The sequence below is a fragment of the Pipistrellus kuhlii genome, unplaced genomic scaffold (genome assembly GCF_014108245.1).
Source record: "Pipistrellus kuhlii isolate mPipKuh1 unplaced genomic scaffold, mPipKuh1.p scaffold_m20_p_23, whole genome shotgun sequence".
Taxonomy (NCBI): Eukaryota; Metazoa; Chordata; class Mammalia; order Chiroptera; family Vespertilionidae; genus Pipistrellus; species Pipistrellus kuhlii.
The window spans coordinates 186,697-471,154 of NW_023425522.1; the positions used below are offsets into that span (position 1 = coordinate 186,697).

General features: G+C 49.6%; 4 protein-coding genes, 2 long non-coding RNA genes and 1 other non-coding gene across 33 annotated transcripts; 2 read left to right on the forward strand and 5 right to left on the reverse strand.

Moving 5' to 3' along the window:
* Window positions 1-15,178: 15,178 nt before the first annotated feature.
* LOC118727023 (myosin phosphatase Rho interacting protein) lies at window positions 15,179-172,982 on the forward strand. 15 transcript variants are annotated; one of them, XM_036452460.2, is made up of 25 exons: window positions 15,181-15,720; window positions 52,849-52,926; window positions 54,666-54,731; window positions 107,106-107,257; window positions 112,704-112,788; window positions 118,067-118,277; window positions 119,283-119,796; window positions 123,614-123,755; window positions 124,509-124,622; window positions 126,173-126,229; window positions 127,403-127,471; window positions 131,517-131,606; window positions 135,470-135,579; window positions 138,380-138,932; window positions 139,886-140,002; window positions 142,406-146,272; window positions 149,999-150,146; window positions 155,835-155,952; window positions 157,154-157,313; window positions 158,200-158,319; window positions 159,042-159,128; window positions 159,798-159,960; window positions 162,230-162,315; window positions 162,981-163,042; window positions 167,497-172,982. In XM_036452460.2, exons 1-24 carry the CDS (start codon window positions 15,598-15,600, stop codon window positions 163,011-163,013), a joined length of 7,263 nt encoding a protein of 2,420 aa, XP_036308353.1. In that variant the 5' UTR covers window positions 15,181-15,597; the 3' UTR covers window positions 163,014-163,042; window positions 167,497-172,982. The 15 variants fall into 15 exon arrangements, with proteins under 15 accessions (XP_045442392.1, XP_036308353.1, XP_036308352.1 ...); XM_045586430.1 differs by lacking the exon at window positions 162,981-163,042 and having other exon boundaries at window positions 15,182-15,720; window positions 119,283-119,442; window positions 119,530-119,796; XM_045586431.1 differs by lacking the exon at window positions 162,981-163,042 and having other exon boundaries at window positions 15,182-15,720; window positions 119,283-119,442; window positions 119,533-119,796.
* Window positions 46,798-46,896, forward strand: LOC118727070. Its single transcript, XR_004990483.1, has one exon. It is a non-coding gene; the product is annotated as a small nucleolar RNA SNORA17 (small nucleolar RNA).
* Window positions 160,356-171,164, reverse strand: LOC123652930. The gene is made up of 3 exons (XR_006742512.1): window positions 171,054-171,164; window positions 166,665-166,668; window positions 160,356-160,385 (listed from the first exon to the last, which is right to left on the reverse strand). It is a non-coding gene; the product is annotated as an uncharacterized LOC123652930 (long non-coding RNA).
* A 7,906-nt stretch (window positions 172,983-180,888) lies between the features above and the next one.
* Window positions 180,889-181,152, reverse strand: LOC123652931. The gene is made up of 2 exons (XR_006742513.1): window positions 181,118-181,152; window positions 180,889-180,977 (listed from the first exon to the last, which is right to left on the reverse strand). It is a non-coding gene; the product is annotated as an uncharacterized LOC123652931 (long non-coding RNA).
* A 13,630-nt stretch (window positions 181,153-194,782) lies between these two features.
* On the reverse strand, window positions 194,783-197,652 carry PLD6 (phospholipase D family member 6). The gene is made up of 2 exons (XM_036452158.2): window positions 197,148-197,652; window positions 194,783-195,114 (listed from the first exon to the last, which is right to left on the reverse strand). Exons 1-2 carry the CDS (start codon window positions 197,575-197,577, stop codon window positions 194,867-194,869), a joined length of 678 nt encoding a protein of 225 aa, XP_036308051.1. The 5' UTR covers window positions 197,578-197,652; the 3' UTR covers window positions 194,783-194,866.
* An 8,639-nt stretch (window positions 197,653-206,291) lies between these two features.
* FLCN (folliculin) lies at window positions 206,292-221,069 on the reverse strand. 7 transcript variants are annotated; one of them, XM_045586438.1, is made up of 12 exons: window positions 220,968-221,069; window positions 218,544-218,806; window positions 217,333-217,479; window positions 216,209-216,430; window positions 215,387-215,547; window positions 213,159-213,250; window positions 211,454-211,638; window positions 210,563-210,676; window positions 209,462-209,585; window positions 208,343-208,474; window positions 208,131-208,236; window positions 206,292-207,489 (listed from the first exon to the last, which is right to left on the reverse strand). In XM_045586438.1, exons 2-12 carry the CDS (start codon window positions 218,784-218,786, stop codon window positions 207,288-207,290), a joined length of 1,728 nt encoding a protein of 575 aa, XP_045442394.1. In that variant the 5' UTR covers window positions 218,787-218,806; window positions 220,968-221,069; the 3' UTR covers window positions 206,292-207,287. The 7 variants fall into 7 exon arrangements, 6 of the variants coding, with proteins under 6 accessions (XP_045442394.1, XP_045442393.1, XP_045442395.1 ...); XM_045586437.1 differs by having other exon boundaries at window positions 220,897-221,008; XM_045586439.1 differs by lacking the exon at window positions 220,968-221,069 and adding an exon at window positions 220,786-220,937.
* Window positions 221,070-238,592: 17,523 nt separating this feature from the next.
* On the reverse strand, window positions 238,593-271,446 carry COPS3 (COP9 signalosome subunit 3). Of its 7 annotated transcripts, XM_036451892.2 has the most exons (12): window positions 271,287-271,446; window positions 268,187-268,316; window positions 265,251-265,363; window positions 265,112-265,161; window positions 261,554-261,646; window positions 257,750-257,929; window positions 253,542-253,682; window positions 251,646-251,819; window positions 245,075-245,161; window positions 240,382-240,495; window positions 239,174-239,254; window positions 238,593-238,856 (listed from the first exon to the last, which is right to left on the reverse strand). In XM_036451892.2, the coding sequence occupies exons 1-12, from the start codon at window positions 271,339-271,341 to the stop codon at window positions 238,803-238,805; spliced, it is 1,272 nt and encodes a 423-aa protein (XP_036307785.1). In that variant the 5' UTR covers window positions 271,342-271,446; the 3' UTR covers window positions 238,593-238,802. The 7 variants fall into 7 exon arrangements, with proteins under 7 accessions (XP_036307785.1, XP_036307787.1, XP_045442396.1 ...); XM_036451894.2 differs by lacking the exon at window positions 253,542-253,682; XM_045586440.1 differs by lacking the exon at window positions 245,075-245,161.
* Window positions 271,447-284,458: the final 13,012 nt, after the last annotated feature.

The following is a 284,458-nucleotide window of genomic DNA, read 5'->3' on the forward strand; positions in this document are numbered from 1 at the left end:
TGGGGTGGGAACTTGGTGGAGGAGAGCAATGGTGGGGAGAGGGGAAAGGAGCATTTGTAATAATATGAACAATAAAAATTTATTAAAAAATAAAAAAAATGAATTTTGAAAAATGAAAAAGAAAAAAAAAAGACCACAGTAGGAGGAACACACAGCAGATAAGTGGAAGCCAAGGATTGCATCAGAATTAGAAAACAGGGTAGAAAAAAAATCACTCAATCAGAGAACTCAAAAAAAAATATTAAAAACAGGAGGACAACTAAGGGTGCTGTGGGACAAAACTCAATATGCACATAATAGGTGTGACAGGAGGAGAAGAAAGTGAACAAGGGATAGAAATGCATTTGAAGAAATAATGGCAGAAAACTTCCCTAATCTAGCGAAGGAAAAGTCACACAAGTTCAGAAGGCACAGAGAGTCCCAACAAGAAGAACCCAAGTATGCCTGTGCCCAGGCAATCATAATTAAAATTCCAAAATTAAAGGCAAATGGAAGATCTTTTAAAAAATATTTTTTATTGATTTTTAGAGAAAGAGGAAGGGAAAGGGAAAGATAGAAACATCAATGATAGAAAATCATTGATTGGCTGCCTTCTCATGGCCTCCACTGGGGATCAAGCCCATAACTAGGCATGTGTCCTGACGGGGAAGTGAACCAGTGACCTCTCGGTTCCTGGATTGATGCTCAACTGCTGAGCCACATCAGCTGGGCAAAATGGAGAACCTTAAAGGAAGCAAGAGAAAAGCAATTTGTTACCTACAAAGGAGCTTCCATAAGATTGTCAGCTGATTTCTCATCAGAAACTCTACAGGCCAGAAGGGAATGGCATGAAGTATTCAAGGTAATGAAAAGTGACAATGTGAAACCAAGATTACTATATCTAGCAAGGTTAACATTACACAACAGACAGTGAAATAAAGAGCTATCTAGGAAAAAAAAAAGGCTAAAGGACTTTATCACTACCAAACCACCACTGAAAAAAAATGCTAAAGGAAATGCTGTAATGAGAAGAAGAAATAGAGAGAGAGAGAAAGCTATAGGCATACAGAATTAAAGCGATATATATATATATGACGTGCAAATTCCACTTGGGAGTTCAATCAGGAGATCAGGAGTTCTATTGATCACTAGATCACTATGATTTGTGCTGACCACCAGGGGGTGGTACAGAATGAGGGAAAACCCGAACCGGCAGCCAGAGGGCCCTGATTACTTGCCAGGTCGAGGGACACTACACATGTATGAATTTTGTGCACCAAGCTTCTAGTCAATAATAACCTGTGGGGGTCGCAGGACACTACGTTGTGAGATGCCCCGTGGTGGGGGTAATGGGGGCCCCCGAGGCTCATGGAGGCCAATGGCTGTCCCAAAGGGGGTCTGGTCTCCCCATGCATATGGACCTGGGCCCTGGATGGGAGGCAACCTGTGAGCAGAAGGCCTTCTGCAGTTGGGGCTTTTAGGTACCAAACAACACTTCCAGAGGTGGGGTGGTAGGCACCCATGTGTGAGGAGCAGGGCAGCCTGGCCAGGGCTGCATGCTCATTGGTCCATTGAACGAGGGGGCCAGGTTTCTGGAACAAGGGGGCCAGGCCGAGAACTGTAGGCGGTCAAGTCAACGAGGGGGGGGGGCGGGGCCAGGTGAACAGCTGAAGGCAGTCATGTCAACAAGGGGGCGGGGCCAGGTGAGGAACCTGCAATTGTGACCTAAGCAGGAAAAGGCTGGTCGCCAGGGACACAGGGGAAAGGCCTGCTGGCAGTCAGGCCAGCTGCCAGGCAGCAGCGACCTAAACAAGGGGGCTGGGGTTTTGGGGGGCTGGCTCGATGATCAGCCAGAAGTGGCCAAACCAAGAATGGGTTGGGGCCAGGGGCAACACCTGGAAGTGGTCCAGTGGATGAGGCAATGGGGCCCCGGGAATGAGGGCGGGGTCTCCAGTGGCCACAAAAGCCCCACCTTCCCGTGGCCCAGACTGGATGCCAGCAAGAAGGTCCCTTGTCCGCAAGGAAGGGCTTTTCCCGTGAATGGGGCAGAAAGCCGGCCCTCAGGGCCCAACGACCAGTAAGTACCCTGTTTTCCTTCTGAGTGAAATATAAGGCATCTCCCCGAAAATAAGGCCCCCCTGGGCTAAACATGAGAGCTTTGGTCCACTGATTCTGAAAGAAATGGAGTCACAAGAAATTCACCAGGAAATTCAGGAATTGGATTGTTATGATGATGTTCCAGAAGATGTCGACATGATTGTCATTGAATGAAGGAGTAAATTCTTGATACTGTAGCATTCTCAGTTTGCTTGGTTTGTGTTGATAACTACCGTAGTACCATATGCAGGTAATAAAATTTCCTTTATTTTCATTGAACAATAAATGTGTACCATATTCTTTTTCATGGAAAAATAAGACAACCCCTGAAAATAAGACCTAGCGCATCTTTGGGAGCAAAAATTAATATAAGACAATGTCTTATTTTCAGGGAAACAGGGTACCTCAGGAGGGGCAGGTCAGTGCTGCCAGAGTGGAAAGTGATTTTCGGGGACTTGACACAGCTCTCTCCTCGATGTTAAAGCCCATAGACATGGGCTTTGACATCGGGGAGATGTAAATGGGTTAAATGTTCCAATCAAAAGGCATAGGGTATTTGAATGGATACAAAAACATGACCCAATTATATGCTGTCTACAATAGACTCACCTTAGAACAAAAGACTCACACAAGATGAGAGTGAACAGATGGGAAAAATTTTTTCATGCAAATGGAAACGAAAAATGTACTGGAGCAGCAATACTTATATCTTACAAAATAAACTTTGCAATGAAGGCTATCGCAAGAGACAACAAAGCTCACTACATAACATTAAAGGGGTCAATCCAACAAGAGGATATAACCCTGCTAAACATATATGCACCTAATATAGGCTACAAATGAGTTCAAGAAAGAAATAAAAAACTTCTTGGAAACAAATGAAAATTAACATACAAGCCAAAAACTCTGGGACACAGCAAAAGCAATTCTGAGAGGGAAGTTCATAGCATTACACAACTCCCTCAAAAAACAAGAAAAATTAATAATAACCCAATTATTTTAACTACAATTTAACGAATTACAAAGAAAACAACTAGGAAAACCCAGAATAAGTAGAAAAAAGGAAATAATTAAAATTAGAGCTGAAGTAAATGACATAGAAACAACAACAAAAAAACCCCAATACAAATGATCAATGAAACCAAGAGCTGGTTCTTTGAAAAGATAAACATGATTGATGAAACATTAGCCAGAGTCATCAAAAAATAGACAGTACTCAAATAAATAAAAACAGGAGCAAAAGCAGTGAAGTAAATACTGACACCACAAAAATACAAAGGATTGTAAGAAAACCCTATGAACAACTATATGCCAACAAGCTGGATACCCTGGATGAAATGGACAAAACCTAGAAAAATGTAATGTTCCAAAACTCAATCAGGAAGAATTAGAAAACCTGAAAAAGGACAATAACAACTGATGAAATAGAAGCAACAATAAAAAACAAACAAACAAAAAACCCAAAAACTCCCAGCATACAACAGTCTGGGTCCAGATGGCTTCACAATGGAGTTTTGTGGAATAGTTAGAGGAGGATAGGTGTTAGTTCTCCTTACCTATCCTCCTCTAACTATTCCACAAAATCCAAGAGGAAGGAACACTTTCAAGCTCTTTTTATGAGACCATCATTATCCTAATTCCAAAATTAGATAAAGATACTATGAAGAAAGAGAATTATAGGCTGATATCTCTAATATACATAGATGCTAAAATCCTCAACAAAATATTAGCAAATCGTATCCAGCAATATTTAAAAAAGAAAAAACACCTCGGTCAAGTGGGATTTACTCCATGGATGCAAGGCTGGTACAATTTTCGCAAATCAACAAACACGATGCATCACATAAACAAATTCAAAGACAAAAATCACATGATCATATCAATAAACACAGAAAAAGCATTTGACAAAATCCAACACCGTTTTTGATAATAAATCTCTGCAAAGTGGGAATAAAAAAATCATACCTCAACATAATAAAGGCCATATATGACAAAGTCAACATCATACGCAGTGGACAAAAAATAAAACCATTTCCCCTAAGAACAGGAACAAGACAGGGATGTCCTCTTTCACTACTGTGTGTGTGTGTGTGTGTGTGTCCTCACTGAGGATATTTTTCCATTGACTTTAGAGATGGTGAAGGAAAGGGGAGAGACAGAGAGAGATAAACATAGATGTGAGAGACACATGTTGATTGGTTGCCTTCTGCATGTGCCTGGACCAAGGCCTGGGATCAAACCTGCAATGGAGGTACATGTCCTTGACTAGAATAGAACCTGGAACTCTTCAGTCTGCGGGCCAAGGCTCTCTCTACTGAGCCAAACCGACTAGGGCCACTTTCACCACTCTTACTCAATATAGTACTGGAAGTCCTAGCCACAGTGCTCAGACAAGAAAAATAAATAAAAGGCATCCAAATTTAAAAGGAGGAAGTAAAACTCTCATTATTTGCAGATGACATTCTATTGTACATGGAAAACCCCCAAAACTTCACCAAAATCCTACTAGCGTAATAAATGAATTTGACAATGTAGCAGGATACAAAATCAATACCCAGAAATGGATGGCATTTTTACACACCAATAATTAACTATCAAAAAGAGAAACTAAGCAAACAATGCCACTTACCATTGCAACAAAAAAATTAAGATACTTAAGAATAAACCTAATCATGGAGGTAAAAGGCTTGTACTCAGAAATTACAGTACATTGAAAAAAGAGATAGAGGAAGATATAAACAAGTGGAAGAATATACTATGTTCATGGATTGGTAGAATTAACATCATTAAAATGTCCATACTATCAAAAGCAATCTACAGATTCATTGCAATCCTTATTAAAATACCGATGGCATATTTCACAGATCTAGAACAAATACTTAAAAATTTATGTGGAACCAAAAAAGACTCCGAATAGCTGTAGCAACCCTGAGAAAGAAGAACAAAGTTGGAGGTATCATAATACCAGGTATCAAATTATACTTCAAAGCCACCATAATCAGAAAAGCCTGGCACTGGTATAAGAACAGGCATATAGATAAAAGGAACAGAATAGAGACCCCTGAAATTGCCTTAAGCCATTACACTCAATTAATATTTGACAAGGAGGCACGAGCATACAATGGAGTTAAAACAGTTTCCTTAATAAAAGGTGTTGGGCAAATTGGACAGGTAACATGCAAAAAAAATGAAACTAGACCACCAACTTACACCATACACAAGAATAAACTCAAAATGGATAAAAGACTTAAATGTAAGCAGGGAACCCATTAAAAATTAGAGGAAACCATAGGCAGCAAAATCTCAGACACCTCTCATAGCAATATGTTTATGGAAACACCTCCTAGGGCAAAGGAAACTAAGGAGAAAACAAACAAGTGGGACTACATCAAAATAAAGCTTCTGCACAGCAGAAGAAACCATCAACAAAATGAAAGGGAGCCCACTGTATGGGAGAACATATTTGCCAATGATACATCTGATAAAGGGTTAATATCTAAAATATATAAGGAACTCATGCAACTTAACAAAACAAAGACAAACAATCCAATTAATAAATGGACAAAGAATCTAAATAGATACTTCTTCAAAGTGGGCATATAGATGATCAACAGACAAATGGAAAAATGCTCAAAGTCACTGATCATCAGAGAGATGCAAATTAAAATGACAATGAGGTATCACCTCACACCTGTCGGAATGGCTACCATCAACAAATCAACAAATGACAAGAGCTGGTGAGAATGTGGAGAAAAGGGAACCCTAATGCACTGCTGGTTGTGAAGGCCTTGGGTGGGGAACAGGAGTGGGCTAGAAGGGCTCAATGAGAGGGAAAAGGGGGAGTTTATGTAATATTTTAATAATAAATAAATCTTTATTTTCAAATAAAGATTTAAATTTAAAACAATAATAGAACCTGGGTTGGAGCTTTGATCCTGTGCCTGGTCTGGGTGCATGTGGAAGGCAACTAATGAATGAGTCTTTTTCAAATTGATGTTTCTCTCTCCACCTCCCTCTTTAATATAATACATCTTTATCATTCAGATTATTACAGGTGTTCCTCTCTCTCCCCATCCCATAGCTCCCCTCCACCTTATTCCCCACCCCACCCCATGCCCTTACCCCCACCTCTGTCTTCATCCATAGGTGTAAGATTTTTGTCCAGTCTCTTCCCGCACCCCTCAGATCTCCCTCCCCCTGAGAATTGTCAGTCCACTCCCTTTCTATGCCTCTGATTCCATTATATTCACCAGTCCACTCTGTTCTTCAGACTTTTTATTCACTTGATTTTTAGATTCACTTGTTGATAGGTATGTATTTGATGTCTTTTTGTTGTTCATAATTTGTACCTTTACCTTTTTCTTCTTCTTCCTCTTCTTATAGAATAGCTTTTAGCATTTCATGCAATCCTGGTTTGGTGGCGATGAACTCCTTTAGCTTTTTCTTGTCTGAGAAGCTCTTCATTTGAACTTCAATTCTGAAATATAGCTTTGCTGGGTAGAATAATCTTGGTTGTAGGTTCTTGCTGTTCATCACTTTGAATATTTCTTGCCACTCCCTTCTTGCCTGCATGGTTTCTGTTGAGAAATCAGCTGACAGTCATATAGGTCCTCCCTTGTAGGTAACTGTTTTTCTCTTGCTGCTTTGTCTTTTGCCCTTGGCATTTTAATTATGATGTGTCTTGGTGTGGTCCTCTTTGGATTCCTCTTGTTTGGGATTCTGTGCACTTCCTGACTTATAAATCTATTTATTTCACTAGGTAGGGAAAGTTTTCTGTCATTATTTCTTTTAATAGGCCCTCAATATCCTGCTCTCTCTCTTCTACTGGCACCTCAAAAATCCGGATATTTTGCATACGAGTGGCTTTTTCTATTGCAGCTTAACCTAGCAAACTTGCAACCCGAGGCAGACAGCTCCAAAGCCTCCAGGCTCCAAGCAGGGAGGAGAGGACTGTGGTTCTCGCTATAGCCACGTACAGGGTGGCCTAAGACAGTAGCTGAACTGCACCCCATTGGAGATCCAGAGGCCAGTGTACCTAGTGGTCAGTGTGAGACACCAGATTTCAACTCCTCACATCCATAAGTGACACATCCCAGAGCCATCCCAGAGGCTCCTTACACTATCCTCACACTTTTGGATTCTTCTTTCTTTCTGCCTTTCTGGTTGGGTGTTTTTGCTTCCTCATATTCCAGAACTTTGGTTTGACTCTTGGGTTACGTTGATCTACAGTTGAGTTTCTTCCTTTCTTTCTTTCTTTCTTTCTTTCTTTCTTTCTTTCTTTCTTTTTTTTTTTTAAATATATTTTATTGATTTTGTACAGAGAGGAAGGGAGAGAAATAGAGAGTTAGAATCATCGATGAGAGAGAGTCATCGATCAGCTGCCTCTTGCACACCCCCCACTGGAGATATGCCCGCAACCAAGGTACATGCCCTTGACCGGAATCGAACCCGGGACCTTCCAGTCCCCAAGCCGACGCTCTATCCATTGAGCCAAACCAGTTTAAGCTACAGTTGAGTTTCTGTATATTCTTTACTTCAGACAGTCTATGCTTAATATCTAACTGGTCCTTTTCCTTTTTTTTTTTTTTTTTTTTTTTTTTTTTTTTTGGCATTCTCATTAAGGTTCTTGAAGGTCTCATCAAGTTTCTCAAAGGTTTTTAGAAGATTCTTGAGTAATCTTACAAATGTGATTCTGAATTCTGTGTCATCCAGTAGTTTACTTTCCTCCATCTCTCCCATTCGTGACATGCTTCTGAGTCTCTGCATTTTGGCTGACTCCCTGTGTTGATGGAGTGGCTTTGTGTGGTAGGTGACCTATAGGGTCCAGAAGCTCAGCTTCTCCAATCACCCAAGGTGGTCGCTCTTGGTACACTCCTTTGTGGGTTTAGTGCAGTCTTGGTGTAGTTCAGCTCCCCCCTCCCCCCACCGAGTAAATCTCTACAACATAGTCAATTTTCTGGGATTCTTCCCTTGAAAATGTGATGTGTGATTTTGAAACGCATAGTACTGTGTGCATGGTTCCCAACTGTACTAAATAGGTGAGAGGCTAAAATACTAAAAGGTTCAACTTCCAACTTTCCTCAGTCTGTGGTCTGTCTTTGGATCAGCAATAATTGCCTGAAAAGCTATTATGGCTTCATTAATTTTTGTCTGTAGCTCTCTGAGATCTTCTATATGCAGCAATCGAAAAATATGAGCAGCTTCATTAAGAACTGCATCTCCTGTGTCAAAACCAAAAATATGCTTGTCTAAAGCAACAGGCAACCACTCTTTTGCTTGATTTGCATTACCAGGTAATCATCATGACGTTGAATCTGAAGAAGGTTAGCCAAAGCCATTACACCAGCCTTAAAATCAGGATTATTAATATCCAAATTGATCAATGGCTCTGCCTTTAAATTTCTAAATTCTGTTTCATCTTTCCAGTCGAAGCCGGCAGGGTTGCGGTAGTCGAGGGCCGTCAGCTTGTGGAGGAACATGGTCCTGGCTTCTCGCTCTGCCCCCTGGGCTGTGGCCGGGAGAGGAGGAGACTGTAGTTCAGTTTTAATTACTATTGGTACACTGGGAGGAATTGACCTCCAGGCCAATTGGCTGTGGGGACCTGCAGTGTCTTTAATGGAAGAACTGCTGTGCTGAAGACACGCTTATGGTGCAGGCCTTGTTTCAGTGGGGCTTTAGAGCTCACTGAGTCCGCCTCCCGAATGTGTCACTTATGGATGTGAGGAGTTGAAATCTGGTGTCTCACACTGACTGGCTTCTGGATCTCCAATGGGGTGCAGTTCAGCTACTGTCTGAGGCCACCCTGCAGGAGCTACAGCAAGAACCACAGTCCTCTCCTCCCTGCTAGGAGCCTGGAGGTTTTGGAGCTGTCTGCACCAGGTTGCAAGTTTGCTAGGTTAAGCTACAATAGAGAAAGCCATTCATATGCAAAAGCCACTGCTTGGAGCTTAGGTGAGTTTGTAGACTGTGCGGGACAGAGTCTCAGGGTGGAGTCTCAGGGCGTCACTAGGCTAGGGCAGTGTTTTTCAACCTTTTTTGGGCAAAGGCACACTTGTTTCATGAAAAAAATCACGAGGCACACCACCATTAGAAAATGTTAAAAAATTTAACTCTGTGCCTATATTGACTATATATAAAGTAATTCTCTTGAATAGGAATCAAATAAACACAAAGAAAGTATTTTATAATTACTTTATTATGAAATAACGATATTAAGTAAACAAAATAGTGAAAAATTATAAAATTCTTGTCTTGTCTGCACCTACGGCACACCAGGCAACATCTCATGGAACAGCGGTTGAAAAACGCTGGGCTAGGGCATGGCAAACAGGGATGGCTGCCAGTCAGCTGTCTCTGCCTCTCCAAATGCGACCCCGTGTCTCGTACCTTAGCACAGCAAACAATTATTCTTGCGTACAGCTCTGCGAGCAAGCCACCCTCACTTTCCGACCCGATGGCAGACAGTACAGCTTCTCCCCAGAAACTGGATTTCAGAGAGATCGGGAGCTTGTTTCTCTCTGGGTTGAAGAAAGCAACGCCCGCCGCCAGCCGGGATCCACCACCAGCCCGTGTCGCACATGTGCCTCTGTACCTCAGTTTTTCAGCAGTTGTGCCCTGAATGCTCTTTTCTCTTTCCGTCTAGTTGTAGAACTTCCACTCAGCCAGCTTTTCCGTGGTTCTGGGTGACAGACATTTTGTCTTTTAGTTGTAGTTTTGAAATTGTTGTGCAGAGCAGCAGTTTAGATGTTTACCTACACCGCCATCTTGGATCTCCTCTTGTTTCTCCCCCTCTCACACTCTCTCTCTTCCCACCCTTCCACTCTCTCTAAAAATCAATGGAGATAATATCCTCAGGTGAGGATTTTAAAAAATGTGTCTATTTGGGATGTCTTTGAGGAGACTGATAGAAAGTGAGCAGAGGGTCAGAGGATCCTCTCAGGCCCACTTGGCAGTGCCAGAAGTGATTTCACATGGTGGTCGTTGTGTTGAGTGAGATTGTAGGTGTCAAATACGCAGCATCTGCTACAGAGTCAAGCACACCGTCAGTGCTCCAGGGCCACAGATTCCCTCAGAGCTGCCACCATGGCTGTTAAGGGCTGGGTCACAAACAAGGAGATGGCCTTCCTGAGAGACTGGCCGGAAAAGGAAGGCTAAGCAACAGGAAAAGAGGGAACCCAAGAGGAATGGCCAAACCTGGACCACTACTTGTTATTATACATGAGATCCATTGGAACACAGCCGCACTCACTCACGTATGTATTGTCTATGACAACGGCAGAGTTGAGTAGTTGCAACCAAGACTATATAATCTGCAAGGGCTAAGGTATTTACCAAATGGCTCTTTACCAAAAAAATTTGCCAAGCCCAACATTGGGATTATAGGGACAGTAATACATAGTCTCTGAGCAATTGCTATGTTTCAGATACCTCCATAAAAATGCCATGGAGATAAACTTATTTGGTCCTCATAATAACTCAGTGAAATGGACGTGACTTGTGGGAGCTGGTGGCAAAGATGGCCCCTGTGCACCCCTCTCCTAGGGTTCACACCCTGGGCGATCCCCCCCCACCTTCCACTGGACACAACCTCTGATTGCACTTGCATGAAAGAACAGCGGAGCCCAATCAACTCACAGAACGGCAATAAAGCTGCTATTTTAGGGAGGAGTGGGGTGTTTTATGCAGCAACAGGCACCGGGGAAGGGGCCTCTCCTGGGACTGTCCCCGATCTGTCTGACCTCAACATCTTTTCTGCTCCACTCTCCCTTAAACACTGGACATTAGAATCTCCCGAGGATTTGAGATCTCCCAGGATTTGAGAACCTTGGCTCCATTCCCTGTTTCTAAAACTTCCATAAAGAGAAGAAATGCTGCCTGACACACATTCAAGAAACAGATTCCTGAGCTCCAAACTGATCAGAATGTCCATGGAAGGCCCCGTGCATATATTATTCTAAGTCCCCCCAGGTGAGTCTTATTATTAATTATTAGAGGCCTGGTACATGGATTTGTGCACATTGAAAGAAAATTAGAGTGTGGAGGGCGGGGTGGGACAGGACGAGATGGGTCAGACACACCCTGGAGCCAACCTCCTGCGTCCTCCGTGGCTGGCCATACCTGGTGGTGCTGCAGCTCGAAGGGCGTCTGTGGAGTGAGAGGGATCCCTTTGGCAGGAGGGGTCCCTTGGCCTGTCCTACGGGGAATCGGGCCAAAACCAGCAGTCCATCTTCCCCAAGGGGTCCCAGAGTGCAAGAGGGCACTCTGCAAAGCTGCTGTAGTTCAGCAACTCCTGCGCTGAGCGTCTGCCCCCTGGTGGTCAGTGCACATCACACCTATTGGCCAGAAAGCCCTCCAGAGGGGTCTTTTAGTAAACATACAGATTAGAAGAGAGGGGGGAGGAGAGCAGCTCTCAGGTTGGGAGAACTGTTTGGCAGTTTCCTATTAAGTGAAACAAACACTATGTTGACCCCAAGAATCAATGTACCGGTTAAGAAGGGCTCGTGGTGGCTGACTGGGTTCAAATTTAAAAACAGCCGGAACCGGTTTGGCTCAGTGGACAGAGCATTGGCCTGCGGACTGGAAAGGTCCCGGCTTTGATTCCTGTCAAGGGCATGTGCCTTGGTTTCAGGCAAATTCTCGGTGGGGGTGTGTGCGGGAGGCAGCCGATCGATGATTCTCTCTCATTTATGTTTCTAGCTCTCTATCCCTCTCCCTTCCTCTCTGTGAAAAATCAATAAAATATATGTATATTTTTAAATTTAAAAAACAGAGCATAGCAGCTCCTCATGCAAGCCATCCTTCCGGAGAAAGCCTGCGGGTCTGCACCGTGTCGTGTGTGAGGTCTGAGCCAGCTTTGAAAGGAGCTCCTGGGATAGTATTTCAACCAACGGGGCTGAAATCCCCCTGTCCGATTGGAGCTGCACTACTATAATGGCCTCATAGCATCCTCACCAACCAATCAGAGTGGCTCCATTCTGACCAACCAGGACAGTGCTTTTTGGACCAAACTGCAAGGATTTGAAGTTCTCATTTGGGACCCTGGTGGTGATAGAGATCAAATAGTGGCTACCTTTTGTGGGTGTGTGCCTGTGTATGTGTGTGTGGGAGTTTTACAGCTTCATGTGAGAGTGGGTACCTGTGTGTGCACGTTGTGTGTGTGTGCGAGTGTTGTGTGTGTGTGTGTGTGTGTGTGTGTGTATATGAAAGCTCTGCTCCCTCATTGGATGATGCAAAGACACGTCCCAGGGCAGTTGTCAGGTACACAGAGCAGAATTTATCTGGATTTGGGGCCCCCTTGAGAGGCCTTTGCATTGCGTGCTTTTTATTATTTCCTTGAGATATACATTATACATTAAGATATACAATAAAGTGAGCACATCGTAAGTGTCCAATCCACTGGATGCTGATCTGTTCACAATATTTGCCCTGTGCATAGTGTTGTTCTATGTCCCTGGAACCCTGTTTGCCTGGGTTTTATAATCTGGGGTGGAAGATATGACGATAAAAGAGCAGTAAGTGGTCATTAATTCTCTTTGAGCACCTACCCTGTGCCAGGCACTGAACTAGGCACTAGGCTTGCAGCAGAAACCCGGATTCGTCCTGCCATCATGGTGCTCACAGTCTAGTCAGGTTTTGGAACGTAGCACAGTCTGAGATTAAATATATGTATTCTGTCTCCTAAATATTTCCCACATTTATCGTCTTCTTCTCCCATTGGCCCTATTTTAGTTCAGGTCCCTGCCTTCTCTACTTCCTGGGCTAATGTAGTAGTTTTCTGATGGATAATGTTTCCAGTCCTCTGCCTCTGATTCATTCTCCAGACCAACAGCCCTTATTTTTTATCTAAAAATGTGAGCTAATGGCTCTCCATTGCCCAGGCAACTCTGGTGTCAGCCTCCTGGGCCTGCCTCCTGGCGTAGAGGGTCTGTATTCTGACCATAGACAAGCTCTTTAAATACCTTGGCCTCATATTTGTTTTCTGTAAAATGGAGATAAAAATAATTATACAACAACAACAACACCGATCTCCCTGAGGAGGTTGAACTCTAATCTGTCATAATAGGTATTCACACGCATATGCTAAACCTCCAAATGCACATCTACTTAATCCTCCCAATAATCCTCATTGCTGCTACTCTCATCTCTCCGAACTACCCAGTCACATCATGAACACACCCATTGCTTTCAAGACCCTGACAGAGCTCCTCCCCTGAGCTGCTCTGCCTCCCCCTTCTCCTGGCTGCGTCTCAGTCAGCTCAAGACTCAGCCCAGGCCCCACCTCCTGCCAGGAGCTGTCCCTGAAGCTGCAGACCAGCTGGGTGCCTTGTAGGCATCTCAGCTCCCTGGATGGAATCTGTCTGTCTGCCTCCTGTCTCTCCACTTGCTTAAGTGTGAGCTCCTTCCAGGCAGGCTCGACTCAAATGCTTCTGTGTGCCCAGCTGTGGCCCCTCCTGTCCGGGCAGGTGCTGCAAGTGTCCACGGGTCTGAGCAGAACGTGCCAAGCCTTTTCTTAAGGGAAGTGGCCATTGAGTTGGCCTTGAGGCATGGTAGGACTTTCAGAAATTCTTTTCAAACAAGTTGTACATTCACACAATATCAAATCCAAAGAGAACAAAAGGGCTTACAGTGAAAATTAAAAGTAGGTCGTTGCTCAACCACCCAGCTCTCCTCCCAAGAGGCAACCATTGGTATCAATTTCTGCGCATTCTATATAAACAAGAATTGTGTGTGTGTCTCTCTCTCCCTCCTCACCCCCCCCCCCCTTACTTTGCAAAATTTTAAACCAAAAGAAAAGTTGCAATAATGGCACATTACATCCCCATTGTCTAGATCCACAAATTAACATTTTGCCACATTATGCTCAATATTTTACAGCATTATATCATGTAATGTTCACAACAACCACACAATCATGCCAATTGTGTAGATGAGGTGACTGAGGCAGGCGGCAGCGAAGGGACTTGCTGGGGGCCGCAGAGCTCGTGAGGGATAGAGCTTCGTGTTCTCCTCAGGCTGCAGAGGACTCTGACCCGCCTTCCTTCAGTTCCCTTTGGAGGAAAGTATTTTCTTACTATATTGAAATCTACCTCCCTAGGATCGGATCACCACCAGATGATCAGTGGAAAAGTACACAGCTCTGGAAGCATTTGCTACTTCTCTCTCCCAGAACCTTCCCGTTCCCTAAGCAACAGCAGCTGTCCCTGCCACTAATCCGTGTTTCAATGTCACTCCGCTGTGAGCGGTGAGTTAGCTCACTCCCGTTTAAAGACTCAGATAGTTTAGTCCTGGGGGCTAGCACCATGACATTTATATGCCTGAGCTTGGATCCAAGTCCTGGGGACCTGGCATCAGGTCTGTCCTGCTCCTTCCTCCGCATCTCTCACAATCTGCTTACACTTCCCTGCCTCCTCGAAGCGCCCCTACTTCCCCAAAGAGTGCATTTCCCGCTCTGGGCTCCCTGCGTCTCCTGCCCGTGCCTCTCTCCATTCTCTCCAGGTGGTCTATGGGCCGGGAGGCTGCACAGATTGATTCGGGCTTCAGCCTTACTTCAACCAATCATGGGGATAGGAGTTCCTAACTTAGTGTGTGGCATACAGTTCGCTTTACTCACCGCCCATAACAGGACTGACAGCTCTGGGAGGCTGACATCTCTGAGTCATCCTTGAAGCCTACCTAGTGTTTCATAACTTCTCGGAATGCTGCCTGGGATTTCTACGATGGAGGGAGGCAGGGCTGGCACACAGTAGGTCCAGGCCCGGCTCCGGTTGGAGACAGGCTCGGGAAGGCGCCGCTGGAATGGAGGGTTTGCAGGGAGCCCGCCCGGAGGTCGGGTCCGCCCCTTCCCCCCGCGGCTCCCGCCCCTGCAGCTGTCAGCCCGCCGGCCGCGGCGCCGGTCCACCAAACCTGACTGACGTCCCCGCGCGCGCCCCCTCCCCGCTTACACGCTACCTTACGCCACTGCTTTGTCCCGCCCCCGGCTCCCATTGGCCGAGAGGTTTCTTTGTTAGCTGAAGCTCACCGCTGCCATTGGCCGGCAGGGCCGCCGATCGCGTCGGGGCGAGGCTCCGCTCCGCACAGCCCCGCGTGCTTCCCCGCCCCCGCGCCCGCCCCGCCCGCCCGCCCGGAGTGCGCGAGGCGCTCCGCTCCCATTGCTGCGGCCGCTGGGCGCGGGGCAGAGGCGGCCGGACCGAGCGCAGGGGCCCGCGGCGACCCGGGGCCTGAGGGGCGGGCCGAGCGCGGAGGCAGGGCCCGGGAGGTGCGTCCATGGGCCCGCGGCGGCCGGCCGGGGGCTGTGCGGGCGGGCGGCGGGCGCCGCGCGCTCTGTGAGGGCCCGGCCCACGTCCGGCCCGCGGAGCCGCCCTGCCCGCCGGGGGCGCGCTCGGCCTGCGTCGGCGGCCCGCGGCGCGAGGCGGGGACATGCCGCGGCGCCCGCGCTGACCGCCCGCCGCCGTGCATGCTGCCGCCGCCCCTGCTGCCGCCGTCTGCCGGGCCGGCCTGGGCCTCGCCGCCGCCGCGCCGGCCATGTCGGCGGCCAAGGAGAACCCGTGCCGGAAGTTCCAGGCCAACATCTTCAACAAGAGCAAGTGCCAGAACTGCTTCAAGCCCCGCGAGTCGCATCTGCTCAACGACGAGGACCTGACGCAGGTGAGCGGGCCCGGCGAGGCGGCCGGCCTGCGAGGCCGAGGCCGCGCCGGAGCAGCCCCTCCCCGCCCGGCGCCCGGGGCCGCAGCCCCGCGGGGAAAGGAGGCGGCGCTGCCTGTCCCGGGGCGGGCGCGGCTGGGTGCCTCTGAAAACTCCGGGGAAATGAAAAAAAGCCGGAAAAATGCCTTGAGCCCCGGGTGTGAGAGTGTGAGTGTGTGTGTGTGTGAGAGAGAGAGAGAGAGGGAGGGAGAAAAAGGAAGGGAGAGAGGGGGCTGGGGGGGGGGGAGTGTATTGATGGCCTGGGACAAAGGGAAAATCCTCAAGTATGCCGAAAAATAACATCCTTTCCCGTTCCCATCGCCCTGCCGTGTGATTCATGCTTTTTGGGTGACTCAAAAATGCCTGGTTTTTCTTAGTATGAACAAAGCGCCGAGGACTTCTTGCTGCTTCCCAGGACCCCCCCACCCCCCCATCTGTCGTGGGACCCGACTTGGACTTGTCCCCCACAGAGAGGTGGCCGGAGCGGGGCTGGTGGGTGGACTGCGGGTCCCGCTTGTCAGACCCATCCTGCCCGTTCTCTCTTACTGTCGCGTCAAGGGGTGGGAGTCTGGGGAGGGGGGTCTTGCCCTTGAACTTAAGCTGGGGGGCCTTCTGTTGGTGGTAGGGCTGGGGCTCCTCTCTCGCCCAGCCCGCCCATCACTTGTCAAGAGGTGAGGAGACCTTGGGTCCTGGGGGAAGTCGGTTCCCTTCTCCTTTATCAGTCAGATGAGGGCTCTAGGACGGTTCTGTAGCTCCCACACCTGCCTCTTTGCAAATACTGGTCCTGGGCCCAGCCCTGGAGTGACCCAGCAGAGGAGGGCATTTGTATTGGTAACAGCTCCCCAAGAAGTCCGGCTGTGGCCCACTGTCTTGGGGAACCTGGCACTGGCTGCCCTCCGAGCTCCTGGGGAACACAGAGATCTTGGGGGCTTTCAGATTTGTTGGATTTCCTGACCCAACCTTGTCTCATTCCCTTGGGGGTGTCTGTGCCCCCCTGCCCCCCCCCTCCAGACCCTGTCCTCTCCAGAGCTCCTGCCATGCCCCTGAGAGACCTTCCGTCCTGGGGAGACCTGGCTTACCCTGCTTTCTCAGAAGAGCCCGGGAGCAAGACGCTGTCCTGCCGCCAAGCTCACAGGTCCCTCCTCGCTGAGTTGGGTGTTAGGGCAGGAGCTGTGACCGGGACATATGCCTTCCTCTAGGCCAGGTTCCCAGCAGCCAGGAAGACTCCTTCCATGGACGACCAAAGCCTAGCACCCAGGCTGCGGGTCGTAAGATCGTTAGGCCAGAGGGCCAGGCGCTCGGGGAGCGCGGGTTTGGCTGGGTGGCTGGCTGTGGGCCGGTTCATGACCGATGCCTTTTTCTGGGAAGCAGTTTACGTGCTAACGGGGTCCTGGACCTGGAGCCAGGAGACCTTGCTTCTGGTCTTGGCTGTCACTTTCAGTTGTATGACCTTGAACAAGTAAGTCCCTTTGCCTCTGAACAGCTCATTTCCTTTAAAATATTTTTATTGATTTCAGAGAAGAAGGGAGAGAGAGATAGAAACATCAGTGATGAGAGAGAATCATTGATTGGCTGCCTTCTGCATGGGGATGGGGCATGTGCCCTGGCTGGGAATTGAACCCTGACCTCCTGGTTCATGGTCGATGTTCAACCTTGGAGCCACACTGGCTGGGCTCGTTCATTTCCTTTTCTATAAACCGGAGTAGAGATTCCTGACTTAACCTCACTCACCAGGCTATTGTGAAAAGCAAGGACTGATGTTTTACTAGATTTTTTTTCTTACCATTTAAAAAGACAAACAACAAATACTTCTGGAATAGTTAACGTGGGGTAGGAGGCCACTGAGATTGGCGGAGTTGTTCTGAGAGTTTCCTGGTTATTCCAGGCAGTGGTCAGAGGGTTTGTTTCCAATTCTTAGGTTTAGATTGACTAGAATGAAATATGTATGCTTGAGTTGAATCTATTAAAAAATTTAAAAATCTGTTGATAATTAATTTGATTCAAAGGAGTAGGGTTATACATTCAAAGTACTTTTCCTCTTTTCACTGTGTTCACAGTTGAATTGTTGATTTTAAAGCAGGCCTGAAAGGCAGTTTCTGGAATAATGAGTGCGGCTATTTATGCTGCAGGAGATTAGGTCAGCCTTCCACCTCCTGGGATCTTTCAGGAAGAAACTGCTCTGGAAGAGAGGAGGGGGACCAGGGCTGTTGCCAAGAGCCCTCACCGCGTTCTGCATCCGGCCCTCCCTCACCACCCCAGCGTCTTACTTTCAGCCTCCGGCTTCTTTAGAAAACCTCAGCCAATTGGTTCCCATCAGTCTCCCCAAGTCCTTGCTTCCTGCTCCCTTTTCTGCCCTGAGCTTATTTTAGACCATCGAGGCTGGAAGATAGATCAGCGGTAATTGAGGCCGCCCCCTTTAAGAGGCGAGGACACTGAAGTCAGTGAAACTGGCTTTTGCCCTGGGATGTCATGGTCCCAGGGGCAGGCATTTCTCCCAGGCGTCTGATTTGAGCTTATTCCCACAGCTGTGGCTTTTGCTTTTGTTTGTTTTCCCCCAGAAAGGTACAGAAACTTCTTAGGGACTGCATCGTAGCCTCAGACCTGGAAGAGCCTTCAGATCAGCTAACCTACTTTTAACCATGAGAAGACCAAATCCCAGAGAAGGGAGCAGCTTGCCCACTTCGGGGACATAGTCAGGATTCTTCATCTGTTCTCCCCCTACAAAGGTCTGCAGTGGTCATTGCACAGACATGTGGGGAGGAGAATGGTGTCAAGGGTGATTATGTTCCAGAAGGTTCCTTGGAGAGCAGGCTTTGGGTATTCCACTAGGGCCCTTGAGGTTGCCAGCTCAGTTCCGTAGTCTTTCCTCAGGACTGGAATTCAGAGTGACCCAGGCAAAGTAGTAAGCAGCAATCCTTTCCCTGTCCGGGCATCCTCCAGCCCCGGCCCCTGTCTACAGGATAGCATCTGTCCTTCAGTTCTCCTGTGCACTTCCTGCTAGATATGGACTCAAATTCATAGTTAAAACCTTTCTTAACCTAAACTGTGTGTACGTATTTGCAACATATTTTTTTCTGGTTAGTAACACATCTTACAACTCTCCTCATGGTATTAAATACAAATGTACAAAACTCATTGTGCACAGTGTACCACCAGGTATGTATGATAGTTATGTATTGATGGGCAGCAAGGTTACTTCTGGGTTTTACTGTTATGAACAGGGAATGCTTCCACGAATGGCTTTCTGAATGCTTTTGGGTACATGTGTGTCCGCATGAATGCAAGTATTTCTCTGGGCATATACTTAAAAAAGGTGACTGGATTAACATCAGACTTATTACATTTTTTACAGGTATTACTAAATTGCCTTCCTAAAATGGCTGTGTTGTACCTTTGCCAGGATTGGATGTTATCAAATGATTTAATTCTTTAATATTTTCCCTAATTACCAGTGATGTTAAGCCTGTCTTTATCATATTTATTAAATATATTTTATTTCTTTTGTGCATTGCCAGTTTCTATTGTTTGCCGTGAGTTGTTTTTAAAAAAATATATAATATATATATATTTTTATTGATTTTCCACAGAAAGGAAGAGAGAGATAGAGAGCTAGAAACGTCGATGAGAGAGAAACATCGACCAGCTGCCTCCTGCACACCCCCCATCGGGGATGTGCCCACAACCAATTTACCTGCCCTTGACCAGAATCGAACCTAGGATCCCTCAGTTCGCAGACCGATGCTCTATCCACTGAGCCAAACCGGTTTCGGCTTATTGATTTTTTTACAGAGAGGAAGGGAGAGGGATAGAGAGCTAGAAACATCGATGAGAGAGAAACATCGATCAGCTACCTCCTGCACACCCCCTCCTGGGGATGTGCCCACAACCAAGGTACATGCCCTTGACTGGAATCGAACCTGGGTCCCTTGAAGTCCACAGGCAGACGCTCTATCCACTGAGCCACACCGGTTTCAGCTGTTTGTTTTATTTTTAATTGGGTTAGTTCCCCACACCCATTGGTTTGTAGGAGTTTTCTGTATATATTCTACGTCAGGATCCACAAACTTTTTCTTTTTTTTTTTTTTTTTTTTTTAATATATTTTTTATTGATTTTTTACAGAGAGGAGGAGAGAGGGATAGAGAGCTAGAAACGTCGATGAGAGAGAAACATCGACCAGCTGCCTCTTGCACACCCCCTACCGGGGATGTGCCCGCAACCAAGGTACATGCCCTTGACCGGAATCGAACCTGGGACCTTTCAGTCCGCAGACCGACGCTCTACCACTGAGCCAAACCGGTTTCGGCCACAAACTTTTTCTATATAATGCCAGATATTAAATATTTTGGCCTTAAAGGCCATACAGTTTTTGTAGCAACTATGAAACTCTGCTATTATAGTGTAAAGCTGCTGTAGGCAATACATAAACCAATGGGAAATGACTGTTTCCAATAAAACTTTATTTACAAAGCCAGATAGTTTTCAGGAGTTGGTGACTTCTGTTCTAGGTATTAATCTGACACCTGTCATATAGTGCAGGTATTTTCTCTCTCAGGGTGTCATTTTTTTTTTATTAATATATTTTATTGATTTTTTACAGAGAGGAAGATAGATAGAGAGCTAGAAACATCGATGAGAGAGAAACATCGACCAGCTGCTCCTTGCATACCCCCTACCGGGGATGTGCCCGCAGCCAATGTACATGCCCCTGACCGGAATCAAACCTGGGACCCTTCAGTCCGCAGACTGACGCTCTACCACCGAGCCAAACCGGTTTCGGCAGGGTGTCACTTTTAATTTTTATGTATGTTCATTTCTCTTTATTATCTGGTAGGTTTAAATATGAATGCAGTTAAATTTCCATATTTTCCTTTATAGTTTGCAGTCCTTTTAATAAATAGTGACTATTTATTTTGTTAACCCTCACCCAAGGATATTTTTCCATTGATATTTTTAGAGAGAGTGAAAGAAGGGAAACACACATACATCATTGTGAGAGAAACACATTGATTGGTTGCCTCCTGCACACATCCTGACTGTGGTGGGGGATGGGACCTGTTACCCATATACATATCCTTGACCAGGAATCGAACCCAAGACCCTTTGATGTGTGGGCTGATGCTTTAACCATAGGAGCAACACTGTTCAGGGTTATTGTTTGTAGTTTTAATCTTATGCATACAAACGTCTTTACAAGTTATAAAAGCATTCCCAAATGCTTTTATACATATGCTCATAATAGCACTATTCACAGTAGCCAAAACATAGCAACAACCCAAGTGTCCATGTTTGGATAAATGGATAAGCAAATCATGGTTTATTCATACATTGGAATATTATTCAGTTATAAAAAGGAATAAAGTACTGAGACATGTTACAGCATGATTGAACCTCAAAAACATGATGTAAGTGAAAGAAACAGATGCAGGGTCACAGACTATGATTTGTATACCGGAAATATCCAGAATAGGCAAATCCATAGAAACAAAGCATATTAGTGGTTGTCACGGTTCTGGGGAGGGTGGAATGAGGAGTGCCTGCTGACGGGATCAGGTTTCTATTGGGGCGGTGAACTGTTCTAAGACCAGATAGAGATGCTATTGCATAGTGTGAGTGTACTAAATGCCACTGCATTGATCACTTTAAAACGGTCAATTTTTTGTGAGTTTTACTTCAATAAAAATACATACAAAATCACAAGTGGGCGTGCACACACAGGTACATGCATCCAAGCCTGCCCTCTGCTTTTTGTGTCATTTGGAGTGATTATCTGATTATTTCTAGAATCTAGATCAGGGATTTACCTTAAAAAAAAAAAAAGTCAGATAGTAAATACTATTCCAGACTTTGTAGACTAACTGGCTACATCGAGGAGTTTCGGTGGGTACTTATAGAACCATTTAGAAAGGTAAAATCCATTCTTGGTTTCGGGCCTTAAACAAGCCAGTAGGTTAGATTTGCCAGGCTTAGCTTGCCAAACCTCTTGGTTAGACCCACCATATCTGTCATTTAAAATTTTTTAGTTGTCACATTCAAGAAGTAAAAAGAAATAGGTAAAGTTAATTTTAATTAACCTAACATATCCAAATTACTCTCCTTTCAACATGTAAAGTAATGTGCACTTCTACCTTTATGGCACCTTTCAATTCAGACCAGCCATTTGCCAGGGGCACCATAGCCGTGAGGGGCTGGTGCTGTTCTGCAGCAGCCCTGCCCACTGCTGGGCTCTGGGCAGGGGGACCGGGGCGGGGGGGGGGGGGGGGGGAACAGAGGGGGAAATCTGTGTTGGTAGGTCTCTGTCCTCCCTGAGGGCACTTTGCAGATGCAGTTTCTCTCGGGGCTCCTGTTTGTGCCCCTCGCCTCCTTAGTGTCTCTTTGGCCAACTTTTAGGGGTTCTCAGTGAGAGCCAGTGGTTGATTGGCTGGCTTCTTTGATGTGTCTTTTTAGTGTGGTTGAGAGCGTTGGGCCTCTGATCCTCATTCCCTCCTATCCAGGGGCAAAGGGAGGAGAGTGCTGGCGAAGGCCAAGCTGGCTTGTCCCTGGAGAGGGAGCCTGCGAGCGGGGGTGGGGGGGAGCTGGTGTGCCCCCCTCCAGGCTCCGTGCTGTGTGTGTGTGTGGGGGGGTGGCTGTGATCTGACACAGTGCTTTGTCTCTGCGGAGTGTTTTGCAGCTGTGTCCTGCTGCCTTTCCCTGCGCTCGCCTGCTGCCTGACCTTTGTCTCGGATTCTTTTCCCTTGCTCCAGAGGAGGACTACAATGGGAGACCTATGTTCTATTCTTGGCACACACTATGCAGGGTGGCCCGGGAAGGTCACTCCGTTCTTTGCGCCTTGGTTTCCCACTCACAATGTGGGAGCCCATATTCGCTGTGCAGGGAGTGGGTGCTAATGGGATCAAGGGAGGATGCTGGCCAGGCCTGTGGAGGTGGCCGAATCCCTTGCTGGTAAGTAATATTCCAGGAAGCTTCCTGAGGACCCCTGCTGTGGGGAACAGCCGTTGTTTAGGCTGTCTCCTGATTACTAGACCCTGATATTGTTTAGCTGAAAAAAAGAATTTTCACTTGGAATGTTTACTAGTAAATTGTTCTCAAGCTGCCATTTAGCCTTAAGAGAGGGGAGAACATTGAAAACGGAAAAGAGACACACAGAAGTAACTTCCACTGGGTCGTCCTAATACTGTGGAAGGGAGGTGGGCGGGCAGGGAGAGGTATAAGAGCACTGAGTGCTAATTTGGAAGCATTCAACCCGAGAAAGTAGGCTTTTCATTCATCCTTGAAAACTCACTTTCCAAGCCTCACTTTCCCCTTTGAAATGACACAGTTGCGCCAGATCAGTGGTTTTGAAACTTTCATTGCATCTTGAGTCTTTTATTCAAAGGACTCATATGTGGAAATGCCATATGTGAGGCTTAGAGTTCTGGGCTACATTAGGTAGAAGCCTGGAGCTTGGCTGCTTGTCTACCTCGGCTCTTCATCACAGGAGTCTCCTGTCACTACCCTAGATGGTGTGGGCGGTTGAAGGTCCTATGAACTCATCCAGGATGGTTTCACAGCTGCCCTGGGACGGAACCTGGATGCCCATGCCCACTGCTTCCATCATGTTACCACTTCCTTTGGAGGTGAGAGCCAGTGGCTGACTCCCTGGCATTTGGGCTCTGTGGACTGGGGCTGGAGCCTCCAGATCACTCACTGTTGTTGTTTTCCAGTCAGGCTCCTTCTAGTTCACATGTAACCACAGCTTTAGTTTGGCGTTTGCATGTTGTGCTGGACACGGGGCACCTTGCAGTGAGAGTGAGCAGATGGGCCCAGCGAGTCCTCCTGAGTCCACTCGCTGAATCAAGTGTTACAGACCATGACCTCATCCTGCCCTTGGCAGCTGGGAGGAGAGCAGGGCTGGTGGCAGCATGACCACATGGGAGGTTAGGTGTCCCGATCAAGGTCACCAAGCTGCCTAGCCGTGGGCTGTGATATTTAACTCGGTTCCATGAGGCTTCCACACCAGTGTTTCTGAGGCCAAGAGTCTGTCTCCCCGCTCACTTTGACTTGTAAACATGTTCTGTTTCTGTAGCAGGCTGGGGTATTGCAAATAACTCAAAGCTAATGGACTTCTAATTCCTAGCTGTGGGAGAGCAAGGACCTGCAGGGCTGGATGATCTCCCTCCATTAAGCAAAAGGGAGGTATTGCCCCAGTTAGCAGATGGAGCCACCAATGCGCAGAGAGATTCAGCGGCCTCCCTAGGTCATAGGAAGGGCAGGGCGGGTTTTTCTAAAGCCCTGTTTGGCCTTCCCATCTGATAATCTTTTCTATAAAAACAGGTCTTACCCTGACTTGGATTTCTTAGTTGCTGGGGGGTGTGGGGTATGTGTGGGGAGTCGGCTGTTCCAGACATTTTGCAGGTCCTCGTTCTGAAATCTCCTTAGCCCGGGGTATCCCCTGTTCCCCAGGCAGGCTGCTGGCCTGTGGCAGTGACCACACCTTTGGCTTAGCCCCGCACAGGAAGTGCTGTTTCCCCCGAAGCAGGAATTTGGAATCAGGAAATAGTTGTGTCCTTGATCTCTGTAGGTCCTAAAGCACGGGCGGAGCCGCAAGGCTCCCCCCACAGCTTCAGACCTGGTCTCTCACCTCCTAAGAGTCCTGGCCCTTAGCTAAAGGGGCTGGTGGGCTGTGGCTGCTGGGAGTCTCATTTGAATCAGAGAAAGAGCCAGCATTTCCAGGCTTCTGGGTGCCACACCTAGAGCCTTTCCACTCAGGTTGGTGAGTGACCTGGATGTAGGGAGCCGTGGACTAAGTAGAGTTAGGGTGTTTATTTGTCTTCTGTCTAGGGACCCACTCTGACCTAGAAATGTGACCCAGTTCCACTTTTCATTTAAATGTGCTCAAGGGAATGGAATGATGTGTGCGTGGGGTGGGGTGGGGGTGGGGGTGGGGAGGGGGCATTCAGCTCAGATTTGGATGAACATCCTGGCTCCATTTTAATGCTGACTGAGCATGTTACTCAGAGTTTGTCTGTGTCCCTTCTCTGAAAACTTGGGGCCATAATAACACCATGTCTTTGGGTGCCATGAAGGTGGTGGAAGCGGAAAGAAATGTCAAGTGCCGAATTTATCAATGCTTGGGTATGTGGTGGGAGCTCAAGTAAATGGGGTTCATTTTGCAAGCACTGCCCCAGACAGGGGCCCTCCCTCTGTGATTTTGTGGCCTGGCTGACCCCACTCTGTTTCTGTGTACTCCCACACCCACATAACAAAGCCCAGGCTGCCTCCTCTCCCACTGAGCTGCTTGGCATCACCCTAGCAACTTCCTCAGTTAGCCCCAGGGACTAGAAGGGCCATCATTTTGCTGGTTTGGTTTGATTTTCAGCAGTAAGTACACAGTAAAGATCAAATTGGTTTTAAGAATTTGTAGTGGGCAGCAAATGAAGAGAACGGGTGCCATCGGCTCACCAGCTCACATTAGAGTAGGGGTGTCGAACTCAATCAGAGAAGGGGCCAAAATCTAAAATCCAGCCTAAATCGCGGGCCGAATGGTTTACTGAACAGTCATAAACTGTCATTGTGATGGAAACGCAGCGGAGTGCAGTGATGACAGCGCGGTGCGGGCCACATTGCAAGGCCTGGCGGGACGGATTTGGCCCGCGGGCCTTGTGTTTGACACATGTGCATTAGAGCGTGCTGATCCAGGGCCAGTGGCCAGTGGTGAGCACAGCAGCTCCCTGAGCCCTGCCACGCCCAGAGGAGTGCACAGAGCAGGTCCCAGGAATGGGACCCATGAAAGTGACTGAGCCCAGTTTCAGAAGTCGCTTTGGTGGTAATGTCTGAGTCGCTATCAGCAAAGAGGGTGTTAAGAGAAGCCACTAATTGGCTGGTGTCCCTGGGAGCAGTTGCGTGTGAATCAGTCTTCATACCCTGGGGCCTGGCTGACTTAGCCAGAGGAGTGTAGAGAGCAGACAGGTCAGTCCCACATCGCTGGCCAGGTGGGCAGGAAATCCACCCGCTGCCCTCCCACCTTCTGAAAAGGAGTGAGCCTTTTGCCAAGGGACCCATCTCTCGGGGCTTGGCAGGTGGAACCGGCTCCTTGTGAAAGCCTGTGCACAAGCTCTTCTCACAGTGGACACCTCGGCACAGTCCCGCGTCTCCACCCCACCCGAAACCCTGTGAGCTTAGGAGTCCTCTTCTTTGGAGTGCAGAGGCTTTCCTGAACTGAAATCACAGGAGCAGTGACATGCTCTGGGAATATGTATTGAGGCCCTGGTGGCATTCATAGTAAACCGGCCACTGTTAACTCACTTATAATCGCAGCAGCCAGACGAAGCATTAAAGAGCTGAGAAAGCGGAGATGGAAAGAGGTGACTGTAACTTGCCCAAGGTAGTGCAGTAAGGTGGTAGAGCTGGGGTGCAGGCCCGCAGTCTTAACGCTGGGCCTCCTCCTTCCACTGTTTTCCATGTGGCGTAAGTGGGACCTTCTGTGTGTGTATGGCCCTCGGCTCCTCGTGTCAGGGGCGAAGGGCTGTCCTGTCAGAAGGGCGTGTGTGTGTGTGTGTGTGTGTGTGTGCGCGCTGGGAAGGGTGTGGTTGGAGGGTGAGGCTTGGGCTGAACTACTTAGATGTCTTGTTTCTTTTTTTCCTGCCTGTTTTTTGATGGAAGCACTGCTTTTTGAGGGTTGGGGTGTGACTCCTTCATGCAAAGCTCTTACCCCAGAAATTTGTCCCTACACTTTCCCTCTTTGCTACAAATGGTGTCATGTTCCCCAAACCCCCACGGCCATGGCTCCTTGTCAAGACCAAACAGGGAAGAGGTGGCAAATTTTTATATATATATATATATATATATATATATATATATATATATATATAATTGATTTTTTACAGAGAGGAAGAGAGAGGGATAGAGAGTTAGAAACATCGATGAGAGAGAATCATCGATCAGCTGCCTCTTGCACACCCCCTACTGGGGATGTGCCCACAACTAAGGTACTGCCCTTGACCGGAATCAAACCTGGGATCTTTCAGTCTGCAGGCTGACGCTCTATCCACTGAGCCAAACCGGTTTCGGTGAGGTGGCAAATTTTTTATCCTCGCCCTAGGATATTTTTCCCATTGATTTTTAGAGAGTGGAAAGGAAGGAGGGAAGGAGGGGAAGACAGAGTGGAGGGGAGGGAGAGAGAAAGAAGTGAGAGAGAGACACATCAATTTGTTGCCTCCTGCACGTGCCTCTTCTGGGCCAGAGGTTAAACCTGCAACCCAGGTGTGTGTCCTTGACTGGGAATCGAACCTGTGACCCTTTGGTGTGTGGGCAGATGCTCTAACCACTGACCACACTAGCCAGATTGGGAAGAGGCTTTTTTAAATGTAACTCTCCCCTCTTTCTTTAATTGCTGAAGTCCAGAGAGCCTGGACTGGGCTTGCAGGGTATGTATGTGGGTAGAGGGGTGAGCGGGCATCTGTGGGGAGTGAGAGGGAGACTGAAGAGCAGGCCAAAAACTGTGTATCTGTCCCTCTGTGCCTGGGATCTAGTAAGCACTGTGCATGCTCATGCCTGCATGTGTTTGTGGGGGTGGGGAGTTTAGGTGAAATTCACATGACAAAATTAACAGTTTTTTGAAAAGTACAATTCAGTTGTATTTAGCTCATCCCCAGTCCTGTGCAAATTCCACCACTCTAATTTAAACCATTTCATCATGCCGAAGGACACCAGCAACTATTGCATGGTGGTTTTCTACACTCTACTCCCAGTCCTCAGCAACCATTAATCTGCTTTCTGTCTCTGTGGGTTTACTTATTCAGGAAATTTCATCAGAATGCAATATGTCTTCTTTTGTCTGGCTTCTTGCACAGCATGTTTTCAGAGTTCATGCATGTGGTAGTATGAATCAGTACTTCATTGCTTTTTTATGACTGAACTAGTGGCCTGGTGCACAAATTTGTGCACGTTGGAAGGAAATTCACTAGAAGACATATTTTAATATTGCAATTTGCCATTTCTCTTTAATAAAAGTGTCAACCAAATTCATGATCGACAATGACAGATTGAAACGCATGCAATTGGCACCAACGAGAGCTTTATATGTGTCATACATGTGCAAGTCAACTTAGTCTTCTATAAATATAGAATAAATTAGACTTGCTTAATTAGACTTGCTTTCTGATGTAGCTAAACTTTTTCCAGCCCAGTGAAGCACCCCAACTTCTCTTTCAGATATTTGTGAGCAACACAGCAATAAATAACAGCATGAAGCAGATTATTATTGTAGATCATGCAGGGAGAATAAAGGGTAAAATATTTAACTGCAGCAGGCCTGCAGGGGAGGGCAGTTGTTGGAGGGGAGGGAGGAGGGAGACCAGGCCTGCAGGAGAGGGCAGTTGGGAGGGATCAGGCCTGCAGGGAAAGGCAGTTAGGAGCAATTGGTCTAGCAAGGGAACAGTTAGGGGGTGATCAGGCTGGCATACAGAAGCGGGGCAATCAGGCAGTCAGGCAGGCTGGCAGGCAAGCAATTGGGAGCCAGCAGTCCTGGATTGTGAGAGGGAGGTCTGACTGCCCGTTTAGGCCCAACGGTGGTAATGGGCCTAAACAGGCAGTCAGACATCCCTCGGGGGTCCCAGATTGGAGAAGGTGCTTTCTTTCTGCCCCACCCCCAGCACAAATTTTGTGCACTAGGCCTCTAGTATAGATAAAGATAATATTCTACTGTAAGGGTATTTATTTATCTCTTCACCTGTTGATAGACATTTAGGGTGTTTCCATCTTTTGGCTGGTGTCAGTAGTAGTGCTATGAACACGTTTTTGCTTAACCACCTATTCTCAGTTGTTCTGGGTGGAGAACTGATTGCTGGGAGCAGTGGTAATTCTGTTAGTGCTGTGTTTTGAATTAGTGCATCAAGCCAGATGCAGCACTATAGACTGTTGGGTGGAGATGGTGGAGAAGTTGCGGGAAGGAGTGGTGGGATGTGGACGATGATGCCAAAGCTTAGTGTTCCTTATATGGCAGAGTCCAGGTGGGGATCGGGTCCAGGACAACCCTCATGGTTGCAGGCTCTGGCTCTGGCTTTGAGGCGATGGCAGCTGTGGCTGTGTGCAGGGGTGGCCAAGCCTCTTGGAGCTTTGTTCCCTCCTCTGTTTGTCTGACTTGAAGATTAGCTGAGCTGCCAAGAAGGAGCTAAGTTGGGGCTTTAATATTGTTTGGAGGGGGGCCAAGGGTCTTGGGACTTGAAGAACAGACAGCATAGAGGGTTTTTGGGGGGCACTGCAAGGTGGTGAGGGGCATGGGCAGCTTTGGAGGGTGGCCACAGTGTCTTCTATTGGGCCTCTGAAGGATCTTGGAGTTGGAGAGAGGAAAAGGCCTTATCTGGCCTGTTGGCCGCTCTGTTACTGGTTTTCACACTTTGTTTCTTAAGCTGTGGAATGTGGAGCCTCTGGAAGCAATGGAGCTCACACATATGAAGGCCAGGCGGAGGAGAGGCACACCTGGGCCAGCTCACCCAGCCCCGCCGATCCCACGCTCTGTAGTGGCCTTAGAGGCACAGCCTCTGGGTCTTCACTGTTTGAAAAACAGTGATTTGCTCTAACCCTTGCTTTAATATTTTTAATAAAATGAAATATTTGGTGCATACAAAAGAGCATTAGCATGTCTGTTCAATATATGTACAGTATTCCTGTGGAACACCTAAGGTATTTGGTGTTTCAGCCTTAGTATCTGGGATCCAGGGGAGGGGACCCACAAGCAGGTGTCACCTGCATGGTGTTCGGCCTCCTCTCCATGGTAGTGGTTTGCCCTTGACAAGAAGACGTCCCTGCTTGGCTGTGTGGAGGAATCTGCTCATTTCTAGACGGACTAACGAAAGTGCAGGGGCAAGTCTGGTGGGAGATGTGGCCTTTTAAGGTAGTGCCGTTGAGAAAGGACTGAGAAGAGACTGGAGACACAGTGAAGGCTCATTGTGTTTGGTGTGCCAGAGAGCCAGAGACATGTAATCAGATGGGGCAACACCGCTAGTAAAACAGCGAAAGCAGGGGTGTTGTGGGGCAGGACATGCCATCATGATCTGAGGAGTGTTGCTGTGGGAGTGGGCAGTGTGCTAGGTCAGTGGATCTCAAACTTTTTGTTCTCAGGATTCCATTATGCTTTTGATTATTGAGGCCCTCAAAAGCCTTTGTTTACGTGGGTTACCTTCAAGGTACTTACTGTATTAGAAATTTAAAAAATATTTCTTAATTCCTTTAAAAATAAACCTGCTAGCCCTGGATGCTGTTGCTCAGTGGTTACAGCATCAGCCCATGCCGCACTGGAGGATCACAGTTTGATTCACCTGGGTCATGGGTACGCATGTACCTGGTTGCAGATTGGACCCCTGGCCCATGTCGGGATGGGGATGTGGGTGTGGAAGGCACCCAGTCGATGTATCTCTCTCACAATGATGTTTCTCTCACTCCTCTGTCTTTCTCTCCCTGCCCATCTTCTATCTACTCTCTCTGAAAAAAAGCAATGGGAAAATATCCTCTGGTGAGGATTAACAAAACATAATTAAATCTGTTTCATGTTCACATACATAACAGTTGTATTCTGAAAAGAAACTTTTCTAATACAAATTTTTGGAAATGCTGCTGAGAAGAGTCATATTATTTTACCTTTTTTTTTGCAAATCTTTGTGATATCTGTCATAATGAAAGACAGCTGGATTCTCAGATCATCTGCATTTAGTCTGTTGCATTACCAAGTCCTGGAAACTCTACTATATATAAATGAAAGAATGAGAGTGAAAAAGGCAAATGATAACTTAATGTTTTTGTAGAAATAGATTCGGCTCACAGACTCCCAAAAGGGTCTCCGGACTTGGGCCATTTGCATGAAGGCCCCAAATACCTTGATAGGAGCAGCAGTGAGCACGCCTTTCCTTCGGGAGAAGATGCAGGTGCAGATCTGGCGGACGCGAGGTGGCTCTCGCAGTACAATGTCAGGGTAGCAAGGGCCACCATAGGCGAAGGCCTGCTTTTTCTGCAGCCTGTGCTGCAGTGGCTAGCTCACCTCACCTCTTGCACCAAGGGCTGTCTGAGGAGTAATGAAGTGCTCCATGTGAAAACAGTGAGATAGCTCTTATTCTTCTGACCCTTAGAGGTGTCAGACTTGGGAAAGGAAGTTGCTTTGCTTGTATGCCTCACTCCGTAGTTTTCCGAAGGAAGAAGTCAGATGACTGGGATGTTTTAGGATGGAGACTGGAGCAGCTGCATGGCCTGCTGGGTTGCCCATGTGGGGCACAGGAGGCGGTTGAGGGTTAACAGGCTAGGTCAGGCCATTCTTCTCCTAGTGCTGCCACTGATTGACTTTGTGGCCAAATGGAACAGACTTTGTGGCCTGGTGTTTTCGTCTGTTCACTGAGTGGTGCTTGATAATTTCCAAGTTCCGGCCCATCCCAATTCCTGACTGGGAGCTTCATGTTTGGGTGAGAGGCATGGAGGTGGAGTACTCCTCAACCTGGAGATACAGGGTTGGGACAAGGGTCGGAGGTCAGGGTGGAGAGGGAGATTGGGATTCCTCAGTCTGGGAGTGATGGCTGAGTCCTGCTCCCTCTAACATTAGATGGGGCAGGGATTCAGGGGGATCTTGGAGAGGTCTCAAGTGACACATTGGGATTTTTCATTTTTTTGAGGGGAGAGGAGGAGAAGCTGGGATCAATCCTCAGAATCTGCTTTAGGAAAATTGCCTCTTCTTTTTGGAATTAAAATGCTTCTGAAGTCCTGGCTCTTGGATTTGATGACTGATAGGAACTTTTGTGTCTCTAATGTCAATTTTTATTAAAGAAAACATGTGTCCTATCCCTGCTTCTCTCCCTGCTCCAGCCCTTCCATGTCTTTGCTGGTGGGGAAGTCTTTGTGGAAAGGCCTGAGTAGGTTTCCTCTGGCAGGTTTTCAGCGTGAGCCTGGACTGTGTAGCCCCCGGCTGCTTGTAAGGAGTCTCTCAGGAACCCTCTCCTGTCCCACACACCCCTTCAGCCCTTTTCTTCATTTGGCTTTTGAGGAGCTAATTGTCCAAACTTCAGATTGATAGTGGAGTTTACTTCTTTGGCATCTTACAGGAGGTTACAAACAGTCACCAAACATGTACATACAAGGATATTATAGCTGCCAAAAGGTATAAACAGCCCCCATATACAGCAAGTGGAGAATAGATAAACAAAAGGTAGCACAGATATGCAATGGGATATTATCCTATCTAATAAAAGAGTAATATGCAAATTAACTGTGACTCCAACACACAATATGGCTGCCCCATGTGGTTAAAGATGGCTGCCCCCATGTGAACACAGATGGTTGCAATAAGATGGCTTGCAGGGGAGGGCAGTTGTGGGCAATCAGGCCAGTAGGGGAGGGAAGTTGGGGGGAACCAGGCCTGCAGGGGAGGGCATTTGGGAGGAACCAGGCCTGCAGGGGAGGGCAGTTGGAGGAAAGGGGGGACCGGGCCTGCAGGAGAGGCCAGTTGGGGAGGACTGGGCCTGTAGGGAAGACAGTAGGGGGCAACCAGGCCTGCAGGGGAGGACAGTTAGGGGTGAGCCAGGCCTGCAGGGGAAGGCAGTTAGGGGCCACCAGGCCTGCAGGGGAGGGCAGTTGGAGGAAAGGGGGGACCGGGCCTGCAGGAGAGGCCAGTTGGGGAGGACTGGGCCTGTAGGGAAGACAGTAGGGGGCAACCAGGCCTGCAGGGGAGGACAGTTAGGGGTGAGCCAGGCCTGCAGGGGAAGGCAGTTAGGGGCCACCAGGCCTTCAGGGGAGGGCAGTTAGTGGCAACCAGACTGGCAAGGGAGAGCAGTTAGGCGTTGATCAGGCTAGCAGGGGAGGGCAGTTAGTGGCAATTGGACTGGCAGGAGATCAGTTAGGCATCGATCAGGCTGGCAGGGGAGTGGATAGGGGTTAATCAGGCTGGTGGGCAGAAGTGGCTAGGGGCAATTAGGCAGGCAAGCAGGCAGACGAGTGGTTGGGAGCCAGCAGTCCTGAATTGTGAGAAGGATGTCCGACTGACTGTTTAGGCCCAATCTTACTGGGATCGGCAGTTGGACATCCCTTGAGGGGTCCCAGATTGAAGAGGATGCAGGCTAGGCTGAGGGACACACATGCATACCCCTCCCCCATGCACTAATTTTGTGCACTTGGCCTCTAGTTTGGCCATAAAAAGGAATGAAATATTGACACATCTATAATATGGGTGAACCTTGGAAATATTATACTGAGTGAAATAAGCCAGTTGCAGAAGATCATGTAGTATCTGATCCCATTTATAGGAACTGTCCATAAGAGTCAACTCTAGAGACAGAAAATAGAGTAGTAGTTGCCAGGGGCTGGGCTGGGGATGGGGACAGGGTTTGGGAAGTGACAAAATGTTCTAAAATTGATTGTTGTGGTGAATGCACCACAAACTATTGAATTGTACACTTCAAATAGGTGTGTTGTATGTGAATTATAACTCCAAAAATTATATCCCCAAACAGTTGTTACCCCCTATAAACTTTGATTTATGCTTATAAATTTTGCCAAACTGTTACAGCCATTCCTCATCTTATTGCACTTTGCTTTGTTGTGCTTCCCAAATACTGCATGTTTGTTTGTTTTTCATTTACAAATTAAAGGTTTGTGGCAAGTGTGCATCAAGCAAGTCTATCAGTGCCATTTTTCAGTAGCATTTGCTAATTTCATGTCTGTGTCATGCAATATTTTAAACCATTATTATATTGATCTGTGATCAGTGATGTTACTATTGTAATTGCTTTGGGGCACTATGAGCCATGGCTATATAAGATAGTAAATTTAATCAATTAATATTGTGTGTGTTCTGACTGCTCTACCAACCCACTGTTCACCCATTCTCTTCCTCTCCGAGGCCCCCCTCGGCCTAGGAGTGATAGTTCAGCCCTGCTTCCTCTGAACTTGTGAATAGAAAGGAGGTTCAAGGGAATATTAGAGAGGTCTCAAGTGACACATTGGAATTTTTAATTTTATTTTTGGTAAGCAACACACAATGATATTGAGATTAGGTCAATTAATACCCTACAATGAACTCTAAGTGTCCAAATGAAAGGAAGAGTTGCCCGACTCTCACTTTAAAGCAGGGGCTGGAAATGATGAAGCTTAGTGAGGAAGGCGTGGAAAGCCACGGTGGACTGAAAGCTAGGCCTCTGGCACCGAACATTTAGCCACGCCGTGAATGAAAGGAAAAGTCTTGCAGGGAATTAAAGGAGCTGCTCCAGTGAACATATGAATGATAAGAGAGTGAAATTGCCTTATTGCTGATAGGGAGAAAGTTTGGATAGAAGATCAAACCAGCCACAACATTCCCTTAGGCCAAAGCCTAAGCCAGAGCAAGGCCCTGCTCTCTTCAAGTCTGTGACGCTGGGAGCGGTGAGGAGGCTGGGAAGGAACGCTGGGAGGAGCAGAGGTTGAGTCTTGAGGTTTAAGGAAAGAAGGCATCTGCATGTCATAGACGTGCACGGGGAGCAACAAGTGCTGATGCAGAAGATGCGGCAAGTCACCCAGAAGACCTAGCTCAGATGATCAATAAACACGCAGTGCATTGCAGACTCAGGAGCCCTTTTGGGACAAGATCCATCTACGACTTCATAACCAGAGAGAAGTCAGTGCCTGGCTTCGGAGGACAGGCCGACTCTCTTGTGAGAGGCTAGTGAGGCTGGTGACTTGCAGTCCAAGCCAGTGCTCCCATTCCATTCTAAAGTCCTGGGCTCTTAAGAATGATGCTGAATCTATTCTGCCCGTAAATGGAACAGCACAGCACATCTGTTTCCACACGGCTTGCTCATCTTTTAGTGCCCTGTTGAGACCCGCTCTCAGAAAAGAAGACTCCTTTCAGAATAGCACTGCTCACTGACAATGCCCCTGCTCCCCCGAGAGCCCTGATGAGCTGTACGTGAGGTTAGTGTTGCTGCCATGACCGCTAACAACACTCAGCCATGGTCAGGAGTGATGTCCACTCCAAGCCTTTTTAGTTAGGAATGACATTGTGTAGCGCCACGGGTGCCACAGACAGCGGTTCCTCCGATGGGTCTGGGCGAGGTGAATTGAAAACCTTTGGAAGGACCCACCACTCCAGGTGCCACAAGAACATTCCATGATGAGTGGGAGGAGGTGACATAGCAACACTAACAGGAGTTAGAAGGTGATTCAGCCACCTTCCCTTTCAGCAACTGTCACCCTGATTAGGCAGCAGCCACCACCTAGAGGCACGCCCTTTACCAGCAAAAAAGATGACTCACCAAAGGCTCTGATAGTGGTTTAGCATTTTTTGCAATAAAGTATTTTTAAATTAAGGTATGTACCATATTTTCTTCTTGCACACTTAATAGACTACAGTATAATGTAACCATAACTTTTCTATGTGCTGGGAAACCAAAATATTGGTGGGACTCACTCTGTTGAGAACCAAATTCACAATATCTCTGAGGTTTGCTTGTGTTTGATATCTTTATGTCCCATCCTGTCCTTTCTGCTGGACCTTTGGTACCCATGTGGAGCTCACAGCACAGGCACTACCACCATTCTACTCTCTGGCATGGTTACCTTCGGTCCCAGTAGCATGCTATGGCATGGTTTGGAGTCACCTCTCACACACACTATGTATGTGCGTACACATGCACACAGCTTGGAATTCAGGTGTGGTCAGATGTGTGGCAGCACTGTGGAACATGTTCTGTGCCAAAACCAACAGGCCATCAGATAACATTACTTAGAGCTCTGGTCATTTTTTCACCAAATATTTATTGAGTGAAATACTGCCTCCACCCGGTGCAGCTTTTGCTTTGGCAGAGGGGGTGGAACTGTCAACAGATTGGTTTGAGACTTGGGGCTTCTGCGGTAGCTCTGGAGGAGTAGGCCCTGAAAACACTAGGCCTCATGGAGTTCTTGGCATGTCTTTGAACCCCAGGCCCCATCACAGGTGGGTGGCACTGTGTGTAAAGCTCTGCCTCTGCCTCTGGAGGGAATTTCGGATTCTTGCACAAACCAGCCAACCTCACACCGGCTCAGCTGTGTTGCTTTTCCCTGACCCATGTCCTGGTCTTTATTTCCGAAGTTGGTCATTGGCTCATTCCTCACGCTGTCTCTCTCAGACCTCGCCTCTCTGTTCCACTGCATGGAGTCTCTTTTCCTTGCTCCACTTTTTTTTTTTTGCCTTTGTCTCATGTGGGCATTCCCAGTGGCTTTGAAATCTTTGCGTGACCAGCCTTTGCCAGCAAAGGTTGGTAAACTGTGTTTCGGCAGAGTCCCGGGGCTGCGTGTCCAGACGTAATCACTAGGGTTCCTTTTTATTCCCCGAAGTTCCCAGTTTGGATGATAAATTACAAGATGACCTCCTGAGGCTCTGCTTTTCCTGGGTGGGGGGAGGCAGGAGCCTGTGCTCACACATCTTGCGCATGTAGAAAAGACTCCTCCTGGAAAAGGTCCCACAGTCTGTCAGCTCCTTAACAACTGTGTGCCCAAGCCATCGGAGTTGGAGCTCTGTGGTAGGGGGTGCGGGGTGGGTTCATTGTGTAGTGATACATTCAAACAGGCCCCACGCAGGCCATGGGTGTCCGATGCGAGGATGTCTGGGGGAGTCTGAGTGATGTGCTAGGCAGGACTAGACTACCCAGGAGAATACCCCACTTGGGAATGTACTTCCTGTTGGGATGACACATGGAGAGGCTGTGTCAATGTTAAGGGCTAGATATGGGGCCGGTGGCCTTGGTTCCTACCCTAGCTCTGTGGCCTTAGGTCACTTGACCTTTCTGTGAATCTTCATTTCCTCGTATGCACAGTGGATGTAGTAATGGTACTTACCTCATAGGTTTGTTTTGAGAGTTGAAGAGTAAGTGATGTGATATACCTAGAGCCTCCTAAGCCGTGGGAGCAGGAGGACGCATGTCCTAAGAGAGGAAACCAATGGGCGTTTTAAACAGACTCCCAGTGTACTGACTTAGGTCCTCAAGGCCACATGCCTGATCCTCTGCCAGCTGGTGAGCAGCAGCCTTTCTCACTCCGGAGCCTGGGCTGCTCGCCCTGGGCACGTGGCCCTGGTCCTGATCATGTTGAGTCACTTGCAGAGGCTGCAGCTCAATGTGAGTATGTTCGCTTTGGCCAGTTCTTCTGCCTTTTGGAGGCAGATGACCAGCCCTGGAAGCTGGTGCTATCAGACGGAGCTGCACTGAGGAATGTAGTTTGGGTTCAGAGCAGAATGGCCAGCAGAGCTGGAGCACCCCTGAGGAGTCTTAGAGAGGACTTGGTTCACATGGCTTGTGGGGACAGATTTGTATGTGGCCTCTCAGAGGATCCAGTGCTGGTTAGCATTGTCTTTGTCAATGCTTATTGGCCCTGGCAGGTTTGTTCTAAAAGAGAAGTCCCATTTTGATAGGGCTCGTGGCCCTACTGGGCATGGGTAGGTGTGTGCTGACCCTTGGTGTGGGCCAGGCAGGTGGGCACAAAGCTGTGTTGGAAAACCTCCCTCCTCAGTGTTCTTGGGTTTAAGCTGTCTGGTTCTCTTGCCATCCACCTGGGTGGCCACAGGACACAGTGAGGCTTGGCAGGGGTACGACCTGAGACTGAACTTTGGCATGTGCTCACATCTCATCGTACTGACTTAACAGTTAAATGTCTCAGAAATGACAGGTGACCTTGAACTCTCCTGTGATTTACAAACATAAAGATGGCGCATGGCTGCTATCTCAGCATTGTTTCTCTTTTTGGAATTGAATATAGGAAATATTAAACAGCCTGCTTACTATGAGTGTGGAAGTGTTTCCACAGATACTATTGGAAAAAAGAAAAGGGCAAGGAACTAATCTCAAAGCCTTAGAAGGCATGTTAACTGCGATTTACACACACTCTGCCCTTGGCCTTTTTTAAAAAAAATATATATATATATATATTTTATTGATTTTTTACAGAGAGGAAAGGAGTGGGATAGAGAACTAGAAACATCGATGAGAGAGAATCATCGATCAGCTGCCTCCTGCACATCTCCTACTGGGGATGTGCCTGCAACCAAGGTACATGCCCTTGACCGGAATCGAACCCAGGACCTTTCAGTCTACAGGCTGACGCTCTATCCACTGAGCCAAACTAGTTTCAGCTGCCCTCGGCCTTTCACTGACCCTCTACCAAAGGGCTGTTTGCTCCTCTGCTTTTCCTTAATGCTTGAGTGCAGCTCCCCAGCCCCCACCTTTGGCTCTGAGAAATATTTGCCCCCAGAATTTCCCTAGAGCTGGGATACTGTTGCCTACAGGTATGGATCCTTCTTCAGGACTGTGTGGGATTTTTCCTAAGAAATTTCATGAGGATAGTCACTCTGCTTGGAATTCAGGCATTCAGCCTAGTACGGAGTTTGTATGCTTTGCCCCTATCCTCCGAGTCGGGAGCCCTGGGCTTCCTCTGGATTGGTTTCTGTAGTCCTGCCCATCACACTGTTCTGGGACGACCCGTACTCATCAACTTTTCGGTGAGGCTCACTTCCCTGAACACTGCCCTGACCTCAGTTTGGTGTGAGCACGAGCTGTGGGTATACATGGCCCCATGTAGGCCCTGGGATGTATGTCTCTGCTTCTGAAGCATAATTACTCAGTGTGTGTGTGCTTCTGATGTAATTTAAAAACATGGAAAGAATATTTGTATTTTTCTGTGTTGTAGATGGTGAAATAGATTAACAGGGATAATATCTTGCACTGGGCCATGCAACAACTAAGTCATAGACCAGAACTTGCACTCAGGCCTCCTGGTTTCCAGGCCAGGTCTTTAACTGCTCAGAGCTGTGAGGTCATGTCATTGGTGGAGAATGGAGTAGAGAGTGCTATATAGTAGCATTACTTTAGAAAAATCAGTAAAATAAACAAAACCCTAAGACTTGTTTATGATCCTAACAGTTAACACAAAAGCTATTGTCTTGTTGATCCCAGTCTTTCTCCATTTGTATGCATTTATAAACAGAGCCCATATTTCTACATTCTCCTCTGGTGCTTGTTACCATGTCTAGTCTTCCCTGGAGCTTGTTACCATGTCTAGTCTTCCCTGGACCAGAGCCTCTCAGGGTGAGACTGTGTGTGCTTCCTGTGTTTGTCTCTGAGACCCTGGGTGATCCCAGCATCAGAGTAGCTCCTGGGAAATTCTGCGGAACACCTCCAGAAGGTGCCGCGCCCAGGGGAGAGAAGTCACCGGCTCTGCCGGAAGCACTGGCCTGATGGGATCCTGAGGGTCATACTCTGGAGAGTTTCTTGAATTCCTTATTTATTTATAATTAATGGCTGTGTAATATTTGGGTGAGTTGATAAATTAGCATTCATTTAGGCACTTCCTTGTGGGACATTAGATGGAACTTTTTCCTTCTCTCTGTTATTTCTTTAGTCTGTTTTGGGCTGTGAGGTGATGGGCAGGAACATGGAAACATCATTGTTCTTGCCATATCGCCGCTCTCTGGGAATGCCAGCTTTCCACGGTGCTGATTCTTTGTCTTTGCCAGTGTGGTGCACATGGTGGTGTGGCTGGGGATTGGATTCAGAGGAGGGAGAAGTGGAATTGGAGTCCAGCTTGTCTGCATGCTGAACCAGCATGCTGTCCCTCAGTGCTGACTGGTGTCTCCTAGGGGCTGGGAGCTCCATCTGTGGAAATCGGGATGTGGTCCAAGCTCACCCAGATCTTGGCTGGGAAGGCCTTGCCAGCATTCCGGTTCTCAGTTGTGTGGTAGTGACTAATAAATGTGGCTATTGAGTCATTCCTGTGTTTTTTCCTTTAGTCCCTGGAGCCCTGCTTGATACTGGGCACTTCACTAGCTGGAAGTGAGATTCCTGTCCCCAGCGAGCTGAGGTGGTACAAGACAGAGGGACATGGGTGGCCTGGGGTTGGAGGAGAGGCGAGGGAGGGTGAGGAGGGAGCTGCCAGCAGGATGGGATGGAGAGCCCCCCCCCCCCCACAGAACATGGCTTCAGATCTCAGAGTCCTGAGACATTTTCGTTCCCGTGGGAGATATAATCATGACAGAGCAGTTCCGGGGGGTGGGGCAGTGGGAGGGGATTAGAGCATCCTGAACATCATTAATGGCGGCAGCCATAGTAAGTCTCAGTAACAGTTGGCTTTGAGTCATTTGTGTTTTTGAAGGGGGTGTGAGATTTTGAGGAGTCTTCTGTAGGGGACAGTGAATCACCCCATTTCATGTAGTAGAAGGTGTTTGTGGAGGTGAGATTTGGATGATGAGGGACTTCAGGATGATGGGATGTTACCAGGGGGAGGGGAAGGGGGGGAACGACCCTTTTTGCACTGATAGTTTTGGGTCTCTCCTCTTCGTACCATATTGTCTGATGTGTCTGACTGTCTATCTCAACACCACATGCTCTCTGGGCCGATGAGCCCACGGAGACAGGAAAGGCAAGGTTAACCACCTGTTAGAAATCCATCGCTCGCTCCCCCTCCCTGCTCCTTAGCCGCAGTCAGGCCACGTGGACCTGAGAGCCAAGCCTGTCACTCTAGATGCCTAGGAGCTGGTTGTGGTTGGGTGGCTGGGTCCAGAGCCTGGATGTTCCTGGGAAGCATGAGTGTGCAGCTTGACAGTGCTGTGAGCAGCTCCCTGCCCGCCTGCCCGTTTGACCTGAGTGGAGACAGTTGGAGCTTTCCTTGATGCAACCCAGGTCTGCCCGAGAAAGGTGGCAAGGAGGCGAGAGCCTAGCTGTGGTCAGGCAGGCAGGCCTGAGAGAGGATGTGTGTGTGCTTGCATGTGGCCTTCGAAAGCGTGGGAAAGGCTAGGGAGCTCATGCAGTGCTGCTGAGGGTCGTGCCAAGAAACCTTGCCTGGAAAGACCTCTGTGAACCTCACTGGGCTAATGAGGCCTTTCTGGCTGGAGGCTCTGGCTCTCAGGTTGTGCCAGGTCTCCCTTCCCGTGTTATCCTGTGTGAAGGTGAAGGGATTATCAGCAAGTATGATTTATTTTTTAAACCTTTTCTTTTGAGATAATTGTAGCTTCCCGGGAAGTTGTCAGAAATCCTACATAGGGATCCCCTGTATCCTTCCCCTGGGTTCCCTGGTCTTGTACAATTACAAGACCATGTCACAGCCAGGACAGCGACTCCATTCGGGGCCCTTCCGCCACCCAGGAACCCTCACAGCCACCCCTCCTGCCCTCTGAGCACTACTGCCTCCTGGACCCTGGTCGCCACGATCCATTCTTGGTTTCTATAAATGCCACATTTCAAAGAAGTTATATGTAAATGGAATCCTACAACATGTAACCTTTGGGGATTGACTTTGTTCACTCATCATAATTCGCCAGTGATGCATCCAGGTTGCATGTATCAATAGTTGGTGCCTTTTTATTGCTCACTAGTATTCCATGGTGTCCTGTACCAGTTTAACCCATTGAAAGACATCTGCATTGCTTCCAATTTTTGGCTATTATGATAAAGTTGCTATCAGTTTTTGTGTGAATGTAAGCTTTCATTCTTTATAGAATAAATATCCAGGAGTGCAGCTGTTGGATTGTATGATAGTTGTGTGTTTACTCTTTTAAAAGTTAAACCAAACTTTCTCAGACTGGTTGTCCCATTTTACATGCCCTCAGCAATGTATGAGTGATATTTAGATGACCCTTGAACAATGTGGAGTTAGGGGCATTGATCTCCCCCCCCCCACACACACACACATTAAAAAAACCCATGTGTAATTTAGATTCTCCCCAAACTTAGTTGTTCTCCAGTATTCTTAGAACACATGTGTCAAACACAAGGCCCGCGGGCCAAATCCGTCCTGCCAGGCCTTGCAATGTGGCCCGCACCGCACTGTCATCTCTGCACTCCGCTGCGTTTCCATCACAATGACAGTTTATGACTGTTCAGTAAACCATTCGGCCCGCGATTTAGGCTGGATTTTAGATTTTGGCCCCTTCTCTGATTGAGTTCGACACCCCTATCTTAGAAGGTTGGTTCTAGGACGACTCCCCCCTCCTTCTACCCCCTCACCCTGCTTACTCTCAGTACCAAAATCCGAGGATGCCTATATAAAATGGCATAGATCAGATCAGTGCATGCAGTTGGCCCTTCACACCCCCGGACTCCCAACTGTGAGTTGAAAACACAGTATAGGTATTTATTAAAACAATCTTAATATAAGTGGACTTGTACAGTTCAAACCCATGCTTGGGGGTCAAATGTATATTCTTCACATCCTTGCTAGCATTTGCTGTTCTTTTTTTTTTTTTTTTTTTAATCTTTATTGTTCAGATTACAAATGTTCCTCTTTCTCTCCCCCCCCCCCCCCCCCGCCCCATTTGCTCCCCTCCCACCAGGTTCCCATCCCATCCTCTGCCCTTTCCCCACCCCCCATTGTCCTCATCCATAGGTGCACAGTTTTTGTTCAGTCTCTTCCAGCACCCCCCACTCCCCTTTTCCCTGAGAATTGTCAGTCCACTCCCCTTCCATACCTCTGATTCTATTATATTCACCAGTTAATATTGTTCATCAGATTTTTTAATTCCCTTGGCTTCTAGTTTCACTTGTTGATAGTTTCGTATTTGTTGTTCATCATTTTTATCTTGACCTTTTTCTTCTTCTTCTTCAGCATTTCATATAATACTGGTTTGGTGGTGAAGTTTTTTCTTGTCTGTGAAGCTCTATCCGACCTTCAATTCTGAATGATAGCTTTGCTGGGTAGAGTAATCTTGGTTGTAGGTTCTTGCTGTTCATCATTTTGTATATCTCTTGCCACTCTCTTCTGGCCTGCATCGTTTCTGTTGAGAAATCAGCTGACAAATGTATGGGTGTTCCCTTGTAGGTAACTAACTGCTTTTTTCTTGCTGCTTTTAACATTCTCTCTTTGTCTTTTGCTCTTGGCATTTTAATTATGTGTCTTGATGTGGTCCTCTTTGGATTCCTTTTGTTTGGGGTTCTCTGCACTTCCTGGATTTGTAAGTCTATTCCTTACTCCAACTAGGGGAAGTTTTCTGTCATGATTTCTTCAAATAGGTTTTCAATATCTTGCTCTCTCTCTTCTGGCATCCCCATAATGGAGATGTTGGTATGCTTGAAGTTGTCCCAGAGGTTCCTTATACTATCTTCATGTTTTTGGATTTTTTTTTCTTTTTTATTTTCTGGTTGGGTATTTTTTGCTTCTTTGTATTTCAAATCTTTGACTTGATTCTTGGGATCCTCTAGTCTGCTGTTGGATCTCTGTATATTATTCTTTATTTTAGTCAGTGTATACTTAATTTCTAGTTGGTCCTTTTTCATATCCTTGAGGGTCTCACTAAATTTCTCGGAGTTTTCTGGAAGATTCTTGAGTAATCTTATAACCGTGGTTTTGAATTCTATATCCAGTAGTTTGCTTTCCTCCATTTCTTTCATTTGTGACCTGTTTATCTCCACATTTTTGCTGCTTCCCTGTGTTGATAGAGTGGCTTTGTGCGCCAGGTGTCTTATAGGGCCCACTGGCTCAGCCTCCCTAGTCACCTGAGGTGGACACTCTTGGTGCACCCCTTTGTGGGCTGGGTGCACAGTCTTGTTGTAGTTAACCCTTGATAGCTGTTGGTATCACTGGGAGAAATTGACTTCCAGGCCAATTGACTGTGATGACCAGCTGTATCTACACTGGAAGATCTCTTATGGGGCAGGACTTGCTTCAGTGGGGCTTTGGTGCTCACTGAGTCTGTCCCCTGAGTGTGTCTCTTTATGGATGTGAAGAGTTGTAATCCGGTGTGGTCTCTCTCTGACCACTGGGTACACTGGCTCTTGGATCTCCAAGGAGGTGCAAGGTCAGCCAATGTCTGGGACCACCCAACAGGAGCTACAGAGACATCTGCAGATTCTTCTTTGTATGGTGTTTGGATGTGCCCAGACGATGCCCAGCTGTGAATCAAAGCCGCTGCTGCTACCAGGCAGTGAGCCTTCTTTTGGAAAATCTGGGGCTCTCTGACCCAGTGGCAGTTTGTTTTAGGTGAAAGGACAGCCATTCATATGCAAAAGCCTCTGCACACAGCTTGGGTGGGGCAACCAAGGTTGGATATGCCCACAACCAAGATACATGCCCTTGACCGGAATCGAACCTGAGACCTTTCAGTCCACAGGCTGATGCTCTATCCACTGAGCCAAACCGATTTCGCTGTTTCTTTTCTAAATCATGAATGTGTGAATTTTCTGCATTAAATAATGTAATCACATTTTTTTTCCTGTAGTCTATTGATATGGTGGATTACATTGATTTAAAAAAAAACAAAACATTAAACCAGCCTTGGGAGCGGCCAGGCCCGGAGCAGCCAGGTCGGGTGCGGCCAGGCCCGGAGTAGCAGCTGCCAGACTGGGGGAGCAGCCGGGCCCAGAGCAGCCGGGTCGGATGCGGCCAGGCCCAGAGCAGCAGCAGCCAAGTCCAGAGCAACTAGGTCGGAAGCGGCAGTGACCAGGCCCGGAGCAGCCAGGCCCAGAACAGCTTGCTCCTCACCTGCCCCTGCCCCACGGCTGCCCCTCAGACATGGCTGGAAACTTTTGTGGGAACTTGAGGGTCTGCTGAATCAAGTGATGAAGGCTTAGATCTGGATGTGTTGAGTTAGTATAGCGCTGGGGTGTTGATCTGTGAGTGCCTTGGGTGGGGCCTGGATGAGGCTGGTTGACCTATTTGGAAATATCTTTTGTGTGAAGTGTATCATTGGGCATGTGGTGGTATTATTGATATGAGAAAATGCTAAGTAACTGATTTACTATCTGAAAAGGGATTTACTATCGGGGAAAGGGAGGGAGGAAGAGACTGAACATAAACTGTGCACCTATGGATGAGGACAATGGGGGATGGGGAGGGGGTGGAGAGTGGGGTGGGAACCTGGTGGAGGGGGGAAGAAATGAGGAACCTTTGTAATAATATGAACAATAAAGATTGATTTAAAAAAATAAAATAAAAAAAATTAAACCAGCCTTACATTCCTGGAATAAAACCCACTTGGTCATAGTATATAATTATTTAAATACTTGAGGCCTGATGCATGAATTTGTGCACAGGTGGGGTCCAGCCAACCTGCCCCAATGGGGGTGATCAGGCCCGGCCACCGGGGAGGAGGGGAAGGGACACAGGAAGTCGGGGGGCGGCAATCGGGGTCCCGATTGGGTCAGTTGGCCACCACAGTGCGCATCATAGCAACTGGTCATTCTAGTTGTTTTGGATCTGGTGCACGAAATTCATGCATGGGGGTGTGTGTCCCTCAGCCCAGCCTCTACCGTCTCCAATCTGGGACATTCCTCTCATAATCCAAGACTGCTGGCTCCCAACCTTTTGCTTGCCTGATTGCCTGTAATTGCTTCTGTCTGCCAGCCTGATCACCCCCTAACCACTCCCCTGTCAGCCTGATCAATGCCTAACTGCTTACCTGCTGGCCTGATGGCCCCTAACTGCCAGCTTGGTCACTCTTAACTGTCATCCCCTGCAGGCCTGGTCCCTCCCTCTCAACTGCCCTCCCCTGCAGGTCTGATTGCCCCCAACTGCCCTCCCTGCTGGCCTGGTCCCTCCCAACTGCCATCCCCTGCAGGCCTGGTCCCCCCAACTGCCCTCCCCGCCAGCCTGGACGCCTTTTACTGCTCTCCCCTGCTGGCCTTGCTGCCCCTAACTGCCCTCCTCTGTAGGCCTGGTTGCCCCCAACTGCCCTCTTTTGCTGGCCTGGTCACCCTTTTCTGTTCTCCCCTGCAGGCCTGGTCCCCCCCAACTGCTCTCTGCTGCAAGCCTGGTCCCCCCCAACTGCCCTCCTCTGCAGGCCTGGTCCCTCCCAACTGCCTCCTTGCTGGCCTGATCGCCCACAACTGCCCTCCCCTGCTGGCCATCTTGTGGCAGCCATCTTGTGTCAACATGGGGGTAGCCATCTTGTGTGTTGAAGTGATAGTCAATTTGCATATTACTTCTTTTTTATATATGATTTTTTTGATTTTTTGCATTGCATCTATATTTATGATGAATATTGATCTATAGTTCCTTTTCTTTCCTCCTTTTTGGTACTGTGTCTGATTTTGATATCAGGTTAATAACTTCATAAAATGAATTGGTAGTATTTTTTCTTCTATTTTCTAGAAAAGACTGTAGAATTGGTGTTAATTTGTCTTTATTTTTTTATTTATTTATTTTTATTTTTTAAATATATTTTATTGATTTTTTACAGAGAGGAAGGGAGAGAGCTAGAGAGCTAGAAACGTTGATGAGAGAGAAACATCGACCAGCTGCCTCTTGCACAACCCCTACCGGGGATGTGCCCGCAACCAAGGTACATGCCCTTGACTGGAATCGAACCCGGGACCTTTCAGTCCGCAGACCGACGCTCTACCACTGAGCCAAACCGGTTTTGGCTAATTTGTCTTTTTTTTTTTTTTTTTTTTTTTTTTTTTAAACTATATTGATATTTTACAGAGAGGAGGAAGGGAGAGTGATAGAGAGCTAGAAACATCGATGAGAGAGAAACATCGACCAGCTGCCTCTTGCATGCCCCCTACCGGGGATGTGCCCGCAACCAATGTACATGCCCTTGACTGGAATCGAACCTGGGACCTTTCAGTCCGCAGACCGATGTTCTATCCACTGAGCCAAACTGGTTTTGGCTTAATTTGTCTTTAAACATTTGGTAGAATTCTCTAATAAAACCATTTGAATCTGGAGATTTATTGTTTGGGAGTTTTAAAATTACATATTCAGCCCTGGCTGGTGTGGCTTAGTTAGTTAGAATGTGTTGTCCTATGCACCAGAAGGTCACAGGTTCGATTCCTGGTCAGGACACATACCTAGGTTGCAAGTTTGATCCCCAGTTGGGATGTGTATGTGAGGCAACTGATTGATGTGTCTCTCTCACATTGATGTCTCTCTCTCTCTCTCTCTCTCTCTCTCTCTCTCTCTCTCCTCCTCCTCCTCCTCCTCCTCCTCCTCCTCCTCCTCCTCCTCCTCCTCCCTCTTCCCTTCCCTCTCCCTCTCCCTCTCTCTCTCCTTCCCTCCTTCTCTCTCTCTCTCCCTCCCTTCCTTCCTTCCTCCTTTCCCCCTTTTTCTGTCTCTCCCCCTCCATCCCACTCGAAAGTCAATTTAAAAATTAAATATTCACTTCCCCTAGTTATGTTGCAGGTTAGGTGGCAGGCAGGGAGAGAGACTCATCTATACTCAGCATCTGGCCCTGGATGTCTGGATGATAGACTGACATTTGGTGAAGCAAACAAAAATTACATATTTAATTTCCTCAATAGTGATAGGATCATTCAAATTATTAGTGTGTGTGTGCGTGTGCGCGTGGAGAGAGAGAGAGAGAGAGAGAGAGAGAGAGAGAGAGAGAGAGAGAGAGAGAGAAATTGTCCTGTTTCATCGAAGTTATTAAATTCGTGTTTGTTGAAATGTTCATAATATTCCCTTGTTATCCTTTTGATGTCTGCAGGATCTATAGTGATAGCTTCTGTTTCATTCCTAAGTTTATTTTATGTCATCTTTCTTTGTCAGTTTTGCTTGAAGTTTATCAGTATTATTGATTTTTCCCCCCAAAGACTCAGCTCTATTCTATTGATTTTACTGTTTTTCTATTTTAATTTAATTGATTTCTGCTCTTTTTCTTCTTCTTCTTGTTTTGGGTATATTTTGTACTCTACTTTTTGGTTCTTGAGTTGGGAGCTTATTGATGGGAAAGCTTGGCTCTTTTCTAAACTAAGCATTTTAGATAGTGCTGTGGCATTTCCGCTCAGGACTGCTTAGCTGTGATCCACGAATTTTGTTATGTTAATTTTTAAAAAATTTCCTTTGTGATTTACTCTTTCACTCATGGATTATTTAAAAGTGTATTATTTAGTTTCCAAATGTTTGGAGATTTTCCTGTTATTTTATTGATACAGAGTTTGGTTTCATTGTGGTCACAGAACATACTCTATGATTTCTATTTTTTGAATCTATTGAGGTCTGTTTTACGGCCCAGAATATAATCTATCATGGTACCGGTATATGTTCTGTGGGGACCTAAAAGAGGGAAGGTATATCCTGGTATTTGATGGGCTGTTCTAACTGCCAACTAGATTCTGTTGGTTGATGGTGGTGTTGATTACTTTTATTTCCTTGTTGATTTGCTGTGTTGTTATTCTATCAATTGTTGAGAGAGGATTGTTGAAGTCTCCAGCTGTAATTGTGGATTTTTTTTCTTTGTTTTGTTTTGTGTTCATTCTGCTTTGGTAAAGACTGAGATACTTCATGGTTTCCTTCGTTAGCATACAAATCCTTCCTAGGCAGCTCAACTAAAAATGTTCCCATTAAAATGTTAATTCCTGAGGCATACACCTAACTGACCCTTGTCACAGTGCTGTAGACATATATATATATATATTTGTGTGTGTGTGTGTGTGTGTGTGTGTGTGTATGTCTTTTCTAAGGAAATATCTTTTTAAAAATATAGTTTTGTTGATTTTAGAGAGAGGAAGTGAGAGGGATAGAGAGACAAACATCAATGATAGAGAATCACTGATCTATGTCCCGCATGTCCCTACTGGGGGTGAAACCTACAACCAGAGCATGTGCTCTGATTAGGGATTGATCTGTGACCTCCTGCGGGTTTCATGGGCCAAGGCTCAACCACTGAGCCACACCGGTCAGGCTTGACACTGTCTTACAGTTCTACGTTGCTTTCCCATAAACAGAGACCTTCCCCCTTTCTGCAGGCGTGCCACATGGTGCATGCACCTGTCCCTATGCAAGGACATATTGTGGATTTCTTTCTCTGTTTAGTTCTGTTTTTTGCTTCATTACCTTGCAGCTTTGTTTCTTGGGGCATTTTCTTTTATTAATAGGTTTGCTTTGTCTTCTTGGTGAATTGACTCTTTTATCGTTATATAATGTTCCTTTCTGTCTCTGGTCATTTTATTTATTTTGAAATCCATATATTTATTTTGAAATTCATATATATCTGGTGCTATTATAGCAACTATGTTCTCCTTTGATCATTATTTGTGTGATGTATTTTTTCTTTTCTTTTCAACCTATCTGTGAGTTTCTAATAGTTTGGTCCTTGTTTAAAATCTGCTTTGTCAGCCTGTCTTTTTTAACTGGTGTACTTAGACCATTTATATATAATATAATCATTGCCATGTTAGGGTATAATTATTGTCTACTGTTTTGTTTGATTTTTATTTCTCTTCCTTCTTGAACTTTTTTTTTATAATTTCATTTTTATGATAACTTTGATGACTTATAGTGATTTTTTTTCAGTATAGATTTTTTTTTAGTGGTTGCTCTAGGCATTACATTATGTATACATAATTTATCACAGTCCATTATTGGTGGTGTCATTTTATTAGTTCAACTAAAAGAAATTCCTCTCATAATATTCCTTTATCCTTTCCTATGTGTCTTAACTATTTTCTTTACATAATTTAGGACATTAGACAGTGTTGATTATAATTTTTGTATCAGTTGGCAAACATAATTTAGAAAACTTAAAAGAAGGGAAACCTGATGATATGTATTTTTGCTTACTATGTTCTTGCTTCCTTTTTGATGATCCAGGTTTTCTTTCTGTTTAGAGAACTTTCTTTAGCCATTTTTTTAGAGTTGGTCTGTTAACAGATTCTCTGAGTTTTCCTTCATCTAAGAATATCTTGATTCCCTTTTATTCCTGAAAGATATTTTCACTGGATATAGGATTCTGGGTTGATTGTTTTCTTTCAGCATCTGCAAAATATTGTATCACTTTCTTTAGATCTCCATAGTCCTTGATAAGAAATCCTCTGTCATTATATTTGTTTTTCTCTTATCTATAGCTGTTGTTTTTTCTCTGGCTGCTTTCAAGATTTTTTTCTTTGGCTTTAGTTTTCAGACTTTAATTTTGATATGCCTTGGTGTGGATTTCCCCCACCCCCACCCCCACCCTGATCCTTTGGAGTCATTCAAGTTCTTGAATTTATGGGTTGTTACTCTGGCCAAATTTGGGGAGTTTTCAGCTATTCTTTCTTCAAGTGCTATTTCTGCCCAATCCTCCTCCCCTCCTTCTGAGACTCTATGTCACAAATGTTAGAGCTTTTGTTGCAGACCCACAGGTCTCTAAGATTCTATTCTTCTCTTATTTTTTCAGTCTGTTTTCTCTCTGTTGTCTGATTGGATAGTTTCTATTATTTTGTCTCATAGTTCACTGATTCTTCCTTTGATTCCCATTATTTTCCATTACCTTTTATCTCCTCTGTGCCCTCTACCACCTCTTTCCATTTCCCTCCACCTCCACAATCACCACACTGTTGTCTATGTCCATGATGTCTCTTTTTTTTTTCAAAAGGAGATTTTTAAACTGAAAAATTCAATAACCCAAATAAGAAGATCAACAGATAGGCTCAAGTGACCCTGCTCAAGATCTCCATAGGGCTTGATAAGAAATCCTCTGTCATTATATTTGTTAATTCAAAGAGATCCGGACAAAAGTTTCAAAAGGCAATACTAAGCCGGTCCATTGGTTTGTAGGGAGGTGGAATGACGCTCCATTGGCCCAGCCTTCCCATCTTTCAGGACACCCTGCACACCAGGAAAGGTACCCTTTGGGGTGCTCTGTAGAAGGAAGTCATAGCTAAGCAATTGGATGCTGGCAGGCTCCCCGGTGTACAGCACATGAGGCTATTCGCATAGTAGGCCTGAGGAGACATTTGTTGAGTGAATAATGACACTGATGGTGGGCCAGGATGAAACAGTGGCTGGGTTCTGAGGGAACTGTGTCAGTCCTTCAGGTCTCCCACTGTCGCTTCCAGGGACAGGTCCAGTAACAATAGCAGATGGTGGGAAGGTGCCTCAGAGCCCTGCACGTGGAGATTAGGAGGGAGGTATACAATTAAATCTAAGCAGAAATGGGGAGGTATGACTGCAGTCCAAGCTCCCAGTGTAATAGATCAGAGAACTGTAGGCTGAGAGTAAAGTGGGGATCCACCAGCCCAGGAGACCCACCTTATTGCTGACCTCTCGTCCTTCGTGCGGGCTGTCCTGGGTCTGCCAACTGCACAGCTGGGTGATATGGGAGAGGCTGAGTGTGCTCTGCTCTCCCAGGCAGATTTATTTCCTCACCCAGGTCATGGCCTCCTGAGTTGTGTCCCTAACCCCTGGTTCCCTGCCAGCACCCACTCCGTGTGTCATCAAAGCCAACCTCTCAACTTACTTTCATCAGCTCACTCCATAGCCCTTTCCCAAAACCCCTGGTACCTGCTCTGTTTCTGTTCAGGGGATAAGCCAGGGCTTCCCTTAGGGGTCTTGAGGACCCTGCAGAAGCTAAGAAAAAAGAGTTCTCGTCTCATCCAGATGCTGTGTGACCTCTGGCAAATGACCTCCCTTCACAGATTCCACAGCTGTTGAGGTGAGGTGGTGTGACATGGCCTCCCAGTTTGGAGAGTATTAACTAAAAGGCGTCTTAGCAGGACCCCGAAGGCTCACCCAGAGATCAGCCCATGTATGGAAGGTAGAGCTGGGTTTTCACTGGTGTTACAGCCCCAAAGGCTAGTAGACAAACAGGCCTACTTACGCCCTTTCCAACCCTTCTCACTTTCTGTGGTGGCTAAAATGGCAGGCAGAGCCACAGTATCTCTCTGGACCTCTTAGTTCATGTTGAACTCCTACTGCCAGGGTCTCAGATGAGGGGGACTCTTTGAATGTGAAAATATAATAACAACTTTTATTAAGCACTTGTAGGCCAAATTCTGTACTCAGTATTTTTCTCTCACTTTTAATTAATTAATTAATTAATTAATTAATTATTTCAGAGAGGAAGGGAGAAGGAGAGAGAGAGAGTACATCAATGATGAGAGAGAATCATTGATCGGCTGCTTCCTGAATGCCTGCTTATTCCAACCGGGGATTGAGCCCACAACCCAGTCATATGCCCTGACCAGGAATAGAACCGTGACATCCTGGTTTATAAGTTGATGCTCAACTACTGAGCCACGCCCAGCTGAGCTCAGATTTTTTTTAAAAAATAGGATTCACACACACCATAAAATTAAAGCGTACCATTCAGTAATTTGTAGTATATTCACAAGTTCATGCAATCATCTCCACTAATTCCAGAACATTTTCATCACCACAAAAAAACAACAACACATACCTGTTAGTGTTCACTCCCATCTCTCCTTTTCATATGTCCTAGCAACACTAACCTCTTTCTGTTTCTGTGGATTTACTTATTTATATGAATGGAATCATAAAATATGTCTGTGGTCTTTTGTGTCTGTCTGCTCACACTTAGCCTAATGTCTTCACATTGTAGTGTGTCAGTACTTAATGCCTTTTTGTTGCTGAATAATATTCCATTGTATAGATACACCAGGTTTGTTAATCCATTCATCTGTTGATGGTTATTAAGGTGATTTTACCTCTTGGTCATTGTTTGCAGTGGTGCTGTTAATATTCATGTCCAAGTTTTTATTTAAGCACCTGCTTTCAGTTTGTTGGATGTGTATACTTAGGAATGGAATTCTGGGTTGCACGGAATTCTATATTTAATCTTTTGAGGAACTGCCAGCCTGTTTTCCACAGTGGCTACACCATTTTATGCACCTTTGCATTATCTCTTCTAACCTCACATAAGTTTCATAGGGTCTAGATATAATTATTATCTCTCTTCCTCCCTTTCAAATGGGATAATTGAGACTCAAAGGGTTTTCAGTCCAAGGTCATACAGCCACTAATTTGATGGCTCTTTGGCCAGTGCTAGCTGTGATCACTAAAGCAGTGTCTCTTCTCCTGAACCCTGGTGTGACCATCAGGGTGAGGGTGTTTGACTCTGTTGTTCATGTGATGTAGCTGGTGCTGGCACACATTGGCACTCACATGACTTTTGAAGAAAATGCCATTTTTTCCTGATCTTGGTGCGTGATTGGGAACTTGAGAGAGGCATCTGTTTCTTAGGAGTTCCTAAACTCTGCACTTTCTCAGCTTCCTGCTGAGTGTTGTGTTCCAGTCTTCATACCAAATGCTACAGACCTCCCATGAGCCTCTGTGTTAAACATCTTTCTTGGAGACTCAGCCTGTGGCTGGGGGATGAGCTGTGTGGAATGTGCTAAGCAGAAGTGACTTCTGTTTCTCCCAAGTACTTGTCATTAATTTGACCGGCTGAAATTTGTTCTCTCTCCACTGATGACCTCCCTTTTCTCCTCTAGGCAAAACCCATTTATGGTGGCTGGCTGCTCTTGGCTCCAGATGGGACTGACTTTGACAATCCAGTACATCGGTCTCGGGTAAGGGAATCATGGACTCCCGGGGCGGGAGGGACCAGAGAGGGCATACTGACAGAATTGAAGAGGGAGATGCAGAATTGACAGCCGGTTAGGGGGTGGTAGGGTCTGAGGGGAACCCCCACTTGGCAGACTTGGAGTGCCCACAGGAAATGTCTCAATTACGCATAGTTAAATCTGGTGCTCCCTTCACAATGAGGAACCCACATGGTGCTGCTTGCGTCATGGCTCAGCTTGACTCTAGAAATAGTTAAATAGAAAAGGAAAAGTCAAAAGGGCAGTTCAGTCAATGTTTGCAGGTATGCTACTTAGTTCCTTCAGTGCCACGGCCCTGCCTCCTGCAGCTCCCTCCTTTCCTTTTTCCCTCTCCTCCCTTCCTCCCTTGCCAGGGGTTCAGCACATAGGTGCTAGGAAAGGGGTGTGGCCCAGCCCATTGGTCCCTGCTGTGCACAGGCTGCAGGAGCAGTGAGAGAGTCAAACCAGCCTTGCCCCTGACCGAGGTGTTTATTCCTCTGCCAGGGATCCCCTTTGGATTTGACTTCAACTAAAACACCTCTTTCCTCTTCCACATGCTTTTTCCAGGTGCAGCTGCCTGAGCACTCTACATTTCTCCAACTCTGCTCCCTCTTGCCCCTGCTCACTCGAGCCGCTGGCCTGTCTCAGTCTCTGCTGCCCCCAGCCTGAATGCTATCCTCTGGGGCGGGGCTTGTGGGCCCACAGACCTTGGATTGTGTCTGGGTCCCTTGGGATTCCTTCCAGAATGGGCTTTGTCTTTAGAGACTACAAATAGAGCCTTGGAAATGTTTGTCGGGAAGAGTTTCTCCCTGGACACCCAGCGGGGACCAGTCCTCTACAGTCCCCTTTGTGAGGCTCTGTGAGTGTCCTGTTTCTGCCCCCAGTCGAAGGGCTGGGCTTCAGTGCCTGCAGGCACCACTTATATAAGGTCATATAGAATTGCTTCTCCGGGAAATCATGCATATCAGTGATGGAATTCTGGCCCAAAGCAGAGACGTGAGATGACCTTATTGCCGGTAAAAGTAGGAATTATGTTGGGCTGTTTGAAATGTTGAAAACGGGTCATGGATCCTCATGAAGAAGGCACATATCCTCATGGGTCCTTTTTATTCCATTGTCAGTGCTATTGGACCGCCTTGTCCCTAGTGCCTGGCCTTTGGTTGGAGAGAGGAGAGGGCACCCTGCCAGTCAGATGCTCCCTGGACATTGGAGTTAGTTGTTCCCACTCGACAGTTTTGATTTTTGTTAGCTCACTTCTTAGTGAGGACTAGAGCTGGCCATCTCTGTCCCTGTCTCCCGTTCCCTGTGGATCACTGGAACAACACTTAGAACAGTTGCCTCTAGTTTCTCAGAGGTGGGGACCAGTGCTTGGTGTTCTCAGGTTATTCCATATCCTGTCAGATAATTCATAAAATAAACATTGACACATGCCAGGTGATAAGCTCTGTGCTTGGTACCTAAAGAATACAGAAAGGTGAACAAGACATTTCTGCTCCTAAAGCTTGCAACTGAAATAAACCCGACATCTTGTTAATTCTCAGTAACTTGTGTGGAAGCATACTGGGTGTTTTGGGCTTCTGGGGTCCCTTCTTTTCCTGCCATCTGCCTCAGAAATGGCAGCTGTGGAATCAGCTTTCTTTAAATACAGGTTTGCCAGATTCCGGGGCTCAGCAAGGGGACGTCAGGGCCAAAACCCTCCTAAACACCCACTTTGTATTCCTTTGCAGAAATGGCAGCGGCGGTTCTTTATCCTCTACGAGCATGGCCTTCTGCGCTACGCCCTGGATGAGATGGTGAGTGTCCTTCTTGGCCCCTCCTGTCTCCAGCCTCGCCAGGCTGCTTCATTGTGGTGCATTTGCATCACCTGTGAGCACAGCATGTGTGTGCTCTACTTGGGCTTCTGTTTTGGAGCCTGGGATTTTTGAAGAACTTGTGGCAATGCTAGAGCCGACCCTTAAAACCTAGACCTTGGTTTGTAGCATCTTCAGTGGTCATGGGCGAGAGTGTGTAATGTGGGAGGAAGTCACTTCTATCCACGGCTTCTAGGAGTTGGACTTGGCCAGAGCACTCCTCGGGGAAGTGGAGCAGGCTGTGGACCTGCAGGGCAGACGGGAGGCTGCTGTGCTGTACAGGCATGTGGAAGTTGGGCACATGTGTTCACCTGCTGTAGTCCAAGATTGCCCTTCTGTTCCGTGGCTGTAATTGGTCTTGCTCGTCCAGCTGATCTGCAGAAGCCTCCTGGTTGTCATTGTTCTTCTAGCCTCTGAGCCAGGGCCTGTAGGTCCTTCTTGCCCTGTCACTGCCTGGTTTGCTTCCTGCTTCCTGGTCTGGATGAGTGTTTATTGCTCTTGGTCCAGAGGCAAACTTGAAAACCAACCAGGTAGAATGTACTGGCTTTTTTTCCCCTACTCATTTTGTGTACTGATATTTTTCTCTAAAGGAGATTGGTCTCCTGACTAAGGTATGAATGAATTCCAAGCTTTTATAAAGGGTTGGAGATGGAGAATTTGAGCATCTTTTCTGGATCCATTTGAGTATGTGAATGTGAGTGCATTCATTTGTACAGCATTTTTAAGTTGGGATTATCCTAGAAAATTTAGTCACACGGTGCAAAATATAGGTTGACCCATCCCTTTGCAGGAAGGTCTAGAGGTGTGAGCAGAAATGACTGTCTGCCCAAGGGCCTCACATTGTGTGGACACGTGGGTTTTAGGGAGGTTATTACAGATAATAGGTGAATATAAGTGGTTCACTTCCACATGTGGGTCCTAATCTTTGTTCTGGAATGCTTTTTCTATTTTGTTTTTGGGATGAATTAATAGGTATGATATCTAGTGTAGAATTAATAGGTATGACACTTAGTTCTTTATTGACTATCATCTCATTGGTTCCTTCTTAAAAAGAACTTTCTTCTTTCTCATTCTTTCTGTGAGCATATTTGTGCAATGTGGATGGGCCACAGAGAGTTTTATCATGGAAACATCTGTGCTCCAGAGTGATTTGAGGTGACTGGGTTGGAGGTGAGAGCTAATGGGGTGGTGGAACCTGCAAGAGGTGGGAGCGGGAGAACTGAAGGCGGCAGGTGTGGAGGCAGAGCCAGTGCTTCCCATGAGTTCTCTCCACTGGCTGTGATGCCTGCCGCGGCGCTGGAGCAGGAGCTGGGCTGCTAAGAGCCTGGGGGTTGGTTCCCTGTGTCCTCCCCGCTGCCTGTGGCCTGTCCACTGCGAAGACAGCAGTTAGAGAAGAGCCTCAGGTTACTGGGTTATGTTCGGACTGGGCAATGGCATCCAGTAAAGAGTTCCCCTAACTTTTCTTGCACGTCGATTAGTATTCTGGTCAGGAGATCTTCTGTAGGTCTGACTGGAGCCCAGCACAGTTCATTATTCCCTGCAGCTCAGTTGCACGGCACAAAGAGTGTGGCTACTGGGGACGCCTTTGTGGGCACAAACGGAGAGTACGTGCTGCATCCCAAGAGCTGCTGAGCCCTGAGGACTGACACCGTGCTGACAGTTTGGTCCCCCAGCAACCTGGGTGCTGGTTGGGCAGAAGGGGAGCTGTGCTAGTGACGTGAGACAAGAAAGAAGCCTCAGGAGAAACCTGGGCTGTGGGAGGGCATTGGGGAACGCCCAGAGTTGAGAGTTTTGGGCCATGGGCCGCTTTTTGACAGATGACCTTGGAACTTCAGGACCCTGTGAGCCAGTTAGTGCTGATCTGCCCAAACTGTGGGCAGTACAGATACACTGCCTCTCAGGGAAGAAAATGGCATTGTTTCTATGAGTGAAAAAAACAACGTGGCAGTTGTTTTGAAAAAGCAGCATTTCATGCATAAGGATTTTCCCTTACGTTTGGGCAGGGTTGCAAGGAAGCGTCTGGGTTTCATGTACGAAGAGGCTGGGTGAAGGGGCAGTCGGCCCGCGGTCAGCATCACCAGCCATTGCCCGGTGGTTACAGGCAGGTCCTGCTCCCAGTGGTTTGTATCAGGCCTCATTCTTCATGGCCACTTGCTGGGTGAGCGTGACCCAGAATCCTGGAGCTCCAGCCCAGAGGTCAGTTTTCCCGAGACCGAGACGCCTTGCCTCGCCCTGGCCAGCGGGAGTCCTGAGGCCTGGAGAGAGCTCTTCAGGCAGTGTGTGTGTGGATGGGATTGCAGCCATGCTGGGGCTTTCTCAGCGGGGACCACAGTGCCTCTAAGGCTCCCCTGTCGGGAGTCCTCTGTAGTTCTCCTGCTGTGTGGAGAGAAGGGGTTGCTACTGGCCTGGTAGGTGGAGGTCAGGGTGCTGCTTGATGTGCTATGATGCACAGAGCAGCACCCCCACAAGAGCGTGTCGGATTGCAGAGTTCATCAGTGCAAAGGCTTAGAAATAGTGAGATCTTGTCAATGACTTAAATTTTTAAAAATGAAAACATGAGTTGTTGTCATCCCTGTTCTTAAAAGGTGCAGAAGGACTCAGCCATCAGATTTTCTGGGAATGGGAGAGGTGATGGGGCAGGGTTAGCCTGCTGGCTGGTGTGGTAAGGGCCAGGCAATGAATAGGGGTGAGCCTGTTTCTTGTATGAAGGAGCTTCTGTGAAGTGTCCCTGTACATCAGGTGACCATAGGGCTAGCAGGATTGCATAGGTGTGTGGCTTTTAGCCAGGGAGCATAGGTACCACTTCCTGTGGCATGCTCAGGCACTCCAGCCTGGACAATGGCCACACTCGGCGTGGTCTCCAAGCCCAGCAGCTCTGAGCAGCCAGTAGCCAAACTTGGCTCCATAGACTCCGGCCCCCTAGACCTCCATAGTTAATCTGCATGTATTAACTCTTGTACCATTTTATAGCTGGGCTGTTTTCTTAAAACTTAGTCACAATCTCTTTCAAATTGTTACTTGGCTTTTATACAGTATTACTATTTGTTTGTTTAAATGTTATCTTACCAAATTGATTGTGGTGTGTGTGTGTGTTTCTTCATTGTTGGGCCCTAATTCTTTTTAATTTTTTATGGATTTCAGAGAGGAAGGGAGAGGGAGAGATAGAAACATCAGTGATGAGAGAGAACCATGGATTGGCTGCCTCCTGCACGCCCCTCACTGGGGATCGAGCCCACAGCTCAGGCACGTGCCCTGACCGGGAATCGACTGTGACCTCCCAGTTGCATTTGGAAAATTGTCTCAACCACTGAGCCACACCAGCTGGGCTTGGGACCTAATTCTTAGTATCTTTCTGCATTGTCTGGCCTGAGGCTTATATGGTAAAGACAAGTAAATATTTGGTCGGTTGAATTAACCCCCTTTGTAAATGCATTGTTGCAGAATTTCTGCTTTCAGTTTAAGAAGGTAGGTGCTGAGGTGCGTTTGGGAGAGTTAGGTGTGTTGTGTGTGCAGCTCTTAATGGTTCCTTAGCAGAAGGAAGAACGCCCTCCAGAGGGCTCCAGAGAACCCACAACGGGGGGGAGGGGGGAAGGGGAGGCTGGAGACAGTGGGGGGCCGGGGAGGGCTTGTCTGGGCCCCTGCGCTGGACCAAGAGGGACACAGCAGGTGATGTGGTTGCCAGGAGTCCCAGGCAGAGGGGGAGGGCTCCGTCCCTGGGTTGTGTCCGCCTCAGTGCTGCTCTGAGAGCCTTTCTGCTTGGGTTTCTGCTGGGTCTGGGCCCTCGGGACTGCCTGATGTCTTTGTCTTCTGGGTGGCTCTGAGTTGGGATTAACTTTTGGGAATCACTTCTTCTTGGGAAGTTTTTCTCTTACTGCACCCACATGCCCTGTGTCGAGGTGAGGCAGTTTTCCCAAATGAGGAAAAGAAATGCAAGCGAGGTGAGGTGGGCTGAGGGCAGCCTTACAGACAAGTGGGGGGCTGGGCCTCTGGTTTTTCAGGAGTAGACATAGTAAAGAATCTAAAAAACCCCAAACTATCGCCTCTCTCCTCTACTTTTGTTTTCCTCCTGTAATCCATCCAGTATTGTACCAAATTCTACCACTTCTTTTTTAAAAATATATTTTTATTGATTTCGGAGAAGGGAGAGGGAGAGAGAAACATCAATGAAAGAGAATCATTGATGGGCTGCCTTCTGCACGCTCCACTGGGAATTGAGCATGTGCCCTGAGCGGGAGTCAAACTGTGACCTCCTGGTTTATAGGTCGACACTCAACCACTGGGCCACTCTGACTGGGCTGCCACTTCTTTTTGCTTTTGGGACCTGGTGTAAGGCTAAGTTGCTGGCATCATCAGAATTCAAAGATCATTTTGAAGGCTTTTCCAAAGAAGCACCAAGTCCAGAAGAATAGCAGGGTTGGGTGTTAGGCAGAGCAGGCTGAGCAGTGAAACTCTGACTTTTATTTTACTTCCAGGTCCTCTTCCTTTCCGCTGGAAGCAGGCAGAAAGATGGTCTAAGCAATGTTTGTTTTAAATTGTGGTAAAATGCTTGTAACATATTTACCATTGTAACCATGTTTAACAGTACAGGTCTGTGGCATTAAGCACATTCACATTGTTGTGCAACCATCACCCCCATCCGTCTGCAGAATTCCTTTCATCTTGCAAAACGGAAACACTATTTCTGATAGTGTTAGTATTTACTAACTCCTCAGTTCCTCTCCCTAGCCCCTAGCAGTCCCATTCTACTTTCTAAATCAGAATATTTACCTTGTTCTTCATATGGTGAAGACACAGGAAATTACTGTTAACTGCCAGTCTGTGGCTACTGATAAAACCAAGATGGGCAAGATGCTAAGAGCCCGCCTGGCCCTCAACAGTGCCACTGTGCCCCTTTGCTCCTGTGCCTGGACAGAGAGGCAGCCATCGCTAGACACAGCAAAGAGCAGGACCGCTGAGAAAACACACCATCCTTCTCCCAGAAGGTGTCTCAAATCAGCAGAGTTTCACTGCTCAGCCTGCTCTGCCTAACACCCAACCCTGCTATTCTTCTGGACTTGGTGCTTCTTTGGAAAAGCCTTCAAAATGATCTTTGAATTCTGATGATGCCAGCAACTTAGCCTTACACCAGGTCCCAACTTAGCCTTACACCATCCTTCTCCCAGAAGGTGTCTCAAATCACAGTTCCGTCACTCATGAGTTGCGCCATACAGTATTTGTCCTTCTGTGTCAGGCTAATTTAACCTTTTGCACTCTGCTGTCCCCTGTCAGGGGACATCGGAATTCTAGCATATCACTTGGATGTCCCCTCTCAGGGGGGACATTGCAGTTTATTAGTGATTACGGGGAATTGAGTTAATTCAACGCACGTGTCTGCTGCAAAGTAGCGTCAAGTAGCTGGTAGCCAATGTCCAGAATGGTTCGGAGTGCAAAGGGTTGACTTAGTGTAATGTCCTCAGGGTTGACCAGGTTGGAGCATCCTATTTAATAAAAGAGTTATATGCAGGTTGACCATTACTCCAACACACAAGATGGTTGCCCCTATGTGGTCCAAGATCCTGCCCCCATGTGGACGCAAGATGGCCACCAAAAGATGGCCAGCAGGGGAGGGCAGTTGGGAGGGACCAGACCTGAAGGGGAGGGCAGTTATGGGTGACCAGGCCACCCAGAGGAGGGAAGTTGGGGATGACCAGGCCTGCAGGGAAGGGCAGTTGGAAGGGACCAGACCTGAAGGGGAGGACAGTTAGGGGTGACCAGGCCCTTAGGGGTGGGTTGTTATGGGCAATCAGGCTGGCAGGGGAGCAGTTAGGCATCAATCAGGCTATCAGGGGAGTGGTTAGGGGTTGATCAGGCTGGCAAGCAGAAGCAGTTAGGGGCAATTAGGAAGGCAGACAGGCAAGCAGCTGGGAGCCAGCAGTTCTGAATTGTGAGAGAGATGTCCAACTGCCTGTTTAGGCCCGATCCAGGTCCTAGCAGGTCCCAGATTGGAGAGGCTGGGCTGACGGACACTCCCCTCCCCCGCTGTGCATGAATTTCATGCACCGGGCCTCTAATATATCATAATTTTCTTCTTTAAAAAAAATGAAAGCGGGAGAGAATCCAAGATGGCTGCATAGGTAAACACCTAGCCGCAGCCGCACACAACAATTTCAATAAAATACAACTAAAATATAAAATGGACACTACCCAGAACTACAGGAAAGTCGACTGACTGGAAATTCTACAACGAGAAGCAAGGAGAAAACCAGAAGGAAGAGTGGAGGAGCTGTAAAAGCCTAAGGTACGGAAACATGCGGCATGCGCGGAGAGGACGGAGCCGGAGAGGAGGGGTGGCTGAGTGCCTGGCTGGCGTTCCCTAGCCGGAAGGAGGTAAAAGCTCCGACTGTGCTGAACCCCAGGCCTGACAGTGTTGAACCCCAGTTCTAGGCCAGACCCTGGGGACCCAGGCTCAAACAGAGGGAGCTGGGGCTGTGAGGCAGAATCCCAGGGAAGCGGCGAAAGGCAGAGCACCCGGAGGCGCGCACATTACACGCAGAGAAGGGACGGTTGGCTGTGCCGTGGGATTGCCCTGGTGGGAAGGAGACAAAAGCTCCGGACTGCTCTGAACGCCACCTCCAACTCCACTTCCAACTGAACTGAACCCCAGTTCCGAGCTCATTGGGGGAGAGCCTAGACTGTTTGGTAGCAGGCGAAAATCGAGGGCTCCTTTCTCTCAGAGGTGCTTGCAGCGAGTACTGAAGGACCCTGGGGAATATTGAGACTCAGGAGCCGCATAGGGCAGGGCTGATGGAAGCCAAGGCTGTAGACTCCACCCTGAAACTCCGCCCCATCAGGGAAGCTGCGAAAATGCCGAGTCAACGAAATAGATCACAAACGAAAGAAATGGAGGACAAAAAGCGACTGGATATAGAGTTCAAATCTATTCTTATAAGGTTTTTCAAGAATTTCCTAGAAAAGGTCAATAAGACCTATGAGGATATGAAAAGTGATCAACTAGAATTAATAAGGAATCAACAAGAAATAATAAGGGATCAACAAGAAATAAAGAATGCATTGTCTGAAATAAAAAATATTATATAGAGTCCTAAAAATACAATGGAAGATCGCAAGAATCAAGTCAAAGATTTGGAACATAAAGAGCCAGAAGTCACTCCTCAGCAGAAGCAAGAAGACAAGAGAATCCAGAAAATTGAAGATAATGTAAGAAACCTCTGGGACAACTTCAAGCGAACCAACATCAGAATTATGGGGGTCCCAGAAGGAGAGAGAGCAAGATATCGAAAACATACTGAAAGAAATACTGACAGAAAACTTCCCCACCTGGTGAAAGAATTAGACTTACAAATCCAGGTAGCGCACAGAACTCCAAACAAAAGGAATCCAAAGAGGACCACACCAAGACAAATCATAATTAAAATTCCAAGAGCAAAAGACAGAATATTAAAAGCAGCAAGAGCAAAGCAGGTAGTTACCTATAAAGGAGCACCTATACGATTGTCAGCTGATTTCTCAACAGAAACCATGCAGGCCAGACGGGAATGGCAAGAAATATTCAAGGTGATGAATAATAAGAACCTACAGCCAAATAATCTACCCAGCAAAGCTATCACTCAGAATCGAAGGCCAGATAAAGAGCTTCACTAATAAAGCTAAAAGAGTTCACCACCACCAAACCAGAATTATATGAATTGCTGAAGGGGGTTCTTTCGGAAGAGAAAGTAAACAAAGATAAAATTATGAACAACAAATACGTAACTATCAACAAGTGAATCTAAAAACCAAGGAAATTAAAAAAACAACAATATTAACTGTTGAATATAATAGAATCAGAGGTATGGAAGGGGAGTGAACTGATGATTCTTGGGGAAAAGGGGAGGGGGATGTGGGAAGAGACTGAACATAAACTGTGCACCTATGGATGAGGACAATGGGGGTGGGGAAAGGGCAGAGGGTGGGGTGGGAACCTGGTGGAGGAGAGCAATGGAGGTGGGGGGGCGGAAAGAGGAACATTTGTAATAATATGAACAATAAAGATTTATTTAAAAAAAAAAATGAAAGCGATGGGTCTAATGCTCCTGAACCCTGTCTGCTGACACAAATGGGCCCTGGTCTCCCCCACATGGAAACTGATAAGATTGTGCCCAGGCCTCTGAGGCAGGTGTGTGGCAGTAAGGGCCACCTTTTGCTGTACAAGACTTCCCTTTCTCCTCTAAAGAGTCCTTCAGAGTTTGGACAGAATGGAGCTGCATGGCTTTGTAGGTGCCATGTTGCCAAGGACTTAAGCTCTGCCCACATCCCTAGACATACAAGGGAGACACTTAGCTCTAGGAGTGTGCTTTTCTTGGGGGCAGCCTTGGGTTTGTCAATTCCATACGATGCGAAGGTCCAGCCAGAGAAGATAGTCTGGGATTCTGTGCTTGTGTGTAAAGCCAGGGCTCGGTCTGCATGCTCTTCACGCAGAGGACACCAAGTGCTGACAGCTTAGGTTTCTGGCTCCTTTCTAGTTTGCTTCCTGTAGGAGAGAGTCTTGGCGGCTGCTTTGTCCTCAGGAACTTTGCCCACTTTACTCTTGACAAATTTAGGCCACTTTTGGTGTGGAGTCAAAGCCCTGAGTGGGACACAGATGGCCAAGGCCTAGGAGAGTGGGGAGGGGCCTCCCAGCTCAGCCCTGCTGCTTTCAGGGCCTGCCTGTGGTCCTCTCACTCCTCTGCAGCTGAGCCCTCCATCCCTCATCCATCATTTTGCAGACATTCTCCTGCATGAGGATCTCCTGATGGCAAGACCCAGGTATCCACAGTTTAAATAACCACTTCCTGAGACATTTAGGAAGTGCTAATATTCGGGAAGCCCGCTTTCAGCTCTGGCATTGTTTCCCACCACAGGGAGCTTTCCTAGACAGACGGAGGGTCCCCATGGTGGCTTTTGTGTCCATAGCAAAGCCCTGCGGGGAAGACTCGTGGCCAAAGAAGCCCTTCTCGTGGTGAAGCTCTCAGGCTGTTGAGACCCACGTGGGCATGTGAGGATGAACTACCAGACAAAACCATGAGACGCATGTCATTCCAGGCCTTGTGTGGCCTGGGAGTCTGATGTGTCTTCTGGGAGGAAAAGTGGGGTCTGGGCCTCCTTCCTGCTTGTCATGGAGCTGGAGGAGGAGCGGCCAGTGCTCTGTTGGCTCTTCAGGAACAGTCTTCAATGTGATTCTCACAACAACATGGGTTGAGGCTGTGTTCATTTCACAGATGGAAAACAGGCCCAGCGAGAGCGGGGTGGCGGGTGGGGTGGGGGTGGGAAGGGGTCGTTGAACTCATGAGTGATGGAACTGTGATTTGAGACACCTTCTGGGAGAAGGATGGTGTGTTTTCTCAGCGGTCCTGCTCTTTGCTGTGTCTAGCGACAGCTGCCTCTCTGTCCAGGCACAGTGGCACTGTTGAGGGCCAGGCGGGCTCTTAGCATCTTGCCCACCTTGGTTTTATCGGTAGCCACAGACCGGCAGTTAACAATAATTTCCCTGTGTCTTCAAGCGCGTTGAGCTGCGCTGACTTCAGACCTGCGGTCTGGGTCTTGAACGTGGATTCAGAGGTGTGTGGGATCAGTACGATGAATTAGCCCTGTGCCTGTGTGGGAGCAGAGAAGCTTCCTCAGACGTGGGCCTCCGAGGATGAGGTGGAGGTGGGGATCAGAGAAGATCTGTTACAGGTTACTCTCATGTTTTTTACTTTAAAATCTGTCATGTGTTGGCCCTTGCTTTGGCCTTAGTGCCTTTTCCACATGGTTTCAGCCTCCAGGGGATGGAGGCAGGCCTGTTGGATTAGGTGTCGGGAGTGTTGGTTTAGGAGTCCAGGAAATGTGGGTGTTTTTTATATTTTTGATTTTTGTTTTTAATTCTCACCCAAGGATATGTTTATTGATTTTAAAGGGAAAGGAAGGGGGAGAGAGAAACATCGATGTGAGAGAGATACATTGATAGGTTACATCTCCTATGTGCCCCAACTCAGGATCAATCTTGCAAAATTTCTCTGCATGGGACAGCACTCCAACTGACTGAGCCACCGGGCCAGGGCAGAAAGGTGGGTTTAATCCAGGCCTCTGCTGTGGCTGAGTGGCCGTGAGCAAGGTCCTCCTCTCTGCCCGGCTTCCCTCCATAGGAGCCTTGCAGCGTTACTGAGCCTGCAGGGAGCTTCCCTTCTCGTTGCTGCTCTCCTCCAGCCCTTTGTTTGCTGTGATATAATGGTAGTTTTAAAAATTAACTTTGAACTTAGAAGTGTTTCCATCCTTTCACTAGCCTGTGGGCAAGTTGGGGGCTGGTGGAGAGAGACAGCCCCCCAGGCCCTGTGAGTGCCCCCACTCCCCCAGGGCTCTGGGTGCTCTCACACACAGGCTGGGGGCTGTCCCGTGGGCTCTGCACAGAACCTTGATATGAATTTTTAAGCGGATACAACCTGGTGCTGCTGGAGCTGAAGCTGTGGAATGTTTGCAGCCTCTGTCCCAGCAGCAGGGAGGGTGTCCTGGCTGAAGGGTGTCCTCCTGCGGCTGAGTCACCCATGCGCCTGCACAGGCGAGGTCCCTCTTGTTGATCATTCTGCTAACTCACTGTTTTTGAACCTTTTTAAGAGCAGTAAATGCTTGCCAGTGTTGGCTGATGTGTGAAAAACAATCCTTGTAGGTAAACTAGGCCAGTGCAGGGGCTGATGTTTGTGAGGAAAAGTGGAGAGCAGCTGGGAGATAGGCCGGGGCCACTGGCAGTTAAGTGGACCAGGGCCCAGCATGCTGGCTGTCAAGGTTGGCAAAACCTGGGTGTGCTCAGTAGCTGTGGACCGGCCGGCCAGGGCGTGTAGAGGTGAGTCCAGCGTGCTGAGGAGTTTACCCCTCCCCACTTTAGTTTTCTGGACCTGGGGCCTTAGATCTGAGGCCCTTGTCCCGTCTTCCTTAATCGTGACAGGTTAAATAGTTCTCACCTCTTTGGGAGGGATGTTGTGATTAATTGCATAGTGTTGTCAAAAGGTCAGGGGTCAGCGGCGAAGCTTACAAGTGCTACATGCCTTTTTACCTTAAATTTTATTCACTACGATGGATGAAACTTCACCCATTAGAATGAACCTTGCTGATGCAGGGGTATTGTCTTTGTGTTTCTCTGGAATTTTTATTTTATTTTATATTTTTATTTCAGAGAGGAAGGGAGAAAGAGATAGAAACACCAATGATGAGAGTCACTGATCTGCTTGTCCCTCACTGGTGATCCAGCCCACAATCTGGGCATGTGTCCGGGAATCGAACATGACCTCCTGGTTCATAGGTCAGCGCTCAACCACTGAGCCATGCCAGCCGGGCATCTCTGGGATTGTCAGTGTAGATGCTGTTCTCTGGAAGCTGAGAGCCGAACTTGAAGTCTCTCCCCTTCTCTCCTTTTAACTGAAGCTGGGGAGGATCTGGGAGACACAGGCCTGTGAAGCCAGTGAAAGTGCACCCTTCTGCCTCTGGTAGGTTTCCCTTGTCATGTACAACTCTGCATGCTGGCCCCGTGACATGCTTCACATGGAATAGCAGGAACATGGAAGCCACCAGGGGCGAATCATGGGACTGTTTGGAGGAAGAACAGAGCAGACTTCTGGAGGTTAGAGCAGAGGGTTTCTAGATATGACCTTGGTCTAGATCTTTGTTTTATTGGTGGGGAGATCCAGATTAGGGGGTCACAGACTGGCATATGGGGCTCAACCGGCAAGTGTGGGGTGATAGCTGGTTGCCTGGTCCCGATCTGGGGAGTGGATGGGAATAGAGGGCTCATGTTTTACAGACGGGGCCTGAGTCTGAGGCGGTGCTCTTTCACATGGATAGCCTAAGCTTGGGGAGGAGGGAATTAGAGAACAGACGGGAATGAGTGTAAAGGGGGTCAGGTGGAAGGGGCAAGTAAACACTGTCAGGTGTGGGAGGAAGGCTCTGCAGAAACCCTCAGTCATTGTCAAGAACCAAAAGAAGGTGTAGGTCAGACATGGTTTCCTTCCTCTGTCCCTGTGGCCAGGATTCTTTTCCATGTGGCCTCACTGCACAGAACTGCGAGCACCTGGAGGCAGGACCTGCTATTGGCCTGCCAAGACAGGACGCTGGTAACACGTCCCGGTGGGGGAGAAGCTCTGTGCACGCAGGCTGGTAGGGTATGTCAGTCGGTCTGCCATCGACCTTGACTCTGGTGATTGAGTCTGTTGTAAACATTTTAAGAAGCTCCCCCCCTTCCCCCGAATCCGCCTTCTTTGACTTATAGACCACACTGAGAGGACTTGGCGACTTTCGTTGCTCGGTGAATGCTTTCTGTCTCACTGGGACTGTGTGCTTGCCTTTCTTCCCAGCTACATAAGTGGTGAGTCAAGGAGAACAAAGGAGTAATCACCTGCTCACTTCTGTTCAGCGCCCTGAGCCACACCGAGATCCCACTCTCTTCTCGCTGACTTCCCCAGGGCGCCTGCATACTGCGCCGGGAGATGTGTGGTCACCCACGGTTAATTCACAGAGAGACTGACAATGGTTTACATGCTGTCCTCCACTTGGGTGCCCTCTGTCTAGCTCTTTGAGTGTGTGCAGCTCTTTTAGGGATGGTCGGAGGTGTTGGGTGGTTGGACAGCAGTTCCATTGGGCTGCTGGAGGGTTTCTGTGGCCTTGCTCTGCACCAGGACAGCAGCAGAGGATGGCACCCTTGTGGAGATCTGCGGAGCTATGAGTGGACTCCTCTGTTTGTGATAATGGACTGGGTGGCTCCCTCCCCACAGAGAGAGAAGTGACTTCGGGTTTTAGGAAAGTGAGCAGCTTAGAATAATTGGTTAGAAATGAATTAAATAGCAGCAGGGAAAGAACTGTTGGAAAGGTCATTTTATGGAAGTTAGCAATAGAAAATATTTGGGCTGAAAAACAAAGGCTAGTAACTAGTACCTGGTATATGCATGTATGTGCATAACGTGCTCACATGCGCTCGCGCGCATGCGCGCGCGCGCGCGCTTGCGCGCTCGCTCTCTCTCTCTCTCTCTCTCTCTCTCTCTCTCTCTCTCTCTCACACACACACACACACACACACACGTACGTCTTGACATCACTAATTGCGAGCAGTCAGTTTAATGTGTTAGTGTTTTAATCTCTCATGCCCTCCCTCCATTCCACAAGCAGTTTTCACAAGAATCCTTTCCCTAGCAGGGTGGGAAGCTCTCCCAGCCCAGGACAGGGTTCCATGGTGGAATCTCAGAAACGGGAAGCAGGAGGGGCTATTCAGGAAGAGAGTGTCTTTCAGGACCTAGCCGGAGTGCTGACCCCGCCCATGTACACATGCACATCGATGATTCATTCATTTACAAACGCCTATTGAGTGCCTCAAGTGTGTCCAAGGTGAACTTGAGGGTGTCTTCATTTGGAGGAGCAAGGTTGCTGATAACACACAGTGTAGGTATCCACGCCCCCTGTGGCTGCCTCAGCAAACTGCCACCCCGGAGGCAGAAGCAGCACAGGATTGTCCTCTGACAGTCTGGAGCGCAGTCGCCAGTCTCTCAGACCTCACGGCCACCAATATTTCGCGGACCCCCGGGTCTCCAGATCCTCACCCAGTCCCACCTGCACCTTCTTTGCCAGCTCAGGTCACATGCTCAGGTTCTGGGCTGGAAGGGGATGTTTGGGGCCATTTTCAGCTGACATAGAGTATGATCAGAGGGAGCTATGCGGAGTGCACTAGGGCGAGCAGACTCCGCTAGAAATTTCCATGGAAGACATGAGCTGGACTAGGTCTGAAGGGCAGGTTGGCATTGCCTTAGACCAGTGGTTCTCAACCTTTCTAATGCTGCGACCCTTGAATACATTCCTCATGTTGTGGTGATCCCAACCATAAAATTATTTTTGTTGCTACTTCATAACTAATTTTGCTACTGTTATGAACTGTAATGTAAATACCTGTGTTTTCCAATGGTCTTAGGCAACCCTGCTAGCAGTCACGACCCACAGGTTGAGAACCACTGCTGTAGAGCCTAAGACCATTGGAAAACATATTTACGTTACGATTCATAACAGTAGCAAAATTATAGTAATGAAGTACCCTGTTTCCCCGAAAATAAGACAGTGTCTTATATTAATTTTTGCTCCCAAAGATACGCTAGGTCTTATTTTCAGGGGATGTCTTATTTCTCCATGAAGAAGAAGATGGTACACATTTATTGTTAAATGAAAATAAAGGAAATTTATTACCTGTATATGGTACGGTAGTACGGTAGTTGTCAACACAAACCAGACAAACTGTGACTCCTACAGTATCAAGAATTTACTCATTTATTCAATGACAATCATGTCACCATCTTCTGGAACATCATCATAACAATCCAATTCCTGAATTTCCTGGTGAATTTCTTGTGACTCCATTTCTTTCAGAATCAGTGGACCAAATCTCTCATGTTTAGCCTAGGGGGGCCTTATTTTTTGGGGGATGCCTTATATTTCACTCAGAAGGAAACCTGTAAGTAGGTCTTATTTTCGGAGGATGTCTTATTTTCGGGGAAACACAGTAGCAACGAAAATAATTTTATGGTTGGGGGTCACCACAACATGAGGAACTGTATTGAGGGGTCGCGGCACTGGGAAGGTAGAGAGCCACTGCCTAAGCTGACAGGAGATCAGTGGGGAGGGCCGGCCACCTTCCTGGAGAAGTGTGACTTGCGGGTAGCCAGGGGGTTAAGCAGTGCTCCCGGGTGCCACTGCCAGGCAGGGGATGTAGGCACCAGACACAGGAAACTCAGTGCACAGGAGAGGGAAAGGAAGAAGCTGGGCCACCAAAGATGTCCCTCCTTCCACAGCTATCTGTCCTCAGATGGACGTCATGGGATGTCAGTGTAGGAACGGGGCTGATCGGGTGATAGAGAAGTAAGCCCGTCATGCACCGTGGAGATGGTATCACGAGCGCTGACGCCACTGCGACTCGAGTCAGACTGTCCTTAGACAAACCCCTCAGAGTGAGAGGAGAGGCAGATCTCGCTGCTGCCTTCACGCTGCAGGCCCAGAGGGAAGGAGGGAGGGAGGGCCATGCTGCCCTGAGGGGTCTGCTGTCCCCCCTGGGGAAGAGTGTGTTGTATTTACTTCTGAGGAGGGTGGTGTTGCTACTGAGACTGGGGGCACAAAGCTGAGGGGAAGGACAGCGCAGGTGGAGGAGCACAGGAACTCTTCAAGTCTCAGGCTTTGAAGGACTCGGTACAGTCCAGGCTGTGACCCCTCCAGCCCCGCACACTCTTGTCTCGGCGGGCGCAGAGGAGAGGCTGGGCTCCAACACTTGCACCTGCGCTCCATCCCTCCTCGGACCTCCCTGTTGGGCTCCCTGGATGGGAGGGCAGTGCAGGCTGCTTGTCAGTCTAATATAAGGGACTTGTGGAAGGGATTGGCCTGCCTCCCTGCCAGCCAGTGAGGATGTCGTGGCCCCACAGTGCTTTGAGGTGCCCGCGTCCCAGCAGGAAAGCAGTGTGTGAGATACTTAGTGGTGACATCAGGCCGTCTGTCCAAGGCATGGTGGCTGCAGCAGGGCCGAAACCCGGAGGTTCCTGTCCTCCAGGGAGCCGTGTGCGTGGCTTGGAACCAGCTTGCCTGTTTGATAAATGTAGAGGTAAAAGAAATGATGCACCAATCACAGTGCTGGCTGTTTTCACCAGGTTCACGTTTAATCTGTAAATGGCCTTGTTGGGGAGCATAACGTGCCCAAGAGGAGGTTTGTCCCCGCAGAGCTGGGTTCTGGCATCGCTTGAAGGCCTGGGTGGGGAGCTGCTGGGACTCAGGCCCCACTCCGCCCTGGGCCCAAGATCCCACTGACTCAGGATCAACGGCCGGCGGCCGGCCGTTGTGTGGTTAACATTTGAAGAGCTCTCCTGGGGGGATGAGCCATAGCCGGAGTCTTTACACCGTGGTGGTGGGATTGGTGCTAAGTCTTTTGGATCGCTGACCTGCTGAGTGCAGAGTGGCCCCCGCATAACCAGCTGGCACAGAGAAGAGACCAGCAGCAGTTAAAGGGCTAGGCCGCCTCTTTTCCTCATTCCTTGAGAGTGGGGTGAGGTTCGACTGACACATGAGTGTGGGGACATGCCCAGCACTGACTTCCAGTGCATTCTCAGGAGACCCAATCAGCACTGCCACCTCCTGGCATTGTGGTCCCAGCGATGTAGGTGGCCGCCCTGGCTGTACCTGAAGGAACCAGGGGAATGGTGGATGGAGTGTGGTGTTGGGAGGGTCCTTGGAGGCAGATGAGGAGAGGAGGGGTCTCCACAGTCAGTAGCTTTCAGAGGCACCTCTCCCTCTCCACGCAGTGGCCCTCTGCCTGGTGCTGGGACTGTGTCCATAAGGCAGTGTCCTTTCTCAGTGAGCCGTGAGTTCCTGAGAACACACTCCCCTGCTTTCCGTACCAGCAGGTCCTCACGTCTGTAGTAGGCACTCAGGAACGGGAGTGGATAGAGCCGTGTTGTTTGGGGTCATGCAGCAGTGGCTGCAGCACGTGCCAGACAGCCTGTCTCGTCAAGGTCTCCCCACCGGTCCCCGTTGCTCACAGACTTCCTCCCGGCTTAGGACGGTGGGAAAGATGAGGGCGTGAGAAAGGGAGAGGCAGAGGCTGTGCTGGTGGATGTGGACAGGGACAGGAAAGGTGGCATGTGTGTTGCAAGAATGCATCGAAGTTCTTATCTTTTGTAGGCCTCCATTCCAAGATAAAGAGCGCACACGCATGCTGTGAGAAAAGGTTAGGGAAGCAGTCAGCCTGACCCACGTCACCTGGCATGCTTGCTGGTTGCTGCGTCAACAGTCACATTTGGGAGAGTGACGTGCAGTCTGAGCGTCATTGTAAGTGGAGTTCACTCTTTTATGGTGACACTATGGCCGCTCACACTGGAAGAGGGCAGGTGCTGGGCTGAGCTTCGCTGAGAGCCCTTAGCAGGAAATAGTCTGCTACCTGGATGAAATAAGTTTAGAAGAAAACAGGGACTCTGTGTTTGCCACACTTCGCATTGTAACAGTGCCTTGCTTGGAGGAGAGAGAGGGAGTGCCTTAGACTAGCAGTGGTTCTCACCCTTCCTAATGCCGCCACCCTTTAATACTGCTCCTCATGTTGTGGGGCCCCAACCATAACATTATTCCCATTGCTACGTCATAACTGTAATTTTGCTACTGTTATGAACCGTAATGTAAATATCTGTGTTTTCCGATGGTTTCAGGCTCTACAGCAGCGGTTCTCAACCTGTGGGATGTCGGGGCCTTTTGCCCCCCAAAGTAATATGTAACCAGAATCTTGTAATATCAGAGTCCACTGCCCTGGTCCTTCTGCCTCCTCCTGACCCTGCTCCCAGAGGAGGCCATTTCCAGCTCCTGGAGCCGGGTTTCAGTCCTCTGTGTTTGTGAGCACGTTCATACTGCTGCTGCTTGAGTTGTTAAAGATACTCTTGTACACCGCAAGATGGGAATTAGTTCTTTCATCCCACAGCTTTGCCATACAACACACATGTACATAGGTGCAGGCACATACATTTTCTTGCATGTTCTCTCACCCTTCCTCTATCCTACCAATGTAGTTAAATGAAATTAAATATGAGGGTTAAATTCGTAGTGTTTAGATCATTATGACAGAGTAGAAAGTATGCACATTCAAGGCATGTAGGAAACTATGATTATAATTATTTTCCTATTTGGTTTCTCTTGCGGTTAATAATCACCTCTCCCCCTTCATTGTGTGTATAGTTAACGCACCGTAACTGAACTAATAACGTTCTGAAGACTAGAACACTGCCCTTCGTGGGGGCAGGGCCTAGTGGATGGCTCCGTTTCTCATGATGGCATCCCTCAGGAAGCCTCTATCCCTGTTCCAATTGGGTTGGCTTTCTCCAGGCCGCTGCACACTTCTGCCTGGGGGTTGCCTTCCCTCGCCCTGGAAATCCCCTTTCTCCTTCTCCTGGGTGTTTTAGATTAGTTTTTGTTTGTTTGTTTACTTTTCCATTTGGTGAAACAGGTGACAAAGGCACATGGGAAGAAAAATTTTCGAAACCTTGCATGCCTGAAACACCTTTCTTCCCCACGCCCTTGACTGGTTATAGAATGTTAGATTGGAAAGGATTTTCCTTGGAATTTAAAGCCATCGTTGGTTTGTTGTTGTTTGTTTTTGTCAATCCTCACCCAAGGATACCCCCCCCCCCATTGACTTTAGAGAGAGAGGGGGAGAGAAATATTGATGTGAGAGAGACACATCGATTGGTTGCCTCCCCCCCACTTCCCCCTCACACACCCTAACTGAGGCCAAGGATTGAGCCTGCAACCTAGGTACGTGCCCTTGACTGGAATCGAACCTGGTCAATCTGCAGGCCAGTGCTCTAACCGCTGAGCCAAACTGGCTAGGGCTAAAGGCATTATTTTTTTGTTTTTAACTTTCACCATTTCTGTTGAGAGAAGTTCATCTGCAAAGGATCTGATTCCTGATCCTTTGTAAACGAATGAATTTTTTTCTCTGAAAACTTATAGGAGCTTCTTAAATTGAGTTCTGAAATTTCATGAAGATATGCCCTGGCCTGGATCTACTTTCTTACATTGAGCTAGAAACCTGTGTATCTTCTTCCAGTGTGGAAAGTTCTGTCCTAGTCAAAAAGTTTTCTTGAACTTTTTCCTCTGGTAATTTCCTTCACTTCATTTTCTTACAACTCCTATTATTTGGCTGTCAGATCTTTTGGATAGAGTCTCTAATTTTTATTTTTATTTTTTGCATTGTTTTTACATGCCTGAGATTTCATTAATCTTATGTTAAATGCTCTCTTTTCTTTTAAAAAAATATTTTATTGATTTTTTACAGAGAGGAATAGAGAGTTAGAAACATCGATGAGAGAGAATCATCAGTCAGCTGCCACTTGCACACCCCCTACTGGGGATGTGCCTGCAACCAAGGTACATGCCCTTGACCGGAATCAAACCTGGGACCTTTCAGTCCGCAGGCAGACTCTCCATCCATTGAGCCAAACTGGTTTTGGCTGCTCTGTTATTTATTCCAGCTACCATATTTTGATATTTTTATTCTGATTCTTATGTCAGTGATCATATTTTTAATTTTTTAGAGCTCATATTTGTTCTCTACGTGTCTCTTTTCATAGCATCCTATTGATGTTTTATGGATGCAATGCTTTACTTTTTTTTTTTTTTTTTTTTAAGAGAAGAAGGGAGAGGGAGAGAGAGAAGCATCAATGAGAGAGAAACATTAATTGGCTGCCTCCTGCATGCCCCCCTACTGGGGATCGAGCCCACAACCTGGGCATGTGAATCTCACTTTTTTGTGCATGGGACACAACCAACTGAGTCATACCAGCCAGGCAGTACTTTCTCTTTTAATTCCAGTGATTTTGAAGTTTAATGTCTCTGGTATGATTTGCTTTCTTCTTAGTTCCCTTTCTGATGAATTGGTCTTGGGTTTTCTGAAATGAGTCATGACCCTTGGCTAAGAGTGCATTTTAGAATGAGATTGAGTGTGCCGGGTGTATGTTGGGGTATTGACTGGTTGGCCTTGCCTTAGAGGGACAGTCAGGCAGGGAACTGGTGACTTTGGGAGACCCTCAGCTGTCCCAGATACAAGTTCTCTCAGCTCTAGGCTATGGAGAATGCTAAGGGGTCTTCTGTTGGCTGGCTGGTTCCCTCGGGTAAGGCTATCTCATCTCCAGTCTAGGGAGATCTACGGGCAGCAAAGGGACTTAACTTGCAGACTTTCATGGAATTTCTACCCTTCCTCTGACAGCAGTGCCTGCTGCCACTAGTCCAGAGCCTCTGCAGAGACCCACTTTTTAATTGCCTTTGGGGAGAGCCTCTGGGGTCTGCTGCTCCTTTGATAGGTGCTGACCGATAGCAGAGATGTGGGGGCCTCCAGACCCTAATTTTCCTGGTGTTCCGGGCAGTGCAGCCTGTTTCCTCCTGGTTTCCCTCTGGTAACTTTATTTGTTCTATCTGGTCACTTTCTGTGCATGCAGCCACTTTGTGTAGTCTAAAATTTAATTAGTAGGTATTTCCATATCTGCTGCTGTTTCCTCTCCAGTTTTTTTTGTCCTTTAGAATTTATACCTTTTAAAAGTTCATTTGTGGTCATTTTTATTAGGGTTTGAGCAGGGACTTGAACATGCTGCTATGTTCATTCAGCCATGCTTACCTGGAGGTCGCACTCGTGCATTTCATGACTCCGTGTATACTCTGAGGGTGCGTGCTAGTTTCCAGTGTGGGCCAGTCTTCTCTCTGCCTCCCGCTCCTGTTTCTGTGCTCTTGTTCTCTGTCCTTGCTTTGTCCGGTGTGGTTCATGTTCCTCTGGGTCTGTATAGCTCTTTGTGTGTACCTGCTGCTGCTGCTGGTGGTGGTGGTGTGTGTGTGTGTGTGTGTGTGAGAGAGAGGGGGGGCGGGGAATGCATGCCACGAGATGTGTGTATTTACAGCTCCTAAATTAAATGTATTGTCTATAACTTGCTTTAACACCTTTTATGAGGAATTATAGACTCTTCTGGTTCGGACCCAAGGGTTATGCTGACTGCTGTTCCGAAAAGGTTAAAGAGAGACAGTTTATCTAATTTCCTCTGGTGAATAAGGCCATTTACTGATGGGGCCCAGTCACCTACTTACACCAACAATAGGCCCTTGTGCCGTGGACCGGGCAGGTTCTGCAACTGATACTCTGGCTGCCTTGAGAAATGCCATCAGGGAGATCTGTGGCTTGCGCCTGTCCTTATCCCAGGCCACACGGACAGGCCCACATAGTGCTATTGTACTTTCCTTTTTCCCACACCAGATGTTTTCCCAATAACTGTCTCCTAGGGACCTTTGGAAACCACGAGAGAGGTTGAATTCATTCATTCACCCACTCATTTGCTTGCTGTGTGCCATGGATGGGCTGAGCTGGGAGTTGGGAAAATAAAGTTGAGAACAGGTCCTTGCCCTCCAGGATCTAATAATTTTGTAGTCAGGAAAATGGAGGAGTCAGCCATCATGGGGTACAGAAGTGTTGAGAGAGAGGGAGGGGGGAGGGAAGGGAGGAAAGGAGGACACACACACACACACACACACACACACACACCAACCGACCAACCAACCAACCACCCTACCCAGCTACCAGAGCCAGGCTGGCAAACTCTGGGGCTCCCCCTGCAGGAGCAAGTTAGGAATAATCTGTAGGTGGAGAGGGAGGTGCTTGGGATGGTCAAAGCACTGAGGCAGTGGGAGAAGATGGGGCTAAGGAAATAGTGATTTCCCACCCCTATGCCAGAAATGAAGTGTGCTCATTTTGGAAACAAAAAGCATGCAGAAAACAAAGTGTCCATATATTCCCCAGAGATAAAAACCTGTTTAATAGCATGGTATATGTCTTCTTAGGGTGTTATATACTTACATGAGACCTAAAATTAAGAATTTAAAAAATAAACCTGTTAGCCCTGGCCGGTGTGGCTCAGTGATTATGGAGTGCTGGCCCACGCACCCAAGGGTCTCGGGTTTGATTCCAGTCAAGGGCACATACCTGGGTTGCAGGGTTCAATCCCTGGCCCTGGTCAGGGAGCATGTGGGAGGCAACCAAATCAATGGGGCTTTCTCACATCAGTGTTTCTTTTCTCGCTCCCCACCCCATCCCAGTCTCTAAAAATCAATGGAAAAATATCATTGGGCAAAGATTAGTAAAAAAAAAAAAATAAACCTGTTATTTTTAATAGAAATGTTCTGTCCAACAGTCCCCATGTCACCCCTTGAAGCATAGTCTTTAATAGCTACATACTCTTCCATCAAATGGCTGTTTAGTCTATTCCATGCTGTTGGTCATTAAAGTTACTTTCAGGTTTTTTCTTTGTTTTTAATGTAATGCTTCAGCAGTCATCCGCAGGAGTAGAATCGCTGGGTCCGGAGGGTGTTCATTTTGGAGGCAGTTGATAGTTACTGCCAGGTTGCATTCCAGACGCCCTGCATCCCTGCATCCGTCAGCAAAGGAAGGTGTCAAGGCCACCACTCTCCACTCTCCCTCCCCAGGCCCTGTGCCCTGGCGGTGTAGCCTTAGGGAGGTGCTTCTTGAGGACGTTGGAGACCATGTTTGTGGCCCTAAAGGACCGAGAGAGCCTGACTCGCTGGTCACCCGCAGTGACAGAAAAGCTGTAGTTTACATTGCATTTGATTATTCCCCTGTCAACCAGAGTCAGCAGCAAAGGGGTCTGAGTAACAGTGCCTTGCCCTTACCCCCGTTACCTCCCATACTTCTGAGAGTTGAGAAGGCTGAGAGCAGGCAGCAGAGGACTGGCCTGCCCTACAAGGGTTGGGGGTGGGGAGCCGCACCCACTGCCTTGCTCTAACTCAGTGCCACCCAAAGCTTCTGTGAAGTAGTGGCATTTGCCCAGCTTTCTTAAAGGCAGAACTTGGCCAGACAGTAGAGGCAGAGAGTACATTGGCCTGCAGGGAGCTTGGCGCCTAGCTTTCTCCCTTCTGGAGGCTTACCCTGCCCTGCCACTCCAGGCACCTGCTCTCTGCACCACCCACTTGGCCTTTCGGAATTGGGATTGGACCAAAGTCATTTCTGGCCCCAGAAGGTCCCTGTTCGCTGAATTCCCATGTCTCTAAAAATATCTGAACCACTTCCTGTCCAGTCTCCTCCCTACAGAGTTGGATTCTCTTCCCGCCCCCTCTGCTTGGGGAAAAATAAGATCTCCCTCTCATTGCTCTTTCCAGACTCAGAATGGAGTAAATCAGAAACGCCGAGTTTCCACAGCTGAGAGTGCAGCTGCTGCTGCTCCGCCCGGAGGGCTTCGCCATGCGGAGCCAGGTCGCACGGCCGGCTCCTGCTCTGAGAAGGGAGTCAGGAGGATGAGAGGGGATGAGAGCCAAGACCCCTCTTCCTTCTGTGTCGGGTGGCGGAGGGAGACTGGGCCCTCCTGCCTCAGGCAGTGGCCTGGAGTGAGTCTTGATGTGGGAATGAGGCTGGGCTCCCAGGCCCCTGGCTGCATGCCTGCGCAGCACAGACCAGAGAGTCTGGGAAGCCTCTGACCTCCGAGTGGCTGCTCCCAGAGCCTTCTCAGCATGCTGCCTTGGGACCGCCTCAGACCCTGCCCTCCGCCCCCAATCCTTGGATGCTTGCCTAATTGAGGCTTTATTTATTCCCACATTTTCCCAGCTCTGTATAAAGACACAGCCTTTCTAGGGTGAGGCCTACAAATACTCCAAGGGTATCGGGGTGGAGTAAAGAAGGTGGCTGGGGGAGAGGAATACTCAGGGGTCTGCTTCTTTCAGGAGAGCCATGGAAGCAGGGAGAGGAAGAGGGAGCTAGGGCAGAGGAGCCAGCTGCCAAATCAGCAGCTGTGGGAAGACTCCCCCACTCAGAACCCAAAATAGCCCTGTCGGTGGCAGGAACCTTGCAAACGGGGTCCAGCTGACAACCATTTGCTTCTCAGTCCCTCCCCCCTCTCTTCCTCCTCCTCCTTCCCTCAAGACCCCTCTTCTTAAGCTCTTGCCCAGTCAGAGAAGGAATGGGCTGGCCAGGACTGGGCCCTCACTGGTTCTGGCAGAAAACTCCCAGTACAACTGAGTCACCTCTGAGTAGCATATCCTCATGTGAAAAGCCATCCCTTTATTTGCTTTTCTTATAACTTTGAATTTTCCTATTCAGATTTCTTAAAGTGATGCAGACCAGCAGCTAAAATGTAGACAATAAAAAATACATAAAGACTGGATTGAATTTTTAAACTAAGGGGAGCACTTGTATGTAAGAGAACAAATGCTATGAGAGCTGCTGTTTTTTCCAATTATAAAATTAACATATTTAGTGTACAAATTTTATAAAATCATGAAAGCATAAAGATAAACATATAAACTGACAATCCAGAGAAATCTCTCCGGTGTGAACATTTGGAGTTTAAATGACAACAGGCCCTTTTTCGGTTTCCTTGTTTAAAGTTATTCCCCAGGGAGCGATCCTTCCAGGCATCGGGCATCCGCCTGCTCCTCTGAGGGTGCTGGGGTGGGGGGCTGACTCTTGGAAACCGTGTTGGTTCATTTGCGCTTTTGTAATCAGGGCCATAGACTGGGTGGCTTATAAACCATAGCCGTTATTTTCAGAGTCCCACTGTCTGGGAGTCGCAGATCAGGTCCAGTTCTGGTGAGGGGCTTCTTCCAGGGCAGCCACTGGGACCCTCACATGGCAGAAAGCAGGGGGGATGCAGGCTCTCTCCCGGCTCCTAGAAGGCACAAATCCTCCCTGCTCACTTAACCCCCATCACCTCCCAAAGATACCTGGGTACGGTTTCAGCATGGGGGTGTGTAACCGAAGCCTTTGGTGACTGTCCAGGTCTCCTGTCTGCACAGCAGCAGGTGTGGGCAATGACCAATTGCCCTGCACACTGAGAGCTCAGACCCAGGTTAGCCAGTGTCTTGTGCCCTCCTGAATGCCAGGTGAGCAGAGGGAATGGAGTCCAATCTGCACATACTGTCGAGGGGAGACAGCACCACTGCTTGGGCAGTCCATGTGCACAGGCTCAAGCCGGGCGTTGCCACTGGGGAGCCAGTCAAGGGGAAACTAAACCGAATGAGTTTTTCCTCAAGCAATCTATAGAAAATACACGGACTGAGGCGGGTGTGGGTTTGAATTTCAACTGCACCACTGCTAGCTGACCTTGAACACTTCTTGTAACCTTGCCAAACCTGAATTTGCTCCTCTGGAATGGGGAGAGTAATGACAGCTTCTGAGGATGGTTGTGGACATTGAACAAGAACGGAGTGGAGTTCGTCTCAGGGTGAGGGAGAGGGGGCAGACCCGGCTGTGGCAGCTCTGCTCATCTTGAGCCTCGAGCAGCGAGCACGCTTCCCTCGGAGGGGCCGCCTCTCAGGCCCGGGGTGCCTGTGAGCTGCTGCGCACGCAGAGCTTAACATTCTGTTAGTATTCTGTCAGGTTTTTAAAAAATACTTATTTTTCATGTTTTTTAAAAGAAAGAACTTCAGAAATATTTGAAAGTAGCTTAGACAACAGTAAGGACTCCAATTGTGCCTGTATTATTTTTTGGAATTATTTCTTGAGGGCAAACTTCTAGAAATAGAACTTAAAAGGCTGTGGATGCTTAAGGATTTTGTTACAAGTTTGCAGACTGCTCAGGCAGTGCCGCCTGGGTTCTTCTGGGAGGGCCCTTCCAGGCTGTGCTCTCTCACGGCTGTGCCTGGATTGCCCGTGGCCGTGCTTCCCCTGCTGACCCCAGCAGGTCGGGGCCTGGCCTCGACAAGGCTTGGTTTGCCGGTGATATGAGTGGCAGTCTTAGGAAGATGGTGGCTGAAAAGGAGCAAACTTCTGATTGAGGGTAATCACCTGAGAGGGCTTTTGCTATTTAAGGTAGCCCTGTAGTTAAGGACTTGAGGTAGGAAGGTGATAGCCATCAGGGCCCCTTCTGCCCTTTGAGCTTCACAAGGACCTGCCTTGTGTTCTGTTCTGTGTCAGACATTACAGGTGTCCCCAAAGAAATAACCAACCCTCTGATGTTGCCTGCTGCCTGGCTGCCAGTGCCTGGGCCTCCTTTCCATGTCTTTAGGATTGGGGCCAGGGAACGGCCAAGGTGAAGGCCTCACCCATCTGCCTGCGGTGAGGAGGAAGGGCATGCGCAAGAGGTGTGAGTTTTCCACGAGCCAGCCTCTTCTCATCTGTGCACTGTGACAGCCTCTAGCTCAGGGTCCTGAGGAGCCAATGAGATAGCCGGATGGAGTGCCCACATGCTGGGGTGCACACCTCTGTTGCCAAGATGGCATCTGTTGGTGGTACGCCCATCCCAGCTCACGGGCCCCTCTTCCTGGGGAGCTGTGGCACACCAACTCACTGAGAAACTTGTCCAGGGTTGTTTAGGAAGACCTGTGCTGTTTGTTCTGGGTTTTTATGGAAAACCAGTGGCCCAGTGCATGATTCATGCACACTGAAAGGAAATTAATTATAAGAAATATTTTAATATACACTATTCACTCTTCCGCCATAATAGAAGTGTCAACCAAATTCACGATCAACAATGACAGATTGAAACATGTGTAAGCGATGGGTGCCAGTGAGAACTTTATTTATATAATCATGCACGCGTGAGTCAACTAAGCCTTCTATGGATATAGAATAAACTTGCTAATTAGACCTGCTTTCTGATGTAGCTAAACTTTTTCCAGCTCAGTGAAGCACCTCAATTTCTCTTTCAGGTAATTTTTAGCAACATAGCAGTTAATATCAACACAAGCAGATTATTATTGTAGATCATGCAAGGAGAACCAAGGGTAAAATATGTAACTGCAGCAGTGTTTGACTATATTCTGCACAGTGAGAAAACCTTAAGTCATTTTCAACATCCACCATTATTCTTTTCAGTCGGGTCAAGTTTCTAAGCTTTCTAAATCTCCGTTTTCCGGCTAATGAAAAGAAAATAGAATTCCACTTGAGTGTCCTATCTACTTATTCCAGGACTTCTGTGAGGGTCAAATGAGTGAGGCATGGGAAAATGCTTCACAGAATTTGGTTAAAGTGTAAAATGTTTGCACCTGGCTATAAAACAAGTCATGTTCCTGGACTGAAGAAACCGAAAGGAGGCTAGTCGCTAGGGAGAGGAACCCATTACCCACAGCGACCATTCTGGGCTGGGCTGGGCTGTGGGCTGCATTTTGTGCCATGAGGTCTTGGCAACATCAGCTGCAATTTGGTGGGCTGTCACTCTGGGGTGGTGGCAAAGCCGGTGTTCCATTTGGGGGAAGCCAAGTGTGGGTGCTAGGTCAGCGGTGCCAGTGCGTGTCATGGCAGCTCCTGTGTTGAGCGTCTGCCCCCTGGTGGTCAGTGCAGTAATAGTGACCAGTCAGTTGGTCAGACACACTTAGCATATTAGCTAGCTATGTATAAGTGTGTGTGTGTGTGTGTGTGTGTGTGTGTGTGTATATATATATATATATATATATATAGAGAGAGAGAGAGAGAGAGAGAGAGAGAGAGAGAGGAGAGACAGAGAGGGGAGAGAGAGAGAGAGAGAAAATTTGTGCATCGGGAGGGGGGTGTCCCTCAGCCAAGCCTGCACCTTCTCCAATTTGGGACCCCTTGAGAGATGTCCGACTGCCTGTTTAAATGGGCAGTCAGACATCCCTCTCACAATCCAGGACTTCTGGCTCCCAACTGCTTGCCTGCCTTCCTTCCTGATTGCCCCTAACTGCTTCTGCCTGCCAGCCTGATCACCCCCTAATTGCTTCCCCTAACTGCTCCCCTGCCCGCCAGTTTGCCCCTAACTCTCCTCCCTTGCAGGCCCAGTTGCCTCCACCTTCCCTCCTCTGCCAGCCTGGTCACCCCTAACTGCCCTCTCCTGCAGGCTTGATTGCCCCCAACTGCCTTCCCTTGCAGGCCTGGTCCCTCCCAACTGCCCTCCCCTGTTGGCCATCTTGTGTCCATATGGGGTCAGCCATCTTGTGTGTTGGAGTGATGGTCAATTTGCATATCACCTCTTTATTATATAGAATTATATGGGCATCTCCTTCCTGCCCTTATCCCTCCAAACCCCATTTTCTTCTGTGGCTCAACCTCATTTACTTACCCTTTTGTAACCACTCTGTCTGGCATGCGCCCCTAGAGTGATACCGCCGATGGGCCTTACACACTTGACACAGCATGTGTCCCCATGTACACATGGGTGTCCATGGTTTGGAGTGTGCTCAGCTCCAGTCTGGCCACCTCTCATGTTCAGTTTCCTGTGGAGCTTCATGTTCAGTTCTTCCTGTGGGGTGCCTCCTCTCTGCTTGGCCTACCCACAGATGTTCCGTCTGTTCCCCCATCCCCGGGGTCTTGTCTCCCTTGAGGCATGTAGTGTGGCCGAGCAAATACTGGACTGAGAGACAGAAGGTAGGTTACCCCAGGCAGTCACTTCACTTCTACTTCCTGACGCTTTGGTGAATGTCTAAAGTAAAAGTTCTGCCTGAATGTAGAGCTTCCGAGGCCCCCTGTCTGCTCTGATCCAGTCAGTTGCCATGCCCTGTCCTTGGCGCGCTGACTCTGGAGCCTGTGCTTTCCACCCGCTCTCCTGCAGGGAAGCCCAGACTAGGGACATGGGATGCCAGGGTAGCAGCGGCATCGTCTGTCCAGGTGCCCTGGCTGTTCTGCCTCTACTTTTGCTAAGTTGCCTAATTAGAGGCCTTTCTGAAGCTTAAGCAGCTCACCTTGTGCTTCAATATAACTGTCTGTCTTCATTTCATGTAGAAAGAGTTGATGTTCATCCCCAACCAAAATAAAATGTGTTTTTTGCTTGAAACAAAGGCTCTTGCTGTTGAAGCCCTGCTCCTTCTGGCCCTGCTCTGTTTCTTAATTAGTTTCCAGGGGGCTGTCAGCATTGACAGTGGCTGCTTCCTACAGGGACCCCTGTTGGTGAGGGAGGGTCCCCCTCTCCCAGCTGCTGTGTCAGGATGGCATGGAGTGAAAGAGTATTGAAAAAGATGGAAGCATAATTTTCTGCAAGAAAACAGATTGATTTCAAATATGCTCTCCTGACATCCTGCCTCTGACAATGGCCCTTGCTCACCATTTCCCTTTGCTCTGAGGCCCTCCGTTTATTTTAAGCTGAAGAATCAGATCTTTGAGGAAAGCTGCTTTGTTCCCTTTTAGCAACAGGACATCGCATACGATGTTTTCTTGGGAACAGTCATCATTTAGCTTTTCCCCCAAAGAAAGGAATTTTTGATGACTCTGGCAGCTATAAGAATGTGTAATATATTCATATCCTGAGTGAAAGGTTTCATCCTGTGACCCCCCCACCCCATCTGGAATTGTAGGCCAACGTTTCAGAGACAATTGAGGTCATCCAGTACATTCCTCTGGCCTCTTGGCTCATCCCAAGTACAGAAATCCTGGGACTAAAGTTAACTCGGCACTTAATTAGCTTCGGAGGAGAGGTAGGTAGCCCAGGTGTCAGTCATGCTGGGAAGGGATGCTGGGCGTGTGTGCTGGAGGGAAATTAGAGGCAAGAAGAACCTGCCTGGCACCAAGCCAGGAGGGGTTCCTCTGCTCCGCCAGGGGCCCGCCTGTCCTGGCTGCTTGTCGGACAGCCGCTGGCCCCAGCTCCTTGGCAGTCTGGGCCACTCCCTCCTCCTCCTCAGGTAGGGTCGTGCTCGCTCTGTGTGGTTTTGTGAGAGAGAATGTGGAGTCTCCAGGCATAGCTTCCTTGCTGCATGTGCTGGGCTGCAGCTCCATCCTGGTGACAAGGACCTGCTCCTGTTTGGGCCAGGCTGTCCCAGTTTGGAGAACACGTGATCCTGTGAGGCTGTAGACCTTGTACACCGGCCTGGCGTCTCAGCGCTCAGCCTCTTCCTAAGGGGCATTGCCTGGAAGGTGATGCTCTCTGGCCATTCTGTTGATGCCATTTTTTTTTTTAATCCCACAATTCTCTTTATTCCAAGCATTATGTATACTTAGGTAAAAATACTTTGAATTCGTGGATCCTTAAAATAGGATTTACTGCCGAAACCGATTTGGCTCAGTGGATAGAGTGTCGGTCTGCAGACTGAAAGGTCCCAGGTTCAATTCCGGTCAGGGGCATGTACATTGGTTGCAGGCACATCCCCGGTCAATGTTTCTCTCTCATCGATATTTCTAGCTCTCTGTCCCTCTACCTTCCTCTCTCTGTCTGCATGCGGAGCTGGTTGGGAAGGCCCTCTCGGTCCTGCAGCAGCCTCCTTTCCGAGTTCCTGAGCTTCTCCAGGCTGCTCTTCACCTCGGACTGACCAGAGAGCTCCCCTTTCTGACGTCCGAGAGGCTTACCCTTGGCATTTTTGTTGGGGACAACGTGGGTGATAGCAGCTTTGGGAACCAATATTCTTACAGCTTCAACTTCCACTGCTTTCTCGGTGAGGATCTTGCCCAGCTGCAGGACTCCCGGGCTCTCTGGTGCGACTGCTTTCCTTCGTGGACTTGGAAGGACATGGGGCTTTACCGGCTGGACTGCAGAGGTGACTTCAACAGACTTAGATGGCTTCTCCGTTTTCATTCCATCTCCTGCTCCTCGGATTGGGGTTGAAGTCAGGGTGACTTTAGTTTTTAAACTCCCAAGAGTCGTCATTTTTAATCAATGAAATTGCACCCCAATACTTCTACTGAATAACCTCTGGGATTCCCACTTCTCCCCGGCTGGCTTTCCGGGGCAGGGGGCTTGGCACAAAATCCTGGGGTAACTTCTCCGCAGTCAGTTAGTCCCCTTCTATTCCCAGCCGCCCGCTGGCCTTCGTCACAGCGCCTTCCCCTCCCTCCAGTGACTTCTGATCGATTACTTAGGGTTTCATTTTCGGAAGACGTTTCCAAACATACAGGTAAACATACTCTGTCTTGTGTTTAAACTCAAGCAGCACAGACCAGACGCTGTAGGCTTCAGGGAGTTCTTATTTTAAAATAGACGAGAGAATATTTGGACCCTAGCTGGATACTGGCTTGAACTTCCGGGTCAGCTGTCAACGAAATGGAAGTCGGTGCCATGTTTTTTGACAATTGCCCTGACCAGCACTCCATAATAGACCATGAGCTGAGCCCTCAGGACATTCACTTTTCTGTTGGGAAGGATGTACCTTGCTGTTTGCTTGCTAGTTCTTCCATTGCACGACCGGTAAGCATCTACTTTGTTTCTGCTATTAGTCTAGAGGGGATAGGAGAGGCACTTCCTTCTGCTCTCAGGGAGCTCAGGGCCTTGCTGAGGGGCAGGCACATGGACACTTGGAGGGAAATGCTGCAGCCCACTCACAGGTAATGGGGGGTGGGGGGGAGAAGAGCTGGAGCAGCGTGTGGGGATCCCTGAGGAGGTGAGTTCCGAGAGGCATGCATGAAGGACAGTCCTCAGGAGGCAGGAGTTTGTAGCCTGTCTAGGAACCTGGGAGTCACACTGTCTGTGAGGGAGGAAGGAGGGGGAAACTCCTTCCCGCCCTGTTGCGCACATCCAGACCTTCCTGGCTCAGCCCATGCTGGGGAGTGTGAGTGTGAGTGTGAGTGTGAGTGTGTGGCTTACACTTCCCTCCTGCTGCCACACGCCCTCGCTGAGAATCTATGGAGAGGTGCTAGTCCGGGGCCGTGTGTGTGGGGATGGCTCTGCTGAAGCTTCCAGGGATGGGAATGAGATTGGATGGAGCAGTTGAGGTCAGGATGATAGGTTTGGTTGTTAATATAAAATCTCATAGCAAACATAGTATTTTTTACTTTCTCTTTGGCATGGGCTGCGTGAGTTTGCATACATTCTGATGGTGAGCTATTGGATGGTGAGCTATTGGAGAAGTGAGGGCCAGGCGCCCAGCACATCCGGGAATGAGGCCTATGAGCGGCCGCTGAGGAGGGCCAGGCTGTGCAGTGCGCAGGGCCGTATGTCCAGGCTCTGGCTCAGCACCTGGCCAATTGTGTAACTTCAAGTAAAAACACATGGTGGTTGTTTTATGGAGATGTAATTTGTACAATTTATCCATTTAAAGCAGACAAGCCAATGGTTTTTAAATCATGGACAGAGTATGCAACCATCATCACAGTCAATTATGGAACATTTCATCACTCCAATGAGAAACCAAACCCCATACCCTAGGACAGTCACCCCATGTTCCTCTAATGCCACCCAACCCAGCAGCTTTCTGCGCCAGGGACTTGCCTGTCCTGGACATTGCAGATAGCTGGCATTTTAGGACAGGTGGCCTTTGGTGTCTGACACCTTTCACTAAGTGTAGTGTTTTTCTTTTGTTTGTTTTTAAAAAAATATATTTTATTGATTTTATACAGAGAGGAATTGAGAGGGACAGAGAGTTAGAAACGTCGATAAGAGAGAAACATTGACCAGCTGCCTCTTGCACACTCCCCACTGGGGATGTGCCCGCAACCAAGGTACATGCCCTGACCGGAATCGAACCCGGGACCTTTCAGTCCGCAGGCCGACGCTCTATCCACTGAGCCAAACCGGTCCTGGCTAAGTGTAGTGTTTTCAAGGTTCTCCCATGTGGTAGCATGTATTAGGGTTTCCTGCTTTTTTATGGCTGAATAGTATTCAATGCCTGCCTCTAACCACATTTTGTGTATCCATTCACATGTTGGTGGGCTTTGGGGTTCCCACTTATTGGCCATTTTGAATAGTTCTACCGTGGACTCTGCACAGGTTTTGTGAGGACATTTGCATTTGTGGTTCTCTTGGCTGTGTATCTGGGAGTGGCCACGTGACAGCTTGAGGAACTGCCAAAGTGGCTGTACCATTTACCTTCCCTCCAGCAGTGTCTGTTCTGATTTCTGCACATCCCCCAAAAAGTTGTCACTGTCCATCTTTTTCATTATAATCCTGATGGGTGTGAAGTGGTATTTCATCATTTTGATTTGCATTTTCTCCATGTCCAGAAACATTTTTTAACCTCCCAATGTGTTTTGCCATGAGTAAAACTAGGATGATAATGAAGAATGTCAAATATTCTTATAGCACTGGGTGCCAGCTGCTGTTCCTAAGTGCCTGGTCGTCCCTAATTGCCCTCCCCTGCCAGCCTGGTCACCCCAACTACCATCCCCTGCTGGTCTAGTCGCCCCTTCCTGCAATCCCCTGCTGGCCTGGTCACCTTAACTGCTCTCCCCTGCCAGCCTGGTCCCCCTAACCACCTCTGCTTCAGGCCCTGCCACTGTGGCTTTGTCTGGAAGGACGTCCAGAAGGATGTCTGGACGAATTATCATATTACCCTTTTATTAGTATAGATATGCCTGCGGGATCGGGCCTAAACTGGCAGTTAGACAACCCTCTCGCAATCTAGGACCGCTGGCTCCTAACCACTAACCTGCCTGCTTGCCTGCCTGCCTACCTGATTGCCCCTAACCACTCTGCCTGCCTAGTCACACTAATTGCCCTCCCTGCTGGCCTGGTCACCCTTAACTGTTCTCCCCTGCCATCCTGATCTACACAAACCACCTCTGCCTCAGCCCCCCACCACCATGGCTTTGTCCATAAGGACATCTGGAAGGATGTCCAGTCTAATTAGTATATTACTCTTTTATTAGTATAGAAGATGGTGGTTGAATCCACAGATGTGGAACTCGTGGAAACGGGCCAAGAAGCATTAATGTACTTACTATTACTAGTCCATTGTGGCTGGAAGAGTGAAAGGAAACTTGGTTCTCACACTCTGGGTATTTCTTTTTCTTTTTAAAATATATTGATTTTATTGATTTTACACAGAGAGGAATTGAGAGGGATAGAGAGTTAGAAACGTCGACGAGAAACACCGACCAGTTGCCTCTTGCACACCCCCCCACTGGGGATGTGTCCACAACCAAGGTACGTGCCCTTGACCGGAATCGAACCCGGGACCTTTCAGTCCGCAGGCCGACACTCTATCCACTGAGCCAAACCGGTTTTGACACACTCTGGGTATTTCCTATTGAGCCTGTAATGGTTTCTGGGCATTAATGCTTCTTGGCCCTTTGCGATTGACATGCAGAAGAACCTCTGCCCAGTGGACTTGATGGTGGCTGGCAGCAGAAGGAACCAGTGTGAGCAGAGCCTGTGATCTCAGAAGAGTTGAGATATGACTGTTTCTGAGAGAGAGCGCCAAGAACACTTCTGGAGACCACTTTCCCAAATACCCACCCCCTCGCCTGAGCCTGTTAGAAGTCCCAGGGCCGGAAAGGCCCTCTCTCTTCCCACGCATGGTGCTTTGGGGGCCAGACGTGGCCTCCACAGGATTGTGCTGGTCCAGAGCTGGATCTTTCTGACCGCCTCAGTGTCTGACTAGTTGAAGGCTTTGGCCAGGCCAGTTGGAGAGGTTTTGGGATGGAGAGCTCATTCCTGAAAGGCAGGCCAGCCTCTTTTATGAGCAAGACTTCTGTTATCTCAGAGGCAGGGTTTCCTAGGGTAGGGGAGCATCATGAGAAAAGGCCCCCATGCATGCACAGAAATTCTTGAAAGCCTTTGTGACTGGCAGCTCGTATGTTCTCTCAGCTGTGGGAGGACATGTTGGGAGTGGCTAATTATGAAGATGGATCTTAAAACATCACATGTCAGCGTAGAGCCTCAGGACCTCAGGTGGGCGTCCGGCAGGGAGAGGCCAATGAGAACACCCGCAGGGGGCGTCTTCCTCGCAGCAGGCTTCGTACAGCGCACAGACACCAGAGCTCAGCAGAGCCTTTCCTGCAGCGCTGACGTCTTGCAGCAGTGGAACGTGACACCTTCTCTCTGAAGGTTTTGTGTCTCCCACACATTTCGGCTGTTTGTTTGTTCCTGTTCCTGCCACTTGGAAGCGTAACCCAGAGGGCATTAGGTTTTGGTGTGCTCCAGCATCCCTGTCCTGAAAGGGAGGCTGCTGGTGCTTTTTCTGTAAACGGGAGAAACCTGGGGCCTGGAAGAAAAGGGTGCTTTTTCCAGGGTTCTAGTACCAGGGGCTCCAGCTCCTCCCAGTGAGAAAGGCCCAGGGTCCTTGGGAAGGAGTCTAGGACCCTGTGCAGAACTCGTTTCTGTTGCCAGCTGTGGTTCGGATGGGGAGTGGAACCCAGATAGCTGGGCACTGTTTGGGTTGTTCCCGTCTCCCTGGCATTTGGCACAGGGCCTGTCCTCAGAGGAGTTTAGGGGTTCTTAGTCTCAAGCCAGTTTCCTCAGCCAGGCAGCAGGAGGGGGGCCCCAGCGGGTGCTCCCTTAGCCTGGCACTGTTGGTGCAGGTAGACACCTGGGTCTCTTGGAGCAGGTTCTTTCTCTCTCCCCTCTGTCCTGGGTTCCCTAGTTTCCTTGGAATCTGGTCTCTCCAGGGGCAAAGGGAAAGGCCTGGCCTATATTCAGGGAGACTTGGTATAATACATAGGCCTCAGGCCCAGCTATCTATCTTGTGGGTCTCCTGCCTTTTCTTTAAAAAAAGAATGTGTGTGTGTGTGTGTGTGTGTGTGTGTATGTATGTATGTGTGTGTGTGTGTGCATGTGCTTATTGATTTTTAGTGAGAGAGGAAGGAAGGGGGAGCAGAGAGAAACATTGATTAGCTGCCTTCCACACGCACCCCAAACAGGGTTCAAACCTACAACCTGGGCATGTGCCCCAACCAGGAATCGAACTGGCAACCCTTCAGTACATGGGATGATGCTCACCCAACTGATCCACACTGACCAGAGCTCACTTGCCTTTTCTTATCCTCTCTTTCCTTCAGTTCTTCAAAATCTGAACAGCTGGGGGAGCCCAGTGATTCCTGATACTCACAAGCTCAGTCTCAAGTTTTTTTCTCTCTAGCTTGTTTGGATTCTTGGAATAAATCTGGGTTTCCCCCCAAAGGGTGATTTGAATTCCTTTGGGCTTCCAGCTTTTGCTGTCCCTGCTGAACATGATCTGTGGTGGCCCGAGGTTGTGAGGCTCCACATGCTTCCCTCTGGGTCTGTACGTCGTTGCCAGGAAGAGGGAGTGTGTTCGGGAACCACTGGTGCCCCACACATGCTGTGCGCCACTCAGATGCTTGCACGGACCAGAGCCAAAGGAGCTGGACCCAGAGCTCAAGGCGCGGCTGCCGAGGTGGGAGTCTGCCTCCCGCATTGGTGGGCTTTACCCCTCTCCTCGCACAGAAACACAGCAGCCCTGCCATACTTCCCCCCCTCTCACGTGTCTCTTGTAGGTGGAACAGTTGCCTGACATGGTCTTTCTCTTCCCACTTTGCCAAGGTTCTCACTGTGTCATTAGAGGGGAAGACCGCCTCCCTCCTTCAGGGCTGCCCCCAGGGGTTACTTGTATTCACTGAGGTGGCTGACAGGGCCTTTGGGTGCTAATTCAAGCACTGGGTGCTGGGGCACCTTATGAAATCACATTTTCAGCTACATCCACTCTACGTACCCTCTTGTGCACCCCCGCCACCTTACGACAAGCTTTTTACAGATGCGCTGTGTCCCTCCTCTCCCTGTGTCATCCGTGCCTCTGTGGCCCAGCCAGAAGCTGTCCACAACCTGGTACAGCTGATGGCCGGCAGGGACCCCAGCCTTGGCGTTAGCAGCACCAGGAGACCTTATGATAATGTCAGTGCCCAAGCCCTACCCCAGAAACTGAGTCCGTCTCTGGGAATGGAACCTCTATTTAAAAATCTCTCCAGGTGATCCCATTATTCAGCAAAAGCTGAAAATCACTGCTTTAAGCTCTAAAACCTCTTGTCTCCCTCGAGCCTCTCCTCCCTGTTCAGAGCCCAGGACGGGAGGGCGAATGGGAAGGCCTGCAGTGGGGTGGGTGGACGTGACAGCCCCACAGCTGTACTGCTTCCCATCTCACGGAGGCAAACAGCAGCTTGGTCTTGCTTCATCTAGCTTCTGCCCTTTAGGCAGGAAAGCAGTTGATTCGTGTGGAAACGCAGCCCTCTCCCTCCTAGAAGGGGTGGCAGCCGCTGGAGGCCTGGGGAGCCAGAATGTGAAAATCTCCTTATAAGGCCAGACTGCTGCAGCCTGCTGCCTCCTCTCCAGCGCCTCCTCCCCACCTGGGCCTGGGCTCCCAAGCGGCAGCTCTGAGGAGAGCTCTGAGGGCTGGAAGCACAGCTTCTGCCAAAAAGTACCTTTAGCCCCCTTCTTTTTCTTCCTCTGTCTTCTTATTGTCTCCACTTCCTCTCACCCCTCCTACCAAACCGCCTTCAAAGGGCGGCTCAAACACTGGGCTTCTGTATAAAATAGTCACCCAATGTCTGCTCTGTAGCGGAACTGGGACCGCAGCTGCTCCGCAGTGCCCTGGGAAGGGAAGGAAGTGTGCGCTTGGAAATGAGTGGAATCTGCAGGACTGAGGGCAGAAGGACCGCAGTAAGCATGCACCCGCCCGCTGAGAAAGCCCTTGAGGACTAAGCCATTCACCAGCAGTCATCAGTACCTTGAGGGCTGGCAGCCTTTCCCTGCCCCCTTCCTTCTGTCCTGAGCTTGATGTGAGGCCAGCTGCTTGCTTTAGGCCTCCTCCTTCAGGGTCCTCCCCCCCTTCCTGTGTCTCTCTCCCTTCTGCCCACCTGGCCTACTCAAAATGGCTTCCCACCCCAAACTCCATTTCCCACTCTGGCTTCATTTTCACCGTGGCACACACCACCACCACCTCACAAGTTCACTCTATTTATGCTACTTGCCTGACTAGACAGGAAGGTCAGCTTCGTGAAGTTGTTGATTTTTGTCAGTTTTGTTCATTATTGTATTCCTAATACCTGGAATGGGCCCAGCACATAGTAAGTAGTAGGTGCTCAGCAAATACCTGCTAAATGGACGAGTGCTGCTGGCAGCAGCCATTTTGCTTTCCTGAGTGTTTTTCATATAGCTACAATGGAGATGATGCCAGCCCCACGCTTATGGGAGCAAGATGTTTATTTATGGAGAAATCCTTCATAAAGTGCTGCCCCATCTCCCGTGGAGCTGTCTTCCCCTCCAGAACTCCCAGACAGATCTGACTCTGGGCCACAAGGACCCTTTAAGATACATGGCTACTCTGTCTCCGGCCGCTGTGCACTGTGCTGTCCACAGAAATGTTCATACCTGCATGCAGTGCTGATCGCACCAAATTGGGTGCCATGTCTCACTCATCCCTCTGTTCCCAGGGCCTGGCATCCAGTTTATGTTTGTTGAATGAGTGATGTTTGGAGAAATGATTTTGTCTTGCATCCCCAGCCCCTCCTCAATCAACCCTCATTCTCTATGAGTAGACAATCCTGGCTCCTTCAGTCTGCTCCTGCAGGACTCGATTTTGGACCCTCTCTCCACTGCTTGTTGTTCCTGTGAGCCAAGTTTTGTTAATTTCTGGCCTCTGTTGAGTGCTGAGTTGTGTGTGTCGTCTCCCCAGCCACCTTCTCTGTGTTCCTCTGTGGCAAGCACCGTTGTGTGGGAGGAGGATGGTCTCTGGGCGGGGGTTGGGGCTTCATGGAGAGGCATTTCAGAGCAGTAGGTAGAGCCTGGGAAAGAAACAAACGAGAGAGGTTGCCTCCAGGTTGGTTGTGAGCTGCCAATACCTGCCCATCCCCACCCGAAGAGACACGGCCTCAGAAAATACTGGGCATTTCTGTTGGTGGCACAAGCACTAACCTCCCACTTCCAACCCACCATGTCCTTGCTTCCCTGGCTCCAGGAAGCCGTCTTGGGGCCTGTGCCCACGGATGTCTGTGTGTCCATGGGCTCTGCTTCCTTACCTGCTGGCTACCTGAGGGTATTTCAGGCCCTCCAGTTGTGATGGACATGATTCTTTGCCAAAAGGAAGTGTTTCTGTTGAGAGGTGACATAAGACTGTCAGCACAACACACTGGTTTCATGCTCGAGAATAAAGCTGAGTTCAAGTCCTTCCAGATGTCCCCTCTCTTCACCCTCCCTCATTCCTCAGACTCTGCCCTGTGGGATGGCTCTGGCGCTGTCCTGCCCTGGCCCGCCCTCCCCTGGCCCGCCACCTCTCAGCCGAGCCATCCCCAGGAGGCCTCCTTGGCCCCGCCACATGGGGCTCTTCTTGGGCTCTCTGCTCTTCAGCTCCGTGACCTTGGGGACATCCCAGGGTTGCTGCTGGAGCTGTTTTGTGCCCAGGGTTAGCTGCAGCCAAGGCTTGAGGCTGGCCGCTGCCTTTCTTCACGTAGCCAGCTTGTGACCCTGCCTTCCAGGTGGCCACTGGCTTCTGTCTCTGTCCTCTCTCTGTCTCTGCTGCTTCCTTTCTTGTTCTGCCTAAGTCCCATCGCTATGGTATCAGCCTAAAAGGATCTGTTTTCTATGAAGACAGGCATAGAAATGCCAGAGAAAGGTAGCTGGAATGTAGGCCAAGTACAAAAAATTTTAAGGAAATTTAGTTCTTTAGTTTAGCACCTGTTCTACCTGAGTCACTGAGGCCCAAATCCTAGGGGTCATCCCTGGCTACTTTCTTTCTCACCGGCACAACCTGAAGTCCACTTGGCTCTACATCAGTGTATCCCACATCCTGCCTCTTCACCCCTCATGCCACCAGCATTCAGGCCCAGCCATGTGCCTCTGCCTGCCTCCTTTGTCGGGGTCAGCGTGCTCTGTGAGCTGGTCAGGCTCCCTCCTGTCTCACCTATTTGTAGATTCCATCCCCTGGCCCAGCAGGCTGTGGCCTCCAGGGGCCCTCGGTGTCCTACCAGCAGGTTGGCCTGCCAGTTTCTGCAGGCAGACCCAGCTCATCCCAGCTCCGGGGCCTCGAACATTTCCCCCCATTGGGCCTCTGCTTGGACTCTGGGTGTATCCACCTCCCAGGCCTTTTCTACCCTTGTACCTGCTTTCCTTTCATTCCTATCACTTATCACTCCCTGAAATTGGACAGTTCTTTGTTTTTCCCCCCCCCGCTTATTTTTTTTTTTCATTGCCATAAAAACAAAGTGAGCTTTTCTTGGGTGGGGGGGGGGGGGAGTCGGGTGGCACTTTGTCCTGTTCTCACCTCTATTCCCAGCACCAAAAAAGAACAGTACCACCCATCGCCCCCAAAATATATGCTCAGTAAGTGGCTCCAGTCTGTATCTAAGCATTTGCTGAGTGAGTCCTAAGGTAATGTGTGGTCTTTTAGGCAGGGCCCTGAAAACTCCTCCTCCTCTTTCATCCAGTGGATGTGATAATCAGTGTGAAGTGGGAGAGCCAGGCTCTTGGTCCAGATGTACTTCCTCAAGAGTCTTCTAGGTCAGCTCTCAAATTGGGTGACTCACCAGGAGTAGAGGCTGAGACGAGGGACGGAAAGGCCAGGGAGAAACCAGGACAGGCTAAACTGTGAAGGTGGGGTTTAGTGGTTTGGCTGAGGAGGGAAAAGATCAATTTACTTCAAGAGTTTGAGCTAAGGAAATAAGCTTTCCGGGTCTGGGGTAAACCAGGCCAGTGTGTTAAACTGTACCAGTCCTCCTTAAGGGAGGAGGCTCATACCTATTAACAGGTGCTCATGTGTATGTAGCATGCACTTGAGATCATCACACCTTCTGTTTGCATAGGTAACCAGATATTGATAAAGGAAGTCAGACATTATTTTTTTTATTTTTATTTTTTTAAAAATTCTGAGCCTGTGGTCTTTTATTCAAAAACAATAAAAATCCTTTTTCAAAAATACTCTTAGTTTTCCCAAAGACCTTCCTTAATACTTGGATATTCCAAACACCTTCCTTTGAAGTCTAGCATTTTTCTCTTGCATTTAAGTTTAACTTTCAGATCCTTATTAAGCGTAGTAAACGAGGGAGCATAAGCCTGCTTAACCAGGAAGCAACAGCTTCACCCACTCCAAGGGATAGCAGCATTGCCCAGCCAAGGGTAATGATTAGCGCATCCCCACCCCACCATACACTGCCCCACCCTCCTATTGTAGGGAGAGTGGTGGGAAGGAAGCATGCACATGTGCAGTGGAAGCCAAATGGCCACTGTGTAGCCTGGAAAAAGGACCAGATTAGAGAAGGGACACAGAACCCATCTAGATCTAGGAAATAGATTGATTAGGGGGTGGAGCCACCAGAAGCTCATGAAAGCTTGGGAAGTTGATTAGTTAAAAGAATCATTGGGCTGTTCCACGTCTGAGATAATATAATCAGCCCAACAAAGAAGTTTTCTCTCACTCAGTGACATGTGCTTTGTACATGTGCCCCCCTTGCTGGAGGGGGCACCAAGTGAGGCCTGGCACAGTGCCAGCCGGGAACAGGCTGCACTAGCTGATGGGGACAGATGAGAGTTGAGCACAGCACTTTTGGACACTGGGTTGATGAAGACAAAATTGGACTTTTCCCATGGTGGACAGATGGAGACAGGACACCACAAACTCAGAGGCAGTCTTTTGATTTTGCTTCTATGATGAGTCTTACCACCAAGCCTCAGTCTTTATACGTGGGTCTCCAGTTCTTTTATCTTCAGGTGCAGCTGTGGCGTGAGGTATTGGTATCCTATAGCAGAGGAAAGCAGCAAGATTGGGGGTCGGGGGAGCTCATGCCTGGGCTTTCACGCTTTTTTGTATCTGGCAGGATGTTGTTCCTACCTTGGAGCTGAGGGTGGAAATGGGGAGAGGTAGGAAGCCCCACTGAGGACTCTGTTCCATACCCGCTGGGAGGGCCTCACACAAGGCCACAGTGAGTTGGGCCAGAGTTAGCTAGGCTTCCTCTGTAGAATGGCCACTTCCACACAAGAGCATGTTGGCTTAAATGAGGCATTTCTTTCTGCCTAGAATCCCAAGTTGCCTTGGACACTTTGTGTGTGTGTGTGCGCGTGCGCGTGCGCACATGAGTTCAAATATATGTAACATAAAATTTACCATCTTAACCATTTTTAAGTGTGTAGTTTAATAGCATGAAATACTTTTACCTTGTTGTGCTACAGTCTCTAGTCTTCTCAAACAAATTCCATAGCAGTTATACAATAATATTTGCCCTTTTGTGACTGGTGTATTTCATTTAAGATAATGTTTTCAAGATTTATCCATAGCATATGTCAGAATTTCCTTCCTTTTTACGGCTGAGTAATACTTCATTGTATGCATAGAGCACATTTTGTTTATCCATTTAGCCCTTTGTCCTCTCTGTGTCATATCCAAGTGGACCCTTGGGTTGCTTCCACCTTTTGGCTATTGTGAATTTGCTGCTATGAACATGGTGTACAAATATCTGTTTAATACCCTAATTTCAATTCTTCTGGGTATATGCCTAGAAGTGGCATTGCTAGATGATATGGTAATTCTATGTTTAAGTTTTTGAGGAGCTGCCAAACAGTTTGCACAGCAGCTCTACCATTTTATTTTTCCACCAGCAATAAATACACAGGGCTCTAATTTCTTCATATCCTCATCAACACATATTTTCAGCATTTTTATTATAACAACCTAATAAGTACGAAGTGCTTCATATATCATTGTGGTTTTAATTTGCATCCCTAATAACTAATGATGCCAAATATCTTCATGTCCTTATTGGCCATTTGTATATCTTCTTTGGAGCAATGCTTATTCAAATCTTTTAAATGGTTTTTTCTTATTTATTTTTGCTGTTGAGTTGTAGGAATTCTATTTATATTCTGTATATTAATCCTTTATCACATACTAGAGAACCAGAGCACAAAATTCGTGCACGGAGTGGGGGAGGGGGTGGTACATTGAGGTGTCCCTCAGCCCAGCCTGCACCCTCTCCAATCTGGGACATCCCTCTCATAATCCAGGACTGCTGGCTCCCAGCCACTCACCTGCCTCTGCCTGATTGCCCTAACCACTTCTGCCTGTCAACCTGATCACCCCCTAACAACTCCCCTGCCAGTCTGATCGATGCCTAACTGCTCCCTGGCTGGCCCAGTCATTCCTAACTGCCCTCCCCTGATGGCCTTGTCTCCCCCAATTGCCCTCTCTGCTGACCTGATCACCCACAACTGCCCTCCCTACAAGACTGGTCCCCGCCAACTGCCCTCCCCTGTAGGCTTGGTCCCCCGCAACTGCCCTCCCCTGCTATCCCTGTCCCTTCCAACTTCCCTTCTTTGCTGGCCTGGTCACCCCTAACGCCCTCCCTGCTGGTCTGATTGCCCACAACTGCCCTCCCCTGCAGGCCTGGTCCCCTCCAACTGCCCTCCCCTGCAGGCCTTGTCCGTCCCCCCCCCCCCCTCAATTGCCATCCTCTGCCAGCCTGGTTCCCCCCAACTTCCCTCCTCTGCCGGCCTGGTCACCCCCAACTGCCCTCCTCTGCTGGCCTGGTCACCTCTACTTGGTCAAAACTGCCCTCCCCTGCCAGCCATCTTGTGGCAGCAATCTTTGAGCACATGGTGGTGGCCATCTTGTTCAATTTGTTCAATTTGCATATTACTCTTTTATTACATAGGATTATATAGGATGTGATTCACAGATATTTTCTCCCATTCTCCCAAAAAGGATTGCCTTTTTACTCTGTTGATAGTGTCCTTAAATGCACCAAAGTATTTAATTTTACAAAGTCCAATTTATCCCACTTTTTCTTGTTGCTTTTGCTTATATTGTCATATCTAGCCATTGTCAAATCCAGTGTTAGGAAACCATTGCCCTTGGTCTTCTAAGAATTTTATTGTTTTGCTCTTAGGTTTAGGTCTCTGATCTGGTTGAGTTATTGCTGTGTATGGTATGGTGGGCACTTGGTTCTTGTGGAATTCTGTTTCCATGCTGGTTGGGTGGAGCGAGGAGGCTGTAAATGATTCTTCTGTTTGTTCTCGACCCAGTCTTAGGGTGAGATAGGCCTTGCCTGGGTGGTGATGGCTTCCCAAGGCAACTCCCCTGGCAGACACCCTTTGCCATTTAGTGGGAGCCTGGATATCTTGCTACCCAGCCAGCAGCCTGGGTCAGCAGCAAGTCTGACACAGCAGGTGGGAGAAGAAACTTGGCCTTGGCAATGAGTAAAAAGGGTCTTTGTTGTGTTCTTTTCTTTTTAAAAAAATAAAAGTTTAGCTGGTCCTGACAGTGCCTCAGGAATGCAGGGAGTTTGTCTAGTCAACAGAACCCCGAATGGGTCCTTTCTACAGTCTCCCACCAGCTCCACCAGAACCTCAGCATGTCAGTATCGGCCCACTCGCCCTTCTTCCCACAGCTCTGAGGTTGCAGGCCCAGCGTGGGCATTGTGCTGGACACAGCTCCTGTTGCTGCTTGGGATTAGCAAATGCTCCCCGGTGTCATGGGTCCTTTCTGCTGAATCCATAGGAGCCCCCGACTGCTCAGAAAGCCCACCTGCTCCTGGATGGGCCCCAGCGGAATCCTGAAAGAGGGGCTTCCGAGGGGCAGGAGTGGTGTTTCTAGCAGGGGCCACCCTCAGCAGAGCTTAGCTCCTCGGGGATGGCCTGCCCATGCTGCTGTGGTCTCTTCCTCCTCCTGGGCCAAGGGTCCCATGCTCAGGCGGGCTGGGAGTTAGAAAACTGGACTCTGTCCTCGTGCCTCTCTGGCCGGTTTCCATGCCTGGAGTGTGGGGCAGAGGGAGGGTGTCATCGAGTGTTCCAGTCCTGCAGGGAGGGCAGCAGCAAGTGTCCTTCCCACAGGAACCTGCGTGGAGCCGCATAGGTTTCCTTCAGGGCCTGATCCGCTGGCCACCCACCCCCACCCAGTTGTTTTCTATATCTTGCAATATTTTGTTTTATTTTTAAGTGTACAAGCCATTAAGTATATTCACAGGGTTGTACAATCATCACTACCATCTAATTTTAGAATATTTTTATTCCCCCTCCCCCAAAGAAATCCTGCACCCCTTAGTTATCACCCCCAATTCTCCCTCAGCCCCCAAAAACCACTAACTAATCTACTTTCTGTTTCTATCGATTTACCTATTTTTGACATTTCATATAAATGGAATTATGCAATATCGCTACACCTACCTCTTGCCTTTCAACTTTGTCATCTTCTAGTTGCTAGCGGTGGTTGCTGCAGAGCAGTATTATGAGCCCCTGGAAGTGGAATTCTCTTTCTGGGCCCTGAATCTCCTTCAGGCCCTCCATCTCATGCCCCTCAAACAGTGGGAGATTGTTACTGGCTGTCCTTTCCACATGCATCATCCCACTATTCCCTTGACAGCCATGGGGTTGGGTATTCCTATTTTATAAATAAAGCATACTTAAAAGTAGAATATATATTATCTTACCTAATAAAAGAGTGATATGCAAATTAACCATCACTCCGCTACACCCACCAGCCATGCCAGCCAGCCAATCAGAGCAAGAATGCAAATAAACCCAACCAAGATGGCTACCTGAAGGGAGGCTTTGGTTTCCCTGGCAACAGAGGAAGCCAAGCTTTCCACACACTCTAGCCGGCCCCGGCCTCCATTCAAGGATATAAAGTTTTAATTATAGAAGGTAAACAAATCCAATCAGAAATGGCAGCAGCACGGATGGAGCAGGAGGCTTGGCTTCGCTCCAGGCTACAAAGTTTCAACTGGAGAAGGTAAATAATTCCAGATACCAGGGCCTCCGCTTGGGTTGCCAGGGGGCGTGGTCAGCCTACAAACCACCACAGGCCCCTCACCCAGGCTACCCCACGCCCCAAGGGAACCCCACCCTGATCCAGGACACCCTTCAGGGAAAACCAGCTGATCCCCACCCATGAACCAGGCCTCTATCCTATATAATAAAAGAGTAATATACAGATTGACCATCACTCCAACACACAAGATCAAGATAGCTGCCCCTATGTGGTCAAAGATCCTGCCCCCATGTGGACACAAGATGGCCAGCAGGGGAGGGCAGTTGGGAGGGACCAGGCCTGCAAGGGAGGGCAGTTGGAGGTGATCAACCCTGCAGGGGAGGGCAGTTAGGGGTAACCAGGCCAGCAGAAGAGGGAAGTTGGGGGCAAACAGGCTGGCAGGGGAGCAGTTAGACACCAATCAGGCTGGCATGGAAATGGTTAGGGTGATCAGGCTGGCAGGCAGAAGAGATAAGGGCAATCAGGAAGGCAGGCAGGCGAGCACTTGGGAGCCAGCAGTCCTGGATTGTGAGAGGAATGTCCGATTGCCCAAACTCATTGCTGGTGTGGAGTCCCAGATTGGAGAGGGTGCAAGCTGGGCTGAGGGACACCTCTCCACCCCGTGCACGAATTTCGTGCACTGGGCCTCTAGTATATTATAAATGAACCTGCAATATAATTTTAGAGGGTTGGTTTGTTCCATATAGCATTAAAAAATATATACTGAAGTTTATTTGGGGCCATGCCAACCTAGCTACATATAGTGAAATCTATATATAGTATAGTTTTATCAAGGACCTCACATAGAGAACAGGTAGGCAGGCTCATAAGTGGACTAGAGGCTACAGGATGAAGTGAGGCAGGAGGTTGGCCTGTTTAGCAAATAGCTGTGGGTCTCCCAGGCCTGTGAACAGGGGCAAGAGGTGAGGGCCCCAAACACAGGGCAGAGAGCTTGAGCTTGAGGCCCTTGGAGCAATTGAGGCAGAGTGTGGTCGGACCCGATCTATACTTGTGAATGGTCTTTCTGGGGCCATTCCTGGTGACTATAGGGAGACCATTGTAAGCAAGGCTGGTGTTGCCCCATTTCCTTTCTGTCTGAATGGTGCTGGGGATCCGAGCGCCGGGCCTGGGGGATTAGCATCCGCAGACTACACCGCTTCTGCCGCAGAACAGATCCCAGGGTGAGGCTCGCAGCTCCCTGGCTTAGTTTGGATCAGGGAGGAGTGGGATGAGGAGATTGCGGGCCAGAGACTCATTGCCGGTGAGGAGTCTGGTGCTCCAGAAGACAGACATCCTCCCCCGCCTTTTCCATCTGCTGGAGTGTGGCCAGGAAGTTAGACTGATCTTCCCAGGGTCTTGAGGGGGAGCCAGCAAGGCCTGGAGAATGTATGCCAGCTGCTTGCCCTTGGATACACTTCTTGGTTTGACCCAGCATTTACAAGAGTCTCCTGTTAGCCATGTTAGGGCCAGCTCTCCAACACACAAGATTGACCATCACTCCAACACATGTGATGTCTAGAGTATCTCCCAGTCCAGCCAGGCCAATCCTCTCGTCCCCCTGTCAGCCTCCTTTCTCCTGGGGGGGAGAAAACTGTGCCCTAAGCTTTCTGCCCATCTTCCTGGGGCAAGCATGCAGGCAGAGCACGTTGAAGAAATGGTGTTCTTATAGCACCCTGCCGTGGTGGGGAGTGTGTTTGCACTAAGAAACGAGTTGTGTGCAGCTCAGAGTCCTCGCTTCATGGTATTACCTCTAGTCTTGTGACAGCTGTGGAGTGAGGGATTTCTTTATTGTGATAAAATACAAATAACATAGAAATTCACCATTTTAACTACTTTAAAGTATACAGTTCATTGATATCTAGTACATTTATAATGTGCCACCACCACCAATATCTAGCCCAGAACTTTCTCAGCACTCCTGACAGAAATTCCGTGCTCATTAAACAGCCACTCCTCACTCCCACTCCCCACCCACCGCCAACAACCATTAATCTGTTTCTTGCTTGTGGATTTGCCCGTTCTGTGTGCCAGGGACAGGGTGCAGTACTCAGCAAATGCTCCCTAAGGGCCACCTTCCTTCCATAGAGAACTCAGGTTCAGCTTACTTAGTCCCAAAGACAGGATGTGGGCTCTCCTTGGACTTGACTGGAGTGTCCTAGCCAAGCCTCCAGCACAGCGCCCACCAGGCCTGTCTGTAAGGGAGCTCTTGGGCACCCTTATCGTTACCTTTGGGGAGGAAGGAAGTTGCATTCCTGCCCGGGCCCCATGTGATCCCATTGTGAGCACAAGCTCAGCAAGCCCCTCACTAGATTAGGCCTGGTGGCCTGCCCACTTGTTCTGCCAGTGACCTTGACCATGACTGTGCAAGTGGTTGCAAGGATCAGGGAAAGGAGGGGAGGGACAGATGTTCCAAGCGGCTCCACGGGCACCAGGTCCCTTACTCAGCTTAGATATCTGCAAATCGGGCCTGCCTCCTGCGGCTGTCCCCAGGGTGAGTGAGCGTACTTGGAACTCCTTGGTTAGAGCCCTGCCCAGCTGAGTAAGTAATTACTGCGATTCTTGCTGCAAGGGCTTTCACTGAAAAGTAGATTCTTCTTTTTCTTTTTAAAATATATTTTATTGATTTTTTATAGAGAGGAAGGGAAAGCGACAGAGAGTTAGAAGCATCGATCAGCTGCCTCCTGCACACTCCCCATTGGGCATGTGCCTGCAGCCAATGTACATGCCCTTGTGGGTATGTGCCCGCTTCCAAGGTACACCCCCCGATCGGAATTGAACCTGGGACCCTTGAGTCCGCAGGCCAGCGCTCTATCCACTGAGCCAAATGGGTCAGGGCTGAATGGTAGATTCTTCATGCCTTACCTGGAGCGTTTAGAGCCTGCTCCTGACAGTATCAGATGTGCTGGCTGCTGGCAACTTTGTTTTTCCTACTCTTTAGGTCAGTTTTGGTGAATACAACAGAATAATACAAAATGCATACATGCAGTAAAAATGTTCCATCATTTTCTTTTTCTTTTAAAAAAAATATTTTATTGATTTTTCAGACAGGAAGAGAGAGGGATAGAGAGTTAGAAACATCGGTGAGAGAGAATCATCGATCAGCTGCCTCTTGTAATCCCCTACTGGGGATGTGCCCGCAACCAACGTACATGTGCCCTTGACCGGAATCGAACCCAGGACCTTGCAGTCCGCAGGCTGATGCTCTATCCACTGACCTAAACCCGTTTTGGCTGTTCCATCATTTTCAATTCACATGTTTGTGCATGCACATATCTGTGTGTTCATCCCAGTATGAAGTGCACAGCTCTTCGTCAGTCGTGATCAGATGAGTTTGAGAAATACATGAACTATTGCAGGAACTCAGACAGTGGATAGGATTGAGCTTCACCTTGAAAGGTTCTTTCTGACCTTGAGATTTTGTGAGTGGAGTGCTTCTTGCCAAGGGAGGAAGCCTTTGTTTTTGTGTGACTCTTGTTTTCCCACTGAATAGGGAGCAAAATGGACGACTCCCATTCCATCCAGGCCTCGCATATGAGCCGCCCCCAGTTCTAGAAGCACAGCTGCCTGAAAGAAAGCCTCCTACCCCCATACCCCCCTTGATAGCTCTAAATGGCCCCTCTGTATTTCTGTCCCACTTTCCTCTTCCTTCCCTGGCTCAGAGAAGCTCACCTTCCCAAGCTCCCAGGCTTTTCCCTAGAGCACACCTCCTTGGCCAGGGGTGGCATGGCGGATCCCAAGGTGGTGAAGCTACTGTAGTAGGACTGTCCTAAGCGGGCCTCTGACAGGTGCTGCCTGCAATGGGCAGAGGTTCCCTTGGCCTCTTGAGGGCCAACAGGCAGAGGATCAGTAAGGAGGGCTGGTTCTCAGCAGGGTGGTCATATCCCTGGAGGAAGGTCCAGGTCTTGTGCCCTCCTGCTTGGCCACCTCCTGTTTAAGCCATCCACCGCTCTCCAACAGCTCTGCCTTCTTAGTGGTGGAGTGTGGAGGCAGGTTCCCCAGATGGCTGCAGGGCTGTCAGTGTCATTGCTGGGCATGGACGGAACCCATAACTGGCAACAGCAGAGTTGGATGCCTTGAAGACAGCCATCCCTTTTTTGGGAAATGAGCGAGCAAAAGTAGGTAATGCTCAGCCTTGTAGGAGGCCTGGATTTCTAATCTCTGGAGGTGCAGAATGAGGGCAGGGAGATTGCTGGACAGAGCTGGCTTCTCTGCTGTCAGCATTGGGGTGAGGGGTTCCCTCTCACTGGATTCTGGTTACAGCCTAGATATTTGCCCTTGCTCTCCCAGCAGGAGGTCTCAGCGTAGCTGGGAAATGGATTGTTAAGGAGCAGTTCTCTCTCCTCAGAGTGCTGAGAATGCCGAGCGGTACGGCCCCTCACGGACAGAGGTGGGGAGGCCGGAGGCTGTCTGGAGACCTTGGTGGGATCTGCCCCAGCTCTGAGTGCGGGAGGCCAGCTGCGTGCGGAGTAGGGACAAGTGGTGACAGCATTGCCAGTCTCGAAGGCAGTGGGAGTCGTCAATGCGAGGATGGGAGGGGCCAGGGTGCAGCATAGGAGCACACACAGCAGACGCATCATGCGTGCTGCTGGGAGACTTGGACACCATTCCATGGCAGGTGCCATTCCGGACTGGTTCACTTTCTGCTCCTCTAGTGTAGAGGATAGATGGTGCCTGCCCTGTAATATTTAAGGAGGCATGAAGAGGTTGTAATTGTGAATCTTGACACCTCTGTTGTAAATATTCATTCCTTCAGTCTTGGTTGGTATGCCTTTGCCTTTTATTGGCACTTCTGGAAGAAGGGAGAGCCCTCATTTACATACTGAGGCCCACTGAGTCTGGCAGTATTATTGGGGAGAGTCCCGTGACCCCATCCAGCTTCAGGGCCAGCCTCAGGGCCGGCTGGGAAATCTTGTCTATAGCTGGTGGCCATGTCCCCCGGGAAAACAGTTACTGGCAAGAGGGGATGGTGAGTCTAGTTTGGTAAGTTCGAGCCCGGAACATAGCATTTAAAGAGGGGTGTATGCCTCCCAGGGGCCCACTAGATCAGCAGTTGCCAACCGGTGGTCTGTGGACCACTGGTGGTCCGTGAAGTCTGAAAGGTTGGCGACCACTGCACTAGATGGTCCTGAAAAAAAGAAAATTAGAGTTTCTTTTGACATTTTATTGTCCCCATTTAACTTGCCTGTGAGTATGATACATGTGTTACAGTTTTAAGTTATTGGTTCTATGGGACAGACAGATAATTTATCTAATCTGTGCCTCTGTGTCAGAGGGATGCATCCCAGCAGCATTGAGACCCAGGCCAGGGGTTAGGGTGGACAGCGAGGCCAAGTGAGGAAGTTGCGTGGGAAAGCCCCTCTGCCAACCCCTCTCCACTCTGCTCTCACTCCTGGCTCATTCCGGAAACAAGGCCGTACCGTGCCCACACCTCACAGCTCCCGGCCTACTCCTCACAATGGTCCACGGCACCAGTGGCCTTTCCTCACTGCAAGAGGCCCCACCTCAGAGACACTGAGCCTTGTCAGTGCCAGCAAGAGCATGCACTTCAGGGGAGGTGGAGGGGGCAGAGCTCTCAGAGGACAGAGGCTGCTACCCTTAGTTTGCCCAAAGAGAGCATGATGCCAGAGAAGGCCTAGGCTTAGAACTTGCAAAGAGAGAAGGGGCTGGAGCCAGAGCCAGGAGTTGGGAATGCTGGGAGGACCATGCAGGCTCCGCCCCGGACTGGGTACTGTGTTCTTGTGGCTGTGGAACAGCTGTCATCTGGGGAAGGGAGCCCAGGCCTTAGGTGTATGTGGTTCCCTCCAGCCAAAGGCAGATGAGTGGGTCCCAGGCCACCTTCTTTGCCCTCTGCTCCTAAAAACCCCCAAGAACCCCCTGTTTGGTTACAGGACATCCCACCAAGCTCCTCTTTGCAGCCCAAGGACCCTCCAGGAATGCCTGGGAGAAGTACTGTGAGGTTGCGTCTCTCCTGAGAGCACTTGCTCTATGTGGTTTCGGCCCACCCTTAGAAGAGGGAATCTTGCTCCTCCTCCTGTCCGAACCTGGGGGTCATTTCTGAGGCAGGGTGTTCTTTGAACACAGCTGAGGGTGAAAGCTCTATCCCACCTGAAGGTGGAGGCCTCCCTGCAAGCTCATGGCCGGTCCTCTGGCCTGACCTCCTCCATCCTGAGCTGGACCCAAGGGTGACTGGCTGAGCCAGGGGCCAGAAAGGCGATGGGGACTGGGGAGCTGACTCCTTCCACCTCCTAAGGGCCAGAGAGTGGGCAGTCGAGTCAGAGCAAGAGTTCTGGAGCCCAGGCCAGCCCTAGTGATGAGGGAGTGGCAGTGGTCAGAGGAGCTCCTAGGCAGCCTGGAGAGCTACAGGGAGAGCACCTGAGCTCAGGCCGGAGCCCCGGGAACTCCACCTTCCTTACGGTACACACACAGGGACTGTTTCCAGTTGCAGGCATACCCCCAGTCCCAGCATCCTGACTCTCAGACCAGGCCCTTCCTGACCTGGCTCGGGGAGCTCCCAGCTGGGTGGGCAGGACCTCCTCGGAGCTCCAGCAGGGAGACTCACGGTTAGGCAACCCCAGATGGCTGCCATTGCCTTCTGCTCACTGCTGTCTCACCAGGAACTGGGCTGGGGGCATGCCAAACTCTTGGGGCCACTCAGTGGAGAAACTGGCGACTGTCCTGGAGCCCCCATCAACCATTTCAGTTTCTGAGCCATGGCAACCTGTCTCCTTTCCCAAAGCTTCATCATGTGGGGGGATGAGAGGCCACAGGGTGCGGGGCTGACATCATCTTAGGAAGGACCTCTCAGTTAAGTTTTCACCTCAGGAGGGATTTTTAAAGCCCTCTTTTCTTTATTTTTCCTTTTTTTTTTCCTTTTTTCTTTTGGTTTTCTGTCCCTAATTTCAATGTCTAACCGCTTTGCTATCAGAAAAGGAGAAGTTGTTATTTGTTGTTAGGCACTGGGCAGCCCCTCACGGCATTCCTGGATGCGGTGGTGGTACACATGCCTCTGGCTGCCTTCAAGGATGTGGCTTCCTTCTGGCCCCATTCTTGCCTCTAAAAATAACCTTGCTATTTTGAAGCCACCTGCTCTAGAGCTTTTCTCACTGCTTTCTCGGATAAGTAACTCCTCTAAGATGAGGTCTTAGCTGCTTCTGCCATCCCAACTGTGACCTCAGGGAGTGGTCTCCTTCCTGCCTCCTCTCCCCAATGCTAGCTGGGATATTGTTTTCCAGCAAGAAAGGAGTGTTCAGCGGGGTATCCTCTGAGAAGAGCAGGTCTGTCACCCTCCTTCTGGGCGGGAGGGGAGAGCAGCTAGGACATGTAAGAAGTGGAGCTCCAGGGGCCAGGGTGAGGCAGAGCCCCTGTGCCTCTTGTCGGGTTCATGCAGCTGCCAGAGGTGCAGGTGCCTGTCATGAAGCCACAGGTCGGAATGAGCCTGGGGACGTGGGGATGGTCTGTGCTGCCTTCCTGTGCCCCCTTAGAGTTGGCCCTGAGTGTCCCTACCTCATCTTCTTGCAGCCCACAACCCTTCCTCAGGGCACCATCAACATGAACCAGTGCACAGACGTGGTGGACGGAGAGGGCCGGACAGGCCAGAAGTTCTCCCTGTGTATTCTGACCCCTGAGAAGGAGCATTTCATCCGGGCAGAGACCAAGGAGATCATCAGCGGGTGAGTCTGCTCTGTGCATTGTGGGAGGTGGTGCTCCCTGCCCACCAGCAGGTCCCTAGCCCAGGTCCCTTCGGCATAAATGAGCAGCGTTTCCATCACTTCCGTCCTTTAGTGAGTTCACTCCTCTGAGCTGCTTTCTCTATTCCCTGCGTTACTGTGTGCCCACTCCACCCCCATTGCCGTTACTTCATCCGTGTCTACATGTACACCACGTGCGCCCCCTCCCCCCCTTCCCCCGTCCCCCAGTCCTGCTGACTCAGGCCTTCCTCTGCTGGCTCTGCCCTGGTTCTGGGGCTGCCACATCTTCCCAGGCCTCTCACTGGCCTCCTCTGTTCTCACACCCTGCCTTCTATCACTCCACCACCAGAGCTCAATCCCCAAAACGCTGTCACCTTCCTCTCTCCTACCTGAAACCCCCTCACCTGCAGATCAAGTCCAAGTTCTTGGGCTGCCCTGCGGTTCCTTCCCAGCCTTCCAGCCTCACTCTCCGCCCTCAGCCTGAGTGCTTGTTGCTGTACATTTCTCAACTGCTCCCACCTCTGTGCCTTCACTCTGGCCCTCCCCTCAGTCTGAAACAACCCCTGGACTTCCAGGCTGTTAAAGTCGGCCTGAGTGTTCCCTCTGCCAGGAAGCCCTCCCTGGGAAGGTGCTCGGCTCCCTCTGCTGGCCCTTACAGAAGATGGGGATGGGCTGTGTACATGGCTGGCCTCCTCAGCCAGTGGCGGGCTCTCTGGCTCACTCCTCGGGCTCACACAGAGTCCCCAGTGCTGCTGTGTGCCCTGGCTACTTTGTCCAAGTGGAAGGAACAAAGACTCTGGGTCGTCCCACTCCCCTGAGCACACTCTATGCAGAGGCTTAGGGGAAACTCTAGGAAGGGGAAGGGGAGCCCACGGCCGAGAGGGGCTGAGCTCCTGCTCCTGAACCCGCGCAGCACTGCCTGCCAGGATCCCCTGCTAACGGGCATCTGCTGTCAGCTCTGGAAGGCCCAGCCGCACGTGGTGCATGCACAGCGAGCATACGTGGCCGGAGCTCAGGCATGTGGTCTTGGAGAATCCTGCTCACCCTTTAAGGTAGAAGGAAGCAGGTGAGGCTGAGAAGGCTTTTGGAGGAGTAAATCTGGGACTTGGGGGGATGAGGCTGATTACTGCAAAGTAGCAGGACTAGAAAGTGAAGCCTTTGGGTTCAACCGCTGGACGACTTCTGTGAGCAGGGTCTGCGTGGGCTTCAGAGTCTCAGCTTTAGCCTGGCCAAGGCTGCTGCTGGGAGAAACAAGGGCCAGGTTCAGATCTACACGTGGTAGGCAGGGAGCAGAAGGACCAGGTGGCCCTCTGCTGGGGGTGCCAGCTCCCCCCAAATCTCCTCCCCTGGAGAGAGGCAGGTTTGCATTTCTAAATGTACAGCAACAAGTGTCCTCAGGCAAACAGGAGGACACTATGACCCTCTGCTTCCTGTACTTAACCCTACAGCCATACAATTTAAGGGTGTAAAGGGCTTTTACAGAGTCTCGTTATAGTTGGGAGGCTCTGGGAATAGGGAGCCTAAGGGCATCTTCCAGGTATAAGTGACAATATGGGGTTGTTTGCACTTCCTGGTTCACACTTGCTCTTGTCTGGCAAGCACACCTGAGCCAGGGTTCCACTGCCCAACTGGATTCCTTGGGAGATCTAGCCCCTCCCGTGGGAACTGGGTTCCAGAGATGGGTTGGGGTGATAGACAGGATGAGAAAAGGGGCTGTCGGAGGTCTTCAGAGTAAGCAGGAAGTGTGAGTTGGGGAGCAGGTCAGTGAGGTAGTGGTGTGCCACATGGGATTGGGATGATGACAGTGTCTGGCATTTGATCGCATCTCTGGCAGGCAGCCTACGTTCTGCTGTCAGACACTTGGCATAGGTCAGGGGTCCTGGGCCCTGCCCTGAGCCACTCTCCCTCGGTCACTCTGTCTGCGTGTATGGGGCTTGCCATTTCCATGCAGCTTGGGTAGCCAAGGTAAATTGGGATCCCAGACCCAACTCTCATATGGTGGGAGGAATGCCCACACCGGCAAACTATGCCTGGACACCGGCACAGTGTCCAAGAGTTTATGTCTCTTCTGACACATCTGCCTGTGGATAGACAGCATCTGACCCCACAGGGTGAGGGCCCCGTCCCACAAGATGCTCCCCACCCACCACACTCCCACCACCCCCTCCTTGACTCACTAAATTATACTTATTACCAAGAATAGTAAAGGATCCCCGGCAAAAGCCAGATGTGTAGGGCGAGGTCTCACACAACATTACTTCTGTCCTCATGGTGCGTGGAACCCGTTCTGGCTCCCAGCCGGCAAGCTCTCTGAACTCTGTCCTTTTGGGTTGATGAAGACCATTCATAGGCCTGTTCTAGTTATTGATTCAACCTCCGGTCCTCCCGCCTCCAAAAAAGATGGGGGTGTGAGACTGAAAGTTCCAACTCGCTAATCATGTGGCTGGTTCTCCTGACAGCCAGGCCCATCCATAGGCGCTTCCCAGGGTCGCTCACTAACCACTCGAGGTGCCTTTAGCCCTCTCACATAGGAAAGTCCATGGGTTTTGAGAGTGCTGAGCTAGGCATTGTGGACATAAACCACCTACACATGAGAAATCGGTTTTGGTCATCTGAGTGACCAAATACACATTTGTTATAAATCACAGTGATGCACAAGGTCATTACGGGGCCACGGCACCCGGCGTGTATGCCCTCAGGGTCCCCAGTGTAGCCATTTGTACGCATAAGCACCTACAGAAGCAAGCGGCGGACCTTTATCAATTAAATTCAAAATATTGTGGCAGTTAACTGACCAGTCTTAAGGGCAGGGGCCTTGGGAGGTGGCTCAGTGGCATACCCAGAGCCAAAATAACTCAAGTGACTGCCTTTCCCCTTCGGGTCCTAGGCCTGCCCTCTCCTTCTTGTCCAGTGGGCAGGACTCTCTGCACGGCAGCCTACCCCAGCCCCGCAGTCCTTCTGGACTGGGGCAGCAGCTTCATCTTTCCTACCCACCGGGACACTCGGGTTTCCTTTAGAGTCAGGTGGCCGTGTGCCTGGAAATGGACTTTGGCACCATCTTCTCTCCCTTCTCTGCCTCTCTCTTTCCAGAAGAACCCTCTTCCCTTGGCTTCCTCTCTGCCTCTGGGTCCTATGAAGGCTGAGTAACGTCATCTGTCGGCTTGGGGCCCTACAATTGGCCTAAGCTCTGGGGTCCCTAAAGAGGTGCAGACACTTCTGGCCGGCGAGGGGAGCCAATGGCCCTTCAGCTCTTCCCGGGCCTCCTCGGAGGTGGGGCCTCCTGAACAGCCCGGGTCTTGCCTGGGCTGGATGGAGGGTGGTCATTCTCCCCCAGTTTCCTCATGCTGGAGGGACCTCTAGGGTGTTTGAGGCACTGGTTCACACAGCTCTTTTAGGGGTGGGACTTACTTAGGTGGGGATGGGCAAAGTGGGGAGAGGCAGGGTTAGGTGTTAGGGTTTCCTTTCCTCTGTGCCCTCCAGCTGGGCTGCGTCAGGACTTTCTCTTCTCACCTGTCCCTGCCTTTGAAGTTGGGGACCACCTATGTCCCTGGTGCCCACATCCACCACTAATCCCATGTCCACATTCACCCCACCTCTCTTCCCTGGATATATTTAACATTCACAGCCTCTCTGGTTAATGTTAGACACATTAGCCTCCCGGGCTTCCCTGAGAAATCTGAGTGCAGAGAACACATCTCATCGTTTGTTTCAGGGCCAGGTATCTATCAACCTCTAGTCACAGCGCCACCAACCGGGGACTGAGGTGCCCGGTGACCCTGGCCACCTCACTGTGTGCTCACCTGAGTCTGCATCGTTCGTGTTGGCAGGACCTGCAGGCGCTCCGTTTAGTCAGCAGTGCAACCACGGTGCCCACCTCTTCTTCCCTCAGGCCTGTCCTGCAAGGCTCACACCTGCCCAGCTCCGTGGTGGTGCGAGTTGACAGCAGCTAGGCCAGTGAGCAGGGGCTCAGCGCACCCCAAAGGGCCTGCACCTGCCTGCCATGTTCCCGCACTGCACTCAGCGGTTCTGAGCTGCCGCTCCTCCCTCCTGGGCTCAGCTGTAGGAGGGCCTTAGAGTTGCCCCAAAGAGCTTTCAGCCCCTGGGCAGCCTAGAAACCCCACAAGCCTGTTAGCTGCTAGGTTACCCGAGTGAGGCCCTTTGAGAGTCTGCCTCTCTGCTGGCTTTGGAGCTCACAGAAAAGTGACCTGCAGGGCCTGTGCCTCAGGCTCAAGGGCACAGGCAATATGGATTCTCTCAACAAATCAGCCTGTTCTGGACTGAGTTGGAGTGAGGGGAGTCCCTCAGCTCAGGTGCTGTGATTCCTCACAGCCCAGCCCAAGCCCACTCTCCTGGCAGCAGCACACCTCCCAGAAGGCTGCTGACTTGACCAGCCTCCCTGCACCTCAAATTAAAGAAGTACCTCTGAGTGCCAAGAGACCAGCCCTTCCCCGCACCCCAGGCTTGGGGTGCCGGCTGTCACAGCAGCCTCCAGCCAAGTGCTGCCAGTGCAGACGCTGCCTCCACAACCCGGCCCCTGTCACAGGCAGACGTAGCACGGACCCCAGTGTTCTGGGAGGAAGTGGGCCAGTTTCCCCTGGTGCCATCCCCGCCAGTTCTCCTCACCTCCGCTCTTCTTGCCCCCTTTCCCAAACCCTCCCAAATGTTAAAAGCTCCAATGAGACAACCGTGGTCACACCGTGGCCTAAGCTAGGCCCTGGTTTCGAAGATAACGGCTGAAACTTAGAGGACTGGGAGCCATACAAGGTGTGGTTAGAGGGGAGCCCATCAAGATCTAAGCCCTCTGTCCTTCCTACGCTCTCCTGCTCCCTTTCTTGATGCTGCTCCAAAGTGGACTTTTTAGCGTGTGGGCCCTGCTGTGGGTCCCTTGACAGCCCTGTCAGGCTTCACCAAAGCCGAGGGGCCCAGCGCCCTCACTGTAGAGGTGGGGCCAGAGTGATTAAATGGTCTAGGAGGCCAGTGACCTGACGTGAGGAACTTCGGTTGCTTTAAGAACCGTGAGCGGCCTGCAGTAGTAACAAGGTTGCTAACCAAATCCATTCTAGAGGACAGTCCGAGAGCCAGGTCTAAGCACTGAAGGGAGGGGAGTGCTGGGAACAGTGACGTGCGCTGCACTCTGAGGCCAGTGGCCAGGCCTGCTGCTCTGCCACGGCGGCGCTCACGTCCTCCCTGGGCCATCTGCACCGTGGCCATTGCAGGGTCAGCACCTGAGCCTGGTCCTCGTGGTCTGCTTGTGCTGGGCTGCACTGCTGGCACTCTTTGCCCCTGACCTGCTGGTGCCTGACCCTGTTCAGCTGCTCGGAGGCCTGGCCACTGAGAGGAGCATGGGACCTGCTTGGGCCACTCAACAAAGCAGGGTCCTCATGTCCGAGAACAGTGGTCTGACCGCTGTCTTCTCTTTTCTCCCCAGATGGCTAGAGATGCTCATGGTCTATCCCAGGACCAACAAGCAGAACCAGAAGAAGAAGCGGAAAGTGGAGCCTCCCACACCACAGGTAGGCAGTGCGTTTGCCAGGTGGCCTCTCCCCAGCAGAGCTGGGAAGTGGGAGGGCTTGGGGACCCATCCTAAACCTGGGGGTGGAGGAAGGAGTCGGGTCAGGGCTGAGGCAGTCGTCAGCCCAGCCTGTCTCCCTCCTTCCTTCTGATGACCCAGGGCTCCTCTCTGAGCCACAGTAGCACCACTACAGGGATAGGGCGGCCTGCTTGTGTGCACGGAGCTCCCAGCCAGGAGGCATGTCCCTTCTCCTGGCTGTCCTGCCTGCTGCTGGGGACAGAGAGCATGCTGGGAGGGGCTGCTTGCCGCACAACATTCCTCATGGCCTCAGCTCAGTTCCACTTTCCATAGAGAGAGGACCCTGAAGACCTAGACTGGGAAGGGGGGCTGGGCCGCGAGGCCCTGGAGTGTCCTGGCCAAGTGAGGGGCTCTCAGGGGACCTTACTCCTGCTCTGGGCTTTGACCATAAATGGGAAAAACTGACGCTAGCCCTGATTTCTGTGCCATTGCCCCATTCCCATGTGACCGGCGTGGGAGGGGCTGGGTGTCTTACCAGTTCCAGTCCTTCCGTAGAGGTCACTTTCCTCCTCCTTCCCTCCCTCCCATCTACAGGGGCTCAGAGTACCAGAAGGCGGTTTGCAACTCCATGCCATGCTCCACACTCTTGGGGCCCTGGGTAGCAAATTAACCTTCCTGAGCCTCTGTGAATGGATTTGCAAATGAGCCTCTTGAAGTCTAGTTAGACTACTATTGTAACCAGGAAAGGAAACACTGGGCCCGTTTGAGGTGTTCTGTAAGTGTTCTTCTTTTCCTCTCTGCTCCACACCTGACCATTACCAAGTGCTCTTTCTTGCCTTGCCTGATCGAGCCTTACAGTGACCCTGAGAGTGGGCAGGATAGTGAATGGGATCCCTTGGCATCTAGCAAGGCTCAGAGCCTGGCAGAGAGCCAGCCCATGGGAGAACCAGGCCACCCCTGAGGTTAGTAGGCCTCATTATCTGCTCTCTGCTTCACCGAGTGACAGAAGTCGGCCTGGGCCAGGACCAGGAGGTGTGTGCTGGCCTGGGTCCCTTTCTCCTCCCTCATCCCCACACCTGGTGGGTTCCTCCGAACATGCACGTCCTGGCTTCCTGCTGATGGAGTGCACTGGGGCCTGCCCTCCATTCATCCTCCCCAAGGGATCCTCCTAGAACTAATGTCCCTGGCAAGAAATTGGCCCAATGCCAGCAGAGTCGTTCCTGGACTGGAATGGAGCTTCCGCTGGGGATAGCAGATGCACATGCAAGTCCCCCAGCGCTGCCTGGGTTGAGAGAAAAGAAAATCCCAGATAGTGTAAGTGCCTAGGCTCTGAGCATTTCCAAGGTAAGCTGCCCTCTCCAAATAAAGCACTTAGTGTGCGGGGACACTGAGCCAGACCTGGGAATTCGGTGTGTTCTCGTTCCCTAGCTGTTTCTCGTCCCTCCCCTAATGTCATCTCATCACCTCAAGTACTGCAAGCTTCACCTTTTCAGTTGGCGCAGGAGCCATGTGGTCAGAGTGTGGGGAGGTTCCCCCTTTCCTGAGGGGCTCTGAGAGCCTGGGCGCCGGGGCCCAGTCTTCTCACACAGCCCTCGTGAGCCCTGGCAGAGCCAGCTGGGATGATTTCTTCCTTCTGCCACCTGCTTTCCAGAGCATCACATTGAGGCCACTGGTTTCTGGGAGCTGTGAACTTTCACCAGGGGCCAGCCCCTATAGGCAGTCCCCTGGGGTGATGTGGGGCCTGCCAGAGGAGGGTTTTCCTCCGCAGTCCGATGCTGAAGGTATTCTAGTGACCCAAATGGGACCGTGGGGAAAGCCTAAGCCAATAGGGCCTCGTAGGGATAAGGATCCAGGGGCCTGGCCTGTCTGTGGCCCGGGATAGTTTCGGGTCAGACCAGCGGGGAGCTGGAAACATTGCTCCGCTGCGCCCTGCCATCTGGCCACTGAGGCGGGAGCCCAGGAGGGTCTCAGGCAATTGGGAGTTGGGCCATAGAGTATAGGCACTGAGGGGTTTACTGAGAACATCTAAAGGAGAGGGAGGGAGAGAGGCCCAAGCCGAGCCCTAAAGGAGAATGAGGATTAGGCTGCAAGAAGGGCACATACCTCTCAGCCAGGGCCCAGGGCAAGAGGAGGGACAAGCTTGCCCTGACCAGAGCCTTCGAAGCCTGCGACCCAATAGGCATGGGCCCAGGAACTGCTCTTTACTCGGGCCCTGTTCACTCCAAGAGGACTTTTCATGGTGCTGAGTTACCTAGAGAAGGGACAGTCATCTACTCTGGGTATGACCAGGGCAGGAAGAATGGAGATTTTCTGCCCTCACCCCAAGTCCCAGAGCTGTAAAGCCCGGGGACACGTCTCCCAGCCCGGTGTGCAGGCGGGGCTCACTCTGTCAAGTGAAGCTTTGGGAGGCTGAGCCTCCAGCTCCCAGCCCCCAGGCTTTTGGTCTTTGCTCCTGCCTTCCGAGACCATAATGAAACTTTCCAGAAGGAACGTCCCTCTGGTCTAGCACTCCAGCCATCCAGGGCCACACATGCGCTGTGAGTTGCCACCTCTGCTTCTTCGGCATCTTGTTTTCTACTTGGGAGCCTGCTCTGATGCCCTGTCCCAACCAGAACCCTCCTCCTGCTTGCTCTCCACGCCCAAGAAGGGAGAGGAAGGCTCTGTGAAACTGCCTCCAAAGAGGAGACTTCCCGGCTGTGCAGAGACAGAGGCCCTGGCCGGCCTGCCTTCCTCCTGCGAGGGAAACCTCTGAGCAGCCAGGTGCAAGCACAGACTGTTCCAGTGCTGGCATCCTGCGCACTGCAGCTGTCCTGCCACACAGACCAGCCCTGGAAAACTAGTGCTTCCACTCCTGCCTCTTTTCCTGGCAGCCAGGCCCTGGGTCAGCATGAGCCCAGCGCCCTCGGCCACAGTGGTGACAGTGCGGGGAGCAGAGGTTGGTGCCGTGCAGCCCTGGCCTGGCTTGTGCACTGTCTTAACTCTGAAGAAGAAAAGCGACTTCTCCCCGAATCCAGGCTTCCCCCCTATCCACCCTCTCCTAGAGGCAGCATGGCTCTATACCTGCTGTCCCTGCCCACTTGGCACAGAGGCGGAGAAGGCACCGCTGCCGCTGCCCCAGGAGGGAGAGCTCCGTGTGGGCCGGAGAGCCCAGAAGCGGGAGCTCAGAAGCGGGGCAGGGAGTGCAGCTGCCAGCGCTGCGCAGGCTGGGAGGCCAGGCCAGGAGGCGGGTCTGTAGCTGCTTATGCTGGGAAATGCATGTTCCCCCAGTTCCCGGACATGGCCCCTCATATCTCAGGCCTGGAATTTTCTCTCTCTCTCTTGGGGATTCCTGCCACTCTATCCCCTCCTCAGGGCTAGGGTCATGACCCCAAGCATCAAAGGGCTGCCTGTGTGTCACAGGCACTTCACCCACAGGATGGGGCTGGGGACACAGTTGCCTGTCCCTTACCCTTTACCCTTTTTGGCAGCCTCTCCCTGCCCCGGTCTAGCACCCCTCCATAGAGGGGATGACTCACCAAGGAGGGCCTTCCCCACACCGCACCCAGCTTTGCGGGAGGAATCCAGCTCCACCCAAGCCCATTGGCACTTTGGAGCCGGCTGGCTGCGGGGCATGAAGCGAGGGCAGTGTGCTGCCTGAGGGGACGGAGCCCTGCAGTCGGGTCTCCTTAGGTCAGTGGACCCCTCAGGAACTGCCAGAAACCATTCCTCTTCCGAGAAGTGCCCTTCTTTTGAAGGAGTCAAAAATCTTGGGAATTTCAGCCTAGGAATTGGGTCTGCCGGTAGTTTTGACACAGTGGGAGGCCGTGTGGTCCCGGGTCTGGGGAAAAGCCATCCTGCCCTTCTCCTTCCCGTGAGGCTTGGTACCGAGGCCTCTCGGTGGAGCCTCCAGGATGCCCATCCAAGGCACCTGCCTCTAACCTGGACCTTTCTCCCGCCCCTACAGCGCCTGGCACCTCACTCTTCCCTTACTGGCTGAGCAGGCCTCTCCCTTCCCTGTGAGGGGGTGGGGTGGGGATGTGGCGGTGCCAAGCCAGAGCCCAGCACAGAGTCGACATGAGTCAACTCTGTGTAGCTGTGGGTGAATGACCACTGGTGGGCTCCTGTGTCTGCATGTGCACACATCCAGCCGGTGGCAGCATCTAGACCCTCACAAGAGCCCCAAGTCAGAGAGGCGTAAAAGTAGGTTTTTAGGCATGAGGCTTGGCCACCAGGATGGAAGTGGGAAAGTGGCCATTGTACTTTATTGCCCATGTTTCAGGGGAGATAGTTAAGATCTACTTCACTTTTGATAGGGCCCAAATTAGCTGGCACCCAGGACCATGGACTGGGCAGGGGCTTGGCCAGGGTGTGAGCTGGCACTGCAGGGTGCCACCCTGGTTTCAGCTCCACCCGTGTCTCAGCTCCGGTTTGCAGTGTTGAGTGAAGGTTCTCTGTGTGCTGCCTGTGTCAGTCACCCCCTCCCCCCAACCCACCCCCAATTCTGGGCTCTGGCTTGTGACCTGGAAGGTCCCTGTGGGCTCTGGGACGGACCCTTGTATCAAACGCATCCTGTGCACATGCTTCCCTACAGAGCAGTACCACTCCGACGTGGGAGCAATGGGGTGAGACTGTTCCCATCTGGGCTGTAGGTTCCCATCAAACTTGTAGGGGGGCCAGGCAGGAGGGTGTGAGCAGGTTTACGTTTGCATCTAATGACTTCTTCCTTTAAACGGTACCAGGTTCATTTTAGCGTCCTAGGATCAAAAAAAAGAGGGTAGGTGAGGCTAAGAGCTGGTCCTGGTGTGGATGCTGTGTGAACACATGCTTTTCATTCACCTCCACGGTGTGGTCTTTCCTCACCTCGTCTCAGCTCCCCTCACTCATATCCTGGGCACCTGGAAGTCTGGGAATGACAGACTCGGAACCAGTCACTTGGGGTCTGGTCTCTAATGCCTGGTCCGCTACTCTGGGCTCTGACTGGTTTTGTGGGAGGGAGAACTTGCATGTGTTTGATGTTGAGAATATGAACAGAAACCGTAAGCCTTTGCTCCATGCATTTGCCAACCCTGGCCTGAGGCCTAGGTCACCGAGCACTTGGGAGAAAAGGCCATATCACCATCCAGAAGGAGCTTCTCTCCCAATCAAGACACCTCTCTTTTGTGAGCCTTTCCTTTAGGGAATTCTGGGCCTCTGCATTGTGTCTTTGGTCTAGGTGTCCTTTTAGCCAAATCCCCAGGCGCCCAGGCCCTCTACACTAGCTTGGCTGTGTGCTCTCTCCCCAGGAGCCAGGGCCAGCCAAGATGGCTGTCACCAGCAGCAGCAGCATCCCCAGCGCCGAGAAAGTCCCCACCACCAAGTCTACACTCTGGCAGGAAGAAATGAGGGCCAAGGACCAGCCAGAGGAGAGCAGCCTGAGTCCAGCTCAGAGTCCCAGCCAGAGCCAGGCTCCTGCTACCAGCGCCCTGAGGGAACCTGGGCTGGAGGGTGAAGATGGTAAGTGTGGCCAGGCTGGCGTAAGTGCCCGCCTGTCCTGGTGTCCTCCTCACAGTGCTGGAAGGCCTCTGTCCCTACAGCGGTGGCCCTGGGGGCTCCCTCAGGAGCCTGCTCAGTTCAGCCGTGAGTCCACGCTTCAGGCTCTCTCACCTCCTGGGCTCCGGCTTGTGAGGCCTGTCTGAGGGCGGCACGTGCTGCACGCCCCGGAAGGGTGCTGAGAGTCCGAATGCTCTGGGAGGAGATCTGGTCTGTATGTGACAAGGCCTGTTTCCGACCCTGTGGCTGCTTTATTCTCATGGCAAGTTAACCCCAGAAGTCCACTGTGTCCCTAAGAGCAGGAAGCGGGGAGAGGGTGCTGGGGAGGAAGCCGTTGGCCTCCCCGTGGTTTCTCCACGTAGCACTTGGCCTGAGCAAAGCAGGGCAGCGGCTTCTGCCTCCTTGTCCAAGCCCTGGACGGCTCGGTGAGACGCAGGCTGGCTCTTCCTGTTGTGCTGAGTCTATATCAGTAAAGACAAGTGGGCAGTTGGGACTGACCCAGCTCTGAGCAGTCGTTGCCTCCATTCTCATTGGGGAGCACACACCCAGTCTGTCTAAAATCCCTTCACTCCTCTGGTTTCATACAAGCCTTTTTCCTTTCCCTCCCCAAACACATGAGTATACTCAAAGATAAATGGCTAGTTGGTTCCTCCTGGATACTTGCTAAGAAGTAGTTGTTGGGGGACATCTTTTTGGAGGGCAGGGGAAAAGGTCCTGCTCTTCCAGTCAAGCTCCCAGGCGGGAAGGGGAGGGCCTCCCTGGCCGTCTGCCAAGAGGCAGCCACGTAGGGAGAGGACAAGGCTCAGCGGGAAGGAGATGTGTCCCCACCACCTGCCTTGGGGAGCCACGTGGGCCTTTGGAGGTGGAAGCAGAGAGGCCCCTGCTTGGATCGGTGTGGGCTTGGAGAAAACATCCTCAGAAACCAAGCGTGGCAGCAGGCTGAGTGTGTCTCCTGCCCCTCGCTTCCAGAGGAGAGCGCCATGAGCAGCGACCGCATGGACTGTGGCCGCAAAGTCCGGGTGGAGAGTGGCTACTTTTCCCTGGAGAAGACCAAGCAGGACTTGAAGGCCGAGGAGCATCCACTGCCCCAGCCGGTCTCCCCTCCCAGCCCCAGCACCCCCAACAACAGGTACAGTGGCCCTGGACCACCCTCCCAGGAGCTTGGTCATCCCTTTCCTTCTCCAGGTTCTCAACCCTTGTGTCGAATGGTCTGCAGCAGCTCCCTCGGCTCTCTGGATGTGGCCAGCCAGCCTCCTGCTCATGTGGACTCCAGCAGCCCGGGGGGGCGGGGAGCAGAGAGACTGGGGTGCACCTTTGCCTTTAAAGCCAGCAGGCAGTATGCCGCCCTGGCCGACATCCCTAAGGCCATCAGGATCAGCCACCGAGAAGCCTTCCAGGTGGAGAGGAGGCGGTTGGAGCGTAGGACTCGGGCCCGGAGCCCTGGCAGGGAAGAGGTGGCCCGTCTGTTTGGCTACGAGCGGAGGTAAGGAGGGAATTGGAGGGCTGAAAGCACGTGCATACACAGGCACACAGATCCCTCTGCGCCCCCACCCCCTTACACACACGCACACACACAAACACACACACGTATACATCTCTCCTGCACACTCCCACATTTTCTCTTACACACATCCTCACACATAGTCTCACACACTCACATACTGTTACACACTCTTCTCACACAGTTTTTTACACATTTCCTCTCCCTCCCCGTGTCCTCTCCGCATACACCTGTTTCCTGAGCCTTGCTTGGGAAGCACACTCAGAGCATGTGGGGAGCCTTCCCCTCCTGACCCTGCATTCTGGTTTCAGAACTCAGCTCCTGGGGGTTAGAGTGTAGGATCTCTGAGTACCCAGAGGCTTAGGCCAGGAGCCAGCTGCTCCCCATGAGTGCTTCTTAGCCTGGGACTTAAGGGCCTCTGGGAGGATCCTCATCTGCAGGCCTTAAGTGGCTGGATCTTTTCCTTCCCGGCCCAGCTCTGGTCTCTAAAGAGACAGCAGAGGCAGGGAGCCCGCAGAGGTGCAGGTGGTAGCAGGAATTCTCCTTGCCATTCCCAGGTCCAGGTGTGGAAGAGGCAGGGAAGGTGGCCATGGCCGGGGCATGGGTTGGCAGCATAGTTCTTCCTACAGCACTTGCTTGATTCTGACTCTGAGGCCACACCCCTGTCTGCACCAGAGCGCCCGAGTGCCCCTCTCATATAACAGCTTCCCCCCTACTAAGGGTAAGGAAGAGCCTTGGTCTCTGTTTGCCCAACAGCAGGGTTTTCGCCCAGATCACTGTTAGGATGCTGGGTCTCTAAAACCATTTGAAAGTCGGGGGGGGGAGAAGGGGGGTTTCCCGTAGAAAAAAATTCATAGTTTTCATTAGATTCCCAAAGAAGTTCACTTTCCAGAAAAGTTCCAGAAGTGTTCACAGTGTCCTCACTATTCCACTAATGCCTAAGAAGGCTCAGAGTTGAGGCATGCTGTGGCGACAGGCCAGGGTGACAATGGGCTCCCATAAGGGGCTGAACCGGCATAGGGTGCCTTCCTCTTGTGCTCCCTTCTCTGTATCACCTCCACACTCTCCACATGCCCCAGGTGAGAGAACCTGTGCTCCTGCGGGTTCATCTCCAGCATAAAGAAAAGACACCCACAGTGGTTGGTCTTGAAAGAGAAGACGACGGAATATTCCTAATTCCAAGAGACAGGGCTGGCTTCCTGTTTCATTAGTAACCCCCTGAGGGGCCTGCGCCAGCAGAGAGAGGGGCTCAGAAGCAGGGTGACTCCCCTGGGAACCGCTGGAGCAGTAGACACATACCCGCTAGGCCCTGAGCTGGGAAGGCCCTGCTCCCACAGCGTGATTGGGCTGTCCTATAAGTGGTTAAGGAAATGTGTAACCGAAGGGACTGGTTAGGGGCTTAGGAGGCCAGCCGCCAGGGTGGGACGGCTCCGCCCTGGCCTGCGGCAGGCTGTGAATTGGGAAGGCGATGGTGGGGCGGCCACTGGTTCAGTGCATACCAGAGAATTAACATTCAGCTCACCTGCTTGGCTTTGAATTCATTCTGATCTCCAGGCCTGGGCTTGGCCGCATCTCTGGGGCTTTGCATGTTCTTTGCTACCGTGGGTTTTTACCTGGTGTTGGCACCCCTGGGACCCAACCGGCTCTGCACCCTAACACTGTAACGTCACTTTCTTACTGGCCCCGATGGCATCTGACTGGCTGCTGACACTTCCCCAGGCCTGCTCTCTGGTCCTGTGTGGCTGACCTGTGCGTGGTTGATCCTGCCCCCAGTAGAGTAAAACCCCCACGTTGGCAGTGTCAGCCACAGCTACCCAACGTGGCAACGAGGCCAGGTTGGGGGGTGATGAGTTGGTTTCCTGAAAAGTTATGGCCCTGAAACAGTCCTCTGGGCTCTCAGCTCTGCCTGCAGACTCGCTCCCAGGCCTTTAAACAGGCCTTGGATGGTGAGCTGCTGCTGAGTGAGCGTGGGGAGGACATGGCCCTCGCTGAACTGTTGGTGACTCACACAGGGCCAGCTCCATGCGGTCCTGCGCCCTGGGCTGAGAGCCCAGAGGTTGGCGGCGGTGCAGCGCCCCCTTCCTGTGCTGTCAGCCAGTGCAGGGCGGAGTTTTCAAGGAGGCAACACATCTAGGGACCCAAGTTTAAAACTTCCCAGTGTGAAAAGTAAACATGGCTGACTTCACAGAGCCTATCCCTGTGGAGAGGCTGCAGACAGAGCCTCTCTCCTCGTCTCTCACGGACCCCGCCTCCTGCGACCCTGGCAGCTCTGCAGCAGGCAGTCTCATGGACTCGGCCAGGCGCTGCTCCTATGGCCTCCCTGGGGCTTCCTGGGCCTTGGCCTCCGTGAATGGGGCTCTCCTTCAGCAAGCAGTGGCTCTGAGGCCTCGAAGGGGCCTGGAATCTTATCAGACCTCACAGGGATGTCAGGCATGGGGGGAGCATCATCTGCCTGACCAGGCGAGCCTTTGCAAGAGCATCCTATGGTCCTGGAACTCCTGCCTCTGCCGTAGCTTCCTGTGCTCAGACGCATGCCCTCTCCCGCTGCTGCCCCTCAGCCTCCTGCACTGCTGCTCCGGCAGGCTGGCCAGGGATAAGTTTTGTGTCTGGAGGAGAGTCCACAGAAGCTCAGTGCACTGGGGCTCCCACTCTTCTCGTGGAAGCACAGGGAAGTGCAGAGGTTGCAGGTGCCCCATGTGCTGCCCTGGTGTTAAGCCTTCCTTGATAAAGAAATCCTAAAATACCATGTTTAATGGAAACCCTCACTGAAAAAAGCTGGTCTGGGTGAGGGACGGGTCTCAGGTTTTGAGGCTGCTTCCTCTCTTCTTCCCTAGAACTCAGAGTCCCTTCCCTCGGCCTGCCACTTGTCCAGGATGCACACCCTCCCTGAAGGCACCTCCGGGCACTTGCCTGGGTGTCCCTGTGGGGGGCAGGCCTCTGTCCTGTGGTCTGCCAACGTTCATCCAGGCCCCTGGGGTGCCCCTCCCTGCCACGCCCACGGGGCAAACACTCGTGACTCTGCAAGGAAGGTGGTCTGCCCTCCTCAATGTCACCTCGGGTTTTGTTTCTGTGATTCTTTGAATAATTTTGATTTACCATTATTTGATTTAAAAAGCAGTCCTTTCTGTTTATTTATTCTCCAGCCTTATTTTCTTTCAGGTCTTGCCCCTCTCCACCTTCTCCTGCTGTGTCGCTGTATGACGTTACTCGCCCCTCCTCCGCTGCTTCGCTCCCATCTCAGCTCCGTCTCCAGCCATAGATGGCCTGATGATGCCGCCGGCCTTTCACATGAAATCAACTTGCTTTGTTTTGTTTTGATTTGTTTTTTGATTCTTTTACTGTTGGCAGAACAATGTTAATTCATGGGCCTTTTTCTTGCTAAATTTTGGACCTTTGGGATGGGGTCTGCATTATGATCTGCTAGATACTCAGTGAGGTTGGGCGTCCGTCTCCTCCACATGTGACTGCCTTCTGATCATGTCTGCTCAGGGGAGGACGCTGCTGATGGGCTGTGTGGTTGCCAAGTGTGTCATCATAACAGATCATTAGGGACTTCCAGTGTTGGGGGAAGGGGGGGGCTGATGCCCAACCCTGCACAGCTCCACCCTTTGCAGGGGGAGAGGGAGCTCAGGGAGGGGCGTCAGGGCCAGGTGTACTGTGCAGGGGAGGTCCAGGGAAGGCTAGGGTGGGCCAGTGTGAGGGGGTGCCTTGAAGGAGCCTCTCTGCAACTTGAGACCAAACCTACCTTGTTCTTGGGTGGCCCTGTCTCCCCCCAGCAGCCTCCTGTCCTCTCTTGCAGGAGGTCTCAGGTCATTGAGAAATTTGAAGCCTTGGACATTGAGAAGGCAGAGCACATGGAGACCAACTTGTCAGCTGGGCACTCACCATCAAGTGACACACGCCAGGGCCGTAGTGAGAAGAGGGCATTCCCCAGGAAGCGGGTGAGCTCTGGATGGGACACATGGCCTCGCCCTCTCTGAGGCCCCACACACACTCTGACACACTTCTGCCGGGCTCCCCATTCTCTGTTCACAGTCATTTGCTTGGGTCTCTCATCTCCTTCTCCAATGAGTGACCTTCTTAAAGAAGAGCCTGCCTTCTGCTCTTCCTATCAGAACTTGTTTATCTCAACGGAGGCTGCTCTGCGGCATGAAGTCCCTGGTGGGACCAGAGCCTCTCTTCCTCTCTGCGGCGGCCGGCCACGAGCCCGGACACCTCTTGTCTCTCTTTCAAGTGGCAGCCACAGCCCTCCTTTCTCCACTCCACAGGGTGGACTGCTCCCAGTCCCCCTGCGCTGTCCACCGCCTTGTGGCCTTGCCTGTCTGATCTTCATCTTCCTCCTACTCAGATTCTCTCTGGGCCCCTGAGGTGACCTGCTGCTCTGCTTGCAGCCATGTAACTCAGGGCTCTTCCTTCTGTGACCCAAGAAGCAGCGGTGGCCGGGTCCAGGACTGATGGTGACTGGTGTGTCTGGGAGACAAGGCTGCTCCACCAGCCTGGGCATCTCAGATCCCACTGCCAGAAGCAAAGCAGAAGGTGCTAGACAGAGGCTCCTGTCCTCTGCCTGCCCGCAAAAGCTGCCTCGCTTGGGAACAAGGTCCCTACAGTCCTGACCCTTCCACAGCTCTGACAGCCGGACTCCCTGCTTCCTGCCTGAGTTGACAGTACTGACTGGCGGCTACTCTCTGCCACAGGACCTCCCCAATGAAGCCCCCACAGCTCCTCTCCCGGACGCCTCAGCCTCCCCCCTGTCTCCACACCGAAGAGCCAAGTCACTGGACAGGAGGTCCATGGAGTCCTCACTGACGGTGAGCCCAGGCGCCCAAGCACCCAGGCCTGGAGTGCTGCTCCTGCCGCTTCTGTACCTGGAGGTCACTGTCTGCTTCTGCCCGTACATCTGTACTGGAGCCCCTTCCACGGGCTTCGTGTCTGTGATGGGACAGCTGCTCTGTTTCTTTTCCTTTCCTGGGCTTTGGTGACCCCCTGTGCGCTGGGGTCCCATAGAGGTAGCCACCTGGCCAAGGCGGCAGAATCCTGATTGCAAGGGATCGGGGCCAAAGCAAAGACCCCGGTTCTTCTTATTTGGGGTGTTTGTTCCTATGACGTTTTGGAGACTGAAGCCCTCTGGCTGGGATTTCCCCGCAGTGGGAGAACAGGCCCTTGCTCAGGTCGGTTGAGTGAGGGTGCAGGTAGGGAATGGCAAGAGGGAGTCAAGGTGGCACCATCACTCCCTCCAGCAGTGACAGGCTGGAGGCCCTGGGGGTGGCCTGAGGCTCCTCACGGCCTTTGTCCTTCGCCTCCTGAGGAGCCCAGGGCCCGTGCCACCGCTTCCTCACCAGGGCGTGCAGCCACCAGCCTGACTGACATGAAACTTTGACGCAAGGACAGGAGGTTTCTTACCTGAGGAAGTTTTGTTTTTCCTTGAGTTCTGAGTTTTGCTCCAGGGTTTGGAGCAGAGACTCCCAGGACAGATGCTGTTGGTCACTGTCCTGCCACTGCACATCCCTTCTCTCACTCCTCCCAGGCCCCGGAGTACAGGAAGACGCCAAAGCCTGCTTCTGCTCAGGATGGTGGTAGGAAAGCAGAGAGTATGGAGGGTTAGAGGAAGGCTGATCCGTGTCCCTCAGGTAGCAGCTGTACAGGGTACTAGACGTAATACAAGCAGGGGATCCCCACGGGGGTGTGGACAGCACAGGGCAGGAGGGACCAGCTGGGAGAGCTCTTTGTTCCGGCCCCACTGGTGGTCCTGCACCCCCTGCTTCATTGTCTGTTGTCCTAGTTTTGCTCCTTGTAAAGAAAGGGAGACTCAACTTCATCCTGGTACAGATAAGTGGCCTGAGGGTCTTGGCACGATAGCTGCTGTGTCTGGCTGAAAACCAGAGGCCTCTGCTCAGTGGTCTCCTCTCTCTCTCTCTCTCTCTCTCTCTCTCTCTCTCTCTCTCTGTCTTTTGTGGCTTCTGCAGAACTTATGAATTCTCCTTCTAGCTGCCACTGCAGATCTTCCCTTCACATAATATGCTCATTGGCTCTCGGTCTGGGCCGATCTTCTGTGCCTCCCAGGAAGATGGAGCAAGGGCCTGTCTCAGCACCAGCCAGCCCGCTGCAGGGTGGGAGGCGGGGTCTCCTTCACAGTAGCCTACCCATCCTCACATCTTGCTCCTTACAGCTGTGTGTGCCTGTGGGCAGCAGGCAGTGCCCACTGGGGCAAGGGGGTCCATGCAGGCTTATCTGGTAGGTGAAGAAACCCCTTTTCCTAGTGTCCGTTAGATCTAGACAGAAATGTGTGCTCTGTCAGTCACCCTTTGCCCATGACAGATGCCAGAGTGTTTCCTCTGAATTGTTCTTTTTCTTTTCTCAGCCTGACCTGCTGAATTTCAAGAAAGGCTGGCTGACCAAGCAGTACGAGGATGGCCAGGTTCGTATGCAGAGCTGCTGTGGTTTCTGAGAGGCTGGGAGCAGTTGCAGGCCGAGCTGGCCTTCCCCCTGGCTGGTCTATGAGCACTGGCTCCGCCTCCACCTCTGGCAGACCTCCATCTCCTCCGAAAAGTGGAGGGTCCCAGCCCCATTGCTACAGTGGTCAGGCTTCTGTAGAGGGGCCAGCAGGCCCACCTACTGCCAGGGTGTGGACTGCTCTCCTGTGCCCAGCAGTGACCTTGGCCTTAGGCTGTGGGGACATCCATCCCCAACACTAGCTCCCCACTTGCTGTTCTTCCCTCAAAGTTTCCTGAGAGACCAGGCTTCCCAGGAACGGAAAGCCTCTGGTTGTAGGGTTGGCTTGTGTATGCATACAAGGCAGCCAAGGAGACAGCGCTGAAGGCAGCAAGACTGTCAGAGATGCCAGCTCAGCCATATTCCTGGGCGAGCCATCTAGTACATTCTTCCCCTCAGACTCGGGCAGAGCCACTTAGCCCTGGACCTGCCAGCCCTACCTTGACCCTGGTTGGGCTAGAAGGCCAGACTCCAAGGAGGCATGAGGAGCCGCCTGCTAGGTCACACCAGGAAGCCTTGGAACCTTGCCCGCCCACGTTCTCCCCCTGCTACCCGAGTGGCTGTGCCAACACGTCTTCTCTGTCAGTCCTCTCGGCCTTGCCCGAGACTCATATCTCCCTCTCTGCTCCTCTCAGAGACGGCGTGGGAATCTGGCTGGTTGGTTTGCACTGCTGGCTGCACTGGGTGCACCCCCTGGGTAACCAGCCAGTGGCTATGGCTCCCAGGTGCCTCCTTAGAAGGAAAATGCTGATCTCACAGCCGCCTTTCAGCTCTAAGGGCTCAGGCCCTTAGAGTTGAGATTGAGGACTGTGAAGCACTGTTCACTAGCCACACCTCTGGGTTACGGAGAGCCCACCCACCGCACTCCCCTGCCTACCCCGTCCGTCCCTGGGGAGCCAGGCTTCACAAGTGCCTGGAAATCCCATGTGCACGGCTGCCTGGGCCTGAGTGAGCCCTCTCCTCTGTGTGTGCGTCTGCGGCTGTGGCAGGCCCTGCCCTCCTGTACGCCTGCTCATCGGGTGCTCTGGGACATGGCCCAGCCCCCTTGGAGCAGGACTTGCTGTGTAGTAGCTGAGTCTGCCTTTCCCTTCCATTTTAGTGGAAGAAACACTGGTTTGTCCTTGCTGATCAAAGCCTGAGATACTACCGGGATTCGGTGGCTGAAGAGGTGAGTGTCTTGGCTTTGAGCCCATTGGGGAGACGGCGGAAGGGGTTCAGGTGGCATCTGGGAGCCCAAGGCTTCTGGGCTGAGCCCCCCTCTGACTGTGGATGGTGTCTGCATTGCCTCTTGGCTTTCCCAGTCCAGACCTGTGGGAAGTCTGAGCGCAGTGCAGCCAGCTCTGGATGTGCTCACCACTGGCCCTGCCTGGCAGGCGGGGTGGGGTCTCCTGAGGCACTGCTTCAGGCACCTGGGCACTGTAGGTTTGAGCAACTTCTTTGAAAAACAAAGATGTCTTATTTTAAAGCTCAAGATGAGCAGTTTTGTTTTTTCTACAGTAAGAGTTTGTGGTAAAGTGAGTCGTTTGAAGACTGAACTAAAACATCTTGTTCTTTCTCCTCTGGATGAGCATAGAACATGATAGGTAGACGTGGTTGGCCCAGTCGACAGTCCTGATTCCACAGTCAAAGGACCCCCAGAGGAGCTCTTTTTCCGACAAAAATTCTTTTTTTTTTTTTTTTTTCTTCCTTTTTTTTTTTTTTTTTTTTTTTTTTTAAGCAATTTAGCAAATGTGTTTCTAACTTTCCCCTGTAGTTCCACTCCAGGAATCCTTAGATATATTCCCACATGTATCGGGTCTAGTAATAATTAATGTCGTTTTCAAACATTCGTTTAAAATCTTGCTTGGCGTTGACTTGTATTGACATAACCTTCAAACACGTGGTATCTACAGAACGTGTGAAGTGCAATTAACAAGTTTTGCTTGAAAAAGTTTGTGTTTGGTTTGGTTTTTGTTGCAAAACTAGGGCTAAGAAGATGGTAGATGATGAGCATATTCGGCACTGCATGCTTTACGAGTTCCAATTAGGAAGAAAAGCAAGTGAGACTGCAAAAAACATCTGTAGTGCTCTTGGTCAAGATGCAGTTAGCGCCAAAAAATGCCAGCGTTGGTTTGAGAAATTTCGCGAGGGAAATTTTTTGTTAGATGACAAGAGTGGTCGAGGCTGTGTGTCCAATTTTGATCAAGAAGCTCTTCAAGCTCTCTTGGTGCAAAATCCTCAAATTACCCAACAAGAGCTTGCGACAACTTTAAATTGTTCACAAAAAACAATTTCCAATCAATTGCGTGCACTTGGCAAAGTCCAAAAGTTTGGAAAATGGGTTCCTCATGAGTTGACCGACAACAACCGTAATCAAAGAGTCACAATTTGCAGTTCGCTCCTCTCTCGTCAAAACCGTTTGCCGTTTTTAGAGCAAATTGTTACCGGAGATGAAGAATGGGTGCTGTATGTTAATTTGAAAAGGCGGCCTCAATGGTTGGACAAAAATGAGGCTCCGCAGCCCACGCCAAAACCTGACTTGCATGCGAAAAAAGTGATGTTGTGTGTTTGGTGGAATTTTAAAGGAATTCTTCATTATGAACTTTTACCACGTAACCAAACCATTACAAGTGCAGTGTATAGTGCCCAATTGGAAAGGTTAGCCCAAGCTTTAAGAGAAAAAGAACCTGCGCTGATTTATCGGAAGGGCGTAATTCTTCACCACGATAACGCATGACCACATACTGCAAGAATCACTGCTGAAAAACTGCGCCAGTTGGAATGGGAAGTTCTCCCTCAACCTGCATATTCTCCTGATATTGCCCCTTCCGATTACCATTTGTTTCGTTCTTTGCAAAACTTTCTTCTTGGAAAAAAATTTAATAATGAAGAATGCCTCAAAAATGCATTGACCGAATTTTTTGCATCAAAATCACAAGAATTTTACAACAGTGGGATGAAAATGCTTCCTGAGCGTTGGGCACAAGTAGTAGAAAACAACGGCAACTATATTGTTGATTAAATTTTGTTGTATTGTTTAAATAAATTCGATTTAAAAAAGTATTAGAAAACGACATTAATTATTACTAGACCTAATAGTAAAAGGTCTATGTCCAAGGTTAGTCATTCAGTACTTTTCTAATAGCAGGAAGCTGAAAAGAACCTAAATGTCTATCATTAGGGACTGGTATTTCCATGCCCTATACCTAAAAACCTAAGTTTTTAACGGAGTGCAGTGGAAAGATAATGGTGATACAGGGCAGGTGTAGACTAGTGTGAGGGCTGGCCCCTGGTGTGCCTGATGTCAGGAGATCCGGAAGCACATGGAAGTGCCTAACCACACACTGTGTGTGCCTGCCACTTGGATAAACCAACAGTTCTCAGAGTGTGGGCTACAGACCCTGGAGACACTTTAGGGAGCTGGGATACTCAAAATTGTTGTTATAAAACTAAGATGCTCTTTGCTTTTTTCATTGTATTCACATTTACACTGGTGCCAACGCAGTGGCGAGTGAAACTGTTGGTGTCTCGGCACAGTCACAGGCTGCAGCCACAGATGGTCAGTGGTCATGCATTCCTAACTACCACACTCACAGTTAAAGAAAGTTACTAATGGCCCTGGCCAGTGTGCTCACTGGTTAGAGCGCTGATCCTCACACCAGAGGATCATGGGTTGATTCCTAGTCAAGAGAATGTGCATGGATTGCAGGGGTCCCTGGCCTTGGTCAGGGTTCATGCAATGTTTCTCTCTCTCTTTCCCCCCTCCACCTCCTTCTCCCTTCCACTCTCTAAAAATCAATGGAAAAAATATCCTCAGGTGAGGAGTAACTAAAATAGAAAGTTACTAATTGCATTAAGTCTCAATCACTGAAGAGCCATCTTTTTAATATTCTGTGATCTGAAGTGGGAAGTAAGCCTAAGACACTTGTGCTGCCACTCAAGTCTGGTGGCTGTGCCTGCCTGCTCGCCAGCCGAGCAGCCTCTCCCGCTGGGACACCCTCCCCGCCGGAAGGTATAACTGACAGACAAGCCGCTCCTTCACTGGGGTGGTTAGCAGACATTTTCCTAAATGAACCAAGTGAGCCTGTTCCTTTTAGGAAAACAACTGGCAGGGGTGATTGCCAGTGCTGCGAGATAAGCTTTCAAGCCGAAACTGGAACTTTGGGAAATAGATTCATCAGGAACCAGCCAGCTCTGTTTTTCTTACAGACTCGACTGACCAAATGGGCAGTGATGCTGACACATGCAGTGTTTGACCTTAGAAATGACATGTGTCAGCACTAGGAAGTGTGTGTAACTCGCTCTCTTCCAAAGGACCAGTGTGTAACGCTGTACAGTGGTGCATGGGTAAGAGACCCATTCAGCGGGCAGGGCAAACTGTGGCTGTAGTGTAACCAGGTTCAGAAAGTTCTTTGATATGATTTCAGATTCCACTTTGTAGTTAACCTTTAAGAAACTACCACTTACCAAAAAGTGACCACAGTTATCTGAGGAATTAAATGTGTCTTCCCGCCCTAACCGTTTTTGGCTCAGTGGATAGAGCATCAGCCTGCAGCTGATCAATGTTTCTCTCTCATTGATGTTTCTAGCTCTCTCCCTCTCCCTTCCTCTCTGTAAAAAAATCAATAAAATCTAAGAATAAATGAATGAATGAATGAATGAATTAAATGTGTCTTCCCTTTTCAACTCCATTTTTTGTGTAAGGCCAGACTTCACAAAACATGTACTTCAGCCAAAACAATGCATCCATCAGACTGAATGCAGAAACAGATGAGAAAAGCCAGATATTAAAGAGATTTGTAAAAATGCAAAACAATACCACTCTTATCACTGTTTTCTTAAAGTAATATTTGTATTTTAAAATTAAATGGGCTTATTTGTGTTCTTACGTGAGTAGATATGTTTAAACTTTTTTTTAGTTTATTATAGTTTCTAATATATTGTAGTAAATCTCAATAGATAGAGCTCACAAACTCTTTAATAAAGCTAACTTCCATTTCTAAGAGCATGAAGACATCCTAACAGCACGTGTGAGAACCGTCACCATGAGGCATCCTGGGCGGGGAGCAGTGGAAAGTGGTGACATTGATGCTTCCACGGAGCGTGGGGCCTGGTTTTATCCCGCAGGCGAGGTCTGTGCTCCGAGAGAAAGGCAGCACTCAGTCCCTGTGAAAACTGATTTGTCTAGTTTGACTGTTATTTCTAAATCCCTTAATGTTCTTCCGTTCCTGCAGGCGGCTGACTTGGATGGGGAAATTGACTTGTCTACGTGTCATGATGTCACGGAGTATCCAGTCCAGAGGAATTACGGCTTTCAGATACATGTGAGCCCGGGGGTGGGGTTTGGAGACAGGCTTGCCTGGCTGGGAGGTTTCTTCAGAACCTGAGGCTCTAGTCCAGGGCACTTGTGGGTAGGCCTGACGCACGCGCTGGTTTCTTCCCATCAGTGTTGGCGCCTTATCCTGCGGCATCTGATCCCTTCCCCAATCTGTGATCTCAGCAAAAAATTGGACATTCTTCTTCTGAGACTGTTGAGAAGCTTTTTGTTACTGAAGTTGTTTTTTTAAATCTTGGAGCTTGGGACAGTTGGGTGGATATACAGGGACTAAGAATGAAAGTTTGTTAACTATTTAAATCTCAGAACACTAGGCTTTCATTCACCTGTTCTTTAGTTTATTCTTCCAGTCATCAATCATAAATTTGAAAATTCATGAAGTACTCCCCCATGCCCCCTACCGCCCATAACCTTGTAAGGGAGTCAGACGAGCAAGTCATTGCCCTTGCCCTCAGAAATAACCTGGTTAGCCGGGACCGGTTTGGCTTAGTGGATAGAGCATCAGCCTGCGGACTGAAAGGTCCGGGGTTCGATTCCGGTCAAGGGAATCGAACCTTGGTTGCTGGCGCATCCCCAGTAGGGGACGTGCAAGAGGCAGCTGATTGATGACTCTCTCTCATCGATGTTTCTAACTCTCTATCCCTCTTCCTTCCTCTCTGTAAAAAATCAATAAAATATATTTTTTTTTTAAAAAGAAAAAAGAAATAACCTGGTTAGATAAGTAAGACAGTTCTCACTGGCCATTCCATGGAAGTTGGTGGCTCAGGGCTACCTGGAGTTAGCCAGGCTCAAGTTAGGACGCATCCCTGCCTGCCACGATGCTCTCTGATGCCAGCGGCAGGCACGGGCGCCAGTCATCCTCAGGGCCAGGAGTTGGCCAGAGTGGCTTGGCCCAGAGGAGCTGTGCCTGGGTGCGGGTGGTTCTAGCAGAAGGACACCGCTAGAGCGACTCCTACCACATCCACATCCGCTGCGAGGCGCTCAGCATAAGCGTCCATGTCCCTGGGGACACGCCCTCCTGGTGTGGCTGTGACACCCGGCGCTCCTCCCAGGAAACTCATCTGAGCTGTGTCCTTGGTTTTTGTGGATGTTTCATAACTGTTGTGATTGATTGAGTTACATCCGTGTGGCCGAGCACTGCCTCCACGCCTCCCTTAGGTCGGCTGGTTTCACGCGGCCCATCGCCCAGCTCTCACTGATGGCTGCTCTTTACGTAGCCCGCCCCGCCCTGAACAACAGGCTCCCAGGGTGCTTCCCAGGAGCCAAGGCCACTCTGTGCTCGAGCCCGTGACGGAGCAGACAGCCTGACAGCTGCACGCCAGGCCGGCCGGGCTCTGTCCTCACAGGACCTGGAACTTGATGGGGTCTTACCTCCAGGCGGTTGGGTGTAAAAGCTCAGTTGTACATGGGACTCAGAGTGAATCAAGCATTGAGACTGGGTCATATTAGCCAGACTTAAAAGAGACTGAGGTTAGGACCCAAGGCCAGTGTGTGCATTTTAAGAAGAAATCCCGCCCGCAGCCCACTGGGCCGCTGGTCATGGCATTTCTCCGCTGTGATGCCAAGGCACAGCTGGGAGTCGCACAGGTGTCCTGGCATGAGGTCGTGGATCTCAGGGTCTTAGCTACCCCCCTCTAATCACTTCTGTCCCTGGCCCTGCAGGAGGAGCAGACGTGCTCAGCAGCTGAGTCTGAGCCTCTTGTCTTCAGGCGGCATTGGTGGAAGTGGTGACTTCTGCTTTCTAGGCGCCATGCTGGGTCCCCCTCCTAGCCTGTCCCTCCCCTTCTCACAGAGCAGCTTTCTCAGGGCAGGTGTCCTGAGGTAAGAGGTGGCTTGCCACTTAAGAGTCAGATCCCCTCACTGAACAAGTTACAACTTAATTATTGAGGGCCTGCGCCATGCGGGTTGTTCTCACCTGACAGTCTGCCTCCTGTCACTTGCCCTCGATGGGAGCTTACCCCGGGTTCTGCTGCTTTTTCATGAGCCCGTGGCTGAGGGGCTAGGTCAGGAGAGATCACTTTCAGCATGGAGGCAGGTCCTGGAGGCTCCGCTCAAGTCCGTAAGGAGTCCCAGGTTCCTGAGAGGAAGGGTGAGGAGTGAGTGTGCAGGGCCCCTGGTGTGGCCACCAGACCTAGAGGCACCTACAGGGAGCTAAGTGCAGAAGCTGAGCAGGGAGCTCTGTGAGAGCCCAGTGCTGGCCAGAAGTCAGCCTTGTCCTGATGTGGAAGGTGCTGGAACCATTACCTCATGTAGGAAGACACAACCGCAGGACATACAAGTGGTTAGAGGAGGGGAAGGTAGAGGCGAGAGACCCAGCTGACACAGTGGCGAGCAGAAAAGAGAGAAGTGGGTGGGAGGCACTGTGGAGGAGGCACACATGGGCTGTGGGGTGGTCATGGAGGGAGGAGGCAGGCACGAGGTCAGGTGTCCAGGTGTCCAGAGCAGGCAGGCCTTGTGCAGAAGTGGGGCAGCAGAGGTGACTTCACAAAAGGAGCAGAGCCTCTGGAATTCTGGCTGTGATGGCTCTCTAAGGACATTAGACAGGCAGCCAGGTGTGGCCCACGTTGGGAAAGAGCCTGCTGGGGGTGGGAGATGAGGTCCTGGGAAAGAATGTGGAGATGGCCAAGCTCAGACTGCGGAGACGCCAGACGTGGGAGCAGGAGGCGGCAGAGGACCCCAGGACAAGTGTGAGCCGATCCCTGGGACACAGGGCCAGGGCCAGGGCCTAGGGAGGCAGCACTCAGGTTGCGTGAAGGCCATGCCCCACCCTCAGAGTACAGGAAGGGAAACCCAAGGAACAAGGAGTCGTGGGTTGTCTCTGACTGGTGGCTGAGCTGGAGGTCAAGTCCAAGCTCGGCTTTGCAGCTCTCCAGGCTGTCTTGTGGTCTCGTGCTTTGGTCCCTGGCCACGCCAATACCAACCCAAACCGTCTTGGTGGTTTCATCTTCCCATCAGCTGATTTGCTAACCTCTTGTGGGTTTGTTTCCGAGTAGCCTGTGCAGCTCAAAGAGCGGGACTACACCCTCCCTCCTGTGAGACAGCTGTGGGAGCAGAAGCAGGGCAGTGGGCTCCATGGCGTCACCACCAGGCTTCCCATCTTTGCCTTCTCTGAAGGGACCTGCCCCAGAGGCACTCCCCCCTCGCTGGCCGTGCTGCATCTCTGCTCCTCCATCTAGCTTCCGTCCCCTGCTGCCTGCACTGCTCCCACTACAGGCCTGCTCCCTGTCTTGACTGATGGCCCATCAGCTCATCGGAGGCTGAGGGGTTGTCCCAGAAGTGCTCCCTCCCCTCTTCTCTGTCACCACCTGCATTCTAATCACCTGGACACCTGCCCGAACCGCCCAGCGGGCCTCCCTGCCTCTTCTCAGCCCGAGACCTGGCTCTACCAGGACCAGGCCTCCTGCCTGCCTCGCACCTGCTGTCATCCCTTGCCTGCCTGTGCCTGATGAGCCTGGCTGCAGGGCACCGGGCCTGGGCTCTTCCCGCAGTACCTCCTCCCCATCCGCTTATCACCCTCCTCACCCTCGTGGCCCCTCTCAGCCGTGCTCTGGGCCTCACCCGTGCTCACACTCTCCCTCCAGCCTGTGAGCTTGAAGAGCAGCGAGTCCCCTCAGTGCCAGGCCTCGTAGGTGCTCAGGGAAGCCCGCTGAGTCCACAGAGGGAGGTCCCGACAGCCATTCCCAGGGAAGCACGTTGGTTCCCACAGCCTTGCTGTTCCTCTGCTCTCGGGCCTCATTCATCCCCTGGCTGTGCATGTGCTCCTGAGGTGGCCGCCTGGCCACAGCCGCCCTGCAGGACTGACCTGAGGGGGGCAGGCAGACGGTGGTCACTGACCTGCCCTGTCCTTTGTAGACGAAGGAGGGCGAGTTCACCCTCTCGGCTATGACGTCGGGAATCCGGCGGAACTGGATCCAGACCATCATGAAGCACGTTCATCCGACCTCTGCCCCGGACGTGACGAGGTAAAGTCTGAGGGAGCCGCTTCCCCGGGCCCTGAGCCGCCTCTGCCCACGGCTGGCTGGCCGGCCCTGGCTTTTCTGTCAGGTCTCCTTTGCCTCCTGAAAGTATTTCTTGCATTAGAGCCACATAAGTGTCATTTGTGCCGCTGTCAGAACTGAACTTGGGCTAAGCTCCCTCTGGTGTGGGCTGGCACTGGCGCTGTGCCCTGTTGGGTGAGGGCAGCCCTGAAGGCTGCATTCATAGGCCACCACAGCATTTATTTTCCCCCTCCCTTCCTCCCTCCCTCCCTCCCTCCTTACATGTGCACATGTGTGTGGGGGGGGGGCGGGGGGTGCAACCAGGAAAAATTCTCTGAAAATCTCGGTTGGAAACTCCTCTCCCCATAGCACTCTGGTTCATATGTCTCCTGATTCTCCGTGTGCCTTCCTCCTCCAATCTCGAAGGTCAGAAACTTGCTGGTTTTCATTTTAAAAGAAAAGGGACATGGTTCCAGTATGTGGAGCTGGTCCCTCGCCTCGGGGCTTCAGAGCCTCCGCCTGCTCAGACCCTGTCAGTTCTCAGGCACAGGTCTGAATGACTCCTGAAGGGTACTTCTTGCATCAGAGGTCCCATTCTGGTGACCCTGGTGGCCATGCCAAGTCTTTTTTTAATGACACTGGACCTCTTTGAACCAGAAGGAAAGGAAGCCAAAGTAACTCTTCTCTTTAGTTCTTTCCCCTGTTTGTTGGCATTATTTGTTCACTTCTTTATTAAACAAACAGGATAATCTGTTGTTCCTGTGTGGGTAAGGCCAGGAGACAGTGAGTGGGACAGGCTGTCCGTGTCCTGTGAACAAGCACATCCTGTGTGCAGACCTGCAGGAGGCACTCAGCCCTCGTGGCTGCGCGCATGGCAGCTCAGCAGCGGCTCCAGCTCTCTCCCGCTGAGGGGCAGAGGCCAACACTGACCCCTTGAGGGTGCCCCAGGCAAAGCCACAGAGGCGCCTGGACTCCTCTGCGAGGCTGCCGTGTGGCCTCCAAGGGCCAGTGCCCCAGGTCAGGGCCTCGCAGCCATGGCGCTCACCTGCTCGCCCTGCCCCAGCCAGCCCTGGTGCTCACCTGCGGCCTGGCCCTTTGCCTCCACCTGAGGCCTGGCTGGGGCTGTCGGCTGTGCAGTCGCAGGCAGGGCCTGGTGGCTCAGTTGGTTGGAGCGTTGTCCCATGCACCAAAAGGGTGCAGGTTTGGTTCCCGGTTCGGGCGCATGCCTAGGTTGCTATTCAGTCCCCGTCAGGGTGTGTACGGAGGCAACAGATGGACGTTTCTCTCTCACATCAATGTTCCTCACCCCTCCTCTCTCTCTAAAAGACGTATCCTCGGGTGAGGATTTAAAAAGTGCATCTCCCAGGCTGGCACTGGCCCTGTCACTGCGTGTTTCTCCCACGCCGACTTGGCGTCCTGCGGGTCCGGGTACCCAGGGACCAAGATTTCATTTCTGGAGTAAGGCTGGCGTGGCTGGCGTTCTGGCTAGGGTTTACTTTCCAATGAGTGGAGTACTTAGTTTTCAGCCTTTGTGCTTATTTGGTGTGCTTTTATAGTTTGAGGAAAATAAGGGCTTTTAGTGCTACCAGGCAAAGTCCCAAGGAAGTATTAGAAACAGATAACAACATCAGAGGTGGTGGGGGAGCGCCTGTGTCTGGAGGAGTTGTGGGGCTTCCTGCCTGGGGGCTTGAGGGGCCCCAGGACGGGCTTTCTCTGTTGGGGAGTTGGCGGTCCTGGTGTGGCTGCTGCTTCCGGTTCTCTACGTCGCCCTGGGGCCCTGACGCCTGCTCCTCTCGGCTCAGGGCGTCAGAAGGGCTGTGCTGGAGAACATCCGCTCCAAGGCATTTTGGGCTGAACGGGAAGCTGGCAGGCCGCTTGGAAGCACTTTGGTTTCCTAGTTAGCTGCTGGGACAGGTGGCCAGGCATGGTGGTGACTCCATTCTCTTTTCCTGGGGCCTCTTTCACTGGGTCCTTGTCTTTGGCCCCATTTAAGCTCAGGTGATTTCTAGAACCTCGCAGGCCCAGCTGGCTTCCCATGTGCTTTTTGCTCCCTGGCTCTGTCCAGGCTGCAAATCTCAGGGTCTTATCCAAAAAGCCTGGAGATCCGGCCTCAACCTGCCGTGACTGATACCTCACCCTACCCCAGGAGGTTCATTCCTCTTCAGGAATCTTTGCTTTGGGGCAAACTGGGGAAAGGCCTGGGCTCACTGCTGGGCATGCAGAAGTGCCCTTGAGTGGGCCACTGCCTGGTGGGGAGTTGGTGCCACCTGGGACATCTATCTGGTTTGTCCCCAGGTCCTTTCGGGCCTGTCACTCTGGCTCATCTGTCATATCAGCTACGGGAGTTTCCTGAAGCACAGACCTGACCATGTTGCTTCCCTGCTTATTGAAAACTCTTGATCCCTTCAAGGGACACGGCTGGTCTCCTTCCTCTGTCCCCACTGCCCAGTGCATGCGTGCCACGGGAGGGTTTGGACAGTGCTGTGCCTGGTGCAGCGGGACGGGCTCGAAGCCTGGGCTCTCAGCGGGGCAGTGCTCTGTGCTTCGTCATCCCAGATGCTCCCCCAGCATCTCCTCAGTTGGGGGCCCTCAAAGTACCCTCCTGCTGGAAATCTCTGGGCTGCTGTGGCTGCTGCTGTCCCGTCTCCACTCAGAACTCAGTTTGGGTTTCCTGCAGGAAATGATGACTGTGCTTTCTGCAGCAGAGGTGGAAAGAGTGTGTGGGGAGCGGGGAGCGGGCCTCTGCCTGGAGCCACCCCTGACAGGCTGTTTGCCCCCCGCCCAGCTCCTTGCCGGAGGAGAGAAACCGCATCAGCTCCTCCTTCGAGACCTGCCCAAGGCCAAGTGAGAAGCTGGAGGTGGAGCCCAGGGAGCCAGACCCTGAGCAGAAGAGGAGCCGAGCTCGCGAGCGCAGGCGGGAGGGGCGCTCCAAGACCTTCGACTGGGCTGAGTTCCGCCCCCTGCAGCAGGCCCTGGCTCAGGAGCGGGCAGAGCTGCCCCGCAGCCTCCCCGAGGCCGGGCCGGGGGAGCTGGAGCGGGAGCGGGCACGCCGGCGGGAAGAGCGCCGTAAGCGCTTCGGGATGTTTGACACGGTGGACGGGCCAGCCGCTGATGACACGTCCTTGCGGATGGAGGTGGATCGGAGCCCGGGGCTACCTGTGACCCCCGACCTCAAGACACAGAATGTCCATGTGGAGATCGAGCAGCGGTGGCATCAGGTGGAGACCACCCCTCTCCGGGAAGAAAAGCAGGTGCCCATTGCCCCTCTGCACCTGTCCTCTGAGGACAGAAGTGACCGGCTCTCTACTCATGAACTGACCTCTCTGCTGGAGAAGGAGGTAATGATCAGGCGGCCGCAGGTGGGCAGGTTCCATGCAGCGTCCCTTCCTGAACACCCATCCCCTGTGCCCGGCAGCAGCCTGAGTGGTTCAGCTGCATGACCGAGGGAGATGTGGTCTCCCCTCCAGGGCTTGCCAACCGTTGAGGAAGATAGACCCATGGCTGGACAAGTTCCTAGAGTCCACTGTAGTCGCTGAGAGGTACAGGAGTGCCAGCTCATGCAGGGTGGTGCAGGGACCAGACCTTTCTATTATAAGACAGAGTAGTTTGCCATGTGGCAGGGGCACTGCCATTGGAGTCAGGGTGGCCAGAGAAGAGGCTGTAGGGTTTCAGGGCCCTGTTTCCAGCATGAACTAGAGCTCTTTGAGGGAGAGGAACACAGCAGAGTTAGGTTTGATCTGACCCTGGGGAGAGCAGGCCAAAGCTGGAGGCAGAGTAGAGTCCCACTGCTGCCCAGCAGCCTGGTGACCGCCAGGGACCTGAGGAGGTGCAGGCCACCGTGGGAGGCAGTGGGTGCCCCAGTGAGCCGGGCACTCACTCGGCAAGGACTGCACTGTGGAGACTTTGCAGAGCCGGTCCCTCTGGGCACCCAGACCAGGATGAGTGCGGGCCGTGCTGAGAAAATGGAAAGGACGGGCATATCTGCCTCCTGGTGCAGCATGGAGCACATTTCCTGCTGGGTCTGGGAGGGGGCCTGGAGCAGGGGAGTGTTTGGGGGCAGTCAGGGCCGGTCTGCCGTGTTATGTGTGTGCAGTTACGGAGTGAGCAGGAGCCTTCAGTTCCAGATGCTGCAGTTCAGGCAGAGCAGATTATCTCTTACCTGTGGGCACATGAGGGCCAGGGAGGAGTCTGTGTGCCAGGTTAGCTGGTGTCAGAGATGCCCCAGAGCCTCTACGGTGTTGCTGATTGTTACCATCCTTTTGCGTTAAAATGCATGTCTTCTTGTCAACAGTTGGAGCAGAGCCAGAAGGAGGCCTCAGACCTTTTGGAGCAGAACCGGCACCTGCAGGACCAGCTGAGGGTGGCTCTGGGCCGGGAGCAGAGTGCCCGGGAGGGCTATGTGCTGCAGGTAGGGCTGAGGGGCTGCCGGCGCTCAAGATGCTCTTGGGAACGTGAGTGCGAGGGTCTGGCGGGTTAGGAATGCGCACGCCGCCCGCAGTGCCGCCCAGGCTGCTCTGCCACAGGCCCGTGGCTCCGGGCACTGGGTCATGTGTGTCCTCCTGGTATTACATTTTGGAGAATCTACCTGAAACCTCTGTGTCTAAGGTTTTTTTTCTTTGTTTTTTAATAAAATAATTTTGGTGGGTTTTCCTCTGGGCTCTCAAAGTTATCCAATATATTTGTTATAAGTACTATATATTTGCATGTCATTTCTAATAGTTTTTACAAAAGCAGTGTTTGGACTGTTTTACAGATTGAAGAAATTGAGTGACACAGCCACCAAGTGCCTCCTTAGGACCAAGTCAGTGGCAGAGCTAGCTCTGGACCCCCGACCTGTGTCTGTGCCATGCCTACAGGCAGACCTGGGCTCTTACCACTCGCCCAGTGGCCCTGTTCCTTTCTTCCTACTGAGACAAGTTTCGGGGGAAACATGGCCCCCTGCCCTGAGCCAACCCACACAGCCAACCGCCAAGGGGAGAGGAGGCCCCAAGCTTGGGTTCTAAGCTGAGAGCCCACACTCGGTGTTTGGACCAGAGGTCTCTGGGCCACAGTCCTGGTCAGCAGGCAGAATCACAGAGAGCAGTGGACAGTGAGCTGGTGTGTGCTCTGTCGAGGCCCTATTTTGGTCTGGGACACAAACGGCAACCTCCCTGTCCCTGAAGTGATGTGCTGGTGGGGAGAGATGACTGACATGAATCCTGGGAAATGCAAAGTGGGCAATGGAATGGGCTCTCTGCCAAGGCCAAGGACCTGGCTGCAAGCTCAGCCCTGACACTGGCCAGCAGATGCCCGTGTCCCCTCCCCCACCGCACTGGCCTCTCCTGTGCGGGCGTAGACCTTGTCCCTGAAGCCCTTCCAGCTCTCAGTGACCGAGCCAACATTTCCAGATCACCATGCCTGGCCCGCCCCAGGCCGTGGGCCTTCCTGCCTCTGTCCATGCTGCTGGGCTGCATGTTTCCTCTACTCTCTCTCCTCTCCCTTTGCCCTCAGCTTCAGCTGTGGCCTGGGCACCCTCCTTCCCAGCCCTTTCCTCTGTAGTTATTGTTGTGCCCAGTTCAAACTCAGGCACCAGAAGCTGGTGATGGTGAGCGTTCTTTTGTGCACAGCTCACTCAGGGCATTCTGATCATTCATGCAGACCCTCCAGGTTTGGGGAGCATCTTTTTAAACCTGGGTTGGGCCCCTATCCTACACAGATTCCCTTTACTTCATCAGGTGGTGAAGATATTAGCAGCACATTGCGCACATTGCTAACCTAAGAACCTGCCTTTGGATGACTGCCTGAGCCCACCCAAGTTGGCACTGGGCAGAGCTGGCTTCTGAATGCCTTCCCACAAAGTCTAATAGCGGCTGCTCTTAACCTCCCTTTGTGCTTTGGGAAAGAACGAGGCCTTGGGGATTGAGGTCGGAAGGAGTTTGCCTGGGATGGGCGCTGTGCTCCGCTACGCGTTCTGGGAGGAGGCGCTTGCATGGTTTGGACTTGCTGTGGAGTATAACCGATAACGGAACTGAGTGTCACATCTGTGGCTTCCCCACGGACGGAAGGGGCCACAGGCAGGTCAGGGTCTCCGGCTGGGCTGTTCTCACTTCTGTTCATGTTTCCCCCGATTATTAGTTCTGTCTGTCCTGCATGCCTTCCTGTTTGGGGAGTTTTGTTCCATTTGTGTTGTGTTTTGTTTTGTGCATGCGTCAAAAACAAAATTTATTTTGAATTCCATGAGGTATGTTTGGTTGGTTATCATATTTTAGTCCATGGGTTTCGCTCTCCCTCGTTCTGTCTTCTTACAGGTGGAGACTCGTTCCTCCTGCCATGAGGACGAGCTCCACTTCCGAAAGGAAAGTGCTCCGTGTCGCCTGCTGCCTCCTTCCTTCTCTCCTGTCCTAGAAGGAAGGGGCCTCCCCCGCAGCCTCATCCTGCTTTTCCAAGATTTATTGTCTAGAGTGTGTACCTTTCATTTTGTAAAACAAACAGATGCCATGCTCTGCTCCCCCTCCTCCCACCCGTCTCGTCTTCAGTCCTGTTTTGCTTACCCATGTGTGCCATTATTCAGCTGTGTTTGATTTACTTCTAGAAGCCATTTAGTTAGAGTTGTTTTGATGTTGTTATCTATGTTTTCTGTTTACCTGGCAGCAGCACTTATCAAAATAATTAAGATGATTTGTTGGATTTTTTTTAAATGAAAAAAATTGTGCAAAGGATAAAAGGCAAACCCACCAAGGAGCTTTTCTGTGACTGACCCTGGCCAGAGGTGTGACACTCAGAACTAGGAAGCCCGAGTGTTACTAACCAGTGTTTAATCGGTTTTTTTAAGACTGAAGTGGCCACCTCCCCATCTTGTGCCTGGCAGAGGCTCCACAGAGTTCATCAAGATCTGCAAAGGGAGCTGGAGGCCCAGTGCCAGCGCCAGGGGCTGACCACGCAGCAGACCCAGGCCCTGAAGCGCAGCCACGGGGAGCCCGAGGATGCAGCCCGGCTCCGTGAGGCCGAGATCCGCAGCCTTCAGGCGAGGCTCAGCACCGCTGCCGCCGAGCTCACCTTCAAGGAACAGGCACTGGCCCAGCTCAAGGGGGACCTGGAACTGGAGAAGGACAAGGCCCGTGAACACTTGGAGGAGTGGCAGCACAGCAAGGCCGTGCTGAGCGGTCAGCTCCAGGCCAGCGAGCAGAAGCTCAAGAGCGCAGAGGCCCTGCTGCTGGAGAAGATGCAGGAGCTGCGCGACCTGGAGACGCAGCAGGCACTGCAGAGAGACCGGCAGAAGGAGGTGCAGAGGCTACAGGAGCGCATCGCAGACCTCAGCCAGCAGCTCAGTGCTAGCGAGCAGGCCCAGCGGCTGATGGAGGAGAAGCTGCAGAGGAACTACGAGCTGCTGCTGGAGAGCTGTGAGAAGGAAAAGCAGGCGTTGCTGCAGAACCTGAAGGAGGTGGAGGACAAGGCCAGTGCCTACGAGGACCAGCTCCAGGACCACGAGCAGCAGGTGGAGGCCCTCCAGAGGGAGAAGCTCAGCGCCAGGTCTGAGGGCAGCCAGGCGGTGCGCCAGCTGGAGGAGCAGCTGCAGGCGAAGGAGGCTAGCCTCCAGACGCTGGCCCAGCACGTCCAGAGTCTCAGGGACGAGCGGGACCTGGTCCGGCAGCGGTTCCAGGAGCTGACGGAGCGCGTCGCCCTGTCTGATGGGGATGTTGCTGAGCTTCAGCAGAAGCTGCAGGGCAGGGAGGCCGACTACCAGAGCCTGGAGCATGCCTACCAGAGGGTGGCCGGCCAGCTCCAGGGCATGCACGCCCTGCTGAGACAGAGGGAGGAGGAGCTGAGGCATATCAAGGACATGCATGAGAAAGTTCTGGAAAAGAAAGATCAGGACCTCAATGAGGCTTTGGTTAAAATGGTTGCCTTGGGGAGCAGCTTAGAGGAAACAGAAATGAAGCTCCAGACAAAGGAAGAGATTTTAAGGAAATTTACCAAGGCGTCTTCAGAGGAAGTGGAGGAGCCGCAGAGCTCCCTGGGAGAAGCAGAGGATGGCTTTGCGCTCTCGGACCTGCAGCTCCAAGCCTCAGGCATATCCCCAGGCTGCCCACACGTGAGGCTCGAGGATGAGGACCCGGGGGCTGCCCTTAAGGAGAAACATGGGCACAGCAGCCCCAGGAGAGAAGGGAGCATAATGCCCCCGAAGTCAGAAGTGCCTGACAAGGAGGAGCACTCACGGAACACAGCAAAACCTGAGCAGTGCGTACCCAGCATTAAAAGGCAAAGAATCCGGTTCTCCACGATCCAATGCCAGAAATACACCCACCCTGATGGATCCGAGAAGACCTGGACCAGCAGCACGTCTTCCGACACCAGTCAGGACCAGTCACCCTCCGAGGAGAGCATGTCGTCAGAGGCCACCCTTAGCTCTGTCCCTGCAACCAGCGACTCTGACACCTACCTCTCCATAATACACTCCCTGGAGACCAAGCTCTACATCACAGAAGAGAAGCTCAAAGATGTGACGGTGAAGCTGGAGAGCCAGCAGGGCCAGAGCCAGGAGGCCCTGCTCACGCTGCACCACCAATGGGCTGGCACCGAGGCGAGGCTCCGCGAGCAGCTCCGTGCCAGCCTGCTCCAGGTGGGCGCGCTGGCCTCACAGCTGGAGCAGGAGAAACAGGCCAGGAAGAAGGTCATTGAAAATCACGTAGGGGAGCTTGGAAATTTCCAGGTAAAAAACACACAGGCCCTCGCTTGCTTAGAAAATTGCCGAGAACAGCTACAGTCTCTGCCAAGGTCTGGCCAGGAGGAAGCACTGGGGGCAGGAGCAGGCCCCCTGGCCAGCGTGGAGAGCGTGCTAGTAAGTGCCATCCAGGCTCTGCGTCACTGGCCAGCCCCTGCAGACAGCGGGGCCCAAACTCTGCTGGAGGAAGAGAGTTTCCTGGAGAGAGGGAAGGAGACTCCGCAGCCGGAGCTGACCGAGCAGGAGCAGTTGAAGCTGACCGAGCAGGAGCAGTTGAAGCTCCTTGCTGATCAAATAGCTCTGGAAGCCTCTCTGATAAACCACATAGCAGACTCTTTAAAAAACACAACGTCAGACATCTCCCACCTTCTCGACGAGGTTTCTCAGTCAGGAGAGTTGCCCCTGGAGTCTGGGAGTGCAGTCTGTCTGGGGGCCCCAGCAGACACCTGGGCTAAGAAGGTGCTGGTGGATGGTGAATTCTGGAGCCAGGTTGAGTCCCTGAGTAAGCACCTGGGAACAGTGGGGGGAGAGGCAGCCAGTGCATCAGGAGGTGGGCAGCAGAGCATCCCACCAGCCCTGGTCCCCACCCTGGCAGAAGCCACGTGGGTCAGGGCGGAGCTCAGCTTTGCTGTGCAGTCAGTGAGGGAGTCGTTCCACCGTCGGTTGCAGAGCATTCGGGAGACTCTCCGGGGGACCCAAGCAGCCCTGCGGCAGCATAAGCACGCGCTGGGAGAAATCCTAGGAGCCTACCGAACCCCTGACTTTGAGAGGGTGATGCAGCAGGTCGCAGAGGCCCTCCAGCTCCCAGGGGACACTGCAGAAGGTGTCCAGGCTCCCTGGGACTTGAGCCCATTGAGAGAAGAACTGAGTCATCAAGACACAGCTGGCTTCCAGGAGCCCTTCCACTTCTCCGACCAGAGCTCTGGGGCCTTCGTTGGGATTCAGGAAGAACTCGCCCTGCAGCTTAAAGATAAGGCCCGCCTCTTAGGAGAGATATCTGCCTCTTTAACTTCCCTTCCCCCTGTGGAGTCCATGAGAGATTGTCAGAAGCTTCTTCAGGTGTCCCAGAATCTCTCCTATAACACTTACTTGGGAGGCCTTGGTCAGTATTCTTCATTACTAGTTAAAGATGCAATTATTCAGGCTCAGGTATGTTATGCAGCCTGCAAAATTCGCCTGGAGTATGAGAAAGAGCTTCAGTGCTACAAGGAGTCCTGGCCGAGCAGGGGGGGCTCCTGCCAGGAGCACGAGCAAGCTATCGGAGCCCTGAGGGAGGAGTACAAGGAACTTCTCCGGAAGCAGAAGAGTGAGTACCTGGAAGTGATTTCCATCATTCAAAGGGAAAATGCTGAGCTCAAGGCCCAGGTCGCCCAGCTAGACCAGCAGCAGAGGTATCTGGAGGAAGTGGAGAGCAAGCACAATGAGAACATGTTTGCCCTGCAAGGGCGGTACGAGGAGGAGATCCGGTGTGTGGTGGAGCAGTTGAACAGAGCAGAGAATACACTGCAAGCTGAGCACAGCCGAGTCCTGAGCCAGCTGGATGCCTCAGTCAGAGACAGGCAGGACATGGAGAGGCACCATGTGGAGCAGATGCAGACCCTGGAGGACAAGTTCCAGCTCAAGGTCAAAGAGCTACAGACCATCCATGAGGAAGAGCTAAGGACCTTGCAGGAGCACTACTCCCAGAACCTGCAGTGCCTGCAGGAGACCCTCTGCCACTATCAGGGCCAGCCGCCGGAAGCCTTGCTGGCCAGGAGCCCCCACCAGCCCCCTTCCTCCACCTGGCCAGCTGGCCAGCCCAGGGATGCTCTGCAAGTAACCACTGGGGAGGCTGACTCCATGATGGGCCTGAGGGAGCGCATCCAGGAGCTGGAGGCTCAGATGGACATCATGCGGGAGGAGCTGGAGCACAAGGACCTGGAGGGTGACACGGCCACGCTGCGGGAGAAGTACCAGAAAGACTTTGAGAACCTTAAGGTTTCAAAGCATCATTTAATTTGCAAAGCGGTCGAGGGGCAGGCGTTCTCCTTATTGAGAGGCAGTGTCTGGGATTCTCGGGCTGGAGCTGGAAGACAGTTCTTGGCCCTGAGTTTCTGTATAAGCAGAACTTATTCAACATTTTGTTCCTTCCTCGATTCCTTGCCATGGCATAGCCTCAGAGCAGGGCCTTGGTTAGGGTCTAGCATCCTGTTCAGCATCCCCCACCAAGAAAGAGGACTAGCAGAACAGGATCGCTGGCGAGAGAAGGAGTGTAGTATCCCATTGCCTTCCCGCCCGCTTCTCATAGCCCCTCACCACCTGGCCTACTTCCCATCCCAACAGCCCACCTGTGGCTGGTGCAAACTACACTGAAGAAAAAAGCCTGGGGTAGACAAGCCAGAGGCACTCTTGCAAGGCTGTCTCTTAACTGTTGTAGGAGAGTTTGGGAAGCCTGGAAGATAGGAATATTGACAAGACAGTGCTTAGAGACACTCCCATCCCAACTCTGTAGGGAACTGGTGTTTAGTGGGCACCTAGGTAAGGACTCCAAGAGCACAGCTTTCAGCGCTGGTACTCCTCAGGAGCTTGGAGAAATAACATTTTCTTGTCACCATTTTCTTGTCACCATCTTCCACACTCCTAAACTGTTCCTCATTATGCAGAACACCCAGCAGGCCCCAGCACACAAAGGCAACAATTCCAGGCCCATCCATCCCCTTCATAACCAGAGGCACTTGTGTGCAAGCATGTGGCTGCCAGCACATCCCCTAAGCTTCTCGGCGTTATCCTCTTGGGCTGCTCGCCATCCGTTGGAGCTACACCCCATAAATACCCACTCGCCTCACAAGCCCTTGGTCTCGGCAGGCCCAGGATGAGGTGACTCTCCCTTCCATGCAGTGCAGAGCTGGGTCTGGGCTGCAAATGCTTTGCTGCTGCTGAGCAAGCTGCCAAGGCTGTGCTCCCAGCAGTGCACTCCTCCAGGTCTGGCAGGAAAACATAAGTTTGCTCTGTGTAGGCAGCACATTCTTACCTCCGTGACAGCACAGCACTCGCACAGGCAAGCCCGTGTGGTGGCCAGCAAGCACGCAGGCCGAGAGGCCACCTGCACTGTGCTTGTCCTGGGTCAGTCCGAACCCATCGTGAGTCACGGGAGAGCTTCCAGGGCTCTTTCCCGGAAGTGCTCTGTGGCAGTCGGTGCCTGCAATAGCAGTGCTCAGGTGGGGCTTTCAAAGTAGTTTGCACAAGCACTGCCTTCGCTACTCACAGGGCCCCACAACTTTTCACAGCACCCAGCAGGTCTCTGAGCAGGTGCCTGGGCGCGCGCACACAGCTTAGGCACACAGGAGCCAGAGTGTTCCTCCGCCACAGCGAGCTGCTTCCTGTCAGTTCCACCAGAGCCTCCTGCACGGTGAGGCTATTCCAGCTCCCATGGCAGTCAGCGGGGCATAGATAAGGCTTTGACCAAAGTGCTGGCATCATAGCACCCATTAAGAAGCCATCAGGAAGGATACCATTGCCTTGTGTTGACAAAATGGCCATAGATGGTGCTGGGACTCGGTATCCCCTTGCCGTGACATAGGTCCATGGTATTCTCATTGACAACCTTGAGACACACAGAAATTTCAACCAAATAGCACTCTCCTGGGGACCCAGATGCTAGGACTTTGTGCAGATTTTTGCCCAGGTTGGAGAGATTGGGATCTGGACTTGATGGCCACTCTACTATAACCACAAGCTGATGCCTTCCCTCATGATTCTGCATGGTAGTCATTGATCCAGGAGATTATTGGCCTAAAAATGAAAATTTGTTTATTGATTTTTTTTAACACATGCTTTCCAGAGGAGCAGCCAATCTTTAAAGACACCTCTGAGTTTCTATAGAAAGAATTTTGACCATTATTTAGCTATAATACTAGAGGCCCAGTGCACGAATTTGTGCACCAGTGGGGTCCCTCGGCCTGGCTTGTGGAATCGGGCTGCAACCTGTTCTCCGACATCCCCCGTGGGGTCCCAGGTTCGAGAGGGCACAGGCCAGGACAAGGGACCCCACCGGTGCACAACTGGGGCTTTGGAAGGACTGCAGGAGGGCTCCAGAGCATGTCGGGCCAGGCTCACTCCGTCCCCTTCAGCTGGACCCAAGCAGCAAACTGATTGACTGTTGACTGTCTGCCCCCTGGTGGTCAGTGCATGTCAGAGCAAGCAGTTGAGCAGCATTAGCATATCATTAGCATATTATACTTTGGTTGAACGGACAACTGGACAATTAGCATATTAGACTTTTACTATATAGTATTCTAAAGCACTCAAATCAAACTAATACTTACGAGCTTTACTAGCTATGTGTTAACTGAGAAGCCATATGTGAACCAAAGCACATGGGAGAGAAGATGATGGGCTCTGAGCATGCAAGGATCCGAGGGTTCCTCCAGCATCCTTTGGTGTGAGGTGGTGGAAGGAGACCACTGGCTGCCAGAAGGAGCTTCTAGGAAAAGTGATTCCCAGTTAATGGTGAACACAGTTAAAACCATATGCCCAGTGCAGCAAGTCTGCAGTGAAATCCAAACTCTGGCCATGAGTTTGGAAACACTGCGCTGAGGCCCTCAGGAAAGCCTCACGGTTGCTGCGGGGGGCCCAGAACCCGGGTGGGTTTGTTTGTTTTTCTTAAATGCATGTGCAAGAAGATCAACCAAATAGTATAGGATTGGGAGGGAGGAGCCTCCACTTGCATTTGGAATGGATTATAGCCACATTCCTCCACTTTTTAAAAATCACTGGGAGGCCTGATTTCTATTCAGAAACAGATTTTGCAAGGGATTTAGACAAAGTGTGGTTCTGTGCACAAAACAGCTACACAGACCTCCTTGCATCTGTGGTGCACACTCACCTGCCCTGTTAAGACCAACTGATAAGCCAGGCCTGGACTTCCCAGTGTGGCCTGTGGGATGGTTCAGTCCCTTCTTAGGGCATGCCTGTGTTCTTCCCCTGCGCTCCAGTGTGCCCATGCGATAAACCGCCCCAGCCTGTAACAGGTGCAGACAAGTTGGAGAGCAGTTTTTCTGGCATGTGTCCCAGTGAGGTTAGTGGAGTCACTAATTACTGCCCTCTGTACTCCTTCAGAGGAAACAGAAGGAGGATAGACTGGGAGGGAAGAGAGCGTGTAGCCTAATGTAACCCCTCGCGGACACTGCAGAGGTGTGACCAGGTGAGGGTGACTAGCTTGTCAGAGCTGGGCCAGCCCCATGGAGCCCTCCAGCTCACAAAGTCATGACTATGACTTATTTGTGAAATGCCCAGTTTGTGACTGACGCTGTGCCACTAACTGTATGAACTCAAACAAGACACAGCCAGCCTCTGCAAATTCATTCTCTTCTCTCCCTCTCGTCAGTCCAGCCTGGCAGTAATTCTATCAGGGTCCAGAATTGACTGTTTAGATTCCACTGCAGCTTCTTCCCACCCTCAATACCAGCTCATTCTCAGGATTTAGAACAATCATAGAAATAAGACAATTTATAGATGTAAACACCCTTTTCTAAGTGCTCTGATAGCATCAGTGAGAGTCTCCAGACAGCTGTCAGATGGCCCCACTGGCTCAGTGCTCGCCTTCAGAGAGCATATTCCTCTAGAAGAGAAAGCCTGAGAGCAGGCAGGCTGCTGGCTTATCAAACCGGGCCCCTGGCTTAGAGGTGGCGAAACAAACTGATCAAGCTCCTTTGCGTCCTGCAGGCCACATGCGAGCGAGGGTTTGCGGCAATGGAAGAAACGCACCAGAAGAAGATTGAAGATCTCCAGAGGCAGCACCAGCGAGAGCTGGAGAAGCTGCGAGAGGAAAAAGATCGCCTCCTGGCTGAGGAGACTGCAGCCACCATCTCAGGTGGGAGCCGGCATGGTGGCTGGCCTAGCCAGAGGCCAGGACGGGGAGACTCCCAGAGCTGGCGGTACAGCTCTCAGCTAGGACTGCTCTTTGTGCTGTCATTTGGTTAAGATTTAAGCTTCATTATCGAAGGATATTTTATTTTAATTTTCAGTTACAGTTTACATTCCATATTAGTTTGTGTTCGTTTCAGCTGTATAGTATAGTGCAGGCGTCCTCAAACTTTTTAAAGTGGGGGCCAGATCACGGTCCCTCAGAGAGCTGGAGGGCCGGACTATATGAACTACTAATTCCTACTGTAACACCTCGGCTGCGCTCACTGCCCAAAAAACCTGGCGGGCCGGATCAGACTCCTCTGCGGGTCGCATGTGGCCCGCGGGCCGTAGTTTGAAGACGCCTGGTAGTGGTTAGACAGTCACTTTACATAGAGTTCCCCCCCCAATACTTCCAGTCCCCACCTGGCACCACACAGTCGTTACAATATTATTGGCTACTCCCTATGCTGTACCTTACATCCCCGTGACTATTTTGTAACTACCAATTATTGGAATAGTACTTCTTAATCCCTCCACCTTTTTCACCCCGTCCCCAAACCCTCTCCCATCTGGCAACCATCAGTCTGTTCTCTATATTTATAAGCGTGTTTCTGTTTTGTTGTTCACTTATATTGCTCTTCAGATTCCACATATAAGTGAAATCATGGTATTTGTCTTTCTCTGATTGTCTTAGTTTACTTAGCATAATACCCTCTAAGTCCATTCATGCTATTGCAGATAGTAAGATTCCATTCTTTTTTATGACCAAGTTATGTTCCATATTGTGTGTGTGTGTGTGTGTGTGTGTGTGTGTGTGTGTGTACATATATACCACAGCTTTCAGCCAGGCATCTATTCGTGGGACTTGGGTTGCTTCCATATCTTAGCTAGTGTAAATAATGGTGCAGTGAGTATAGTCATGCATAAACTTTTGAATTAGTGCTTTGGGTTTCTTCAGATGCATACCCAGAATAAGAATCATTGGGTTATAAGGAAGTGCCATTTTTAAATTTTTGAGGACCCTCCATACTGTTTTCATAGTGCCTGCACCAGTCTACATTCCCACCAACAAGACACAAGGGTTCCCTTTTCTCCCCATGCTTGCCAACACTTGTTTGATTTACTGACGGTAGCCATGCTGACAAGTGTGAAGTGATATCTCATTGTGATTTTAATTTGCGTTTCTCTGTTGAATAGTAACTTTGAGCATATTTTCATATATCTATTGGCTATCTTTATGTCTCTTTGGAGAATTGTCTGCTCAGGTCCTCTGACCATTTATTAATTGGATTGTTTGGTTTGGGGTGTTGAGTAGTATGAGTTCTTTATAAAATTTTGGATGTTAACCCTTTATATCATTGGCAATATTCAATAGGTTGTCGTTGAATTTTGTTGATGATTTACTTTGCTGTGCCAAAACTTTAGTTTTATGTGGTCCCATTTGTTTATTTTTTGGTTTGTTTTTCTAGCCCAAGGAGATATATCAGAAAAAAATGATAAGAGGAGTATCTGATATTTTACTACCTGAAATATTACAGAATTGTAAAAATTTTGGATATTAACCCCTTATTAGATATGTCTTGGTAAATATCTTCTCCAATTCAGTAGATTGTCTTCATTTTTAAAAAAATATTTTATTTATTTATCTGCCAGGGCCAGCCTGACAGGTGAACTGGGCTGAGGTAGGGAGGTGGGAATTAAGAAAAGAAAGATGAGAAAACAGGATCTGGAGGGCTGCAAGCCATTGACAGACTGCAGCAGCTTTATTAACTGTGTAATGCCTTTTATACACAAACACTGAATGAGAGGTCAGTTAAGAGGAATGTACTCTTTGTTCCTCTTAATCTCTAAGGGAGAGATAAAGCAGGAAGGCAAATTCTCGTTACAGCAAATCTCAGTAAATAGTTACAGACTTTTGGTAAGCCATGAAAGGTTGCTCTCATTCTACTGATAATTGGAAATCATCCAAACTAGCCTGGGAACACGTGTGGGTTCTTATCAGTCCCTTCGTGTGCAAGGACTCTGTCAGCTTACACACGGTCTCCAACATTTATCTGTCTATCTATCCATCCTCACCTGAAAGTATGCTTATCGATTTGAGAGAGAGAGAGAGAGAGAGAGAGAGAGAGAGAGAGAGAGAGAGAGAGGGAGGGAGGGAGGGAGAGGGAGAGAGGGAGAGGGAGAGAGGGAGATGGGGGGGGGGGGACACAGACATCATTTGGCTGCCTTCCATACATACTCTGAAAAAAGATCAAACACACAGCCTTTTGGTATACAGATGATACTTCACACAGGCCAGGGCAGTATTTTTTTAATTAGTATTAAATGGTTATTGTTGGAAGTATTACGTTTCTCCCCCTTTTCCCCCATTGACCCCCTCTAGCCCGCCCTTGCCCCCACCCCAGTTTTTCACCACCCTATTTGTCTGTGTCCATGGGTTATGCATATATGCTTACAAGCTTTCGATTAATTATCTCCCATCCACCTCACTCCCCCACCTTCCCTCTGAGATTCTGCACTCTGTTCTATGCTTCCATGTCTCTGGATCTATTCTGATCAATTTATTTTGTTAATTAGATTCCACATATGAGTGAGATTGTGTGATACTTGTCTTTCTCTGACTGGCTTATTTCACTTAGCATGATAGCCTTCAGATCCCTCCATGCTGTCTCAAAGTGTAAGAGATCCTTCTTTTTCACTGCTGCATAATATTTCATGGTGTAAATGTACCACAGCTTTTTATCCACTCATCTGCTAATGGGCACGTGGGCCGTTTCCAGATCTTAGCCATTGTAAATTGTGCTGCTATGAACATAGGGGTGCATATAGTATTTCTGATTGGTGTTTTGGATCTCTTAGGATATGTTCCTAAAAGTGGAATCACTGGGTCAAATGAGAGTTCCACATTTAATTTTTTGAGGGCACTCCATACTGTTTTTCATAATGGCTGCAACAGTCTGCCTTCCCACCAGCAGTGCACTCATCCTCGCCAACACTTGTCATTTGTTGATGGTAACCATTCTGACAGGTGTGAGGTGATGCCTCATTGTCATTTTAGTTTGCAACTCTTTGATGAACAATTTTTCATAGGTCTCTTGGACATCTGTATGTCCACATTGGAGATTTTTTTAATTGGGTTGTTTGTCTTCCTTTTGTTAAGTTGTATGAGTTCCTTATATATTTTGATCTTTTTTCAGAGTGTGTATGGAAGGCAACCAAATGATGTTTCTCTCTCTCTCAAATCGATAAGCATACTCTCAGATGAGGATAGAAAGTGGGCTTTCTTGTTGTTTTGTTGATTGTTTCTTTTGCTGTGCAGAAGCTTTTTATTTTGATGTAGTCCCATTTGTTTATTTTCTCCTTAGTTTTCCTTTGCCTTAGGAAATGTATCCATAAACATTTTTTTTTATAAGAGATGTCTGAGATTTTGCTTCCTATGGTTTCTTCTAGGATATTTATGGTTCCACAGCTTAAATTTAAGTCTTTTACCCATTTTTAGTTTATTCTTGTATATGGTTTAAGTTGGTGGTCTAGTTTCATTTTTTTGTGTGTGTATCTGTCCAATTTTCCCAACACCATTTATTGAAGAATCTGTCTTGACACTATTGTATACTCTTGCCTCCTTTGTCAGATATTAATTGAGTGTAATGGCTTGGGTCGATTTCTGGGGTCTCTGTTTAGTTCCATTGATATGTATGCCTGTTCTTATGCTAGTACCATGCTGTTTTGATTATGGTGGCTTTGTAGTATAGCTTTATATCTGGTATTGTGATTCCTTCAACTTTGTTCTTCTTTCTCAAAATGCTGCAGCTATTCCAGGTCTCTGTTAGTTCCATATAAATTTTTGAAGTATTTGTTCTAAATCTGTAAAATATCCTGTTGATATTTTAATAGGGATTGCTTTGAATCTGTAGATTGCCTTGGGTAATGTGGACATATTATGTTGATTCTATGACTCATTGAACACGTTATATTCTTTCACTTGTTTTTTTTTGTGTGTGTGTGTTTTTTAAAATACATTTTATTGATTTTTTACAAAGAGAAAGGGAGAGAGATAGAGAGCTAGAAACATCGATGAGAGAGAAACATCGACCAGCTGCCTCTTGCACACCCCCTACCTGGGATGTGCCCGCAACCAAGGTACATGCCCTTGACCAGAATCGAACTCAGGACCTTTCAGTCCGCGGACCGACGCTCTACCACTGAGCCAAACCGGTTCCGGCTTCTTTCACTTGTTTATATCTTCTCTCTCTTTTTTCAATGTCCTTTAGTTTTCCCAGTACAAATCTTTTATCTCCTTGGTTAAGTTTATTAATAAGTATCTTAATTTTTTTTGTTGCCAAAGTATCGGGTCTAGTAATAATTAATGTCGTTTTAAAACATTCGTTTAAAATCTTGCTTGGCGTTGACTTGTATTGACATAACCTTCAAACACGTGGTATCTACAGAACGTGTGAAGTGCAATTAACAAGTTTTGCTTGAAAAAGTTTGTGTTTGGTTTGGTTTTTGTTGCAAAACTAGGGCTAAGAAGATGGCGGATGAAGAGCATATTCGGCACTGCATGCTTTACGAGTTCCAATTAGGAAGAAAAGCAAGTGAGACTGCAAAAAACATCTGTAGTGCTCTTGGTCAAGATGCAGTTAGCGCCAAAAAATGCCAGCGTTGGTTTGAGAAATTTCGCGAGGGAAATTTTTCGTTAGATGACAAGAGTGGTCGAGGCCGTGTGTCCAATTTTGATCAAGAAGCTCTTCAAGCTCTCTTGGTGCAAAATCCTCAAATTACCCAACAAGAGCTTGCGACAACTTTAAATTGTTCACAAAAAACAATTTCCAATCAATTGCGTGCACTTGGAAAAGTCCAAAAGTTTGGAAAATGGGTTCCTCATGAGTTGACCGACAACAACCGTAATCAAAGAGTCACAATTTGCAGTTCGCTCCTCTCTCGTCAAAACCGTTTGCCGTTTTTAGAGCAAATTGTTACCGGAGATGAAGAATGGGTGCTGTATGTTAATTTGAAAAGGCGGCCTCAATGGTTGGACAAAAATGAGGCTCCGCAGCCCACGCCAAAACCTGACTTGCATGCGAAAAAAGTGATGTTGTGTGTTTGGTGGAATTTTAAAGGAATTCTTCATTATGAACTTTTACCATCTAACCAAACCATTACAAGTGCAGTGTATAGTGCCCAATTGGAAAGGTTAGCCCAAGCTTTAAGAGAAAAAGAACCTGCGCTGATTAATTGGAAGGGCGTAATTCTTCACCACGATAACGCATGTCCGCATACTGCAAGAATCACTGCTGAAAAACTGCGCCAGTTGGAATGGGAAGTTCTCCCTCAACCTGCATATTCTCCTGATATTGCCCCTTCCGATTACCATTTGTTTCGTTCTTTGCAAAACTTTCTTCTTGGAAAAAAATTTAATAATGAAGAATGCCTCAAAAATGCATTGACCGAATTTTTTGCATCAAAATCACAAGAATTTTACAACAGAGGGATGAAAATGCTTCCTGAGCGTTGGGCGCAAGTAGTAGAAAACAACGGCAACTATATTGTTGATTAAATTTTGTTGTATTGTTTAAATAAATTAGCTGTGGGTACTGCCATATCTGTCTCTTGGCCACCAGCTCAGTGCTGACGCCTGTGTCCTTTCCTACAGCCATCGAAGCCATGAAGAATGCCCACCGGGAGGAGATGGAGCGTGAATTGGAGAAGAGCCAGCGGTCCCAGATCAGCAGCATCAACTCGGACATCGAGGCCCTGCGGCGGCAGTATCTGTGAGTCGGCTTTCCACCCTCAGGAGGGCGGGGATAGCCCCTCAGGTGGGAACCGGTGCCTTTCCTGTGTGTCCGTGGGAGCCACAGATACAGGGCCTGAGGTGGCATTGGTGGAGGCCCTGGCACTAAAGGCAGCTCAGAGCCTGTTCTCCAGAGGCGCTGGGCTAAGTGCCAGTGAGGGTCAGTAAGCCACTAACTCTTGTGGCCCCTGTGGGTGTCCTGTCACTAAAAAAACAAGCACATAGAAACTAATTACCAAAATCTAAAGAATAGGTTAGCAGAAGAAATTTTATCACTATTAGCCACTTTTCAAGACTGACCTCAGACCGTCCCCAGAATGTATTCTCTCCATCAGCGGCTGCAGCCTGAGTAGGAGTCTGGTCTGGGGCCTCACGCTTCATGCTGTGCATGGCGGAGGCGGCACACTCCCTGCACTTCCCAGAAGCGTGTGTGCCGGGCCCTTTGCCTGAGCATGAGGCCGGAGGGCATGCGTGTGGCAGCGGAACTGCTCGGTTTTCCCGTGGAGCTGACGCCACCTGGAGCCTTGAATCAGTTGCTTCGAGAGCCCTGCAGAGCATGCCGTGGCCAGGATGTTTGTGATGTAAAAGAACCAGGGTCCCTGCTCTTCCAGGCTCCCGCTCAGGGCAGTCCGCGCCCAGGGCAGTCAGGGCGGGCTGAGGGGTAGTGGACTGTGGACTGTGGTCATATCCTCTGGGCCAGAGAGGGGACAGGTCTGCCAGGCTGGGCGGCTGGCCCTGAGGCTCCCCTTGTGCCACCAGTGGGAGATGGGGCCCCTTCTGAGGAGTCCCCGGGGACAGGAACCACACTGCAAGGCTCTGGCTTTTATGGGTCAGTAGACCTGGTCCTGGGTTCTGAGGCACAGTTAGTGCTGAAAACAGACAAACCTCCTTCTCAGAAGTGGACATGAGTGAGGAGCTTTCTCCTGCCTTCACGAGAGAAGTGCTGTCTGCGGCTGTTGGGTTATTTGAAGGAGGACCAGAAAAGGACGCAGAATAGATTTCTGTGAACCTGAACTACTGGGGAAGTTTTCTCTCCTTGGCTGGGGACAGACTTTCTGAGACAACAAAAATACGCAGGGCCTGTTCTATGTCGCTCAGCAGTTTTTCTGCTGCGTCACGGTGGGGCGGGCCCTGTGGGGCTGGGCCTGGGAGGGCAGAGGAGTGAGGGTGCCTCTCCGCAGGGAGGAGCTGCAGTCAGTGCAGCGGGAGCTGGAGGTGCTGTCGGAGCAGTACTCACAGAAGTGCCTGGAGAACGCCCACCTGGCCCAGGCGCTGGAGGCCGAGCGGCAGGCCCTGCGGCAGTGCCAGCGCGAGAACCAGGAGCTCAATGCCCATAACCAGGTGAGCCCGCAGCCAAGGGAGCCCAGGTTCAAGCTGGGAGCCAGGCCTCTCCAGCGGGTGGGGGGACGCTCCCTGCCGGAGCGGGGCTATGCCATCTGCTGCAGGAACTCTGCTCACAGGATACTGGTGGGGGCTGCTGGTCGCCTCTTGTGTCTCACGTTCTGCTCTTGAGCGTCTTTCAATTTCTGCTTTGTAGTCGCTGGGCAGGGCCTGGCAGGTTATCACACCTTGTCCGGGTCTCCCGTTCCCAAGGCTCAGACTTGTGTTTAAATGTCTCCCAGTCGAGACCATACACTGCTCACATTTATTTTTGTCAGAGTATGTATTCTCAAAATGTGCCTGCTTCTCAGAAAATTGGTGTGCATTTAAAATCCTGGCCAGTGGACAGGCTTAAGGTAGGTTAAGTGTGACAAAAGCTCTTTGAGGACCAAATTGGGGTTCTGTCCTCCTGACCCACCACTCACCTCCCCAGGCACGGAGCAGCCATGTGTTGGCCTGGCTCAGGCTCAGGCCTCCACAGGCCGGGCCACCCGTAGAGGGCCCTCCAGCTGGGCTGGTTTCACTCAGTCAGAAAACGAGCAGGGGGGCCTGATCTTGTAGAAACACATGGGCCAGCCAGGAAGCAGAGTGCACTGCCAACAGTGATAAAAAGGCGTTCAGGGGCGTGAAGCCCCGCCTGCACCGCTCTGGGAGACACTCACGGAGCCCACACTCACAGCTGTTACCGGCCGGGAGCTGCACGTGTTAGCTCTGACATGCGGTCGGCGTGCAGGCACTGCTCCTGCTGCCGAGGGTTGTGAGGGAAGAGCCTCTCTGGTTGTGCAGTGTGACTGCAGCCCCCAGGACCTCTGCTGAGCGCCTTTGTTTTGTTGTCGCTGTCCCCCAGGAGCTGAACAACCGCCTGGCTGCGGAGATCGCCCGGCTACGGACACTGCTGACGGGGGACGCTGGTGGGGAGGCTGCTGGCTCACCTCTCACGCAGGGCAAGGATGCCTATGAGTTAGAGGTACTGCTCTGTACGCAGAAGCCCCAAGAGGGGGGACCAAGGAGTGGCCCATAGCTTTGCTCAGAGTCCTGGAGGCCGCAGGAGGGACAGATGCGGAAAGGCCCCAATCCCAGGACAGCAGGAGGAAACTGAGCTTCCAGGCAGCATGGGACCCAGAGGAGAAGAGGAGACCCTGGAGAGACCGGGAGGTTACAGGCCTCCCTCCTCCCTCTGTTTCTGCCACACCTCAAGCAGCGACCACCTGAAATGAGACTTTTAATAACTATGTGAACACTGGCGGCTTGATTTTCAGGTCAGCCAGGTTCATCTTAAGCTGGAATGATTGGTTTCATGTATGAGACATCCTTTTATGAAAGCACTTAGATTTCTTCCCATTCAATTAAAATTTCATCATGAAAATATCTCCCACCCAATGATGTGGAAGAGGCAGAGTGCAGTGCGTTCAACAAGTCCCAGCGTGGCCCTTCCCGACCCCTCCCAGGCTTGGTCCCAGGAGACGCGAGGCCCTGGCTGAGGAGGAGGCCACGGGTTAGGGAGTCGCAGCAGTTCTTTTCTTCCTTTTATTTCTGTATGTTTCAGTGTTTAAGTCTTCTGTGCTGGCATTTTCAATTGCAAATTGGTGAGAATGAGAAGAAAATTGTCTACTCTTCAGTGTGTGGAGGGGAGACTATGGAAGTCCTCTTGCTCCTGAATGTCAGTCCCTAATTGCCCTCTCATTCTAGGTCCTACTGCGAGTCAAGGAGTCAGAAATACAGTACCTAAAACAGGAGATCAGCTCCCTCAAGGATGAGCTGCAGACAGCACTGCGGGTACGGGCACCCCACCGAAGGGCTGGATCTGCACAATGGCTGGAGGCGAGGGTGGGGGAGGTGTAGGGATGAGGGTCTCACAGAGGTCCCTGTGCTCAGCAAGTATCTTAGGCTGTTCTAGAATAGATTTTCTTTTCGTGAGGAATGTGGTTTGATATTCGAGTTCTCTTAAAAACCAGCCTTCACACAAGCGCTGTTAAAATGAGGAGCCCACCTGGTCTTGCTGTGTCCTTGTTCTCCCTGCCTTCTTAGTGCTTTATGGGATGGTGAGACCAAGAGAGATGTCTTCCTGGGCAGTGAGAGTGGGTCAGCCGCCAGGCCATTCTTGGAATCAGAAGAGATGCCAGGACGCCTTAGGAAAGCTAAGATGGGGGGAGGGGGAGTCCCAGGCTGAAGTTATAGTGTCCTTGGGGGTTAGGTTGTGCCAGCCGGCACCATGCCTGCACCTGCAGCAGCCCCGGGGATCCTGTGCTGTGTTCAGAGAGAGTCTCGGCCCTGCCGGTTTTAGTCTGTGTCTAGTTTCTGCCTTTGGAAAGCCAGGTAGGGTCCAGCTGCCTCCTCCTCTGCCAGTGACATCCCTCAGTCAGTCCCCAGAAGTGTTCCAGCCCCAGCGAGACAGACCTCGGGCCTGGTTGTCACCACCATTTGCTCTGTCCTTTTCTCCTCAAGGATAAGAAGTACGCCAGTGACAAGTACAAGGACATCTACACGGAGCTCAGCATCGTGCGGGCAAAGGCCGACTGCGACATCAGCAGGTTGAAAGAGCAGCTGAAGACAGCCACGGAAGCCCTGGGCGACAAGTCCCCCGAGACCACGCCTGTGGCAGGATACGGTGAGTGCCTCCTGCTTTGGGTGTGACACGCAGCTTGGGGCTTTGTTCAGAGTTCCTGGGACTTCAGTCAAAGCAGAGAAGTGGTTTTCCTTTTTCTGGTCTCAGACTTCTATTTCGTTACCCAGAGCAGCGTGAGGGCTGCTGGTCCGTGGGAAGGTGCATGAAAAGGTGTCCTGGCTCCCTGACAACAAGGGATTGAACTCTCATCGCCCAGCACTCCGGTAGTGGCAGCATGGACGGATGGGTGGAGAGAAGTCGCTTGCATTGCTTCTGGGAGGGGAAGGTAGCACTTTCTGGAAGGCAGTGAAGCAATATGTGGCAAAATTTAAAATCGAACTATAGGCTGACTTTGGGCTGCTGCTCAGGGGAGCTCAGGTGCCAGGAGACAGAGCAGACTATTTAGAACTGGGGAGAGTATGTGCATTCTGTGGCCTTCCAGTTTTAACTTCTGAAGAAAACCAGTGCACGGGCATGTGCCAGCAAGGGCAGTTAGCACTGCACAGGAGCAAACACTGATTCCACCATAACGGTCCTCTCTCGTCATCAAACAGGACATCAAACCATGACATCACAACACAATGAAATGCAGTGCATGCCCTGGCCCGCTTGGCTCAGTGGATAGAACATCAGCCTGCAGACTGAAGGGTCCCAGATTTGATTCCAGCCAAGGGTGCATGTCTGGGTTGTGGGCTCAATCCCCATTGAGGGGAATGCAGGAGGCAGCCGATCCATGATTCTCTCTCATCGTTGATGTTTTTCTCTTTCTCTCACCTCTCCCTCTCTGAAATCAATTAAAAAAAATATATATATATATATATATTGAAAAAAAAGAGGGGGGGAAACAATGGAGGGGGGAAAAGAGGAACATTTGTAATAATCTGAACAATAAAGATTTATTGAAAGGAAGGAAGGCAGGCAACGCATTTCTTAAAAGAGATCAGGTAAAGGAGCTTCTGCCAAGATGGGGGTGTAGGTGAATGTGGACTTCCCTCCCCACAACCACATCCAAATCACAAACTACAGAACAGCCATTACCTAGAACCACCAGCGATCTACCTGAACAGAAGCCTGCAAATAAGGATAGAAGGACGCCAGGTTGAGACTGGTAGGAGGGCGGAGGTGCAGGAGGAACAGGACCCCCGCCCACTTATGGCAGTCCAGTATCTGAAGGGACATCTCAGTTTTGCAGGTGCCCCTGAGGAGTGAGCGGGCCCAGCCCCTCCAGGCTCCCCAACCCAGGGTCCCAGAGCTGGAAAGAGAAGTCCTCAGACTTTCCAGCCTTGGAAACTAGTGGGGAAGGTGGCTGAATGAGATAGAAGCTGTTCAGTCCCTGTATGCTTCTTAAAGGGCCCGAACAGACTTACGCTCACATTGATTGTAGTCTCCTGCACGTAACACAACGAGGGCCAGGATTGAACCTGCAACCCAGGTACATGCCACCAACCAGGAATCAAACCTGTGACGCTCTAACCACTAAGGAACACTGGCCATGGCTTAAGTCGTCATTTTTGGGAAACCTAAAGAGCAGTCCACCAGACTGTTGGGGGCGCTTACTTGGAGGGGTGGCTTATGAGAACGCATTGATCCTGGGGTCTCAGAGGAGAGGCGGGTGAGTGACTGATGGGGCCTGTTGGTCTGCTCTGTGGGGCAGGGGCGCTCCAGAGTGCGGTGAGCCGGCCCACCCCACACAGCATGGCTTCGCCTGCGGTCAGGCCCATGCTGGGAAATTTTTTTTTAATCCTCACTTGATGTTTTTCCATTTTTAAAAAATATATTTTATTGATTTTACACAGAGAGGAATTGAGAGGGACAGAGAGTTAGAAACGTCGATGAGAGAGAAACATCGACCAGCTGCCTCCTGCACACCCCCCACTAGGATGTGCCCGCAACCAAGGTACATGTCCTTGACCAGAATCAAACCCGGGACCTCTCAGTCCGCAGGCCGACGCTCTATCCACTGAGCCAAACCGGTCCCGGCTGTTTTTTCATTTTAGAGAGAGTGGAAGAAAGAGGGAAAAACAAAGAGAAGCACTGATGTCAGAGAAACACATCAACTGGTTGCCTCCTGCATGGGCCTGGGGTCAGGGGGAGCCTGCAACCGAGGTACACGTCCTTGACCCGAATCGAACCCAGGACCCTTCAGTTTGCAGGTCAACATTCTATCCACTGGGCTAGACCTGCTGGAGCTCAGCCTGGGAAATGTTTAAAGCTCCAGTCTGGTTCCAGAGGGCTCTAGAAAACAAAGTAATGGGTTTACTTGTTCCTTCAGATATAATGAAATCTAAAAGCAACCCCGACTTCTTGAAAAAGGACAGATCCTCTGTCAGTCGGCAACTCAGAAACATCAGGTCCAAGGTGAGTCTGGGACCCAGCCTGGGTGTGTGGGGCTCAAGACGCTGGGAAGAGGAGCAGGAGTCCAAGCCCACTACAGGCAGCAGCAGGGCGTCCCGGGTCCCAGCACGTGCCTAGCCCCTGTGGCCCTTGCTGGGCCAGGCTGTGGCTTCGGGCTTCGGGTGCCCTTTGGGGGGCAGTGGAGCCAACTCCCACAGTGACCGTCAAAGGGCCTGGGCTGGGAGTAAATCCCACCTCAGACCTCCCAGGCCAGATTCCCCCGCCGCTCCTTGCGCAGCCCCACTGTCTGCAATCTGGCACCCCCTGCTTCAGTGCCGATGCCGCCTGCCTTTGAGAGAGGAAGCCCTCGTGCTCTCCCCCAGCCTCACAGTGCCCGCCCATCCCCAGCGTCCACTCCCTGCCCTGGGCGCCTCTCCAGCCTCACAGTGCCGGCCCGTCCCCAGCATCCACTCCCTGCCCTGGGCGCCTCTCCAGCCTCACAGTGCCCGCCCGTCCCCAGCGTCCACTCCCTGCCCTGGGCGCCTCTCCAGCCTCACAGTGCCCGCCAGTCCCCAGCGTCCACTCCCTGCCCTGGGCGCCTCTCCAGGGCAGGGCGGGCAGGGGGGGAGTTGAGCATGTGGCGTTCGGGTTTGTGAGTGTGTCTTATTGTTTGCTCTTTCCTCTGACAGTCCGTAATTGAGCAGGTCTCATGGGATAACTGAAACGAGCCCGCTTCCAGGTCCCTTGTCATGTAGGTAAACCGCCTCTAAGCATCCACCCACCCGCCGCCCTCCGGGCGCTGCCTGCATGCACGGCTCACACCTCCACACCAAGCTCCTGTTCCCTGTGCCTGTCATTCCTCTGCCGCAGCGAGCACACACACAGCTCAGGGGCGTCTCTGACCTGTTCTGGGAGTTAACTGGCGCTACAGCCTCATAAGAAAGTTGACCCCGGCATGGAGCTCCCCTCCCAGTGTGGCGAGCGGCCCACAGAGCCAACCCCCTGGGGGCTCGCGCCCGGTCAGCATGCATGTTGAGTACTCTGCGCTCCACACTCTCTGGAGAACCCTCTTGCCCAAAAGCCACTGCCACGCAGTCTCCCAGCGCTGCAGAGCCGCCTCAGCGTACGGCCAGGCTGAGACGGCGCAGGTGGGGTGTGGGGGGAGCTGGTCGCACGTGGAGCGGGACCCAGCTCAGTAGAGTAGGAGGAACACGTGTTACTGGGGTGCTCTACCAGCACACTTTCTAGCACAGCGAAAGCTTTTCCCCGGGTTCTGTGAAGACCGCTGTACGGAAAGGAAGTGGGGAGACGGGAGACAGCGGTCTGCTTGGAAATGACCAGGACAGTGGGGCCCGGTCTGGGCACCCCGGTCTTCACAGGAGGCACATGCCCCTTGCCCTAATCCAGTGTGCCAGCGGCTTGGCTGGTGTGGCCTCTTAATCCCCAGTGAGGAGGGCACGGGCAGCAGGAAGACGTGGTACACGGCCGGGCTCATGGGGACAATGGTGTGGCCTCAGGCCCAGGCTGGGGAAGAGCTGCTCCTAGGAAAAGCTTTGGAAAACCATGTATTGGGTCGGCAACTAAGTACATGCGGATTTTTTAAAGAAAATCAAAGACAATTTTTTCATGTAACTAAATAACTTTATTCTGTAATGTATTGCCCATTTTGATCAATGACCTTTTGCCATCTTTCAGGCAGCATCATAATCCCACGTTCAAAAAACTTCTGGTTTTTATTAGCAAAAAACTGAATCAGGTACGATTTGACATCATCATCATTATTGAAATTTTTACCATTCAAGGAGTTTTGTAAAGATCGAAACAAAAAGTAATCAGATGGTGCAAGGTCAGGACTATATGGTGGATGTGGCAAAACATCCCAACCAAGCTCCATTAATTTTTGCCGAGTGACCAAAGATGTGTGTGGCCTTGCATTGTCATGATGGAATACAACACCTTTTCGATTTGTCAACTCGGGCCGCTTTTCTTCAACTGCATTGTTTAATTTCCTTAGTTGTTCAATGTAGACATCAGAATTGATCGTTCGGTTGGGTGGTAAGAGTTCAAAGTAGACAATTCCTTTGTAATCCCACCAAACTGATAACAAAACCTTCTTTTGATGAATATCAGCTTTTGATGTTGTTTGAGTTGGTTCACCTGGCCTGCTCCATGATCTTTTCCGCTTGATATTATTGTAAACAACCCATTTTTCATCGCCAGTTATCAGTCGTTTTAAAAATGGATCATTTTCATTATGTTTCTTTAGCAAATCGCAGCTGCTAATGCGTTGCGTTAACTGTGATTCTTTCAGTTCATGAGGAACCCATGTATCGAGTTTTTGAACATAGCCAAGTTATTTTAAGTGATTTTCAATGCATGTATGTGATACATGAAGCTTCTCTGCAATCTCACGTGTTGTACTGTGACAGTCCGAATTGATTATTGCTTTGATTAGGGCGTCATCAACTTCAACTGGACGACCAGAGCGTTTTTCATCTTTGAGTGAAAAATCACCAGAACGAAATTTGGCAAACCAATTTTGACACTGCTGTTCTTTTAAGGCTTCGTCACCATAAACAGCACATAACTTTTTATGAGCTTGCAATGCGTTTTTCCCTTGTGGAAATAAAAAAGCAAAATATGACGAAAATGTTCCTTTTGATTTTCCATTTTTCAACGAAGGCCAAACGAAAACTACAAAACAGATCAAAAAACTTTTTTCACTGATTAACAGCTGAATAGCCAACTACCAAATAACAAAATGTGTTTTACATTTGTACTACGTCTGCAAACCTAAAAATTCAACTGAAGCCATATGTGTGTGAACCCGCAATTACTTAGCTGCCGACCCAATATTTTAGACTCCTTTTGCTTTTATTTATTCTCCTACAGTCATGTGACCAAATGCAGGTTAGGCTTAATTGAAAACTTAGTTTGGGCTTTTTTATTTAAACATGAAAAATGTTTTTTAGCAAAAGGAAAACTTGTTCTTTGGTTTATGGTTTTCTTACTGAAGATTCTACTCATTTGAGGCTTAACTGAAGCTGCTAGGTCCCCCCCACGCCTGTCAGCAATCGGCCAGCCTTCCGGGGAAGCGTGCGTCCTGTGCCCACTGTCAGGTGGGTGGGGTGGGGAGCCCCGGGCTTTGAATAGAAGGCCAGAAAGTCACTGCCAAGGCATCTGTCCACAGGCCTGTGGAGCAGGGAACACGGGAGCCTGTCAGGCTGGCCAGGAGCTAGCTTTAGGCTCCCAGAGCCCATCTGAGCCCCCGGGGGCTCGGCCGTGCTTTCAGGCAGGAAGCAGGCCCTGTGTGGCGGCAGTCCTGCTGCCAAGAGGAAAGGGGCTGCGGGGGTCCTTGCGGACTCCTGTGGTCCCGGCACGAGGGCGTGCTGCTCCTCCTCGGCTCCCGCCGCTGCACCTGCAGACACCGCCCTCCACGGGAACGACCTGACCTAGAAACTCCCATCTGCCGCTGGTGCTTTTATTTATTTATTTTTAATATATTTTACTGATTTTTTACAGAGAGGAAGGGAGAGGGATAGAAGGTTAGAAACATCGACCAGCTGCCTCCTGAACATCCCCTACCGGGGATGTGCCCGCAACCAATGTACATGCCCTTGACCGGAATCGAACCTGAGACCTTTCAGTCCGCAGACCGACGCTCTACCACTGAGCCAAACTGGTTTCGGCTGTCGCTGGTGCTTTTGACGCAGGATCTGACGTGTGTGGACTCATGTCTTTCATTTATGCTGTTTCTACCTCGTCCCTCATACAGAAGTGTAGACAGTCTCAGCACCGTCACGTCAGAGCAAACTTGTTGCTTAAGAACAGCCTAGCTTTTCTGGGATTGCAGCCAGAAAGCGCGTTCCCCGGGGCCTCGTGGAGACGGTCTGGTGGTCAGTGTGGTGCCATGGGAGTGTCCCTGTGGGAGGAATGAGCCCCAAGGGAGCCGGTTACACCCCGAGGGCCTTCCTCTGGGGTTGGGACGTGCCTTTAACAGCTGGAATGTGCACAGTGCATGGCCTTGGGCCTGTTGTAGCCTCCGGCTGCCCGTCATGCCACTGCTCCCTGCCTTCCTGTCCCTAACACTGCTGCCTCATGGGAGAGTCCTAGCGGGGGCAGAGCCTGTGGCTGGCACAGTGCCCCCCTGAGACCGGCGCTGTGCACAGCGGCTCCTAACTTGGGAGAAGAGACTCGAGAGCGGGAAGCCTAGGGGGGTGGGATGTGGTCAGTCCTCACCATCTGCCCTGCTCAGGGGCCAGCTTCAGGGACCCTCGCCAACTGCTTACGCAGAGGTCCATCAGGACAGTGAGTTCAGAAAGGTTAGCAGTCGCACCCTTTACTTAAAAGAAAATGTATTCATTTACACACACATACCTCCACTGGGTAAACAGCAAAAGAGCTGTTCTGGGGAAACTGAGGGGACAGCAGGGTCCACTTACCCCCTCAGACTCTGGAGGAAGCTGAGCCCCCAGATTCTCTCACCACCCCTCTGAAGCCTCAGGCTGGACTCCAGGACCCGTGCCCCCGCTCCGGCCACCTGGTCTCCTCTGGCCAGGGCGGGGCAACGGGCAGCTCTGTCTGATGAGGTTGTGTGAAGATCAGAGGGCAACTGAGGAGCTCTGCCCATCCCTGCCAGGGCTGGAATTGCATCCTTTCTCTCACCCAGAAATCAAAGCTTTCGGGAAAGCCTCCAAGAGTGGCGTCACTCACATTGGGCCACACAGATGGGCACTCTCCCAGGGTCCCACAGACCAGGACCGCTTGTACATTGGAAAATCTCCGTAGCTATGGGACATATTCCCGAGGCTCAGGAGAGGATGCAGCTGGTTCCCATCAGGGAGGGCGAGGAGCTGCTCCCAGTGCTCAGGGGCTCCGGCCGTCCTGCAGGAGGCGCGGTAGACGTGGGCAGGTGCACAGCCAGGAGAGGGTGGGCACGGGTGGTTTTCTAGTTCTTGGCACCATCTTTTCCTGGCTGAACCGGTCTGATTGCTGCTTCTCTAAAGAGCCCTCCGCTCAGAATTCATCTTCTCTGCTCATGGACTTGTTTTTCTGATTTTTCCCTTTCTCATCCAGATAACACCATCTCACAGGAGCCGGGCTCTCCTTAGCATGCCCACTAATCTCTGAGGAGCCCTCCCCCTGCCCGCCTGGCTGCTGCCAGCACGGGTCTGCGTTTAACTCTTTTCTCCTGCTCTCCACCAGAGTCTGAAGGAAGGCCTGACGGTGCAGGAACGCCTGAAGCTCTTTGAATCCAGGGACTTGAAGAAAGACTGACTGTCCGTTCACTTTGAACACACACCCTTCCCAGCTTGTGGCTGCACAACCCAAATGCTACTTTCCGTCTGTACCTTTATTTTTTATTATTATTATTATTGTCATTGTCATTGTTAACTGTGGGTATGGATGCATGAGAGACAGGTTTATGGGTTGTTCACGCCATTCCCTGCTGTGTTGATGGAACTTTCTGTTGTCTTTATCCAAGCTTGTTTCCACGGTGATCTACAGTAAGCCGAGGGGACAAGAGGGCTTCAGCTGGCTCTGTTGGAATCCTTCCCACTGTGGCCCGCCTCCCTCCCTCATGTCAGTATTAAAGCCCGGCAGCCGACAGATAAGCTAGCTCTGCCTCGGAGCTGAGCGCACGGCGCTGGCCCGCTCTGCCGCACACGGAATGCCTGCGGGGACAGCACGGCTGTGGTTTGGCCTGGAGCACAGCAGGAGAGCTGGGGTGGCCTGGGCCCGCCTTTGAGCTTGGGAGGAGGTCAGCATTTGGGTCTGTCCCACGGATGCAGCTCAGAACCACAGCCCAGGTGTTTGTGGGAAACTTTTCACAACCTTGAAAATGTCGGAACAGCTTCTCCTGGTTTTGTTTGTTTTTTATTAAATCTGGCACAAAAACCCCACCCTCTCATTCCTTCCTACACTCACTCTTTCCTTAGTCACCAGTCACCCTGTCTTCTCATATTAGTTGGCTTGTGGACCTGTGGCCTGAGGTTTCAGACTGCAGTTGCAAATAATAATGAATTCCCTCTGAAAACCTCACATTGCTCTGGAGAAGGCTGAGAGAAGACCCCTATGTTAAGTCAGGAAGAAAGTGTGGAGGGTGTCAAATCAGCTGAAAATTGCCCATTTTGTGTTCTTATCTCTAATTTAATTAAGGAGGTCTGAAGAGTTCCCTTTTAGCATTTAGAGAGCCTAGAGTAACCCTTTACTAATAGTTCTGCTTTTGCAATGAGTAAGGCCTTTAACCACCCCAAAACACTCGACAGCAGCAGGCGCCAACCTTTCGTGCCTCCCGGGCCCCAGTGGTCCTCGGACCACCGCTTGGTGCCCGCTGCTGTACAGCACTTCTTGAAAAGATCGTAGGCTGGAGTTTCTGCTACAGACCCATGAAAACCATTAGCCCTGCGATAAGGAGATAAAACCAGGTGGGACCACCGCTGCCTTAGGAGCAGGGGGGGCGCTGGGTGGAGCGAGGCACCGCCTCAGGCCCGGGATTGGATGCCAAGAGCCTGCTTTCACTCTCTCAATGCTCGAGCTGGGCTGATGGTCTCTGGGTGCAGAGGCTTGGGGGTAAATTGAAGGATCATCTTGCTCGGTTTCTAGATTAAGTGCGTGGACAAGGTCATCTGGGAAGAGTCCTGAGAAGGCCTGGCAGGAGCCCTCGTGTGCTGTCTTCTTGCAGGAGAGACTCGGAGCTCTGCTGGCATGGGTCTGCCCTGCTCTCCAGTTTTAAGAGTCTTAACCCAAACCTGTCGCTCTCTTGCTACTGTTCCACGTTTTTAAAAGCAAGAGAATGTCAGCTGTTTCCTATCCTACTTACCGACACTCCTGGGCACGCAGACTGTTTTTATAGAGCACTGTGGCTTTCTTTGTCACGCGCAGGATTCCTGGAGCACACAGACTGTGGGGACTCGTGTGCTGCACATCCTCTAGTGCAGTGACGGGACCTCGGCCTGGCTCTGCAGGCTGGGCACTGTGGCCTCGCGGCCTTCCTTCGGAGGACTCGCCCCTGAGGTCTGGGCAGGCCACGCATGGAGTCCCGCGCCATCTGCCTCCAGCTGCGCTGGAGGGTCTGCCGTCTGGTGCTTGGGAAGAGGTCCTCGTCCCTTAAGGTTAGGTCTCAGGAATCCTGGGAAGCAACTGTGTTGAGTGCAGCATTTGGGAGTCAAAGGCAGAGGCCAGGGAACACCTCTGGTCCTGCAGCCTCTGAAACGGACCTTCCTGCTCAGCCACTCGCTCTCCAGGGCATGGTCCGAGCTGGGATTACCAGAAACCAGGCCGGGATGCTCAGCTGGCTGAGAAGGCCTCCTTCACACGGCTGGTTCCGCTGCAGCCTCCCCCGAGAGCGCGAGCTGTCTTGGCCTCGCTGAGGGTCCGTCCATAGTGACAGCTGCGGGCAGGCTGAGCCAGGTGCGAGCCTCCTGCTGCTCAGCCTGCCCTCCACCTGAGAGCACGCAGGGCGGAACAAAACGCCCGCCGTGCAGCGTCCTCCACGTGCTCCCTGCAGGCCCAGCCCCAGAAGGGTTCAGCCACGTAGCCCCTGAGCAGAGCGCGGCGTGGAGGCAGGTCTGCAGGGCTGTGGCAGGGGGAATAGGGGACCCGCTGCTCTGGGCTCCTAATCCCAGCATGAACCAAGCGGGAGTGTCCCCTCTCCCGGGCCAGCTCCTCAGGCTGTCTCTCCTGGCCGTGTGCACCTCCCCTGCTGTCTGTCGGTGGGAAAGTGCGGCACTCACGTTAACTACAGGAGCACGTGCAGCGGCCCTCCAGCCTGGCCTGTGTGGCGGGCCGGTGCCTGCAGCCTCCTGGCAGCGGTGGGGCTGAGGCGGCAGAGAGCACTCTGCCACTAGGAACTGAGCGTGGGCACCAAGGCGGCAGGAATGAAGTAGAATTTGTGCAGGAAGTGGTGGCAGTCCTTGAGTGACTGGCAGCGGCCATGTGGGAACTTGTGGTTTGTCAGCAGCTAAGGTCAGAGGCCCCTCATGATCCAGCAACTGGGAAGCTAGGAGAACCAGGAAGTTATCACACCGCAGCACCCAGACCCCGTCCCTCGCTCACTGACGGGTACTGGGGCCGGCGCAGGCCACACCCAGGAGGAGGGCTGCAGATTTTTAAAAGCACAGTGTGCTTCTTAGTCTCTGCCTGAAGGAAATGCTGACAAGGAAGGCCAGGACCAGAATTGGCAGAAAGCACTTAGCATGGAGGTGCCTTTCCCACCCTCCCCACCACAGAGGCTCCGCTGGCCTCCCTGCTGCCAGGGGGCCGTCAGCAAGTCTGGTAGAGTCCCCCGGGCGGGGCGGAGGGCACAGCGAGGACGCGCTGTGGCACCAGGTGTGGCAGGCAGTGCGCTTCTCTGAGGAAGGCTTCTCTTCTCCCTCGTTGCTGGCAACACTGGTCCTGAGCCCAGGCCTCTGGGCCTCGCAGCTTACAGCAGGGCCTGCGGCCTGTCCCCTGCCTGCTGAGGCCTGCGTGACGCCTTCATGGCTAACCACCCCTCCACCTGCCCTCCCCGGGTGTCGGAGTCTGAGCCAGCTCTGCAGGGATCCAAAGCTGTCTTCAGTTACAGTGAAAAGAATGCAGCCCATCAACATTTATTTTTCCTGAAAATAAAATTTGTTCATCGTTGTCCTAAGGAGCCTTAGAATTTAACATTTCCCTTTATAGTCACAATTTCAAAAAACAGGGTTCTTTGACATCCCTTTATCACCAAAGGAAGGAGAAGGGAACTTTAAGTATTTTCAAATTTTAAAAAGAAGGTGGACATAAGACATTCTCTCATAGGAAACTGGACATAAATTCAGTGTGGAAACGCACACTGTCGATTTCTCTCACGTTCTGCCTTCTGGGGAAAACGGGCCCCACTCTGTGCCTTTTGAGACCTAAGTTTCACGTCTTCTTGCCTCTCTGTAAAGTGCAGAGGCCTGTCTTCCCTGAAGTCTCCAACAGAAAGCAGAAGCATTAGCTCCACAGGCCCACCCCGGGGGCCCTCTGAGCCCTCTCCTGCAGGTGCTCAGGCAGGACTGTGATGACCTACGCTGGCTCCAGTCCCCTTGACTAAAGCAGCTGTATTTGTCTTCAAAATCACCTGTACATTATTCAGAGCAAGCAGTGTAAATACTAATCAGAAGTTTCTGTAGGAATTTTGGTGACAAAAAGGGATGTCTGTGTACAACTAAGCAACATCACACTTGAAGAGAGCGAGAACAACTTCGGACAGCAATGAACCCCACCCGACATTAAAAGGAAATGCTTTCAATGACTTTCTCAAAGCTTTGGTCATTGAACAAGTAATTTTAAAGGCTGTATACAGTATCTACAGTAATGATAACCCTGCATCCAAACATTGTTTTTCATTTAAAAAACAACAACAACACTCTAATTTGTCCTTGGTAGAGCTATTTAAAACCCTGGAGGAAAATCAAGGGAATAGAGAGCATGGTAGTTCCATGTTGACCAGATCCCGCTATGCAGTAACTCAGACCTGTGGGGCAGCCCTGGCCGTGGGCTCTGCACACAGGCTGCGTGCGGAGTCCCGCCGAGGGCCCGGCTTTCCCCAGCTCTCGGGCTGCGTAGGAGGGTGCAAGCCCACAATGCTGGCGTTCGGTAGTGCACGTCTGTCAATGGGTAGGAGAGCAGTGAGGCACAGGACACTTAGGATGGGATGGTCCGACGCAGGAGAGTGCTGGAAGTCTCCGGGAAACACAGCTGGTCTCCCGTTGCAGCCTGCGGGGCCTGTGGGTGGCTGAGTGCGCAGCGAAGGACCACCAGACCCAGCCGGCTGCTGCTTCACGGTTCCCATGCCCTTTGCTCTTTCCCCCTTTACAACTAGTTATATCACATATTTCAATTTTATTTTATAGAGAGCTAGGAATAGAGTAAGAAGAACACTAAATTATTGTTATGTTTATATCACAAAACTTCAATTAAAATGGATTTTAGGATTTACCTTTAGTATTTACAACATATCTACTGACTTTTTATTAGGATTCAAACTGGCTAAGTGATAAGAATTCATATGGTTTTCCTAAGTAATATTTATAAAATGTAAAGTTTCTAAGTGGTTCCTGAACAAATTATAATCAGTGATTTTTCTATCAGGGTAAATGTCTCAGTTCAGCTACTAAAGACAAAAACACTATACTAAACTGCTGGGAGACGGACACACAGACAGTGAAAACTGCACGTAGTTTTTCTGCTAAGAGGAGTTTGGAGATAAATCCCAGCAGCCACTTTTGTCGCCGCTAATTATTTCAGCAGTTAGGTGATACCTGTTTAAAGAACAAACTGTGTGTTTTAACTGGTGTTTAATTTCTGTACTAACACTAAACGATAATGTTCACCCGACTAACGTCACAGGCGAAGAGGCAGGCCCAGCAGCCAGGTGACCCGGAGACTCCTCCGGAGCCTCAGCAGAGGCAGGCGCCCAGGCTTCGCCCTCAGGCTGTGCGTCCGGAAGAGGAGCCTGGCCAGGGAGGCTGCTCTGTTTTGACAATTGTTATGGTTTAGTTTGAGGCTTTAAAAAAAAGTCTCTGATCAACTTTCACTACAACTGAAGTATTACTTTGTCAAAATATTTATTCCTTTGTGTGACATGCTAGATTCCTATGGATATAGCTGGTCATTTCTATTTTGTAAATACCACCTAACTTTACATAAACTCTATCATAATAAACTATTTTTGCATCACCTTTGCATGCTGTGAATGAGGTTTTGTTTAATGGAGAGACAGATGCAAATTAGATTTCATATAAAAATCATTTCACATGTTCAAGTTTTTAGGATACAAGATTCATACACAAAAAAATATGTTTCTATACACTAGTAATGAACAATCAAAATGAAATTACAAGTGTAAGACTTGTACACTGAAAACAAGAAAACATTAAAGAAAGAGTTAAATAAATGGAAAGGCATTTCATATTCATGGATTCAAAGACAGAATTATTGTTAGAATGGCAATATTCCCTAATTTAATCTAATCCCTATCAAAATCCCAGCTGCTTTTGCAGAAGTTGATCGGCTGATCCTAAGATTCATATGGAAATATAAGAGGATCCAAAAAGCAAAAACATGCTGGAAAAGAACAAAGCACTCATGCTCCTGGATTGCAGTAATCAACACAGTGCATATGGATTGGCAATGGGACAGAATTGACTATCCAGAAATAAGCCATTACATTTATGACTAATTGATTTTCAACAAGGTTCCTAAGTACATTCATTGGAGAAAGAATAATTTTTTTCAACAAATGGTACTTGGACAACTTGCTATCCATATGTGAAAGAATAGAGTTAGACTCCCTAAATCAGACCATACACAAAAATGAACTCAAAATTGATCTAAATATAAGAGCTCAGAGTCTTAAGATTCTTAGGGGGGAAAATAGGACCAATCTTTGTAACCTTGGGTTAGGCAATGATTTCCTAGGGCATCAAAAGTAAAAACATAAATTGAATTATATCAAAATTAACATGTTGCAGGGATCACAATACTGGATAGCAAGCTATACTACAACCCACTGTAATCAAAACAGCATATTACTGGTACAAGAATGCATACAGACCAATGAACAGGACAGAGCGCCTAGAAATCAACCCACGCTTTTATGATAAATTAATATGTGACAAAGGAGGCAAGAACATTCTTTTTTTTTTTTTAATATATTTTATTGATTTTTCACAGAGAGGAAGAGAGAGGGATAGAGAGTTAGAAACATAGAGAGGGATAGAGAGAGAATCATCGATCAGCTGCCTCTTGCACACCCCCTACTGGGGATGTGCCCGCAACCAAGGTACATGCCCTCAACCGGAATTGAACCTGGGACCTTTCAGTCCAAAGGCCGACGCTCTATTCACTGAGCCAAACAGGTCCCGGCAGGAGGCAAGAACATTCAATGAAGCAAAAACAGTCTCTTCAATAAATGGTGTTGGGAAAATATGTGCAAAAAAATGCAACTAGACCACCATACACAAGAATAAACTCAAAATGGATAAAAGAAACACGTCAAAACCATAAAAATCCTAGAAGAAAACATAGAAGGTAAAATCTCAGACATCTCTCAGCAATATTTTTGCCAATACGTCTGAAAGCAAAGGAAATACATGGAAAATTAAATGGGACTACAAACTAAATAGCTTCTGCACAGCAAAAGAAACCAACAAAACAAAAAGGGAAACCATGATATGGAAGAACACATCTACCAGTGACTCATCTGATAAGGGGTCAATCTCTAAAATATATAAAGAACTATTTTATTTTATTTTTTTAATATATTTTATTGATTTTTCACAGAGGAAGAGAGAGGGATAGAGAGTTAGAAACATCAATGAGAGAGAATCATCGATCAGTTGCCTCTTGCACACCCCCTATTGGGGATGTGCCTGCAACCAAGGTACATGCCCTTGCCCGGAATCGAACCCGGAACCTTTCAATCCGCAGGCCGATGCTCTAGCCACTGAGCCAAACCGGTCTTGGCTATAAAGAACTATTTTAAGTCAACACCAGGAAGACAATCCAATTTTTAAAAATGGGCAAAGGACTTGAATAGACACTTCTCCACAGAAGACATACAGAGGCCAATAGACATACGAAAAAAATGCTTAACACATCACTAGTCATTAAAAAGGTGCAAATTAAAACTACAAAGATGTATTACCTCAAACCTGTCAGAATGGCTACTATCAATAAACAATTGCTGGCAAGGATGTGGAGAAAAGGGAACTGTGATACACTGCTGGTGGGAATACATACTGATGCAGCCGCTGTGGAACAAACAGTATGGAGTTTACTCAGTTTTTAAAATGGCATTGCCTTATGACCCAGTGATCCCACTTCAGAAAAGATATGCTAAGAATCCTAAAATAGCAATCAGAAAGAATGTATGTACCCTTATGTTCATAGCAGTGTTATTTACAATAGCCAAAATCTGGAAAGAGTAAGTGCCCATCAGCACATGAGTGGATTAAAAGGCTGTGGTGCATCTACAAAATGGAACACTATGCTGCTATAAAAAGGAATGAAGTCTTATCCTTTGGAACAGCATGGAGGGACCTGGAGAGCGTTATGCTAAGCAAAATAAGCCAGTAAGAGAAAGACAAACCCTATGTGATCTCACTCATATGTGGAATCTTTTATTTTGGATAATGTCACTTTTGTTACATATAGTTTTATCCCCATTGAACTTCCCCCAGCCACCCTTAACCCCTGTCTCATGCCCTCTTATCACCCCTACCTCCAGTGTCTTGTGTCCATTGGTGTGCTTATATGCATGCATACAAGTCCTTTTTGGTTGATCTCTTTCCTTCCTCCCCAGCCTTCCCTCTGTAATTTGACAGTCTGGTGCTTTACCGCCTCTATCTTTTTGTTCATCAGGTTATAATGTTCTTTATTTTCCATAAATGAGTGAGATCATGTGGTGTTTTTCTTTCATTGCCTGGCTTATTTCACTTAACATAATGCTCTCCAGGTCCATTCATGATGTGGCAAATGGTAAGAATTCCTTTTTTACTGCAGCGTAGTATTCCATTGTGTAGATGTGCCACCGGTTTTAATCCACTCATCTGCTGATGGGCACTTACGCTGTTTCCAAATCTTAGCTATGGTGAATTGTGCTGCTATGAACATAGTGGTGCATATATCCTTTCTGATTGGTGTTTCTCGTTTCTTAGGATATAGTCCTATAAGTGGGATTCTGGGTCAAATGAGAGTTCCATTTTTAGTTTTTTGAGGAAACTCTATACTGTTCTCCACAGTGGCTGCATCAGCCTGCATTCCCACCAGCAGTGCATGGGGGTTCCTTCTTATCCACATCCTCGCCAACACTTGTCATTTGTTGATTTGTTGATGCTAGCCATCTGACAAGTGTGAGATGGTACCGCATTGTCGTTTTGATTTGCATCTCTCGGATAATTAGTGACTTAGAGCATGTTTTCATATGTCTCTTAGCCTTCCCTCTTCTTTTGAAAAGTTTCTATTTAGGTCTATTGTCCATTTTTTTTATTGGATCATTTATCTTCCTTTTATTAAGTTGTATGAGTTCCCTATAAATATTGGAAATTAAACCTTTATCAGTGATAACATTTGCAAATAATGTTCTCTCATACAGTGGGCTTTCTTATTGATTTGTTGATGGTTTCTTTTGCTATAAAAAAAAGCTTTTTATTTTTATGTAGTCCCATTTGTTTATTTTCTCTTTAGTTCCCATTGCCCTAGGAGTGATATCTGAAGAAATTGCTTTAGCATATGTCTGAGATTTTGCTGCCTATGGATTCCTTTAGTATGTGTATGGTTTCCCATTATATGTTTAAGTCCTTCATCCATTTTGAGGGGTTTTTTTTAATATATATTTTATTGATTTTTTACAGAGAGGAAGAGAGAGGGATACTTAGAAACATCTATGAGAGAGAACCATCGATCAGCTGCTTCCTACACATCCCCCACCGGGGATGTGCCCACAACCCAGGTACATGCCCTTGACCGGAATCGAACCCGGGACCCTTCAGTCCGCAGGCCGACACTCTATCCACTGAGCCAAACCCGTTTTGGCTTGAGTTTATTTTTGTGTATGGTGGTCTAATTTCATTTTTTTTTTTTGCATGTATCTGTCCTATTTTCCCAACACCATTTGTTGAAGAGACTGTCTTGATTCTATTTTATGTTCATGGCTCCTTTGTCAAATATTAATTGAGCATAGTGTTTTGAGTCAATATCTGGGATCTCTATTCCATTGGTCCATGTCTGTTCTTATGCCAGTAGCAGGCTGTTTTGAGAACAGTGGCTTTGTAATACAGCTTGAAATTTGGTATTGAGATCCCTCCTACTTTATTCTTCTTTCTCAGGATTGCTGTGGCTATTTGGCGTCTTTTTTTTATTCCAGATGAATTTTTGGAGAGTTCTTTCTAGGTCTGTGAAATACGCTGTTGGTATTTTAATGAGGAATACATTGAATCTATAGATTACTTTGGATAGTATGGACATTTTAATGATGTTGATTCTATCAATCCATGAACATGTATGTTCTTCCATCTGTTTACATCTTTCTCTATCTCTTTTTTCAGTGTCCTATAGTTTTCCATGGATAGGTCTTTTACCTCCTTAACTTTATTCCTAGGTATCTTAATTTTGTTTGTGTAATGGTAAATGGGATTGCTTTTTTAGTCTTTCTGTAAGTTCACTATTGGTGTATAGAAAGACCATAGATTTCTTGGTGTTAATTTTGTATTCTGCTACATTGCCAAATTCATTTATTAAGTCTATTAGTTTTTTTATGGAGTCTTTAGGGTTTTTTTATGTACAGTATCATGTCACCTGCAAATAAGGACAGCTTTACTTCTTCTTTTCCAATTTGGATGCCTTTTATTTCTTATCTAATTACAAGGGCTAATACTTCCAGCCCTGTCAAACAGGAGTGGTGAGAGTGGGCAACCCTATCGTGTTCCTGTTCTTAGGTAAAATGGTTTTAGTTTTTGCCCATTGAGTATGTTATTGGCTGTGGGTTTATCATATATGGCTTTTATTATGTTGAGGTATGATCCTTCTATTCCAACCTTGCTGAGAGTTTTTATCAAGAAAGGGTATTGGATTTTGTCAAATGCTTTTTCTTTTTTCTTTTAAATGTTTTTTGATTTTTTACAGAGAGGAATGGATAAAGATAGAGTCAGAAACATTGATGAGAGAGAAACATCAATCAGCTGCCTCCTGCACACCCCCTACTGGGAATGTGCCCAAAACCAAGGCACATGCCACTGATCGGAATCGAACTTGGGACCCTTCAGTCCGCAGGCTAACACTCCGTCCACTGAGCCAAACCGATTTCGGCGTCAAATGCTTTTTCTGAATCAATTGATATGATTATGTGATTTTTATCTCTCAATTTGTTTATGTGATGTATCACATTTATTGATTTGCAGATATTATACCATCCTTGCATCCCTGGGATAAATCCTACTTAGTCATGGTGTATGATCTTTCTGATGTACTGCTGGATCCGATTTGCTAGAATTTTGTTGAGGATTTATGCATCTATGTTCACGAGGGATATTGGCCTGTAATTCTCTTTCATTGTGTTGCTTTTATCTGGTGTTGGTATTAGGATGATGCTAGCTTCATAGAATAAGCTTAGAAGTGTTTCTTCCTCTTGAATTTTTTGGAAAAGTCTGAGGAGGATAGGTTTTAGTTCTTCCTTGAATGTTTGGTAAAACTCTCCTCTGAAGCCATCTGGCCCCAGGCTTTTGTTTGCTGGAAGCTTTTTGATGACTGCTTCAATTTCTTCCATAGTTATTGGCCTATTGAGATGGTTAGATTCTTCCAGATTAAGTTTTGAAAGGTTGTATTTTTCTAGGAATATGTCCATTTCCTCCAAGTTATCCAGTTTGCTGGAATAGAGTTGTTCATAGTATTTTTAACAATCGTTTGTATTGCTGTGGGGTCTGTTGTTATTTCTCCTCTTTCATTTCTGATTTTATTTGGGTCCTCTCTCTTTGCTTCTTGGTGAGCCTGGCTAGAGGTTTATCAGTCTTTCTTATCCTTTCAAAGAACCAGCTCTTGGTTTTGTTGATCTTTTTTTTCTTTTTCTTTTTTTTTGTCTCTGTCGTTTCTCTCTGCTCTGATCTTTATTATTTCCTTCCTTTTGCTTATACTGGTTTTTTTCTTGTTGCTCTCTTTCTAACTCTTTGAGTTGTAGGTTTAGTTAATTTATTACCATTTTTTCTTGCTTTCTGCAGTAAGCTTGTAGAGCTTGTAGAGCAGTCTCAAGACTGCTTTAGCTGTGTCCCATAGATTTTGGATTGTTGTGTTTTCATTGTCATTTGTTGCCATGATATTTTTATTTCTTCTTTGATCTCTTTGGTAACCCAGTCATTGTTTAATAGCATGCTATTTAGTCTCCATGTGTTTGATTTTTGGGGGTTGTTTTTAATAATAGTTTATTTCCAGTTTTATGCCATTGTGATCTGAGAAGATGCTCGATATGATTTCTATCTTCTTGAATTTGAAGAGACTTTGCATGTGATCCAATATATGATCTTTGAAAATGACCCATGTGCACTTGAGAAGAATGTATATTCTGTGGCATTGGGGTGAAATGTTCTGAAGATGTCAATTCCATCTGGTCTAGTGAGTCATTTAGGATTGATGTTTCTTTGCTGACTTTTTGTTTAGAAGATTTGTCCACTATGTTCATAGTAGCACAATCTACAATAGCCAGAATTTGGAAACAGCCTAGGTGCCCGTCAGCAGATGATTGGATCCAAAATATGGTACATCTACACAATGGAATACTATGCTGCCATAAAAAAGAAGGAATTCTCATCATTTGCAGCAACCTGGATGGAATTGGAGAACATCATGCTGAGTGAAATAAGCCAATCAATGAAGGAGAAACACCACATGACCTCACTCATTTGTGGATGATAAAGAACATTATAAATTGATGAACCAAGAGACAGATATAGAGACAGTAAAGCAACAGGCAGACTGTCAAATTACAGCGGGGAGGGGAGGAAGATCTGGGGGAGATAATAGATCAACCGAAGGACTTTTATACATGCATATAAGTACAACCAATGGACATAAAACTCTGGGGAGGGAGGGTATGGGAGGGAGGGAGGGAGGGGGCAAAAATAATCAATAAAATATATTAAAATAAATAAATAAATAAACTATGAAAAAAATAAATAAACTATGAAGAAGAAAAAAAAGATTTGTCCAATGGTGATTGTGGGGTATTAAAGTCTCCTACTATGATTGTATTGCTGTCAATCTCTCCCTTGATATACTCCAGGACTTTTTTTTTAATGTATTTGGGTGCTCCTGTATTGGGTGCATATATATTTACCAGAGTTATTTCTTCCTGTTGGATTGCTCCCTTTCATATTATGAAGTGGCCTTTCTTATCTCTTTTTATGTCCTTCACTTTGAGATCTAATTTGTCAGATATAAGTGTTGCTACTCCTGCTTTGTTTTCATTTTCCATTCGCCTGAAAGACTTTTTTCCATCTCTTCACCCTCAGTCTGTGTGCGCCTTTTTTTCTGAGATGGGTTTCCTGCAGACAGCAGATATGAGTCATGTTTTCTTATCTACTCAGTTACCCTATATCTTTTGATTGGGGCATTTTATCCACTTACATTTAAAGTTATTATTAATAGGTACTTGTTGCCATTTTTATTCTTTACCCGTGTTCCTTCTTTGCTTCCTATTTCTTTTTACAGCAAACCCTTTAGCATTTCTTGTATTGCTGGTTTGGTGGTAATAAACTCCCTCAGTCCTTTTTTGTCTGTGAAGCTCCTGATTTCACCCTGAATTTTTTTTATATATATATTTTATTGATTTTACACAGAGATGAATTGAGAGGGATAGAGGGTTAGAAACGTCGATGAGAGAGAAACATCGACCAGCTGCCTCCTGCTCACCCCACACTGGGAATGTGCCCGCAACCAAGGTATGTGCCCTTGACCGGAATCGAACCTGGGACCCCTCAGTCCGCAGGCCGACGCTCTATCCACTGAGCCAAACCGGTTTCGGCTGATTTCACCCTCAATTTTGATTGATATCCTTGCTGGGTACAGTATTCTTGGATTCAGACCCTTCCTTTGCATGACTTTGTATATTTCAATCCACTCCCTTCTGGCCTGATGTGTTTCTGTTGAGTTATCAGTCGCTAGTCTGATAGGGGATCCTTTGTATGTAACTTTTTTTTTTTTTTTTTTTTTTTTTTTTCTGATCAAGCCCCAAATTTTATTGTTGAAGCTGCAATATATATATACACAGGCTGTAGGGGGACGTTGCTGCGGGGACATTCCAAGGCAGGGCAAATTATCTGTATGTAACTTTTTGTCTCTCTCTGGCCGATTTTAAGATTCTTTGTCGTCGGGTGTTTGCCAATTTAATTATTAGGTCTAGTAATAATTAATGTCGTTTTCTAATACTTTTTTTAAATCGAATTTATTTAAACAATACAACAAAATTTAATCAACAATATAGTTGCCGTTGTTTTCTACTACTTGTGCCCAACGCTCAGGAAGCATTTTAATCCCTCTGTTGTAAAATTCTTGTGATTTTGATGCAAAAAATTCAGTCAATGCATTTTTGAGGCATTCTTCATTAAATTTTTTTCCAAGAAGAAAGTTTTGCAAAGAACGAAACAAATGGTAATCGGAAGGGGCAATATCAGGAGAATATGCAGGTTGAGGGAGAACTTCCCATTCCAACTGGCGCAGTTTTTCAGCAGTGATTCTTGCAGTATGCGGTCGTGCATTATCGTGGTGAAGAATTACGCCCTTCTGATTAATCAGCACGGGTTCTTTTTCTCTTAAAGCTTGGGCTAACCTTTCCAATTGGGCACTATACACTGCACTTGTAATGGTTTGGTTACATGGTAAAAGTTCATAATGAAGAATTCCTTTAAAATTCCACCAAACACACAACATCACTTTTTTCCCATGCAAGTCAGGTTTTGGCGTGGGCTGCGGAGCCTCATTTTTGTCCAACCATTGAGGCCGCCTTTTCAAATTAACATACAGCACCCATTCTTCATCTCCGGTAACAATTTGCTCTAAAAACGGCAAACGGTTTTGACGAGAGAGGAGCGAACTGCAAATTGTGACTTTGATTACGGTTGTTGTCGGTCAACTCATGAGGAACCCATTTTCCAAACTTTTGGACTTTGCCAAGTGCACGCAATTGATTGGAAATTGTTTTTTGTGAACAATTTAAAGTTGTCACAAGCTCTTGTTGGGTAATTTGAGGATTTTGCACCAAAAGAGCTTGAAGAGCTTCTTGATCAAAATTGGACACACGGCCTCGACCATTCTTGTCATCTAACGAAAAATTTCCCTCGCGAAATTTCTCAAACCAACGCTGGCATTTTTTGGCGCTAACTGCATCTTGACCAAGAGCACAGATGTTTTTTGCAGCCTCACTTGCTTTTCTTCCTAATTGGAACTCGTAAAGCATGCAGTGCCGAATATGCTCTTCATCCGCCATCTTCTTAGCCCTAGTTTTGCAACAAAAACCAAACCAAACACAAACTTTTTCAAGCAAAACTTGTTAATTGCACTTCACACGTTCTGTAGATACCACGTGTTTGAAGGTTATGTCAATACAAGTCAACGCCAAGCAAGATTTTAAACGAATGTTTAAAAACGACATTAATTATTAATAGACCCGATATAATGTGCCTTGGCATTGGTTTTGGGGGATTCATCGTTTGGGACTCTGAGCTTTTTGGATATGTGTGGGGGTTTTCTTCCCTATATCAGGAAAGTTTTCTGCCATTATTTCTTCAAACAGGTTTTCTATTCCTTGCTTAGTTTCCTCTGCAGATGTTGTTTCATTTTGTGTTGTCCCAAAGTTCCCTTTGGCTCTCCTTTTGCTTTTTATTTTTTCTTGAAGCTGCTCTACTTGCTTATTTTTTCCTACCATATGTTCTAGCTCACTGATGCAGTCCTCTGCTTCAGTGATGCCTTCTATTGAGTTCTTTATAACAGCGATGTCATTTTTCTAAAAATATACTGTATTTTCCGGTGTATAAGACGACTTTTGAAACGAAAAAAAGTCAACCGAAAATCAGGGGCAAAAGACCAAAATTGCACAAAAATTACCTGCAGATCTTGACGGCAAAGTAAGTCTTTTCTTTGAAGTGGGGGGTAGTCTTATACAGCGATATAGGCCTAAACCTATGTTTTAACTATAAAATTAGGGGGTCATCTTATACGCCAGAAAATACGGTATATTTATTGATTTTTTTTTTACAGAGAGGAAGGGAGGATAGTTAGAAACATCGATGAGAAAGAAACATCAATCAGCTGTCTCCTGCACATTCCCCACTGTATCCCGCAACCAAGGTACATGCCCTTGACTGGAATCGAACCTGAGACCCTTTAGTCCGTAGGCCGACACTCTATCCACTGAGCCAAACCGGTTTTGGCGAGATGTTATTTTTCATTTCTTCTTGGTTCCTCATTTCCTCTTGGTTCTTACACATATTGTTGCATTTGTCTTCCATTCTTTTCATCCACCTTATGACCATTTCTCTGAATTCTGTCTCTAATAGGTTGCTTACCTCCATTTTGTTTACTTCCTTTTGTGGTGATGCTTGCTTTTCTTTCATATGTGAGCTGTTTCTGTGTCTCCCATGATCTCTCTCTGGGTGTTTGGTATGTATAATAGTTCTCTCCTTTCCATGAGGGGTGCAGAGCTCCTCCGAATCCACATGCTCATGCCATTTGGGAACCTGTGTTCTCAGATTCACAGCTGTGTGCTGGGTGCCGTAGTTGTAGATTGTTCAGGCTCCCAATAACATCCACTTTCCCCTTCAAGATGGTGCAGTCTCATGTCAGAGCTGGTTGCTCCGGGAGGGAACCCAGCAGCGCTGGGGGCTGCCCAGTCAGGGAGCCTCTTTAAGTAGTCCCCCACCTTCTCCTGGAGCATAGCTGTCCCTCAGCTCACCTGCAGACACTCCCCGTGCTACCACACACTCTCCCTTTGTTCTGTCACTCACACACTATCTTGCAGTTTGCCTTCCCATCAGCAGCCATCTTCCCTTCCCATAGGTGGAATCTAATGAACAAAATAAACTGACAGACAAAATAGATCCAGAGGCATTATACATGGAACAGACTGACAGATGGCAGAGGGGAAGGGGCTGGGAGGGACTGGAAAAAGGAAGGGGAAGGGATTAGCTATAGAACATATATGCAGTCTTTATTCGGTGTGGCTCAGTGGATAGAGCACTGACCTGTGGACTGAAGGGTCCCAGGCTGGATTCCAGTCAGAAGCACATGCCTTGGTTGCAAGCACATCCCCAGTGGGGGGTGTGCAGGAGGCAGCTCATCGATGTTTCTCATCAATGTTTCTAAATCTCTATCCCTCCCCCTTCCTCTCTGTAAAAAAATCAATAAAAATTTTTTTTAATAAAAGAACATATATGCATAGCATTGGACAAGACAATAATATGGTGAGGGCCAAGGTGGGGGGCAGGGCTAGAATAGGTAGAGGTGTGCAAGGGAGGTGGCATAAATTGGGGGCATCTGTAATAGTTTCAATATAAAATTTAAAGTAATAGCATGCTGCAAACAACCTTAAAAGTAGACGACTACCCAAATAATTGGGAAAATATTTACAAATCTTATTTCCCATAAGGGACTTGTATCCAGAATATACAAAGAACTCATAACTCAACAAAAGGGCAACCCAATGGAAAAACGGGAAGAGAACACACACAAATAGACATGTCTCCAAAGACAAGATAGAAATGACCAGTAAGTACATAAAAAGTTGCTCAATATCATTAGTCATCAGAAAAATGCAAGTCAGAACCACAATCAACAGCACCTGAGAGGCTGGTGATGCTTAAAGTCCGGTAACTTTTTGTTGGTGATGATGTGGAGAAAGAGGAACCCTCACACAGGGTGGTATGTAAAATGGTCCAGTCACTTTGGAAAACAGGCTAGCAGTTTCTCAAGGGGTTCAACAGTTACATGTCCCAACAATTCCACTCAAGAGAAATGAAAATGTGTCCCACAAATGTGAATGTTTGGAACATCGTTATTTGTAATAACCAAAAGGTGGGAGCAACCCAAATGTCCATCAAGTGATGAATAGGCAAACAAAATGTACACCCACAGAATTGATATTTTTCAGCTATAAAAAAAGTATTGACACCTCTACAATACGGTAAGTGAAAAACGGCAGACACAAATGCCACATATTGTTGGTTCCATTTCTATGAAATCTCCAGAGCAGGTAAACCCACAACAGGAAGCAGACCAGTGGCTGTCAGGGGTTGAGTCGGAGGGAATGGAGAGAGGCTGTTAAGGAGGCAATTTCTGGGCTGCACAACTCTGTTAAATACTAAAAACCATGAATTGCATGCTTTGAAAGGATGCATTTTATGAATCTCAATGAAGAATATATGAATCTGGAAGTGCCATTTTAAAAATAATCAGTTGCTTTAAAAAAAATAGAATATAGTGTTGTTTTTTAATATACTTTATTGATTTTTTACAGAGAGGAAGGAAGAGGGATAGAGATCTAGAAATATCGAAGATAGAGAAACACCGATCAGCTCCCTCCTGCACACCCCCTATCGGGAATGTGCCCACAACCAATGTACATGCCCTTGACCGAAATCGAACCTGGGACCTTTCAGTCAACAAACCGACGCTCTATGTACTGAGCCAAACCGGTTTCAGCTAGAACTAATATAGTGTTTTAAAATACAATGTAAATCCACAATAGCTAGGATTTGGAAACAGCCTAGGTGCCCATCAGATGATTGGATCAAAAAACTATGGTACATCTACACAATGGAATACTATGCTGCCATAAAAAAGGAATTCTCATCACTTGCAGCAACCTGGATGGAATTGGAGAACATCATGCTGAGTAAAATAAGCCAGTCAATGAAAGAGAAACACCACATGACCTCACTCATTTATAGATAATAAAGAACATTATAAACTGATGAACCAAAAGATACAGAGATAGTAAAGCAACAAGCAGACTGTCAAATTACAGCGGGGAGGTAGGGAGATATGGGGGAGATAAAGAGATCAACCGAAGGTTGTACTTATATGTATGCATGCATATAAGTACAACCAATGGACACAAAACTCTGGGGAGGGAGGGTATGTATGGAAGGGGGGAGGCAATGGTAAGATATGTACACAAATAATAATTTAATAAAAAAATAAAGTTAAAAAATACAATGTAATTGTGTCAGTTCATTCAGACACTCTTGCTGTGATAGCTGTTGGCAGACTTTATGGCCATATCAATTACCATGACATTTTTTTTAATCACAAGTGTTGCAAGAATTTAAAAATACTTTAAACTTAATTGTGCCAATATGTGATTCACTTTGCACAACATCAGATTTGTTAAGCTGCCCCATGGTTTAAACGACAGCCTTGAACACCATAAGACTGACTGAGTCTCTGGGGTGGGGGGAAGGTGTCCTTGACTCCTCTCAAGAAGTAACTGCCTTGCCTCCTAAGGAAATTACTTCTTTTTACATTTTTCTAGGGGCAGCCATGACAGGACCTTGTAGGCACAGAAAAGCTTCCGAGCACACAGTACACAAACCCTCCTAGCCTTCTGTCCACACTCAGGCTGTGCCACCAACAGAGGGCAAACCATAGTTCTAGGGTCTCCAGTGTGACTGTCCATTGCTGGACTAGTCCCCCAATAACTGCTATCAGTGCAAAGCCACTTTGGCCTCACATACCTCCTGAATCAACTAAAGATCAACTACGTGGTCAAATTTACTCTCATGGGGTAGAGAAACCAAGATGGCGGCCTAGGTAAGCACCTAAGCTGCCACCTTGAACAATTTCAAAACAACTAAAAGACAGAACAGACATCATCCAAAACCACAGGAAAGCTGGCGGAGTGGGAAATCTACCACAAGAAAAGAGAGAGGCTCATGGATCAGGGGAGCCACAAAGCGCTGAGGGAGGGAGAAGCTTGCGTGCAGAGAGGAAGGGCGGCTGAGTGCCTGGCAGGCAGGAGGGGAAAGGAAGCTCCCCCCACACTGAACCCCAACCTCAGCCGAAACCCCGTGGACCCAGGCTCATACAGGTGGAATCTGGACTGTAGAGAAAGGCACCCAGAGACTTGGAGACTCGGGGGAGCCGGGAGCCGCAGCGCGCGAGTGTGCACAGAGGAGTCTGACCGCGGATTGTCGCAGCCGCTCCATAGCGGAAGGAGTCAGAAGCTCCAGACTACAGAGACCCAACCCAATTCCCAGCGAGCCACTGGGGCACCCACGCTCTTACAAGGGGATCCTGGACTGTCAGGCAGAAACTCAGAGGAGCCGCAGAAGGCAGAGGTCTGAGGCTCACGTACAAGGGCAGGGCTGACAGGAAGCCAAGACTGTCAGCTCAGCCCTGAGAGACTGCGCCATCCAAGCTGAGCACAGAGGCTTTTGCAATTTTGCAGGTCTGATCCTATAAGGCTGTCTCCCATACAGAAGTATCCCAGAGTAGACACAGCTGATACTCACATCTAATTGGCCTGGACGTCAATTCCTCCCAGGGAAACCAACAACAATCAAGACTTAACTACAACAAGGCTGTACACACAGTCCACAAAGGGGAGCACGAAGAGTGTTCACCTCAGGTAACGGGAGGCTGACCCACTGGGCCATGTAGGACACCAAACACACAAAGCCACCCTACCAACTCTGGGAAGCAGCGAAAATGCCGAGACAAGGAAATAGATCTCACACAAAAAGAATGGAGAACAAAAGACTGGATATAGAGTTCAAAACCACGGTTATAAGGTTTTTCAAGAATTTCCTAGAAAAGGCCAATAAATTTAATGAGACCCTTGAGGATATGAAAAAGGATCAACTAGAAATTAAACACTGATGGAAATAAAAAATATTATACAGAGGAATCCAAGATGGATGCCCAGGTAAACGCCTAGCCGCAGCCACACACAACAATTTCAATAAAATACAACTAAAATATAAAATGGACACTGCCCAGAACTACAGGAAAGTCGACTGACTGGAAATTCTACAACGAGAAGCAAGGAGAAAACCAGAAGGAAGCGCGGAGAAGCTGTAAAAGCCAAAGGTACGGAGACAGGCCTGCGCGGAGAGGACAGAGCTGGAGAGGAGGGAGGCTGAGTGCCTGGCTGGCGTTCCCTAGCGGAAAGGAGATAAAAGCTCTGTGTTGGGCCCCAGTTCCGACTGCTCTGAACCCCAGTTCTAGGCCAGACCCTGGGGACGCAGGCTCAAACAGAGGGAGCTGGGCTGTAAGGCAGAACCCCGGGGGAGCAGCGAAAGGAGATCCCGGAGGCTGTGCGTGCAAAGAAGGGACGGTTGGCTGTGCCGCGTGATTGCCCTGGCGGGATGGAGACAGGGGCCCCAGACTGCTCTGAAGGCCACCTCCAACTCCACTTCCAACTGAACTGAACCCCAATACCGGGCTCATTGGGGGAGAGCATAGAGGAGTCTGACCGCGGATTGTCGCAGCCGCTCCATAGCGGAAGGAGTCAGAAGCTGTTTGGTAGCAGGCGAAAATCGAGGGCACCTTTCTCTCAGAGGTGCTTGCAGCCAGTACTGAAGGACCCTGAGACCCAGGAGCCACATAGGGCGGGGCTGATGGAAGCCAAAGCTATAGGCTCCACCCTGAAACCCCACCCCATCAGGAAAGCTGCGAAAACGCCAAAACCAAATAGATCACAAACGAAAGAAATGGAGGACAAAAAGCGACTGAATATAGAGTTCAAATCTACACTTATAAGGTTTTTCAAGAATTTCCTAGAAAAGATGGATAAGACCTATAAGGATATGAAAAGAGATCAACTAGAATTAATAAGGAATCAAGAAATGATAAGGGATCAACAAGAAATAAAGAATATATTGTCTGAAAAAATATTATACAGAGTCCTAAAAACAGAATGGAAGATCACAAGAATCAAGTCAAAGATTTGGAACATAAAGAGCCAGAAGACACTCCTCCACAGAAGCTAGAAGGCAAGAGAATCCAGAAAATTGAAGATAATGTAAGAAACCTCTGGGACAACTTTAAGCAAACCAACATCAGAATTATGGGGGTCCCAGAAGATGAGAGAGAGCAAGATATCGAAAACATACTGAAAGAAATACTGACAGAAAACTTCCCCCACCTGGGGAAAGAAATAGACTTACAAGTCCAGGAAGCGCATAGGACCCCAAACAAAAGGAATCCAAAGAGGACCACACCTAGACAAATCATAATTAAAATTCCAAGAGCAAAAGACAAAGAGAGAATATTAAAAGCAGCAAGAGCAAAGCAGGTAGTTACCTATAAAGGAGCACCTATACGATTGTCAGCTGATTTCTCAACAGAAACCATGCAGGCCAGAAGGGAATGGCAAGAAATATTCAAGGTGATGAATAATAAGAACCTACAGCCAAAGATAATCTATCCAGCAAAGCTATCACTCAGAATCGAAGGTCAGATAAAGAGCTTCACTAATAAAAAAAAGCTAAAGGAGTTCATCACCACCAAACCAGAATTATATGAATTGCTGAAAGATGATCTTTCAGAAGAGAAACTAAATAAAGATAAAAATTTTGAACAACAAATACATAACTATCAACAAGTGAATCTAAAAACCAAGGAAATTTAAAAAAAAAAATCTGATGAACAATATTAACTGGTGAATATAATAGAATCAGAGGTACGGAAGGGGAGTGAACTGACGATTCTTGGGGAAAACTGGAGAGGGGGATGTGGGAAGAGACTGAACATAAGCTGTGCACCTATGGATGAGGACAATGCGGGGTGGGGAAAGGGCAGAGGGTGGGGTGGGAACCTGGTGGAGGAGAGCAATGGAGGGGGGAGGGAGGAACATTTGTAATATGAACAATAAAAATTTATTTAAAAAAAATAAACGGAATCATACAGACTGTATTTTGGAGTCTTAAAAATATTATATATATTATACAGAGACCCAACAACAGACTAGAGGAACACAAGAATCAAGTCAAAGATTTGGAATACAAAGAGGCAAAGGACATTCCTTTGGAGAAGCGAGAAGAGAAGAGAATCCAGGAAGTTGAAGATAGTGTAAGGAGCCTCTGTGACAACTTCAAGCGAACCAACATCAGAATTATGGGGGTGCCAGAAGAAAAACCAAGATGGCAGCATAGGGTAGACACTCGAATGCAGCTACCACAAATTTGAATTAAGAACTGGAAAACAGGGGAGGCATTGCCCTGAAGCACCAGACAGCTAGCTGAGAGGAGGCTCTGCCATCTGAGAAGGAGAGAAAAGGTGCAGAGAACTGTGTGTGCCAAAAGGCGCTGGCTTACTCCCAGCACGCGGAGAGGGAGGGCAGAGATTGCTGCTTGCATACTCTCGGCGCGCAGAGAGGCCAGGCCAGGCCAAGTTCGCTGCTGACTTACTCCCGGCGTGCGGAGAGGGTGGACAACTAATGCGGGGCTGGCTTTCTTCTTTGAGGGGAAAACAGACTCAGCCTATTGCTCTGATAGACGGCCCCAGACAGGGAGAGGCCAGACTGTCAGGCAGCGGGCAGAGATCAGTCGGAAATGTGTGAAGCCAGAGGCCATTACTGCGGGACTTGGGGAGGAGCCGACGGGAAAACAAAGCTTGTCTGCACCACCCTGAGACTCTGCCCCATCCAAGCTGAGCACAGAAGCTCTCCCAGAGGCTGGCTTTCTCTAAGGAGGGACTGGCTGGAATCCAAAGCTTGTCTGTGCCTTTACCAAAGAGGTGAGCAAGCCTGCAACTAATCTGGTGAGACTCACCGCAAACAGGACTTTTCTAAGGCGAGACTGACAGGGAACCAAAGATTGCCTGTGCCACCCCGAGACTCCACTCCATCCAAGCAGAGTACAGAAGCCTTCCTAGCTGAGACACTGCTGATCCTCACAGCCCAGCCAATTGGCTTGGAGATCAATGCTTCCCAGTGATAAGCAAGGCTTAACAACAAGACTGCACACACAGCCCACAAAGGGCTACACCAAGACTGTCCACTGCAGGTAACTGAGAAGACTGTGCTTCTGGGCTCTACCAGAACACCTAGCACACAAAACTATTCCATCAAATCAGGGAAACAACTAAAATGCAGACCAGAGGCAGGACACAAAGGAAGGAGATGGAGGAAAAGTAAAGGAATGAACATTGAGTTCAAAACCACTGTTATAAGGCTTTTCAATAATATCCTAAAAAAGGCCGATAAAATAAATGAGACCTATGAGGATATGAAAAGGCATCAACGAGAAATAACGAAAACATTGTCTGAAATAAAAAATATTACACAGAGTCCTAAAAACAGACTGGAAGATCGCAAGAATCAAGACAAAGATTTAGAACACAAAGAGCCAGAGGACACTCCTCTGCAGAAGCAATAAGAGAATCCAGAAAGTTGAAGATAGTGTAAGAAACCTCTGGGACAATTTCAAGCGAACTAACATCAGAATTATGGGGGTCCCAGAAGAAGAGAGAGAACAAGATACTGAAAGAATTCTGGAAGAAATAGTGACAGAAAACTTCCCCCACCTGGGGAAAGAAATAGACTTTCAAGTCCAGGAAGTGCACAGAACCCCAAATAAAAAGGAATCCAAAGACACATCATAATTAAAATCCTAAGAGCAAAAGACAAAGAATAGTAAAAGCAACAAGAGAAAAGCAGGTAGTTACCTATAAAGGAGCACCCATATGATTGTCAGCTGATTTCTCAACAAAAACCATGCAGGCCAGACGGGAATGGCAAGAAATATTCAAGGTGATGAACAGCAAGAACCTACAGCCAAAAGTACTCTATCCAGCAAAGCTATCACTCAGAATCGAAGGCCAGATAAAGAGCTTCACTAATAAAAAAATAAAAAAAAAAAAGCTAAAGGAGTTCATTACTGCCAAACCAGAATTATATGAATTGCTGAAGGGGGTTATTTAGGAAGAGGAAAAAGATAAAAATTATGAACAACAGCTGAAACTGGTTTGGCTCAGTGGATAGAGCGTCGGCCTGCAGACTGAAAGGTCCCGGGTTCGATTCCAGTCAAGGGCATGTACCTTGTTTTCAGGCACATCTCCAGTAGAGGGTGTGCAAGAGGCAGCTGATCAATGATACTCTCTCATTGATGTTTCTAACTCTCTATCCCCCTCTCTTCCTCTCTGTAAAAAAAATAAAATATATTTTTAAAAAATTATGAACAACAAATACATAACTATCAATTACATATTTTAGTGAATCTAAAAACCAAGAGAATTTAAAAAATCTGATGAGCAATATCAACTGGTGAATATAATAGAATCAGAGGTATGGAAGAGGAGTGGACTGACGATTCTCAGGGAAAAAGGAAGTGGAGGTGTGGGAAGAGACTGAACAAAAACTGCACCTATGGATGAGGACAATGGGCGATGGGGAAAGGACAGAGGGTGGGGTGGGAACCTGATGGAGGGAGGGGGAGAGGAACACATTTGTAATCTGATCAATAAAGATTTATTTAAAAAAAAAATTATGGAGGTGCCAGAAGAAGAGATTGCAAGATACTGAAAACCTATTTGAAGAAATAATGACCAAAAACTTCCCCCACCTGGTGAAAGAAATACAAGTCTAGGAAGCGCACAGAACCCCATACAAAAGGAATCCAAAGAAGACCACACATCATAATTAAAATGCCAAGGGCAAAAGACAAAGAATCTTAGAAGCAGCAAGAGAAAAACAGTTACCTACAAGGGAGCACCCATCCGACTATCAGCTGATTTCTCAACAGAAACTATGCAGGCCAGACGGAGTGGCAAGAAATATTCAAAGTGATGAATAGCAAGAACCTACAACCAAGATTACTCTACCCAGCAAAGTTATCATTCAGAATTGAAGGGCAGATAAAGAGCTTCACAGATAAGAAAAAGCTAAAGGAGTTCATCACCACCAAACCGTATTATATGAAATGCTGAAAGGTATTCTTTAAGAAGAGGAAGAAGAAAAAAGTAAAGATAAAAATTATGATCAACAAATACATATCAACAAGTGAATTAAAAATCTGAGGAACAGAACAAACTGGTGAATATAATAGAATCAGGGGTAAAGAAAGGGAATGGGTTGATAATTATCAGGGGTGTGGGGATGCAGGAAGAGACTGGACTAAAATCGTACACCTATGGATGAGGACAATGCGGGGAGAGAGGTAAGGGCAGAGGGTGGGGTGGGAACTGGGTAGACGGGAGCTATGGGGGGGAACAATTGTAATAATCTGAGCAATAAAGATTTATTAAATTTGAAAAAAAAAAGGTACTCTTATGCACTCTTAAACCAGATGTGAACTCTGTCTAGCCAACCAGACATGCCAGTCAGCTCCCCTGGCCATACCGCGCCTGTCAGAGCAGGGGCGGCCAACCCAAAGGTCAGGGGCTCTGGGTAATTCTGTGCAAACACCTCATCTACATGGAAACCAAGCAGCCTTGTTTGGAGGTAGATTTCAGTGCTGTCCTTCCTCAGCCCCCTGCCTTCAGAGGGAGTTTCCTTTCATGGCAAGTCTTTTCTGAAAAGTTAACTGTAATTTAAAATTCTTCCCGCCACTGCGAAGATGTTGAAAACAGGTAAGCAATATAAATAGGATAAGACGTCAGTCTAATTCTGTGCACACTCTTACGGATGCGCTTGAGCTGTATTCCATGTCTGAACCCAGCGTGTTTCCCAGACCTGCGGTTAGGGGAGTGGGCTGCGGGGGTGCCCCCACAGCTCCGGCAGATGAGCTGGAAGCTGGACCGGAAGTGGGGGTGTCTTGGAAACACTTGGGGCATCCCTAAGGAACACCTTCAGGCCTTACTCCCTGCAAGACTATCATGCCCACCACCAGTTTCTAAAGGGCTGCATGTTGCCGCCTCCCCCCAGGTTTCACTTGTTCAGCAGAGAGAGCCACAGTTTGAAGGACTGAGTAAAAGGCAGGCACAGCACTGACATTCCAGAATGAGAACGTTTATTCCATGTGCGACGACCAGGACACACTCCACTGGAGTACAGACTCTGATAAACACATTTAACATAAAACCGTTTCTTGTGATTTCTGATCCACACAGTATACTTTATAGCTTCAATTAAATAAGAAAAAAATAACTGCATTTACTTGCCTGACACGCTAAGTCAAAGGTAACTTGAAAAAAGAAACGTGCAGCACCCAGGGTCTCGGGGGTGCTGAGCCTGCGGCCAGGAGGGAGGAGGGTCAGCCATCCGCAGACGCATGCTCCGAAAGGAAGCCGCACGGCCCACAGCTGTGCCCTCCTCCCTGTGGGCGTGAGCCTGGCTGAGGGTAAACTAGATCTGCAGATACGACCGGAACCGCCTTCTCTCTCGTGGATGATCACGTGGACCAGAAATGCAGGGTGGCAGAGCCCACGGGGATCCCGTGAAGGCCACTTCTCAACACACAAAACTGCTCTGGATGTGAGGACGGTAGAAGGAAAAGCACAGCCGTGGGCACAGACGCAGGCCTGTCCCACAGCCCTTCCTGGCAGCCGCTCGGGGAGCGCCGGGAGCGGGTGGGGCTGGGGCAGGCCTGGAGGTGCTCCCTGCCCCCACGCCCAGCAGTCCTCCCTGACCTTTCCCTCTGACAGGCCTGCCTACAGCCCAGGCGCTGAGGACAGCCGGTTCGGCCGGCCGAGCTGCCAGTGCGAAGGGGGGAGACGGCGCAGGGCTGCCGTGGTGGAGGGGCCAGTGCAGGAGGGTCCCCGGGCTCAGGAGAGGGGCCCAGAGCTGCAGCCCTGAAGGAGGGCTCCCCGCTTGGGGCGTGAGCAGCAGCCTGCTCCGAACTGTGCGGCCAGGCTCCTGCCAGCGGACTCGGGCGGGGACCCCCAGCGCCTCCGTCCCAGCAGCTGGCCTCGCACCGCAGGAGCCGCCCTCGTCAAGCGGAGCCCCGAGGCCTGGGGAAGGAGGACTCAGTCGGAACGGTTTCCTCACGTTGAGCTCTGTCTGGAGCAGAACGCAATCAGCCCCGCAGCAGCTCCGGGGGCACACGGCCGCCTCCACCGGGCCTTGCAGGTTTGGTCTGGTTTCCACCGGAGGCACCAAGTCCTGGCATTAACCCTCCCCTCCCGCCAAGACGGCGGAGAGCCGGCCTCAGTGGCTCCTCCTCTTCTGCGGGAAAAAGGTGTACTTGGCAGGGTTGAACTCTTCCCAGATGTGCTCGAATTCCTCCAGGAACAGCCGCACGAAGTCTTCGTCCTCCAAAATGAGCACGTTCTCCCGGTTGTTCTGGATGGCCTGTGTGGTCCAGTTGAGGGAGCCGGTGATCAGCACCTTCTTGTCCACTATGGCGAACTTGTGGTGCATGTAGCCCAGGTCCTGGTCGTGCCGAACCGGGATACCTGCAAAAGGCGAGTCAGCCTCGCTGCCCCCTCCTCCCTCCTCCCTCCCCTCCCTCCCTGCCCCCTCCCCTCTCCCTGCACCCTCCCCTCCTCCCTCCCTGCTCCCTTCCCCTCCCTCCTCCTCCCTCCCTGCCCCCCACAGTTCTGAGGGCCATTTGCTAGCAGTTACTAACTGCTATCTGTCGCCAAATGGATGGGAAAGGGGCAGATCTTGTCACTTGGGCAGGTGATGGTGGCCGAGCCAGTGACCCACCAGCCAGCGCCCAGGGCATTCTGGCCCCGGAGGGGACAGACAGCCCTCCAGGCAGCAGGGGCCACGGCAGACCCACCCGCGCTCTGAGTCCGTACCAGCCAGCAGAGCCTCGAGGCACTGCCCACCCGTCACTGTGGGCTTTCCTCGCGGGGGGCACTTACTGCTGCCGGCCGGGACCGGGAAACCCTCCCTGCAGGAGGGCCTGGGCCTGGGGAGGACGGAGCAGAAACCCGCCCTGGGCGCCGCCCCCCCCCCCCCCCAGCTCCTCCGGGCACCGCCTCCCTCGGGCTTCGCGGCCCTGCCCTGGACGGCGCCTGAGCGTCTGCGAGGAAATGGTTCACAAGTTTGAACGCGGCTGTGCAGTGGGCTGGCCGGGCTTAGCGCACGGACAGACGGTCCAGGGGAGCTGGGGTCCAGGTCAGGACAAGTGACGTCTGAAGGGAAGTGTCCTGCCAGCCCCCGTTCTGCGCTCCTGTCCTGACCCGCCCCCTCGGGCTCCCTCCACACCCATCCCCGCCCAGCCGCGGCCTAAGGGCTTCCCTCAGGACGGAGGCCCCTGCAGGGGCCTGGCCAGGAGGCCGCCACGCCTGTGGCCTCGCACACCTGTGGTCAGGGCTCCAGTCCTGCTCGCCGCCCCGTGGGGGCGCCGGGCCAAACCGCTCAGGACACCCGCCTCCGGCCCAGAGACACCGCCTCCTCCCCAGGAGGCTCCCCACCTTCTCCCTGCCTTCGCCCCACCGCGGCCCCGGCCCTGGGGCCGGCGCACCGAACCCGGACACGGGCCTGCTGAGCAGGTGACGCTGGGCGGCGGGCCCGGAGCCAGGTCTCCCCGCCTGAGACTGACCATTCTCCGGAGCCAACGGAGTGAAGACGGCGCTGCCAGCATGTCCGCGGGGAGGACATGGGCAGGAGGACGGAGTGCCCGCTGCCTGGGACCGACAGGCCGGAGGGGGCAGTGCCACCAGGGCCGGGCCGGCGGAGCTCCCCTGCCTGCGGGCCAGCAAGGCGCTGCGGGGCCTGTGCGCCTCGGCGCCCGACACCGCGGGCAGAGCTCCCGGGCTCCTTTCCGTCGCTGGGCCCAGGACTGGGGTGGAGGGGGTTCCTGCAGGAAGGACGGCCGGAGCAGCTGAGGACACGAAGCAGGGCTGCGTGCAGCCCCCTCACGAGGCAGAGCATGCCGGCAGGAGACCGTTACACAGGGGACCCGGGTGAGACCAGGATCTGATCCTACAACAAAAGGGCTGTTTCCTGCTCACCTGTCCCCGGCCTGGGAAGAGGCCAGCTTCCCAGGTGTTTTGCGGCTGCAAAAACATTAACTTCTCGCCAACTAAACATAGTCCCGCTTTTTAGAAATCATTTTTATTAATTTCAGAAGCCCCCGCATGAAAGTCAGGAGTGTATTTAAGGTGCAACGCCTTTTCCTCCTTCCGCCCTTCAATGCCCCACCGGCTGCCACCCCTGTGCGCCCGCCCGGGGCGCCCGGGCCTGGCTCCCGCCTCGCCCATCCTGCGCACTCAGCTCGGCCACACTCAGCTCCACCCGGTCCACGGGAACGTGGGGGCTCACCCCCACCAGGCACCCACCGCGGGGCAGGGCCCTTCACGGGGTAAAGCCTGCTGGCCTCACAAAGCCACCCTGCGAAATAAACGGGGTGTCCCCTGTACTCAGACACCTGACCCCACCTGAAGCTTCTGAACTTCTCCCTTCCGCCCAGGGTCCCAGAGGCCAGACCTCCAGCCCGGGCCTTGGGCCCCCAGCGGGCTCCTTCACCCGCGCCTACCTGCCTTGCGGAGCAGGCCGATCTGCGAGCCTTTGAGGGCCATGTAGTCGCAGTCGGTGACGACGCGGACGCGCACGCCGCGCTGGTGCAGCAGCTGCACGGCCCGGCCGAGCTGCGGGCTGGAGAAGGCGAAGAGGCAGAGCTCGAGGCTGGCGCGGGCGGCCAGCAGGGCGCGCAGCAGGCGGCTCAGCGAGCTCTCGCCGTGGGGCAGGCTGCACTGGCAGCCCGCGGGGGGCGCCGAGGGCCCGGGCCCCGCGGCCTGCAGCAGGGCCTCGGTGCAGGTCACCTGCGACGGGAAGAAGAGCACCTCGTGCCGGGGCCTCCGCCGCCGCCCGACACGCAGCCAGCGCAGCGCCGCGGGCAGAGCCTCCAGGGCCAGCGCCAGCCCCACGGCCGCCACCGCCACCACCTGCCAGCGCACCCGCTCCATGCCGCCCGCCCAGGCCGCTGCCCAACGCTCGGGCGCCCGCTCCTCGTGCTGCGGCGCCCCGCCCACCGCGCCTGCGCATGCGCATCCTGCGCCTCGTGCTGCGACGCCCCGCCCACCGCGCCTGCGCCTGCGCATCTTGCGCCTCGTGCTGCTGCCGCCCTCCTCTCCGCCAAGCGCACAGCCCGCCCGCCGCCAGCCCGCCCGCCGCCCGCGAAGCTGGCCGCAGCCCCGCGCCTCCCCTGGGGGCTCAGAGCGGTGCGGGTTCCCAGTCCGCATCTACCCTTCGCCCGGGCCCTGGGAGGAGGCGCTGGGGGGAGGTCTGCGAACAGCGTGTGGAGCAGCTGGGAGGGTCCGTGGTGCTGTGGGCAGCCGCGTGCTGTGCGCCACGTCCTGCGTGGGCCGCTGGGCTGCTCGGACCCGCCGGCCTCACTCCGCATCGGAAGGTGCGGTTCCGCTTTCAGCCGGCCGGCCGGTCTGAGTGCGCGTGGAGGAGCTGTTACATTTCACAGGAAGAGAAGAGAGGAGACGGACTTTTTCTATTTCATCTTTCCTGAGTCTGGTCCTTAATGGAAGTGATGTGTCCTCCACACTCTCCTTGGGCCGGCTGATGGTCTCCGTGACTTCCGTCCTGAGAAAAGCAGGCCCCTGGGCGGGAGGCGCCGCCTAAGTCCCTTTGGAAGCTGGTTTTAGCGGAGACTGTCGGCGGGGCACAGAGGAGCTCCACACGGAACTGCGCTCCCCGAGCGCGTGGGGAGCGGCGCTGCCCGGGCCACGTGCCGGGGAGCGGCCAGATCTAAAAGAACCCCCAAAGGCCAAATCCGGAATAATTTGAGGAACAAAATGATTCCTGCAGTATTGGATTATAACCAAGTATAAAATAAACATAGACGAGTCTATACTGATATACAGAAATGACTAAAGAAATGAAAAAGGCCCTAGCTAGTTTGGCTCAGTGAATAGAGCATCCGCCTTCAGACTGAATGGTCCCGAGTTCAATTCTAGTCAAGGACCTGTGCCTGGGTTGCAGACTCAATCCCCAGCAGAGAGGGTGCATGAGGCAGTGATCAATGATTCTCTCATCATTGATGTTTCTAATTCTCTGGCCCTTTCCTTTCCTCTCTGAAATCAATACAAATATATACATTTTTAAAAAGAAATGAAAAAGAAGACTCAAGCGTCCTTGCAGAAGATTTCCAAGTAACATCTGAAATGCCCCTGCCCCGCACAGGGAGCTGAGCCCGTCTCCCGCCTCCTTGAGGGCAGCTGAGACTCAGTGGCTGGTAAGGAAAGCGGGAAGATCGCTTTCACATGGAGAAAACTGGTGAATGCCACCTAAACGCGTGCTGGCTGGCAGCACCAGAGATGCATGTAGATGTCATGTACCCCTGAATACTGTGAGGAAAGGTTGTTTCCCAGGCCCATCACCCCAGTTCAGTGATGAGGAAAACCAGATTGGATGACAGGCTGTCACACTGCACAGGGTACCTGGCCAGTATTTTCCCAGGTGGCCACGGTCATGAAAAAAAAACCATTTAGAAACTATTGCAGGCCAGCGGAGACTGGGGATGTAGGACCACTAAGTGCAGTGTGGTGCCCTGGACTAGCTAGATCCTGAAACAGAACAATGACATTAGTGGGAAAACTGGCACAACCCAATAAGGGCCGAGGATTAATTAACAGTAAAGTACCAATGTCAGTTTCTCCACTGATGGTAAGATAAGATGCTAACAGTGAGGGAAACTGGGTGACAAGAATGTGGGGACTCTCCATGCTATCTTTAAAACTTTGTTGTAAATCTAAAAATTATTTCATTTCTGCCCTCGATGGTTTTGCTCAGTGGATAGAGCGTTGACCTACAGACTCAAGGGTCCCGGGTTCGATTCCAGTCAAGGGTGCATGCCCGGGTTGTGGGCTCAGTCCCCAGTGGGCAGTGTGCAGGAGGCAGCCAATCAATGATTCTCTCATCATTGATGTTTCTATCTCTCTATCCCTCTCCCTCTCTGAAATAAAAAATATATTTTTAAAAAATAAATAAAATTATTTCACTTCTGGGCAAGATGGTGGACTAGATAGACACTTTCCTGGCCTCCCACAATTACAACTATCATTCAGAAACACCTGAAGTCCAGCTGAGTGCAAGTCCTACATCTAAGGATTTTTTAAAATATCTTTTATTGATTTTAGAGAGGAAGGGAGAGGGAAAGAGAGAAACATCAATGAAGAGAGAATCATTGCCTCCTGCATGCCCCCTACTTGGGATCAAGCCCACAACCTAGGCATGTGCCGTTGTCCAGAATCAAACCTGGAACCCTTCAGTCTGTAGGCTGATGCTCTATCCACTGATCTAAACCAGGGAGGGCCTGCATCTAAGGATTTAAAGGCTCTGGTAGGAAGGGTGGAGATGCAGAATGGGCTGCCCCACACCCATGTGGACCAGATTGCTCAGTTGTTTAGAGCATTGTCCCATACACCATAACATTGTGGGTTCGCTTCCCAGTCAGGGCACATACATGGGTTTCAGGTTTGATCCCCAGTTGGAGCTGTATACAGGAGACAACTGATCCATATTTCTCTCTCACATCCATATTTCTTCCCCCCTTCCTCTCTCTAAAAGCAACAAACACATCCTGAGATGAGAATTTTTTAAAAAGTACATGCAAACTGTCAATGTAGATTCATCTGTAACAAATGTATCATTCTGGTGAGGAATGTTAGTGATGGAGGCTGTGCATGTATGGGAGCAGGGAGTATATGAAAAAAAAAATCTCTGTACCTTCCTGTCAGTTTTGCTGTGAACCTAAAACAGCACTAAAGATAAAGCCTTTTTAAAAAGTCTATGCCAGCCATATGTCAGATAAGGAGTTAGAAAATATTATAAGAAATGCTTACAACTCAATTGCAAAAAAGACCAAAAACAAAAAACAACACAATTTTAAAATGGGCTACAGTCAGAAGAAAAAAAAATCCCATCCCCCACAAATGGGACATTATCAAGAATAAGAACATTCTCAGGACAGGGATACCAGATGGAGGTAGGAAAGAACGTGACTAATGACTGAAAGCTTCCTTAAACTGTTAAAGAAAATGGACGTACAAGTCCAGGAAGCACAGAGAATTCCAAACAAAAAGAACCCAAGCCCAGCTAGCAATGTTGCTCAGTGGTCGACCATTGACCTAGTGAACCAGGAGGTCAGTCAGGGCACATTGTGAGGCGTGCAGGAGCAGCCGATCAATGATTTTTCTCTCCTCATTGACGTTTCTAGCTCTCTCTTCCCCTTCCTCTCCAAAATCAATAAAGACATTTAAAAATGTCTTTATTTTTAATAAGGCCTACCCCAAGACATATCATAATTTAAAAAGCAAAGGTTTAAGACAGAATCTTAAAAACAGAAAGAGAAAAACACTTGTTATCTACACCTTAGGGAACTTCCATAAGACCATTGGTTGATTTCTCAACAGAAATATTTCAGGCCAGAAGGGATTAGCACAAAATGTTCAAAGTGATAAAAAGCAGGGACTTAGAACCAAGATAACTACTCAGCAAGACTATTATTTAAAAGATAGCTGGAAGGTTTACAAGAGAATAAAGAGTTAAGTGAGCTCATTATCGGTATTTAAAATGGCGGCAGAGTAGGAGGATGCTGCACGGACATGCTCCCAGGAACAAGCTGGAACTATAATAAAATACTGAAGGGCTTCCTGAATAATCAACAAAAACTCACAGGAGAGAACCCTGATCCCAGGGACCGAAGGTGGAGACCGCATACAGACTGGTAGGAGGGGTGGAGGTGAAGGGGCTGGCTGGGCTCCCACAGACGGCAGCTGAAGTCCGGGAGAGATTATCTCAGCTGTGGGGGGTGCCACTGAGAACTCTGGGATCTGATCCCCAAGCTGCGCTCCCCAGCAGAGAGCACCAAACTGAGGAGAATTCCCACATGACATCTACCGTGTTTCCCCGAAAATAAGACATCCTCAGAAAATAAGACCTACTTACAGGTTTCCTTCTGAGTGAAATATAAGGCATCCCCCCCGAAAATAACGCCCCCCTAGGCTCTGTCTCAGAATGAAAATTAATTTACCGTAAACTGGTCCCTAGGGCCACCCCAACTGGCGTCTAGAACCAGTGACGTTATGCGGAGTCCTGACGTCACTGCTGTGTGGAGGCGGAGCGGAGGTGGGAGTGAGCAGTGAGGGCGGGCGGGAGAGAGGAGACTTTCGCAGATGCATGTAGAAGAACAGGAGGATTAGAGCAGACAGGATGCGGAGAAGGTGGAGAGTGCTGGTCTGTCTCTGGTGACACTACCTGATGCTCGTGGCCGCCCTCATGATGACTGAAGATTCTTAGTCAGTGGCAGACCCTGCTCCATCCCAGATCCAGGCCCCAAAAGCCCAGTGACAGTCCCCAGGCAGGCCCCAGGGGGTAAATGTCTGATAAAGGGGTAGGGGGGATGTCTGGTGAAGGTGTTCAGTGGCACAGGGGTGGGGGGAGGGGATCACTTAAAATGACACAGGAAGATCAGAGGAGGCAATCAAAATGACACAGGAGGATCAAAAGGGGTTACTAAAATGGTAATCCCCCCTCTGATTCTCCTGTGCCATGTTGATTCCCCCCTCTGATCCCCCCTGTGTCATTTTAAGTGATCCCCCTCCCCCCACCTTGATACCCCAATTCCTTTTTTTACCCCTAGAAATGAGCGCAAAAAGAAAAAGCTACTCCATGGAGTACAAGAAAAGAATCGTGGAATACTCTTGGGGCCAAAATCTTACTGCTTTCTGCAAAGAGAAGGTGTTGAGTATCCGATTGGTCTGAAAATGGCGAGCAGAGTATGGTAACCTCATTGAACAAGTGGACAAGGGAAATGCTAAAAAGCACAAGTGTGGATCAGGTCGGCAACCATTATTTTCCGAGCTGGAAGACCTGATCTGTGAATGGGTTGTTGACAGGAGAGCAAAGGCTTTGGTTGTGAATAGGGCTCAGATTCAAGAATTTGCCCTTGCAATGGCACCACAGTTTGACATAGCACCCAAAGACTTCAAAGCATCACAACGCTGGCTGGATAATTTCCTTCAGCGAAGTGAACTGTCTTTAAGAAGATCTACCAGTACAACATTGTTTAGGTTGGAAGATACTCAAGTTATTAAGCGAGCACTTGCTTTCAAGTCCTTCATTGATGATGCTGACTTCTCTAAATACAATCTTTCCAACATGATTGCTATGGGTGAAACTGCAGTGTTTATGGGCCAATCATCTCAAACAACAATTGAACAGCGGGGTGCCTCCTTAGTGTACATTCCCTCCACTGCTTACGAAAATTCACGTGTTTCCTGTATTTTGGTAATTCGTCTGGATGGCACTAAAATCCCACCTTTAATCATTTTTAAGGGCAAGAAGGAAAAGATTGAACGTATTTTGGGCATTTTCTTTTTCTTTTTTTTTAACATTTTAAAAAATATATTTCATTGATTTTGTACAGAGAGGAAGAGAGAGAGATAGAGAGTTAGAAACATCGATGAGAGAGAGTCATCGATCAGCTGCCTCTTGCACACCCCCTACTGGGGATATGCCCGCAACCAAGGTACATGCCCTTGACCGGAATCGAACCTGGGACCTTTTAGTTCCCAAGCCTACGCTCTATCCATTGAGCCAAACTGGTTTTGGCCGTTTTTATTCTTGAAACTGAGAAAGCCTGGGCCACACAAGCAGTTATAAGGAAGTGGGTCGATTTAATGCTGCCGCTTGTTATGGGAGGGAGCCAAAGAGGTCTGCTAGTCTGGGATGCAGCCAGCACTCACTGTGCTAAAGACATGAAGACATTTCTTCCGGCGTATAAGACGACTTTTGAAACAAAAAAAAGTCAACCGAAAATCGGGGGCAAAAGACCAAAATTGCACAAAAATTACCTGCAGATCTTGATGGCAAAGTAAGTCTTTTCTTTGAAGTGGGGGGGGGGGGGGGTGATCATATACAGCGAATATAGGCCTAAACCTATGTTTTAACTGTAAAAAAAAAATAATTAGGGGGTCGTCTTATACGCCGGAAAATATGGTAGATCAGATAATGATTCCCGCAGGAATGATGGCCTATCTCCAGACTCTTGATATTGCAATAAACAAGCCATTCAAAGACAATTTGCGCATGGAAATTAATGACTACACTGAAAATAGAATGGAGAGAAATCAGCGTGGAAACTTTGTGAAACCTAAACTGCAAGAAGTTGTGACTTGGGTGAAGAATTCATGGGAGAAAATCACTGACAGTTGCATTGCAAATGCACTGCAAGCAGGCTACCTTGACAAGAAGTACTGATTTAAAGACAGTGCTATTGCTAAACATGAGAGATTTGGTCCACTGATTCTGAAAGAAATGGAGTCACAAGAAATTCACCAGGAAATTCAGGAATTGGATTGTTACGATGATGTTCCAGAAGATGATGACATGATTGTCATTGAATAAATGAGTAAATTCTTGATACTGTAGGATTCAGTTTGTCTGATTTGTGTTGACAACTATCGTACTACCGTACCGTATACAGGTAATAAATTTCCTTTATTTTCATTTAACAATAAATGTGTACTGTATTCTTCTTCATGGAAAAATAAGACATCCCCTGAAAATAAGACCTAGCGCATCTTTGGGAGCAAAAATTAATATAAGACACTGTCTTATTTTCAGGGAAACAGGGTAGTAATGTGTTAACTGAAGATCAGATACTGCACAATGCACAGCGGCAGTGGGGAGAGGGGGCCCTGCTCTTAACTCAGTCGCAGCCGCTAAGGGGCTGACCCACGCCCTGCGGGAGGCCACTGAGTTTCTGGGCAGCCAGTAGATTACCCCGGTATCTGGCCCAGACCACGGTGTGGGCACACACTGGGCCCCCCTCTCTCTCTCTCTCTCTCTCTCTCTCTCTCTCTCTCTCTCTCTCTCTCTCTCTCTCTCTCGGAAAATCACAGCCAATTTTTGGCCTATGGAAAAACACAGCTGGGCGGCCCTGTCTTATCCTTGTCCTCAAACGCCCTGGGGGCTGGGGCTCTGGGGCCCGCAGGCACAGCTGGCACTTTCAGGGCCTCAGGAGCCTCAGGGGACACTGCCTCCTCCCCTGGGAACCTGGCTCTGGGCGTGAGGGTCTGACTAATCCCCTCTCGGTTCCTTCCCAAGTGGCCCCCGTCCCCCGGGGACAGTGGGAGCCGCCGTCCCCCCTCCTCCTTCTCCCCTCCTCCCTCCTGCGAACAGGCTGGGTCTCATCCAAAGGGTGGATCCTCTTTCACCCAAAGCAGAAATGACACCCCAGAGCGGCCGTGGTGGCCATGTCCATGGTGCCCGTGCCCGCCAAGCCCACGGAGGGCCAGGACGTCACGCTGACGGTGCAGGGCTACCCCAAGGACCGCGGGCCCACCCCCGGGCCCAGCCGGCTGCGCAGCCAGCTGCCCTCCGGCAACTGGATCGCGGCCCCGCGCACACCGGCCGCGCGGTGGGCTTCGCCAACTGCTCGCTGCTGGTGCAGAAGCTGAACCTCACCGACGCCGGGCGCTACACGCTCAAGACCGTCACGCTGCAGGGCAAGAAGGAGACGCTGGAGCTGGAGCTGCAGGTGGCCCTCAGCCTCCCTCCCTTGCACGAGGACCAGCGCTACCTTCCTGCACCTGAACCTGGACAGGCTGTGTGGGGCGGGCGGGCCGCCGGGGGCCGAGGCGGGCAGAGGAGCAGGAGGGGGGGCACGGGGTCCTCTGCCTCCCGGACGGCCCCCTCCGCCCTCTGCCCGCCCTCCCCGCAGCCCTGGAGTAGCAGCGCCGCCCCGACACCTCCCGAGAGAAGAGCCAGCTCGTGCCACCCTCGCCGTCTCCCCGAGCGGAAGGTCTCCGTGGCCTCGGCCCTCTGTTCTCCCGCTCCCACCAGAGTTAGAGCCGGCAGCGCCTGCTCCTCACCGCGCTGTCGCACGCTAGAGGCCATAAACGTGCTAGTGCACACACACACACACACACACACACACACACACACAGAAGAAAATCAGATACTCCTCCCTGAAGTTTTGTTGTCTTTTGTTATTTTCACTTATTTTTAAAAAATATATATATTTTATTGATATTTTACAGAGAGGAAGGCAGAGGGATAGAGAGCCAGAAACATCGATGAGAGAGAGACATTGACCAGCCGCCTCCTGGCAACCAACGTACATGCCCCTGACCAGAATCGAACCTTCGATCTCTATCCAATGAGCCAAACCGGTTCGGCCACTTACTTTTATTGTTGTCAGCTGTCTCTTTGTCAAGACTAGGCCAGAAGTGTATTTTTCTCATAGGCCATTAAGTCTGCTAGTCACTTCAGCTAGAGGAGGGGCTTGCAACAAGGGGAGAGGTGCAACAACAACGTCTGCCAACCTCTTTGCCTGCACCTTTGTGATGGGAAGTAGCAATCAGTGATGGAAGCACAGACTCCTAATAGGACGGGTCCCTTTCACCATTCTCGCTCCCACGCTGTGTGAAAGCTGCTGAGCGCTGCCTGCTATGCAGCAGGGAGTAGTGGAGAGGTAGTTGCTACTGAGCCAAGAGCTTAAATTGACCAAAATTAACCAGTTTACCAGTCTTTCCCTGGAAGTTGTAAGCCTTTCATAGATTCAAGTTTCAAAATAATTATATCATTACCGGTGTTATTTTAACCATATTTTCTGTGATTGATCCCAAGAAAACTTTAGTTATGAAACCATGTGGTCAATATTTTATAAAAATATATATTTATTGTTTCAATGTTCTTACATAATACAAACACCTAGTCATAGACTTAGTCTTCATGTTACATATAAACAAACAAAAAACTAAACAAATCAGCAAAACTGCTGGAAAATCCCTCAAACCATGAACCCTTATAAAAAATGCACAGAGAGGATGAAATGATCTTAAGTCTCCATGCTCTGAAGGTTAACTGAGCCAAATGTGAATGTGTAAAGAAGCAATAGAAACAAAGTAACATGGATCATACACAGTGAGCTGGGCCAAATGGCTGCACTGAACATTTCGGCAAAATGTCATCTTTGTGCAACAAAGATCAGGGGCTTGACCTCAAACTATGGGTAATTTCAAAGCAACATTAGGACAGCACAGCCAGAAGACTTGGTGGTCACATGATTTCAGAACATGCATTCCCATATTCCAACGATGAGGAACACCTCCTCTCTACCCTGAAAGCCTGTCCCAGAGCCCTAACCAAAACCAGGCTTCTAAAAATGACCGGTAGTACATGTGTGCGTTTAATCCCTGGACAACTCCTGCTGAATTACAGAGCAAAGTATTGAATGTTAGCCCCAAGGGAAAGCATGATGTTGTGGCTAAAATACCCAGGTCAGGACTGGCTGACATGTCTTCCTGTAGAAGCTGAGATCTAAGTCCAGGAGAAAGGAGACACGGCTTCCTTAGTCTTCTCTCTCACAGGGGCTCTGACACAGGGCCTGTCCTTGTCACAAGTCTCCACGTCCTCTTCAGGCCGGAGCAATGGAAACAGCTGGTGGGGTGATCCCAAGAACTCACCACACCCAAACCCCGCACACAGGCACAGGCCAGCCCCAACAGTCACATTCCCAGCGAGAACACAGCTCCGGGCCAGCAGTGCAGGATGGGACAGCCTATGATGGCCACCAGACACCCACTCTCTGAGTGCGATGGCAAGGGTGGCCATCACCACTTCCCAGCGGGCATCGCAGACAGACTTCCACGGTGGGTCAATTACGTGGCTCCGTGGCCGGGGGGCTCCGGACCGTGGACATGAGATGGGACTTGTAGGTTTTGCTCAGGCCTGTCATCCAGAACTTGAGCAGTTTGACGTTGTCCTCCTCGGACGCTCCGAGGATACTCAGGAGCTTCTGCGTGTCCTCTTTGGGCCGACTGTCCACCTTGGTGAATTTGAAAAGGACCTTCACTTTGCTGCAGAAAACCAAACAAAACACTCAGATGCCACAGCACAATCACTGAGCTCTCGTCTGCAAGCAGAGCTGGAATTCAAACCCTCAGAAGGGACAGCACAGCAGCACCTTAGGGTCTCCAGTTTGCCCATCAGGCACAGCCTTGGGCAATGCGGCTGGTGTATCAAAATGGGGGGAAAGGAGGAAAAAAATTTCCCTTAAATTCATGAAAGAATTTGATTGATCCTAAGCTTTTATATTATTTGAAATCAGGATAATACTTTACTCATTAAATTGGACAAAAAATTACTAAGAAGGCAGAAGGAAATAAATTAACTTGTTTTCGTGAAACGGAATTTTTAAAGTTAATTAAGCAGCAAAAATAAATGCTTCCCTTGGAGGCAGGTGTCACCCCGTCTCAGAGGAGCAGCCTGAGGCTCGGGGCACCTGTCATTGCCTGGTGTCACCAGCCAATATATTCGTGGCGGAGCTGGTGTTTGAACTCACCCTTAATGTGTGCTCTCAACTGCCTCTCTGGTAGCCACAGCTTCACCTCTTTCTTTGAAAACAGCTTCTGGTTCTCCTTCGCAGACACACTGCTGCTGGCAACCCAGCCCTCCCCTCAGCAATGAGCCCCCCAGGAGTGCAGCGGCCGGTACTTACTTCATCCACTCTTCTTTGAGGCAGATGAGGCACTGGTCAACCACGTCCACAGACAGATTCTGGTTGGTCAGAGCAGCTTCCATCTTATTCAGAATGGTCGGGCCCACTGGGAACGGGAGGTGGACGGGGCGGGGAGGGAGTCAGAGCAGGAGGGAGGCACACTCCCTCCCCGCGCTCCTTCTGGCACAGGCAGCCCGCCCAGGAGCACCCACCTCGGTCTGCAGCCACAGGACTCCCGCTGGTCACCACAAACTCGTATTTGCTGAGAGACTGGTCGTCCTCGCACCCGGCCAGGGGGAGGCTGGAGGGAACGGCTGTGTGGACCTCCACTACGACAGCGAATTCTGTAGCAACACAAACGCACTGCTCCAGGGAGTGTCCCCCACTCGGCAGCAGCCATCGCTGCTTGCCGTCAAACCACCCAGGAAAACCCATCTCCGGAGACTGACACTGGGCATCAAGAGCTTCCTGCGGCTTATTTGTAAATAGTGAAGGGTTAACTTTGGCCTCGGGTAGACTAACCACCTATTGTTTCACAATAACTACTAGTTATATACTGAACAGCCCTACGACCGCCAGAGAGAGGTGCCACAATTCCCCCGTTTTACAGAGAGGGAAATGGACTCAGAAGCCACGAGAAGTGGTAAGGCTCTCAGCCCGCCCTGAAACCAGGGCCTGCACTCTGAACTGGACCCAGGACACAGCTCTGCCTCTCGAGCGCTCAAGACCCAGCTGGTGCCGAGGCCGGACGCCTGCAGTCCTCCCTCTGCCCGGCGCAGGGCTCCCGTGGGCACTGCGATGCGTCCACGCTGACTCCTGAGCTTCCTGAACAAAGTGAGGGGTGCCGATTAGCTTCTCGGCAGTAAGCCCGTGGGCACTGAGGGCAAAACCGGCTGAACAATGGGTGCGAAAGAGGCATTTAAGGTCTAGAGAAGGGGAGCACCTGAGCCCAGTTTTGGCTCAAACAAGCTCTTGTTTTAAAAAGGCGTGTACAAGGAAGAGAACACCTGAGGACAAGGAAGGAGGACAGAACATGAGAACAAAGGAGATGCGTGAACTGTGAAGGTGGCCCAGCAAGCCCCCAGCTCGACGGCATCAGACTCACGGGCCTGGACGCAACCACAGCCCTGACAGCCACTGGTGCTGGTCCCACTCCAGACCGCGGCCGCCCACCCGAGAGCCAGGCCCGTGAGCCCCTCACGAAGCTGTCCGTCCAGCCCTCCTCGTTTTAAAGGCAGAAACCAGAGGGCTATGACACTGGAAAGCTGGCCCTGCAATGCGGGCCCCGGCTCCCAGGACCAGCAGGTGACACCCGGGAGGAGAGCACGCACCTGAGGAGAGCACGTGGGCGGGGACCTGCACGCGGGGGCTGAGCCCCAGGAAGTTGCAGCGGTAGGCCTCCTCGTACTGGCTGCTGTACGGGATGATGCGCACACAGCCCACGGGCAGCATGGTCTGCAGAGGAGAGGGGGACTCAGACCGAGCAGGTGGACACCCTGGCCCTGCCCGGGTCCATCACCCACCCTCCAGGGCCCTCTCCAGCGCAATCCAGTCTCCCTCCTCCCGGGCGTCCCTGGTCACTCGGCCACTGGCCTTGTGCTGCCTTTGCTCTGTGGTGTTAATCCTATCTAATAAAAGAGGAATATGCTAATTGACTGCCATGCCCTCAAAGACGGCAGAGTCCACAGCCACAAGATGGTGGTGCCCAGTCCCCTCAGCGCCACTGGGGCACAGACGTGTGGCATGGCCTGCCTACTGAGTCCCCCAGCTGCCTAGGGCCAGCCAGGCTTGCACTGCCGGCAGTGGCAGCAGCAGAGGTGTGATGGGGTGTTGCCTCTGCCCCGAGGGCTCCTGGACGGTGGAGGAGCAGGCCGGGCTGAGGGGCCCCCTCCAGTGCATAAATTGTCATGCTTCGGGCCTGTAGTTCTTAAATAATTATTTTATTTCTCAGATAACTGTCTCTTCCCTCACCCACGGAGATTATACGCTGAGAGGTTGTCATATTCATTTTGGGCCCTCACAGGCCTATGCAGCAGAAGGCAGGCATTCATGCTTTCTGGTGACTTAAACACATGCGAGCCAGACCCTCTGGGAGGGACCAGCATGCTGCCCCTCGCCCCTCATCGAGGGCTGCACAGAGGCAGTGCAGGGACAGCTGCTTCCTCCGCAGCTGTGATCACTCCCATGGTCTGCGAGGGACCCAGGGTGAGGACAGGAGAGAGGGTCATTAGTTCTCAATCTCTCAGGAAGTACAGACTCCTTCCACTACAAACAAAGCCATAAAGAACTGTCATTTTTAATAGTGGAGGGAAACACGAATCTCAGGAAGGAGCATCAATGCACCCTGACAATCACTCCCAAAGTCAGGGTGTTTTCAGAACCACCCAGCAAACACTATCCCTACAAACAAGGAAGGAGAAGAGACGCCTCACCCGGAGGACTTCAAACGCGGACAGGACGAGGTGTGCATCCCCGCTTTTCCAGATCACCTGGTTCCCCATGAGAACGTGCCAGGCCAACATGCGAAAAGAGGAGGCACCCAGGACCTGAAAGACAGAGCCCAGTGCTCTCTGCCCTGAATGTGCATCCTGTCCAACGGATGCTACCTGCGTGTCCATCTGGAACCTTCTCTGGATGGTCAAGGAAGACAGGTCAAAGACGAGAAGCCACTTAGATCCTCGGGGTGGCTGAGCGGCTTGCCAAGGTCAGAAGAAGGCAGATAGTAGTCCCCAGATTTGTGCCTAAAATCCAGATCCCAAAATTCTTGCACATTATATAAGACCTTTTCCCATTTTTATTTTCGGAGCCTTGAAGCAGAAAAGGCATGAGCAACATCTGCCTTCTCTCTGGACACGCTTCACTCTGCTGGACCACTTGCCAGCGAGGGCAGGGCTCAGGACACCGCCGCTCCGGGAGCAGGGTCTCCACACAGCCTCACGCCACCCCGCACGGCGGACCAGCATCCGGGGCAGACGGCTCCGTCCTCTCCACCAGCGCTGTCCACCAGCCTCGCCCCACCTCGCCGATCCCCGCCCTGCCCGTACTGCTCTCATCCAGACCAGCCTTCTCCCCCCGTGTTTTTAATCTCCTCAAGGATATTAGTTACTGCTTTTTTAGAGAGGAACATCCACTTGTCGTTCCACTTATTTATGCGTTCACTGGTTGATTCTTGCACATCCCCTGACGGGGTATGGAACCCGCGGCCACAAGGAGGCTGCTGGTGACTCTAACCACCTGTCCCTGCCGATTCAACACCATGAGCCCCAAGGACCAGCGTGCTGGAGGGTGAAGTGGAGGACGGGACTCTACCCTCTGCTGCCTACCTGCCTCATGTGCCGAAGGGACTTGAAGACGGACAGCTTCCGGGGCTGCCAGCTCTCACAGTCTGAGAGCGAGGAGGAGCCTGTGGGGCACTTGCTCAGCTCCCGCCTCTCCGCGCCCTCTGGCAGGACAGAGGCTTTCTCCTCAGCCTCGGAGTTGTCCCAGCCTTCGGATTCCTCTTCTAAATCTGCAAGACGGACAACGAAGACAGCTGTGACGCCTGCTGCCCCTGGACTCCACTTCCTGGCTGCAATGGTCTCCTTGTGTGACCACTTCAGCCCAATGCACCTCTTGGTTAAGCTATTAGAGACCGTGGTTCTGGTCTGGGCCAGCCGCCTCCACCACTCCTTCCTGTGGTTAATCCTCACCGAGGGTATTTTCCCATTGACTTTTAGAGCAGAAGGGGGGGGGGGGGAGACATTGATTGGTTGCTTCTCACACACCCCCAACCAGGGCTGGGACGGAACCTGCAACCCAGGTCCATGCTCTTGATGGTAATCAAACCCGTGGCCATGCAGCGCACAGGACGAAGCTCTCCCCACTGCGCACCCAGCAGGGCCACACTGCTCTCGCCCCGGAGCCGGCGGGCCGGGAGGGCCTGCAGGCCTGTGAGCTGCTCCCACAGCCGGCACTCCTCCAGGGCTTTCTCACCGTCCTCCTCACTTAAAGATAAAGAAATGTCTGAAATTTCAGTCAGTCTGCATACACCTTCACCCGGTGCGGCCCTCGGGGAGAGCCGTGCCCAGCACAGGGAACAGAGCAGAAGGCAGGCCCTGAGATGGGTCAGCCGCCCTCAGAGCCTGTGCTCTGAGCCTCCTATGACCAGGACTCCGACCAAGATGTGACAGGAGGCCTGAAGTCTGTCCGGGTGCCTGGGCTCTCTGCAGAAGTACCTCTCACCATCTTCACTAGCCTTGGAACTCAGAATCACTACAACAATGGACTATGATTGCAAAGTTTTCTGAGTATCTTCTTCTCTCGCTGGAATTCTATCTCTTCTTTCCTACTCAGGAGAGGATTTGCGTGCAAGCATGTGGCAATCAACTGACTGCAGAGGGGCCTGGAGACAGCTCCACTGATCTAAGGTCAGTTATTTCCACCGCAGCACTCCAGCAGGGTGAGTAACGAGCCATACACACACGCCTCACGGTCAGATCTACCAACCACGCCGCTGACACCAGACCTCAAGCCCCAGTGACCGCCCTCTGGAGTAAAGCACAGCGGCGAGACCAGGGGTCCCGGGCTGCTGTCCTCGGCACCAGCCCCTGGGGAGCTCCTCAGCGCACAGGCCCTGCGCCCCGACACCAAGAGCCGACCCCCGAGAGGGCGGCCCGGGACAGCGAAGTGTGGGGACCGCCGCCCGATGGAGCCCTGGGTCTCTGGGGCCGAGAGCAGTGTGGCCCTGCTGGGTGCGCAGCACAGCCCTCTACTGACGAGCAGAGTGAGAGTCTGCAAAGGCCCAGCACGTGGTTAACGGTAAAACAGGGACCAGAAAGCTTCCCGTCAGCCAGTCCTGACAGACTGACGCCCCACAGGGTTTTCCCGGGCCTGGGCCAGACTCTCCTGGGCTGTCCAGGAAAATGAGACAGGAAATCAGACAGGAGCGCCTGGGCCAGCTCCTCTGCAGGCTCCTCACGGGCTTACCCCCGGGCCCCGGTCAGCGCCCGCCGGCCTGCAGGAGGCGCACGGGCGCCGGGCGCTGCTTACCCGCCAGCTTCTCCATCTGGACCAGCGTGTCCTCGGTGGGTGCGCCCTCCAGGAGCTTCTCCGTCAGCCGGCTGCCGCACGCCTTCAGAAGCCTGAGGACAGAGCGGGTCTCTGGCCCTCCGCCTCTCCTCTCACCCCCGCTCACAGAAAACAGCACCACCACCGGGGATCAGCAAAGCCCACCGCGCCCCGCGCTCCCTACAACAGGCACAGGAAGCAGCCGAGAGACGACCCGGACAAGGGACGGACAAGCCACACACTGTGTGTGACCGGATTCAAAAGTCACTTCTGAGGCAAACGGGAAAAGTGAACGTGGACTGGGCTGCATGGTACTAAGAAACCAGTCCCTTTTGTTGGATATGTTCATGGTTTTATGGCTGAAATGAGACAATTGACATTTGCTGTAAAACTAGAAGGAAGTGGGGGCACGTGGAAAAGCAGGAACATGCTGAGAGCCGCCAGCGCGGACGGCAGGATGCTGTGCCGTCTGGGACTCCCCGGGAGCTGTTTACAAGTTTCCTGGACAGAGTGATCTTTAAACCAGGGGGATGTACGGGGTTGGTGGGGTTCGCAGGTCCTGGGAGCTGCACTTGAGGTCCCCCTCTGAGCTCCTCGCCCACCAGGACCTTCGAGGATGACCCCAGACTTCACACTGACAGCACAGGAATGAGAATCTGGGGGTCTTCGGAGGATCGTGCATGGAGGGACAGAAACAATGGAAGGCCAGAGGACAAACGGCCATTTCAAATACATCCACCACCCCACTGGCTCCTCCCCCCAGAGGACGGACCCTCTCCTCTGGATGCCGGCCACACAGCACAGTCCTCACAACAGCGGGCACAGCGGGTGGGGCTGGGCCAGGTCAGGACTTTGCATACCCCAACCCTCTCTCCTCGGTCACTCCCTGAGGGAAGGCAGCTCGCCTGTCTGCACAGCGAGGGCTGAGCCTCCTGCCCACAGTCAGCACCAACGTGCCAGCCCTGTGAGGAAGCCAAGCCAGGTGACAAAACCTCCTTAGAATCTGAGCCAGAACTGGCAGCTGAGCCTCACTCCAACTCCTGACCCACAGAAGGTGTGGGAGATACATGCTCATTGTCGTTTACAAAGGAGGAGGAAGATCCCTTGTCTTGGAATATCTTTTTTTTAATGTATTTCTATTGCCGAAACTGGTCAGTCTGCGGACTGAAGGGTCCCAGGTTCGATTCCAGTCAAGGGCATGTGCCTTGGTTGTGGGCGCGTCCCCAGTTGGGGGTGTGTAGGAGGCAACGGACTGATAATTCTCTCTCATTGATGTTTCTGGCTCTCTATCCCTCTCTCTTCCCCTCTGTAAAAAATCAATAAAATATATATTTTTAAAATGTATTTCTAGCCGAAACCGGTTTGGCTCAGTGGATTGAGCATAGGCATGCGGACTGAAAGGTCCCGGGTTCGATTCCGGTCAAGGGCATGTACCTTGGTTGCGGGCACATCCCCAGTGGGGGGTGTGCAGGAGGCAGCTGATCGATGACTCTCTCTCATTGATGTTTCTGGCTCTCTATCCCTCTCTCTTCCTCTCTGCAAAAAATCAATAAAATATATTTTTTAAAATGTATTTCTATTGATTTCAGAGAGAAAGGAAAAGGGAGAGACAGAAGCATCAATGATGAGAGAGAATTACTGATTGGCTGCCTCCTGCACACCCCTCCCTGGGAATGGGGCCTGTGCTCTGACTGGGAATTGAACCGTGACTTTCTGGTTCATAGGTAGACGCTCAACCACTGAGCCACAGCGGCTGGGCCTAGCTTTTTTTTTTTTTTTTGAGGATTTACTAAGGCTGGGACAGTGAAACAAAGGACCTAGGATAGAAGCAACAGAAGAGGGATGGGCTGGGGAAGTGAGCCTCTGCTTCGGCTCAGGAAGAAGTCCGAGAAAAGCGGGCCTGTGGACAGGCAGGGTTAGTCTGAGCGAGCCGGGAGCAGCGCTGCACACAGGGCCTGGTTGCCAGCCTCCTGGGGGCCCTAGGAGTTTAGGGGCCACCTGTAGGGAAGAAGAGGGAGAGGGGAAGGCACAGGCGTGCTCCTGGGAGGAAGGGTGCACGCTGGGACTAGCACTTCGCAACATCGCTGGGAGGGGCGCTCTGCAGGACGTGCCCTGCCCCCGCAGGGAGAACGGGGCAGGTCAGGGCTCACTACACCGCGCCCCACAGAGGCCCGACCAGCCTCCTGCTCTCAGGCCCGCGGCCTCCTTACCACGCGAAGGAGGTGTGCAGGCACGCCCACAGGTTGTCATCGCTGGTCAAGGAGGTGAGCGAGCGGGCGGCGTTGCCGTTCCTCTGGTGCAGGAACGGGGTGAAGGCCGTGTTCATCCTCTGAGCACGCTGTGGGCACCCGAACTGCTCTGCCTCAAACACCTGCAACGCACCCGCGCTCAGCATCCTGGTGCTGCCCAGAAGCCTGTCCCCCGCCCGCGCAGAGCACAGGGCACCAGGGATTCCAACAGCGGCTGGGCTGGGGCCTGGGAGCACCCCTGCCTCTCCTGCGACAGCCTTCTGGGCGCTGGAGAGACCCTGAGGCGGCAGGTGTGCTCCAGGCCATGGCCGTCATGCTCCACATCCATCCAGTCCTCCCCTCCAGCACATGGAGGGCTCACCATGCAGAGCATATGGGGACACGTGACCAGCACCCTCACTTCCCTTGAGCAGACAAATGAGCAACACTCAGTTTGGCTACAAAGAGCAACAAGCAACCTGAGGCAGAGAAGACTGCTGCCAGGCATCACCGGCCTGCCTGCCCCGAGGTGCAATGCCGCATGGTGGCGGTCTGCAGCTGGTTAGTGACCAGGCCTGTGCAACGGAGGTCAGAGGACGAGGACATCAGGTGAAGCCAGGTCTGACGGCAGCCAAGCAGCCGGAGCTGAGCCAACCAGGACGATCAGAGACCACAAAAGCAACCGGTCTGACTGGTGACGGCCGGGCCTCCAGCCCCGCTCTGGCCGAGGCCAGGAAAGGACAATCACCGCAGACAGAGCAGCGGCGCGGGCCCGCCCGCCCTGCGGCCCGCCCGCCCCGGCACCTTGAGCGCCTTGCCCTGGAGCTCGGCGATGATGCCGCGGATCTTGCCGAGCAGGAAGGGCCAGGAGTTGATGAGGTAGATGCGGTCCATCATGATGGTGATGATGCTGTACCAGCGCTGGAAGCCGCGGGCCAGGCTGTCTTTGATGAAGAAGGTGTGGCTGAACACAAACCCGTGCTGCTCGTCCCCGAAGAAGATGGGGCCTTCCCGGCCGGGGCAGACCTGCGCCAAAGCAAGACCGTCCTCGCCTGCTCAGCACAGGCCAGCCCCGCTCCACTCCCTCCGGCCACCGCTAACGACGGGAGGGGAAGAGGGGAGGGAGGAAAACTGCTCTCTTCTCCGGCTGGGATCCAACTGTCTGTCATCCTGAGCGCCAGGGCCAGCCAAGCGGGCTTGGTACTTTTTCTACCCTGAGCCGTAACTGCTACACAAATAAACCCACCCAGACTACCTGCCGCATCCCTGAGAGGCACTGAGAGCGGCAGTGAGACCTGCGGAGCCCTCGTGATAATGTGCGGCGTCTGCAGAGCGGACTCTGGTCCCAGACCCAGCTCGCTCCCTGACACAGCCCATCCGGCGTGCCTGCCTCCCGCCAGCAGGTTAGGAGGAGGAGAGCAAGGGGAGGACAGAGCTGAAGGCGGGCACATGGCAGAGAAGTGAGCCCTGAGAGGGGCTCCGTGGTCTGACCACGTGGCATGGTGACAGAATCTGTCACTGAATTACGAGTTCTTCCTGACAGACAGAAACATAGCAGCTAAGACCGAAACGCAACAGCGGCAGCCACAGAGCTAAGAGACAATGGACTCCCTCTTCAGGATGTTAGAGGGGGCAAGATGTGTCTGATGCGGTAAACTCCATATCCTAGAAATATCCACACCTCAGAAATGTGTCCATTAAGAATGAACAAATAACACGGGTTTGGTGCTTAAAGTGATAGGCCAGAAAGCGCTTAGAAGCCAGGAGCCCAGCACAGCGTGCTTGGGTTCTGGAGAAGGCGCCCCACGGCCCCACCCTGCGCAGGGTCTGCCCGTGGCTTCCCTACAGGACTTTGTCTTCCTTCCCAGAGCCTCTGGGCCCTTCTGAGATCTCCAAGGACAGCCGCCCGCCCACACCGCAGTGCCCACCTCACAGCTCAGGCTGCGCACGCAGGCCTGGCGGACGATGCTGAAGAGCTGGGGGTGGCTCGGGTGCTGATGGCTGACGTATTTAATCGAAGTCTCTTTATCATGGCTCAGGTACCCGGGATGCCCCACAGCAAGGGACCGGCAGCCCTGCCCAGGAAGGAAAAGAGCACCAGTTAGTGGGAAGCGGCACCGTGTGCTCTTGCCCTGTGCGAAGACTCCACAGTCATAACTGCATCTAGTTGTACTTTCCTGAGGATTCCTATGCTTCCTGACGAGAGGAGCCCGGATGCAAAGACCACAAAGGTCTCACAGGTGTGAGCAGCAGATCCAATCTACTGAGCACTCAGGCAGCAGGAAGCTCTACAGCCCGGCCAGTGTTCTCAGTGGTTAGTGTCGGCCCACACACCAGAGTCACCGGTTTGATTCCTGGTCAAGGGCGTGAGCCTGGGTTCCAGGTTCAATCCCTAGCCCCTGTCAGAGCATGTGGGAGAGGCAACCAACCCATGTGCCTCTCTCACTTTGATGTTTCTCTCCCCCTCCCTCCCACTCTCTCTAAAAATCGATGGGGAAATGTCCTTGGGTGAGGATTAACAAGAAGAAGCTCTACACACATTACCTCTTTAATCCGAAGGACAGCTTAGGAGAAAACGAGTGAGACTCCTGTCATACAGAAGGGACCCCTGGGGCTCCCAGCTGCCAGCGGCTCACAGTGCGCTGTGCTGGCATCTGTCCTTGGCGCTGGCGCAGCCATGAGCAGGCGTCTCAGGAAGAGGCAGGTATAGCAGGTGTGAGCAAGAATTCCGCACTGCCTCTGAGGCCATGCCCAGCCCAGGCCTCCTGTGAGGGAACTTAAAGTCCGCCTCCCAGAGCTCGTAAAGCAGCCGCAGGAGCCCAGGACCCCGAGGGGGAGCGCCCGAGAACACCAGCCAGAGGCAGTCGGAGCCGGCGATGGGAGATGTGGACACGGCTGTGAACACGGGCGTGTGGTGGGAGGCTGCAAGCAAAGGGGGTGGTGGTGGTGACAGTCTGCTGGCCCGGGGCGGGCTGAAGGCTGGATGAAGGGAAGAGCTAAGCTAAAGGGGCATAAAGAGGCAAAGGCCCTGCATGGAGCACACACCACTGGGAGCCCACTCGCTGGGAGGCCCGCCCCCAGGCGGCCCCAGTGTAAGCACGAGTCCTGGAGGGAGGAAGGGCCAGCCCCAGACACTTGCCTCGCACATGTCCGACTTCTTGGGCCCCGGGCTGCTGGACTCTGTGCCCGCCCCGTCCGCTGGGCTGTGTGTGCCGAGCCCGCTGCTCATCTGGATGCCGCCCTCCTCCTCCTCGGCCTGCTCGCCCTGGCCGGGGCTGTCCCCAGCCCCCGTGGGGAGAGGGGCGTGCAGAACCTCCGTGCAAAACAGAGTGCGGGGGCCGTGGAGCTCACAGAAGTGGCAGAGGGCGACGATGGCGTTCATGGTGCCCCGGACACACAGGCCTGTGTTGGGAGGGAAGCCGTCAGCTGCCTGTGCTCCCCCCACAGAGCCCTCAGAGCTGTGCTCCCCCCACAGAGCCCTCAGAGCTGTGCTCCCCCCACAGAGCCCTCAGAGCTGTGCTCCCACCAGAGCCCTCAGAGCTGTGCTCCCACCAGAGCCCTCAGAGCTGTGCTCCCCCCAGAGCCCTCAGAGCTATGCTCCCACCGCAGGGCCCTCAGAGCTGTGCTCCCCCCACAGAGCCCTCAGAGCTGTGCTCCCCACACAGAGCCCTCAGAGCTGCCTGTGCTCCCACCGCAGAGCCCTCAGAGCTGTGCTCCCCCCGCAGAGCCCTCAGAGCTGTGCTCCCACCAGAGCCCTCAGAGCTGCCTGTGCTCCCACCGCAGAGCCCTCAGAGCTGTGCTCCCCCCAGAGCCCTCAGAGCTGTGCTCCCCACACAGAGCCCCCAGAGCTGCCTGTGCTCCCACCACAGAGCCCTCAGAGCTGTGCTCCCCCCGCAGAGCCCTCAGAGCTGTGCTCCCACCAGAGCCCTCAGAGCTGCCTGTGCTCCCCCCGCAGAGCCCTCAGAGCTGTGCTCCCCCCAGAGCCCTCAGAGCTGTGCTCCCACCGCAGAGCCCTCAGAGCTGTGCTCCCACCACAGAGCCCTCAGAGCTGTGCTCCCCCCAGAGCCCTCAGAGCTATGCTCCCACCGCAGGGCCCTCAGAGCTGTGCTCCCCCCAGAGCCCTCAGAGCTGTGCTCCCCCCAGAGCCCTCAGAGCTGTGCTCCCCCCACAGAGCCCTCAGAGCTGCCTGTGCTCCCACCGCAGAGCCCTCAGAGCTGTGCTCCCCCCAGAGCCCTCAGAGCTGTGCTCCCCCCGCAGAGCCCTCAGAGCTGTGCTCCCACCAGAGCCCTCAGAGCTGCCTGTGCAGAAGACCCGCTGTTTTGTGGGTGAAGAATTCAGAGCGAGAGGCTTAGTGGCCGTTACAGCCAGTCTCCCCCCGAACGCGGAGGCGGGGTTCCAGCTGGAGCCCACGTTTCTGCAGCGGCTTCTCCAGAGCCTCCACCATGTCCATGTGGGACCGCTCACCGTGTAAACAGAAAACTCCGGCCGGCGGCCCTCCGCCGCGGGCAGAGGCCCCAGTGCACTCCTGGGGCCCCCTCCCTGCCCGGCAGCCGCCTCTGACGTCACCCCGGGTGCCCCCCCTCCCTGCCCGGCAGCCGCCTCTGACGTCACCCCGGGTGCCCCCCTCCTGCCCGGCAGGCGCCTCTGACGTCACCCCGGGTGCCCCCGCCTCCCTGCCCAGCAGCCGCCTCTGACGTCACCCCGGGTGCCCCCCCTCCCTGCCCGGCAGCCGCCTCTGACGTCACCCCGGGTGCCCCCCTCCTGCCCGGCAGGCGCCTCTGACGTCACCCCGGATGCCCCCGCCTCCCTGCCCGGCAGCCGCCTCTGACGTCACCCCGGGTGCCCCCCTCCCTGCCCGGCAGCCGCCTCTGACGTCACCCCGGGTGCCCCCGCCTCGGACCTGGCTGGGCGCCCGCAGCCCCCCGGCCGGCAGGCTCCCCGCGGCCCCGGCAGAGGCCAGCGTGCGGCCCGGCCCCGCTGTGGTCTCCCCGCCGGGCCGGACAGGGCGGAGCCGGAGCCCGCCGGTGCCGCCCCAGGGCCGCCGGGCGGCCGACCAGCGCCGGCCCGGGCCGCGGACCAAGGCCGGCTGGGCCTCCGGGAGGAGGTGCCCGCCGCCCGGAGCAGCGGCGGGGGCGCCTGTGCCGACCCTCCGGAGGCCGCCCTCCCGCCGGCGCGCCTCACCCCTCCGTCCGGCCACGGCGACTGGACACCAGCGTGACCGGCGGGGAGGCACCTCCTGCCCGCCCGCCCCGCGCCGTGGCCGTGCGGGCGGCCATCACGCTCCCGCCGCGCTCCGGGCCTGCGGGTCACAGACGCCCCGGCCCCGAACCCGCCGCCCCTCGCACCCGCGGCCGCACGTCCCCTCCCGCCCCGCCGGCTACCGGGCACAGCCGCCGCCTGGGCCTCAGTCCGCACGGTCCCGCCGCCAGCCGGACTCAGAAGCCGGGAGCCCCGCCCGGGCCGCACGCAGCCGCCGAGCCCCGGACACTCGCCTTCCTCCACGGCCCGCCCAGCGCCCCCTCGCGAGCCCAGTCCCCGGCTCAGCCGCCCGCGCCCGGCTCACGCGACACCTCCCCGCCGGCGTCAGGGCGCCTGACTGGGCCGGGCCGCACCACCGCCCAGGCCGCGGGGGGAGCACGGGCCGCACCACCGCCCAGGCCGCGGGGGGCGCACGGGCCGCACCACCGCCCAGGCCGCGGGGGGAGCACGGGCGGCTCCACCCGCCCAGGCCGCGGGGGGCGCACGGGCCGCACCACCGCCCAGGCAACGGAGGGGCGCACGGGCCGCACCACCGCCCAGGCCGCGGGGGGCGCACGGGCTGCACCACCCGCCCAGGCCACGGAGGGGCGCGAGTTTGGTAACTGAATCTGGCTGGGAACCTGAAGCCCCTGCCTGACACCTTGCTCTGCCGCACCCTGTTCCTAGCCCCCCACCAAGAAGTACGAAATGGTTCAATCCGTACCAGTGGGACTATTGGAGACAAACACTTAATTTTTTAAAGAAACAAACATGTTTTTAAAATTCTTGATGGGCTGAGACCGGTTTGGCTCAATGGATAGAGCGTCGGCTTGGGGACTGAAGGGTCCCGGGTTTGATTCCGGTCAAGGGCATGTACCTTGGTTGCGGGCATATCTCCAGTGGGGGGTGTGCAAGAGGCAGCTGATCGATGACTCTCTCTCATTGATGTTTCTAACTCTCTATCTTCCTTCTTCTCTGTACAAAATCAATAAAATATATTTAAAAAATAATAAAAAAATAAAATTCTTGATGGAAGATATAGCTGTTCTAGGGCTCCTGGTCCACATCGAAGACGAAAGGAAGCAGAACATCGCAACGATATAAAAAAAACACACTAATTTCTTGGAAAAGCTGGGTTTTAAACCATTAGTTTTTATTAATTTACTGGTGAGCCCAACTTGGGGAAGGAGCAGGCGGGGCGTGGCCGATGGACAGGTGGGGGCGGGACCTTGGAGCAGGCGGGGCGGGGCCGGGGCTGGGCGTGGTCGAGGGCGGGGCACAGAAGGAGCCTGGGGCGCGGGCCTGGGCCTGGCGGGCCCGCGTGTTGGGGAGGCGGCCCCCTCTCCATAGAAGGGGCTTCTGTTTCCTCGGTCGCCCAGGTGTGGGTGCGTTGCTGAGGAGAGGACCTGAGAAGAGGAAATGGCGGGCTGCCCTGGCCTCTCCTGTGGGTGACGAGGAGGGGTGCACTGAGGCCAGGCACGCTTACAGGTTCCAGTATCCCTGCCACCCACCTCCGCTGGATATTGACAGCACAGACTTCATACATGGTGGGCAAAAGTAGGTTATAACAGCTAATGAGGGAGAGGGGGCGTCCCTCAGCCCGGCCTGCACCCTCCTGCAGTCCCGGAGCCTTGGGGGATGTCCGCCTGCCGGCTTAGGCCGCTCTGCAGAATGGGTTGCTGCCAACACAGCAAATAGCCTTGGGGAGGAGTGAGCTGGGAGCGGCCCAAGCCGGCAGGCGGACCCCCACGGGGCCCTTAGTGCTATGGAGAGGCTCCTGCCATCACTGCTGTGCTCACCAGCTGGGAGTCCAGCTTCCCCTGAGCTGTGCCTCCCCTGAGGGGGCTCAGGGACCACCAGGAGGAAAGGGTCGTGGGTTCAATTCCCGGTGAAAGGCACGTGCTTCGGTTGCAGAGTGATCCCCAGCCCAGTCCGGCACATGCAGAGTCTCTTACATCGATGTTTCTCTCCCCTTCGCTCCCCCTCCCCTTTCCACTGACCCTGAAAAATTAAGGAAAATGATGTCCTCAGCGGAGGATTAACAACAGAGAATGGCCACAGCAGCAATTGAGTACAAATCTGATTGGCTCCACACTAGTAAGCAAAGAACTTATAAAACTCTCTCTCTCTCTCTCTCTCTCTCTCTCTCTCTCTCTCTCTCTCTCTCTCTCTCTCTAGCTTTTATTAAAGACAGTCTCTTGTACTTTGTTGAAGGTACATTTTCTTGAAAGTAGGAGTGTATTTAAAATGTGTTGATAAATATCAATCTAAGAAATGCTGGCTGTTTACTTTTTGGTTATCATTGGAAATTAAGGTTTCTAAGAGTTAAGAATTCTAATTAAATTGGAAAGAAATTGTATGGTTTTGACAATAGAAGGCATGAAGAATGGACATACATTTTGAAAGAAAAAGACAGTGAGTTAAAGTTGTAGTAATGTTTATGAACATTGTAAGAAGGCTCATGACAGTTATAGAAGGTTTGGAGGGAGAAATGTTAAGGGGAAGTTATATAAATGACACAGACTAGTGAGCCAGGACAAGCAGAACAGGGAGACTGAGATAGCAAAAAGCTGTTTGCAGCCATTTAGCAAATCCAGGTGCAGTCCACTACCACCTGGTAAACCCTCTCTTCTGAGCCAAGGACAAATGAAACTAAGAGAATAAGCCCACTTTGGTACAGACTACAACCCTCCAAACTCATCTCTCCCTCCTTCCACCAGACCACTTGTCATAATCCCTTTTTTAAATGTTTTATTGATTTTTTTCAGAGAGGAAGAAAAAGGGATAGAGAGTTAGCAACACCGATGAGAGAGAAACATTGATCAGCTGCCTCCTGCACACCCCACAACCAAGGTACATGCCCTTGACCAGAACCACACCTGGCACCCTCAGTCCACAGGCCAACATTCTACCACTGAGCCAACCTGGTTAGAGCATGTCATAATTCTTGTTCTTCTAGTTTTTGCCCCAGTAATATTAAGATGTATAAAACAATTTGTCTCCAGTAAGTTGGGCAGTTTAGACCCCTGATCTTTTCCTCCCTAAAGATAACATCTAGGCCTCAGTTGTATTTCAGCTTCAGGCTCAGAAAAGCAGCAAAACCAGACAAGTGCCGCTGTGGCAGCCTCAGGACCAGCTTTTACCTCCCAAGTCACTCAGGACCACTTTCAAGCCTTCACCTACCAGTCCCTTGGGGAAACCATGCTGCTGCAACCCTCCCTCGTCCAGCCCACTGCTATCACAGTCCGCTCCCCTGTGACCTCAGCGTCCCCCCTCAGAGGAAGTAGATACAGAAGACATGACCTTCGTCCCTCTTCCATAAAACACAAAGGCCGGAGGGCCAGGTCTGATCAAATAACGGAATAGACACCCCTCCCCAGGGAACTGACCTTTAGACCACTTCACAACAGACATTCCCTTTACTTGCTTACCACTTGCCAAGACCATTGTCTTTCCCCTTAGGACCTGCACAGAGAATTCTCTGCCCAGAAAAAGCCTGCCTAGAGTCCTTTAAAACCTCTGACTTTGGGGACTGGCACCATTTTGGGGCTCAGCCCATCTGGTATATAGATGACCTAATAAATTCATAAATCTTTACCCTTTTGGCCTCCTGCATTCCTCCTTTGGTGACCCTAACATTAGGAAGACAGGAAGGCGCGCTTTTTCTCTTTCAGGGTTTTTTTTTTTTTTTTTTTTTTAATCTTTTATTTTCATTTCATTTTGTCTTAGTCTTAGGTGTTTTGGTTTTCCTTAATTGATTTTTTGGGGGGGATAAAGAGAAACATCAATTTCTTGCTCCCACCAGGGATTGAACCCACAACCTTGGTGACTGGGGACAATGCTCCACCAATTGAATTACCCACCAGGGTCAGTGTTAGGTGTTCCTGAAACTAACATGGTTTATTCAGGTTCTAAACCCAAGGAAAAAAAAATGGTTTTCCCTTTATAGCTTTTACTTGAGGAGTTACAGTCCTGGGTTTGTCAGTGGACACCATCTTAGCAGATTACCTTCCTTCCATTACGATGAACAACTGAAGGTCCCACGTAGAGGAAGGTCATTCAGCCACTGCCATTTTCAGTACAAGCCAATGTTAGATCTCAGGTGGGCTGCATTTATGCCATTCATACCTTCCCTGGCTCTGGGGTCTCTATTCAATTATTTGATCAGACCTAACACTTTTGAAGGTGTTCTCTCAAAAAAAAGAAAAAAAGTATAAATCTGTTTAATAGAAACTCGCCTCAATGAGCTGTACCCAGGCCTAAGTAAAGGGGTCCTCACAGAGTGTAAACTCTCAAGGACAGTCTACATGAGAGACACCTCAGAAGCTGGAAAATATGTCCATATTAGTGAGAAGGGAAAGCTGGCCGTAACTCCTAGCAACACCCAAACAATGAAATGCCATGGGAAATGTGTTTCTATGTGTAATAGACATTTTTGAAGTCTTACCAGGAAAGCCTCCCCACCCATCCCGCCCTGATCCCAGGTCCACTTCCACCAAAGGAAAGCTTTGCCCATGCAGCTGCCCAAGACAGAGCAACTCCGAGGTCCCCGGACCCCAAATTTCTGCTAGCCAAGGCAGTTGACGGGCTGGTCCTGCCCTGATTGGGGTGCAGGGGGTGATCTGGACTGGATCAGGCTGGTTTGCTGGCCCCAATGGGTGTCATAGTGACAGCATTACGGTCTCTGGATTTTTATCTATATAGATGTTTTCTTCTAGGATTTTATTGTTTCGCTACTTGCATTTAAGTCTTTTATCCATTTTGAGTTTATTCTTGTGTATGGTATAAGTTGATGGTCTAGTTTTATTTTTTTATATATATCTGTCCAATTTTCCCAACACCATTTATTGAAGATACTGTCTTAGTTCCATCGTATGCTCTTGCCTTCTTTGTCAATATTAATTGAGCGTAATGGCATTTCTATTCTTATTAACACTAGTGCTACACTCTTGGGGCTCAATCCCACTGTCATGAAATAGCCCTTGCCTCAGAGTCAGAAAACAACTTGAATAGTTAGGAACCTCAACAGATTCATATTTCTGAACAGATACACATTGGATCCTTTGTTTTTTAATCTGCACCTGAGGATATGTTTTTTATTGACGAGAGAGGAGAGAGAGAGAGAGAGAGAGAGAGAGAGAGAGAGAGAGAGAGAGAGAGAGAGAGAGAGAGAGAGAGAGAGAGAGAGAGAGAGAGAGAGAGAGAGAGAGAGAAGAAGAAGAAGAAGAAGAAGAAGAAGAAGAAGAAGAAGAAGAAGAAGAAGAAGAAGAAGAAAGAGAAGCGAAGAGGAATATCAGTGTGAGAAACATCAATTTGTTGCCTCCCATATGGGCCCAGTTGGGAATTGAACCTGTAATCTAGGCATGTGTGCTGACCGGGAATTGAACCTGCAACATTTTAGTGTATGGGACAACACTCCAACCAACTGAGCCACACAGCCAGGGCAAGGTACACATTGTTTTATCCTTACTTCTCATGCCCTTACCCATTTATTAGGTAAGACTTCATTGAGAAGTATAATGCTGGACTGTCCTTTTCCCAAAGGGGAAATAATGTTAGGGTTTGATGGTAACTGTCAGAATAGCCAATTAGGTGAATTAAATGGCCTTTAAATATCTTGTAATTGCTCCATTGTTGAGGTATAGTGATTGAATCTGAGAGCACTGGTCACTTGTTCCTATTGGACCAACTACCATCTTTAAAAAAATATTTTTATTAGTTTCAGAAAGGGAGAGGGAGACAGAGCTAGAAACAATGATGAGAGGGAATCATTGATGGACTGCCACACTTGGGATTGAACCCACAATCTGGGCATGTGCCTTGACCAGGAATGGAACTATAACTTCCTGGTTCATAGGTCTACGCTCAACCATTGAGCCATGCTGGCTAGGAAGGAGTTAAGTTATTTATGGTAACTGATTTCTGTAGTGCATTCTTTAGTATCCCCATTGATGATGCCAGCCAATACCTTTTGCCTTCACTTAGTGAGGAAAACAAGTTTTACTGAAAGCCCTTCTTATTTTTTACAAACTGAAGACTAGTGTTTCCCCAAAAATAAGACATCCTCCGAAAGTAAGACCTACTTACAGGTTTCCTTCTGAGTGAAATATAAGGCATCCCCCTGAAAATAAAGCCCCCCTAGGCTAAACATGAGAGATTTGGTCCACTGATTCTGAAAGAAATGGAGTCACAAGAAATTCACCAGGAAAGTCAGGAATTGGATTGTTATGGTGATGTTCCAGAAGATGAGGACATGATTGTCATTGAATAAATGAGTAAATTCTTGATACTGTAGGATTCACAGTTTGTCTGGTTTATGTTGACAACTACTATACTACCGTACCGTATACAGGTAATAAATTTCCTTTATTTTCATTTAACAATAAATGTGTACCGCCGAGACCGGTTTGGCTCAATGGATAAAGCATCGGCTTGGGGACTGAAGGGTCCCGGGTTCGATTCCGGTCAAGGCATGTACCTTGGTTGCGGGCATATTCCCAGTAGGGGGTGTGCAAGAGGTAGCTGATCGATGACTCTCTCTCATCGATGTTTCTAACTCTATCTCTCTCCATTCCTCTCTGTACAAAATCAATAAAATATATTTAAAAAAATAAATAAATAAATGTGTACCGTATTCTTCTTCATGGAAAAATAAGACATCCCCTGAAAATAAGACCTAGCACATCTTTGGGAGCAAAAATTAATATAAGACACTGTCTTATTTTGGGGAAACAGGGTAGTTTGGATGATGATTTCCCCTAAAGATTCCACCTTATTGCAATATGTGGATGATTTACTTCTTTTTTTAATAAAAAATATTGTATTGAATTTATTGGGTTGACATTGGTTGATATTATGCAGGTTTCAGGTGCACAATTCTACCGCCCCTCATTTGTACATTGTGCTCTTACCACCCCGTCGTCTCCGCCCATCACCATGTGTCCTCTATCCTCTCCTTCCCTTCCTGATTCAGCTCTTTGCCCTTCTTCCCTTCTCCTGCTCAGTCTGCTCCCAGGAGATAGCATCCATCTGTTAGACCTTTTGGCCTTAAAAGGACATAAGATCCCTAAAGAAAAATCACTATTTTCCAAAGTCCAGCTTGGTATCTGGGACGTCTGATCTTGGAGCAGGGACTCCTCCCGGGTCCAGGGAGCCTCCTGGGAGGTTGCCCCCGGCCCCAAACCGGCCGTCAGCTATGAGGGGTCTTGGGTTAATAGGCTGTTGCCAAACTGACCCCAGATCTCTCTCCGATGGCAAAGCCTCTGTATGACTTTCTGGTCCAATTTTTGGGAAGAGCAGGATGACACAGCCTTTAAGCCTCAGTGGAGAGTTTCATAAACCCCCCTGCTCCTGAGACCTATAGTCCTTCTTCCCTTTGTGTATGAAAAGGAAGAAATACTCACTAAACCACGGGTATCACAGGCTTCTAGGATGCTGTGGTCACAGCGGGACCACGGGCTTGGGGCACCCCTTTGCCTTAGGCCTGTGGTTGGCAAACTGTGGTTTGGCCCCTTGAGTGTGGCTCTTCCACAAAATACCATGGCCTGGGTGAGTCTATTTTGAAGAATTGGCATTAGAAGAAGTTTAAAAAATTTGGCTCTCAAAAGACATTTCCATCGTTGTGCTGTTGCTATTTGGCTCTGTTGACTAATGAGCATGCCGACCACTGAGTTAGGCCGTTACTACCACTGCCGTGGGCCGCGGAGGATGCTGCTCGGGTCCCGCTAACTAGGATGTGCCTCACACAGCAGGAGCGCTCCTGGGTTCTCTCCACATCACATGTCTTTCAGTCAGGCGCCTTCCTTCCTAAAAGTTATTTTTACTGACTGCTTCCCACGTGAAGCTTTTGCGTTGCAATAACCTCAGTCCCTGAGTTTGACTGCTTGGCGCTGGTGCCCGACTCCCAGGGACAGTTTGCAGGTGGCTCCTCCCGCTGAGGCTGCTCCTCCAGGTGAGGCTGCTCCTCCCGCTGAGGCTGCTCCCGGTGTGCAGGGTTCCTGCCTGGCCTATGCTGGTTACGCTGTGGAGGCCCCCCCCACTTTTTTTTAAAATATATTTTATTGATTTTTTACAGAGAGGAAGGAAGAGGCATAGGGAGATAGAAACATCAATGAGAGAAACATCGACCAGCTGCCTCCTGCACGCCCCCCACTGGGGATGTGCCCACAAACCAGGTACATGCCCTTGACCGGAATTAAACCTGGGACCTTTCAGTCCTCAGACTGAAGCTCTATCCACTGAGCCAAACCAGTCTTGGCTTTGGAGCCCCCTTTTTCTTTCTTTCTTTCTTTCTTTCTTTCTTTTCTTTCTTTTTCTTCTTTCGTTCTTTTTCTTTCTTTCTCTTTCTTTCTCTTCTTTCTTCTTCTTTCTTTTCTTTCTTTTTCTTTCTTTCTTTCTTTCTTTCTTTCTTCCTTCCTTCCTTCCTTCCTTCCTTCCTTCCTTCCTTCCTTCCTTCCTTCCTTCCTTCCTTCCTTCCTTCCTTCCTTCCTTCCTTCCTTCCTTCCTTCCTTCCTTCCTTCCTTCCTTCCTTCCTTCCTTCCTTCCTTCCTTCCTTCCTTCCTTCCTTCCTTTCTTTACAGAGAGGAAGGGAGAGGGATAGAGAGTCAGAAACATCAATGAGAGAGAATCATTGGTCAGCTGCCTCTTGCACACCCCCCACTGGGGATGTGCCCGCAACCAAGGCACATGCCCTTGACCGGAATCGAACCTGGGACCCCTCAGTCCGCAGACTGACGCTCTATCCATTGAGCCACACCGGTTTCAGCTGTGGAGCCCTTTTGAAGTCACTGAAACAGCATCTTTGCCTTTGGCCCCTCCAGCACAGCGGCTGGACCACAGCCCTCACTCGAGCTTGCGTTTTACGGAGCCTTTATCCTGGCAGTGGCTGTGCCTCTGGGATGCACGGCTTCCTGCCCTGCACGGCGGTGCAGGTGGCCCGCCTGGCCAGGCTTGTTGGCTGCCATATGTCCCTGCCGAGTCAGCTGCTACTCAGGCCAGGATCTTCGAGCGTGACTCCTGGAAATGGAAGGCAGTCACCGGCCGGCACGTCTGCTCACAAGCCTGCTGTGCAGCAGCCAGACCGCCTGGCCCACGAGACGTGTCGCCCGTGGATGCTCAGGAGAACGCCGAGAACAGCGGTCCGCTCGGGAAACAAGGCTGGGACCCGACCCTCGCCGGGCTGGCAAGAGGAGGCGGCTCTGGTCTGGACCAATAATAACCAGTCCTACCAGGAACTCTAGAATGTGCCCGCTGCGCTCCTTTCAGCATTCAGCCTGGGTCCGCTGACGGAGGACAGCATTCAAAAGGGAACAGGGTGGGGACGGTACTGAGGCAGCAGGAGGTGCCGGCCATCCGCCCGGGTCCGCACGCTCATCAGACTCCGGGTGGGCCGCTGGAGGGTGGCCTGTGGCTTCGCCCAGCTCCTTCCTCGTGTGATGTCAGTGTGTCTGCCCCTGTGCAGGCTTTCCCTGCGGACAGGCTGATGCCCTGCGGGCGCAGGTCCCGCCGGAGGCTCTTCCTGCAGAGCTGACTCCGAGCCCGGAGCCCACGCCTGATAGGGGCACCGTCTGTGCTGGGGGCCGGCCCGCCACACTCGCCTGCTCAGCACCCTGAGCCTTCAGCTTCAGTTAACATTCTAATGGCATCAAGGCTCAGCTGCCAAATTTGTAGAAATTCTTCAGATACCTTGGCCAAAAGCATTGGCCATCAATTCTCTGAACGCTCACCTTGTGAGATGACTGTAGGACACGCCTTGGTTTTGGCTCCTGTTTGCTTTGATCCACATGTAATAAAAGAAGACATACTTCCATGTTGTAAGGCTTAATTGATTTTATTAAAAATGATCGTGGTTTGGGAGAACAATCTTGTCACAGTGCACTCCCAGGAAATAAAAAACTCAGAATCCACACTGCACACCTGCAGATTCTGTTTGCTATAAGACACATCACAAAGACCCCTTGACCAAAAGGGGTTGGGGTGGGTATGGGAGGCACACAATTGATGTCTCTCTCACATCGATGTTCCTTTCTTTCCCTCCTTTTCTCTCTCTCCTTCCTTCCCTTTCTTTCTTTCTTTTTTTTTTTTTTTAATTATATGTGTACATATCTTACCATTGGCACCCTCACTCCCCCCCCCCCCGGAGTTTTGCATCCATTGGTTATGCTTATATGCATGCATACAAGTCCTTTGGTTGATCTCTTATCTTCCACACCTCTCCCTAACCTTCCCACTGTAATTTGACAGTCTGTTTGATGCTTTACTGTCTCTATCTTTTTGTTCATCAGGTTATAATGTTCTTTATTATCCATAAATGAGTGAGGTCATGTGGTGTTTCTCTTTAATTGACTGGCTTATTTCACTCAGCATGATGTTCTCCAATTCCATCCAGGTTGCTGCAAATGATGAGAATTCCTTCTTTTTTTATGGCAGCATAGTATTCCATTGTGTAGATGTACCATAGTTTTTTGATCCCATTATCTGCTGGGCACCTAGGCTGTTTCCAAATCTTAGCTATGGTGAATTGTGCTGCTATGAACATAGGCGTGCATATATCCTTTCTGATGGGTGTTTCTAGCTTCTTGGGATATATTCCTAGGAGTGGGATTACTGGGTCAAATGGGAGTTCCATTTTCAGTTTTTTGAGGAAACTCCAGACTGTTCTCCACAGCGACTGCACCAGCCTGCATTCCCACCAGCAGAGCACGAGGGCTCCTCTGTTGAGTACCTGCCACAGAGCTTCAGCAACGAACCCTGGGCACCTCTTGTCTTACTACCGAGTCTCAGCGGTGGCTCCTCCTCCTGAAGGAGCACGCCGTCACGTTTCCTCGGCTGCTGCAGAAGGCCCCTTTCTGGACACTGAATCTGTCATCTCGCCGATATAATGTCCTCATTTCACCAGTTTGAGCTCCTAAGTCCCTCACACACATGCGTTTATGTTCTCATTCTGCTTTGAATTCTTCTTGTCATTAAGTCTGCACCTGTTGTCTGTCAACCCTGGGCCCAAGCTGCTCCCGATCTAGGCGCTTCCCCTCTGATTGAGACATGACACCCCAAAGAGGGCCTTCCTGACATCGAGGGAGCACGGCTGTGGAGGCTGCTCAGCGATGCTTCCGGAGAAACTGCTCCGTCGGTAGGGGAGGCAGGAAAAACTGAAGCGCGGGAGCTGGCGCTCAGGGTCCTGCTCGCGCCTACAGGTGAGGAGCGCCCGGAGGGCCAGGCCCCGGACAGCGGTTCTCACCTTTCACACAGCTCCTCAGGTGGGGCCCACCATAACATCATTTTCGTTGCTACTTCTTCACTGTAATTTTGCTGCTGTTATGAATCGTAATGTAAATGTAAATAGCTGATATGCAGGATGTTTTAGGGCTAGGGGTGTCGAACTCAATCAGAGAAGGGGCCAAAATCTAAAATCCAGCCTAAATCGCGGGCCGAATGGTTTACTGAACAGTCATAAACTGTCATTGTGATGGAAACGCAGCGGAGTGCAGTGATGACAGCGCGGTGCGGGCCACATTGCAAGGCCTGGCGGGACGGATTTGGCCCGCGGGCCTTGTGTTTGACACATGTGTTTTAGGCGAACCCAAAGGGTCGCGACCCACAGGTTGAGAAGCCCTGCCTAGAGGAAGGCTTGTTCGTAACGAAGCTCAGTGGTCCTCCCCGCGCCTGCCCTCGCCCCTTTCCCTCCTCAGCAGCCTCCCTCTCCGCAGGCCCTGGGTTTCAACCCTTTCTTTTTCCCGAAGAGACACTTCTTTGGAGGTGAAAGCCTAACAAATACTGGTTTCCAGTAGACGGGAGCAGGCCCCGGGCTCTGGGGGAAGAGAAGCCCACATCTCTGGCGGAGAGCGGTGGGGCTGTGCTGAGTGACCCTGCGCACAGACTTCCCTGCCGACAGCACAGCGGCTTGGAAAGCCCGGAAAACACACAGGGAAGAGCTGCATTGCCGGGTTTCCTGGCAAAATGAGGGGCAGCTTTCTCGCAGACCGAAGTGCCCACAGAGCCCTTCCTGGCACCCCATCCTCCAGGCTAACTGCTCCCCAGCCCTGGGACCCCCCTCCACCCAATGGGCTGGCCCACCCAGGTAGCTCCCAGTGGCTTTTCCATGCAAGTGTCCGCCTTCTCTCTTACTGCACTTCCCTACTATTTCCCAAAGGTCCGCAAGCTCTGAACAAGCACAGGGCCTTGGCATGAACAGGACCTCTTGCTAAGTGGCCCAAGCCTGGCATGAGGGCTGTCAGCCTCAGTTCACAGCCCCTGGCCCCACAGGACACCTACTGCGGAAGGCCACCCTACCCAGATGGGGAGAGGTGGCAGCCCTACCTCACACACAGAAACAAACACAGGGAGAAAGCCAAAATGAGGAGACAAAGACAAACAAAAAACAGAACACAGCTCCAGAAAAAGAACAACAACAAAAAATGGAGACAATCTACCACATGCAGAGTTCAAAACACTCAATGAGCTCAGTGAGAATTTTAAGAGATAGAAGAAAAATATTTTAAGGAGATAGAAAACAAAAAAACCAGCAGAAATAAAGAACCAGTCAGAAATAATACAATAAGTGAAATGAAGAATAACTTGGAATCAACAGTGGATTAGATGAAGCAGAGGATTGAATGAACAAATATTATATAATAAAACCCTAATATGGAAGGAAAGAGGAGAAACCAAGATAGCGGCATAGGTAAACACCTAACTGCAGCCCACACAACAATATCAAAAATTACAACTAAAATACTAAATGGACATTATCCAGAACTACAGGAAAGTTGACTGACTGGAAATTCTACAACAAGAAGGAAAGAGAAAACCAGAAGGAAAAGCAGAGGAGCTGTAAGAGCCTAAGGTACGGAGACACTGTGTGCGTGTGCGGAGAGGACGGAGCCGGAGAGGAGGGAGGCCGAGTGCCTGGCTGGCGTTCCCTAGCGGGAAGGAGACAAAAGCTCCGGACTGTGCTGAGCCCCAATTCCAACTGCACTGACTCCCAGTTCTAGGCCAGACCCTGGGGACTCAGGCTCACAAGGAGGGAATCTGGGCTGTAAGGTGGAAACTCAGGGGAGCAGCGAAAGGCAGAGTCCTGAAGGTGCGCATGTTGTGTGCAGAGGACAGACTGTTGACTGTGCCGCTGGATGGCCTTAGCGGGAAGGAGACAAAAGCTCTGGACTACACTGAATCCCACTTCCAACTGCACTGAACCCCAGTTCCGGGCTCATTGGGGGAGAGACTAGACTGTCTGGTATTGGGCGAAACTCGAGGGCACCTTTCTCTCAGAGGTACTTGCAGCGAGTACCAAAGCAGCGAGTACCAAAGGACACTTAGGAACACTGAGATTCAGGAACCTCATAGGGCGGAGCTGACAGAAAGCCAAGGCTGTAGGCTCCACCCTGAAACTCCGCCCCACCCAAGCTGAACACAGAGGCTTTTGCAATTTTCTAAGTCTAGTCGAATAAGGCTGTCTCCTGGCATAGACACAGCTGATCTTCACAACCAATTGGCCTGGAGATCAGTTCCTCCCAGTGATACCAACAATCAAGACTTAACGACAATAAGGCTGTACACACAGTCCACAAAGGGGTGCACCAAGAGTGTCCACCTCAGGTAACTGGGAGGCTGACCCATTGAACCTTATAGGACACCTTAGAACACAAAGCCACCCTACCAACTCAGGGAAGCTGTGAAAATGCTGAGACAAGGAAACATCACAAACGAAAGAAATGGAGGACAACAAGCGACTGGATATAGAGTTCAAAACCATGCTTATAAAGTTTTTCAAGAATTTCCTAGAAAAGGCCGATAAAATAAACGAGACCTATGAGGATATGAAAAGGAATCAACTAGAAATAAAGAATACATTGTCTGAAATAAAAAATATTATACAGAGTCCTAAAAACAAATGGAAGATCGCAAGAATCAAGTCAAAGATTTGGAACATAAAGAGCCAGAAGACACTCCTCCGCAGAAGCAAGAAGACAAGAGAATCCAGAAAGTTGAAGATAATGTAAGAAACCTCTGGGACAACTTCAAGTGAACCAACATCAGAATTATCTGGGTCCCAGAAGAAGAGAGAGAGCAAGATACTGAAAACATACTGAAAGAAATAGTGACAGAAAACTTCCCCCACCTGGTGAAAGAATTAGACTTACAAGTCCAGGAAGCGCACAAGACCCCAAACAAAAGGAATCCAAAGAGGACCACACACAAGGACACATCATAATTAAAATTCCAAGAGCAAAAGACAAAGAGAGAATATTAAAAGCAGCAAGAGAAAAAGCAGGTAGTTACCTATAAAGGAGCACCCATACGATTGTCAGCTGATTTCTCAGCAGAAACCATGCAGGCCAGACGGGAATGGCAAGAAATATTCAAGGTGATGAACAGCAAGAACCTACAGTCAAAAATATTCTACCCAACAAAGCTATCACTCAGAATCGAAGGCCAGATAAAGTTGCACAAAAAAAAAAAAAAAAAAAAAAAAAAAAAAAAAAAAAAGCTAAAGGAGTTCATCACTGCCAAACCAGAATTATATGAATTGCTGAAAGGGTTTCTTTAGGAAGAGGAAGAAAATAAAGATAAAAATTATGAACAACAAATACGTAACTATCAACAAGTGAAACTAAAAACCAAGGGAATTAAAAAATCTGATGAACAATATTAACCGGTGAATATAATAGAATCAGAGGTATGGAAGGGGAGTGTACTGACGATTCTCTGGGAAAAGGAGAGTGGAGGGTTGGGGAAGAGACTGAACATAAACTGGGCACCTATGGATGAGGACAACGGGGGGTGGGGAAAGGGCAGAGGGTGGGGTGGGAACTTGGTGGAGGGGAGCAATGGAGGGGGAAAAAATGAGAAACATTTTATATGAACGATAAAGATTTATTTAACAAATAAAAAAACAAAACAAATAAATAAAATAAAACCCTAATATGTAAATTGAACCATAGAACGACCAACCGCTATACTGCGCACTTACCACCAGGGGCAGATGCTCAATGCAGAAGCTATCCCCTTATGGTCAGTGCACTTCCACAGGGGGCGTGCTGCTCAGTCAGGAGCCAGGCTCATGGCTGGCGAGTGCAGCCGTGGTGGTGGGAGGCTCCTGCCTCCCCAGCAGCACTAAGGACCCCTCAGGGGATGTCCGACTGCTGGCTTAGGGGGTCTTGTGGTCTGTTAACCGTTGTGCAATGGATGTTGTGCACTGGGCCTCTAGGTGGAATATAAGGTAAAAGAAAACATGGCAAAATAAAAAAGAATTTTTAAAATGAGGATAGTTTAAGGGGCCTCTGAAATAACATCAAGTGTACCAACATTCACATCATAGGATACCAGTAGGAGAGAGAAAGCAAGGGATTGAGAATCTGTTTGAAGGAATAAGAACTGACAACTTTCCTAACTTGATGAAAGGCATAGACATACAAGCCCAGGAGGTGCACAGAGTCCTAAACAAGATGAACCAAAAGAGGCCCACACCAAGACAATGTAATTAAAATGCCAAGGGTTAAAGACAAGGAGAGAATCTTAAAGTAGCAACAGAAAAGCAGTTAGTTACCCATATGATTAACTGCTGATTTCTCAACAGAAACTGCAAGCCAGAAGGGACTGGAAGAAATATTCAAAGGGATGAAAATCTACAATATACAGTATAACGAAGATTACTCTACCCAGCAAAGCTAGCGTTTAGAACTGACGTTAGTAAAGAGCTTCACAGAAAAGAAAAAGCTAACTCAGAGATCACAGCCACCAAACCAGGATTATAAGAAATGTTAAAGGGATTTCCTTTTTAAAAATATATATTTTTATTGATTTTAGAGAGGAAGGAGAAACATCAATGGTGAGAGAATCATTGGCTGGCTGCTTCCTGTATGCCCCCTACTGGGGACCAAGCACATAATTTGGACATGTGCCCTTGACCCTTCATTTCACAGGCCAACACTCTATCTACTGAGCCAAACTTGTTAGGGCTAAAGGGATTTCTTTAAGAGAAAAAAAGAACGTAAGTATATATAATAAAAATGACAGTAAGCACATACTATTACCAATTACTTTAATGTAAACGGTTTAAAAGCCACAAAGATGCAGGGTGGCTGAATGGATAAGGAAACAAGATCCATACATATTCGGCTTACAGAAGACCCACTACTCCACATCAAAAGACTAAAAGTTAAGAGATGGAAAGATATTTCATGCAAATGAAAACAAAAAAGCTGACTAAGCAATACTGTACCAGACAAAATAGACTCTAAGACAAAAGCTGTAACAAGAGGTAAAGACAGACCCAGACTCCACTTTTGAGTATTTAAAGAAACCTGAGACACTAACTTGGGAAGACATCTGCATCCCCTATGCCTACTGAAGCATTATTTAAAACTAGAGGCCCGGTGCACAAAATTCATGCATGCAGGTGGGGAGGGGGTGTTCATCTGCCCAGCCTGCACCCTCTCCAACCTGGGATACCTCAAGGGATGTCTGACTGCCCATTTAGGCCCGATCGGGTAGGATTGGGTCTAAACGGGCAACTGGACGTCCCTCTCACAATCCAGGACTGCTGCCTCCCAACTGCTTGCATTCTTGATTGCCCCTGCTTCTGCCTGCCAGCCTGATCACCCTCTATCCATTCCCCTGCCAGACTGATTGCTCTAACTGCCCTCCCCTGCAGGCCTGGTTTCCCCCAACTGCCCTCCCCTGCAGGCCTGGTTTCCCCCAACTGTTCTCCCCTGCAGGCCTGATCGCTCCCAACTTCCCTCCTCTGCTGGCCTGTTCACCCTTGTCTTCCCCTACAAGCTTGATCGCCCCCAACTGCCCTCCCCTGCTGGCCATCTGTGTCCACATGGGGACAGCCATCTTGTGTGTTGGAGTGGTGGTTAATTTGCATATTAGTTTTAATAGATAGGATAGCTGAGATATGGAAGCAGCCTAAGTGTCAGCTGATGGATGACTGGAATATTTACTACTCAGCTATAAAAACCACCTTGCCAGCTGCAACATGGATGAACACAGAGGGTATTACACTAGTGAAGTAGGTCAGAGAATCCAGGAAGGTGGTGAAGGAGGCAGAAGCTACATTCACCTCCTCCCAGGACCCAACTGGAATTGCAGATGTACACAAGGAGGTACACCTGAAGCCTATATAATTTTATTAACCATTGTAACTCCAATACATGAACAAACAAAGCAAACAGTGATGGATAGAGAACATCCTGATGGCTGTCAGATGGGAGGATGGCGAAAAGGGGGAGGGGTTAAAAGGTATGAGCAGTCACTGCGACGAAAGGGACAGGACTCAGTGAGCTGGAGAACAGGAATGTAGAGAAGGGTCAAGCCCAGCCTCCACCTCGTCATGTTTTCTGGGACACAGCAGCACTGGCCCACAGTTATCACAGGGACCACGAGACTCCCTCAGCCTCTCTATAATGAGCACTTTTTACGGGACTCATGAGGTTCCAATTTCTTTTTGTAAATAACGAAAAAAGTGGATGTTGCTAGTGAGAAACTTTTTTTAAGGATAAAATTCTAGATTAATCTGATCCCCCTTTTTAAAGGCTCCACCCCATTCCCTGCTAGATCAACGAAGCTCTCCGGAGGAGCGGCCTGAACATGAGGACGCAGCTGCCAGCGTGGCTGGAAAGGCTCCGAGGAAGAGGGCACGCCTGGCACTGCCGCAGGAAAAGCCACTCCCAGGAGCGTGGCAGCACACCGAGGCCGAAGCACGCCACAGCATCTCTGACTCACAAGCCGCACTGTTCCAGAAATGCATGTTCATTTTAGTTATAAAACACCAGCTTCTGTCTTATGGCCTCTCATGGCCTTTTTTTTTTTTTTTTTTTTTTTTAAAAGCAATTGTTATCAACTTTAGATCAAAATCTTCCAAAAGTTTCTAAAATAGATTTCTGTTCAAAATGAATGTTTTCAAAAACTTTTCAGATGAAAAGTGATACAAGACACATCAATGTTCAAATAATTTAAAACAAAAGGGTAGATTTAATGCAATGACAACATTAATCTGAGGATAAATAAATCCACAACAGACTTGAATGGTTTTCTGAAAGCACATAGGGCTGAACAAGTCAAACAAAATGTAATTTCTCGATGTCCCTGCTGCCCTTCTAATAGCTGCTACTGGCCACGGTGATAGCTCTTCTTGTTTACATCAGGACGGCCATCTGCTTCAAGAATAACTGGATGGCTTGTTTCCAGAATCATCTTCCTGGGACCCCATGCTCTGTGAGAGAGGGAAGCAGTGCATTCGCGCTGGCCCTCGTCAGGTTTCCCAGCAGCCCCACCAAGCACCCGTGGCCTTCTGGAGGACGGCCCCGTCTCTGTGCATGGGGAGGAGTCCAGCCCAGGGACCACCCTCTGCCTCCCCTAAGCAGTCTGGTGTGAAAATGCCTCCATAGTCTCTGTGAACTGGGATGAAGGTTTTCGAGAACTCCCAGCAGCTAAACATTTAGCCTGAAACTGAGCTCACAGTCCCCATGCGGGAATAACCCCCTTCTCCATCCCCCCTTCTAGTTAACGAGGGGAGCCCTCTTCAAGTACCTTCTGCACAAATTGGGGGTTCACTGTGATCTCCTGGTCCATCGCCTTCAGCCGCTCATCCAGCTCGATGCACTTCAGCATCTGTGGTGGGCAGGGTAAGGTGGTTAGAGTACAGGTGTAGGTCGATTTGAACCTAGACCCGTGGTTGGCAAACTGCGGCTCGCGAGCCACATGAGGCTCTTTGGCCCCTTGAGTGTGGCTCTTCTACAAAATACCACGGTCTGGGCGAGTCTATTTTGAAGACTTTAGACGTTAGAAGACGTGAGAAGTTTAAGTTTAAAAAATTTGGCTTTCAAAAGAAATGTAAATCGTTGTACTGTTGATATTTGGCTCTGTTGACTGATGAGTTTGCCAACCACTGGCTAGACTATTCAAATACATGTGCCACAGGTTCCCCATGCCTTGACCTGGAACCACTGGAGTTTGGAGTCAGTGTTTCTGAGTTCAGAAAGTTAATCCAGTCCCAGAAGTAGGAACTAGGGAAGCACCCCCCAACCAAACACACTGTCATTTCAGCGAACTCTAAAAACATCCGCACTAAGTTGAATAAATAAAGACTATAAACCACATCAGGTGACATTTGCCATCAAATGAATTACCAAAAAACAAGCAGTGCGTTGTGTCCTTCCCCAGGTCCTTATCTGCAATTCAAAATTGGAAAAACCCTGAAAACTAGAAGTTTGCCTTTTACGCTTTTGAGATGTAAGGCTTTGTTCAATTCATTGCCTTAATCTGAGGTGAGGAGCACAGACCACCCACACAGTCCCGACTCGTCTGCAGAACCCGCGGCACGGGAGCAGCGCGACCCGAGGCGCAGGGCCGGCCGCCCTGTGGGCCCCCCGCCCCCCCCTACAGATGTTCTGACCCGACCTGGAACGCAGACACGTGGCCACAGCAACGAGACTCCCAACTAGTGCCAGCTGCGTGTGGATAAAATCATACCAATTGTAAGAGCCTTCAGATGCCTGCGGAGTCCGAGAGGCTGTGGGGAGCTCCCTGGGCCTCTAACCCACCACTCACTCAGAACCAGTGGCCCCGAAGGGTCACAGCAGCCCCTTTGTAATTACCTTCCGAGGAACTAACGTGCTCCTAGGGCTCGCTGGGAACTCCCTGCATTTACACTACCCTTCTCCTGGAGCACAGGACAGCGTGTCAAACACAACGTCTCAAACACCAACCCAACACCAAAACCGGATGCTCATGCTCACCTCCTGGTCGATGTTATGAAGCATGGCTGGGTTATTATATTTTTCAGGGTTATCATGGAAACTGACCATACCATCCTTCTGATTAATACTTGCAAAAATTTCACCATCTTCTATCTATTAAAAACAATCAGGGAAGAAGTTTAGACCTGAACACCATGGGAATTTATAGTGATTCAATATAATCAGGGCTAAGCACAGAAAGCAATATGTAATAAAGAACACAGACCTTGTTCTTTATACTATATAATAAAAGGCTAATATGCAAATTGACCAAACAGCAGAATGATCGGTTACTATGATGTGCACTGACCACTAGGGGGCAGATGCTCAACATAGGCGCTGTCCCCTGGTGGTCAGTGCACTTCCACAGGGGGAGCACCGCTCAGCCAGCCAGTGGTGGTGGAGCCTCTCCAGCCTCTGCGGCAGCACTAAGGATGCCTGACTAACAGCCTAGGCCCGCTCCCCAGGAGGAACAGACCTAAGCCGTCAGTCGGACATTCCCCGAGGGCTCCCTGACTGCAAAAGGGCGCAGGTCAAGCTGAGGGACACCCCTTCCTACCCTGGAGTGCACGAATTTCGTACACCGGACCTCTAGTAAATACATAAATGTATATGTGTATTTTAAGCACAACTGTATTTTCAACAAGTTTTTATTGAATTCTGAGAATGTTCTAGGCACCACCGTAGATGCCAGGGGGTGCAAAACTAACACAATCATAAAAGCCCATGCCCTTACATTGTTTCATTTGTATTTTATTTTACATGTGAGTTAAAAGTCATTAACCATTTTAAAGTGTATAATTTAGTGGTATTTAGTACATGCAGTGTTGTGCAACCTCCACCTCCATCTAATTCCAAAACATTTTCATCACCCAAAAGGAAACCCACACCTATGAGCAGTTTCCCTCTCCCTCTCCCTCTCCCTCTCCCTCTCCCTCTCCCTCTCCCTCCCTCTCTCTCTCTCTCTCTCCCCCTCCCCCCCCACCCCCTTCTCAGCCCCTAACCTATTTTCTGTGCTATGGAACTGTCTATTCTTGACCTTTCTATAAATGTAATCATACAATATGTGTCTTGTTTCCCTTAGCATGCTTTCGAACTGCCCTTGCACCTTTATTTTTGCTAATCTTCACCCAAAAATATTTTTTCCACTGATTGTTCTATTTTTATTGATTTCAGAAAGGAAGGGAGAGGGAGAGAGATGCAAACATCAGTGATGAGAGAGAATCATTGCTCGGCTGCCTCCTGCAAGCCCCCTGCTGGGGTTCGAGCTGCAGCCTGGCACGTGCCCTGGGCACTGCACTGGGAGGCTGGCTGACAGAGTGAGGCGGAGAGGGCGCAGAGACTGAAAAAGGAACAAAGCTGTTTATAGACGACACGATCGTCTATGCAGAGATCTGAAAGGATCACTGCCACCAACCAACGCCTGCATGACCAGCACAGCAAGGCTGCAAGACACAAGGTTAACATACAAAGGCAGCTGCTTTTGTATAGCAGCAACGAGCAGGTGCAATCTGAAATTGAAAACAACACCATTTACATGTACATCCCTGTCCTCCCAAATGAAGTACTTAGGAACAAATCCAACAAAATATCTGTAAGATCTATGAGGAAAACTACAAAAACCTGATGAAGGAAATCAAAGAAATAAATTAAAAAGTACTCCATGTTCATGGCTAGAAAGATTTGATATTATCAAGATGTCAGTTCTTTCCAATCTGATCTATAGATTCAATGCAATCTCTGTCAAATGGCAGCCAGCTATCTCACAAATACTGACACACTGACTCTCAGTTCATGTGGAGAAATAAAAGGACACAGAAAAGCCATAGAAGGAGAAATAAGTCTGAAGACAGACACCACCTATTTTCAGACTTGTTACAGACCAACAGGTGAGTGGGACAGGATGGAGCGCCCAGAAACAGACCCACATAAACAGCCCTGGGTCTTGCACAGAGGGGCAAGCAGCACCACCCAGCAAGCCAGCCTTTCCACAAAGGGAGCCAAACTGCTGTCCGCACGCAGAGAAAGAATCAGACACAGACTGCACCCTCCACAAACATCACAGCACAGCCTAACGGTCAATGCAGAATCAGGACACTCCTGAAGATGACACAGGAGAAACCCCAGAGGCCGGGGTATGGCGATGGCATTTTAGACACTCTTACCACCATATGGTCCAGCTATCACCGTGTTTGGTATTTACTAAAGCGAGTTATGCCCACACAAAAACCTGTCCGAGGATGTTTAAGCAGTTTCATTTATATGTGAAAGCACCCGAGATGAGTGAGTGACCACTGTATCCAGACAATGGCATCCTCCTCAGCTCTGCGAACCTGAAGAGGCAGGAGGGCCCTTCGCTGCAGACCCTGAGGGCAACAGCCAGCGAGAGGCTGCTCCCTGCGAGTCAGCCAGAGGCCGTGGTGGCGCCGGCCACGCTGGGGGGTGAGGTCAGTGGTGCCGGGGCGGGGAAGAGGACATGACAGGCAGAGCACAGAGGGCGTGCGGGGAGGGAGCCTACTGTCAGACCACAATAGGGGTACCTATTGTTACCCACTGTCCAAACCCACAGAAAGTCCAAGAGTGAACCCACCGTAAGCCGGACTCTAGGCGGTGAGGATGTGTCCGTGTGGGCTCCTCTGCTGTAACATGCACCACTTCGGGGTGATGACAACGAGGGAGACTGTGCTGTGCGGGACAGGGGACAATGGGAAATCTCTGAAGCCCTCAATTTTGCTTTGAACTTCAAACCGCTCTAAACAAAATCCTGCCCTCGTGGGCCTAACACCCAGGCCAGGCTGCTTCAAGCTCGGCAGAACTGACACTTGAGGCAGCTAGCGCTTTGCTGTGTGGCTCTCCTGTGCATTTAAGCTGTTAAGACATCCTTGGCCTCTACTCACTAGACACAAGTAGGGACAGCCTACCGGGGACAACCAAAAACCAAGGTCTTCAGACCTTGCCAAATGTCCTCTGGCAGACTAAACACCCCTGCGAACCCAGGGCCTGTCAGGCTGTGTCTGATTGGTTATGCAGTGTTCAAAACCCGTCCCCCTCCTCTGACCCCTCAAAGCATTTGCTAACTGTGTGTCCTGGCTGGGGTCACAACCGCCCATGTGTTTCTTCTTACCCCTGGGACGCTCTGTAGCTTCCTCATTCCCTCTAACCCCTACAGGGGTAGCAGGCGCCCTTAGCAGACACCCCCAGGCTGGCTAAGTCAGACAAGTTTTGGTTGGCATGCCTGTGTGTTTTGAACAAAAAAAAAAACCCCCCTCAAAACATTTGCAAATTGGACTATGGGAATAAACTACTCCATTGTCCCAATGGAAAACATTGTATTACTCCTAATGCTGATGTGGAGGGCCTCTGATCCACAGGGGAGGTCAGAGCAGAACATGCAGATGCTAGCGTCCTGCAGACCGCTGTCTTGGGCCAGGACAGGTCTGTTCTGGTCCAGCCATGTATCTACAACTAAGCAGTAGGTAGATTACATTAGTGGGTTACCATGTAGACAACTAAATGATGCTTATCCAAATATGGGGAGTGGGGAGATAACCTAGCAGTGATAAACAGGGGTGTCAGGTATACTGGTAGTATCTGGTTTCTGAAGCTAGGTGCTCTAGCACCCTTTAGATCAACACTATTCTATGCACAGAAGGGGCTCGAGTGAGACCACAGTCAGTGCCGTCACTGAGCAACTGCCTCTCTGAGCAGGACTCTGCCGGTGATGGAAGCAATGCCCTGACCTACCTGGGCACAAGTTCATGACCTTATCATGGACTAGTATGTTGAGTAACACTGCTTTATGCCTCTTTGTATATCATAAATATTTCATGATGCTCTAGCCTGTTTGTCTCAGTGGATACAACGAAGGCCTGTGGACTGAAGGATTCCAGGTTCAATTCCGGTCAAGGGCATATGCCCAGGTTGTGGGCTTGGTAGGGGGCATGGAATCTCATCATTGATGTTTCTCTCTCTGTCTCCCTTTCTCTCTGAAATCAGTCAATAAATAAAGAAATAAAAAAAATTTTCATGAGTATTTTACATGTTTACAAAAACTGACATAAGCACAAATAGGATGCACCCTATAAATTATTATTATTTTTTTATTTAACCTTATATTCTTTAGCACTCAATTAACACATATCCAACAGCTGGAATGGAGCTTCTTGCTGTTACAGTACTGACATAATAGGCAGCACTGAACTTAGGCTCAGTCCCCATAAATCATCCTACACAGCCAAGCCTGTTGGGTGGCCTGGCCCAGAACGTGAATTCTTCGGTAGTAGTTCCTTTGCTAAGGGAACTGATAAATTATTATTTTATTTAAGTATATTTTATTGATTTTTTACAGAGAGGAAGGGATAGAGATAGAGAATTAGAAACATCGATCAGCTGCCTCCTGCATACCCTTACTGGAGATGTGCACACAACCAAGATACATGCCCTTGACCAGAATTGAACCTGAAACCCTTCAGTCTATCCACTGAGCCAAACGGTTAGGGCCCTATAAATTATTATAATTACTGTGATTAGAGAAGTCCATAGATCGTTAAGGAAATAACCCAAAATGTCCACAGCAGTTGACTTTGAATGTTTCCCAACCCCCTTCTCCTTTTTTACATTTTCCATATAACACCTGTTACTTCTACAAACACAGAAATCCACTAATCTGTTTTAACAATGAAAGCACACTTACCATGTGCAGGACATATTTTTCTGCCTCCTGTGGTCCAGATAATTGCACACGACTTGCCATATCTTGTAATGATAGTGTTAAAAAGGTCTGAAATGCAGAAGCAGAATTAATCACAGGTAGGAACTACTGAGAAAATAAATTTTATTCAATGTGTATAGAGTTCTACTCAATCACTGAACAAGTGCTTTCCATTACTATACAAAATGACTTGTTGTGAAGATGACTTGACAGATAAGCCCAGTGGTTTTAGCCACTACTGTCCAGAGTAATGATGTCTAGAAGTGCAGCCCCTGCCTCGGAAATGATGTGCGTGCAAGGTTAGCACTGCAGCACTGTTTGCACCAGCACAAGACTGGAGCCACCTACGGGTCCATCAGCAGAGGACTGGTTAGTACAGCGCAGCACAAGCAGTTATAGAAATGCAGTACAATGAAGTTGTAACAAACACTAAGAAGTGAGACTTTATGAATAAAAAAAGAATCCAAGATATGTACAGTTAAATATAAAAGAGGATGCAGAACAGTGCACCCTAACGTGTGTAAAAGAAAGGGAAACCATGTGTCTGAGAGAGCGGGCAGAGACAAGCTCTGATGCCCCAGGAACCAGTAACATTGGGTGGCCTCTGGGTAAAGAAAAGGGGGCTGGAGTATATGGACTGGATGGACATTTTTCTATCTTTTGAACTTTGTGCTGTAAACTTATTACTGATTAAATAAACATGAATCCTTCAGAAACCAGTGTTTATCACTGCTCTGCTTTTGACGTGATGAAACCATCTCTTTCAGGAACAAGTTCAAAGAGCTCCTGCCGGGCTGGCCGGGCTCAGTGGCTGGACACTGACCTATGAACCAGGAAGCCACGGCTCGATTCCCGGTCAGGCACACGCCCAGGCTGTAGGCTGGGTCCCAGTGTGGGGCGCGCAGGAGGCAGCTGATCAATGCTTCTCATCATTGATGTTTTTATCTCTCTCTCCCTTTCTCTTCCTCTCTGAAATTAATAAAAATACATTAAAACAAAATAAATAAATAAAAGGGCCCCACCCCAAAGAAAAGTCAGCAATACTTATAATAATGGCATTTTTAGAGCAGGACACGTTAAAACTCTGACCTTGAAAATTCTGGACCAAAAAAATCTACACCTACGTTAGTTTGGAGAATAGTACCTAAGAAAATAAAATTGTTAATTTTAAGTACATAAGTAGCTTAACTCAAAGGAAAACTCAAAAGTGAACATCTCTGGAAGTGAGAAACCAAGATGGCGGCATAGATAAACACCTAAACTGCTGCCTCACAAAACAACTTCAAAACTACAACTAAAAGACAGAATGGACACCATCCAGAACCACAGGAAAGTTGGCCGAGTGGAAATCATACAACTAGAAGAAAGACGAAAGCACATGGAGACCCAGAGGAGCTGCAAAAGGCTGAGGTATGGAAACGCGCGCACGTAGAGAAGACTGACTGCTGCGTTCTCTGGCAGGAGAGGGAAGGAAGCCCCCAACTGCACTGAACCCTAGTTCTGGGCGAAACACCATGGACTCCATATAGGGGAGTCTGGACTGTCAGGTAGAGAGGAAGCCACTCCAGGCAGGGGTCTGGAGGCGCACACGCACGAGGTTGCTGCTGGCTCTCCCTAGTGGAAGGGAGTCAGAAGCTCCTGACTGCACTGAACCTCAGTTCTGGGTGAGCCTGGGGGAATCTGGACTGTCAGGCGGAAAGTCAGGGGAGCGCGGAATGCAAAGGTCTGGAGGTGCATGAGCAGGGACAGGGCTGATGGGAAGCCAAGACTGTCTGCTCAGCTCTGAGACTCTGCCCCATCCAAGCTGAGCACAGAGGCTTTTGCAATTTTGCAAGTCTGGTCCTATAAGACTGCCTCCAATACAGAAGATATCCTGGCGTAGACATAGCTGATACAGCCAATTGGCATGGAAGTCAATTCCTCCCAATGATTCCAACAACAATCAAGACTTAACTACAACAAGGCTGTACACACAGATGACAAAGGGGTGCCCTAAGAGTGTCCACCTCATGCCAAAACCGGTTTGGCTCAGTGGATTGAGCATCTGCCTGCGGACTGAAAGGTTCCAGGTTCAATTCCGGTCAAGGGCATGTACCTTGGTTGCGGGCACATCCCCAGTAGTGGGTGTGCAAGAGGCAGCTGATTGATGTTTCTCTCTCATCAATGTTTCTAACTCTCTATCTCTCTCTTCCTCTCTGTAAAAAATCAATAAAATATATTAAAAAAAAAAAAAAAAAAAAAAAAAAAAAGAGTGTCCACCTCAGGTGACTGGGGAGGTTGAGCTACTAGGCCATATAGAAAACCTAGCACACAAAGCTACCCTACAACTCAGGGAAGCAGCAAAAATGCAGAGCCAAAGTAACAGACCACAAACGAAAGAAATGGAAGAAAATACATGACTGGATATAGAATTCAAAACCACTGCTATAAGGCTTTTCAAGAATTTCCTAGAAAAAGCCGATAAATTTAACAAGACCGTTGAGGATATGAAAAAGGACCAACTAGAAATTAAACATACACTGACTGAAATAAAAAATATTATACAGAGACCCAACAGCAGACTAGAGGAATCAAGAATCAAGTCAAAGATTTGAAATACAAAGAAGCAAAAAACACTCAACCGGAAAAGCAAAAATCAAAAAGAATCCAAAATGTTGAAGATAGTGTAAGGAGCCTCTGGGACAACTTCAAGTGTACCAACATAATTATGGGGGTACCAGAAGAAGAGAGAGAGCAAGATACAGAAAACCTATTTGAAGAAATAATAACTAAAAGATTCCCCCACCTGATGAAAGAAATAAGACTTCCAAGTCCAGGAAGTGCACAGAACAAAAGGAATCCAAACAAACAAAAGAAATTCAAAGAGGATCACATCAAGACACATCATAATTGAAATACCAAGAGCAAAAGACAAAGAAAAAATATTAAAAGCAGCAAGAGAAAAACAGTTACCGTATTTTTCGGACCATAAGACGCACCGGACCGTAAGACGCACCAGTTTTTAGAGAAGGGAAATGAAGAAAAAAAGATTCTGAAACAAATAGTGTCCTAAAATATTTTATGTGCATTAAAACCCAACATCACAGTCATAAACACATGTAATCAACCCTGTAAAGTAAACAGCAGCATTTAGAACCATTTTAGAGCCGGGCAAGCACACAGAGACCTCACAGAGCCAGGCAAGTAAAAAAACTTTTTTTTTTAAAGTATATGTGTAGGCTATATTTGGACCATAAGACGCAGGGACTTTCCCCCCCCACTTCTGGGGGGAAAAAAGTGCGTCTTATGGTCCAAAAAATACGGTAATTACCTACAAGGGAGCACCCATATGATTGTCAGCTGATTTCTCAACAGAAACTATGCAGGCCAGACGGGAGTGGCAAGAAATATTCATTGATGAATAGCAAAAACCTACAACCAAGAATACTCTACCCAGCAAATCTATCATTCAGAATGGAAGGTCAGATAAAGAGCTTCACAAATAAGAAAAAGTTAAAGGAGTTCATCACAGCCATACCAGTATTTTATGAAATGCTGAAAGGTATTCTTTAAGAAGAGGAAGAAGAAAAAAGTAAAGATAAAAATTATGAACAACAAATACATATCTATCAACAAGTGAATCCAAAAATCAAGTGAATTAAAAATCTGAGGAACAGCCGAGACCGGTTTGGCTCAGTGGATAGAGCGTCGGCCTGTGGATTGAAGGGTCCCGGGTTCGATTCCGGTCAAAGGGCATATACCTTGGTTGCGGGCACATCCCCAGTAGGGGGTGTGCAAGAGGCAGCTAGTCGATGATTCTCTCTCATTGATGTTTCTAAGTCTCTATCCCTCTCTCTTCCTCTCTGTAAAAAATTAATAAAATATATATTTTAAAAATCTGAGGAACAGAATAAACTGGTGAATATAATAGAATCAGGGGCATAGAAAGGTAGTGTGGACTGACAATTCTCAGGGGGAAAAAGAAATGGGGAGTGCAGGAAGAGACTGGACAAAAATCGTACACCTATAGATGAGGACAGTGCAGGGGAGGTAAGGGCAGAGGGTGGGGTGGGACTTGGGTGGAGGGGAGCTATAGGGGGAAAAAGGAGAAACTATTATAATAATCTGAACAATAAAGATTTATTAAATTAAAAACAAAACTAAAAGTGAACATTTCTAAATACATAGAACTATCAATGTTCCTTTTTTTTAATCCTACTTTTTTATTGATTTATTTTTTATCAATGTTCTTATAACTAGAAAATGCCACTGGAATGCCCATCAGTCAAGGACTGGTTGAATGAATTATGATCCACCATACAACAGACTACTGTTACTGACACAGGTACTGTGATAGAGGTTGATGTTGCCAAGGAAGAAAGAGGGTTAAGTCATATTGAATAAAAAAAGCAGAGCAGAGCTGAAAAACCGGTTTGGCTCAGTGGATAGAGCATTGGTCTATAGACCGAAGGGTCCCAGGTTCGATTCCGGTCAAGGGCATATACATTGGTTGCTTGCACATCCCCAGTGGGGGGTGTGCAGGAGGCAGCTGGTCGATGTTTCTCTCTCATCGATGTTTCTAGCTCTCTATCCCTCTCTCTTCCTCTCTGTAAAAATCAATAAAATATATTAAAAAAAAAAAAAAAAAAAAGCAGAGCAGAAAACAGCATGAAGAATATGATCCCAATCAGACTTAACTGGGAGTTCCTACATAGGCATATGGACAGAAGACGGAGAAGAGGAGTCCAGAAAAATGCCCATCAGAATGCTAACATGGAGTAGATTCAACCTCCATGGGATAGCCTGTCCCAGGTGCCTTGCTATGGGACATGGCTCCTGTCACCAGTCTCACTCCTGAGGCTTCTTACAAAGCTTCTATTCTCTGACTCTTGAGTAAGAGAGAGACATGCTGAGTAGAAAAACCTTTGATGTTTCCCCCTTTTACTATTCCGGCACAAGGACGTAATTCCAAAATGTTTAACAGCCACCATCAAAGACTTACCCTTCCGATTAGACAATCCTTTAATCACACTGTCCCTCCGCTATGTCCCTTAGGCAGTGCTTTTCAGCCAGTGGACCAGCCATGAGTCAGCACATACAAGACTGAGCCATAGCCTTGAGGCTCTTCCGAGGTGGTCAAAGATAACACCTGGTCAAACTCCTGTTCTTGATGGATCTGAACCCAACCAGAGTGTAAACTACCAGCTTACTGCTCAGGGCCGACTGTGGCTGCTTCACACAGCTAACTGATGGTTTTTGCAGCAATGCCTACTTACTAGATTTTTTAAGATCGAATTCCTCGCTTAACTTTTATTTAACTTTTGGCAATTGAATTTTTAAAAAAATACACTGTCTTTTAACCCTGGTAATATTTGATTCTTTTCCTTAAACCTTAAATACTGGTCACATGGGGTCTGGTCCTCAAAGGCCACCTCCTGATGGGGGGCAGGAACCACTCCGAGTGGCTCTGTGGGCACCGGACCAAAGAGGAGATGTGGGGTGAACCAGGCTGCTTGTCATGCAGATCCTGGTCTTTTTCTGTCTGTGGGTCAAGTTGGTTTTCCTCTGGCTGACAAATTATATTTACTTTTTATCTTTTTTTTTTTTTTTTTTTTTTTTTTTACTTTTTATCTTTTTAGTTGCTTTCACAATCTTTATTTCCTCTTACAAATTACTTTTCTACAAATTCTCTGTTGATGTCCCCATGTTCGCTGGCTGCTCTCTAGTACGTAATAGGCATTTCCCTCCTCATCCGGGGACCACTCCTTACTCCTTCTCTTTCCGTGGGGTCTGCTGCCTGCATGACCAGCCTACTTTTCCATCTCCTCCTGCTCTCCTGGCCCTCACTGTCAATATTCCTCCGTTCCCCTGCTTCACCCAGGGCCCTGACCCTCCCTGCAACAAACACCCCCACTCTCTCTAACCCCGCTGCTTCTCCGCCCATCACCCCGCTGCGGACACGGCAGAGGACACACACAGAGATGGCTGCACCGTTCTCACCAGTTCTGCACCAGTCTGACCAAACTGTTTTTCCAAAGGAAAAAACAACACTCTTTGTTTAAGCTGCTTAGTTTCCTAATCCTTATAGTATATGCCTTCCTAGCTCACATGGGATTTTTTTTTCTTTTAAAACTTTCTATATACAAAAAGCATCCCTCTGCAAACAAGAATTATATAACTGACTTGTTTTGTAGAGTTCAACCACCCAGCTTCTTCCTCTGGCCTGAGTGGTCAGTAGCGTCCGCGCTGTGTTCACACAGACCGGCACAGCCTGGCGGCCCCGGAGCTCACAAGGACGTCCACCTGCGTTGTGCCGCGGAGCCCCGCTGGCCGCGGGACGGGCTACCTCTCAGGCTACTTCCTCTGCTCCCAGAGCAGCCTGCCCACCCTCCTCCTCACAGCTCCTCATCTCCATGCCCTGCGCTAGCCCCAAAGACCGCCAAGTGCTCAGTGTGTGGCTCCAGGCGGGCAGTCCTGTGCACGGCATCTCTGCAGCTGGGGCCCCAGCACCGAGAAGGGGGAGAAGAGGGCAGCGGCCGCGAGGCGGGAATGGCAGCTGGGGCTGCGTCCTCACCTTGGTCAGCCTCTGAATGTTCTTCTTGTAGAGCGAGGACAAGCACTGCTTCACCAGGCCCATGTTGTTGTCACGAGTAAACGTTTCACTGTGCTTATTCACCAGGTTGCGGAGTTCTGAGGGGTTATTGGTTGAATAAACTTGTGCTAACTCATGGTATGCATTACTAAGAGGCTAAAGGTTTAAAGGGGAAAATCAGATTAAAATGTTAGAGGAGTCAAATTTATTCAGGAAGCAAAACAAAACATGGGCACTGTTTTTTGAGTAAGTACATCCAATTCGCTTTACTGTTACTTAACAAATTATAACCTACCCAACAAATGCGCAGTGAAGACCAAGGATAAATTTTCACTATGGAGTAATCTATTATACAAAGAACTTTGTAACTGCATAGCAGGTGCAAGGGCACTGCATCTGGTGAAGACACACACATCCTCCCCCCTACTGGTGGCTCCTTTTTCTACCGGGAAGAAAGAAGTGGCACTTTCACTCTTCTCCACTCTCTCACATTTCATGCACACATGTCCACCTCCCTGGGGTGGACTGGGTTGCGGGCTCACACCCCAGTAGGGGGCCTGCAGGAGGCAGCCGATCAATGATTCTGTCTCATCACTGGTGTTTCTATCTCTTTCTCCCTCCCTGAAATCAATAAAAACATATTTAAAATAAAATTTAAAAAATCAAAGCATTCCTTCTAAAACAGGGCCACCTAAAAGGACCAGGGCAGTTCTCCAAAATGACTGCGAATGGCAACCCTATCCTCTCCTGCTCCTTCCATGGGCCTCACCCCCACCTCGCGCCACCGCCGCCGTGACCAGGCAGCCTAGAGCTTGAGAACCACGGAGGCTCTCAGGTGGAGATCACTGGCTCTCTTCTTCAAGGCAACATAGGCCTTTTCTCACTGGGAAGATTACAAACTGATACCCTGACATCTGACTTTGTACAGGGACAAACAGGGCAAAATTGTATTAAATGATTGTGACCTGCCCTGGCCGGTTTTGCTCAGTGATCAGGGTCTTGGGTTCAATTCCTAGTCAAGGGCATGCACTTTGGTGGCAGGTTCCTCAGCCCTAGTAGGGGCGAGTGTGGGAGGCAATCAATCAATGGGTCTCTCACACATCATCATTCATCTCTCTCTCTCTCCCTCTCCTCCCTTCATTCTACTCTCCAGAAAGCAATGGAAAAAATATCCTTGGGTGAGGATTATGTTAAAAAAAGGGGGGAAAAAGATTGTAATCTCACCATCTTTTAAACTGTTCCATTTTTTAAAATGTGTTTTTATTGATTTCTGAGAGAACAGAAAAAGATGGAAACACTGATGAAAAGAGAATCACTGATCAGTTGCCTCCTGCATACCCCCAACTGGGGATGGAACATGTGCCCTGACCAGGAATTGAACCTTGACCTTCTGGTTTATGGGTTGATGCTCAACCACTGATACACACCGGCCAGGGCTGTTCAAATGTTTTTTAAATTGTGAGCATGTATTTCAAAATATTTTTAAAGAATTAATTTATTTTTAATGTGGTCCCAAAGTTGGGTTCTCAAGGAACACACAAGTTCCATGAGCAGAACCATTGTCTTCACATGATCTCACCGCTTTTCTAGCATCTCACTCCATTATCATGAAGGGAAAAATCAACGCTTATCGGAGCTCAGACATCTACAGCTGTGAGTGTGAGGCAGGTTCCTGAGAAACTCTCTCTGCCAGTCGGTGACCAGCGGTGTGTGACAGGTGTGAGTCAGAGGTGCTGCCAGCACCACTGGTCCCAGGCCCTCAGACAGTGAACCAATGTCCCTAACCAGAAGCTGTTGAAGAATTAAATCAGTATGAAATAAAATCATCATTACATTTCCTTAAGGACTTAAGAAAGCAGTTTTATTTTAAAAACTCACCTTAATGAATCTACCCACAATTTGAGATGTATATTTTGGTAGCTGTTGTACTTTTCCAAGTAATATCAAAGAAACTAGAATATACTTCTTATATGATTCCAACATGATATGACTGACCGCCATGGCAGGGGTAGTGATAGCCTGAGCAAGAGAAGAACACTGAATGTGAGGACAGCACACTGTAGCAGGAAAGGACAATCAACTACAGGTATTGCCTTAATTATTAAACAATACTTACACCCAATGTCCTATTTTCTTTATAACATCTTTATAGAGATACAATTCACCTACATAACATTTCCCCTTAGAGTAGGCTCAGTGGTTTAGAATATTCCCCATGCTGTATAACTATCCCCACCACCTAACTTCAGGACAGTCATCCATCACAAAAGGAACCCACATCCATCTGCAGCACCCCATTCTCTCCTCCCCTTAGCCCCAGGCAATCACTGTTCTATTTTTCTATGGCTTTGCCTGATGTGGCATTTCCTATAAATGGCACCCTGAGTATGTGGCCTTTTGTGGCTGGCTGAGCTGTGAAGGTTCATCCATGCTGTGGATACCTTATCCATTTCATGGTGGAGAACATTCCACTGCATGGATGTTTCACGTTTTTGTTTACTCACTCCTCAGCTGGTGGGCATTTGGGTGCCTCTGCCTTTGGCCACTGTAAGCAATGATGCTATGAACATCTGAGTACACGTTTCTGTGTGAACATTTGTCTGCATTTCTCTTGGGTATATATTCCTAGAAGTGAACCGCTGTGTCACATGGTTATAGATGGAATTAGTACCTTAATTTCTTTTTCAAAGTGACTACCATTTTATAGTTCTGCTGCAATTGTGAGGGCTCCAAATCCTCCACACTTCACTGCATTTATCCTTGTTGCTATTTTTTTAATGCAGGCACCCTGTCTCAGAGTGCTTTTGGCCTATATTTCCTTGATGACTAATGCTGATGCATATGTTTTCATGTGCATATTGGTTATTTGTATAACTTTGAAGAAATGTCTATGCAAGTTCATTGCCCATTTAGGAATTTTTGTTTTTGCTGTTGATTTGTTAAGAGGTCTTTGTATGTTCTGGATGAAAGTCCCTTAGAAACATGATCTGCAAATATTTCTCCCATTCTGCGGCTGCCTTTTCACTTTCTCGCCTGCATTTGTGAAGGTTAAGAAGAACTGAACACTATCACAGCCAACCAACCCAATATTTCACAGCAAAACTCAACCCACTGAGCCTGAGGCACTTCTTTGAGATTATTCTACAGAACCAGTCCCCTAAGCACATGAGAATACAAGTACGGCCCCTGCACCTGCTCTCGCAGTGAAAGAACAGAATCAACTCTGTTCTGCCCATCGAGGACCAGCCACTACCTGGGCCAGTCTGTGGTGCAATATGAGGAGATACAGATATTTCACTTTTTGCCTGATACAATGCTATACTGCTTTTTTCCAATAGGTGTGTCCTTTTGGAATTTTTTTGAACTGGTAATATAACTATCACCTTCTGAAATTAAGGTACTAATCCCATCTATAACGGCATGCAAATTACTACAACACAGTGGCTTGCCCTAGGCAGTTGGCTCAGTAGATAGAGCATCCGCTTGCAGACTGAAGGGTCTCAGGTTGATTCCAGTCAAGGGCATGTACTTCAGCTGCAGGCTTGAATGATCCCTGGCCATAGGAGACAACCAATGAATGTGTCTCTCTATCCATGTTTCTCTCTGTCTCTCCCCCGCCCACTTTCTCTAAAAATCAATAAAAAAATATCCTCGGTTGAGGATTAACAACAAAAATCCCCACACAATGGCATGGAGTAGACTAATAATAAACAGTAATTGTCCTTAGGGTAAATCAGGGAATATTTTCAGGTAAAAGGCTTCCACCTATAAATAGAGTTTGTTTTTAATATTTTAATTATTTGATGGTACTATTTTTCTAAATGCATTGCCTGTCATCTTGATATTTCTAGATCAGTATGCTAATCACTTATTATACTGGGCTGTACAATAATGCATTCAGTGGCTATGAAGTGTGCTTATAATTTTCTGAAGAATTGAATTTTAAAAAAATATGCATTTTTATTGATTTCAGAGAGGAAGGGAGAGGGAGAGACAGAAACATCAATGATGAGAATCACCGATCAGCTGGCTGCCTCCTGCAAGCCCCACACTGGGGAACAAGCCAGGCACGTGTCCTGATGACATCCAACTGAGACCGGGTTCACGGGTCGATCCTCAGCCACTGGGCCACACAAGCTGGGCGGGACCGAAATTTTGGACTGTGTCCTCTTGAAGATGTTACCTGCCTACAAACATCCTTCACGCTCCAGCACCTCCTGGGGACCCTTCCCTAGGTTCTCTTGGTGGTCCTTGTCAACCCCCTCACAGAGGCAATGCTCAGTCACAGATGTGTGCGGTGTATTCACCTATTAGTGTTTCAGCTCAATGGTAAGCTCCTTGAAGGTTTAAATATCCTTTACTATTTTGTGCTATGAATAAAATAAGAACTGACATATGATAAACATCTTAAGACACTAGTATTGGAAAATACAGGATAGGGCAAAAATATATTTACAGTTCATGTGGAAATGAATACAATAATTAATAAGTAATAATACAAAAATAAACCGTTTTGTGTACTCAGAGCTGGACACCTACTCCTGCCCCCTGCACTGTATTCTCCTTTAGACTCTAAGAAAACCTGACTGTTACACCAAGCTGCAGAGTGTCATACTGCATACTCCTGGCTATTACAGACACAGATAAAGGAGTGGGATTTTCCACTGTGCATACTTAATATCCTTTGAATTTCAACCATGGGAATATTTTACTTACCCATATTTTCTGGCGTATAAGACGACTTTTTTTTTTTTTTTTTTTTTAATATTCCTTTTTTAATATATTTTATTGATTTTTGTACAGAGAGGAAGGGAGAGAGATAGAGAGTTAGAAACATTGATGAGAGAGAGTCATCGATCAGCTGCCTCTTGCACACCCCCCACTGGAGATATGCCCGCAACCAAGGTACATGCCCTTGACCGGAATCGAACCCGGGACCCTTCAGTCCCCAAGCCGACGCTCTATCCATTGAGCCAAACCGGTCTCGGCTAAGACGACTTTTGAAACGAAAAAGTCAACCGAATATCGGGGGCAAAAGACCAAAATTGCACAAAAATTACATGCAGATCTTGACGGCAAAGTAAGTCTTTTCTTTGAAGTGGGGGGTAGTCTTATACAGCGAATATAGGCCTAAACCTATGTTTCAACTGTAAAATTAGGGGTCGTCTTATACGCCGGAAAATACGGCATTACAATAAAACTTAAAACACCACATATGGCTTTAGAACAAGACACTTCAAAGATCATTCAGTTCAAACTGTTATCTACATGCAAAGGAAGCTATGAAGGTTGAGACGTCTACAACTGAACCTGGATTAGACGGCACAGCCGGATCAGATCCTACCAGCAGTGCTCTTCACTCCCGTGGACACCAAGCATGTCAAACTCGCTGCCTGAGGGCCGCATGTGGCCCACAATGAATATTTTTGCAGCCCAGCCAATATAACGGTATATAAGAAATGTTTTAATAAAAATTTCATAATTTAATTTTTACAATATCCTATTATACATAATTATTAACTACGTTTGCTAATGACTATAATCGTGTTGCATTCATTTCCCTTACTCACAGGTGCACCATTTCTCTCCACTAATACTGGCAGTGAATATTTAGCAGCCGATGGCCACGTCGTCATTAATCTTGGACTGACTTGTTTGGTGTGCACAACAGAAAATACTCCTCTTTCAGAGATCAAGAAAAATAGGCTTATTTGTGTTATGATTATTAATTTGTGCAGTTATTCAGTGTCTGGTAAGTTAACATTCAAGATAAAAATATTAATTTTCATGAAAATGTTCTATTACTTTATGGTAACGATGACATTTATTTCAGCCCTTTGTATTCAGCATGTCTCTTATTGAAATAAGCCTATGTTTCTATGAAATGGAAGCTTTTGGGGTTTTCTGCAGCCTGGTTTACCTGGCCTGTGTTAACTGTTGAGTTTGACATGCTAGGTGTGCACGGTCACTGAGCAGGGGCCTTTGACAGGACCTCCCCCTGTACGCAGAGCCCGAAATCGATCTGCTCCAGGCGGGCATTGCTTTGACCACACAAGCTCAGAACACCCGCTTAGAGATGAGATTACCTGCTCATAAAAGTAGAGTGCTCTTTCGAAGTTCTTCAGCCCAGTATAGATCATGCCCCCATAGTAATAGTAACATAAAAAATGCTTTGCGTCGTAGGCTCCATTCTCTTTACAAATATCCATCATGTCCACATCAAGATATGGAAGGGCAGGCTTAAAACATTTTGCTAGCAAACAAAGCTGTGAAAAGATATTTGTATTGTCATTTTAATTGTACTCTGGCAAGCTTCAGCAGAAGCAGCAAATTCAGACTCCAAAAAGTTCAAGAAAACAGCCGAAACGGGTTTGGTTCAATGGATAGAGCGTCGGCTTGGGGACTGAAGGGACCCGGGTTCGATTCTGGTCACGGGCATATCTCCAGTAGGGGGTGTGTAAGAGGCAGGTGTGTAAAAATATATATTAAAAAAAAAGTTCAAGAAAACATTGTTTTACATTTTCATATTTTATTTATTAATTAAAAGGATCCACATATCAACATATTACTCTATTTTCCTTTCTTTTTAAAAAAAAAATATATTTTATTGATTTTTTTACAGAGAGGAAGGGAGAGAGTTAGAGAGCTAGAAACGTCAATGAGAGAGAAACATCGACCAGCTGCCTCTTACACACCCCCTACCAGGAATGTGCCCGCAACCAATGTACATGCCCTTGACTGGAATCGAACCTGGGACCTTTCAGTCCGTAGACCGACGCTCTACCACTAAGCCAAACCGGTTTCGGCTCTATTTTATTTTTTAATATATTTTACTGATTTTTTACAGAGAGGAAGAGAGAGGGATAGAGAGTTAGAAACATCGATGAGAGAGAATCATCGATCAGCTGCCTCTTGCACCACCCCTACTGGGGATGTGCCCACAACTAAGTACATGCCCTTGAATGGAATCCAACCCGGGACCCTTCAGTCCGCAGGCAGACGCTCTAGCCACTGAGCCAAATTGGTCTCGGCTACTCTATTTTCTTAAGCATTCTGAATAAAGTAGCATTTGTTGTTGTTTTTTAAACTATTTTTTTTTAAAAATTATTTCAGAGAGGAAGGGAGAGGGGGAGAGAGAGAGACATCATTGACCAATTGCCTCCTGCATGCTCCCCAGGAGCCGGCAACCTGGCCATGTGCCCTGACCAGGATTGAACCCCGACCTCTTGGTTCATAGGTTAATGCTCAACCACTGAGCTATACCAGCAGGGCTAACAGCACTTCTTTATAAAGAATGAACCAACCATGAGATTCAGTATGCCACAAATGAATTAAAGTTCAGCTAACAATTCACCTAGTAACCATTGTCATAGATATGCAAACAAGTGAGTCCTTTTTTCTAATCACAGAAACAGATCAGCATGCTATGATTAAAAATGGAAGCTTTGGCTGGGACCGGTTTGGCTCAGTAGATAGAGCGTCAGCCTGCGGAATGAGGGGTCCCGAGTTTGATTCCGGTCAAGGGCATGTACTTTGGTTGCGGGCCCATCCTCAGTGGGAGGTGTGCAAGAGGCAGCTGGTCGATGTTTCTCTCTCATCGACGTTTCTAACTCTCTGTCCCTCTCAATTCCTCTCTGTGTAAAATCAATAAAATATATTTTAAAAAAAAAAGGAAGCGTTTTTTTTAACTCTACCTTTTCATTTCTAAACCCTTTACATAGCGTAAGAAACTGTGCAAGTACATGGCAACGTCCTGTATGTGGGTGATGCGGCACCAGTGTAGACAGCGTGCCAACTCGCGGAGCTAACTGTTCACTTACTACAGAGCACTTAATGTACTTCATACACCAATCACAAACATTTCCTAAAAAATAAAAAATGGGAAAAGCACACCTTCTTTGAAACTAGAACATGTGATTGAAATAAGCCACAAACCATGTTATTCATGAAGGAAACAATCTCAATACCCTATGGGGAGTGGTTAAACCCATATTATGAAATACTCTGCAGCTATAAACCTCTGATATGGAACCATCCCTAAGATAGTTTAAGTAGAGCCCTGGCCGGTGTGGCTGTTAGTTGAGAGTTGTCCCTTGCTCTGAAAGGTTGCTGGTTCAATTCCTGATCAAGGCATATACTCCGGTTAGGAGCTCCATCCGAATAGAGGGCGTGCAGGAGGCAGCCTATCGATGTTACCCTCTTACATTGATGTTTTTCTCTCTCCCTCTAAAATCCTACCTAATAAAAGAGTAATATGCAAATTGACTGCACCTTTGCTACACCAAGCCACACCCACCAGCCAATCAGGGTGAGTATGCAAATTAACCCACCCAAGATGGCGGTTGATTTGCATATCAAGACAGCATAGAAAGAAGCCAAGGGATGCAGAAGGCAGAAGGGAATGAAGCTGTGGAAAAGCAAGCAAGCAAGCAAGCGGGCGGGCAGGGGATAAAGAAGAGAAGCAGGCGGGGAGGGGGAGAAGGAAGAGAAGCAGGCAGGGAGGGGGAGAAGGAAAAGAAGCAGGTAGGGCGGGGGGAGAGCACAGCAGGAATCTCTATTGCAGGAATCTTTCTGCAATGAGCTACTAGTCAATAATAAAAAACATATTAAAAAAAAAAAAAAAAAAGATAAATTGTCCTAACTAGTTTGGCTCAGTGGATAGAGTGTCCCAGGTTTGATTCTGGACAAGGGCACATATCTTCGTTGTAGGCTCCTTCCCGGCCTGGGCCCTGGTCAGTGTGCATGCCAGAGGCAAGCAATCGATGTGTCTCTTTCACTCGATGTTTCTCTCTGTCTTTCCCTCTCTCTTCCACTCTCCCTAAAAATCAATGGAAAAGTATCCAAAAACAAAAACAAAAACAAAACAACAAAAAATAGACACATTAAAAAAAAAGCAAGGGAAGGAAAAAGCAAAAAGCAATGTATTGTATATAATTATTCATACAAATTATTACAATGTGTATAAAAAAAGAGACAGACTTGGCAAGTGACTCAGTTGGTTGGAGCGCTGGCCTGTCCACCAAAAGGCTGCGGGTTCAATTCCCAGTCAGGGCACATACTTAGGTTATAGGCTTGATCCCCAGTTGGGCATTTATGGGAGACAACTGATCAATGTTTCTCTTACACAGCAGTGTTTCTCTCTCTCCCTTCCTCTTTCTCTAAAATCAATAAAAACATTTCCTCCAGCGAAGATTAAATAAAAAGAGAGAGAAAAAAGCCATATTTGCTTGTACATTCATAAAATATCTTTGGAAGGATAAACAAGAAACTAACACTGGCTGCCTCTGGAGAGAGAGGTGGCTGTGAGGCAGGGTGGTAGGGGGACCTTATTTTGCCTGCTGGATTTTGAACCATGTGAAATAAAATAAATAACATTTTGCCCTAACTGGTTTGGCTCAGTGGATAGAGCGTTGGCCTGCGGACTCAAGGGTCCCAGGTTCGATTCTGGTCAGGGGCATGTACCTTGGTTACGGGAACATCCCCAGTAGGGGGTGTGCAGGAGGCAGCTGATCCATGTTTCTCTCTCTATGTTTCTAACTCTCTACCCCTCTCCCTTCCTCTCTGTAAAAAAAAAAATCAATAAAATGTTAAAATAAATAACATTTTAAGGTGTAAAGTTACCTGTGTTTATTCTCAGGTTTCAAGATTCCTTAAAAAAGAAAATAACTTGGCTTTTTTTAAATATCAGAAGTGTTAACTACTCTGTTCTACCAAGCCTACTAGCTGAGCCCTGTTCTATAGTTTGTATCCAAAAACTGTTGAAAATCCCCTTTCTACAGACAGAAGCACTATGTGTATCCACCGAATCGCTCATTTATCTAACCTGATGTTGAGCAAAACTGCAACCAATCTTCCATCCCAACGCAGCCCGCCCGCCGCCCGCCGCCCACCTGGCAGAGATCGGCGTGCACCGAGGTCAGCTGGTTCGTGTTCATCTGCATCTTGTCTATGGCTTGCTTGAGGATGCCGATTCCTCGCAGGGGCTGTCAGAAACGACACCTCTTTCAGATAAGTTCTCAGAGATGGCAGCACATTGGATCTTATGTTGTCACTTACAAATAAAAAATAACACTGATTGACAGGTTTCTTTGAATGACAACATGAGGTTTCCATACTCTTCAGGGCTGTCCCAATTCAGTCAGAAATGTTTTCTTACGCTGTTTCTTGTGACATTTAGAGTAATTCAGTACCATTCTTAAAACCATAAAGCCTTTTTTACAATGAAGATAAATCATCAAAAGCAACAGTACTTCCTCTCAACAGTTCATTATATTTCCATCTAAATAAACAAATCATTTAAGACAGATGACAGCCTGTGCTCAGGGACGCTGGCATTTCCCCCTCGGGTAGCTGGGCATCATCTGGAATTGTTCTCCCAACATCACCTCTTACCTGATAATAAATCACTCCTGAAACTGAGATGACCAGTTATAAAGAGATCTGATTATAAATAACAAGACTGAGTTTCAAGGAAGGTACAGTCAGTTTCAGGACAGGAGATGTGACTAAAGTGCTGAATAACCGTAAATGGTTTTTCAGTAAAGGCTGTTGGCCGCTTTTGTAACACTCTCTTTCAAACCACCACTTACTCAGTTCTAAAAAACACCAACTGCTTATTTCTGTTTCAGTCTCCTTCAAACAACTAGTCTTGAAGTTCAATTCCAAATCAAAAAGAAACACCCAAATTGTAACTTGTGTCAATATCATAAAATTAAAGAAAGACCAAATAACTGTTCCAGATTAAAGGAAATAAAAGTTGTGTGACAATGTAGCACAAACCATCAACTGAGATTTTCTTTTGTTATAAATAAATAAAACTATTGGCAAACGGGAATAAGGTTAGCATATATGCTAAAGAATTATGTCAATGCTCATCTCCTGAGGTTGATCTTTGTATTGTGGTTATATAAGACAATGTCCTATTTTTTAGGCAACACTCAAGGGCCATCCTCTCTGCGGTTTACTTTCCAATGGCTCAGGAAAAGAGAGAGAGAAGGATAAGCACCTTGTGTAAGATATTAATGTCTGGAGAACCTGGGTGCAGGGTATATGGAATTGTTTACAATATTCCTGCAACTCTTTATAAAGCTAAAGTTATGTTACAATTAAAAGTGTATAAAGTTTGCCGAAACCGGTTTGGCTCAGTGGATTGAGCGTCGGCCTGCGGACTGAAGGGTCCCGGGTTCGATTCAGGTCAAGGGCATGTACCTGGGTTGCGGGCATGTCCCCGGTGGGGGGAGTGCAAGAGACAGCTGATCGATGACTCTCTCTCATCGATGTTTCTAACTCTCTCTCTCTTCCTTCCTCTCTGTAAAAAAATCAATAAAATATATATTTTTATAAAAAGTATATAAAGTTTTAGCACAAAACCCAGCATATTACCACGCAAAGGACACTAGATCAGGAGCTCCCAAACCATCACCCCTGGCTGCAGGCTCAGAGGCTGGCCTCTCCCTGCACTGGAGTCTACACCTGCAGAGGGACTAGCTGTCCTTACCACAAATGCTATGAAGTGACCACCTACATCTAAGTGGTAGGGCTCTTAGTACTAACCTGGAACCTTAACAAATTAGTTCACTGTCTAAGCTAGATATCTTCTATATATCAGGTCTAGTAATAATTAATGTCGTTTTATAATACTTTTTTAAATCGAATTTATTTAAACAATACAACAAAATTTAATCAACAATATAGTTGCCGTTGTTTTCTACTACTTGTGCCCAACGCTCAGGAAGCATTTTAATCCCTCTGTTGTAAAATTCTTGTGATTTTGATGCAAAAAATTCGGTCAATGCATTTTTGAGGCATTCTTCATTATTAAATTTTTTTCCAAGAAGAAAGTTTTGCAAAGAACGAAACAAATGGTAATCGGAAGGGGCAATATCAGGAGAATATGCAGGTTGAGGGAGAACTTCCCATTCCAACTGGCGCAGTTTTTCAGCAGTGATTCTTGCAGTATGCGGTCGTGCGTTATCGTGGTGAAGAATTACGCCCTTCCGATTAATCAGCGCAGGTTCTTTTTCTCTTAAAGCTTGGGCTAACCTTTCCAATTGGGCACTATACACTGCACTTGTAATGGTTTGGTTAGATTAGGGGTGTCGAACTCAATCAGAGAAGGGGCCAAAATCTAAAATCCAGCCTAAATCGCGGGCCGAATGGTTTACTGAACAGTCATAAACTGTCATTGTGATGGAAACGCAGCGGAGTGCAGTGATGACAGCGCGGTGTGGGCCACATTGCAAGGCCTGGCGGGACGGATTTGGCCCGCGGGCCTTGTGTTTGACACATGTGGGTTAGATGGTAAAAGTTCATAATGAAGAATTCCTTTAAAATTCCACCAAACACACATCATCACTTTTTTCGCATGCAAGTCAGGTTTTGGCGTGGGCTGCGGAGCCTCATTTTTGTCCAACCATTGAGGCCGCCTTTTCAAATCAACATACAGCACCCATTCTTCATCTCCGGTAACAATTTGCTCTAAAAACGGCAAACGGTTTTGACGAGAGAGGAGCGAACTGCAAATTGTGACTCTTTGATTACGGTTGTTGTCGGTCAACTCATGAGGAACCCATTTTCCAAACTTTTGGACTTTGCCAAGTGCACGCAATTGATTGGAAATTGTTTTTGTGAACAATTTAAAGTTGTCGCAAGCTCTTGTTGGGTAATTTGAGGATTTTGCACCAAAAGAGCTTGAAGAGCTTCTTGATCAAAATTGGACACACGGCCTCGACCACTCTTGTCATCTAACGAAAAATTTCCCTCGCGAAATTTCTCAAACCAACGCTGGCATTTTCTGGCGCTAACTGCATCTTGACCAAGAACACTACAGATGTTTTTTGCAGCCTCACTTGCTTTTCTTCCTAATTGGAACTCGTAAAGCATGCAGAGCATGATATGCTCTTCATCCGCCATCTTCTTAGCCCTAGTTTTGCAACAAAAACCAAACCAAACACAAACTTTTTCAAGCAAAACTTGTTAATTGCACTTCACACGTTCTGTAGATACCATGTGTTTGAAGGTTATGTCAATACAAGTCAACACCAAGCAAGATTTTAAACGAATGTTTAAAAACGACATTAATTATTACTAGACTCGATATATAAAAACCTAAGCGACTGTCGCACCGACCACCAGGGGACAGTTGCTCAACTCACAGGCTTGGAAACATGGGACAGACTGATGAATCTTAGAGAGAAATGGGTTGCGGGGAGGGCAGGAAGAGATTAACCAAAGATCTATGTATACTAGAGGCCCGGTGCACGCACCAGTGGGGGCCTTTGCCCTGGCCTGCAGGGACTGGGCCGAAACTGGCAGTCCGACATCCCCTGAGGGTCCCAGATTGCGAGAGGGCACAGCCAGGCTGAGGGGTCCCACCGGTGCACGAATCTGTGCACCTGGCCTCTAGTGTGTTATAACAGAACTACAAACACTTGAATAACATTGCTTACCTGTTTTCTTTCCATAAGGGCATTTGTCAGCTGATGGCAAAGCCCAGCAACTAGATACAATAACAAAATATTAAAAATATAAACGACCAGACAGGCAAAATACATTCAATGGAAAATAGCAAAATGCAGTTTAGCTTACACGTGTCTGTTGCATATCGAATGTGCTCCCCATTACAAGTACTGATAAAAAGCTGAACCTGTGAGAATAATGTTTCGAAGTCAGGAACACTGGGCATAGAAAACTTCACAAATCTGGAATAAAGGGAAAAAATCAATTTATCTTGATATTTCACAGGGTGAAAAAGTAGAAGCAACTGAGGTCAGAAATCCATCCTACCTTCAATGCTCTGTGAATTAAATGTGTCTCAGTATTTTTAAAAATTAAGAACAGGATCTATGAGATTTTCATGGTCTGTATTGTTTGTTTGCACAATCAAGACAGAACATAGATGTTTTAAAAATGCTTAGAAAAGAACAGCTTTTGAAAAAGTCCAGCCCTAGCCATTTGACTCAGTGGATAGAGTGTTGGCCTTCAAACTAACAGGTCCCAGGTTCAGTTTCGGTCAAGGTCACATGCCCGGGTTGTGGGCTCTATCTCCAGTTGGGGACTTGCAAGAGGCAGCCGATCCATGATTCTCTCTCATCATAGATGTTTTGATCTCTCTCTCTCCCTTCCTCTCTGAAATCAATAAAAAAAAAAAAAAAATTAAAGAAAAAAAGAAAAATTCCATTAAATGAGGCCAAATATCAGGTCTTCCTAGTATTTGTAAAGGAACTCAATATAAACTTTAAAATAATATTTTTCTTTTCAGTTCCAATGTGGTCAGGATTATTTATTCAACTTAAAAGCCAGTTATTGCTGTTCCCGCCCTGAATGTAACAGGCTCGGCAGAACAAGGAACTAGAGCGATGGACAGAAGGCTATGGCCAGGTGCGGGCGGTGTATGGTCCCTCTGGGAGAAAACACTTTCTGATAAGCAGGACAGGATGAACTGGAGGTGCTGGGAAGAGGGAGGACTCATGATGCCCACAATAAACAATTGGGAGGATGGGGGGAGGGAAGGTTCAAAGATAGGTTTTGGGGAAGAGATCACATAAGCTACCACCACTGAGGCACTTACAAGTCAACTTCAAGCTCTTCTTTTTAGTAAAAAAATGAACTCTTGAAACTAATTCACAATTTCTCTAAAATCTTTCAATTTGTACTTCTATCCAGTTCAGTATTACTTGACTTAACATCACCTGTCATTGTACTTCCCCATTATCAAGTATGTCTGAATCAATTTCACCAGGGCTTCACAATAAGTTAATAAGGCATTGTCACGTCCAGCTTACGAATAAAAACTTGGGACGCCATACCTAATAATGGAAGAGCATAATTCAAATCCGGGCACACAGAAACGAGGGCAGGGCTCTTTTCAGGTTTCCTTTTACTTAAACACAAGAAGCAGCTCTGTTTTGTGTACTCACAACTGTAGCCCTACTTTTGCCCATCCTGTACATGTAATGTGAATTTGTGTGTATAAAACACGCATGCTAAAGTGAATAAAATAAAAAAGATAGAAGCATGCATTCTGTCCTTTTCCTCAGCGGACAGCGACAGCAGACGCCTTTCCCAGCCTGCACACCCAGAGCACTCTGCAACGTGCACCCCGGGACTCGCCTCACAACGCAGTGCTACCACAGCAGCCACATGTGGCTACTGAGTACTTGCAATGTGGCTAGTGCAACTGAATCTTTGACTTTTTAAAAGTCATTTACACAGATGTCACTAGTGGCCACTGTATTGCAGAGCACAGCTCTAGACCAGGGCGGGGAACACCCGGCCATGAAATCATTTGGTCTGGCCCTGCGAGGCACTAGGGATGAGCAGGCTAATTTTTAAGTTGATAATTTTGTATGGCTGGCAAATGATGTTATAAATATCCAAATAGCCCTTGGCAGAAAAAAGGATCTCCACCCATGCTCTAGACTGAGGTTGGCAAAGCGCGGCTCACAAGCCACACGCAGCTCTTTGGCCCCTTGAGTGTGGCTCTTCCACAAAATACCACCTGCAGGCGTGCACGTCCAGTGCGATGGAAACTTCCTGGTGCATGCGCAGAAGTCAGTTTTCAGCCGGGGCGAGTCTATTATGAAGAAGTGGCGTTAGAACACTAAAGGGGCCAAAGAGCAACATGTGGCTCGAGAGCTGCAGTTTGCCGACCACTGCCCTAGACCCTTCCATTCGGAGTTTCTTCTTTAAATTCTCTTCTTGACCCCTACCTTTGCCTCAGGAATCCCAGTCCAGGTAGGGCAGACCCTCACTCTTAGTTGTTCTCGTTTTATATATATTATTACAACTTTCACAACAACTTTAATATCCCAATTTTAATACTAAAACACCAAGAGAAAAATAATTCTACTGTAAGGTACCCAAAGTTACAAGGAACCCAATTAAAACAAGGTCTATTTAATTGGGTTCCTTGTTAAAGTCTGTTTAACTTGATCTTAAACAGCTTAAACCTGTCAACCTATGAACCCGGAGGCCACGGTCAGATCCCCATTCAGGGTACATGCTGTGGGCTGGGTCCCTGGTGGGAGTGTGCAGGAGGCAGCTGATCAATGGTTCTCTCTCATCATTAACGTTTCTCTCTCCTCCTCTCTGAAATCAATAAAAATATATATTTAATAAAAAGTTGGAGAATTCAAAACAATGTTGCTTTGGCCACTGGTAAGTACACTCAATACACACAACCATGCATGCTCATCACTCTTGCTACTTTATTTCCAAGCCAGGAAATGGGGGCAATCCCATGGACTACATGAGTAAAAGTATCCAGGTACATACAAACTCTAGTGCCCACAAGCGAGATGGCCATTCATTTTTAAAAATAAACTTCAAAATGTGTATAAATATAAACACAAGTTAAAAACGATTAGTAGGGGTAAGTAAAATGTAACTACTATGACGTGACTTTAGTCGTGCAAAAAGACTCCATGTTGTTTACATGGCTTACTTCCTGCCCCAAAAAATAACGTCAGAAAGTGCACAGTGTTCAGTTTGGAAAGCGCAAGCATCCAAGCAGATTCCCTTACAAAACAGCAAGGACGCCCAAGGAGTGCTCCTGTACATCCAGAGCTCCGAGCACAGTGTCCAGGTGGGATAAGTTCTTTGCAAGGAGTTCCCCGCTCTTGTTGATCAGCTCGCAAAGCTGAGTCATCTGCCCTGAAAAACAGGAATAACACTCGTTCAGTTACAGCGCTGACCACCCAGAGGAGGATAACAGACTTCCTATCCCAGACAAGAAACGCCCAGATTATCCCTCCTGCTGCCTTCATTTCAGATGAGGCTGGAGAAGGGCCAGAGAAGTGAAATGAACTAGACCACCCACACCCTCTGCCCCCTGAAAGTTTCTCCATCCCTCCATTCCCCTCTGTGCCAGAGCCGTACACATATGGTCACTGCCAGTCCCTCTCCCTCTGTATCCACAAAGTCACCAAAGGTGGTTTCCTTTTACTCCCTAAGTCTCTCACTCCATTCCTTTCGCCTTCCCCTGACTTAATCCATATCCTTATTTCTCATCTAAACTACATCAATGCCCACTCTTTCCTCCAGCCCATATTTCACATTGGCGCCTGTGTGATCTTTCTACAATGAAAAATTCAGCCGAAACCGGTTTGGCTCAGTGGTAGAGCATTGGTCTGTGAACTGAAGGGTCCCAGGTTCGATTCCGGTCGAGGGCATGTACATTGGTTGGGGGCACATCCCTTGTAGGGGGTGTGCAGGAGGCAGCTGGTCGATGTTTCTCTTTCATCGACGTTTCTAGCTCGTTCTCTCTCTCTCTCCCTTCCTCTCTGTAAAAAATCAATAAAATATATTTTTAAAAAATTCAATCCAATTACTCCAATGGTTTTAAGAAGTCCAAATGCTTCAGGCCAGTGACTGGTCCCTGTCTCCCAGCCGTATGTCCTGTACTTCCTGTCACACACCTCGTCTTTGGTCATGCCAAGCTCAAAAGTCAACCAACACTCCCTATTCTCTCGCCGTTATGCCTCTGCACCTGCTTTTCTCCATGCTGCTGGTGTTCCTCCCTTCACACTTCTCCCCTGTCCTCCTCTACCCGACTCACTCTGCTCTACAGTCTCCCTGTCTTCCCGGACCCTCACTACCTCCTTTCCCATGGCTAACAGGTAATTCAGCATAAACTCTGGTCCCTTCTCCAGCTTAATATCTTTTTACACAGCCAATCAATCAGCAAGCAGCTTGCCGAAGCTGGTTTGGCTCAGTGGAAAGAGTGTCGGCCTGCGGACTGAAAGGTCCCGGGTTCGATTCCAGTCAGGGGCATGTACTTTGTTTGAGGGCACATCCCCGGTGGGGGGTGTGCAGGAGGCAGCTGATCGATGATTCTCATCGATGTTTCTCTCTATCCCTCTTTTTCTCTGTGAAAAATCAATAAAATATATCTAATTTTTAAAAATCAGCAAGCAGCTTGATGACTCTCTTAAGGCCTATTTTTCTTTCCTTTATATCACAATGTTATAACAACAGACATATAGATTCTATTTAGGCCCAAACTGGCACTGTGAACTAGACTTACCAATTTTAACAGGTTATTCTAATAACAGACATACCATAGGTGCTCTCACACCTGTCTTTCCATGATCTACAATATTAGGAATCATTTGTCAAGACAATAATACAGGTTGAACTGAGAAAGACCGACTATCACTTTATTAAAGACCTCACTGGTATGTATGAACCCGCAGCATCTGCCAGTTAGTGATTGCCCCCCTTTAAGCCTGCTATTTGAAATAAGTTTACAATGATAAGCATTTCAGTTCATATTCCCCCCCTCCCAATATTAAATAATCAATGCTGAGTTGAGACTTAAAAGCCGGGCCATTATGAAATCATGAGAGTCAACCACTGCAGGGCCGGGGAGAGTCCACAGGAAGTGAAGTGCCACAGCACACTGAATGAGCCGCCCAGAGATGTGGCGGTGAGACCCCCTCTCCCTTCACTGAAGCTCCAGTTCAGAAATGCTGAAGGAGCAGAGGAAGCAGATACTCATCCACGTGAGGGATGCTGTGCGGCTGGAGGGCAGGCACCGCGTCCTCTCCGCCCGCAGCTGCCCCGGAGCGGAGCGGGTCCTGCGCAGAGAGGGCAGCAGGCACAGCTTCCAGGCGAGTGAGCCCTCTGGGTGCTCAGCAGCCAGAGGAATGCCGTGGCCTGGACACGAAGTGAACGAGGCAGGACCCAACCCAACCTAAGCACCTGCAGCCCAGAAAGCCGAAACGAAGTGTTTGTGTCCTAATGAATGGCGGCCCCTTCATTCACACAGACTCAAAGTCTAGGCCTTGCCTGTGAGCCTAACTTCTATAAAAAATCCGGGACCTGAGGCAGAACAGTTCCGCCTTACAACAGCAGCGAGGTAGAGACAAGTGGAGATAGAGAGACTGGACGCTAAAGGGGACTTGCCCAAGGTCACGCAGCTCCTAGAACTTACAATCCCGGCCGTCCACAATCAGCAGCCACTTACTGCGCCCGTACGACGGGCGCTTTCACTCGGCTTCTCCCTCTCACCCCTCGCCGCTCCAAGAAATGCGGACTTCTTTTATTTTACCGACGGAGAAACAGGATGGTGAAAGGGGCCTTCCCAGCCAGCAACGAATCGCTTTAACTCAGAGCCCAGGGTTCCATCGAGGGATGAGATGAATGAACCCGAAAGCATGAAGATTAAGGGCAAAGTGATAACGGTCACAATTCTACCCTAGAAACCGAGCCTCCGAGCGACCGCTCCTCCGCCTTCGGCAGGATAACCTGGGCGCGGGGGGCGCCGGGGCTGCGGACGGCCTCCTGGGCGGGCGGCCGGGCACCAATCACCGCGGCCGGGGCGGCTGCGGGGACCAACGGGCGCCCGCACCGGCGGCCAACGGAAGTCACCGCCCCAAAATGTCAAGCGCAGCGCCGGGGTGCGAGGGGCGTCCGGGGGTGCGGGCGGGCCCCGGAGGCCCCGGGACGGGAGCCCGGGAGCCCAGCGCACGGGCGGCGGAGGCCGAGGAGCCCGGGTGCGCGAGGGGCGGCTCCGCTCGGCGGCGCCCGATCCCGCCCGGGCCTGCGCGCGGCGGCCGCGGGCCGCGAGCCCCGGCCCGGCCCGGCCCGGCCCGGAGAGCGCGCTGCGGCCGCCGGCCTCACCTTGAGCCGAGAGCTGCCGGACGCTGTTCACGAACTGCTCCAGCGCCGAGGCCATGTTCCCCGCGCTCCGAGGGGCGAGCCGGCCCCGCGGGAAAGAGCCTCGCTCTGGGGTGGGCGCCCGCGAGCCGCCGGAAAGCCAGGGCGCGGCGACGTCACTTCCGCCGGCCAAACACCGCGAGATCTCAGCTGCCTGGGAACCGGTTACTGTTTCCTTGGAAACAGCTCTGGGTTCCCCCTCCGCTCGCAGGTCCTTTCTTCCTTTTGTTCACCTACGAAATCCCTCCCTCTATTCACGGGGAGGGTGGTCAGAGGAAGAAGCAACCTCGTAATCCCTGTGAAGCAGAGGAATGATGCCTCCTGTGGGAAAACTGCTGTTTGCGGTTTTGATGTTCTCTGCTAGTTCTTGCTAGTCCCTTGTTCCATAAATCAACTCTTATTTTCAGACTGCCTCTTACTCTGTAAAAATAACTTTGTTTTTTAACTTAAATAATAGAAAAGATAAACTTAACTGTCTGACCTTGCAAGCTAGCCATCTAACGTAAGGGGCTGATACGCTGATACTGATAATATTCCCATGCCAGGTATCTATTATATATAGATATGTACTCAAGGTTATATGTGTCTGTATAGACATGTACTCAAGGTTAAAAGCTGTCTGCAAAAAATAACTTACACAAAGACCTAGAATGATATAAAAAGAGAATACTCCTTCCTGTGGTTGTTCAAAATTTGACGGAGATATTCTGCTCTGAACCCGCGTGTAATAAAAATGATTCCTGCCCTAACAAGTTTGGCTCAGTGGATAGAGCGTTGGCCTGAGGACTGAAAGGTCCCAGGTTCTTTTGCGATCAAGGGCATGTACCTTGGTACATCCCCAGTAGGAGATGTGCAGGAGGCAGCTGATCGATGGTTCTCTCTCATCCCTCTCCCTTCCTCTCTGTTAAAAATCAATGATATATTTTTAAAAAAATGATTCCTAACTAATTGGCTCATTAAGGCATCGTGTATCTAGCTGGCTGATTTATGATACAACATCTGGCCCTGTCACTCACGCTGGGCATAATGGCCACTTCTTCCTGAGCCTTTGCCTGTGAGTAGAACACAGACACAGGCAGCCTTGTGCTCACATCTCTTTCCTCCTGCTGAGTAGCTATGTAACTTTGTGCTGGTTATTTGACCATCCTGTCTTGTTTTCTGCACCTGTAAAATTCTTACGATGACCTCAACCACCTAAAACACTTTTAGAACTATGTGTTCATTCAATATATATGTTGATAAGCCTGCCAGTGTGGCTCATGGTTAAGCATCAACCTATGAACCAGGAGATCACCGTTGGATTCCAGGTCAGGGCACATGCCTAGGTTATGGCTTAATGCCCTAAGAGGGGTTTGCAGGAGGCAGCAGATCGATGATTCTCTCTCATCATTGATGTTTCTCTCCCTCTTTCTTTCTTTCTAAAATCAATAAAAACATATATTTTTAAAAAAGATATATGTTGATTGAATTGATTTCTCCATTTGGAATTGATTTTTTCCCCTTTACTTGATTCCTCAGGCATGTTGCTCTTCTCATATAGCTTCTTATCTGTTGCAGAACTTTGTCTTTATAATCCATACTATATCCATTGCTTTTAACCTGCATGGACTTGCTTGAGATCAAGCTTCTGTCTTACTCACCTCTGGACATCTTAGGGTCCAACACATATCGACTGAAGGTTGATGGCATCAATTAAACACCAAAGGAATCCCCTACTTAAGGTGCAGCAAAGAAGGAAACTTTATTCCAGGCAAATAGCTCAATTTCAGTGTAAGCAACTCAATTGTGACACAGCACGGCTGTGAAAATAGTCCAAATAATCTGGGGCCAGGCCCCTCTCCAGTTAGACAGCTCTGTTCTGCCCTGCTCTGGACTGTTCCATGCTGCTTTGCTCTGTGGTAGCTTTGGTGAGACATCTTTGGTGTTTCTCTTATCTTTCAGCTCTAGCCAAAGAAGCACAGCCCTCCCTGCCTTCAGTGGAAAGGGATCCACAAACAGTTCTCAGTCTTGGTGAAAAGAAAGAGTACACTCTTAGAGCAAGAGGGCTTATATAGACAGAAGTCCACACTCCTCATTCCTGATTGGTTCATTGTCATGCAGATGAGGACTCTAAAGCCTCACAGTTTGATTGATCCAAAAGGCATTGACCTGATTGGTCAGAATGGAGCTGTTCTGATTGGTTGATGAAGAAAATGATGGGGTAGGGGGCGGGGGGAGTTATAGCTATGCAGTTCTGATTGGATGAGGAAATCGCAGTTCTAACAGTTAAAATAGGATTCCAGGGACTCCTTTGTAGGCGCTGGCTCAGCTGGCAGGAACACATTGCAGGTAGACAGCTTAGTGCAGGCCTCTCCCTGAGTGCAGTTGGTGAGAAAGGCCCTGTGTAGAAATGGCTGCTTAGGCTCTGTTATTAAATGTTAGCCCAGTTAGCCACTGGAGCCCTTTTTTTTTAAAAAAAAATATATATTTTATTGATTTTATACAGAGAGGAAGGGAGAGAGATAGTTAGAAACATCGATGAGAGAGTCATCGATCAGCTGCCTCTTGCACACCCCCTACCAGGGATATGCCTGCAACCAAGGTACATGCTCTTGACCGGAATCGAACCCGGGACCCTTCAGTCTCCAAGCCGACGCTCTATCCATTGAGCCAAACTGGTCCTGGCTGGAGCCCTTCTTAATAGGCATCTTCCTTCTCAAGGTCCACACACAAGAATTGATGCATAGTAGGGTCTGAGAAGACATGCATTTTAAAATGTCATCCAACATATACTTACTGAGCATCTACAATGTGCTGTGCGAGGCACTAGAGATACACTGTGGAGTGAAAACAGTCATTGTCCTTCCCCCCTGCAGATAATGGGCAAATAAAGACCCTAGAAAAGGGGGCTAGTGCTCTGAAAGAGTGAAACAAGGTTCTGTAAGGTCATGCAGTGAAGGAAACTGACCTAGCCTGGGAACAAGAGGGAAGACATTCTCAAGGAAATGACACAAATTGTCAATGTAAGAAAAATTCAAATCTGTTAAGAATTTTTGGGAGTTTGAGTCAAACTGTCAACAATTGCCAGGAAGCAAAATCTTAAGGGATTGAGATAATGCTCCAGAGAATGGCAGTTTTGCATCTTATTTTATGCATTACAATCAAAAGAGGAAATGAATGTGGGTTATGTGAAATCCACTGGTAATAGATTAGGGAGGCTAAAGAAAGCAAAGTGGGGAAACATCTGGGAATTGATAAAAAGCAAAATAATAGACATATACTTCTCTTTTTCAAAACACTTTTTAAAATATATTTTTATTGAGAAACCAAGATGGCAGCATAGGTAAACACGTATACTACTGCCTTGAACAACAATTTCAAAACAGCAACCGGAAAGCTGGCTGAGAGGAAATTCTACAACTAGAAGAAAAGATAAAAGGACACTGAGACCCAAAGGAGCTGTGGAGGACAGAGGTGCAGAGACCTGCGCGTGCGGAAAGTGCAGGCAGCTGAGTGTGTGGCTGGCTTACTTGAGGCTCTTGGAGAGGGCGGGCAGCAAGTGTACAGCTAGCTTTCTCGTTCGGGAGGGAAACAAAACCTCCCGACTGCACTGAAGTCCAGCTCCGGGTGAGACTTTGGGTACCAGATTCATTTGGGGAGAAACTGGACTGTCTGGCAATGGGTGAAATTTGAGGGCAGCCTTCTCTCAGAGGTGCAGGCAGCCATTGCTGCGGGACACTGAGACCCAGGGGCCTCATAGGGCGGGGCTGACTGGAAACCAAGGCTGTCTGCTCCGCTCTGAGACTCTGCCCCATCTAAGCCGAGCACAGAAGCTCTCTCAGTGGAGACACAGCTGATCCTTGTAGCCAATTGGCCTGGAGGTCAACTCCCCTCAGTGATTCTAACAACAATCTAGGCTTAATTACAACAAGATTGCACATACAGCCCACAAAGGGGCACACCAAGAGTGTCCACCTCAGGTAACTGGGGAGGCTGAGCCACTGGGCCCTGCTAGGACACCTAGCACACAAAGCCACTCCATCAACTCAGGGAAGCAGCTAAAATGCAGAGACAAAGAGGCAGGCCACAAATGAAGGAAATGGAGGAAAGTAAATGATTGAATATAGAGTTCAAAGCCATGGTTATAAGGTTTTTCAAGAATTTTCTAGAAAAGGCTGATAAATTTAATGAGACCCTGGAGGGTATGAAAAAGGATCAACTAGATATTAAGCATACACTGACTGAAAAAAAAAAAAAATTATACAGAGACCTAAAAGCAGACTAGAGGATTGCAGAAACTAAGTCAAAGATTTGGAATACAAAGAAGCAAAAAACACTCAACTGGAAAAGAAAAAAGAAAAAAAGAATCCAGCTGGGACCAGTTTGGCTCAGTGGATAGAGCGTCGGCCTGGGAACTGAAAGGTCCCGGGTTCAATTCTGGGCAAGAGCATGTACCTTGGTTGCAAGCACATCCCCAGTGGGAGGTGTGCAAGAGGCAGCTGATCAATGATTCTCTCTCATCGATGTTTCTAACTCTCTATCCCTCTCTCTTCCTCTCTGTGAAAAATCAATAAGAATATATTTATTAAAAAAAAAGAAAAAAAAGAAAGAAAGAATAAAAGAATCCAAAAAGTTGAAGATAGTGTAAGAAGCCTCTGGAACCACCTCAAACATATCAACATCAGAATTATGGGGGTCCCAGAAGAAGAGAGCAAGCAAGATACAGAAAACCTATTTGAAGAAATAGTGACCGAAAACTTCCCCCACCTGATGAAAGAAATAGACTTACAAGTCCAGGAAATGCACAGAACCCCAAACAAAAGGAATCCAAAGAGAACCACATCAAGACACATCATAATTAAAATGCCAAGAGCAAAAGACAAAAAAGAGAATATTAAAAGCAGCAAGAGAAAAACAGTTACCTATAAGGGAGCATCCATACGATTGTCAGCTGATTTCTCAACAGAAACTATGCAGGCCAGAAGGGAGTGGCAAGAAATATTCAAAGTGATGAATAGCAAGAACCTACAACCAAAATTACTCTACCCAGCAAAGCTATCATTCAGAATTGAAGGTCAGATAAAGAGCTTCACAGATAAGGAAAAGCTAAAGGAGTTCATCACCACCAAACCAGAATTAAATGAAATACTGAAAGTTATTCTTTAAGAAGAGAAAGAAGAAGAAAAAGATAAAAATTATGAACAACAAATACCTATCTACCAACAAGTGAATCTAAAAATCAAGAGAATAAAAAATCTGATGAACAGAATGAAGTGGTGAATATAATAGAATCGGGCATAGAAAGGGAGTGGACTGACAATTCTAGGGGGAAAGGAACATGGGGGGGTGCAGGAAGAGACTGGACAAAGATCGTACACCTATAGACAAGGACAGTGTGGGGGTGATAAGGGCAGAGGGTGGGGTGGGAACCGGGTGGAGGGGAGCTATGGAGGGAAAAAGGAGAAACAATTGTAATAATCTGAACAATAAAGATTTGTTAAAACCTAAAAAAAAGAAAGAAAAAAAAAGAAAAAATATTTTTATTGATTCAGAGAGGAAGGGAGAGAAAGATAGGAACATCATTGATGAGAGAATTATTGATTGGTTGCCTCCTACAGGCCCCCTCCTGGGAATCAAGCCCATAGCCAGGCATATGCCCTTGACAGGAATCCAACTGGGGACCCTTAGATCTGCAGGCCTACACTTTATCCTCTAAGCCAGTGTTTTTCAACCTTTTTTGGGCAAAGGCACACTTGTTTCATGAAAAAAATCACGAGGCACACCACCATTAGAAAATTTTAAAAAATTTAACTCTGTGCCTATATTGACTATATATAAAGTAATTCTCTTGAATAGGATTCAAATAAACACAAAGAAAGTATTTTATAATTACTTTATTATGAAATATTAAGTAAACAAAATAGTGAAAAATTATAAAATTCTTGTCTTGTCTGCACCTGCGGCACACCAGGCAACAGTGCCGCGGAACAGCGGTTGAAAAACGCTGCTCTAAGCCAAACCAGCTAGGGCTCAAAATATATTTTTATTGATTTCAGAGAGGAAGGGAGAGAGAGAGAGAGAGAGAGAGAAACATCAGTGATGAGAGAGAATCATTGATAGGCTGCCTCCTGCATGCCCCATGCTGGGCATTGAGCCCACACCCAGGCATATGTCCTCACCAGGAATGACCTCTGGTTCATAGGTTGATGCTCAACCCCTGAGCCAGTCTGGCCGGGCTTTACACACTTCTTTCACGTGGTGGATATATGACAGTTAACAGTAAGCAATGAACTCAGGAACAACGAGGGGGTTTATAGTCTGCAGAATGGCGCCTGTGCTTTGAGAGGGTCCAGGACAAGGAAAATTCCGTTGATATTCCAAAGACATGCTATCATAGATGCAAAAAGACAATAGACAGGCTCAGTGAGGCTAAAGTTTGACCTTTGTCAGGGAAGATACTGGTGTAGGACATGACTACCCACCATAAACTGCTTTTAGTTAAAAAGTTTTAACTAAACCTTTGTGGCTATTTTAGGTCCTAAGCTTGCAGGCCTGCCACACAGGCTTCCTCTGAGCCAGTCAGGTCCGCATGTGGCCCCTTTTCCTCCTCAAAACTAAGCTCTAAAGAAAGTATAGGCGTTAGTCAGACCAGGGTGGGAGAACTTACACTCAGTGAGAAGACAGCACGTGCTAAATGAGACCCGCTGGGAGAGAGCATGCTTCTGAGACTCAGGAACCAGGGAGAGGTGTGAGGTGGAGCTACAAGGCAAACAGGTCCACCCCCCATCTGTGGGGAAGACCTGGGCCTCCCTAGGAGACCGGGAAGCCATAAGAGTTTGGTGAAGGAGAGTGGGGTGATCGGGTTTGCATTTAGGGAAGGTTGCCTGGCTTCTCCTGAATAACTTCAGAGACTTCTAGCATTTTCCATGTCTCTTGGCCATGTGTACGCCCACTTCAGAGATTTTTCCATTGGATTGTTTGTCTTCCTTTTGTTAATTGCACGAGTTCCTTATATATTTGGGGAAATGAACCCTTTATCAGATGGATCATTGGCAAATACGTTCTCCCATACAGTGGGCTCCCTCTTTGTTTTGTTGGTGGTTCCGTTTTTGCGCAGAAGCTTTTATTTTGATGTAGCCCCACTTGTTTATTTCCTGCTTAGTGTCCTTTGCCGTTGGAGCTGTATCGGTTAACCTACTGTTGGGAGAGATGTCTGAGATTTTGCTGCCCATGGATTCTTCTGGGTTGTTTGTGGTCTCCCTACTCATATTTAAGTCCTTTCTCCATCTTGAGTTTATTTCTGTGTGTGGTGTAAGTTGGTGGTCTAGTTTCACTTTTTTGCATGTGTCTGTCCACTTTGCCCAGCACCACTGATTGAAGAGCCTGTCTTGACTCCGTGGTGGATATTGATTGAGCTGACAGTGGATCCCGGGAGGGGGCGGCTCCAGGTGGCCGGGTTTCGGGTTTAGGCGGAAAGGCTTAGTGCACTTCCTTCCCTTCTCTGGGTCCATTTCACACTCATCCCGCCCAGCACCACGGCCAGGCACCGGGCTCCCCCTGCCGCTCCGGGACGCTGACCAGTGTCTGGGTGACCTCGGCCTCCTCCTTGGGCCTGGCACCGGGAGGGGGCCAGCCACACTCTGCCTACTGGCCTCAACCTTGAACCAGAACCCAGGGTCCAGTCCGTGGGAGAAGCAGTCTCGCCGGGCGGGGTCTCCGCCTGAGGCAGGTGTTGGGGACCCGGCCCGACAGGAATGGGGAGATGACAGTGGGGAGGGTCCTGCAGAGCTGGGGGCCCCCAACCAGCCGGAGGCGGGGCGTGGGGGGAAAGGAGGGCAGGATGCGGGTGGACACGGTTTGTAAACGGCACCCCTGCCTCTGGGGGCAGGAGCCGCGGGGACGGTGATGGCTGGGGAAGAAGGGAAGATCAATGCTCGGGTCCCCCCAGACCACCTCTGCCCTCCCCCGGTCCCCCTGGACTAAGGTGACCAGACGTCCCGCTTTTGGCGGGACAGCCCTGATTTTTAACAATCTGTCCCTTGTCCCGTGGCGTTTTTAAAAAGTCCCGATTTTTGGAAAGAACTCACAACAAGCTAGGGAACGGTGGGAGAACGGGAAGGGAATAGATGGTTTCTGGCGGCCATGTGGCTATTTAGTCAGGATATGAGTTTTATATTATTTTTGTTAATTTTATAATGTTAAACTTTAATAATAACAAATAATTGTTGAGAACTGATTATCGAGAACTGCTTATCAAAGTTCTCATTGTTGATCAGTGGTTAGAATTCGACCACCATTGTTTGGACTTAATGAACAATGGCATTTTTTGGGATTGGCAACGAAGAAAACATTTTGTAACTAACTGCCTCTCAGACGATACACATACACATCGTACTGCGTGCTAGTAAGCTAGTTAAACAAGTGATGCCATTACAAATCAGCTAGTCAGATAATTTAGGTAAGTAATTTATTTATTTATTTTACAAATACATAAATTTTCTTGAATTTAGCAGACAGTACTCATATTATTTATATTTTATAGTGGCGGCAAAAAGTCTAGCGCTGGCCTTGAAAGTGACACTTATGACTTACATTACAGCAAATTCAGAGGAAAAATAATACAAGTTAGGATTGTTATTATTTAGAAAGAAATATAGGATTAAAATTAAAATAATTTTTAAAATATAGTTACTTTATAACAATCAAATTAATTTAATTTATAAACTAACAATAAAATATGTTCATGTAATTATGTCCCTACTTACTGTGTTTTTAAGCAATATGTATATAATAATTTATAATATAATATAGACCAAAGTTTTAATCAAGAACACCTGGCCCCTGCCCCCCTCCGCCCCGCCCCCGCTTTACCAATGTTAAAATCTGGTCACTTTCCCCTTGACTAGGGGTGTCGAACTCAATCAGAGAAGGGGCCAAAATCTAAAATCCAGCCTAAATCGCGGGCCGAATGGTTTACTGAACAGTCATAAACTGTCATTGTGATGGAAACGCAGCGGAGTGCAGTGATGACAGCGCGGTGCGGGCCACATTGCAAGGCCTGGCGGGACGGATTTGGCCCGCTGGCCTTGTGTTTGACACATGTGCCCTAGACCACCTCTGCCCTCCCCCGCTGCGGGCAGGGCGCCCGGTGTGGGTCTGAGCTGAGGACCAGCCTCCAGCCTGCAGGGTCCGAGCACACAAACCTGAGCCACCCACCACCCTCCAGGCCTTAAGGGACAAAGCTCGCCTCTGAGCCTGAGGTGGTGCGGACTGGCCGTCCTGGCTGAGCCTGACCCGGTGGCATGAAGATAAGGGGAGGCCCCTCCGCCTCGAGGAAGACCCTCCACAGCCGCCCCCTCCCTGACTCCTTGCTTGGCACAGGCATTTACTTCTGTTTCTGGAAGGCTTCCTGTACCAACCCGACCTCTGACCTGCCCCCCAAGCCGTGCACCATTGCTGGAATAGGGGTGGTCTGTGTCAGCAGCTGCATTTGCAGGTTTTTATCCAGAGCTGCCTGTCTAGGGGCTGGGCCTCCAGAGGGAGCCCGAAGCTGCGCCCCTCACAGGCCAGGCTGGGCCGTTAGGAAATGACTGAAGGACACGCGTGGGAATAGAGACCAGGCCATCTGTCCTGCAATGGCCTTTTGGCGACTTAAATGGATTTTTATTCTGTTTTAAATCCTTGATTAGGTTCAGCAAAACTGGCTTGGATCCATAGGCTGGATCCCAAAGGACCACAGTGTTTACCAGCTGGAAGCCGGACGGAGAGCAGACAGCAGGGTTTTCTCCCCAATGCCTTTTCTTTTGTGGAAAGATGGGCAGTGCAGTTCACATTCATGGCCACGGGGTGGCGCCAGACGGCCAATTCTGGAGCTCCTGGACCAGACGTGCTTGTGTTAGGGTCCCAAGCTTGCGTTCGCATTACTGGCATCTCTTTGTGAGCCCCGTGCGTTCTGTGGGCAGGGCCTGGGCTGCGTGCAGAGGGGACCGGAGCTAATGACGGCTGAGTTAATGGCTGAATCACATCAGCCTTAACTCCCACCTAAACTAGCAAAATATGTGGGAGAATCAGGACTGAAGACCTGGGTCTCGCACCCACGGAGGCCTCACTGCTGCGGGGTCCCAGCCACGCTTCCTGTCTTCCTCCTTCGCCAGGCACTCTGTGCAGACCGCGGGGGCCCGCTGCAGCCTCGCACACACTCTGCTGGCGGGCAGTGCTGTCAGGGCCCTTTGTAACCCTCCTCTGTCGGAGCCTGGCCTGGGCTGGTGGCAGTCCTGGCTGGCAAAGTAAACAGAGCTTTGGCACCAGTGTCCTGTCACTGCTGCCAGGAGACTTGTCCCCACCCCTCCATGGCCCAGGGCGCACACCGTCCTGTCATCTCTGGCCCCGCAGGCACTTAGTCCCTGACTGCCCACCCTAACGAGGCATGCCGCCATCTGCTCCAGCACCCCACACTCGCCTCACCTGCACCCGGTACACCTCCCAGCCCAGCGCCCTTTCCTCCCCAGAGCCCTCACTGGCCTCCCCCACCCAGAGTCCTCACAGCTTCCCAGCCAGACCCCTCACCCTTCCACCCCCCACCCCGGCCCCTCAGCGCCCGCTGCCTGAGCCACACTGCACCCCAGGCTCAGGACAGCACAGCAAATGGAAAGGGAATGGAAGCAGGGGAAGGACCTGTGTTTACTGAGCATGTGCCGACACGTTATCCCGTCACTGACCTTCCTACATCTCTGTGAGGTGAGGCAGAAACCAGCTCATCGTCACGCTGTGAACATGGAAGCCGAGAAAGGGAGCCCAGGCTGGCCTGACTCTCATGCCTCCAGCCCTCAGAGCTGCCTGCGGCTGCAGAGTGAGCAGCCAGAGGCAGGTGGGCAGTCAGCTCGTAACCCCCTCCCTCCCAAAGACGGCCAGTCCAGTGCGATGCCCTAAAGCTGGAAGGCCCTGCCCTGGAGGGAGAGTGTGGGAGGGAGCAGGGCCTGGAGTGGGAGAGGGAACCGAAGGGAGAGCCCTGGCCCCCGGAAGGGTACCTGTGTGGGTGCTTCAGCAGGAGCCACCGGGCAGGTGAGTCTTTTTCCACAGCACATGTGCACAGGCACACACGCACACACACACACACACACACACACACACACGCACACACACACGCACACACACGCACACACGCACACACACGCACACACGCACACGCACACACGCACACACACGCACACACGCACACACACGCACACATGCGCACGCACACACACGCGCGCACACACATGCGCATACAACACGTGCACACGCACCCCTGGCCCAAGAATGGTGTCTGTTTTGGAGGGTGAAGATGGGGGAGTGTGGGTTCTAGGGTTGAGGAGACAGACAGTGTCCCAGTGGCTGTGACCCCAGAGGCAGCGGAGAGCCCCAGGCACAGAGCCTTAGGCCTTGTCTGCTCCTCCGAGCGGGGCAGGACTGGGAACAGATGTGACACTCGTAGCCGAATGCACCACAGACACCAAGATGAGCCCCGTAAGTGATGGGCATCCGACTCCTAATCAAGAGAACTGACAGCCAAGGACAGGGCGTAATGGAACCAGAAAAGGAATTTAGAACAAGTGTGCTGCCATGCTGACCCTCAAGGCTGGCTAGAGAATTGGGAAAATTGGAATCCAGTCATTGGGGGCACCACTCACTGGGCTGCACAGCAGCAATGCCAGGGCTTGCTCGGAGTTGAGTGCTTATTGGATGCAGTGCAGAAGGACCATGCAGCTAAAGCAAACAGCAATTAGCATAAAAGTGCAAAAGGAACATTGGAAGGCCAATGGACTCTGATGTTCAGCAGAGCTGAAATCAGCACTGAACTGCCCTGCTGTGGGCGCAATGGCTCGAGGCAATTTCCTGGTCTGATAATCTTTACATTGTTTACCAAATTTTTCCTTTGATCTGCCTGAGTGCATTGCTAAAGGGAAAATGTGTATTCAAGTAAATAAAAAGCAGACTAGGCCAGAACTCAGTGTGCCTCTTCAGGAAAGAGGTCTCCAATGCCTTCCAGATTCCTATTTCTTATACAGCATTTTCATTTGTGTGTTGGCCCCTCCTGAACTCTGCCGCGAAGGTCACAGCAGACGAAAAGATGGAAAGTACAAAAAAAAAAAAATGCAGAGGACACTCTGTTTCTTAGTCTGAAGGAAACGAGCATGCAGGGCAGGGATTTCCCAGAATTGAGAGGCAGAGGCCCTGGAATGCTGGTCAGGAGAGATGGCCAGTGCCAGCAGGATGAACGGAAAGACACCCACACTGGACAGCACACGAGAGGGAAGTCTACAATGTCACCAGGCAAAACCCAGACAATTTGCAGGAGAACGCAGTCCTGGAAGTGGGAAGAATCCATGCCCCAGCAGTGTGAGAATCAAACACATCCTGAAGACACGGTTAGGATGTAATAAAATGTAATAAAATAAAAAATAACTTGTTGAAAACAATGATTCTTGAAAACATTAACTGATGTGCTCAAGCAAGAAGAAAATGGAACCCACTGGATGGAACATGAGGAAGAGCTATCGCAACATTAAGTCCGAGTGCGTCTGAAGGTGCGTCTGGAACTGAATCTCAATGCTCTCCACCGGGGCGTGGAGGGCTGGGGACCGGAGGGCCGGCTGTCACCGCCCGGGGTGACGGCGTCTGCGGGGTCACCGCCTATCTCTCAGCTGCATCGGCCCGGCACAGGGCTGGCTAGTGTCAGGCGTGCCTGCCGGACGGGAAATAAACAGACGTGCAAACCAACTGCTCTGGCTGCTCACTCATTAAAAACTCACTTCCTGTTCCTTCCCTGGAGTCACCTTTCTTTCCAATAAGCTGCCTGCACCCAGGGCAGGCTCTCCTTTCGGCAGAACCTGAACGAAAGCATATAGCAAAGGGGACCCCGTAAGTAATGGGAAGGGTGCACAATCCTATTAATACTTAATAAAAGAGTAATATGCAGACTGACCGTCACTCCAGCCTCACAGAGTGACCAAACCAGGGCTGCCTGGTGTTAGGGACCTCTGTCCCTGGCTGGCCCCGGGTGGGGCTTCCAAAGGCAAAGGGTCTATTTAAAGGGGCCACACAAGACCTGGCCAGCTGGCTCAGTGGGCGTGGCGTCCCATATGCCATAAAGGTTGTGGTTTGATCCGTCAGGGCAC

Bases quoted from the DNA above. Each gene is read 5' to 3' on its own strand.
- LOC118727023 (XM_036452459.2), top strand. From the start codon at position 15,598: ATGTCGGCGGCCAAGGAGAACCCGTGCCGGAAGTTCCAGGCCAACATC. The intron at 140,003-142,405 runs GTAGGGCTGAGG...GGTTTTTTTAAG, and splicing joins GGGAGGGCTATGTGCTGCAG to ACTGAAGTGGCCACCTCCCC. The intron at 150,147-155,834 runs GTGGGAGCCGGC...CCTTTCCTACAG, and splicing joins GACTGCAGCCACCATCTCAG to CCATCGAAGCCATGAAGAAT.
- PLD6 (XM_036452158.2), bottom strand. From the start codon at position 197,577: ATGGAGCGGGTGCGCTGGCAGGTGGTGGCGGTGGCGGCCGTGGGGCTG. The intron at 195,115-197,147 runs GTAGGCGCGGGT...CGCCTTTTGCAG, and splicing joins CGGCCTGCTCCGCAAGGCAG to GTATCCCGGTTCGGCACGAC.
- FLCN (XM_045586438.1), bottom strand. From the start codon at position 218,786: ATGAACGCCATCGTCGCCCTCTGCCACTTCTGTGAGCTCCACGGCCCC. The intron at 211,639-213,158 runs GTAAGCAGCGCC...TCCGTCTTGCAG, and splicing joins CCAGATGGAGAAGCTGGCGG to ATTTAGAAGAGGAATCCGAA. The intron at 208,237-208,342 runs GTGGGTGCTCCT...TCCCGTTCCCAG, and splicing joins TCCTGTGGCTGCAGACCGAG to TGGGCCCGACCATTCTGAAT.
- COPS3 (XM_036451892.2), bottom strand. From the start codon at position 271,341: ATGGCCTCGGCGCTGGAGCAGTTCGTGAACAGCGTCCGGCAGCTCTCG. The intron at 268,317-271,286 runs GTGAGGCCGGCG...CCTGTTTTTCAG, and splicing joins CCGGCAGCTCTCGGCTCAAG to GGCAGATGACTCAGCTTTGC. The intron at 265,162-265,250 runs GTAAGCTAAACT...TATTGTATCTAG, and splicing joins TCGATATGCAACAGACACGT to TTGCTGGGCTTTGCCATCAG.